This window comes from Trachurus trachurus, assembly GCF_905171665.1.
Source record: "Trachurus trachurus genome assembly, chromosome: 21".
NCBI classification, from domain to species: domain Eukaryota; kingdom Metazoa; phylum Chordata; class Actinopteri; order Carangiformes; family Carangidae; genus Trachurus; species Trachurus trachurus.
This window is the reverse complement of record NC_139899.1, coordinates 1234189-1509841: the sequence shown is the minus strand read 5'-3', so window position 1 is coordinate 1509841 and position 275653 is coordinate 1234189. Positions and strand designations below refer to the sequence as shown.

Genomic DNA, 275653 nt, shown 5'->3' with positions numbered 1-275653 from the left:
TCTCTCTCCTCATTGGATAAAGGTTGTAGGATACAAGGAAAGTTTTCTCCTCGGCTTACAGCAGAGCAGAGTGACTGACAGACCCGTGTTTCAGACCAAACACTCTATATAAGTGATTGCTGTCGGAAGATGTAACTATTTAAGACTTATATTAACACAAACATTCCGCTTACTTCTGCTTTAACTAGAAAAAAAATACAGTACAAATACCTCTAATACGTAGGTTGCTGTAGTACAGTGTAAGAGTAAATGTACATAGTTACATGTGTACATTTATTCTTAAAAAGGCACTAGTTTCCAGGGTTTTCTAAATTAATTCAACTTGAACAACCCCAAAGTAGGCTACAAGTAATGATAATAATGCAAAACTTTCAAGGCCAATGTTTAGATTTACAGTGCAGCTCAGTGCTTGCACAATATCTGGCGTTTAAACTGCTCACACATGAACTCTCCTTATAGGGTCTGAAGTGTCTTTGATTCGCATCCATCTTCTGTTTCAGCTATTTTCAGTGATTCTACTAAAACTTGAGTGGCAAGCACAAATGGTGGAAGATTTAGCCTTGTCCTTATTCTTAAAGTTAAATGTTGGCATATAAATCCTCAAGTATTAAACTACAAGGTAAAAATAATCCACTAACATTCAGATAAATTAATTGATATAGGACAGAAGGTACAGCAGGCTTTCTATGAAGTCTGCTTATCTCAAAGACTGTAGAATGAAGAGAAGGCCAAAGTAAACAAAAGTGTTTAAAGCAGAAATGTGCACTGATTTGGTTTCTCTGATATTTTGAGGGACGCTCATCAGTAGGCAAAATACTTCGAAGAGGTGCTGGAGCTGAACTTGTTACTCAGTAGTATACATTTTTTTTCATTATTATTATTATTATTATAATATATATTTCAACATTTATTTTACCCGTGTATTTTACACTACAGATGTATGAGTTGACTGGCTTTTTGACCTGGCTGATGCTGCAGAAGTGGGCTTTAAGAGTTAAACCCTCTGTGAGACACGGCCCCTCCCTGCTCAGCCAGTCCCCTGAATGTAACAGGATCTTGGAGTATTTGTCATTATCCCCTCAGCATGGCTGCGTGGCTGTCCCTCAGTAAAATACAAAGGTATGGAAGCTGGCGGCTGCCGTGCCCCATTGCTGTGGCTCGGGTCAACTCCAGGGATGCCTCCTCTGCCCCCACCTTTCAGGACAAGCCTCGTGGAGTGGAGGACTTGCCTCATGTCAGCACCTTGGAGCTGTTTTGCAGAATACTGTTTCAGGGTTTCTACAACCGTATGCATGAGTTACAGGTACGCTGCTCTGCATGGTGTCTGGATGAAAGATGTATATTTTCATTAGGTCCCTGTACAGATACATTCCTGGCAAAACTTTGCATTTAAGGTCGTGTCACAATTTATTTCTGGTTTCATTGGGGTAAGACTTGATTTGGATGTTTTGCATTCCTCCCAGTGACAATGCATAATAGAAAATGTCAGGCAGGTTGCATTACTTTTGTTCCCATAGTAACCTCCAGATTGCTCTCACAGAGGAGATCATTGTTACCATTTTCTGCAGGAGCACTGTCTGTGAGGTATTATAGCCACATGCTCTGCTCATTGGCTTTACATTCTGCATGTATTTTCCTAAAAGCACAATGCCTTCAATTTAGAGGAAGGGTATTCAATTAAATATCAATTTTAAAAAAATCTGTATTTTTTTAATTATTGAATTGAAAATTATTGAATTTTTCTGTTAAGACATCAATATATCAATTTTCAGATCTATGAGAAGCAGAAATATGGGTCCATATACAGAGATGGAATGAGGACGGTGTCTGTGAACAGTCCAAAGCTGCTGGAGGAGATCATGAGGAATGATTCAAAGTTCCCCTGCAGAGGAGACATGTCCCCGTGGAAAGACCATCGTGACTTGAGGGGAATGGGCTACGGGCCCCTCACAGAGTGAGTCTGCCATGTACATGATGTGTACAGTAATGCTCCGTTACCCTACAGGCTACACCATGTTTCTAAACAATACCTCATGATACTAATACTTCTGCTTTCCAGGGCAAAGTGCTGTCATGTGAGTCAGATGGATTGATTATGACATTGGTATTTAAGAGATTACTCTTATGGGTGAAAGGCTAATGTTCAAATCCCCAACAGCCTTTGCCTATTGGGCTTACTTAACTGAACAAATACAAACTGAATTAATGACATGACCTATTGGAAACCCGCCTGACTATTTAAGTGGACAAACGCTGACTCATCAGTTGGCGGGGTTCCTACTGACAAATGCGTTGGCTGATAAGTAACAAGGATTTGGAGTTCAGAGGTTCCAGAGATATGGATGCAAAAGCAATTCAATTCACTATTAACACAGGACTAGTTGTGTTATGTAACATTGCCAAGCATGTGACTAGATGTTGGGGGAAAAAACAATCGACATGTTACTCTCAGAAATTATAACAGTTAGATACTTGTACATGCTTTCTGATGAGATGTTTAAAGCAGAAGTTAGCGATCCGGTGGTTTTGGCTAACTTCCTGTCAGGCGATGGAGTTAGCAGTCCCCGCCCTCGTCCCTATGTCACCACATTCACGCGCATCCCTTGGCTGCACACACAGAGAGGACCGCCCCTTTATGCCGTTCTCTCTCCTCATTGGATAAAGGTTGTAGGATACAATTGGAAAGTTTTCTCCTCGGCTCAGAGCAGAGCAGAGTGACTGACAGACCCGTGTTTCAGACCAAACACTCTATATAAGTGATTGCTGTCGGAAGATAGAACTATTTAAGACTTATATTAACACAAATATTCCGCTTACTTCTGCTTTAACCGACGTGCGTATCTGCAGGAAATATAAAACCAGCACAGCTGGTAAGTGAAATCCCTTTTTGTCAGATGAAAAAAACATCTGTACAAAATCTTGAGAGCATAATGCACTATTTGTTATTTTATGGGGATTACGTATTTGACTGTTTGTTAGTCAGGAGCACATACATAGGTACTCAGTGGAGAACTGAATTTAATGCTCAGAGCATCTGAAAAACCTCAAACTCTGCTTTTGAACAGGTTGAACAGACATGTGTTATCTACTGATCTTTAGAGGTATGATTTTTTTTTTTAGCAATATACCAACAATACACACTGTGCAGAAATGAGAGGATTATGGCTTAATGCAGCATTGATCACCAGCTCAAATGCCCCCAAAACAGGGTGTAACTGCCTCCAGGGTTTCAATATTGGCAAGTAGTTGTACTTGTCTCTTCCTTGCAAGCATGCTTGGTTCACCCTTTCTGCCAGGTTATTATAAATGACTCCAGGTTATTTGCACAAGTATATAAATTTTTTTTTGTTATCACGTTTTAAAGATGTTTACCTCCACTGTTTGCTGTTTTGCCTGTGTCATCAGACCTGGGGATAGATGTTTTTGGGAGAACATGCAAGCTTAGCCCCACCATGCACCACCATGCTGCCCTACAGCCATGGATTTCAGCACTCAAATCAGTAGACTAATGATTAACTTGTCCTGCGGGGAGTGTGCCTATGTTCCCTCAGCCCTATGTTCCCTCTGGACTCTCTCTACCTATCTGGACTCTGTCTATCTGGCCTGTCTAGCCTCTACCTGGTCTTTTTACTAAACTTAACCAACTCCTTTCTTCATTGCCTAAACCCACCCAATGGTGGGACCAAAGGGCTGTGGGAATAGGGCCTAATTTTCAGTGACAACAAAAGTTAGAAATGAGGGAACATAGGGCTGAGGGAACATAGGGATGACCCCGTCCTGGCGAAGGTTTATTGTTATATCTGACATTAATTATGAGTCGTAGGTTGGGCACAGAGGATGGACATCAGAGCTGATGGCCAATGAAACATGGAAGCTCATTTGTTAGATAGACGCTCTCCAAAAACACATGTAAAGAGCAGGGCACTGTTTGCAGGACAGCTCAAGTTCTGTAGCTGGAAGATGCTCATCTTAAGATCAATATTCACCACATTTTCACAGTGTGTGCTCAGCTCAAAGCGTGGCTTCATACAAAACCAAAAGATGTTCCAGATGACCAGATGTTCTTCTAATCATGACTGAGGCACTGTCACAATACAAAACAAAGAAACCATTCCATATTTTTTGTTTATTTGTTTTGTCAGGTACTGTGTCTTTATCTCATTGATGTGTTCAGAAAATGATGGGCTATAACTTCACAAGACATAGTGTTATTCAGAACTGTTGATCACAATGTGGGGTTTTACCAATCCAAATTTGGACACAGCTTCTGTGCATTGATCGCCACCAACAGTAATTATTTGTGACATTTGCATCACAATCTGAAGGAAAAGACAAGGAGGACCACCTGGGTGGAACAGAAAACTGACTCTGCTTTCTGCGTTCTCAGGGAGGGGGAGAAGTGGTACAAACTGAGGGGGACACTGAACAAGCGTATGATGCGCCCTAAGGACTCTGTGGTATATGGTGAGGTAATCGCTGACGTGGTCACAGACTTCATTAAGAGGATCTACTATCTATGCCAGGGCAGCCCATCAGGAGACCTGGTGACCAACGTGGCCAATGAGTTTTACCTCTTTTCCTTGGAAGGTATATAAAATATGACACGTTAGACAGTTAATGCTGCTCTGATGAGCTGTGTGCACTCAAAATGTTTGTCTAAATCCTATGCATTGGTCAGAAAAATATTCAAATAAAATAAGCTGTGAGTCTTATGTTTTATTGTTTGGATGAATTAACTATTTAAATATTTTTTTGCATACAGTTTATTGAAAATTTAGTTTTTCTTCTGCTTTTAACCTTTACCACTCAGGTATTGCCTCCATTTTGTTTGAGACAAGGCTTGGGTGTCTGGAGAAAGACATTCCTGCAGGTACACAAGACTTCATCAACTCTATAGCTCAGATGTTTGTGAACAACATGGCTGTGTTCATTTTGCCGAAGTGGAGCCAGAATATACTGCCGTACTGGGGACGTTACATTGCTGGCTGGGATGGCATCTTCAATTTTGGTGAGTTGTGTTCAGTTGAGTTTTGCAATCTTTGCTTGCATGCACCTTCATTTATTTGGTATCATCAATGAACTGCATAGAAAGGGTTCCCCAGGAATATAAAACATGTCAGTGTAGATTCTTTAAAAAAAAAATTAAATTCTGTTCTATACAACTTGGGACCATAGTTTCTGTCAACACCATTAAAGAAAAACTGTGGTCAGCTAAACCTCTGAGGATCCCTGAACCACTTCCTTGTTCTTCTGATGAATGTGTTTGATTTACATTGAAAAGCTTTCTCTTTTTTTTCTGAAGTAAGGCTCTGAAAATATAAATAAATAAATTCTTTAGGTTCATTACAATGAGAGTGAGGGATTATCAGTCTACGTCACTGTCAATGTTCTACTGCGCATGTCGCCTGCAGAAAGAGAGCAACAAGAGCCGCGATCATGTCGTATTGTGCTGTTGGTTGCACTAATCGTTTTGATAAAAATAACAAAACACATAAGGTTTACAGAATACCATCAACTTGCACCCCTTTCAAGGCAAACAAGAGAGAAAATAGTACATTGGATTGGTTCTTTCTGCAGTCAGGTTGCGCACGCATCCGCTGTGTTGGTAAACAAATAATCCCTCAATTGGCTATGTGGAGTAAACTGGCAACATCAATATTGCCATGATGACAGGTAATATGGGACTTGATAACAGCCTGTCTCTACAATATAATAATAATAATATAACCTACTTCTGCTTTACGCCTTTATTACACAATGTTTCTCGTTAATTAAGATATCTGTAATTATAGGATAAAAAACTTGTCATTTTTGATTTGACTCATTTTACTAGACTGTTATTTCTTTATAATTTCTTCGCATTATCACATCATGTGCAATTAGTTACAGATTTAACAGCCTATAAATGAAAGGCTTACTGTTAACTGTTGCTCATGTACTAAGACAACACTTTGCACATATTCCAGCTATAAACTTGATTGACAAGAAGATGGAGGTCATCCAGCAGTGTGTTGACAATGGCCAGGATGTGAAGGGTGAATACCTGACATACCTCCTCTCAAACACTGAGATGAGCATTAAGGATGTGTACGGCAGCATCACCGAGCTTCTCTTAGCAGGAGTGGACACGGTAAATGTGATGTTTCAATCGTAAGGAAATGTTTCTCTCTCATGTTTATTTCTTCTTTATGAAGAAGTTTTCTGCCCTCTGCTCACAAAGGACAAATGTGTTTTTAAAAAGATCTCTTTAGAAGATACAGAACTGTTATAGGAGCCTGACTTATTTCACTGCCTGTTTACTTACCTTTTTTTTTTTTTTAATCAAGACATCCAATACCCTCACTTGGACTTTGCACTTGCTGTCCAGGAACCCTCAAGCCCAGGACAGACTTTATAAAGAAGTGTCCAGTTACATACCAGCAGATCAGATGCCCTCTGCTGCCCAGATCACACAGATGCCATATTTAAGAGCTGTGATGAAGGAAGCACTGAGGTGAGAGGTCAGAGGTATTGTGATGGAGTTCTCAAGCCTCTGAGACCAATATAAAAGCATGTACATACACCAATCAGCCTTAATGTTGTGACCAATAACACCTGAAGTTAATAACGTGTACTGTATACAGTATAACATGTAGTCCTCAAAGTTTAAAGGGATAGTTCACCCAAAATTCAAATTCAAAATACTCATTATCTACTCACCCTCATGTCAACTAAGAGCTGTGAGAATTTTCAGAGTCCTCCGTTCCTTCTCTGAGTTACGGGGGGGTCCGCGCAGCAGTATTTGTCCATATAATGGTTGTCAATGGATACCAACTTTCTTTGTCCAAAAAGACACACCAAAAAACATCCAAATACCTCCATACTGCTCGTCTGTAATGTCCCTCTTGTATTGAAGCTCCGACATGAGAAATTGTTCCGCTGGTCAGTGCAAATCTTGCGTGATTTGCCCTGACACAGGAAGAGCAGTGAACTGGGAGCTTCCGCTACAAACAAGCTTAAAATATAGACTTATTTAATTTTTTTCGGAACAATTTCTCATGTCGGGGCTTCAATACAAGAGGGACATTACAGACGAGCAGTATGGAGGTATTTGGATGTTTTTTGGTGTGTCTTTTTGGACAAAGAAAGTTGGTATCCATTGACAACCATTATGGACAAATACTGCTGCACGGACCCCCCTGTAACTCAGAGAAGGAACGGAGGACTCTGAAAATTCTCACAGCTCTTAGTTGACATGAGGGTGAGTAGATAATGAGTGAAATTTGAATTTGGGGTGAATTATCCCTTTAAGTGCTGGAACCAACAAAATAGACAAACGTAAGGATTTGAGTGACTCAGCTCCAGAGCAACTGATCTTTCGGTGTGTTCCTGGTCTACAGTTAGTACCTAGCGGAAGCTGTCTAAGGAAGGACAGCATGAACTGGCGACAGGTTCAGGGATGTCCAAGGTTTATTGATGTGCATGGAGAGCAAAGAATAGCACATGTAGTACAGTAGCAAACATTGCATTCTGGTTCTTATTTGAATGTGTCACAAGACAGTGCACTGCACCTTCCTGGGGCCCAGCCAGCATACCCATGCTGAGCCCTGTTCATGACTGTACCTCCAATGGGCATATCAGAACTGGACCGTGGACCAGTTGACCAGAATGGTTAATGGAATTCAATGAGTTCAAGGCTGTTTTCACTATATTGTGCGCAACAGACGTGAAAATTGATACATTGTTTAATTTTTCAGCTTGGTCCCTTGTGTTCACGCTTACATGCTGTCATTCCAACATACCACCACTCCGACCTACCACCATTCTGACAAACCGCTATTCCGACATGCCTTCTTCCCACCCTTCCAACAAGGCTTTCAATACAAGGAAATGTGTGTCACTCAACAGGTGACTCCCTCCTACTTATCTGGACTTTCTACTTCTGGACTCTATCGATCTGGCCTGTCTAGCCTCTACCTGGTCTTTTACTAAACATAACCAACTCCTTTCATCATTGCCTAAACCAAACCAGTGCAAAATCTTTTGGGGAAAAAATAAGCTATTATATTATATATTATAGGAATTGTCGGAAAGGCAGGATGTTTAAAAAAAGAAAAAAATACCGTCATTCCGACCATAGGAGGCAAGAATTGTCTGAATGAATTGAATGATGGGACATTTGATAGAAAATCAAGTGTTGCCATTTAGACAATTAGAGGCCTATGTCAGACTGGTGGGATGTGGGAATGGCGGTTTCCCCCCTGTGTTCACACATACTTTCTTCACTCTGGACCAAATGCCACACTGAAAATCATGTGACAACGATCAGTGCTGTCATCGGTTAATATTCCTTTGTTAACCTCCCGGGAGAGAAGAGTTGAAATGGAAAAATAAAGAGAAAAACCTGTGAAAATGGTGAGACAACATCTACGAGGTGTGGGTCTCGGTACGGCCTGGTTGCTCTGTTGCTAATGTCTTAGTGGCAGATATCACAGCACACCTTCAGAGGTTTTGCAGAGTCCATGCTTTGATGGTTCAGAGCTGCTTTGATGCCAAAAGCAGGACTTAACCAATATTAGCAAGGTGGTCTTAAGGTTAAAGCTGATCGGTGTATTTCTGTTAATTCTTGTTTTGCAGGATGTACCCTGTGGTTCCTTTGAATGCAAGGATCATGACAGAAAGAGATGTTATTATTGGTGGATATCACTTTCCAAAGAAGGTGGGTCTCTTTTTGTTATTATATATTTTGTGTGTACTTGCACTTGTATTAGAATTTAGCCTATCATGTCTAGCAGTAAATGTTTAGTGTAGTATTGTTTCTTATAGATAATGATATCATTAATATAATACTATTAAAGGTATATTTCGGATCTTTTGACATGAAGCTGTATGACATCCCTATAGAGTGGCGAAGTCCTGCCGTTTCCAGTACATGGTTCCTCAAAAGTGAAAAATTATCAATGAGATTCAATGGGTGGATAAAAATTATTTTCTGGTCCCATTTGAAATACTGTATGCCCTGGATTTCACATATGTTGTTTGTGATATTTAAAGATAATATTTCACACAAAGAACACTACAATTTAGCGTGAAGAATTTTGATAATGTTAGGTTTTATGTGAGCTATCCAAGCATGTCCAACACCGTGAAACAGGTGATGGAAACGTGTGCCAAGCAATTATGAGGTCTGACTTTTTCGTGATGCAAATATGTTACTTTTTTGAACGCATATTGTTTTGAGAAGCAAAACGCTTTATTTTTGTAACCTGAGCCAACTAGCCAAACTAGCTTCACCAACACCAAAACCAGGTGGAAACTCTGCTCACAGGACGCAGTAAGGAGAAAGTCACTGTTCATGCATGTCCACTGCTAATAGGCATGTCATACAGCTTCATGTCAAAACACCCAAAATATCCCTTTAAAGGTCTCATATTGTGTAAAGTTTTTTTTTTCTTTTTTAATAAATATAGGTTCTACATTAAGCAGGCAGCACCTGGACTCACCACCCAACCTTCCAGGATTTGATTTTCTTGAGTGTTTAAAAGTATAGCTAGATTTTTATTGAATCACAGACAGACAACCAAAACAACACCAAGAAGTGTCAACTATGGGACCATTAAAAGACATGGGATTTTTCTTTGTCTTTTCAAAGGGACTGTATGTATATTTGTGTCTGTTGGTCAGATTTTTAAGTAATTCATCACAACTGTTGTTTTTTCCAGACTGCTTTTGCGTTTTGTCACTATGCTATCAGTCATGATGAAGAGACTTTCCCAGAACCGTTCACCTTTAAACCAGAGAGATGGCAACGTGATGGCCGTAAGAACCCAAACCCCTTTGGCTCCATCCCGTTTGGTTTTGGAGTGAGAGGCTGTGTTGGCCGCCGCATTGCTGAGCTTGAGATGTATATGGTTCTCTTTCAAGTAAGTGTGGAGAAAAACGCTTTGCAACAAACTGAATTTACAGTATGTGATGGAAAACGTGTAATTAAAAAAACAAGCGTGAAAACTGAAAAAATTAAGAGGGCATGAAGTCAGAATTCCCCATTACACATTTCTAAAGTCATTAAATATTCATGGCTAAATATCAACATCAAAGTTAATAAAAACAAAACATCTATATAAAAACACTCAGTTATTCTTCCTGAGGACTGCTGGTGTGTTTGTTAAGAACAGACTGACAGTGACCTAACACCCCACCACCTGTCATCCATCCATATGACATCAATATACGGAAATCTCATGTACAAAAGATCAAATTTGAATTTTGTCAGAAAATAGTAACATGATTGATTGCGACACTTTCAGTTGATTACCAGATGAACACAGCAGGGTTTGTGAAAATGATCTGTTGTATTTTCTTCTCAATGTTGAATTTTTAATTCTTGTGTAGTTCAGTCTGTAGTTATTCTAGAATCTAAACCAAACCATCCCATGTAGCTGTTACAGTGAAAGTGCTGGCAAACAAAAGCCCATTTCAAATCCAACAGACACTTAACGTTAAATTAGCTTTTATGGAGTTGTGTTACGGGAAACCTGACACATTTAATTTTAATGTAGCAACTTTAGTCCCCTTTTAGCTTTTTTTGGGGTCTTCACTAAGTATTTGGGAAAATGACTAATTACCCCCCCCAATTTTCAACATGTTCCAGTGGGAATAAAGCTGAGGAAAGTGTTTGTTTGTTAGCAATAAACCCTAAACAGTGAGCTGAAAGATGCAAATATCTGGTGATAAACGTAGCCTCATTATATCAGGTCAGTGGTTTTTACCTCAGTAACTCCATATATCTCTTTTTTCCCACACAGATAATCAGGCTGTTTGAAATCAAACCAGACCCTGCGATGGAGGAGTTGAAATGCATCAGCCGCACTGTTCTGATCCCAGACAAACCGTTAAACCTCCACTTCGTGCACAGAAGATGAAACACTGCTTGATGTGTGTTTGCATATGTGAATGCAAATGCTACATATGAATGACAGGAATGTTTATATCAATTTTGTTATTGTCTGTACTGTACTACAGTATGTGTGAATGAGACAGTAGCAGGTTTCATACCATAATATACAGTATATCAGTCAACAATTCAAAAGATTTCCAGTGCACAATAGAGCAGGATAGACAAGATTTATTATCAAAAGTTAAAAACAGAGGGTGCAGTATATCATTTTCAAAAAGGGTTAGAGTTAGGGCAGCAGGTGCTGGAGTTCACCTTTGCTGACATTGGGGGGAGACACCATGGATTTTTTAGTAGAGGTGTATTTGATCTTATCGATTGTTAAATAAAAACACACTGAATGCAGGACCCAAAGTAGCCTCAACAGGGGTTCTCAACTAGTCTCACTCTGGGACCCACATTTTCCCATGGTCATTAAGTCGGGACCCACTTTTATAGAATTCAAACCAAGATTTTTTTTTTTAAAGCCTTTAAAAACTAATTTTGCTCTTTATTGAGCAAAGTGCATTTCAGAGCATGAATGAAACTGAGGAGGACCATGACAACTGCATGTACGGAAGTGAATAAAAAAATATCAAACTGCACAAAATGGAGACCAACAAAATGATATATTTGACTTCTAATGCATCTCTGCATTCAGAGCATGTTCACAAAAGTGAATAAATATCAAATTGCACAAAATAAAGACCCACAAAACAAAACAAGATTCACTGCGATCAGGACACATTAATAAGAAAGTGAGGAGGAGCATTACAACTGCATGTGTTCACGTGACGCGTGCCTTTCAATTCAATTCAGTTATTTTTCAAAATAAAAGACATGTCCAACATCAGATGTGCATTCAATATTATTTACTTTTTTGACCAGCTGTCCATGACCCATCCAGAACGGGTCCACGACCCACTTTTGGGTCCCGACCCACCAGTTGAGAACCACTGGCCTACAACATCATTGCACAAGCAAATTTATGCAACTTTCTTTTGCATTTTTTTGTTTCTCATTTGGCCTAAGTATTATTTGTGGAAATTGACGTTTGCAGCAGTGTGTGAATAACTTTGCACTAGGTCAGCCTCCACTGTCCAAAAAGTCAACCACAGAGCAGCAAGACGGAACTTTTGCCAAGGAGGCCCGATGAATTTTGGCAGCACAGTCTTTGGTTGGACGAAACCAAAATAAATGAGTCTGGATCAAACAGTTCAGTGTGTTTGACATGGATTTAACCAGAACTACCAGTCTCTACAAACTTGAAATAATAATTTTCCAACATGAGTTACACTGCAGTAGAAGAAAAGGGTGAAATCTCTGACTTGGTTATTATGTCCTCTGAATGTAAAGGAGTATTTTAGAACAACAACAAACCTGGCAAAGAGTAGCTAAGAAGAGCAATCTGTAGTATTTGTAATCACTCACCATTTTAGTGACACTGACCAGCCAGGGGTCCTCTCAGTGTTTGGCTGATAGATATTTTCATTTAGTAACTCCTGAAAATCACAGGTCTAGCTATTAACGTTAACAGATATAACTATGTGCTTTGCTGTGCTGAAGGGCATAACTTTGGGTTAAACATGGGGGTGGGGGGTTGGGGTACGATCTCTGCCCACATAAGGTTTTTTTTTTAAGCAAGAAAAGTCAGCATGTGCCCTAGTGCGGGTGAAGAGTGCAATCATTAACTTTGATAAAAAGACAAGGCTAATTTACCTCTTTATTTTGACATCCCATAGGCTATTAGTAACAGAAGTAGAAGGTATTTCAGCCATGCATTTTATTTTGCTGTTAATCATTTAACACATTATAACAGGACTAATGCTTATCACCAATTGCCATTGTGTAGCTATTTCTTACCAGGCAGATTAACTAATGAGAATTGGTTATTTAGAAAACTATAGGCTATGACAAGGTTAACCATTAGCCTGCCTGCAGAGGCATTATGAACATAGCACACCACACCATGGCATTCATACATTGTAAAGACCAAATTTGCTTGAGAGAGAACGGACATACAGCAATGGATACAGAAGATGTGCGTGTGTAGTTTGAGTGCAGTGTTGTGTGGTGATGGTAATAGTGCAAAGATAAGGAAAGAAATTAAAGAATCACGACGGTGACATAGGTCGCAATAACAAACACGATATAAAGGGTAGTAGGGATAACAGTTATGATAGCAAACATATAGCAAACATAACTCATAATAGTACTGATGACAGCATTAACACACAGGTCTTCTCCGACACACCTATCCGTCCGTGCCAGTGTGCATGAGTTTCAGCTCAGAGTTGCTTGCATATGAAATAACTTATTCATACCAGCTTGTAGATATTTTATTCACTGTCTGCAATTATATGATCATTTATGGGGTTATGTTGGCTAGATTTGATTTTTTGTTTTGTTTTGTTTTTTGGGCTATAACCCCCCTAACTCCCCCATAAATTACGCCCATGGCTTTGCTGTTGATACTAGAGCTCTGACAATGTAATGGACTTCAAAACAGAAAAAAAGAGCCTAGATAAAGGCAGCCTATGGTAGAACAGTTTAGTGCTTATGAGTTCAGCTTCATCAGACACCCAGCAGGGGGAGACATACTTGCATGAAACGAAACAAAGATGTTGAACTCCACCAAGGACAGCAGACTACTCATCAGTCATACTGTCCTGAGATTCCTCCCTCTGTGTGCAGCGGCTGATCTCAGTCCAGTGGTTTGTTGAAGCAGCTGGTTCTGGAGGTCATGAACGAGCCGATCCCTGACCACATCTGTGTAGACGTTTCCAGGCCAAACAGACTCACCACCAGTGTTGGGCGCCTAACTTTTAAAAAGTAACTTTTTTGATTAGGTCCTTACTGAAAAAAGTGTAGCCTTGTCGTTATTCTCATCACTGCTCACCAGTGGGAGACAAGGAGTCGTTTCTGTTAAAGCATCAATCAAAGATCAAGTCATTTAGGGATTTTTATTTTGAAGGGTCAGGTTGAGTTGTGATTGACAGCCTGGATCTCCAATCAGAAAACCATATAGCCACAGAAATGTAAAGATGGGAGGGATGGGGAGGGGGAGGAGGGGGAGGAGGGGAGCTGCCACTTGAGGGGGTGTGGACGTGTTGCTGAAGGACTCTACTACCTGTCTACCGCCCCTCCACACTGTGTGAGTGTGTGTGTGTGCACCGTGCAGTGGGAGGTCACATCTCAGCGTGGCGCTCAGTCAGCGCGTGGTGACTGCAACACAACAACAGCGGCGGGGAGCCTCCTGCGCACAAGGGCTTTCTCTCTTAATACCCGCAGTGATGCCAGAGCGAGTGGAATAAAGTCACAAACTCCTCCTCACCTCCAGAGCAGCGGTGTGTGTGAGGGACAGGGACAGGGTCAGGGACAGGGACCCGGGCGGTGGAAAAGCGTTGAATGGACGTGTGCGCGCCGCGGCTCCTGCTCGGATGGGATGCACGGTGAGCTTCATCTGCTGTGAAGAGGACTTTCTGCAAATGCCAGTGCACCAACATGAGGAGGAGAAGAAAGAGAGCCTGAGGAAGGTAAGGAGCAGGACTGAATGCACTAGCCAGGGGAGGGGGGGTCAAAGTGCTGCAGAGAAGACTGGGCTTCAAACTTGATGCAGATCATAGATGTGATATTTAATCAGCTTGTTCACACCGACTTGCACATTGGACGTGTTTACTTCCACATGTCTGATCTATTTAATATATTTTTTATAACAGACTTCCTTGAGGCGTCAGATAAGACTTTCCGACCTTTGGTTTCACTTGATAAACTAAACATAAACTGAGTCATTGATGCAGACAAACCACAGTCCAGACTTCCAGGACAGGAGCAGTAGTGAGCAGGTCCACACAGTAGAGCGGAGGACAGACAGCGGTCGTTCAAAAACGGTCAGTAGGCCTACACAACCAGTAATCCAGGTAGATTGTGTGACATTAGCCATTGAAACGCAGCCTTAGTGAGTGAATGGAGGTAACCCATTCACCTTAACGACTGCCGGGGGTGGTGGTGGTGGTGGGGCTTTGAAAAGTCCAAGTTCAGTCATGCTTGCACTTCATAACACAACACAAGGATGAAAGTGGTGATTATAGGCTACCTGCAATGATTTCATGGAGTTGATTTCCTGTTCCTTGCCTCTACTGTTGGTGAGTCTTTACATTTGTATTCACTCTAATCTCAGTAGCTGTATAATATATTATAAGTGGGTTAGATATGATATTGTTTTGCAGCCTGAGGCTTTACTCGGTGCCCTGTGGAATGTGGTCACTGACCTGTGACCTGCACTATTTTCCCCTTCTGCTCTGTCAGACTGAAGAACTCATTCAGCTGCAGGCTAATGCGGGTTAAATTTATTTCTCATGGTGCGATATAGCCCACTGCTTGTGTTTATAGAAATCCAAACTCATCAGAGTTAATTTTACACTTTCGTATCCAGTGAAAAGTGATATGGTTACTCTCACTGTGTATTTAAACATATATTAATCTGAGCTCTGTATGTGGGGAACAACACTCAGCATTCCAGCTCTGACTAATTATGGCAGAAACATCAGTCTGTGAGAACTGACCATGTGATGAGGGCCCAGTCTGATGAGGTGACAATTATTTGGGGGTGATCAAGAAGGATTCAGGACTTGTTTTTGATGGAGCTAACATGGCGGGCAGTAGAATGAATATAATAGGATGCATCTTTGCCCTGATGACTCACTGTAGTAGCTTCAAAGTTAATGAGGTCCCTTTTCATTTTGCGTAGAGCTGCTCGCTGAAACCACAGCCTTATGTTATCCTCGCCTGACATGCCTTTATATGAGTTTCCAGTGCTTTTTGGTGTGGTCAGGGTTTCCCAACCTTGTTTGTACTACAAACTGCTGCAGCTCAAGCAGATGAGCTTGAGCACTCCTCCATCAGCACCACACTGATCTCAGAAATGTGTTCATTTGAACAGATTCCAAATAGGAGGACACTCAACACCTAAAAATTGAGATATTGTGACCTTTGCCTTGATATTTTCCCTTATCTATTTTAATTTGCTTTGTGCAAGTTTGCATTGTAGCAGTAGTATGAGGCGTGGTTTGGTTTCTCTATCCACCTGCAGACTAGTCTTCACACACTTGCAGTTTTACACAGTTTTACAAGAGACTGAGGTCGGTGAGGGAAATGCGGATCTACCCCCTGCAGTGTAAGTAGCCCAGATCAAGATGCTGCCATGTGTAGTGTGTAACTGTGGACAGACAGTCCTTGAAGTCGCGCACAGACAACGTTATCGCCCTCCTCGGCACAGACAGACTTTACGTTAAACAATTCTAATTCCTGTGCTGCTGGGAAGTAACACTGGGGAGACATTTTTAGCGCATCACGGATGGCTTTTCCTGGATGTGAGAGAGCTGTCAAGTAGCAAAGACAAACAGCTGGCACCGAGGCGTGTAGGTCTGTGGGCACATGGCGAGCTGTGGGAAATGAATGTCTCCACTCTGCCAGTAGAGCTGTGGTTGAAATAATGAAGTGGTGCTAAAGTGTTGAAAATAGTCACTCAAGTGCGGGAGCCAAGTGTCCACCATGCTGGGTATAAACTATCAGCATTCCCTCATGATTTAAAGGGACATTTTTCAGATTAACATTAAAAATTGTGGGGCTGTTTATGATTATTCGCCATGAATACAATGCAAGAAGTGACTTAAATAGTGAGAAGTTTAATGCTTCAGACTAGACTAAACATTTTTATGCTGAACAAAGTTACCTCCTCTGCAGTTTCTTTTTTCATGCTTCTGTTTGGGTTGGAGGTGTATGTGTGCGTGCATGGGAGGAATCGCTTCCTGTGGTAATTGCTCCATGTGTGTAGATGCTTGTGGTTTTCCCTCAGAAGAAGACAACGACTGTGGCTGCTCCTGTCAGCAGCGCTCAAGGAGAACTTTGAAGAGTGATAACAATCGAGCAGAAAGTAAAACCCTCATGTAAAACCAAAGTACACACAGTCTAGACTTTGCAGCAGATGAGGGGGTCTTGAGTAGACCTCAGAGAAGAATTCTGTACATGCTGTGTGCTTGGTGTTGAAGTTTTGTTGTGTAATAGCAGCACACAGGCTGACAGACAGCGGAGAAGAGATCAGAACAACACACTTTTCCAAGAATGGCGTGATCACAAACTGCCTCAGAGACACATACCGCACATACAGAAAGTGAATGGGTTTTACGTTCTTGTATTAATTAATGTTAAAGTGTAATACTTGTAGGTAAAATAGTTTCTATGTTTCTCTTCTAAAGTCCATATTTTACTTTGCTTGTGATTGAATGAAAATTCCAATTGCTTCCAACATCTTTTAGGTAAACACTTAAAGAAACTAAATCCTGCGAGGTTAGATGGTAGATGGCATGGCTGAGAGCAGTGACATCACAAAGTCACAGAAGTCCTGATGGAGTGTTTTCAGGCTCAGTTTCTGAATGCAGGGTGTGTGCGTTTCTCTGTGGACTGAGTGTTTTGATGTTTCACAGTATTAATATACAGTAGAACCTAGACCTGCTTCTATCATTAAGAGCACATGAAAACCAACTTTATGCTAAGGGACCTTTAAACCCCCATCTGTGTTTTTTTAATGCATCTAAATAGCACTTTGTTATGTATAGCGGCTGTTAACTCCGACATTCCCACTGAGAATCAGCACTGGCTTGGAATCTCAATTTTCATGTTCCTAATTCCTTCCTTCTGTATGACTGAATCCCTAAAGCTTGTGTGAGCCACGCCATATTAAATCCTGGGCAGCCACTCCCAAACATTTAGCTGAGAAAATCTAATTGCTTTCAAGTTGTTGAGTTACTGACAAAAGGGGACTGAATAAAAAAATCTAGCAGGAATGAAGCTTTTTGTTTAGTTTTCTATAAATTCTTACTTTTTCCTTTGTCCTCATAGACTCATGAAAAGGACATGCAGGTGTCCGTACTTCAGTTAACACTGCCTACTGCTGGAAGAAATCCTCATCTGTTGGTTGCCACTTGTTCTGTTGACTCTGTAATTGCATTACTTAAAAAAAAGTCACACTCTAGCAGCTGATAATTGGCAGACCGAGCCAGAGATAAATAAAGAGTGGGCTGAATCATGAGCAGAGAGGTGCGACTCCAATGCAATGTCCATGTTGCTGTATCTGCTACTCTGTAAATGGTATATAGTTTGCTAACACGTTAGCCATATGAAGCTGCTAAGCTGACAGAATATATACATAGACTCTGTTCCTGTTGCAGCAACAGTGGAGCAGAGTTGTGTGATACTTTTATACTGGTCCTGAGACAAATTTGTGTACTAGAGTCTTTTTTTTTTAATATAGGAAGTATATAAAGTTAATATGCTGTGAAATCTTCTTAGACAGCACTCACACATTGGTATATTAGATATAAAGCAGTATTACTTTTGGAGTGCTAGGGGATAGAATTGAAAGCAATTAGCTTACCAATTACATGGCTCATGTTTTAACAAGGAGCTGTTACGTAGTGGGCGAAAACAGAGCAACACAGATGAGCTGTTAGGACCTCCTTTCTGGCGACCTTATAAATCAAACCAAATATCCGTTTATATCTGGTCTGTGTTTTGTCACCCTAAATTGTAGGAAAATACCTCTCTGTGCTTTGCTAATTCTTAAGTTGACATCTTTTACTATAGTTTCTGTTTGTTGGCTTTCTTGACACTGGCCATGAGGGCTGTAAGATTATGCAAAAAAAACATAATATTGGAATGTTATATGGGAGGATATTGTGATTGTGAATTCAGCCTGAATTTTCACCTAGAAAATATAAAATCGAAATTGATTGGTGTGATTTTTGTTCGGTATTGTGGCAAAAAATTGATTAGTTGCCGTCACATAGCACATGCTGACAGTGTATAACAATATTGTGACACATTTTACCTTTATAAAAATGGTAAAATCTTGTGATTTTGATATTGCACTCTGCAGTATTGCAATTTCTGTCACATTGGGATTAATTGTGCAGATCCTTGTGTGTTGTTAGCCTGTTTTAGTTCCTGTGCTGGAAGCAGTGTCCCCTCCTGGTTCTACTGTTTGCAGCATTAGTTTAGTTTTGGTGCTAAATCAAGTGGGATCCACAGCATAAAGATAATGGCAGGAACGCTGAGTTCTCTCCTAGAGTGTATTACTAAATACAGTATAGGCTACAAATGAAAAACAAAATTGTGTGCAGTGATTTTTTTTGTTTTTACAGGTATATGGCTAAAACTAAAACTGTGATTTTTTTTTAAAACTTTGGTATTCAGGCATTGTTAAATTGCACTGATGCATTTCTTTTTTGTGTAAATGAGAAGAAACACCTGTGAAATTGGTTGTCGGTGTTTAGTAATGACCCAATAACACATCATTGTAAATAGTCTGGATTTCTTATGTACATAAAGGTTGATCAAACATATACAGTAGATGATAAAACTTTCCTGGGAAGTCTAACACCTACTGTACATCACAACAGTCTTAAATCCAGTTGAGGATAGTTTCATGTGTTTCAGTCTGTATAATTCTTCAAGTGATGAGCAGAGCAAAATAATCAGTGAAACAGCTGATCATGCCTCTTTAAAAAAAAAAAAATCCTCATTTCACTTTGATGCCTGTCAGGTCCAGCCCCCTCTCCCCCCATTTCTGAATTCCCACCAGCGTGTCAGACGGCAGGCGGGGGCTTTCCTGGGATTTGAAGATTTTTGATAAAAGTATGCGGTGAACTGAAAGTTACCTGCCACCCCATATTGCATTCCAGTGGATGTTTTAGCTGTTGGGGAAACAGAGTGTCCTCTGTGCTGCGTCTCTGGGGAGGCCTATCATTTCACTCCTACCTGCCGGCGCTGACCTGCACATGGGCCCGCGGAACAAGACCCTCTCTGTGTGTTCCTCATGTGGAGAGGTGCCCAATGTGTGCTTGACCCAGGAGAGGGCTGTGATGCCGCGGCAAAGTTAACCCCTGTCATCTTACCTTTTAATGCCAATGCACACAGGAATTTAACCTCTGGCGGACACTTCAGCGTTTCATTTCAGAGTAGGAAGTTTCTTATAGAGCTGCTCTTCACGTGACAGTGCAGACGGAACATGTGGCGGCGAGTTTGGCTTGACTATGATTAGTAGAGATTTCAGATAATAAATGGCAGAGGAGAGAGAATGCAAAAAAAAAAAAAAAAAACTAAAAGAAAATTGTTCTTGTCCACAATCAGAGCTATTTATTTAGGACTGAGAAATTCCTCAGTTTGTGCCAACAACCAGTTTGGAGTTGTCTAATAACTTCAGCCCTTTTTTGATCCATTTTGGAAGTCAACTGCTTTACTTTCAAAGCCCCGTGGTCAAAGGATGCGTGAATCCGATGAGCGGATATTTCTTTTCCAAACAGTCTTTTAAGACATTACTGATGCAGTGATGCGTAACGACGCTCACAAAGCCTCTGGGACAAGAAGATAATGGGACACAAAAGGCGTTCATTGAGCTTCTTAAAATGTCTTTAATTCACTTGGCAATGCACAGTGGATAGGATGTCAGTCAGTGTGATAGATTAAGGGACAGGGCAACTGTATTTTCTCTCCAGAGTCACGGTTGCGTGCCCCTTTTCTTGGAATGTAAAGCGGAGGCCTAACTTCCACCTCCGCCTCAGACCTTGTGGCATCAGCGCAGCATAATACAGCCCGTTTGGCCCTATACCATGCAGGCCTCTGTGGCTTTGTGCCCTTGTGAATGTGGCCTTTATGCTGCAGTTTTGTTGATATTTCTCAACGTGTGGGGGAGATTTGCTTGTCTTCTGCCTAATACTTGGCAAGACGATGTTGCGTTGGCTCTTGGCAACGTCGAAATCCCACAAAGTCTCTCTCTGGGGGCCTTTGTAGCCATTCACAAGACTTCCGAGTGATGGACAGGAAGCTTGGCTCTCCTAGGTCGCATCCCTTTTGCCTCAAAATGTGCCTTTTGTTGATATTTGTGGCTCTTCTATTTCCCTGGGGTCTTTTTCACCAAGGTCGGATGCCTCCGGGCTCCAAGGGTAATTACTGTGACAGTGGACCAGAAGTTAGGCTGGGCTACCCAGGTCGCCCAATCATGTTTTCATCATCGGGAGAATGTTTTTCTTTGGGGACCTAATAAATCCCCCCCTTTGACATGCTGCATTTACTCTGAATACACATAGGAAGAAAGACCTCAGATTTTTTTCTCTCTCCTTCTATTTTGCACCAATGCTTGTAACAAGCTGAGGCAGATCATTGTTGCCAGTTCACCCTCACTGCTTTTTAAAAGGATAGGTTTGCACACTTAGACATTCCTCTGTGGAGGAATTTCATAGGTATTTGCACTGGAATGTGGTTCCTCAGTGGACTGGGAGGGAAAGTGTAATGGGCATTATGAAATGTAGCCATAAAGTGTCCAATAAAGTGTTCTCACAAGTAAAGCTGTACAGCTATAAAGGCTTCTCTGTATTGTAGAAGACCAATCTGTAGGAAGTGGCAAAGGACAGACAGTTAAATCTCATGCACCAAACACATCAGTGTACTGTTTCTACTCTACTTTATAATATTGCCTGTGGTTTGAGCTGCAGAGCCCAACACAACACAGGGTAGTGACAGTTGATTGTTCTGGAGTGAAAGTTTGTCATGCCATTATTATTAGTACAACAGGAGTAGTAACTCAATAGCCCTCCATAAAAAACCCGCACATGGTTTGCGTTCCGGTCCTGATCCCTGTTAATGAGAGCGGGTGTGTCCCACCCTGTGCACCAAGCAAAGGAATCTTTAATTAAATCACACTCTGGGACCTGATGCTGCACATGTGTTGCACACGCCTGCAATCCTATGCAAGCATCACCGGCGTGCCAGAGATAATATCATTTACAGAGGGCGGGAGTTCATTTTTGGTAACTCCAAAGCTGTGTTCACACTACAGCTAAAAATATACTCATTCTATTTTTTTGTTGGGTTGGGCATTCAATTCTATATAGCACGAGTTCATAGGAATTTGTCTACAGATACAATTGTGACCTGCACATTCACCACACTATCAGATAATAACAAAACGTTAGAAGACTGAGTTGTTTTCGAGGTAAATGCAGAGACTGCTTGCCGAAAAACTGCTCCAGACGGGAAAGTGCATCAGTGGTTTTGCATGAGTTTACCTCTAAAACAACTCCATCTCGTAACGTTTCGTTATTATCTCATAGCGTGGTGAATGTGCAGGTCACAACTTGTCCACCAGAGCATTTTGGAGTTGTTGGATTGTGTATTTGATGAGTTTGATGAGGGAAACCAAGAAATTCCATGAGCCTCCGTAGTGTAGCTCTGAGCAGCTTGTGACTCTGTGCCGCTGATCTAAAAATAGCTTGCACCGACAATTAAAGATAACAAAAAATGAAAAACCTTGATTAATCAGGTCTTTCATTTTGTGGAAAAACAGATCTGCACATTTAGTATACTCTAAATTTGTATGCACTGAAAAACATTTTTCATATTCCCAGTTCACACCACAAAATTTTGAGGTACAAATTTACTACACAACACGCAATCTATGTTAGTTTGTATTAGGGATGAGTATCGGATTCTGTACTTTTATTGGTGCTGACTGAATTGGTATTGATAAACGTAAAATCAAACACATTTCCAAAAGGGAATATATTTAACCTGAATGGTACCTGGCTGTCTCATATCGAGAATTAACGCTGGTGAGTCGGGCCACGTAGGTTCCAGGCTTCAACACCCATTGGCCAGGTTTAATAACTTTAATAACTACAAATACACACAAAATAGTACCGGAAACAAATACCGTTGCATACTGGTATTGGTTCCCAGGAACCGGGTATGGGTACTGTATTGGTTTAAATGTGAAAGGTACCCATCCCTAGTTGGTATACCAGTGATTGAATAAGAAAGGGAAGTCTTTCCTCCCTGCTGCCATAAAACTCTTTAATGTGCAATAGCTCAGTCTAATGTGCAATAGCCTACTCCAGCACTTTCCTTTCCTTATAAAATAGAACGTGTTGTTTTAAATAATAATTAACTAGTTTTAGTATTTTAATTATATGTATTGCATTTGCATTTCTACTTGTAGGTTTATTAGTTTATTGGGAGTTAGATTAATTTTATATTCAGGTCTGCAATGAATGACATGTGAATGCTGCTGCTGTAGCTACCATAATTTCCTGTGAAGGATTATCTATCTATCTATCTATCTATCTATCTATCTATCTATCTATCTATCTATCTATCTATCTATCTATCTATCTATCTATCTATCTATCTATCTATCTATCTATCTATCTATCTATCTATCTATCCATCTATCCATCTATCCATCTATCCATCCATCCATCCATCCCCAAAAATAATCCTTTTGATTTGATTCTCTTTTTTTCTAAATTGCATAGAATTTTACATTTGAGAGAATTTCAGTGCTTCCTGGTGGACAAACTATTTTTCACCACTACCAGTGTATTCACATTAAGGTACTGGTTACTGGTGTGTCTGCTGCTGCATGTTTTTATTGTGTATATGTCTTTGATACGGTGGTTTGTACATTTGTATGGGACATATGTAAAACACATGTAACATCCTTATTATAAACAGTTGTGAGCCACAATTAGAGTTGTATAACAGCAGCTTTAGGGGATTGAGAATAAATACCTTTAGTGTTAATACAGACGTAGTTTCTTTGGTTCCACATGGAGTTTCCCAGACAGAAGAATAACAGATTGGATTACCTAAATTGAGGGGTTTTACCCTTTAAGCCCACTTCATTTTACATTACAGTAGTCACAGACGTCCTGAGAACATAATCTGCTACTTCTTTGCCTCCTGCCTGCCTATCTGTCTTGGCAAGCCTTTATAGCATGACTCTGAAAATAGCCTGAATGCCTCCATGTGATTGAATTGCATTGTATTGTATTGTGCTGTGTTGTGTTTTGTGCCACCTCAGACTGGAGGCCAATCGTTCTGTGGGTATGCAAGTGATATATTACTTATTAACAGGGATTCTTATCATGGGAAAACTACTTTCACTCATAGTTAATCTAACACGTTACTTCTTACAAGTTAACCTGTCTGGCCTTCTATTATGGTAGCAAACTGTGAAAGGAAAGATGTGTTTATCATACGTAAAGAGAATACAAAAGTATGAACCCTTTATTATGAGTGATTTCTATCATTACTATGAACAGCTCTTAACTTATGTCAAATATTTGGTTTGTATAATATTTAATCCTAGGTGCAACATTACATTACATCAGTGTTGGTGGGAAAAAAACATGCCCCAAATTTTTGCCTGCTATTTTTTTTTATCTGTCCTGAGGTTGGGTTCTCTTATCACAGATAATAGTAATGGATTTAACAGTCTGCAGTTAGATAAAGGGCCTTTTAACAGGACTACATGAAGCCAAGCAAGCAGCTCTAATGGCTGCATTATCAGTTAGGAGCTCCGTCCAATGCTGAAATGTTACCTACCGCTTCACTGGAGAACATTCCTATCTGGGCACTTTCAATTTTGTTGCACAATTCTTAGATCACTTTGCTCTGTTGTGGCTCAGCCTTTAACACCTGCCATCTGCATTCTTAAACATGTCCAGAAATGGCTGTCCGAGTTCATTTCATTGACACATAATCAAAAACATGAAACTAAAGAGGGACTTGTCATGGGTATAAATTGACATATGGTAACAAATAGCGTTGAATGTCAAGCACTGTGCTATGTTCTTCACCTGCTGCTATGGAGGAATTCTCTCCTACATCGTCACCCTCTCCTGCTGACCTCACTGATGAGTCAGATGGAGACGAAACAGGGAAGATGATGAAGACAGTGAGAATGAAGGGCCATCCCGTGTGACAGAGCTGAGGCTTTGTAGGGTCACAACAATCACAGACACAGCCTTATGTTTGAAGCAGCTCATCACAGCACAGAGGTTGGAACAGTAACATAGCTATAGTGACTCACAGTTTGGGCGAGGGATGGAAAAATTTGAGAAATAATAATAATTGGATGCACAATTATGAAACGCCCTTGACTGAAGGTTGAGTCATCAATTTTTTTTTTAACAAGAAGAAATAAAAATACATTGCTTTTGATTGGTTCAAGTCTGACAGGGAGCTGATCAGAGTCAGGAGGCAGTTACTTTTTCAGAAGATCAAAGTCAAATGACTTCAAATGGAAAAAGTCAAGGTCATATTCAAACTAACACTGAATTTCTTTATCTTATTTTGAATGCAACCAGCAAACCAGTCATAGAAATGATTGACAACCAATTGATGATGATGATGTCACAAACACCTTTTATAGGTATGTGTTGAATCCAAAATGCTTCTATACATCTTTAGCATAGCTTACTAGTTTCGTGTTAATTGCGTGTTAAAGCAACAGTAACAGTGTTCAATGGGTCAGGTAGGTAGGCAGTGCACTTTACTAGATGTGACCAGCTGTGCTGAGCAATTTGAACCTCACCAGATCAAATGTTCACTTATTTCCTCAAGTTAGAACATTAGTCCAAGTGAATAAAAACTGTTAGTACAGTCCATTCACAGCAATTAGACATAACACAAGGTCAAGGCCAGCATTGGTTTTATTAGAAATTATATACATTTATAATACAGAGAGAAAATTGGCAACATTACTAAAATGTGTGAGTAAAAAAGTAAGAATGAAGTTGATACATTTCTGGAAACAGAAAAGTAAAACAGTAAAGCCTAGTTTTAAGTTTTTAAAGCCATGACTTATCTGCAAATCCATTTTAATGCACATTGAATAAGACCAGCCACAGAGCACTGGTAGTCAAATTCAAGTCTGGTCAAGTCTGTGACATCAAGATGGTGCAAGTTTGTTTGCTTTACATTATCTCAGAGACTGGCCGAACATCACATCAACACACAGCAGCAACATTCATTATTGTTTTTCCTTCTTCTTTTTTTGCTGAGGCAAACCACGAGACACTGGGAGGATCTGGGAGGGTCTTTGTCATTTTGACTGGGGACAAGCAGACATGAAAGAAAAAGATAGACAACCAATAAACAGGGAATGCATTCCTCCTTTGTAACAGTGGCTTGTAGCCAAAACAACAGCCGAGTGCTGCATTTTTTTAGACGACTTCAAAGTGAGGTTAAGACCAACTATGATCTTAATGATAGTGTGTTTTGTAACCAGCAGATGGGGACATTGCCATCAATTCTTTCTACAGTGATTTACCGGTACTCAGTTTATTGTGCACACGTGCTCATGGATTTAAACTGTACATTAATTAATACTATGTAAATGAATGTGTCATGGACAGGCCTACTATATTTTAGCAATTTCTGTTGTACAGTAACCTTGAGATTGTGACATTATACAACAGTATGCCTTTGAGCAAATGTTACTGAGACACATCATGTCTAATACTTTATGCAATAACAATTATCTTGTTTCACTGGAACTCCAGATTATGCTGTTTAAGGCAGTGAAATGAGGCAGTTTGCTTATAACACAAGTAAAGACTGATTAATCTGTAAAGCAACTCCATAGCATGCAATTTGCATGACTGAAAAAGTGAAAGTATTGGTAATTCGGAGTTTAGTGCCCCCCTCCCTCAGGGCTCTATAGATGTGGTTTGATCTAGAGATGTTGTAAACTGTGCATAGCACATGGGTGGCTGTAGAAGAGGTTGAATCAGTGGCTGCTTCGGGGGCTGTTAAGTTGACTTTACTGACAATCAAAGGAGCTGAAAGCATTGGAACTGTTAGTTCTGTCTGTCGTTTTTTTCAGGCATGATTCGGTTTATAAAGTTTACCAGTGTAGCTGCACCTGCATTGCTCTGTTTACAGTGACTCTGTAAATAGAAGATACATGAAGAGCAGTGAGTGAACAACTTTATTTCCTGTGGCCAGGCAGTCTAAGTACACCATAAACAACCTGCTGGCTGTCATCATGGTTTGTCAGTGTTGTTGAACTTTGACTGGTATGCAGAAACATTACATCACATTTTTCCATTGGGTCATGCCAACTTCACATCAGTGAGAACAACACTAACTTCTGAGATCCATCATGTAACTAAAAAAAAAAAATTATCGATTTATTTTTTCAGAAAATTAGGTGTTCATACAAATGTATTAGTAAGAAGACTGAGAAAATGGGTTTCCTTATAGTAAACAAGCCCTTTCCCATGAACCAGAACTATTTTGGTAATTTAAAATGACTGGCACAAGGAAGGACATGATGCAAGTCTGCAGACGCTGAGGTGAAATGATGTTCAGAGGCTGTGACGTCTGACAAGTGTGTCATGGAGCTCTTTAAAAGTAAATGCTACCAAGTTATAAAATGTAGTTAAAGAGACGCCCCCTGTTCTCCTAAAGCACTGCCTGATTCCAATGTAAACACTATTAAATGCTTCCATGGCGCGGTGGCGGCTGTTTAATGTCCCGTCGCTCTCCTGCAACAAGCTCTGTTTCTGAGAAGTTAATTCAATTAAAGCAGACAAAGGGCCACTGGCACCAATAAAGTTTGGGTGAAATGTGAAGCTGTGCGATGGACACACACAGACGGTCTTGTGGTCGGTCAAGCGTGATTTACATTTGCATAATGCCCGGCCACTGGGCCGGCTCACCATCGCCATGGGTTACAGTTGGTGCTGTGAAGAAATGCAGCCCCGTGTTTAGAGGGTGTATCTTGTCTGAAGCTGACAGACGGGGCGTCCTCGCTATAATGGCCACACATACACACAAACACACTTACACACACACATTCCTGTACTTGCTACATAGTGAGGACTGATGAAATAGACCCACAAAGTGTGAACCAGCTGTTCCACTTGACATATGAACACAATAGAGTAAGTCTGGACACCTGGTGGCACCTAAATCCCAAACACATGGCCTGATTGTGTTGAAAAGAGTTTAATTGACAGAATAAAGATTTAGAACCACTGCGTGTCTCTGGTATTATTAATTAAAATCAGCTTAATCTGGATTTATTTAATTGATTACTGTTGTCATGAAGGATTTCATACTCACACGAAACCACATGGCATAAACAGGAGAACAGCTCCAAAAGAAAAGATCAACTCTTCTTTCCTTTCCTTTACCTCCTCTCCATATCTACATCTCTCTCCCTCTGTCTCCAAATAAAAATTATAGAGCTGGAAAAATTTTCCATATTTTGAAATTTTATTCTGGCTTTACAGTCTTTAAAGGTACATTGTGTAGGAGTTACTCCCATCTAGCGTTGCGTTGTATATCGCAAGCAACTCAATCGTGTTTTTCATGCTGCATTCACGTGAAATTGGGCAGATGGCAGACGGATGACAGCCGCTGCACGTAACGGCATAAACAAGCTTCTACCTCTGGTCCGTCAGCATGAGGCAAAACATGACATCTGGTTTGTTAGCGACGGCCGTCTGCCCGACTGCAGGTGAATGCAGCATCAGTGTACCGCTCCATTCCTCCTCACTGCGTTACCATGGTGACTTTTCACAGACGCCACCTCCACCTGAGCCGACAGCTCCGGTGTCTCCGCTGAGTTTCCGTGGTTACCTACCGTCACGCTGCCACTGAACGTAAAAACATGGAGACACCACATGGCAGCAGCACCGAGCTTACCCGCTCCATGGAGATATGAATGATATGAACGGCTCATTCAGAGCTGAAAGGAACACTTCACTTTGTTGATGGATTACTGATTAATGAGAAACTTTTGAATGAAATAATCGATTTTCGTGAATAGATAACAGGAGAAGTTACACAATGTCCCTTTAATGGCTGGAGACTTCAGGTGTAAGGCGTCTGCTGCTGCTATCAGATATTTTTCTTCAACTTTTGCAAGTACCACAGTGACAACTACAGACACTGAGCTTCCTCTGTGATGCAGTAGGTGGAGCAAGCGTCTGTGCTGATGGTGCAGAATGACTGTGGGGAGGGGGCTGGGGCTGGGGCAGGAACAAGGGCACAGCAGCTGACCTCTGGGCTCAGCTGTGTTTCCTTCTCTCTGACAGCCTTGGGTCAACTGGTTGACATGATAATTCAGTTACAGGGCGTTTTGGCAATGGGGGCAGTCAGAGAGCAAACTTGGGAGGAAAAAAACTTGTTTTGGGACCCAAAGTGAGGACCTCTGAGGAAACCAGAGGAGAGCATCACTAGGCTCAGAGAATGGTGATGCCCTCACATGCAAGAACAAAGATTTTTGTTCATGTCCTTGGGATTTACCCAACATTTGTGCTACCCCTGGTCTTTAGCTTGAAGACTGTTTTTTCTCCGACAAGTCTATTTTTGGAAAATATTTCGTACTATAAAAAACACACAATATTGTATGCACAAGTTTAGTTTATTTAGTTTACAGTTTATTTTCATACATTCAGACTCAGAGCGAGTATTTGTATTTCACAGTTCCTGTTTGATCTCAGTTTCCACAGTCCCTAAACATCTTACATCGTTGTAATAATTTTTGTGCTGTCTGAACAAAAGAGCTACCATTGGTTACATGCTCAAATACAACATAAACCACTGTCACTATGTAAACTATTGATATAACAGTGTATCACAGATGATGCGCACGTGTGCGTTCAGACTGGGTGCGTCTGCAGCTGCTACTGCTCACCATCTCTATACATAGAGATTAATTTCTGATTTATTTTCAACAGAGAACATCAATGATGTGCCTCTGTATCCACATTCAGCTGCTACAGTGGGCAAAAATAGATAAATATATTTAAAAATGTTTTTTCTTTATCATATTCAGATTCAGTCTAGACATAGACCACCATAATGGAAGGTGATAATGCTGCTAAGGGGAGAATATAAGGCCAACAGGTCTATAAATCATTGAAAGATTGGCAAGAAACTAGACTCTAGGTCACGTGATGCATCTGTTCTAACTTAACATCGGTGAAAAATCATCATTTTCTCCAGCTGCCACATTCATGCCACAGTCCAGTGTGTTCTGGGCCTTACTGTAGCTGTAGCCTAATGTCAGCTGAGATCAGGCCCAGCCCCCCTACACCACTAAAAAGAAAGATGGATGTGGGCAATTATGGTATGTGATAGCAGCATTGTAAATGTTGGCCAAGTCTAGTCATGTACAATTTTTCACCGTATTCAGTCTGCATTAATTTAATGTCATCCCAAGATTACTCCCACTCAAGACATTAATAACCTGCCAGCATCATCCCACATGCAGAATTATAACATTTCTTGCACATTTCATATGCATAGACTCCATGCACTCATAATGTAATCCTCCTTTACTCTAATGCTGTTAAGTTAGGCACAATTTTGCCTAATCAGTGTCTTTAGTCTCTAAACCAGTGGCTGCTTAAAGGGATAGTTCAACATTTTGGCAAATTGGCCCATTGCCATAATCCCTATAGTTTTAGGAGTAGGTTCGTTACCTTTAATTGTCTGTGCAAACTATTTTTAGAACGACGGAGCAGTTTTGGCTGCTCAGAGCTATGCTACGGAGGCTAATGGGATTTCTTTGTTTCCCTTATCAAACTCACCAAATAAACAATCCAACAACTCGACTCTCTCTTGTGGACAAGTTGTGACCTGCACATTCACCACGCTATAAGATAATAATGGAACGTCACGAGACGGAGTTGTTTTCGAAACAAATGCAGAGACTGCTTGCTGAAAAACTGCCCCTGACAGGAACGCGCATGAATTTACCTCAGAAAAAACTCCATCTCGTAACGTTACGTTATTATCTCATAGCGTGGTGAATGTGCAGGTCACAACTTGTCCAAAAGAGCATTTTGGAGTTGTTGGATTGTGTATTTGATGAGTTTGACCAAGAAATTCCATTAGCCTCCGTAGCATAGCTCTGAGCAGCTTGCGGCTCTGCTCGACCGTTCTAGCTTGCACCGACAATTAAAGGTAACGAACCTACTCCTTATGGCAGTGGGCCAATTTGCCAAAATGTTGAACTTTCCCTTTAACACTTGTGAGTTCAAGTGCATGTTACCCCACTAAGTAAAATACTTTGGTCTGTCTTAAGTTGACTCTAACCTTTGCTGATTTAGTAGGTAATGTATGAGACAGTGTTGTGATCAGTTGGTGCAGTAAGCTTGCACACGTTATCTGTATTAATACCACAACCCGCATTTAAGCGCTGCTCCTGCGGCTTAATGACAAATGACAAGCGTGAGCTCATGTAACATGCGCTTCCAATTTAAACACCATGCCTTTGCCTCATCCTCTGCACACATGGCGGGGAGAACCACAACCATAACAACACACGGACGTTTCAGACACTCCCCCCACGCAGCAGCATTCATGGAGGCCTCACTCATGGCTTAGCACTTTGAGGAGCGATAACAATCGGCCAGAAAGTAAACCCCCCCACCCCTGCCCCCTCCTCTACATGTTCAAACCTAAGCACACAATGCAGACTTTGATCCAGTGGAGGGGCTTTGGGAAGGGCTTTAGGAAGAATGAACCCTATAAGGTTTTGGCTCAGGGGGTTCAGACACAGTTAGGATTTCTCTGTGTATGACAGCCGGCTTTTAACACCAGAGTTGTTTAGTCCTTGAGTTGTTTAATGCCGTTGAAAACACAGTCACATTCATTTTATAATTGCTATATGAATTCATACACATAAAGATATGTGTTCATATAAATAGAGAACTAAATGAAACCACAACCCAGCTTTAAGAGACTGATCCAGTATCACAACTTGGACTGGAGCTCTACGTCATGTACTGGCTCTGTCTGGATTCAGATGTTTTCACTGTGACAAGACATGACTCATGGCTCTTTTAGTGATTAGTTAATGATGAACATATGTGGTACGACTGAATTATGCCTCTTGGACCAGTGTACTCTCAATATGTGTGTGAGAGAGTTTTGATGTGTGTGTGTTCTGCTACAGTAATGTGGCCTCCTCTGAGACCACAAGGCCACAACTATGTTTCATCTCCAGCAAAGTAAGTCTCCCCTTCTTTCTTCCAAACCTTGTAAAAGTTGTGTCGAGCAGAGAAGGATAGAGTTAGGTAATGCTAAAGTCACATGATACTCTGACTGCTTATCTTCTCCACTTTCTCCGTCACCTCCGCGCTCACGGGCGACTGGCAATGAATCTGTCAAGTCTGAGGTGGTTTCCATTAAGGGACTGTTAAAAAAACAATGGAGGGGCCTGTTTAGTTGGGAGTTACTTAGTTAGGGGAACCATTGCAAAGAGGCGACCTCTTCACCTCAGCTTCCAGCACCTCAGTGTGTTGGATCATTTGCCTGGAACTGTTTTCTACCTCTTGTAGTAGTGAAAAAGCACAAGGTAAGCTGAGAACTGATCCATCGTAGTCCATTTACAATTACTATTGCATCTTTTGGATTGTTTCACTAACAATTTGTTGGACTATTGACAACAGTGACCCACGGGTTGGGAACCTGAGTCTGCCAGGTGTCACAGAGAAACTTGAGTCTTATATTTTTCACTGTGCGTGTTCTCTGTGTATTTTTTTCTCTGTGAAGCTACACAGGACATTCAACTGTCATGGAAGTCCAGTTTGTTCTTGGTCTGAACGCTGAGCTTGGCTGCAGCACGAGAAAAAATCATTCAGAATTAAAAATCTCAGAGAGCAAACAACAGCTCCTGGTATTTTCACTTTCCATGTTGTGATCTCCTGACACCGGCTTTGTGTGTGTGTGTGTGCATGTGTGTGTGTGTGCGTGTTTCCTCCTCTGCTTGCTAACAATGCAGTTCAGGAAGTGTGTCAGGATAAGGGCCAGACTGTGAGGCTCTTTTTGGTCAGTGGATCCAACTTTTTTTGGGGGGAGAGACAATAACATAGTCTTGTTAATCTGAGAAAAGCTAGGTAGGTGTTCAGGACCGCTCTGGATCTGTGAGGGACTTACTGCCCCAGGTGTCTTCAAAGAAAACTCTGCGATGTCCCTCTGGCTGGTGAGTGCTGTTTCAACTTGTCAGTCGTGACTGTGGGTGGTCAGAGATTCGCTCCCATCCCGAGGTCAGTCACAGAGTGTTGAAGCTGAAGACGTTGCCGCTGGGTTGGCCTGTTTTTTTTGCTGTGAGCTACGAAACCAAACCCAGTTCTGAATCTGTTTACTGTTTGGTTCAGTTTTTGACATTTGTGTGATGTAAATAGCACATTAATGGCATTAATATCAGCCATGCAAATATATTTATGTACGATGTATGCTAATATTATAGACATTTATCACATAAATATACATTAATTCCAAAGCCTGTCAATAGATTTTGATATTATGTAAAAATTCATCATATAGTTTTAACATTTAATCATCTTTTAAGATATGGACCAATATGTCACATGTTACACTTCTATATGGGTAGGAGCCGATTTGTTTCTTTTCTCAGACCAAGGTTTTTTCCCTTGGGCATGTAATGTCTTTATTAGTAGCCTGGGTGAATAGATTGTCTTGGTCAGGAGTCAAACCGATGATCAGCGCTTCATGCTTATGCCAACATGGGATATACTCTAACTAACCACTATAGACCACCGAGCTCCCACTAGACAAACTTCTTATTAAAACTCTGTGTCTGTGTGAGTCGAGTGTCTGTGGTTCCATCTATGACAGAAACAGTCAGTGCTTTGTCCATTTGTCCATATGTGGGTCTGTCTCTGTCTCTCTTTTGTCCTGTCCTCTCGTATGGTGTCTGGACAGCTAATTACTTTATAGCTGTGCAATCACTTTCACTCTGATGAGTGTTTTACAAGGGGCTGTCTGCTCATCACTGTTTCCATTGACTCTTATACAGAGAATATCAGGGCTTTTAAATTAACCTTCATTTAGCCTTTGACTTTTTTATTTTCACATCTGAATGTCTTCATGTCAGGCCCACTGATATAAAGAAGACATAATAAATGGTGTCAAAGTTTTGGAAATAACACATGCACTTAGCGGCTGATCCTGCAGCTTCTTTATTAAGTGAAGGGAGACGGAGCCAGCCCTACACCTTCAGAACTTTTCATCACCTTGGCCCAGATCCTGTTCATTTCTGCCCCATCTGGGGCTTTTATGAGGCAGCTGATGATTGCTGAGAGGCCTTTGGTGTTTGAGGCAAGGTTGATAATTGCTGCTCCAAAGGTGAAATGGTCACTGGGGCTATTTTGTGTGTGGCGGGTGCCTCTGTAGATGATAATTAAAGGTTAAATAGCTCACTCCTGCTCTGTGGAATTTGTAATTTACTCCTCACAAAGGATGGAATTTAACTTCTACTCCTCTGATTTATTAGTTGCACAGAGGCCATATTCATCAACAAAAATGTCAGAAATCCCCCTGTTTTCATGATCAAGTAGATGATGAATAGTGAGAATTTCTGCTTGTAAAAGGACATGTAAATACTTTAAACCACCATCTCTATTTGCATGTACTATGTGATGCATTCTTCTCACTTCTATAAACTTTATGGAGGAACACCAGGAAAGAAAATCACATAAGTGGTGCAGAGAAAATCATTTGTTTGGGAGCTTTTATAGTATTAATTACTTAATGGAAAATTGAAACAGATTTGTACTAGACCAGCCAGCAGCCTCATGGCAAGAATATTTTGGGTTCAGACCCTGAGACCCTGGACACATAAGTAGTGCAGCTCATGGATGATAGATTTTACTTCATCAGTTTATGCATCTTTTTACATTTCCTTGCCAGACAACATCATTATCAGTTGAGGTTACTGTATCTCTTGCACACAGCCACGGAGATTTGAACTTGCCACCAGGGAGCTTTGTAGTTCTTTGTGCCTCAGTCGGTGTAAAGAGGCTTTGGGTTAACAGTTAGGATTATAGCTTTTCTTCTTCTACTGTGCACTTCATTTTGTCACCAATCCAGACTTAAATTCCCCATGATTGCCACTTTGCCAAAAATGTTTCCATCTGCCGACTTAAGATAGAGCAATGTGTCTTTGTTATGTTCAAAGATGAAATGAGCTTTCACTTAATTCCCTGTGGCTTTGTGCCATGTGCTCACATTCGCCAAAGCTCTCAGTTCATCCACAAAAAGTGGATGCCATGGATCAATAGTGGGAGGGGCAGGAGATAATTTCTGCATTAATCACAGCCACTTTGATGCAGGCAGTGACATGAAATGTAATATTTAAACAAATGGGTCTCCCATGCTAATGCTACCTTTAGCTGTTTTACTTGACTTCATTTATTTTAGAAGTCAGCAGTTCAGCAGTGGCAGCAGTAACAACCGACAGACTCTGGAAATACTCTCTCAATGTCAGTTCATTTTGTGGCAGTAACAGTCTCCTCCAGTTGCCATGGCGTCTGCCTGGCTTTATGATGTCATTAGAGCTCAGCTAAACCTTGGCACTGCGCTATGGACAGCTGAAATGCATATGAAATGGAATAAGGTGAGAGCCAGTCTGCAGTCAGCTGCAGTGCAGCACTGTGTCTGGCTCTTGACTGACTCTGGTCAGTGCTACATTCGAACATTTGAATTCAACAGACATGTATTGACCTGATTTTATTGTTTTACATAAATGCCAAATTTGCCCGTACAGAAAAACCACATGAACTTAACATGTGATTCACATGTGCAAAATTTTGCACATGGGAATCATGTTATTTGCACATGTGAAACATGTGGTTTTGGCCCAATTTTATTTTTTGATTGATTGTTTTTATTTCGTATGAATGACAGACATACATACATACATACGAAAAGGATAGGTAAGAAGCCAGAGCTTATGAGGAACCTACCCCCTTGCAACTGTTACATTTACAATCAATCATGGTGTAGAGACAAAATATAACTAAGCTACTTGCATATAATACAGAGACACATTTTTTTTATGTGAACCCATTTTCCACATGTGGTAACATGTTTTACACATGTGTCTCTACATGGTCATACATGTGGTAAACATGTTACCACATGTGGAAAATGGGTTCACATGGGAATTCACATGTGAAGTTCATGTGTTTTTTTCTGTAAGGGTGATGTTGGATTAATTTAGGTCCCAGTTAAAGGTGAGACATCAGCAGGCAAACATGTTTTTCTTTTATTAGTCATTTTAAAAAGAGGCTGCATGTAATTGATAAAAACACTGTTTAAACAGGTGAATGTTTACCGCCAGCTGTGACCAAAAAAGCCACCACCCCCCTCCTGCCCACACCCCACATTATAACCATGACCAGTCACTTCCCCCTTTATTATCCCAGGAACAATGACCCTTAACTCTCTAACCTCTTGTCCAGTTTCCTAGAACAGACAACAGACCTGATGTTTCTAGACCGAGACTTGAAACTGGTCCATTGTTTGTTCTGCAGAGAGGCAGGAAGTGCGCATGATATTGTCCCCACGCCTTCTGTGGAACTTCTCTTTTCTGTCCCTGTGCCAGTATTGTGTAATCTTCTTCAACAAGAAGAGGATCGGCAGGATCGGTCATGCCTTCACCTGGGCGCTCAGCTTCAGCTTCACCCACGTGTCTGTGAGCGAGGAACAGGATATCTGCTATCAGCTCATCATGTGCAGATCAGATGATCATCATACGTCAATACTGTGTGTATTCTTTAATGAACTTGTTGTTGGATTAACAAACAAGCAATCCAGCTTTTGAACTGAGTTTGTGACATTGTAGGATTCATGGAAGAAAGTAATTTGGGTGCACAGTTGACTAATTAGTGCTGGGAGATGGATGCACAAAGTTTTTATTTTTGAGTAACTTAATTTAACTTACAAATTAACTGTATATACTGCCAAGTTTTTCTATTCCCCAGTTATCATCTGATGCAAAAGTATTAATGGGTATGTGCCAACTAATCAATCAGTATGCCTCATTACAGCTCCCCTTTAAATAGCTGAGAATATACTGTTACTCCTCTTGACTCCATTACACCTGCTCTGTCTGTACAAAGGCTCAGTACACACCACTGCATCAGAGCAGAGCAGGCTGTACTGTAAATAGTTGAATGAACCACCTGCATGTTGCAGTGTAACTGTTGCACTTTCCAGCACCTTGTAAGGATTTTTTTTTGGCTGTGGAGCGAGTTGTGGAAAAAGGGCTTGGCTGCAGGAAAAACAGGAAGCAGCTAAGAATACACCCAAATAGTGCGTTAGGCCTATCTTACCGTGTTTTCACCAAAAAGTCAGAGGCTTCCTCCTCTCGTTTCCCTGAAAGAAAACAAAGAGGGGGAGCTTCCTCTGCAGCTTCATGTGCAGAGCTGGAACAATGTTGGCCTGTATTGTTCTGTAAGGATATTCAGCTGGTGTGACATTTTCCAGGACACAGAGCCAAACGTTCTGGCTTGATTCTCCGAATACTTCTAGAAAGAAATTACCTCGCGGCGACAACAAGGTTATACTGCACACTTCATCAGCAGGGTTTGACATCAATTTAAAGAGACCTCGAGAAGTTTTGGTTATAAAAGAGTCTCATATTAACGTGGATGAATCTACGTTACCCACACGTGTTAATGGGTCCATTTTCGATAAATATATTGTTCTGTCTTTATAGTTATTTTGTTATTATTTAGTGGTCGACTCGTCCAGATCGCTAGTTGGCATCGTTTATGATCGGAACTACGACGGTATCTGATCGTCTTCGAACCTCCGACTTTCATTCTTGATTAATGGAAACATTCTTTGCAAATGTTTTCGCTTTCATCCGTCTTGCGCTGGTCCAAGAATTTCACCGTGCACGTGGAAGCTCATGGGAAATGTAGTGTGAAAACACTTTGCTTTCCGAAACTCCTCGTAGTCCCTTTAAGGTGTCTCCTTTTGCTTTTGGAGACATACTGTAGGTTTTGTGGTTTAATGTTGAGATGGGGATATCTTTGGAGCAATTTATTTCAGCAGTTCTCCATTTCATCAAAGAGAAACCACACCTGCAGACAGATGTGGTCTGGACAGATGTGTCAGTGCTGCAGTAACTGATTTCTCCCAGTGCACGCAGATGCTCTGTGGAGCATTTATGACTGGTCCCAGACTGCCCATCTTCATTAGGGCTCCCCTGTCAGCCACAAATGCACCAACAGTAATTAGTTATCTGCCAACACACATTCACTTTATGAATGTAGTCACTCTTTTATTATCTTGTCCTCCTGTTACTATGACACTGTTATCGGTTGGGGTGCACCTGCCTCATGATCTGTATTTACAGCTTCACTCAAATGGCAGAGAATTTACTGTGTATACTCGCCACATCTCATATTCATTGTTCTTTCTCTCCTCCAAGCCTTCCCCCCTCGTTTCTACATTAAATTGCAGGCCCCCTCCTTTTTCCATCACTATAAGTGCCTCCTTCTTTACCAGACGGCTCTGCCTGACCCACCCCACCTCCGCCCACTTCTGTCTTCCCCTCTCCTAATCTTTTTCCTCCTCAGGCTTTGAATTGGAGAACCTGCAGCATCCAGAGAAAAGAGGGGATGGGATAGAGGATGCAGGGATGCTGTAGGGATGAGAAGGGAAGGATGTATTAGGAATGATCCCAACTGCACTTGTAGGGAACTTGTAGTGTCTGAAACTGAAGGAAAAGGCTCCATTTACTTGGATCAGATGAGAAACTATCCCCGGATTCAGTCCACGACTAACCACTGAGGTCCTACATAACTGGAGACAGGGTTTGAAGGACAGGCTAGAGAGGGAGGGGTTGGTGCTGAGCAAGGAGCCACAGCAGTGATACAGAGCTACAGGAGGACGTGAGCAGGTTTTTCAGGAGAGAATGGGCGGACTAGGTTGGTGCCTCACCACAGTCTTCAGTTGGCTCAAATTCTTCTTCCACTGCATCTTCCCATTTTGGAGGCAAGGGAAAAGCAAAAAGACGGTACAGTTCATCTTTTAAATTTAATATCATAAATTAGGAGGCGGGTTTCAGCTTGAGTGGTTTTTTGTTGTTTTATTTTCCATTTCTCTCAATTTTAAGACCCATGCATCCGCTCGTTGAACTTGACATTAGTGGCGTTCAGTTATTTTTCCTGATTGGAACAGAGAAAACAAATGATGCTTATTGATGGGAGCAGCACTGCATCAGCTTTGGGTTGGTCCAGACAAATGACAGTATTACTAGCCACAGTATGGATGTGACTGTCTGTTGTTCAGTCTGTTGACCGGTCCACCTCGAAGTGTCTCAACAGCAGGTGAATGGATTCCTATGGAAATCGTTTCTGACATCCATGAGTCTCAGTGACACCGTCATACTCAAGATTAAATTTTTGACCCAACCTTCAAACTAATGGCATTCCCATCAGCCCCAGCTGCACTCTGTGCAAATGTTAGCATACTAACAAGGTAAACTAAGGCATTGAACATGGTAACCGTTACATTTGTATAATACCATAATTTGTGTAATGTCATTATGAACTATTAGCATTTAGCTCGGAGCACCACTATGCATAAGGCCTGTCTTCCTTTATACTTAAATTCATTCTGTGGATTTCTTAGACCATTCATATAGAAAATCTTTACTTTGCACAGATTACAACTTTTGCTATGGTGTTGGTTTTGTAGCATAGTCATGCTCATGTTCAGTTTGACTGATAGAGTTAAAGCCTCTTACACTGGATATACTGTATGAAACATTGTGATTTTTATCTTTTGCACGAACCTTTTCCCAAATGCCCTGACGTTTCCATGTGCAGTTTCCAAGAGGTCTGTCAGTGTCAGTGATAATGGAAATAAATGTACTGCTTGCGTAACACACAGTCAGTAAAAGGGCCTGGCATGAGCACAGACACTGAAACAGGATGGAAAGATAAAGACACCAGGGCACACACACACACACACACATACACACGCAGAGCACACGAACACAGGAGTCAGGATATTGCCAGTTTGACTTTTCCTGATATTAGGGCTGTGCTGATGAACAGAGCCATTAATCCTGCAAATGCAGTCACTGCACATTGTCTAAGTACTCACACCCTGGCACGCACAAGGTTTGCAGCTACACACGGCCTTCAAACTCCACGTTAATTGAAGCAGAAAGTGTCTTTAGTCAATGGCTGGCTGTCTGGACACAGATTTATCTAGGGTCTTTAGCATGCATCTGCCTTTCCAGGTGATGTACATCTTCCTCTGCTGGTGCTTTGATGGCTGCCGTGTCTGGAGGTGATGTCAAAGAGACCAGAAACCGGTTGCTGTGGAAACGCAGCTTCTTCCCAGCGCAGTATTTGCAATTGTGTTGTCCATATCTCCAGCTTCACTTTAATTTAGTGTGGACTAACTTCATGTGGTAGAGGTATATGACTGAACATGAGAATATGACAGTAATGCACACAGCAGAGAAAGTATTAAAGGGGACGTATTATGGAAATATCACTTTTTGAAGGCTCTTTAACATATATTTAGGTATTTGTCTTGCCTTCTGGTCCCCAAAATGTGAGAAGTGACAAAAAAAATCTGTAATGTTCAGACTTCCTGGGTTGAAATCCATGTGGTATGAGCTGTTCCCTCAGTTGTCTTCCAGTGATGTAACTAGGATTTGAATTTGCATAATACCACCCCTACCTGGGACTGGTAGAAGGGGCAGGGCAAGCAGTGGTTCATTTGCATTTAAAGGGACAGGCTGTTCTAAACAGGGCTGTTTTGAGAGGATGAAAAGAGCTGTGATGTTTGATCCTTGGGGTATTTGACCACAGCATGTCACAGACATGTCTTTAAGACACCTGGGAACTATTTTAATTTGTGGAAAAGGGGACATAATGTCTCCTTTAATTGAATGAACATGAGCAAGATTACATTTAGGTCTGTGAGAGATTCTAAATGTTGGTTTTGTACTGAACTCGTTGAGCTGTTTTTTAGATTGACATGTGCAGTGACTGAGTTTTTTGGCAGCTTAGGTGCAACAGAAACAAGTGCACATATTGATTGCATGTGCACTTGTGAGCCCCCATACAGCTTAAAGGTAGATGCCCTTATGTTGTTTGATCATAAACCAGATCTAGGTTCTATTATAAGTCCACAGAGAAATGCTCGCAGCCTGTGTTCAGAAACTGAGGCTTAAAACAAGACGTCAGGACTTCTGTAACATTGTGATGTCACAACAAAGCAGTCATTGTGTTCAGGCACCAAGCCACACCCACCTGGACACACCATCCAAACATGCAGGATTTAGTTGTCACAGAAAAAGTGTAAACTTAATACGGCAATTATGGCAGCAGCTATTTATACTATTTATTTTAAGTCAGTTGGTCTGTTGAAAAGTTCTCCATTATTTGTATTGGCCTGTCCAACATCAGAAGTCTTTTCTTTGTCTGATCAGCATGTGCTTTTTATCAGTCTAAGTGTTCCCTCTCACTTATTAATGTCATTGAGCTCCCTCTTTGTTCAGCATGTGTGTGTATCATGCAACAGCTTGTGTTAAAATGTCAAAGTCACAGGATGTGGACGCCCTTGTGCTCTGCAGCTGTTTTTCTGCTGCACTAACTCATACATTTTTACTTTTCTTCTGACAGCAAATGGACAATGAAATGAGTAGTTTTCCTAAGCAGTCGCAATCAGTGCACCCATTGCTGATTTGATTTTATACAGATTTAAAGGGATACGCCAACATTTCTTTTCGTGTCTTGCCTCACTCCAGAGTCCATGACAAGCAGATAGACACCATCCTTTCGACTGTGTGTGCAGTAACAAGGGAGATAGAGCCGTATCGCCCTTAATTAGCTTAGCTCAAATGCTGGAAGTGTATAGGTAGTGTTAGCCTGCCTCCTACCCGAGCCGAAATCAGCAGTCAGAAGCTGATTTCATTTTAGCTCTAAACTCTGTAAATATATCACTTTATCAACATTTCAAACATTTTTAGACGAGAAAGTAGCCGTTTAGATCAGCAGTGTGTCGTTAATTTGTCTAAATACCAGCTGTTTACAATTTTGTTTGGACGAATTCGGCGCTACTCAAGCTAGCCGTTGTGACCAACGCACTTCCGGTTACTTTCACAAAATATAACACCCGTTGCCCTTTACATACAGAAAACCATGACGATAGAATTTGTGCTTTTACTTTGAAATAGGAAGCTAACCTACCCTCGATGTAGCTAGCTTGAACCAAAATAAACCGTCTTTGCTTGAACCCTCCGTTTTGACCGATCTCGTCCCGTTACCGGCATTTGACCGCTCAAGATGCCTTACTGGAGAGTTTTGTCAGCTCTGAGACGAAGATCAGCCCGCCGGTTTCCATTTAGAGTTGCTGAAGAGTTTCTCTGATGACTTTAGGTGGAGGCAGGCTAACACTACCTATACACTTCCAGTGTTTGAGCTAAGCTAATTACGGGCGATACGGCTCTATCTCCCTTGTTATTGCACGCACAGTCGAAAGGATGGTGTCTATCTGCTGGTCATGGACAAGACACGACAAAAAAAATGTTGGCGTATCCCTTTAACAGGTGGTCACCTCTAGTGTTTCTATACCTGACAGTTCATCAAAGAGGCGTCACACCGTGTGATGCAGCCGTGTCACTGTTGTTTCTGTGGGTCAGTGTGTTGTGTTGTGTTGAGTTGTGTGTGGACGGCTCTTCCTCACAGCAGCAGAGAGACGGAACAGGGGAAAACGTGCACGCACATGTGAGTGTTGTGCAGAGGGAGGGAGGGCCCGGCTCTGTATTGTTTTCAACAGATGGGAGTCATGGGGGTGGGAAAGGGTGTGTGCATGTCTCTATGTCTCTGTGTGTGTATGTGTGTGTTGGGGGGGCCTGCTGGAGTGTGTTCTTCCTCTGTCTGTCAACAATTGAACTCCCCCTTCATCTAGCAGGTTCTAGGACGTCAGCCAAGATGACAGAACACACCCTCCGCTGTTTATACACACACTCGCTCTTTACTTATCCATCTCTGTTTATCTAAGCTACTATCAATCTATCAGTTTATTTGTACTCTAGGAACCCATATTAGTGCTTTTTCTCTCTTAAACGTCTCTGTCTACTAATTTAATCATTGCTGTCATTTGCTCAATCCTTTTTTTCCCCTTCGGTCCTGAGTCTATTGTCAGAGGAAGTCCAGCCTTGTTCTGTCCCAGCTGTTTACCCATCTTTACTTGGTTCAAGGACAGTGACCTGACACAGCTTAATCTTCTTAATTGTCCCTGTGCCTGGACATTCACTCTGCTCTGGTTTACAAAAGAAGACAGAAATGGTCAAGGTTAAAGAGGTACTAAAACAAATCCTACGACTGATCTGATTAGACTTGGAAATATGCCCGTCCTCCCTTTTGCTACACCACCACCCTCCTCTACACTTACTTCATTACCCCGGCAGGACCTCCCATGCCTGAAAATATAAGATAACAAATGTGTCACTGAACAAGTGTCCGACTGACTGAATGTGGGGGCAGTTTGCTGACTGACCACCAGTGGGTGCTGCAGCTGCACTTGTTGTGTGAGCTGTGTGTTTTTGTTTTGGGGGGGGGGGTAATGTCAGTGGGGTAATACAGTCTGTCATCAGGGTCGTGCCAGAATGACACATACAGTCCTGGATCACTTTGTCCTAGTCATGATGTCACGATATCTGATGTGATGAGTCTATTTATTTTCTGTTTTAGTAGAAAATCACACAGACTTGATTGACCTCACTTCTCTTATGCTCTCTTCATCGGCTGCACAGTAACTGGACGATGTGACTTCATGCAAAGCAAGAAAGAACACAGTGTCCAGCTGTTAAGTTTTAATTTCAGTACAACTAAGCTCTGCTGGACTCCACTCAAATGCACAGTCATTCAGTCAGTCACTCTGTGTTTGGCTCCAAAATAGCCTCCAATGGTTATATATAACTTTGTGTATGAAGTGAAACCTAGATAAATAGAATGAATTTAGGCAAGCTGTTGTATTGCAATATGTATTGACATGATGAAATAACAACACATCTACACTGCAAAAACTCATAATCTTTCCAAGAATATTTGTCTTATTTCTTGTCAAAATGTCTCATTTCTAGTCAAAACTAATCTCTTTTCTCTTAAATTAAGATTCATCACCTAAAAATGATTTTCGCTTGTTTCAAACTAATTTTTATTTGAAATAAGTAGAACAATCTGCCAGTGAAAGCAAGTTTTTTGAGCTTGTAATAAGAAAGAAAAACTCAGATTTTTCTACTTAATTCAAGTGAAAATATGCTAGAAAGAAGTGAAAAGTGTCTTAAAACAAGCTACTTTTTAATGTGATGAGTCTTATTTTAAGTATAATGAGATGTGTTTTGACTAGAACTGACATTTTGACTAGAAATAAGACAAATATTCTTGGTAAGATTTTGAGTTTTTGCAGTGTAATGATGTGTAATGTGTACAGTTGTTGCTCATAATGATGCACTGCAGTTAAAGTGTCTCTCCCGCTTCTTCTTATGTTTCGGTTCAGTCTCCTGACTCTCATCAGCCCTGTTTACAGCTGTATAGCACACACTGAGTTTGTTCCTTTCATATAAAAATAATGTTTTGACTGCTGGGTCCCATTAGGGAAGAATTCTGAAAATGTACATCTTAACATGTGGTTGGTATTATTGTTTCAAATTTGATTTTCAACACCCAGAAGTAGAAAATAAGTGTCAAAACAACATAAAACATAACACTTCCACCAAATATATTGCTAAATGTGTGTTTGTGTGTGTGCGTTGGTCGGTGCAGGATTAGGCCTTTAATTTTTTCTGTCTAAAATCGTCTCCTTTAGTGAATTTGTCTCTGTAGGGGTGGCCTGCAGGAAATACCAGGGGATTAATCCTCTGTGCCACTGGGTGAGTGTGTTTGTATGTGTCTGTGTGTGTAGGTGGGTTTGTGTATTTATATAGAGTGTGAGAAAGATGTGAAGATGTGGAGGGGGGCAAATGGAGGGTTATTGGTGCATGTTTATGTGTATACATGTGGCGAGTGTGGTAGTTTAAACCGGGTGTTTATGTTTTCAGGAAGCAGTGGGTGTGTGTGTGTGGACTTTACATGTTTCTGTCACATCACAATCTTTGTATGTATGTTAGAAAATTACAGCTGCAGGAGTGTTTAAAGGTGTGTATGTGTGTGTGTGTAGCCCACAACGAGCTAATTCTCACATTTGTGTGTGTGGAGGTTCTGCGCTAGGTGTGTGCAAGTAGTGTTTCCCTGTGTGTGTGTGTGTGTGAAATACCCACACAAAGGGATGAAGAGTCACGCATGGGGCTAACACGGTCATTGATGAGCAGTGAGAACTTAATGAAGCAGGTTGTACTTCCTGGCCCCTCTGTGTTCTTTATAAGGGGTTAAGATGGAGGAGAGGGAGGAGGCTGTGTTTGGGGCCAGAGGTAGATCCTTCAGGATACGGCTTTCACTCTCAGGCCAAGGAAGTGGAGTCTGACATTGCGAAAGGATAAAGTTGGCGATACTGTTTATTTCTGTTAGGGTTGCAAAATTCTGGGAATTTTCAAAGTCGGAAACTTTCCATGGGAATTAATGGGAATATATGGGAATAAACGGGAATAAATCAGAAATTTACAAAATTGCAGGTTGGCCCTTAACAGGGAACTTAAATATAGTTGGGGGAAATATATTGTAGCATAATCTTGGCTAAAACAACCAGATTTAATGCAAGTACACTTGAATATCTATGCTATTCCTCAATCACAATCACATGATCACAGCACACTGCTTACTGCAGGGCTATTGAGGCCACGCCCCCTACATGCACCGTGCGTTCCTCCATCACATGCACAGATGATTTCAACATTCATGTTTTTGTTGTTCAGTAAAAGAATTGATTGTTCATACAAGAATTAAAACTTGATAAAGTTCTACTCACAAATAAATCTGTTGAAATGTCATGCTTTTTAATTGTATTATTTTGCATGGATGTCTGCTTATGACAAAAAAAATATTTACATTTATGTTTGGATATGATACAGTTTGTTTAAATTACCCCCAATTTCCAGTTAATTCCCATAAATTCCCATAATTCCCATGGAAAGTTTCCAATTTGGAATATTTCCAAAATTCCCCAGTTTAACTTCACATGGAAAGTTTCTGGAAATTTAACAAAAATTTTCCGCCCCTTTGCAACCCTATTTCTGTTATTATTAACAAAGAGGACCAAAACCAACACTGAGTTGTTGTGACTGATGCATCCAGAGTCTGATATCTTACTCCTCTGTGCCACAGGCCTCCATTGTTGTCCTAACAACGATTCAGAACATGTGAGTGAACCACACTGTTGCACTGGGTGACATGTTCCTTCTTCACGGAGAGCACAAACACACTGCAGTTCATTTTAAATCAATCCCACAAACACTATCCTGCTGCTGGCAACAAATCCCCAATATGCGCTCATTAATTCCTCCAGCTTGTGTAATGTTTATTAAAAGCTGCAGCTGCTTTTCAAAAAAATTTTTTAATCTTACATCTTTAGTCTTTCATTTTTTAAATTATATCTTTGCTTTGTCTTTTCATCGGTGCTGCCATAACTCCTGTCTGCCGGCTCTGTTTTTAACTTCAATGGGCTTCCATGGAAAAAATATGAATCGGAAACATCTTTACTAAGTTTCATGATAAGTATCTAAACTTGCAGCATATTTGTTTTCGAATGGAACCAGTTTGAAATTTGGTGTGGAAAAGTGTGGAGAGAAGAACTCGTCAGTTTTTCTTTGCTGATTCTGGACGAGGACTGACGGTGTGAAGCTGCAGCAGGTGTCTTCTCTGATCTCCACGGTGATTTAAGTATTGCTTTTCCCGGTGTCAAGAGAAACGCCAGTGGACATTCGTCTCAAGGACGAACACAAGAGGAGACAGAGTTTATGAAATATTAAAATGGGTGCAGTACCAAAATACACAGGGAAAGAGAGCTAGAGAGAGATGGAGAGAGGGGGAGGTGTAGTGCGACGGATGCTGAGGGGTGGAGGGGGTACGAGCGGGGGGGGGCGGCAGGATGAATGAATGAATGAAATTAAAAGTGGTGAGACTTAGTGGGGTAAAGAGGGATGAGAGCGAGAGGAGGGGCAAAATAAGATGGATAATAAGTGGACTATCCCCTCCCCCTTTGCTCCTGTGGAGAGGTGGGGGCAGCAACCCTCCCCTCCAACCAACCTCCCCCCCCAGGAAAAAAAAAAAAGCTTTGTGAAACTTTCCCCCGGCAGAGGGAAAGAGAGAGGGAGAGTGAGCACAGAGGCAGAGGCAGTCAGGATCCAATTTAGGTTGAGGGGAGAGACAGAGGAGGAGAAAGCAGAGTGAGGAAGAGGGAGAAAAGCAGGAGCCTGAGGAGAAAGAGAGTGTTTGTGTTCAGGATAGTCATGGCTTTGCAGCATTGGGCAACTCTTCTCACGCCTGGATTAGATTTAAAGAAGCCCACTGGTCTGTAGCAGCAGCAGCAGCAGCAGCAGCAGCAGCAGCAGCAGCAGCAGCAGCAGCATCACTCCTGTCCGTCACCATGCCGTCTGTCTCCCTCAGCCTGCCAACAGCTCTGGCTGGACCTGCGCGCACCTGGGTCTGCCTGTCCTGCATGTTCTGGGTGAGACAACTTTTCACCTGCCATTTGTTCCCAGGATCACAAGTGACGTGTTAAGGTGTCAGCGTACCGTGCATGGGACTTCTGTTCTGTCACACTTATAGGACCAGAGCTGCAGGAGATAAGAAGACTCTCTGTGTGTGTAAATCTAATTACTTGCAAACTTAAGTTGCATAATACAGCTGTGAGTGACGAGGGAAGAATTAGCTTGATGATGTAATTAATTAGCAAAAAATACTTGTGGAGAATGGCTGCTGGCTCAGTACCACTCCATCAAATGGAGCTGGTCAGGGGATATTCTGTTGGGTGGTCTGCTTGTCGGGGGTTGGGTGGAGGGTTGGGACCCTGGCTGTGGGGGGCCTTGGCACGGTGACACATTTGAGGGAGGAAGATATTATGAAGCAGAATGGGAGGGTGTGCATAAGGGTCAAACACAACCCTGTGTTGTCCCCCCCCCCCCCCCCCCCCCCAAGATAACACACACACTGCGTTTTCCCCGCCACTCCACACACGCAGACTGAAAACTTCCCCGCTCTGATGCTGTGTTGAATTAAAGTGCGACTCCTGCTCTCTTCCTCCGCTGTCTCTCTCACCCTTTTCCCACTCCCCCTGTGTCCCGCTCTGTCTCGCTCTAGGTGGTTGGGGGACACAGCTATTTTTTGCTTTCTCTTGTATAATTTAATCGGCCGCGCATTCCCGCTCGCAGTGGAGAGGCTGTTTGTGCACTTGTGTGTCTCCTCTGGGTTGGATGTGGTCGGTGTGTGTGCGCCTTTTGCGTGCGTGTCTGTCCACGCTAAAAGCATTGTAAGAGCACAGTCTGGACATTTTGTCTTAAAACGCTCTTGAGTGCTCTTACTAATTTGTGCTGATATGAAAGAACATTCCTGGCTCAGATGTACAACATTGCATGCTGCTCTCCTCTTTTTCTCAGCTGAATAGAGGATGAAAGAGGAGAGAGGCTGAATAGACCATTGAGATTCATCCTTTCCTCATTCTGCACCGGTCCTTTGGGACATGACTTCACACCACTGGCAGAGCTGGGCTTCTTGGCGAAGAGACTGGATAATCTTACAGAGCTCTTCATCAGTTAATTACCATTCTTTCTTTTGAGGAGCAGGAGGCGAGGTGAAAGGGGGGTCGTAAAAGAATCTCAAAGCCCCCCAGCTAAGCTCTGGGTCACTGATTGACTGCATCAGAGCACTGTATGACAAAGCGAGCTCACTTAAGGGGGCGGGGTTCAATCTGAGCCCGTGTATTAGTAGCAAGCCTTAAAACAGTCCTAATATGGGTACACCTTATGTCACAAGATTAGGGCTTGTGTTCACTTGAGAACCCCCTGAATTTGGGCGCATCATATTCCAACATTATTATTCCAAATTTACGGATAGATGCACTGTGAAAGGGATAGTTCAACATTTTGGCAAATTGGCCCATTGCCATAACTACTATAGTCATAGCAGTAGGTTCGTTACCTTTATTTGTCGGTGCAAGCTATTTTTAGAACGGCGGAGCAGAGCTACACTACGGAGGCTCGTGGGATTTCTTGGTTTCCCTCATCAAACTCATCAAATACACAATCCAACAACTCCAAAACGCTCTCGTGGACAAGTTGTGACCTGCACATTCACCACGCTATGAGATAATAACGGAACGTTACGAGACGGAGTTGTTTGTGAAGTAAATACAGAGACTGCTTGCGGAATACTGCCCCTAAAGGCAACGCGCATCAGCTGTTTTGCATGAATTTACCTGTAAAATGGCTCAGTCTCGTAATGTTCAATTATTATCTCACAACTTGTCCACAAGAGCGTTTTGGAGTTGTTGGATCGTGTATTTGATGAGTTTGATGAGGGGAAACAAGAAGTCCCATTAGCCTCCGTAGCGTAGCTCTGAACAGCTCGCGGCTCTGCTCTGCCATTCTAAAAATAGCTTGCACCAACAAATAAAGGTAACAAACCTACTCCTAAAACTATAGGGATTATGGCAATGGGCCAATTTGCCAAAATTTTGAACTATCCCTTTAAATCCTAAATAAGTCTTAATATGGTCACAGGTTTGTTGTTAAGAAAAGGGTTAAGGTACGTACATAATGTCTGAATATTGGCACACTTTATCCTCTCACATCATTGTTAGGTCCCTGTTAATCCTCGAGCACAACTTGGATTCTAGGAGCACAGAAATAAAAATCTTGCAGTTGCCAAAAGTTTACAGGGATTTAGACGTTGATTATTGATATTTCTTCAGCTGTCTGTACAATCCTTCCTGCCATACTGATCGGGTTTTTCGTAGTATGGATATAGACCTGCTTCTTGTGCAGCTGGGAAAGTGAGTACAGCTGCAAAAGCTGTTATGTAGCAGTGAGGAGGAAGGAGAGGGACAGATAGAAAGAGGGAGAAGCGAGAGCATGTGAGAGTGAATGAGTAGGTACAGATGCAGGAAACAGACCATCCTCATGAACTAGACAAGATCTATTCCTCTGCCCAGCCTCAAAACGGGGAGGGTTTCCTCTTGTCAGAGCAGGATGGTCCTGGATAAAAGTGGATTTTTCCAGCCTGGAAGCAGAGAGAAAGTGCTCAGGGAAATATAGGAAATGACAGGAACGACTTGAAGGACGGAGGAAATGAACAGAAGATGTGCTGGGTGAGATCGGAGGGTGAAGGGAGTAGGAATGGTGCTGGAGGCCTTGAAAGAAGACCTTCAGAGTGCCACTCCTCCACCAAACACTGTGAATAATTAATGAATGCCAAAATAGGGTTTTAGGGAGAGTTTTATCAGGTTTCTCAGAAATGACGACGAAACCAATCAGATGTCCTCTACCAGCCCGTGGCTGAGAGAAAGTTTGAAGGCCACGCGAATGTTGACATCCAAGAACTTCTGGCTGCATCCGCTTGTCGTGGCTCCAACGCCAAATGGGTGCGATCGACATAAAGTGGAGCAGACAATTTCAAAACTCTTGGTGGCAGTGGCCAGGTGCGCCTGATCCGACAGCGTGTTGTTATGAACGCTGCTTGGGATCACAGTTGTGTCAGTACAAATATTGATCCTTGTCTAAGCCTTCAAAGTCGCCAGGGTTCAAAGAACTCCTCGGGGTGATCGATATCCATTAAAGGGATAGTTCACCCTAGAATGATATTTCGCTCATTATCTACTCACCCTCATGTTGACTAAGGGCTGGAAGAAGTTTCGGAGCCCACCGTCCCTTCTCTGAGTTACAGGGGGTCTTAGCGTAGCAGTGCATTTCAATGCCATGGTAGCAAAGGGACACCAGAGCTCTTCGTAAAAAAAACACACACAAAAAAACATCCAAATACCTCCATGATGCTCGTATGTAATGTCCGTCTTGTGCTGAAGCCCCAAATTGCGGAATTGTCCCGAAAAAAATTAGATAAGTCCACATTCCAAGCATGTTTGTAGCATTAGCTCCCAGTGTTGTTGTCCGGTCTTCCGCTGCCAGCGCGCATGCGCAACGTTCGCACTGAGACTCGAGTCGGTCTCAGTGCTCTCATGTGCTCTTGCGCATGCGCGCTGGCAGCGGAAGACCGGACAACAACACTGGGAGCTAATGCTACAAACATGCTTGGAATGTGGACTTATTTAATTTTTTTCGGGACAATTCCGCAATTTGGGGCTTCAGCACAAGACGGACATTACATACGAGCATCATGGAGGTATTTGGATGTTTTTTTGTGTGTGTTTTTTTTACGAAGAGCTCTGGTGTCCCTTTGCTACCATGGCATTGAAATGCACTGCTACGCTAAGACCCCCTGTAACTCAGAGAAGGGACGGTGGGCTCCGAAACTTCTTCCAGCCCTTAGTCAACATGAGGGTGAGTAGATAATGAGCGAAATATCATTCTAGGGTGAACTATCCCTTTAACGTACACTCAGTCCATCCAGGTTCAGAGTTTGGTCTCAGAAGGATCGCTCTGGGAAATGCTGTTATCTCAGGAATGTTGGGTCACTGGTCTTTAGTTGTCTTGACTAGAAAATAAGACTACTTCACACTGACATGCATTCATTAAACCAGCCCCTGAAAACAAGAAGCATGTAGACACAGGAGGTCTGCACTCTCAGGCCATTTCTCTGATCGACAAAGGTCTTACAGTATTTCCAACATTTCATCCTATTGTCTCTATCCTTTTGGTTCTTTTCCTTCATGGCCCACTCCTTCCACTTGTCTCCACCCTCCCTCTTCTCTCCTGATCTGTTGCTAGTTTTGGTTCTTCTCCCCTCTGAAGTTCCAGAGATCACCTCTGATTTGGAGAAAAACGTTCCACATGTGGGGGCCCCTTTGAAATATGCCAAGATTTCTATAATTGTAACATCTGGGGTTTTCGCTATAATGGATTTGCCATGCAGTTCCTTTCCGGCTTGATGCTCACTCAGTTGTTGCCATCCTGTGCAACATGACTCATGCTATTTTCGTCTTTGTGTTGGTCTTTGCCTGCGTTCTCTTGATGGTGCCTTGGTCGAAAAATCTTGAACAACAAAAAGGGAAGTTTAACCCTTGTTCAGTTGATTTATGAGAGTTGTTGAGCTTTGTGTAGACCCCCCGTCCCTCCCGTCCCCCTTTCGTGAAGAGACCCCCAGCCTTGTGCATGCTTCACTGATCACATTGGCCTTAAACCTCCCATGGCTTTCTGGTTTTCCCTGGGGGGAGTTTTCGGGATTCAGAAAATTGAACTCCTACATTATCACAGATTTAATACATCTGAATGGTTTGTCCTTCCTTCATAGTAGTCACTAATTCAAAATTACCAGATTTCTTTCACTCTCTTTCATTGTCATTTGTCCTCTTCTTCCTGTAGGATGGTGATTAATGTGGGTTGTTTATATCGAATTGTTAATGAGACAAATGAATATATGGAGAACTGCAAAACTGAGGCCTGACCCATAGTTTCCTAATTTTTCTTATCTGCTGTGGCATCTAGTGACATTGTGAGATCTCATGCACCTCACACCCTTATTTCTTCATGTTCTGTCAACGTTTTGTTCTGTCCCATGAGATGTCCATGTTCACTTATTTCTATTGTAGGTAGGACATGACATAATGGAATCTTGTGTTAAGAGTCAGAATATCCTTTTCTGATGATATCTTAAGTAATTTATGGGAGGCCCACTCAGTTTAAAATACATCGTTACCCATAAAGTTGGAATATACTATATATCTTTTTACATCTTCTCATGAAATGATTGTGACAACATGATTTATTCTTGATAGTGTATTTCTATCTCAAAACGTTATCGATCAACCACTTCCAAACATATCACGGTGAAAATTAAACCACAATTAACCTGTATAATAGACACAAAAAGAGAAATGTGTCTGAAAATAGAATTATTCCAACTTCATGAGCAAATTTAGATATGTTTTGCAAAAACACCTACAATTTCAACTGGTATTAGTACTGTATGATGGAATGTGCCAATATCCTTTTTGACCTTCTCTGTGTGCACTTGTCACACCACAATGAGTCCTAAATAACTTTGCAATCTATAATAATTGTTTTTGCTGTGAAATTTCTGCACATTCCCAACATCCAAAACCTTAAATTTGACCAACATATCAGTTTCTAACAACTTTTCTTGACAACTCAACATTTTCTAGCTTAATACCACAATGTATTCTGTGTTTTTCATGGCATGGCTTATTTTTTTAAAGCACTTTTATTTTACCACTGTTTTGCTTAAATTAGCTCTTGACAGCCCGCAGTGGGAAATAAATTCATACAGGTGACCTCACTCAAGGAAATGCCTGTCAGACTCTTGAGGACAAGTAGGGTCAAAGGTCACAGTTAGAGAAGTGAAACCACAGAGAAGACTGGCCACAGACTTGGCTCTGGAGTGTGGGGAGGTGTCTGGCCCTGGTAGTGATTAAGATTGGACGACAGGAAGCTCATTGTGGGGTCTGCCCCCCCTGGATGCTGAAAAAACAATCTGCTGCAATTTTGTCAGAGGCAACAGGAATGTTATTGAGACAATAACACATTGGTGTTTACATGGCATAGAAATAGTGTGTTTAAGTGAAAAACATACACCAGTGTCACTGGATGTGAGAGATTTATCTTAACTTCCAGATCTACACACTTAGTTGTAGTTGCTGATTTTCAGTATCAGCTGTTTTATGCTTGAATGAACCCCCACCTCAACTCTCATCAATACATCACTCAGTTTAAGCTACTGCTGCTGCTGCTGATGTTGCCATCGTCAGAAATGTGATGCACCTTTATTTTAAATCATACAATAAAACTTTTTGCTCTGGTGTGGCCAATAGCTTATTATAGATGATTATTCTTTACATGATCTGTTTCAATACATGTTGGCACATAAAGCAGTGTCATCATAACATTAAAACAACACACCATGCTGTTTTGTGGCCATTCTGGCTGTGGCCCAGTTATGTGGACTTACTTTAAAGAACCTGAAGCCTTGGCTTCAACCTTCTAAACTGTTTTAGTTTCCAGGTCCTTTTAAAGGTTTAATATCTTGTTTATACGGCATGTTTAGTATCCAGTGCCACCTTATATGGATATGCTCCACATCGCATGTTTGCAACCCAATCAGTGTTAGCCAAAACATTCCTTACATGTACGTGTAGACTCAAACTTTGAGTTTCTTCAAAGCCAGAGCAGCACACAGCAGCCAAGTTTAACAAGAAACTGTTTTTACACAGCAACAAAGCACAACACTGATCAAACACAGGATACATGTCACTTTATTAAATCTCAGGCCAGAACTTTATTCACAAGGATGAATATGAGAGCTCTGACATCATGATAAAGCACTTTTTAGAGTTAGAGCCTGGAGATTCCTTCTGAACACCAGTATTTGTTTCTTATCTGTCCCATCTGTACAGTCTGGATGGTTTGAGAAGATCAGGATCTCTTCTGGCACCATTTTCCAGTGTGTCAGTCATTGGCCTTTACCAAAGAGGCCCTGAGACCTTGTTAGTGCCATGATAACCTCTAACTCTGGATGTGATCTGAGACCTCCTGTGGATACCTATGCATTCAAGTGTGAGGCCAAACAATCCTTATTAGAAGTGGCGCTGACAGCTTCCTGCTGCGCTGCCTGTGCATTAATCCGAAGGGATTCCAGTTTACATTTGAGGGATTTCAGTTTTTACCACTCTTGTGGTTCACACTCGAAGAAGTGAACTTTCTCTGAGGTATCAGCATGAGTATGACAAGTCATTTTGATGGATTTATTTGATTTCCCCATTTTATTTGTCTTTGACAACAATTCAGAGAGGATTTTTATTCAGTTTAGAAGAACAGAGGAGGCACTCTTTCTCTGAGATCTAATCAAAAGAACAAAATCCCCCCAAAACATATCATCCCCATCATTCTTGGAGAACATTTCGGGGTTATGGTTTTAGTTTCATCTGTCTCGTCCAAGTGCCTGATCCTCTGCCAACCCAGCGTGATATGGAACACGTGCTGTTTTCCCTTTGCAGTTGGTTCTTCTGATGAAGTTTGGATGTCTTTGATTAAACCTGTTTTATCCCTCTGTATCCGTGCTATTGGCAAGGACCTTTCCTCTTGCTTTTACTTGGGGCTTGTAGCCATCTTTGTTCCACATGTATAATTTATTTTCATAGGCTTAGGCTGCTATATCACAATAGTGGGAGAGAAAGTTCAGAGCTTTGTTCCCTTGAACAGACTTTTAGAAATCACTTGAACACAAATCCAAACATTTACAACTAAAATGTAGATTTGTTGTAAGATTTCAAAACTTTATTTTGAAAACGATTTCTTTTAAACTGTTTCTTTATTTTTTTATGCAACACAGAGAATGAGTCATACATAGACAGAGCTGTGTAAGACATACAGGCATGTTAACATGGTGTTTTTCTGAATTGTGAGGTTACTGAAGAACCACATGGCTATGAAATGTTTCACTCATGAAAACCTGATAAGCACAGAGGAGCACAACATGTCTGTGGATGACCAGAAAGTCATTTCACAGCAAGTCTAGTCTAGCAAGCTCTAGAGAATTTATGTGAACATGTTTCTTTGGCAGTGATCAAGAGATGAGTTCAGGGCCAGAATTGAGTTGCAAACACTGGTTAACCTCAAAAACAGAAGGCCAGATTGTAGTTCACAAAAATAAAAGAAATATGTAAAGGGTGAAGTGTGGAGACCATCCCATCTGTCAAACATAGGGCTGATCTCCTTCTGGCTGCTCATGGAACTGGCACCATGGTTTTCATTTACTATGTTCTGTCTGTGCTGATCAAATTAAAGCTAAATACTGAGCACATATTATTTTATTTAGAATTTAATGTGTTGAATCCTGAGAAACTGTCCAAAAGTTTAAAGATCAGGGCTGTCTCAACAATAAATAAAGCAGGGTGTATTAACAGATTAAATCTAAACAGTGTTTTCCACTAAACATGATTAGATTATATTATAATAAAGATTTTATTTCCTACTTTTATGAATCCAGTGAATATGGGTTCGCTGGATTCACAAAGACCTATTTACTTGTGTTGTACAGTTTTCTAGAGAGAGGGACCAGAAAATACCAAACAAAATCAGCATGACCATTTTAGAGGATCAGTGTTGATTGTGTTTCTTTTTCTTTTTATTACATTTACTATGCTATCTTTAGATTTTTTTCTCTGAATTGCCTATAGGTGCTTTGGCTGATCAGCTCACCTCTTGAAACCACTTAGAGCCTTTTTTAGATGTGAAAACAGAAAGAGACACAGTCATTCCAAATATAGAAGTAGATAAATAAATGTAATAAATTACAAATCTAGGAGACATGGCTCGACTTCAATGCTTTCAATGTCTTGCTGACTTAGTTGGTTCCACCTGATACAGGCCAGATGCCATTTTAGGATTCAAACTTTTTGCATAGCTTCAATTTGTGACGATCATTGGAATGGCAGGAAAAAACAGTTCTTTCCAGCTCGTGTCCTGCAGAAGAACAGTTTGGATGCTACAGCCACACCAGCATCCTTAGCTGGCTACACAAGGTATAGCATCATTTTGATCAACACACCAGCGTCGGCATGCTAGCTTACTCTCAGTGAGAACAAACATGCCGATGAGGCAAGTCAAGCCATAGGACAGGGCATGTCCAAACTATGCCACAAAGGGTTGTGTGGCTGCAGGTCTTTGTTCCAACCAATCAAGAGCACACAGTTTGACCAATCAACTGTCTGAAGACTGAGATCAGTTAATTAAATGAGTCAGGTCTGGTGTGCTGCTGCTTGGTTGGAGCAAAAACCTGCAGCCACACCGGCCCTTAGTTTGGACATACTGTACCTGGATGAAGACTTAAGGGAGCGTTCAGGTTATCACAATCCACATGTGGGGACAATCAATTGTCTGTAACTCATTGTATGGCAATAATCCAACATTGGACAGACATATCTATCACAAGAGCCAGACTTGCTATTAGCACGGCTGGAAATAAAACCTGATGGGAACAGCAGCAGTAGGGTTTGATCAGGGACATCACATGGAAATGATATCACACCTGCTTCCACGGAATTATGGAAATTGATTCAAAATCATCATTACAAGAACACTGGACAAAATGATGTGCACATCAACAAAAATGTTTAGCAAATCTTTGGTGTCCCAGACTGCACAGCCAAGTATTGTTTAGTGCTACTATTGTTTGGTCAGCATTAAAGTTTGGGAACATCTTTACCAAAAAGCAGGAACTACTTTTTGCCAATTGTGTCTCAGTTGTTCCTCTCCACAACTCCCCACCCCCCCACAAAGGAAACAAACTCTTGCTCTTTCACCCCCATGTTAATTGACTGAAGACCAAATCCCGACAACCAAGATGAGCTGACCCCTCTGTGTTACTCTCTCAGTGCTGCCGATAGTCTGAGAAAAAGATGGGATAGTTTTTCTTCCTTCACTTCTGGATGACTGAGTAATTTCCTCCCTGGGATCCACCTCACTGGGATGAAATGCATGTAGAGAGAGAGAGAGAGAAAGAGAGAAAGAGAGAAGGGGGGGCAGAGTGGGAGGAAGGAGAGACTGGAATGCCTGGGGTGCATTTTTCCCCCAAATGAAAAGCAGGTGACTGTTCATTGTAAGGCCACTTGGTTAGTGGGAACTGGAGAGCGGAAGAAACAGGAGGAAGGAAAGGTCTAAAAAGAAAGAAAAAAAAGAAACCCCTCTTCTCTCTGGTATTTAGCTGTGAATTGTTGCCCGCTGCACTTGTTCTGTAGTGGGCTGCTTACAATTAAGGGATTCACAGTCACTTCCTTCTTCAGCTGTTGATTGTACTGTAACATGTCATTCAGGATAAGTTGGTTTTATACGTAATAGGAAACAGGCTTTTTCTTGGTTTAGGCTTCTTTTTTTTTTATCTGCTTTACATTTGTCATTTTAAGAGTTGAACAAGAAGTCAGTGCAAATCTGTCTGGATGAGTTATCTGGAAATATTATGCTCCAAGAACATGACGTCACAGCTGAGATGCTCTGTAGTAGCTCACCGCTCATGGCAGAGTGACAGTCACTAACATTAGCCCATAAAAATGAGTTTGCTGCTGATTTAAGGAAATCATACTTTCACATGCATCTTGGAAATGGAAGTTTCATAATTAATAGGCCTAACAAATTAATGCTGCATGAGGCTCAAGCATGATATTTGAAACTAGGATAACAAACGTAAACTTAATCTAATGCTTTTTCATATGCTTAACTTTATCCAATTGTTTATTAATGGGGATTGGATGAATAATTGTGTGTAGGTGATGGCTGTCACCAGTTTTGACCTCACAAGCGTTTTACTCATGCAATGAAGTGAAATGTTTCATCTCATGTGAAATGTGCTGTGTATTGTACTGCTTCGTGTTTCTTTAGCTGTATAACAATGATGTAGTCTGGAGATAATTTCAGGGGGTGGGGGGTTGTACAAACACAGTGAGGCATTTCACAGTAGATTATTTTCCAAACTTTTATAATGTGGTTTTTACCAGCCCAGTCCCCTGACAGTGTCATCCCTCATGCAGAGCTGCAGCTTTGACAACTATACTGTTCTTTTAACCTCCAAAGAACCTAGAACAAGACAAGTAGAAGACATGGACTTGCTGTGGGACTTGCTGTGGGAAATCATGGAGGACAGTTTTCTCTCTGGGCTGACATTTTATAGACTAAACAATTCAAAGGAAAAACAATCAGCAGTTCAATTCATAATGAAAACAGTCATTACGTTCACATAGATGAATAAACACACTAACACACTCATAGTTTTAATTTGCCTTCTCGGTTGGTTTTTGTTGATAGATCATTAACTGTGCTTGTAACAGTCATTTTAAAATTCTCATAATGCTAAATGCTTGCTTAACTGTAATTCTTTTTTCTTAGCATGATCTCTGAATGTTTCTAAAGCATGCTTATCCAGTATATCATTCCTAGCATTAGGTTTACCAGTAGCATTTGGATACTTTGACAGTGGTTTCTAACTGACATCCATTTAGTACACTGCAAAAACTCAGAATATTTGTCTTATTTCTTGTCAAAATGTTTCATTTCTAGTCAAAACTAATCTCTTTCCACTTAAAATAAGACTCATCACCTACAAATGAACTTGTTGTTCACATGAAATAAGTAGAAAAATCTTCCAGTGAAAGCAAGTGTTTTGAATAAGGAAGAAAAACTTGCTCCACTATCAAATTTTTCTACACTTATTTCAAGTGAAAATATGATTGAAAGAAGTAAAACATGTCTAAAAACAAGCTACTTTTTAATGTGATGAGTCTTGAGCATAATGAAATTTGTTTTGACTAGAAATGACATTTTGACTAGAAATAAGACAAATATTCTTGGTAAGATTTTTGCAGTTTACAAGTAGCATTAGCTTCATTTAGCACAGGTTTTGTCTGTCAATAACCTTCCACAATCACAGCTCCAGTTACTCCACCAATTTGTTAGTTACCTCAAGTTCTGCAGTCAAGTGTTTTTGTGTCCGTGGAGCCATTAATAAATCATTCTTTAAAGGTGTCAGCAAAAGTTGCATGAGGCAGGAAATGACCCAAAGTGACATCTGGGTTACTTGAAACCTTTGGCATGTGTTCAGAGTTTTAATTCAAGACTGTGAATTGAAAGAGGAGCAGAGTGACCCTGGGTGGAAAATGTGTCTTATTGTTCTATAGACTTTTAAAGTGGCAATCAGAGTCACCTTTCAAGGGCCGAAGTTGCTGATCAGCACTGATGAAATCCTGTTTGCCAGGAAACACGCTCAGCCTGTTCATGCATTTTTACATTAATGTTGCACATCTGATAGATATCCATAGCCTGATGCATCAGCCGCTTACTTCATTACATTTCATATAGCGTCTGAACACGAGCCATAGGGATTCGTTTGCTTCCGGGAGGCGGTTGCTTACATTTGCTTCAACTAATCGCTGCTGCTTGGTGGTCACGTGTGCTATACACCGGTTAAGCTCATAGGTTAATCTTGAGCGCTTGAGTTCAACGTCATCGCCTTCACTTACCCGTCTGTTCGCTGATTGGTCCGTCCGCTCTGGCGGACGGAGCAAACCGAAACGCATTGCTAGTTCCCTGACTATATGGTTGAGGCAAATTAAATTTGCCGGAGCCAGTAGGCGGCGCTAGCCTGGCTAAGATATCCAGTAAAGGAGGTGGAATATAAGATGATGATCAGTTGTGTAGTTATTTCTAGGGCTAAACCTAAAGTAAAAAGCAGTAAACTAAAATCATTGGGTCTGATTTATTTCAGTCTTTTTTTTAAGACTCTGCCTCCGTGCCACTGTTGAACCCTCTCATTCTTAACTAGCTGCATGTTTCTGTGTGTGTGTGTGTGTGTGTGTGTGTGTGTGTGTTTTGACAAATCTGCTCCTTTTGACGAGATTGGGCATCATCAAAAGAAGAGCTGTGGTTGGTCACAGATCAAAACAAGGATTTCACTGTTTTGCTTGTAGGCGAAAGTGACAGCCTCTCTGCCTCTTTCCCATGGGCCTCAGTGCACTGCAAACTACTTGGCTTCTTTATAGTCATGTGACAACACGAGGGGAGACAGTGTGAGGGTGTGAGAGAGGGAGTGGATGTGTTGCGATAAGGTGACTGGACAGGAGGGGAGAGGTGGTGCAAGTCCTGACTAGATGAGGGCAGAGTCTAGAGGGACGGGGTCAGGCAGAGGGGAAGAAGGGAGGTGAAGATGGGGCAAAGGTCAGCTGAGAAAGATGAAGAATAGCTGCCTTGTTACATGGGAACCTACTCCATGAGAGGGGGCGGGGGGGGGGGGGGGGGTAGGACAAAAAAGAGAAGAGGCTGTGTTGATGTGTTGGAAAGTATTGAGCAGGAAAGTGAAAGAAAATATAGCAACTAGAAAATGCATTTCCTGAAGGAAATGCGTGTGAATGCTGAAATGCTTTCAGCATTCACACTAATTACACTCATGAGCAAGTAGTTTTGTTTGGTTACTCATTGAGTTATTGTCTCATATACTGTACACACACACACACACCCCCACACACACACCAACAGTCACAGATGGAGACATGTGGTAGTCACCCCACCGTGCCTGGTTGAAATATCCATCCATGCATATGGTGTCCCATATGAGAGACAGGCGCGTCAATGGCTGATTAACCCAGTTGATTAGAGAGGTCTCGTTGAGTCTTCTGGCTCCACCAGGATGAACAATGGGCGCGGGTTAGAGGGGGCAGTGACGTGGTGCGTCTGTGTGTGTATGCTTCTCACTGACTTCATTCAGACTGGAGGGAATCACAGCAGCAACCCAGTGACGAAGGCCAGAATGTTTGTGTTGGTCTGACATGTCTGCTGTTGGCGGCCTGGGCATCAACGCATCGTCTGTGTTTGTCTTTCTGTCCCTCCACCTGTTGGTACACCTCAGTTTTTTTCCCCACATGTAATAATGTTAAAGGTTAAAGAGATGATGTTTTCCAGTATGAAGGTCCAACATTTAGGCAAGGCAAGGCAATTTCATTTGTATATCAAATTTTTACAGTTTGTCTCAAAGGGCTTTACACAGCATCGATACAATATCCTCAGCCCTTACACCCTCACATTGACTGAGGAAAAACTCCCAAGAAAACCCTTTTAACTGAAAAATTGGAAAAACCTCAGGGTGAACAACAGAGGAGGGATCCCTCTCCCAGGACGGGCTGCAGGCGTGCAATAGATGTTGTGTACAGGCAAGGAAAACAGTTTACAACATGGAATATGGGATCTATTTCAACAAGCCAAGTGCATGCTCTGAACCATGTGTCTCTATGTGAAGGCTGGAGGGTAAGATGACAACTACATCAGTGTGAAACTAGCTGTTAACATGACCTTTAATGTTTGATTATGGTCCTATGACTTGTGTTTGGTCTGAGAATTGTGGGCTAATGATCACCAATCAGGCACAATGATCAGTTATTGAGTTAAAGGGCAAGAAGTGGCAAGAATTTGGTTGTTCTACAACACTAGGTCAGACTGACGTACAGTATCTCAACAACTAAAGGATTGCTATGACATTTTGTACATTCATGACATTCATGGTCACGAGAGGTTGAATTACAATGACAATGCCAAGTCAAACCTTTCATTTATCCAGTGAAACATCTCAAATGTCTCTTGGAATATATGGCATGAAATATTGCTACTTGGACATTCACGGTCCCCAGATCATGTTACTAAATGACTATGGTGAGATTCTCTGTGGTGATTCCACAATTGAGTAAATAATTTCAACATCTATTGGATGGATTTCCGTAAAATTTGGTTCTGTTATTCATGCCCCTTTAACCCTTTGTCTACCTCCATCTTCATGTCAAAATTTCTCTGTCGAGTTGTTTTAGAGGTAAATTCATGCAAAACCGCTGATGCGCGTTCCCGTCAGTGGCAGTTTTTCGGCAAGCGGTCTCGAAAACAACTCTGTCTCGTAATGTTCCATTATTATCTCATAGCGTGGTGAATGTGCAGGTCACAACTTGTCCATGACAGCGTTTTGGAGTTGTTGGATTGTGTATTCGATGAGTTTGATGAGGGAAACCAAGAAATCCCATGAGCCTCCGTAGCGTAGCTCTGAGCAGCTCGCGGCTCTGCTCTGCCGTTCTAAAAATAGCTTGCACCGACAATTAAGGAACAAACCTACTCATAACACTATAGGGACTATGGGCAATGGGCCAATTTGACAAAATGTTGAACTATCTCTTTAAATATCAGGATGTTAGCATGCTGATATTAGCATGTAGCTCAGAACGTTCCTGTGGCGTAGTGCATCCTGACTAAGACAGACTTCTAAAGTGAATTCATCTGCCATTGGCTCTGAACTATGTGTTTGTACACCCTAAAACATAAATGCACAGTTCACAAAGTTGATAGATGCAAGTGCCAAGACCTGAACATGAAGGCCAACGAACAGAGGTTAGGCTACCTGGCCTGTTTTGCTTTCCAGAGTTTCAAATGTCCTGGGATTTCTGTCCAGTGCAGACATGAACAAGGCTCCACGTGTAGGCCTATATGAGGTAATGCATGAAATGCCGAAAGTGAACGCCAGTGTAATCAGAGGTGAAATCTGTGTGCGTTTGTGTGTCTACGTAAGCCTGCATGACTCACATGTTCAAAACAGTTGAGGGAGAAGTTGTGAGTTCTACACTTAAGGAGAAAAACAGTGTCTTGGTGATTACCTTATTCAGCTGGAATGTCCGTCACATAGCAGAGTCTGGAAGGGTTTATCTCCATAGTATAACATTACCTAACACATACTGAAGCTGCCCAGTGTGAACAGTTTGATTCTTAAACACACTTCATCCATTATTATTACTTCAATGCTGCTGTTGGAAATTTGAGACACAGTCTTTGACAAACACCAGTTTTCCAGATATTCTTAAATTGATAACTTTGATTATATGATGAAGTTCATAATTCAAATTTTACTTTAAGTTTAATGTTATTTTCTGAAAATTGTGCTATTTTGAAATTGTGTTGTGTCATGTGCTGAAGCAATAGTTTATGGAAGACCAGAGAAACCAGAGGTTTCTTATGACAGGACTGAAATTTCAGCCACATTTTTCCTACAAGATCACTCTCTTTCCTCTGCCTGTCTGTGTCAGGTTCTCATCTTCCCTTTCCTGTCTGCTTGTCTGGTTGTTTTCCTGTCTTTCTTTACTTTGGCACAGTGCACTGACGCTCCGGTCCAGTGTTAGGGAACACCTAAAGAAACTGCAATATGTCTTATCTCTGACTTGTTGCTTAGCTTCACATTTTAATCCCTTTGACGTCAGATTCACCTCTAGCCAGCGGTTGTGTTAGAATTATAATGACAGTCACAGCAATTTGCAGTGTTTGTAGGGAAAAAACGTTTTTAAGTGAAAACTCGTTGATGAACTCTTAGCATGTTGCCAAACATTCACACATGGACATGACCCATTTAAACTGTTATATGCTTATATTCCCTGTTTTTCCCTATATGTATGATTTGCAATAAATCAAATAACTGTAATGTAAAAGCTGCCAGATGTAAAGATTTTTTTTTTTTTTTTACAACAACCTTGCAGACAGTCAGCAGCCAGCTTGTAACCACAGTGTACCCATAGTAAAATTAAACTTCTGGCCCAACGAGTCCTCAGCCTGAGTCCGGTCCATACTAGATTCCAGCTGTTGTCCAGTGGTGTTGTTTGAAAGCCACAATATTTTTTGTGTATGTGCACAACAATTTAAGATCGGTGTTGATGCTCAGTGTTTGTCAGATGCATAAATCGATAATTCCCAACATGCTAAGTTTATATCATCAGGAGAAGCTCTGCAAACCGGAGTAGAAGGGGTCGACTACAACATACGGCTGTGTTGATTTCAAAAAATCATCAAAAGCATCGTTGTTACAAGTAAATAAAGCAAAAATAAATCATTGGTGCGGGGATGGAAGATGCTGTGTAGAGACCTTTGGCATGTGTATGTTTGTGTGTACATTCATGTAACTTGTGTGTTCATGTGTGTGTGTGTGTTTGCACATTTTCATGCACGAGGGTGCCTGTTTAGCCCGTGTGTGCTAATGAGTGTGAGGCAGGAGATTATGCGTGCGTCTCTAAGGGAACGGGAGTCTGTTCCCAGGAGCTGCAGTGGCTGAGCTGTGTGTGTGTGTGTGTGGGGGGGGGGTATGTGTACACCCTGACCCCAGCTTTCGGGGGTCCCGGTTGCCTGTCTGAAACCATTTCCTTCCTTTGTGGCCCATTAGAGAATGTGAGAATGTGAAGCGAATGTGAAAGACCGAGGCCATTTGCATGTTTCTGCAACAACACTGAAACAGAAAATAATCAAGCTCAGGCCACGTCTCCTCTGAATGTATACTCTCTGAGCCGCATCTAACTCTTCTCCTCCCCCCACTCCCTATAGCTCTCCTCATCACCCATGTCTCCCCGAGCAGCGACTCGTATACTCCCGCCATCCACCCCCCCCCCCCCGAACAATAAACAAACTCCGAGGGCTGGGTGCATTGCTAATGATCGGAAACAATTAAGAACGCACAAAAGGGAGCGTCCCGCTATATTGCGCCGTGCCGTATTTACATAGTATTTTGAGGTTAAATGACCCAGGCTGGAGTTGTGGCGGGGACCAAGAGGACTAAAATAGACCGGCCTGCTGAAGAGATCTGTCCTTTGTTTGGTCTTGTAAACCAGGACGTCTCCACTACCGGCCCTGCTATGAGAAAGAAAGAAATGAAACCCTTAAGGATGAGGGAATTTCATTTGGAGTGTCTCCATACACATCATACTCCTCAAACTGCACTTCACTCAAGACAAGTGGCATACCAGTGGATGATCAGGACCCGACCCCCCCCTTCTACTGGTTGAGCTCTGGTGTGTGCTGTGTGAATGGACAAAAGAGGCTGCTGAATAGACTCCTGGATTGAGACATTCTGCATGTTTAACATGAATGTATAACTGTATGTGTGTGTTTGGGGCCTGGGTTTAATAGAATTGTGTATACGTAGTGACATAAGAAGAATTGTCTCAGCAGCTTTAAGCAGACTCAATATTTAATAGACTGAAGTGACTTTTTCCTAATGGGACAACACTGTTAATTGACTTAAATACTCAAGTAACATTGACATTTCATGTCAACTGTAGCAACAAGGTTAACTTTTCCGTACACCTGTAACTCATTTCTGTCTGGAAGAGGTGCAGGAACAACTGAGTTTACTTTGAATGATAATTTTCGACAGTTTAAATCCTTTTTCAGGGCAAATTCAATCAACGGTGATTAAGTTCCCTGGCACAGGGAAGTGAAAGCACAGGCCAAAAAATTCATTTACGGTGGAAAAACTTGTTTCTATGGCAACAAGCGCTGATTAAAGTGTTACACCCCACGTTGCAGAAGTAATTTGATGTGGAATCTGGAAAATGTGTTTCATGCATAAATCATTAGATAGAAAACACAAGCACAGAGCAGCATGTATGCACAAGTTTCCATGTTTGTTTTAGTTACACTATGAATACATGCTATATTGTATATTATTGATGCTATATGTCAAAAGTACAGTACGTTGCAATTTCTCCATCTGTTACTGAAATGAGTATGATTCAGTGTCTCATTAAAGCTCAGGACAAATAAACAACTTGAGACTTAAAAACAAGGGATCGAGGAATGTTTATAAATGTTGAACTAAATATTATCCACATTTTTGACTGCAGCAGTCGATCACACTTAGACGTCAGCAACTTCAGCCCATCGCTGTTACAGAAGTTCCAACGAATGTGTCGCACTTGCAGATTTCCATTCTTTCCTCGTCTGTGCCATTAATGTCATAGCAGCTCCGTGAGCTTTAAGTCAGGAGAGTGCTGAGCTTCCATCATGTGAAGCCTCCGTCTGGTTGCTGTCACTTGGTTTCATTATCTCGCTGTAGGATGAATCCCTGACTGACCAACCAACCGTCTTTCTTTACTTGCTTTTTTGTCTTCAGACTGCAACATACAGATCTACGTCCTGTCACAGTGCTGTTGGGGCATGTGTAGGGATCATTTATATTAACTTTTAAGTCTCCATTTACTTCCATTATTGCAGGAATTTGGGTTGGGGTTAGCAACTCCTTAATCCCTGAAAAAGGCCTGTTCTCTACAGAGGTTTAAAGGGATAGTTCAACATTTTGGCAAACTGGCCTATTGCCATAATCCCTATAGTCATAGAAGTAGGTTCCTTACCTTTATTTGTCCGTGCAAGCTATTTTTAGAATGGCAGAGCAGAGCTGTGAGCTACGCTACGGAGGCTAATGGAATTTCTTGGTTGCCATCATCAAACTCATCGAATACACAATCCAACAACTCCACAACGCTGTCATGGACAAGTTGTGACCTGCACATTCACCACGCTATGAGATAATAACGGAACGTTACGAGAGTTGTTTATGAGGTAAATGAAGAGACTGCTTGTGGAAAAACTGGTCCCGACGGGATAGTGCATCAGCGGTTTTGCATGAATTTACCTCTAAAACAACTCTGTCTTGTAACGTTCCGTTATTATTTCATAGTGTGGTGAATGTGCAGGTCACAACTTGTCCACAAGAGCGTTTTGGAGTTGTTGGATTGTGTATTTGATGGGTTTGATGAGGGAAACCAAGAAATCCCATGTTGAACTATCCCTTTAATGATTTTTCAATTCATGGTGACCTGTAGCAGTGTATGACTTAACTTTGGAAAAAAATTAAAAATAAATAAAAGGACAAAATGACAAAACACAGGGGTGTTCTAAAACAGTTCTTACTGTATGATGTTATTTGTTGTATTTTACATTCTATTGATTGAAGAACTCATTTTTGTAAAATGACCAAAGAAGAATTTTCTTCTTGATTTTCCCTTACCCCTATAATTCTTTCTCAAATACCTTTGTGGTAATTGCATCCAAAACAGATGACTTCATAGCAGCTCAAACGTCCATTCCTGTGGACATAATGATTGTTTTGCATTGTGTGGTTTGAGAGTGGGCACTTTGACAAAAGTGATTAAGAGGGTGTTCCTTTTGACACCTGCTTGCGGTCGAGCCCCGTTCATTCTGCTGACAGTATTGACTGTTTAATGTTGTCAGAGTTGATTCCTCAACAGTCTGGAGGAGAAACCAGAGGAGTGTTTTTCTGGTCACCGCAGAGCTGCCTGCTCACCGCCTCAATCCAGAGATATCACTTCCCACAAAGCCCGGTGTCATGTTGACTAAACAGATAAAATATTTGATTTACTATAATGGTCCACCTTGAATCATCAAAATACAGACTGACAGATCCACACAGATCCACAAATACTCCACACACCCCAAAGTACTGTTAAACCCACTTATCACCCCTTCCCAATCCCCTGAAATCCATATCCAGATTCCCAACCCAGCAGGTGTGAGCCAGAGCCTTGGCATGGTGGCACCTTGGAGAACATATGCACGGATGCCAAACAGAGACCCCCGCCCCTCCCTATCCAGAGCCCCCTTTGCCAACATGGCGCGTCCTGCACAGCCATGGTCATTATTTCACCCTAACTAGATTAAGCTAATCACGTTATGCAGTGGCAAGGCGTAGCCAAGAGAAGGAATGAAGGCTCGGCTGTCCCGCTGTTGCCATGTGGCTCTGAAATACAAACAGTGAGCTGTCACATGGAGCCTGATAAACACCGGAGCTGATATCAGTCTGAGTTCTTAAACCTCCATGTGAGACCATGAATTTTTGAATCTGTAAAAATGTAATTAGGAACACAAGCTAACCCTGTGTCAAAAACATTATGAGAATGTTCACTAAAAAAATAAATTAATTCATTAATGAAAATAAAACTTTGAAGAATAAAAATGTTGATTTGGTTTTGGTGTTAAAGGGATAGTTCACCCAAAATTCAAATTTCACTCATCATCTACACACCCTCATGTCGACTAAGAGCTGTGGGAATTTTCAGAGTCCTCTGTGCCTTCTCTGAGTTACGGGGGGGTCCGCGCAGCAGTATTTGTCCAAATAATGGTTGTCAATGGATACCAACTTTCTTCATCCAAAAAGACACACCAAAAAACATCCAAATACCTCCATATTGCTCGTCTGTAATGTCCCTCTTGTATTGAAGCCCCGACATTAGAAATTGTTCTGCCGGTCAGTGCAAATCACTGACAAAGAGATTTGCACTGACACAGGAAAAGCAGTGACCTGAGACACTGGGAGCTTCCGCTACAAACAAGCTTAAAATATAGACTTATTTAATTTTTTTCGGAACAATTCCTCATGTCGGGGCTTCAATACAAGAGGGACATTACAGACGAGCAGTATGGAGGTGTTTGGATGTTTTTTGGTGTGTCTTTTTGGACGAAGAAAGTTGGTATCCATTGACAACCATTATATGGACAAATACTGCTGCGCGGACCCCCCCCGTAACTCAGAGAAGGCACGGAGGACTCTGAAAATTCTCACAGCTCTTAGTCGACATGAGGGTGAGTAGATAATGAAATTTGAATTTTGGTTGAACTATCCCTTTAAGTCATTTCAGGGAACTGTTTCATTTATCGTAGCATAAACACTCTTATAACCTTGATAAGATAACAGTTTTCTGTACAAATAAAATAATCCAAGGGTATTATATTATCCTTTGCATTGGGACACATGTTAGTTTGTCTTATGAAAATGAATCAACGCGACGTCAGGCACTTCAAAGACTGTTTGGAGAAGTGTTGTTGTAGTTACCAGTGAGATCATGACGTATGATTCAGCCAGTTTGAGTAAATATGAAAGCTTATCAGATAACTAAACATATCAAAACAGTTTATAATACTGATAGACTTTGCAAGTAATTATGGTGCCAGTCAATGTATAGTTAGTTGGGACAATCTTGACGTACCGTAAAAAGCATAACTGTGGTGCTGACTTTACTCCGTAATCCAGCAGGAATGTGTGCTTGTTCATATTGTTCATCTGTTTTGTTGGGTTACCCTTTGGGTTTTTTTCTGGAGTATACAGCGCTCTGGCATCCCTGTAATCCTACACTTCCCATAATGTGATTCGGTTGGTAAACACCTTTGTCTTTGAAATGCCATACCTTCCAATAATGCGAGCATTTTGTTAATAGAAATGGAAATTTGAAGTCCAAGTTTAGATAATGTCCCTCCAGAGAAGAGATTATATACTCTACAGTCTGTAGGGAACTCCTAATGACCAGTAAACCTGACTGCATATATTGAGAATAACCTGCATGAAATCAGCTCTCAGTGGAAGTATCCTTCAGGTTCCTGAACTGCCTGGACAGAGGACATTAGAAACAGAGGAGAGGATTTACTTGACTTCTGCTAAGTTGGACAGTCAGAGTCCGACAGATACTCGGTCTGCTTTATCATTTAAGTGTTAGCGCCGTGCTACGACAGCACACCCTAAGCCACTTTTCCAACACGTTGCCTTTTAGGATTGATGAGAAGAAAAAAGGGGGGTCATTAGTGGTTCTAAGGTTATTGTGGTTTGAAGTCTGGGAATTCTTACAGGCAGGAAACTACTAGATTTTGCCTGATGATGCCATGGTCTTCCCATATGAAAATTCCTGTGCTAAGTCCCGGAGTATGCCAACCACATGGCCACTTTTAGCCCTGTCCAGCGTGCACATGCACTTAATGGAAGCCTCATGGCAAGACACAGTTTTAAACTGGCACTTCCTGCCTCGAAAACACATCCATTATCTCTCTTTAACCCCTGTATTTGCTTTGAGGGCACAGAGGAACACAGACATGCTTGCAGACACATGCAGGAACATATGGACGTTCAGATATATCCATTAGATTTACTCTCGTTTTCCGGTTCTGCCACTGGGAAGGGAAACACAATACAGAAATATGTAGATACATTTAAAGAGACCCCCAGGAGTTTTCTTTTGGTTATAAAAGAGTCTCATATTAATGTGGATGAATCTACGTTACCCACACTTGTTAATGGGCCCATTTTCGATAAATACATTGTTTTGTCTTTATCGTTATTATGATATTATTATTTAGTGGTTGACTCATCCAGCATTTCCTAGTTCTGGTTTCCCAGACACTGCCCGGCGGGTCATGGGAATAACACCACCAGATCGCTAGTTGGCATCGTTTATGGTCGGAACTACGACGGTATCTGAGCGTCTTCGAACCTCTGACTTTAATTCATGATTAATGAAAACATTATTGGCAAATGCTTTCGCTTTTGTCCGTCCTGCACCAGTCTCTTCGCTTTCCAAAACTCCTTGTACTGTAGTTCCTTTAAGAGATCCACAAATGAAAACACGTGATATACTGTAGATCAAGTGCCTGGGAAAGTGGTCTCAGACTTTTGGGTCCCATTATACGAAAAAGACTGCATTCTGTTTAGCCCAGCAAAGCCTATAGCAACAGAAAGTATAGACGGATCGTTGATCACGTCTTATATTGTTTGATTATGTATTGATTATTGTGTATTCTTCAGCGATCAGCCCTCTGATATGACACACAGGACAGTTTCCTCCTCTGCTCTCCAGCAGCAGCAGCTGCTCTGACCCTCCGTTGTTGCGATTACAATAACAAACACTCAGACTGTGTGTGTCATACCTGCCTTTGTCGTCATGGTTACTGTTATGATCATGGGTTGGTAATGTTTAGGAAAAGATGATGGGTTGAAAAAGTGCTTCCTTGACAGCCAATCTTTTCTGTCTTTGCTGTTACAATAATTGCACATCCATGTTTTCTTTTTATATTAATACACTGTAATCTACATTTTATTTTTACAGTTTCTCTTTTATCTTGCTTCTTTTTATCATATCTATCATCAAAAATGTGTTAATGTGTCACTACAGCCACTAGACATTACCTAACACATGACTATAGGAGACTTATGGGCTCTGTCTTAATTCAAGGCAGATTCTGAAGTGGCCAGTAAATTCAGGATTTTGTTCTGTTCCCTTTGTCACTAATTTGACTCATTTGTACAGTATGTAACACATAATATAACTACATGATAACTAGAATATCAAAATGTTGTAAGGTTGTCTGGTTGTTGGGGGGATTCAGTGGATTCACTGTTTCCATGGAGCCTGAACCTGAGAGCTGAACTGACTGGGGAGCAGCTGAGCAAATACTCCACATAAATGATGTCACATGTCCCCACAGTCAGTCATTAGGGGGAAATGGGAACAAGGTGGAGGTGATTCATGAAGACGCTGCAGGGGACAGACTCCCAGTGCCTGACTTCTCTGTTTGCTGTCTGACATGAATGCCTGGTTTACAAACACAGACAGGACCGGGATTGTGTGGCTCTGACTCTCTGTCAGAGAGTTTCTCCAAAGAGTTGTGTAACACACCTGTAAGGAGGAGAAGGAGATGACAGACAAAAAGGTTGGGAGTGGAAGGGAAGGAGGAGGGTGAAAGAAAGTAGGAAAGCAGGGATTAGTCTGTGTTCTCCTCTTTCTACTTGTTGTTCAGCCTGCCTAACCCTTCCAACCTCACATCCTGGATGGACGTTGATGCAGAGTTTCATGTGCATTGAGCAGGAAGTTGCTGTGGACTTCTGGAAATGCATGTGGATATGGATGTATGTAATAAACGTGTGGCCAGCTGCACATTTTATATGTTGCATAAGGCTGTTTTGAAGAATAAGGAACCCCTCGGTAAATGACTCGTCTACCTGGACTCATCAGGTCACTGCACTTTCACACTAACATTCCTCCCCTGTTTTTCTTTTCTGTTGTTGTTTTCTTATCTGCAGCCAGAGGAGTTGGAGGCTCTTCATTCCCATACGTTCCGGGTGAAGACTTTCAAGAAGGCCAAGCACTGCAGCGTATGTAAACAGACCATCATCCAGGACGGACTCGTCTGCCGAGGTCAGTCACCAACTCCGACACTCTGGTCTCCTGTACTAAGTGATTGATTGATTGATTGATTGATTGATTGATTGATTGATTGATTGATTGATTGAAATGTTTATTTTGAATGAAAAGAGGATAGGACAAAACATTTAAACATGATATATAGAAAGACATATTCGAAAAGGATTGAGAAGTAAAACGTATAGACTCCCACCCCCTCTCCTTAAATAATGAATAACTACCTAAACCTGTCTTATGTTACAAAAACATGAATATTACACCTACAGAATTTATACATACAGTACATACATACAAAACTGTTGTGGTGATCTTATTTATTTCAGACTGATTTTTAGTGTTGCATTACATTAACCTATTGTTGATTGTCTGTTAATGTCCAAAGTCCCTCCCACTTCTGGTTGTTCACATTAGGGGATTTGTAGACCAACAACTCATAACGTCTGGACTGACCCTGTTATCCAGCTCATTTTTGATGTCTCATAGGAAACAATAACATTTTCTAATATCATCCAAGGATATGTTTGTTTTCTTGTTAGGCCAGTCAGCATAAAGTTAATACTGAATCTATCAGTAAAATATTTCATAAAAATGTCAGATTTTGCAGAACAATAGTAACTACATCATATTTAGGCTCTGGCAGAGATTGTGGTCTAAAGTTCTTATTGGTCTTCTACTTTTTTATTGCACTTAGAGTAACCATTGATAAGAAATCCAGTAATAGTTGTCATAAACTCCAGTGGTATCTGGTTATCTTGGTAGTTTCCCTCATTGGGTCCATCACAACCTCGTTGCTTATCTGTTCAGACTGTGTTGTGCAGCCCAGCAAAAGACAGAGAAGCAGTCGACCATAAATGATAAATTGAAAACAAATATGTAGTGTTTATAGGTTAAGTCAAGTCAAGTCAAGTAATTTAATTAATACCCATGGGTAGATTTGTTTTGCAGCAGGAGGGTAACCCCAATTTAAAAGGACAAAACAAAACACTGAAACAACAGAGACATGGACAGAAATCAAGCTCACTGACTTTGGTTCAAATCAGACAATATACAGTATGCTCCATAAAAATATCAGTGTAACATAACTGTAAAACGTGTTAAGAGCATGATACAGGGAGCAGTGAGTTAAAAACAAAAACGATTAAAAAAAAAAGTTAAAATACATAAATAATGAGCTAAACCTAATAAAAGGAGTAAAAAGTGCACTATAACTTCTTTAAAAGACAAACAGCAGCAGGAACAAAACTGTTTCCGTAGCAGCGTGTGGTCTGTGACCTCGGGACCCCGTGCCTTTATGCTGGGAAAGTTGTGTCAACATGCTCTAAAAAGTTGAATTCAGTGCTCATAGTCTAAACTCAGTGGTTTGATTACCTAACTCTCCCCAAGTGAGAGGAGCTAAGGCCCACTGACAGGCCTGTTAGGACAGTGAAAGCTATATCTCTTCCAGTATCCCCCAGTGGTCTAAATGAGGAGTCGTGCGGGGTTACCTGAGGTCATCTCAGTGTCAGGGTTCAGCCAGTCAAATGACAGAGGAGGGCAGGAGAAGCCACGGAGGCCGAAGGTCAACAGCTTCTCAATTTCCTTAATAGTGTTTACAGAAGAGTTGATTGATGGCTGAGAGGTTTGCATGGCTTGATTGATGAATAACCATTTATAGAACAGAATTGGAGATATATTTTCCATTTGAAAAGAAAAAGAAAAAGAAGAAGTTCCTTGGTTCACATGGCAGTTTTCTAAATAAATGTGACTTTCTGTAACTTCACATCATCAGGGTCCCCAGTGTTGAGTATTTTGTGGCTCTATTGTGTTTCAGCCCACACAGATGTCAGCCGGGTATGATGTGACGTATAATGTGAAACATCAAACAATCACAGGAAAGAAAGATTCAATGGTAGACTTTAATGTGCTTACTAGTTTCTAAACAGTGTTGATGCCAGTAAACCTCTCCCATCTGGTGTTGTGGGTTTAAAACAAAGTGGGTTGAAACAGAAAATGAAGGCTTTATGATCCCGGCCTGCATGGACAGCCTGTAATGTTGTATTGGAGATGTGTGTTTTTTAGACAGATAACGCTAAATGAAACTTTATGGAAATGTCCGGATGTTTGGTTTGGCACATGAGGGGGGAAATCTCAGCTTGTAGCTTCTCTGAGCCTGACACAGCACAGCTTTAACTGCTGGAAGGGATCAGCATAGAAAAACAAGAGCTATCCTCTGCAGATTGGTTTTGGTCTTTTTAATTTTAAACTACATTTTGTTCTCTTAGAAAAGTGGTCAGATTGCCAAAAGTTTCATTGGAAGAGTTTTACCACTTGTAAGTTATGGTATGCTATACTGTATACACACACCTTTACATGTTGTTCACACCGGAAAGCAGCTTATTGTCTGAGTAAAGGTTGCTGTGTGGAGTGACTGATTAACATCATCGCCTCGCTCCTTATCTCCAGCAGAGGAACCTTTTAGCAAAATGTTTTACCTTCAGCTGCTCTGGCCAACAGCGGGTGGGAGATGGTTGAGAATTAAATTCCTGGATTTAAAAGGCTTATAATGAAAAATACAACAGATAACCAACGTTTAGCCTGAATTTTACCCTTGATGTGGATGATTAAATCTCGAGTGATGTGAGTGAGTCCTGTAGATTTGGCAGAATGACTGTTTTTCCTAAGAATCATTTATCCCAAAAGCAGTCTGCTAAAACTGTGGGAAATAACTCTCGACTTCCCTGCACTCACCAAATAAGAACATTTAGAAAATAATCACTGCATTATTTTCTACCTTTTTCTTCCTCCATAGAAGGATGTGTTAGATTGAGGAATGAAAATGTTGTTTCTATTCTGGTAATGCTTCCATGAATCGCACGCGGCTGCTACTCTTGGATACATAATGTTCAGTTGTGTAGAGACGGTCACTTAAATGTTCTCATAAAACGACACAGAGCAGCACCTGGGACCATCATCTGTAAATCTGTAAGAGCTGATTTACTGCAGAAATAAACCGTTATGACAAGAGTGCATCTCATTCTTTTTCTGATTTAATTTCACTCAGTATGCTGCTCTTTCCACTCATGTCTGGGTTTGGTCATGTGCACAAGCAAATGGTGAGTGTGTGTGTATGTGTGTGTGTATTTGAGACAGATTTATGAGGACACGACAAAGTGAACTGTAGCCTCCTCCTCAGACAGCAGACATCATGTACTCTCTGTTTTCCTCTCCCTCCGTCTGTGTCCTTGTCTTATGACTCATTCATTTTTGCCATTTGGTCAAAGCTAGATGCAACAAGGTTCTAGGCAGCATCTGGTTAGCTGAGCAGCTCAGTGTAGCTTGGCATAAACATTGTAATGAAGCCCAGATTTGTCTGAGTTAATCAGAACATTCCCATCACAGATTTAAAGGGATAGTTCAACATTTTGGCAAATTCACCTATTGCCATAATCCCTATAGTCATAGTGGTACTGTAGGTTCATTACCCAGCCAGAACTACATTCCAGACACGGTTGCTGGGTGGAGTGATTTCAAAAGCGCAAGTAGTTCCGTAGGTATTTGCTTCATGTGTAGGTCACAACTTGACAAGAGTTGTTGGATTGTGTATTTGATGAGGTGATGAGGAAGTGGTGAGGACCTGTACCATACCTCCATTGTGTTCACTGAGCAGCTTGCGTCTCTGCCCCGCAGATCTCAAAACAGCTTGCACCGATATACAGCGGGGAAAATAAGTATTGAACGCGTCAACATTTTTGTCAGAAAATATATTTCTAATAGAGCTATTGACATGAAATTTTCACCAGATGTCGGCACCAACCCAAGTAATGCACACATACAAAGAAATCCGAACATTAATGTCCATAAATTAAGTTATGTGTAATAAAGTGAAATGACACAGGGAATAAGTATTGAACACATGAAGAAAAGGAGGGGCAAAAAGGTATGGAAAGCCAAGAAAGCAGCTGGAGTTTGTCAGTATTTAGAATGTAATCCTGTCTCCTATCAGTGCAAAGTAATATCTGCTGGTTTAGTCCTGATTGATGCCTTTTAAAAAGGTTTCTCACCACCAAGGTGTCCGACAATAAGAATTGCATGGTGGGCAATGGCAAAGAGCGGTCTAAGAGCTGTCTAAAGACCTACGCAACCAAAGATTTCAGACAGAAGAGTCAAAACAATAATCAGAAGGGTTCCCTAACAGTCCAGGACACTGGTGGAGAGCTTCAGAAAGACCTGGGATCAGCAGGTACAGTTGTTTCATAGAAAACAATAAGTAATGCACTCAACTGCCATGGCCTCCATGCACACACACCATGCAAGACATGGAGGCCATGGCAGTTGAGTGCATTACTTATTGTTTTCTTTGAAACAACTGTACCTGCTGATCCCAGGTCTTTCTGAAGCTCTCCACCAGTGTCCTGGACTGTTAGGGAACCCTTCTGATTATTGTTTTGACTCTTCTGTCTGAAATCTTTGGTTGCGTAGGTCTTTAGACAGCTCTTTGCCATTGCCCACCATGCAATTCTTATTGTCGGACACCTTGGTGGTGAGAAACCTTTTTAAAAGGCATCAATCAGGACTAAACCAGCAGATATTACTTTGCACTGATAGGAGACAGGATTACATTCTAAATACTGACAAACTCCAGTTGCTTTCTTGGCTTTCCATACCTTTTTGCCCCTCCTTTTCTTCATGTGTTCAATACTTATTCCCTGTGTCATTTCACTTTATTACACATAACTTAATTTATGGACATTAATGTTCGGATTTTTTTGTATGTGTGCATTACTTGGGTTGATGCCGACATCTGGTGAAAATTTCATGTCAATAGCTCTATTAGAAATATATTTTCTGAGAAAAATGTTGACGCGTTCAATACTTATTTTCCCCGCTGTATATCATATTTGCACCTGACTATCTTTAAAGTGTGTGAAAATAATCATCTGTAACAAGGAAGGACAGTGCAAAATAATCATCTGTGACATAAAATATATTCATGTTAATGGACTTGAATGGTGCTGGAGTGTGGATACAGCCAGGATAATGTTTACCTCGGTTACCACAGAGCTAAACTGTAGCTTCACATTCACCTGAATAATGTTCCTTTAAAGGGATAGTTCAACATTCTGGCAAATTGGCCCATTGCCATGATCTCTATAGTCATACTGTAGCAGTAGGTCGGTTACCTTTATTTTTCGGTGCAAGCTATTTTCGGAATGGCCAAGCCGAGCAGCGAGCCGCTCAAAGCTACGCTACAGAGGCTAATGGGATTTCTTGGTTTCCCTCATCAAACTCATCAAATACACAATTTTAACAACTCCAAAACGACAAGTTGTGACCTGCACATTCACCATGCTATGAAATAATAATGTAACATTACGAGACAGAGTTGTTTCGAGGTAAATTCATGCAAAACCGCTGATGCTGAACAAGGACAGCAAGCAGTCTCTGTGTTTAACTCAAAAACAACTCGGGTCTGTCTCATAACGTTCTGTTATTATCTCATAGCGTGGTGAATGTGCAGGTCACAACTTGTCCATGAGAGCGTTTTTGAGTTATTGGATTGTGTATTGATGAGTTTGATGAGGGAAACCAAGAAATCCCATTAGCCTCCGTAGCGTAGCTCTGAGCAGCTTGTGGCTGCACTCGGCCATTCCAAAAATAGCTTGCACCAATAATTAAAGGTACAACTGTAGGGATTATGGCAATGGGCCAATTTGCCAAAAAATGTTGAACTATCCCTTTAAGTTTATGAATAATAGTGTTATTTCCATTCAAAAACCATCCATAACATAATGAAATACTATGAAGACTCAACAGTGAAAAGCATCTGAGAGAGAGATGTTGACACCTCAGTAACTCTAACCCAGTACAGTCTTGTTGTTGAGGATGGATCCACTCCCTCCCCCAGCCCTCCCCCAGCCCTCCCTGCCTCACTTCCCCTCTGCTGCTCTTGTTTACTAACATGCTCCAGTCACATGGTCTCGTAATGACACCAGCGCCTGGACTTCCTCCCTCTTCAGCCGGTTGCCAGGATACAAGGTGTTAGTTACTTGAACGCTTTAACAATAGCATGTTGATGCAGGTCAAGACTGCAGTCTATCAGTCTCAAAAAGAAAAAAAAAGCAGCAGCCTGTGTGGCAGGGTATTTTTGGAGAAGGAAAAGTCCCTGAGGGCAGGAACTGGCTTTTGTATTCATTCACTGTAGTGCAGTTCAGGTTAAATGGAGGGTTTCTGTTCAGCGGCGGGTCAATAAAAGGCTGTTGTGTCCTTAAAAGGTAAAACTCAGAATTCAGCCAAAGAGACATTAGCACTTGTTATAGTTAATAAAGCCCTTATTTTTGGTTTATAATTGCATTGACCTGAATCTGGCCTCTAAACTTAGAGAAAATACATTAAAATAGAGTTACATTTCCTCTGCTTCTCACAGCTGCTGTGTTTACAGTAGCTTCTGCACGGCAAAAAACAAAACAAAAATCCTTTTGTAGCTTGAAGGAAACCATTAAAACACATTTAAACAAATCTACAAAGGCTTTTTTCAAGCAGTTTTCCTGACTGGTTTGTCTGGACCGGGTTGTTCTGGAGGAGACCACACTGCTGTCCCATATAGGGATCCACTGTAAACACACAGCTCTTCAAAGACTGGCTGGAGACACGGCACAATAGCAGGTGTGTGTGTGTGTGTGTGAGTGAGTGAGGGAGAGTAAAGGTTATCAAAGCTCTGTTCTTGACTGCTTAGCTCATACAGCTGGTATGCAGCAAATGCCAGCGAGGGTTAAAACACACACGCATTCAGAATTGGCAGCATATGGAGTTATTGTCATGTTCTAACGTTACAGAGACATTCTCAAGTTCATGAAAATAGTCTGATTGTCTATCAGGGGCTGGAACACGTGCTTCACGTAGTATTAGTCAGCGGCCAAGTTTACACACACACACACACACACACACACACACACACACACACACACACACACACACACACACATAGACTCATAAAACACGCACACTAAAGTATACACACAACCATAGCAATTAACTTAATCAGCATTACTGTTTATGCTGTCTTTCACTGGCAGAAGTCATTAGCCTAATAGCTGGAGCAGATGGATGAAGATGACCACTGGGATGATGGGTAGTGACCGTCTCCCACTCTAATAATATTATCCAAATCGACCAAATTGATTAGAAAATGACTTTCCATGAGCGCTGACTGCAGACACAGTCACTACACTGTCAGTGTGGAGTCAGTGCAGGAGATTGTTTTCCTCTGTGATACTTTACATGCAGACATCTACGTATACTGTATGATGACACTGCTTTTATGTCTTTAAAATAAACCATAATATGACTGAGCTGAGTCATAACTTGTAAAATTCTGTGAATTTTCAAAGTTGGAAACTTTCCATGGGAATTAACTGGAATAAATCCGAAATTTACAAAATTGAAGGTAGGCCCTTAATAAGTAATCAGTAATATTTTACTAACATTCATGTTTTTGTTGTTCAGTAAATTAATTGATTGTTCATACAAGAATTAAAACTTGATAAAATTCTACTCACAAATAAATCTGTTGAAATGTCTTGTTTTTTAATTGTATTCTTTTGCATGGATGTCTGCTTATGAAAACAAAATTTACATTTATGTTTGGATGTGATACAGTTTGTTTAAATCACCCCCAATTTCCAGTTAATTCCCATAAATTCCCAATAATTCCTATAAATTCCCATAATTCCCATTATTCCCACGGAAAGTTTCCAATTTGGAATATTTCCAAAATTCCCCATCTTAACTTCCCATGGAAAGTTTCTGGAAATTTACTGGAAATTTACTGGACATTTTCCGCCCCTTTGCAACCCTAAGTGAAAGTGAAACTTCCAGTAGATAGAGTGGACACAGCAGATGATGCAGTAAGAGAGCCACTTGTTGGATGACTGGAACTATTACAACTGAACTGTAGTTGAACCTCTCTCACACACAGACACACACCAGGTCTGTTCAAATGGAATCAATTTGCTGTTCAGCTCCACATTCATTCTTCAGGGCACATTTAGGCTTTGTGACTTGTTGGGAAATGATTATCATTGTTTGTGTTTTCTTCAGGCTTCTTATGCGTTTATATTAGTGAGGGTGAGACAGAGAAAGGGGAGTTGTGGAGAGAGGAGAGGACACGAGTTGGACTCAAACCCGGGCCGCCTGCTGTGGTCAGAACTGAGCCTTGACTGTTGCCCTGATGTTTTCCTTTGTTGGTGTTGCTCTGTACTTATTCACTGGTCATATATTTCATATAAATTCAGAGAAATGACACAGGATACAAGAGTTTACTGCATGATTATAATCCATCAGATAAATAAAAGGGATAGTCAAACATATTTACAATATCAGCTTTGTTCATGATAATCATAATATCAGGATTCACTGAAAATGATTTCTGTGATCTACGCAGTATTACAGTATATATATATATTTTATATATATATATATATATATATATTTTATATTTTTTGCAAAAGTACATATATTCATTTTGTTGCTGACATTGTCAACTCTGTAGTTTTGAAAACGAAGTTGTTCTTTGGAGTAAAAAGTTCATTGTTGATCTTGGTTAAAACAGTTGTGGAGCTCTTTTTAGTTGCTGCTCTGAGCCTTTGTTTAAGTCACATCGTGTGTTTTGTATGACAAACGCTTTGAACCAATTTTCAAGTGACATTACGTGAGCTTAGAATTATAAGGTTCTATCTCCGTTTTGGGTAGTTCCGAGATATTGAGCATCAAAGTTCCAACTCGGCTTGTGTTTTGGTTGATAGAACCTTTTTATTATATGAATAACTAATTAAAAAATGTTGAAAATGTAAAATTATACCACACAGGCATTAACAGACCACTAAAGGATGATATTATGCAAAAAACTCAATGCAAAAAATGGAGATAGAACCTTATAATTCTAAACTCACAATATTTTTATTCTCTCTTGGAGGATGTTTCATCCATGTTTGTAGGGGTTTAAAACATGATCAAGACTTTCATTTGCTGCTTCAAACAACTGTAATTAGTCACATAATCTACCCATTTATTTAAACATCTAGTACACTGCAATTATTGCTTTGCAAAGTCTGTCTGCTGATGAAGCTCAAGACAAAAAAACAAAAAGCATTAAAATAGCCACTAAATGGACCTGAGGAGTGATTGCATTCCTTTTTTATCCAAATAAACAAACACGCTTCTTTAGCTCATGTAAACTGATCAGCTCTGTAAGGACTGATACATTGAATAACTGATTTATAGTGGTGTGTTGAGTTTTGAAGCTGCATTTAGATAATTAAATGTTATTCAGCAATCAACCAAACATTTATAAAAACACAAATCACATACTGTAAATACTGCACATACAGTACACTTCTAGTACAGTGTCCCACCTTAAGTAGTTCCAGTTGTCACCAGCAGGTGGCAGCAGAGTCTCATGTTCCTCATGCACAGCCTGTTTCTCCTCATGTTTACATCTGCTGCTCGCTTCCTGAGTCAAGTTCCAGAAATGTTCAGCTTCAGGCTTCGATCCTGAACCTGTGCAGATTGTTTAATCCACACTTGTCACGCCTCTTGTTCTATTTACATGTGAGCTGGATGTGTTTTTGGTAGCTACTGATTGTAACAGGGGGAAACAGCTGCTTGAACCAAACAAGGGTCTGACTAATCACAGTGACATAAAACCAGACAGAAAGGTAAGCAAACAGGAGTTGTGTTTTGTCAGGATGAAGCAAACAAATGACACACAATCTGAGTACACACACCATTCCATGGGAACGCTCACTCAGGATTTAGCTCTGCTCTCCTGCACTGTTTTCGGGAATCTCCCATGTCAAGAAAGCTTTAGCAGCTGGATGAAGGTGGAGCTTTACCCGCAGAAACCCAACACTGGCAGGGATTTCAGCTGGGGAAAATGTGTGGGCTGAATGATGACACCCCTGTGTGAGTCAAATGATGGATAGTGACGACCGAGTGTCAATAATTACTAACTAACACCTCACGGAAAAGCTGCAACGGACGCACGGCAAAGCGCAACCGAGCATTATAGGGCGAGTGTGTAGGCGCGTGGAATCTAAAACGTTTTATCAGATGTGTAGAACAGAGGTTTAGTCATGAAAGGAAATCAGCTGTTTACAGCCACCGCGCTGCAGGAGCTCAGTGTTGCTGCTGTGGACCGCCTGACCTGAGAGCTGCTCGCCTTCAAAACATCAACTATCCATCTATCCACATCTGTGGTGTTAATGGCTCTGCTATCAAACTGTTTTGTCCACTTATAGCTCATGAGTGGAAAACATCCACTTTTTTTTTATTAGACAAATGTCTGAAAGCTTCAGCCTACATCTTTTCAGTCAAGGTGCATATGTTTTGTTTTGTATTTTATACTTTAAAGGGATACTTCACCCAAAATGGATAATTCACCAATGTTCTACTCATCATCATGCCAAGGAAGGGTTTGGAAAGCTTTCGGAGTCATCAAAACGCTTTTGGAGTTCCAGTGGGGGTCCGTCTGGCAACGGGTTTTCATAAAATGGCGGTGGATAGAGCTCACTTTTGAATTGTCCAAAACACACACTATGAAACATCCAAATACCTCCATAACCCCCCGGAACTCCAAAAGTGTTTTGATGACTCCGAAAGTTCTCCAAACCCTTCCTTGGCATGATGGTGAGTAGAGAATTGGTGAATTATTGATTTTGGGTGAAGTATCCCTTTAAGAGAAAAAAAGAAATTAATTATTGTTTGTTGTTTATATAATGTTGACCAAAATATAAACTCACAAAACTAAACTAATGTCATCCTGACAGGTGATTGCATGTGATCCTGCTGTGTCATAATAGACTCTACATTTACAGCTTCTCTAGTCTTATCGACCACTCACTGCACTTTACAATGGAAGAGTATTCATGCAGCTCTCTTCTTTACAGTGCTTAGCCATGCTTGCACATCCACACACTGTTTTTCTTTTTCAAAATGCAGTCACTGACCCACTCGGCCCCCCGAGCTGCAGCTACCCAACTCCTGATGAAATCCTGACTCTGTCTTTGTATTATTTTTTCCCCCTGTCCCGCTCCCTGACTGCAAATGCACCGCCAACGATCAATTCCAGGTAGAGTGTGATTGGAATGGATAAATAAACTGAGTTTTCAGCCACTGTGCTGTGAGCTGTGTTTTAGGTAGTTTGGACAAGTTAGAAAAAACAGTCTAGTTCAAACTCAGGCACTGAACAGTTTGGTTGAGTCAAACCTTCATGGATCTTACAACATCAGACCAAGCCGATTTTTTCATCTCTGTTAAGTGCATTTGTTATTTTTTCTGCAGAATTACTTGTTCCATATAAGACACCATAGGAGGAAGTATATACAGTATATCATTTGAAATTACAGCCTGTGAATATGATGATTGTTTTGCGCCACCTGGAGTTGAGTTTTCACATTTCAGCTGCATCAAATATATTGAGTTTTGTTGGAGGGAAGAAAAGTCATTAGTTCATAGAGTTATGAGAGTTTGTGTGTGTCATGTGTAACAACTAGGGCCGGGACTCGATTAAAAAAATTAATCGAATTAATCAGAGGCTTTGTAATTAATTAATCGCAATTAATCGCATTTTAATCGCATATAAATATTTGACCTGAGCTTTTTTTTCCACATGGATTTTAGTATACCATTGAATGACTGAATACATAAGCTTAAGCAACAAAACATTGTTTTTTTTCAAGGTGGTACTTAACCAAGACCAACAGACTAGGGATGCAAATTATCAATTAATTCATTATTAATATTTGATACATACAGATTAAATGGTCTTTCCTGCCAATACACTATGATGATTACTGTAGTATTTAACTAGGCTACTTAAATCACAGTAGCATAAACTGATTTGTTGAACTCAGCCTGATGTAAACATTAATAAAACTCAGTAACCAATCACACAGGCAGCTCCATGTTGTCCCTGTGTGATGTTCAGGGACAGGTCAGGACAGTCTGAAGACAGACAGCTCTGAGGTTGAAGTCTTATGCACCATGAAACACTGACAGGTCTGTAGCTAGGTCTTGACCACATATCTGCTGTTCAGCTGCAGCAAAGGAAACTCCGCTGTTCTCAGCTTCCCCGCGACGAGCGCTTTTTTTTTTTTTAAACACGCCCTCCCTTCCCAGAGCAGAGCGCGCAAGCAACAAGCCTGCTGCTGACTGCAGAAACTGAATGTGGAGTAAAATGTCATATTCACAGTCACAACTTCCACAATAAAACCAAAGATTACCTGTTCAACATGAACTCAGCACCGCTGCTGCAGCAGCCTGAGCGGGCCTCTCTGCACCGCGGCGCCGCGGAGCTCCAGGCCCCGACTCTTCCTGCTCCTCTCCCCCAGACACAGGACCCCATCCTGGGTCACCCAGCGCGAGGAGTCTCCCTGTAGCATGAGGCTGTGCTCGGCGCTAGCCTACTAATAGCGGCGGCGCCAGTCCCCATGCCGCCGCTGTGCACCAGCTGCCGGTAACGAGGCGGAGCCAGTTGCCGTCGTCGCCGTCCCTGGCAACAGGACCGCGGCGACCGCTGGTACGAGCAGCGCCGCCATTAGCAGCTATTAGCACAGCCTCATGCTACAGGGAGACTCCTCGCGCTGGGTGACCGGCCACAGGGTGCTGTGTCTGGGGGAGAGGAGCAGAAAGACCAGGGCCTGGAGTTCCGCTGCGCCGCAGTGCAGAGAGACCCGCTCAGGCTGCGGCTCAGCAGGGCCGCGTGTATATCGGACCACAGGACCATAATCGCTGTATAAATGATGTAAATAATAATTACCAATGCTCCAAATTGTAGACCATAGCTCGTTACTCACTGGTTTCTTAGCGATGGTACAGCCTGAGGCCAGTATACAACAGGTAACAGTGTTGTTGTCTCTTTTCACCTCCTCTCTCCCTTGCAGTGATCAGTGCATGGATGTTTTTAACAGTGTCGGCGGCTTGTTAGATGATTGTGCTCCAGTGTAATCAGTACGCCTGAAACTCATCCAGTGAGAAACGTTATGCGGTGCAAAATAAGTGTGATTAAAATGCGTTAATTTCTTTAACGCGTTAATGTTTGTGTAATTAATTAATCGTAATTAACGCGTTAAAGTCCCGGCCCTAGTAACAACATACTGTGTGTGTTAGTGCGCCGTACGTACACGTGTTGGTGCTCACGTGTTTGTGACTGTACATGAGAGAGAGAGAGAGAGGGATGGAGGGAGTGAGAGTGAGGGGAGGGGGGGTGGGGGTGTGAGGGGGGGCAGAGGAAATTCTCCAGCCCTGCCCTCTGATTGTGTTCGGTGCTGAGCGGGGGTCCAGCCCAGCCCTGTGGGAGTACACACTCATTCCAAGGGACCAGGGGAAGGAAATCGCCCAGCTTCAGTCACCACTCGCCCCCCCTCACCCCACCCCAACCCTCCTCCCCACCTCTATCATTTTTTCCCCTCTGATGTTGTAGCATACCACAGACCCAGAGTCAGACAGCAACTAGTGCTCCACACTCATCATCATCTCCTCATCCAGACCGACTCCCGTCCACGCCGTCCTTTCATTTTCCTCATGATTGATGTGAGCAGTTGTTGTACCCCCCGCTCTATTATTCATCCAATATCTTCTCTTCAGGCATCTTCTCCTCTCTCTTCACCCCCAAACACTGCCCCACCCCGTAACCCCCGCCCCCCCTCCCTTTTCTTCTTCTTCCCTCTCTCTCTACCAGGAACATTTCTGTTTATTCTCTAAAGCTCCAACTTCCTAACAAGGTAAAGCCTAACCCGGGCTCTTTGGGCTCGCCACTTTCACACCCAATATGGAAGTCCTGCTTCTTCCCATGTGGCTCCTGCAGGGCTGTTTACTGGGGGACTCACGTGCTGCAAACGGTGCTGGACATCGTCCTCATGCACTGGCACATGGCTTTAATGCTCATCATGCAAACAGCCACGTACGTTTGAATTTCATAACCACGAGAGCATTCTCTGAGACTTATGTCACATCTAGTGCTGAGAAAAGCGCTGTGCAGGCCTCGGACACTTAGCATTCGTGCATAGTTTTACACAATCACAGACATCCTCACTTAAACTTGACTACAGGCCTAATCAGTGAACAATGTTTGAATATCTAAATGCATAAACATAAATGTGCAAATGCACATACTGTATTTAAAGGGATAGTTCAACATTTTGGCAAATTGGCCGATTGCCATAATCCCTAAAGTTATAGCAGTAGGTTTGTTTCCTTTATTTGTTGGTGCAAGCTATTTTTAGAATGGCGGAGCAGAGCTGTGAGCTGCTCAGAGCTATGCTATGGAGGCTCATGGGATTTCTTGGTTTCCCTCATCAAACTCATCAAAGACACAATCCAACAACTCCACAACGCTCTGGTGGACAAGTTGTGACCTGCACATTCACGTTACAAGACAAAGTTGTTTGTTGTTTGCTATGGCTATAGGGATTATGGCAATGGGCCAGTCTGCCAAAATGTTGAACTATCCCTTAACCACTGTCTCTTTGTGTCTTACAGTAATTCCACAAAAACAATAAGTGATCATCAAAACTGTTGTATCAGGCAGAGATCTGCTTTTCTTGCTAAACAGGCTGCATTAAACATGATATTATAAGTATTATTGATTGATTGGTTAGTTGGTTGATTGGCTAATCAGTTGTCCTGACAATCAAAGACACAATCAACACCTTAAAACAATTGCTGGTTCTTTTCCATTGCATGTGTCATCACAGTTGTATTTTGGGATAAACAGTTGATGAGTAAAGTGAATGCAGAGTGCTGCAGCTGCAGCAGACTTTGTCTAATGTAACGTAACGTGTTCCAACATTTTTGTGTGAGCCTGCAGTCGCCCTGTGCCCCAGACTCTGTTCAGTCTGACCATGGGAACTCTCCCTGGAAGACATGGAAAAGTGTATCCCGGTAGGATTTCACAGTGCCACCCACATATGAAGGCCTCTAATTTAGAAGTCATACTGGCTTTCAAACGTTACCCCCCCTGAAATGCAAATATAGTCCTGCGAGTGCTTAAATAGAAACCGAGCGCACCATGATGTAAATTACACATTTGGCTTGAAAAAGGAAACTTGTCACTTTCCTTATGCTCAGTACATACAGTACACAGTCCTCATCTACCAGTTCACTGGTGGAGAAGAGGTTCATCCACATTTCATCTTTCATCTGTATCTAGTTGTGAATGTTGTTTTCTCTCCAACTGATATGAGTCAAGTCATCATGCTATACAGAAATGAGGTTTTACCAGCAACACTTCAAAGATTCAAAGACTTGTAGCTGTCAGTTTGACCCCTGTCTGACCTTAACACTTAACCTTTGACCCCAAGCCACACTAAGAACCATTTAGGATGGATAGATTGATTGATAGATAGGCCACCTGTCTATATATATGTATAAGCCCCTTGGGACATTAACAATAAAGTTACAGTTGAAGGAGACTCAAACATGTGACTGTGTCCTTTCTGCAGTGCTGAATCTTCACTAGGTAAAGGGGGAGGACCTTTGGTAATAAACACAAGAGCACGTGGTTTTCAGAACAAAGGGTTTAAAGGCTTTGTTTTGGTATTTTAGTGTGTGATTAAGGGACATAGTGTACATCAAAGAGAACAAAGTCTGAGGAAAGAGTGATTACAGAGATGACAGGATTCCTAAAACATTCGACCGATCTGCACTTTCACACAATGTGAGGGTTGGCTTCCTCCCAGCTTCATATCAGTGACTTCACGACTAATCACAATGGATATTACACCCGCTTTGAAAAATGTAGCTCGAGACAGGAAGAATAACTCATTACATAAGGTGTAGCGCGTTCCAGTAAAAGCATACCGTCTTCTCTTTATTTGGAAAGCCCATACCTCTGCACACCGAGCTGTGTTTTCACTCTCTGTCCTGTGAGCGGATCTGACAGTTTACGAGCTGACACTCCAGGTGCTCTAGCCTCTTGACCCTTATTTGTAGACGCAGTGGGAGTGAGAGAGGGGCAGGAGGGTAGAGGGGAAGCTGCAAACAATGTGTTGGAATCCTATTAGCTAAGCAACTTTTAAAGTAGCATTTGATTGTATTTTGATGAAATTACCACATGAACTTTGATTGACTAGAACTTCAACAGTGTTGGTGTGGCCTCGACTTGTCAAACTGATTTAGAACCAGATCAAAACTCTTTGTTGCATACTGGTTTATAACTAATAGCTGCTAAACTAATACCACAGAGTGCTGCAGGGATAAGATGTTTTGGTAACACTTTATAACACTGTAAGCATTAGTTAAGCATTAATAAATACTGAATTCTTCATTATAACGCATTAATACTCATTAGTATGTAGTTTATAAATAGTTAGTGCATATCAATGATGAGTAAAACATTTTAACTGTGTTTCTAAACTACATACTAATGAGTATTTATGTGTTATAAGTCAGTATTTAATGCTTAACTAGTGCTTAATAGTGTGTACTTATTATAAAGTGTTACCCATGTTTTTGTAGACCAAAGGACAATTTGTTTTTTTACATTGCATATTGTGAATTAAAGTATTGATGTTATCACCATCCCTTCAACCATCACTAAGGGCATTCTTGAATTAACACTTAAAATGTCTGCCTTATAGAGTGGCTGCCATTGCTGTAGGCTCCAGGTTTCAGTCAAAGAATCTCTTCACCAGTTTTTATGATAGACTTTCTTCTTTTTTTTCTACAAAAATGTGCCATTTATTCTCCAAATTATTCTTCAAAGTCAGTGATGTTTATGTGTCAAGCATCTGTGACAAAGTAGAAATCAAAACTCAATGCAAGTAGCAGAATCGATTGTTTAGTTTTCTGTTGTTGAGATTGTAAAATATTGAAGGTTGTCATGTAAATAGATGTTGACTTAACTATGATGTTCTATGTTCAGGGTAAAACGGTAAAACTGCCATGTCTTACAGTGTCTTTTAGGAAAATGAATGAAGGCTTTGACAGGGAGCCAACGTCCTGAGAGCACAAAGATAACACTGGGCAGTATTAGGCCGCTAACAGCAGATAGATGATATTTGACTTTGACCACAGAACAAACTCTCTGCGGAATTTGAATGAACCTCTTGCTTTTTCATACTTCCTTGACAACTACTCAAAGTCATGACTCAAAGTGAACCGCACTGTTTGGATTTCTCCTCGACTGTTTGGGAGAGTTTTATGAACTGTAAAGTTAATTTCATTTTCTCCCCTTTTGTCTGTTTTCTCTAGTGTGCCGAATAGCTTGCCACAAGAAATGTGAAGTCAAGGTAAGAATCACAATATGTTTTAAAAGAAATGTCATGTTTAATTTATTTTTCATGTTGAACTTTAATGTGTGCAAAGTATGAGAAAGGTTCCTGAATAATCGGAACTTCAAATTACTCTTTAAAATCCCTGTGAGCTTATTGGGAGGAAATATTATGTTTGAGGTGGAGTCAGCTACTCCTCAGGATGTGTGTGTGTGTGTGTGTGTGTGTGTGTGTGTGTGTGTGTGTGTGTGTGTGTGTGTGTGTGTGTGTGTGTGTGTGTGTGTGTGTGTGTGTGTGTGTGTGTATACATGCAGATGCTGGGGTAGGTGGAGTTTGGGGAGTTTATGTTCTTCAAAAAATCTTAAGAATGTCTAAACAAGTGCTCTTTGTACCAGAACATGTTTAGATTGGACGAACTCTTGCGTCTTAGAGATTGCCCCGTGTCTAGAAATAAAAGAGCCCTGGATGGAACTGTCGCCTGGCTCATCTTGTTTTGGAAAAGGCAACGAGTACATAGAAGAAAATGGCAGAGAGAGCAGTGGAGCTGCATGAGGTCGGGAGGGAAAGTCACATGCTTTGTGTGTGTAAAGGTACAACTGCCATATGGGCTTTATTGGAGGGTTTGCTCATGATGTGAACACACGCACGAACTACAAAACTTTTTAATAATACTCTAACACACACACACATATGCACCTATATATATAATATTTTTTAATACCCACACACACCCTTCATCTGGTATCCATTATTGAATGGGTGCTACAGTACTTGCCAGCTTTGCCCACTCCCTCTTTTACTCACAGGAAATGCCAGGGGCAGACGGGCCACAGTAAATATGAGGTGTGGGCTGTGGCTCCAGTGGAAAGTTATCAACCTCAGTGGCTGAAATGATAAACGCATGTAACCATTGAATTAAACAATATTTAATGAATTGATTGATCATTGTAGATATATTCATTTTAGTGCAATATTTTTTCTCCATATTAACTGAACTAACATCAACAACAATTTTCTCTGAATGAAGCCTATTTATTTATTTAAAAGGATCCCCATTAGCTGATGCCAATGGCACAAGCTCTTCCTGGGGTCCGAAGAACCTTACATCAAAAAGAGAGAAACAGATCATATTTTCAATATCACATCAGTCAAATAGACATCTTAATACGTTATGTTTGCAGTAACAACAGCACATTAGTGCTGTGAAATCATACATTTTACACCTTACATTTGATTGCATTTAAGTTGCAAGTAGTCTTCATATCAGTCATTCATTTAACAGGGATAAGATATTATACTTGCCAGACTGGATTATTGCTCAGCTGTTAAATAGTGCATTCTTAGATGGTGTTTTAATATAAAGGATTAAAAAAATCCTATCCTTGAACATGCAGGTGACTCTGATCAGGCAACAGGACTGTGCAGTTTAGGGAGTTTGGTTAATCTTAGTACTGTATGTTTACCTGTGGAACACCTGTATGGAAGAAGCAGCTTAAGTTTAAGTTAAGAACACAATCATGTAAATAATACAGTAGGTAGTTATACATCCTAATGTGAGCAAACTGATATAGAGCTAAATACTGTATGTGAATATGCTTGTTTCACAAAAAGCCATGGTAAATAATATATTATATTTCTAAAATCCTGTTTTTGCTGACAGATATTTATGTCCAATAATTTTTAGTCAACAGCGCCCAATGATTACAAAATGTTAGCACCACATTTGTGTGAATGTATTTCAACAAATGCAGGTTGGTGTTGATTTATTTATGTCTGCAGTCCTCTGTATGACTGCTGTGTGAAAGGAGCTTACTGAAGGATACGTTTCTTTCTCCTCTGTTTTCACAACAACCCACTCACATTTTTATGCTGCTGTTTTTGAAGAACAAAGCCCTGATGAATGAGAGCGTAGACGGCGGGCTCAGCCGATAACATTCTGAATTTCAGGAAGCCGCGGGGTCAAGTCTGTGGGAGAAGATGTTATAGGAGCCCAGAACATACTCCCTGTGTCTTGAAAAAGCCAAACTTTCCATCTCCAAGAAATCACAGCAGCATTTCCTTTTATAAACATTTCAACCGAAAATGTCATCGCATTGGCAGGAAGCAATTTGCTAACAAGCCAGAGATGAAAAACAAGGGAGTGACCGCGACAGAGTCAGGCATGATCGCTGCTGGCACACGGTCAGGCCTCCAGACCAACGGGTACATTTTAAACCAGATTAAGCTCTTTTCTATGGACTGTCAGTGGCACACAGTATCATCTTCTGTTGCTAATTTAAACCCTTGATTCATTTAAGCTGAGACGGTTTTCCCAAAGTAATAAATCTCTGTCCGAACATAACATGTGGCTCATATTTAACCTGGCCACTGCAAACAAATGGTCAAACCTGTGTGTGAACACATGTGTCCCCCAAATCTAAGGCGTGTTTGCTCACAGCTGGATGTGAAAAATGCTTTAAATCTTGTCGGTAAAATTTCACTGGTGGGTGATGACAGGAAGGAGCCAGGAAGGGTGGATTAGATCATGTTAGAGGTGAAGACAAGATGAATTTCAAAGTATATTTTTACTGCATATAGACCACCTTTCCGTTTCTTTTTCCCTGACTCTGCTGCATCTTCTTCATTCACTCAAGCTCCCTTTATGTAAAGGAGAGGGGCAGGATGTCTGGGATTTTCCCGCCGTTCTGCTGTGAAAGCATTAAGGAAAGGTAAAACCTCAGACTGCTTAAGAGCTTATAGACTGCTCACGCTAATTTCAGTCATACAGTAAGTATAGTAATAGCAGCCGGGGCAGAAGCTGCCACTCTGCACCAAAAAATGCAACATCAGTAGATTTGGTGAAAGTTACGTACATTGTTTTTGTAGTGCCACTGAGCTGACGCTGCACTGGAATAATTGATATGACACATGATATATTTGATGTAATAGTCTTCCCTCATTGCATTTGGCATGTCATGATTTTTTTTTATCCTTTTGTGTTACACTTAAGTCCATTTCCCTATTGTGGGTTAATGTGAGTCAGGAACAAGCTGTGGTGCTGAGTAGAACCAATTGGATTACACTGATCCTTTGTTGCCTGTCAAGTGTGTTTTGAGAGGGAAGCTACAGGTTCGCCTGCAAATGAGCAAAGAGGGTCTGAGAAAGCAAAGTGCGAGGAACATGTACACACTCTGACTCCACTAGTGTTTCATTCTCTGCTCCAAAATGATGAACCATTTGTTTTCATTTTTCCAAGCTACTGAATTCTCAGAATCCGTGTTTGCAGAAAAAAAAAAAAAAAACCTGGTTGTTATTACAGATTTGTTATTTGTGACCCATCAGTTCCTTTCACTGACTATAACATGTTTGCAACTTGCTGATAGACACGTCCTCATTTAGAGGAATTTCTCTGTCTTTTCCATCTGTGTTATGCTAATCAATCTCTTGCATCCTTGCAATATTGAAATAATCGCCCGGATTACCTTCCAGGAAGTTTCGGCATTACATACCACAACATTAGAGCTAAGTGTACACATCACCATCTGCCAACATTTTTAACATTTCTTTGTGATCAACCTGGAGATATAAAACCCATGATGCAAAACGATGAAGCAGAACCATAAATCTTGTATAATTTACTACCTCCAAGTAGTGGACACATCCAAACACCTGCATGTATCCACACATGTGAGTGTTCTTGTGAGAGAACATTGAGTTTGCATGTGGCTCTCCCCTCACCTGGTGAACACAGCTTGGATTTCCAACAGTGGAAGGTTACACTACCTGTCTGCTGACCACCGTTAGCTTCATGCGCAAAACCAGGTAGAGTCAGATCAGAGATACAGTACCACTTTACTTTCTTTGAAGGCCTCAGGAATAGAAACTTGCATTTACATTTAACATTGTCTGCCTCTCTTGGTACATCCTATTTTCATAATGTTGGGAGAGGTTGGGCTATGATCCATCCATCCATTGGTTGACATGATACAACCTAGCCTATAACAAATCAATAGAATTACTATGAGCCACCACTACAGCCTACTTTAGTGTAAATTAGCATTATGCTAATTGAATTTATATTTAACCTACTGTGCATTAAATTGACTAATTGATTTGCAAGTGAGGCAACACAAACAATGTTGAAATGCTCTAAACAACCTGTTAGACATCGGCATGTTGTGCTGTGCTATTATTGTTTTGCTATTGTTAGCATCCTAACCTTAGCTATTAGCTCAAACCACTAATGTGCTAATGTACAAAATGGTTATAATTCTTAATTTCATGCTTGATTTAATATCTTAACTTGAACAATAATTAATTTGATTATGTTGACTCACTAATTTCTGCACTAATGCTGCTGCTTCACTTCCATGACTTCATTCACAGCTGGGATTTGGACAGAAATGTCCCAGGAAGTCTTTTTTTGTCCTCAAACTCCATTCAGTCTCATCCAGATTTCTTTTTTTTTTTTGTTAAAGCAGCAGCTGTGAGGATCATTTGGCATGATTAACCACATCCTCTGTTCCAGCAACTTCCTTTAGATACCACACAGTGCTACAGGGATAATGTATCATACAGACTGCAATTAGAAGCACCAGCTAAGCCCTTTCATGATCATATAGACCAAGATGTTATAGTGCTGGAGCTTTGGCACTGATGAGGGCAGACATTAGGGATTTCATTTCTTGCTGACGCTGGCACACACACACACAACACTTGCTGTCAGGTTGTTGAACTGGTAGGCTCTGCTACAGTGATTCCTGTTGAATTCTCATGCACCTCTACATTTTCAGTTTTATTTCACAAACCTTTGTAAAACTATTTGACTGCATTTGAGTGCTTAAAAGAAGCCAGTCTATGTTTTAAAATATTTTTCCACTCCTGCTGCAACTTTCTTGTACCCATTAATTTGAGCTGATCTAGCCTTTATATAACCATAATATAATAACAGAGCAGAGCAAAGTTTCTCATAAATAATTCACACCAGAGAATTAGATGAACTAGTCATAAATAGATGGATGCAACACATTGCTCTTTTACTGTAAGTACAGTAGGCATTACATAACCCCAAGTGTACTTTCAAAGATGTCAGCGTGTTATTGAAACATTAACAACTTCCTTCCCACTTGATGTGGCGCTGCAGAGGGTGAGAAACAGGAGTTACAGTGGGAGGAGGAGCAGGAGGGAGAGTATAGGCAGGGAGTGGGGGGAAGAAAACATACAAGAAGTTATGTCAGAGTCATATGACTGTGGAAGACAGACGGAGGGAACAAGTGAGGGCAAACATAAAATGGATGGGGTGGGGTCATAATCCAAATGTTTGCTTGGCTCTTTGCCGTGTTATTTGTGTGTATTGTGTTTTCAAGTAAGCAGCTCCTTGTCCATGATCACATCCAGAGCCGGCCAACAGCTCTGACGCTAATTGAATTAGCAGTCACAGGACAGAACACATGCTCGCCTCTCTGCCCTTCTCCTTATGACAGCAAAACCATTACAGGAATACAACAACAACAAGCACGGGATAAATCTTATGGCCTCTAATTTGAGAGTTCTTATTGAATCAAAAATAACACGTCTGTTTTTGGTTTCATTTTCACTCACTTTCATGTCTAGACGATGAGGACACTTGAGTGATGAGTGATGAATACGTCATATGCAGATACGCTTTATGTTGAGCTGCTGCGTTCAGTGCAGTTCTGGGAAAACACCATAGGCAAATTTAAAAATACATCGGTGGCTTCTCGGAACAAGCTGTAAACACAACATTAACACGTCAACACCCCATGAAGCCGTTATTGCTAACATGTTAGCAAACATATTTGCCTACTTACACATCCGGAAAACACCAGAGCAAAAAATGTTGGAGTCATGTTTCTAACTAAGCCTTCTGTGGTTGGTGAGTTTTCATTTCAGGAATCTCCTCTACCATGACCATGCTTGGTGTCCACGTTGTCAAGTGCCTCAAACAGAGACTTGTAGACCTTGTCCACATGGAAACGGAACTTGACCCAAAACAATCTTCTTCTCGTTCATTTTGAAAAAGAATTCTTCATCGACATGACATTGTATAGAGAAATATCTGCATACACACAGACCCACTAAAAAAGACTCAAAACACTACTACACTAAGTCCAGGCCTGTGTGGAGTGTGTGGTGCTGTAACACTGCCAAGCATCCACACCTAAACAGAGAAGAAGACGGAAAGCTTCCCCGCTGTATTTACAGTCTAAATATTATAAGTGGATTAAATGTTGACTGGGGGTCATGTCAGTATAATGATCGTTATGATTTAACGGGCCCATACAGGAGCAGTGACCCAACAGACCCAACAGTCAGACGTTGTTGTTAGGTTAGCGGTGTGGCTCAGGCTACAGGTTAGAGCGATGGGGACTCTATGCAGACTGTTGTTCCCTGATTGGTTCCCATCAGCCCTGACTAGTAGCACTAGTCGACTACTACTAGTAGTACTGTATTCCTACTCAATGCAACATATGATTTTGTTATAGATATAGTGGCACCATGTTGTGCAAGTCAGAGTTGCCTATCTCCTTCCTTCTTACACTTGTTTGTGCATGCCCGCTGTATGTGACTGCTCATATGTTTTCTAGATGATAGTATAGACAGAGATTATGCTGAAACATTAAAACAGGGATGCACAAGTTGTGGTTTGCAAAAGTAGCTGAAAGCTAACACACCCTAGAAGAGCCAAGAGATAACACTGTGTGACATCTTTCACCTGTCAGTGTTGACACGACTTAACATCGACTTTAACTTTAACCCTTGTAACTTGCAAAACACTAATCCCGACACCGATGTATGAATATGATGAAAATGGAAAACAATCATCAGTGTGTGAGCAAATGGCTTGCAGAAGGAGCGCTGGCTTATAGCCATGTGTTTAGTAACTGCATGGTAGCGACATGTGCATAGATACAGCGGAGAAAACAAACAGTAACGCCCAGACTTTAACATGATGGAGTAATCAAGAGTTGCTGGAAAGAATGTCAACAATGGGCCAAGTGTATGCAGGAGACAAAGCTGCATAAATTACATGACATTTAAATTCATTGCCCCACAAAACTTGTTTTCAAAGCTTTTGTTTTTTTTGTGAGGAGCATGTTGCTGAGCGTGCACCAGCTTTACCGGCATCACTGAGCCGCCCTGACCACAGCAGCAGAATACTTCCTCACCTTCTCTTCACATGGACTGGAGGGAGTCTGGAGGCTTTCCTCACCCATATATCCCCAAGTCTGTCCTTTGATTCAAAGTCACAACATTTCCGTCCCACTGTGTCTTAGCGCCTGCATGCCTAATCACGACCGTCCATTAGAACAGTCCGTGTTGAGTCTGAGTGAAGGCTGCATGGGCGTTGGTGATGGGGGACAGTGATCTGCTGGACTCTGCTGTGTCTTGGGAAACCCTGAGTCAGACTCATGAAACTGGACCTCACCCAGACACATCTCTCTCTTCCTCTCTTTTAGTCTCATTTTCTTCATCACACTCTTCACTCTCATTCTTCCACAGCGTACAACGATGGATCTCTCGGTTTGTCCTTCAATCACAACCGTGATTTTCCGGCTTGAAAAATCAAAGTACGGATCAGTGACAACACATGGTTTCGTTTTTGTCCAGAGACCTGTGAACAATTTAGTGATTTAACTTGATCAGTTTTAGATCTTTCTCAAGCTAACACGAGTAATCCATGCAAACTGCAACAAAAAACTGTGTTTTAGCTGTCTGACGGTCGTCTCTGACAGTGTTAGTTAGATTACAGACAGCAGTCACATGGTCGTGATGATAATAACAACCAGGACAGGGGAACAGACAAGACTAGGAGAGACTTATTAGTCTTAAATGCAGACAGATAACTTTCTCATGCTTTCCACTCTTTGACACACAGAGATGTAACTGTTGTCATGGGTAATTATATTGCAGCAAGTGGCCCAGCAGCACAAGAAAGCACCAACAGCACAGTGTCTTATACCCACATGGACAAACACAGACACCAAGGATCAAGGGGGAATTCCCACCTCCCACGCTTAAGGCTGGTCCCTCCATTAAAAGTGTTCATCGCACATAAACAAGTGTGTTGTTTTGTTACCGTAAAACCACATGTTGCGTCCCTGGCAGTCCTCCCTTCCTTCCTTTGCCCTTGTCATTAATGGAGAATTAAGTAACGCTTACCGAGCCGACATCTGGTGAACAGGACTCCAAGCTGAAGGTGTTTCTTTTATAACTACCTTCCATGTCATTACTTCAGAGCTACATCAAAGTCAGTGGCCGTTCTTTCCGTGTCGAAGCATAATAGTTAATGTGCGAGAAATTTGTACCAAACATTCCTCGGTAATGTCCCTTTGTCTGCTACCGGATAACCGCTGACGAGGTCGTGGAGACAAATAAAAATGCTGTGAGAGCTACTGTTGTTCGGGGTTAGGTTACCTGACTGTCTGGTAGCCACTAGCCGGACTTAAAGCAACACAATGTGAGATTGAGTACTCAACTGTCTGCTACCTGTGTCGTAAATAGGACTGTATGCTGTATCCCAGGAGAAGCACAGTAGCCTACAGTACGTGAATTTGTTGACGGTGACGTTGCCATTGTCGTTGCTATTGCTGGTACCGGTATGCATTGCTGGTGCCTAGGAAAGAGGGTTTTGTGTGTTGCCGGAGCTCTGGAAGGGAGGCTGGTGTTCCTACCTGAACAGGAAAGTTATATAGTTCAGACGCAGTTGTTTTCAAGGTAAATTCATGCAAAACCGCTGATGCGCGTTCCCGTCAGGGGCAGTTTTTCAGCAAGCATCTGCATTTGCCTCGAAAACAACTCCGTCTTGTTCTGTTATTATCTCATAGTGTGGTGAATGTGCAGGTCACAACTTGTCCACCAGAGGGTTTTGGAGTTGTTGGATTGTGTATTTGATGTGTTTGAAACCAAGAAATCCCATTAGCCTCTGTAGCGTAGCTCTGAGCAGCTCGCGGCTCTGCTCTGCCGTTCTAAAAATAGCTTGCACCGACAATTAAAGTTAACAAACCTACTGCTAAAACTATAGGGATTATGGCAATGGGCCAATTTGCCAACATGTTGAACTATCCCTTTAAGGTTGAAAAACTACATTATGTTGCTTTAATGAACTGCTCTAATTGATATTCAAATATTAACAATACATGTCGCTGTTATCTATAATCTAATATGTGAATGGTGGTGTTTGTAGTGATGAATCCACTGATGCTGCAGTTCTCCTCCACTCTGCTGGGGTTTCAGTAAATTGTTTGGGTTTCACGGCCTGTAATTTTACTGTTACTTCAGTCTCAGTGCTCTCATCACTGTCGCCTCCAGCAGCAGCAGCAGCAGCAGCAGCAGCTTGAAGCCTCGTGGAACCAAAGCTGGTTTCGTCACAACATTTCAGAGGCGTGCTGTGTCTCTGGTGAAGCAGGGGGCGACTGAAAGGACTCCACTGTTGCTTCTAAGGCAGGAGGACTATTTAAATCAGTGATGTCAGCTGGAAGGGTTCTTCCCGCTCCTTCGCTTACAGCAGCAATCACAGCTGAACACTCAGCGCAGGCATCCTTCGAGTAATAACATTTCAGCTAGACGACCATATTGTTGACTTTATGTTGTCATGCAACAGTGATACAGAGAGTTATACTCGGGCCTGTCCATGGAGGTCACTCACTCATACATTTGTGTTTCGGTTTCCTTTAAACTTGCGTGCCGTACATTTTGTTGAGAGTTGAGAGTGTGGACGTCAGCTCCTCTGCGAAGCCTCTGTGACCTACGGTTACCCAAAAGCCTTTGCTGTAAAGGTGTGAAGAACAATTCCAGCAGTAGTAAGAGATTGGTCGGTCATACAATGTACTGTAGCACTGCAGTGAATGCATCACAGTCACTTTAACCACAGCTAACATACGTTAATATGATTGATATAACAGTTGGCAGTATGAAAGGCATTTGGGGAAGTCACTAAACTCTAAACTAATGATATGACAAAGCAAAAATGTTTTGAACATATACAAAATGGCCAAACAAATTTCTTATTAATTTCAGTAATACAAGACACACAAGGCTCTGGTCCTCAACTGGCCTTCTGAGATGTAATTGTGGTTTACTCTGTTATTTACATATCATTCATATCTGTGTATTGAGCCGGTTTATCTCCTGGTATCATCGTGTAGCGGTGAGTTTGGGGATACAAGAGTGAGAGATAAGTCTGTATCTCTTCACTGCTGTTGACACTGTTTGACTTTGGAATTGCCATGAAGTCAATGGATTCATTCATGGCACTTTCTCTCTCCCCGCAGCTGTAGAGAATGTGCATGTGCGTATGTGCATGTGTGTTAGAGAGAGAGAGAGAGAAAGTCAGAGAGAGGGAATGAGTCTGAAGGCGGAGGTGGAGGTGGGGTTGGAGGGTTGGGGGGGGGTTCACATTTAACCTGTAACTTGAGAAGCTGATAACAAGGAGAGAATGAAGAATTAGCTTGTGAGGAAGGAGTTTCTGTCTAGTGTGAATGAATGAGAAAAAAGGACAGTGAGACAGAGAAAGAAAGGAGCTGTGCTTTTGTTTCCAGCAGCTCATGCCCCCCACCCCCCCCCCCCCCCCCACCCCCTGATCTCCCTGGGAAATTCACTTCGATATTTTTTCTCTTTTCTCATTACTCATGTGTCTCCCCATTTGGGAGGAGGGCGAAAATGGACTAGAACAAGAGGGAGGAGAAAAAAAAAAGCCAGGCAGGCGAAGGAGAAGAGGGAAATAGCTGTAGCCTGTGGCCAGACTTTGCTCTGCTTATTCAGCGCTGAATGCTGCACTGCGCCGTTTCCAGTTGTGGGATGACTCTTTAGACATTTTTATGCTTGTTTTCTTGGAGCAGGAGTGAGAGAGGGAGAGACTAGCCAGACCTATTAGCTCGGAGCCTGAAAGACACACACACACCCACACACACACACACACCAACTCTCTCTCTCTCTCTCTCTCTCTCTCTCTCTCTCTCTCCCTCTCTTGCTTTATCTGACACACACATTTGTACACTCCTCCAGCTCCGCGCCGCTGCACCAAGGTAACAGTGAGTGGATTTTAGCTATAGCCATCTGGTCGGAGCGCAGAGGAGGAAACCTCTCTGCTTCACAGAGAAGGGAGAGAGAAAGAAAAGGGAAAGGACGATGCAGCACTAGAGAGAGAGAGAGAGAGAGAAAACCCAAAGAGTAAGAGAGAGAGAGAACGACATATACGCAACAAAACACAACACACGCTCGCCGACACAGGATGGCCACCGCAGTGTTCCAGGTAAGGAGTGTAGTTGTGGAGAGAGAGGTGGAGGCTGGTGGAGAGCTGCTGTCTGTCTGGTATTTGAGCTGTTGGCTGTCCAGACTCTTGGCTGTTCTGGGTTCTGTTTCACAGCAAACCCTCCGCATTGTGGATCTGCTTGAGTGGCAGGGAGAAGCAGAGAGATTTAAGTGTTCTCAGATGTTTTTAAAGCATGTATGTGACCTGGCATAGGTGCTGCTGCTGTGGTTGTTTTACTGAATGTGAGCGTTTCATTTCCTGTTTTTTTTTATAATTTTTTTTAATATATCCATATGTATAATGTATATATGCATGCATATATGCACACAGTAGATGATCAGTTTTCATCAAGGAGACAGAGAAGGTATTAGTGTTTGCATGTTTGCAAGCGTTGCGCTGCTCCTGCTCCTGCTGTGTGTTCACTGGAGCTGCTGTGGATGACAGGAATGTGTGTACTTTAAAGGACAATTCCAGGCGAATTCAACTCTGGGGTGTATTTACCTATCATTTTAGGTCTAAAAGAATGAATCTGAAGATTTTCAGTTTAATTGCTCCTGTTTAGCGGTAGTTGCATCTGTCCCCGCATCCCCACGGCAGCAATGAATGGGAGTGGATGTAAGTTCCGCTGTTTATGCTGTTTCCAGCCCTCAAAGCCGCAATTTTTTTCCACAGACAGCGTCAGATGGCTACTCAAACATGTACCGAGAAGTTTATTTACTTCAAGCAAGCCGGCATGTTTGTAAAACTAGATCTAATTCAAAGTCTCCCGGAGTCTCGCGCGAGACCCAGTTGCAGTGCGCGGTGCATTCGGGCACAGTGGGAAAAGCTACCGTTTGTGTCATAAACACAGGAATATCAACTCTTGACTTGCTTCAAGTAAAAAAAACTTCTCGGCGCATGTTTGAGTAGCCACCTGACGCTGTCCGTGGAAAAAAATGTACACTTCAAGCAAGTAAAGAGTTGATATTCCTGTGTTTATGACACAAGCGGTAGCTCCCACTGCGCCTGAATACACCAGCACTGCAACTTCGGGCTCGCGCGAGACTCCGGGAGTCTTTGAATTAGATCTAGTTTTACAAACATGCCGGCTTGCTTGAAGTAAATAAACTTCTCGGTACATGTTTGAGTAGCCATCTGACGCTGTCTGTGGAAAAAAATTGCGGCTTTGAGGGCTGGAAACAGCCTAAACAGCGGAACTTACATCCACTCCCATTCATTGCTGCCGTGGGGATGCGGGGACAGATGCAACTACCGCTAAACAGGAGCAATTAAACTGAAAATCTTCAGATTCATTCTTTTAGACCTAAAATGATAGGTAAATACACCCCAGAGTTGAATTCGCCTGGAATTGTCCTTTAAGCGAGCATGTCAGGGAGAGAAATTAGAGTTTGTGTTTGTTGTATTAGTGTAGACTCTGTATGTGTTTGTGTAATATAAAGCGTTGCTTGTGTCTGTGTGTGGTCTCCTCGGCTTACCATGTTCTGTGGTTGATGGCCCATGGTCATAGCTGGAATGACAGTGGTGGCGTATGTCTCTTCTCTTCTCTTCTCTTCTCTTCTCTTCTCTTCTCTTCTCTTCTCTTCTCTTCTCTTCTCTTCTCAATTCAAACAGCTTTATTGGCATGAACAGAAATGTGTTGTTGCCAAAGCATTTACAAAATATTTACATATGCATATTACAATACAATTCATATTTTGTACAGTACAATACAATTTTATACAATTACATATAAATCTATGCATTTGTGATGTTATAGTGAGTCCCTCAGGCTGTGGCAGGCAGAAACATATTCAGCTGCCAGAGGAGCTGCTGTCCCTTCTCTTCTCTTCTCTTCTCTTCTCTTCTCTTCTCTTCTCTTCTCTTCTCTTCTCTTCTCTTCTCTTCTCTTCTCTTCTCTTATTCTCTCCTCTTCTCATCTCTCCTCTCCTCTCCATTCCTCTCTTCTGTCTGACCCAGATGGTCACACCATCAAAATCCATCAAAAGCATATTACCTTCTACATGTCAGAGTGTGCGTTTGTGTGTGTTCCACTGATCTCAGTGTCAGTGTGTGTGCAGCCATGAACTGCAGCCGCAGTGTTTCTCAACGGGACCTTGCGAAAGTTGTTGCCCAGAAAACATGGCCTTAGGCATGAGAAAGCTTGAGAGCACTCTGAGATTTTTTGGCACCTAGTCGAGCGAGTTACGATTGCCTCCAATTTGCTTCAAATTGGGTAGAACAAGAATGAGGGCATAGTGTGAAGACATAGAGCATATTCTTAAACAGATTTGTAAAGTAGCAGTGTGCGCTCACAGCTGTGTTTTCATCCATCAGCCCTGTCTGTCTGTCTATGTGCGACTTGTCTGGGATCTGAATAGATTTTCTTGTATTCCAGTTTTTGAGTAGGTAGTTCTTCCAGGGCCATATTATCCACAGGGGATTAAGGGTTAAACTGTGTGTGTCTGCTCAGACATGCCTCTAATCAATGTGCTAATATAGTGTAATTCAAGTGCAGGCAGAAGCAGGTCCCATTGGTTATGGCTGGAATTCACCGTCAGAAATTACACAACCATATTAAACTGTTGGGAAAGGGTGACCCCCACACACCTGCTGTGCATTTTGTTTGTACTCTGTCACCTCCAAGTTCCCATCATGTAGAGAGCGCTGAGCCAAAAGATTAGTAATAACACATGACCCACCGTATGGTCCGTAAAGCACAAGTGTTGCCAAAGCCCTTTATCAAATATGTGCAATTAATTGATTAAGTGAAAGTGAAGTGTTTTACAGGATTACATCATGAATAATGCTACGAACATGCCCCCCCACCAACTGTGCTCTTTAAATTCTAAGCTGATGATGTGAATATTGACATCAGATTGGTTTTTAGTTGTATTAAGTGGGACCCAGAGCTTGTTCTTTCTTGTTTGCCATGTGACAGATTCCCCCTCTCCATACGCAGCCCTATCCCTGAAATTCCTCGGAAACATTCCTTGGCCAACTTAAATGTAACACGGCACTGTCCCGTCCGGGCAGCAGCATTACCCATGACTCCTGGTGGTGTGGGAACGCCGTACATCCACATCAGCCTGTGCCGGACTGGATTTCAGAGGAGACATTTTTCATCATTACTGTCTTGCTGGGGAGGCAGTCGTCCACTCAGCCCCCTGTCCCTCCTGTAGTCAGCTCATGATAGATGCCTTCACCACAGACACAATCAACCACACATGCCGACAGGACAGGCAACTGGGAAGTTTGGGAAGGTGTCTGTTGTGTGTGTGCCGTGTGTGTGTATTTGTGTGTGTGTGTGTTTCTGTGATTAGGGATAAGGCAGTGGTCCATGGACCATAAAAACCACCAGCATGAATTGTCATGCTCATCTGCTGATGTAATCCTTCCTTGTGTGTGTGCGTGCGTGCGTGTGTGTGTGTCCTTGCAGACACAGCTTAACCTCTTGTTTAACTCTGCTCTGTGTTATTTAAACTCACACTTTTCCCAAATGATATTTAAAGGTCCCATATTTTACACTTTTGTGTGAAGTGTTGGTCCAGAAGAAGACATATGTGTGGTTTTAAGAACCAAATACCACCTCAGTGTAGTTTTACAACCCTTCTCTCACAGAGGCTCTGAGCCTCTCTTCTGATTGGTCGACTGTATTTTTCAAATGATCTAGTAAAAATACAGCAGATTTCAAGTAAACATGAGAACACCAACCTCCAAGTCCAGCTGGGTTAAAGGAGAATTCCAACCATTTTGACCCCTGGTGATCATCACCAGCAAGTTCATTTTTGTAAAGAAATCATCACAACAAGGAAAAAGTGTTTGTTTCTGTGGCGGGGAGAGCAGGCGCTCTGCGATCAGATACTGTAGTAATGTCTTTCCAGGACGTTTCGGTTTCAGAGTTCGGCTATCTGAGGTGAGTGACTACATGCAAAAACACAAAGTTTATACTGTACACTATATGAGTTCAGTGGTGTCTCTAAGGATTCCAGTCATGTACCATAGATATTTGATTGTTTTTGAGTGTTTGTTGTGGTTGAAAGAATTGCCCCCATAGGTTAGCGTTGTTGCTATCCCTAGCGCCGTCTAGCCATGGTCTAACTCCGGTTTGCCTGCATCAATTATAGTTGCGTTTTTTTCCCCCCACCCCTCCCCAACACTGGGTGACCATCAGGACAACGATTTAGGGGTCAAAAATGGCCGAAATTCTCCTTTAAGATGAAAACCATGACATCACAAAGCTACAGGAAGTCATGACAATTGATTATAATTTGACAGTAGCCTATTGATATAGAATCTATACCTGATGGAAGGATGGATGGGTGGATGGGTGGATGGGTGGATGGATGGATGGATGGATGGATGGATGGATGGATGGATAGATGGATGGATAGATAGATAGATAGATAGATAGATAGATAGATAGATAGATAGATAGATAGATAGATAGATAGATAGATAGATAGATAGATAGATAGATAGATAGATAGATAGATAGATAGATATGGAACTGTTTCTTGATTCAAGGCATGGTGGTAGAAGACCATATATCACTTCCTCGATGTTATTCTTAAGTACAATACAAAGTTTGCATATACAGTGTAGCCTAAATCAATAAATGGCACAATTCATCCTCTCTGTTGTAGGTAATACGTTCACAAAACGCTCTGCAGAACTTTAATGTGGGCACAGCAATTTATTTAATCCTTTTGTCCTCTGGACTCACTGTTGGCAGATACTGTCAACCTGCAATACATTAGCTACATAAATAATCTATAGCCGTACTGAGGCATCGTGCCGTACAGTTGGGCTTTTAGTATAATTAATAGCATCCAACGGGGGGTACAGTAAAAGCTTCACATTCTTCAAGGGCATCATATAATGTTTCACTTATGGCAGTTAGTTAGCAGGTCGTCTGGCGCGTATGAGAAACTGCTGTCATAGGCCCAGAGGAAGGCGTTTAAAGAGTGTATGAAGGAGCGTATCCGGAGACCAATGCTGCAGTTAAAAAATGAACAGTGGAAGCCTTTATTTACTACTCAGAGGCTGCAATAACTCAGTATGGTCAGGCATGAAAAGGCCCACCAACCTGGAGCACATCACGTCCGCTCATCCACTCAGAACCGACGTAATGTTTTCTCGCTTTTATTGTTTGGTTTCACTTTGGTGCTACAGCTCAAGCTGATGTTTCATTTTGACCACAATTGTGCATCAAATCAGGGTTTTTTTTGTTTTCCAGACACTTGAGGTCTCTTTGATTTGTTGCTTTCTGCTCGAGAAAGCCTCAACTCTAAATGAATCTTTTTACCCACAATCCTTATTTCTCCCCTCTCTGGCCTTCAGTCATAACTGGTGCAGGCGCGCTCAGACAAAAGCTCTCTGCAGACCCTCACAGTCTAATACCCCTTAAATAGAGGAACTTCTTATAATACCCCTAAAAAGGGGATATTATAGTGAAACATTTAATGAGGGCTAATCTTTTAAATGACTCAGTGCAATCAAGCTTGAGGCCTGGTATAATGGGCCTTTCTTAAAAAAGCCTTTGCAGTTTCAAAGTCAAGGAACATATTGAGAGAGGAGGAAAAAGTCCCTGTCTTTAACATGACTTTAATTTGACTAATAGCTTTTCATTTTGGAGCACCAAATAGCAATGCTCCTCATTTTGTGTAGCAACATAAAGATAGCTGCCGCAACCAATGGCTGCGCACGCTCTTTACCACTTATTGTAATGGCTGCAGCAGATGAGGCATTGTTGTGGGGGAGGTAGAAGTTGCAGACGTATACATATAATCAGCTTTTGATGCCATTATACAAAGATACAAGACTTGGTGGAAAGGTGAATTCAAGTGCAGCCTTATTGTATCAAGATCCGATGGATATAACAATGCTTTTGGAAAGATAATCAAATGCAATGACTTCTTTATCAGTCTGTTATCCAATAACAGAGAAGGTTTTTGTGTGGCAGTTGTCCAGTCTACTATACTGTGTTTGTACTGTATGTGTCTTTCATTTTTAGCATGCTAATATACTGGTATTGACACTTCTTGATATATTAATATTTTTGTCTTCATTCGGATAAAGCAGAGAGACACATCACCCATGACAGTGAAAGTTTGGAAGCCCAATCTAAATCCATCCTATCTAAATGCTTGCATGATTTAATTATAGCCTTGACATTGCATATTTTTCTATCATTGAATTTAATAATAGTAAATTGTTTTCCTGTTTCATTATCACCCTTTCCAAACTACCAAGTGGAGCTGAGCTCTTGTACCAGGTAGTGATTTTTTTTTCTTTTCTTTCTTTCAAGTATTTATAGCCATCCGTTAGATCTGGACGGTAAAAATGAAATATTTTCTGCTGTGGTATTTGTTGCTTCCAGGAAGATCTGGACACAGATGAGGGTGGGGGTATAATTTGTGCTGGAATTTGTGTGGAAAAAAAGCAAAAAGAGAATTACTGCTCATAAAAATATCCCTCCTAAAAAATATACCAACTGAAGAGCGTCTCCATCTTTAGATCAGAATTTCAGGGCATGAAAAATGTGTGAAAAATGAAAAATGAAAATATTGTTAATTCACCGAAACGGTAGTTTGTTTCCATATGACCGAGCATCCATGCGAACACTATGTGAAGTATGTGCCCTGTGTGTGTGTGTGCATGTGTGTGTGTGTGTGTGTGTGTGTGTGTGCCAGCCGTTGACTGGTAGGGTTGAGAGGTTGTTTTCCTTTTTTTTTCTTTCTTATCAAGCCTTCATGTCTCTCAGAGGAATGTTTATAGAAAGCAGACCTGTTTCCTCGGTTGTGCCAGGAGCCCTTCGTATTGTTGTTTGCTTTTCATGGCTGATTGATGGGGAAGGGGGCTCGGTCCCGAACAGAAACACAGGAAACATCGGTGCCATATTCCTGGATCTTTCCAAGCAGCTCAGACTCAGAGGCCGGTGTGCTAAAAGATGGGGACAGTATTTGTCTGGACCCTGAACTGCACACATATGTGTTATTTTTCTCTCTTTCACCCTTTTGTCTCACTTTAAAAGGTTCTTCATCTGCTTCATTTTCCTAACCCCTCTGTGGTTAACGGTTGGCAGTCTGAGAGGAGCACATTCATTGTTTCTATAAATTGTGTTATTGTGTTATTGACTTTTTTCATCTGTGTAAATGTAAAGTCCATGCCAGGTTTCCCCAGTTCGTTCATGACCTGCTATTGGCAGTTTTGCTTTTGCCTTTGTTGACATATTATTAATATTCATTATAGTAATATTTGCACTGGAAACACAGCACAGCAGTGATTAATGGGTGATTTAGAGAATGAGGTTATTCAGAACTGTGACTGGATCAATATTCAGATGCATATTGAAGGATTGTGTACAAAACAATATGGATATGGATTTAACCTTTCTCTATTTCACCATTTCTCATCTTCAACTATTGATAAACACATTAAGAAGAACAACTGCGTCAAAAATGGAGAAACAAGAGACTTGATGGGATTAAGAGAAGAAATCCAGACCTGCTCATCTGACTTTCAAGTTATCATCTTAACAGCTGATCTTGTTGTTGTGTGCTTAACGCCTGCATGGTCGACTCATGTCGGAGGTTCGTCTCGACTTGTTTTATTTTCCTGAGACATTCTCACTCCTCACGCAAAGTTATTAAAGTTATTAAAATATGTGCTGATGCAGAATAAACATCTAAACAGACAGTCTCCAATCTGAGACAGAAAATTCCTTATTTTGGAATTTAGTCGATTGACTTCCACTTAAATTGTACATGAGCATCGTATCGCTCCATCTGCTGAGGATGACCATGCAATATCAATTGAAAGCTCCAGATGTTGAGGTGAACAACTACATCCCATTTTCTTTTATCTGTTCTCAATAGACCAGCACGCCTCAAAATAACAGTGATGTACGATTATGGTCAAGACTGTGGTGAATCCTGCACTGCACCATAGTAAATATTAGTGCGCGGTCGCCACAATAACTGTAATAACTACAATATGATATTATGTGGTTACATCCATGTGTATTTAAGGCTAGAGCGAAAGACATACATCAAGACCTCCAGTAATTCTTTGGGACTAGCTCCTAATCTGTCAGTCAGACCAGTAGTTTCAGGAAAGAAGAACCTTTAAAGTCCCCTTCAGTCAAAAATGTCTTATGCTTGTTGTCACTCATATGTTTGAGGTTCAGAATAGAATTTTATTTATCCCAGAGGGAAATTTATTATTCAACAGCATACATGATCAATCATATAATACTATAATGAATAAATAGTTAAAGTAAGTACGGTAGTTAATTAAAATGAAGCAGTCATCAAGAAAACATGATATCATAGATTTAAAAAAAAAAAGAAAAAAGGTTGCTGCCCAGGTTTAAAAACCTAATGGCACAAGGGATAAAAGACTTGGAGAGGCAGTTTGTTCTGCTAAAGGTACATTGCAACATCAACCTGAAGGCCTTGTAAAGAACTGGCTGTGATTTGGCTGGGCGAGGATGACCTTGGCCTTTTGGAGTAGCTACCACAGTGACCACCAGGTCCCTTTCCTGGGTTCCAATAATCATTGAACACACTCTGACCAATAGCGTTAAGACTTTCCTTGTCCTTCACAGACAGACCACCAAACCAACAAATGAATAAGAAGGTTAAAAGACTCTCTATGAATGACCTGTAAAAGCTGCACAAGATAGGAGCACTAACATGGTGTTTAGTTTCCTTAGCAACTACATCCTCTGTTGTGTTGACATCTCAGTGTAGAGTCAAACGTCGTTCCCAAGTACTTCTAAGTGTCAACCATCTCAGCTTCCTGGTTATGTACGATGCTGTGTTTAAGTTTGCCATTAGCCTGTCTAAAACCACTGTGTAGAATGATGTACCTTCAGAGTTTGACAATAGGAAGCTGTTTTCACAGTCGTCTGCAGGTTTCCCTGTGCTCACCTTAAACCTGAATTGTAAATTGTGCTGTACAAATAGGATTTTATGTGATTCCACTCAGTTTGGAGCCAGTTATGGTGCAATAAGCAACTTGCACAAGTGTGATGTGGAAATTCGGACTTCCCATGAAGCAGAAGGACATCTTTTACCCAGCTGTTACAAATGAAATTACACTTCATAAGCAAACCATGCAAATGCTAAATTGGAATGAAAACTATAAAACTCCTACAAAGTGCTGTGCTGTTGTCTCATACAGTACAGTAATCCCTACAGCCCGCTGGCTACTCAGTGCTTTCATGTGCAAAAGTCAAGACATGGAACATTTGTAAATATTAGTGTCCACTGGCTTGTGAGGCGTTCAGGGGACTTGTGTGAATTCAGAGTCTGAGGGTTAGATGTTATTTGACATATTTCTAATGATTAAGAACAGTATGTTTAAGTGCAGCACGTCTCATATGTCTTGAGGGGATCTTTAACTGTTTCCCCTCATCTACTCCACCTCTTTTGGCTCACACTCATGCCTACAACCCTTTTCCGTTCATGTATAAGTCCCTCCTGTGTGACTGTTCAGTTGATCCGTGTGCACGTCTTTACACTGGTTCCTGTGAGAGAGCAGCTGTCCAATGACATCATGTGGAAAAATGATTTCATACGAACATTGTCACTAAGATACAAAACGAGAAGAAGCCCAGAGCCAAGTTTTCACTTCTGACAGAGGCTGAAGTTCCTCGAGGCTAGAAGCGAGACAAAACACCTTGTTTTCCCTCCACTGTACTGTTGCTGTGTGTGCACAGAGATGAAATTGGTATTGATCTTTACATCTGATTCTGGGTTAGACTGCAAACAAGCACTTTTCCCAAAGTGTCAAAGCGTTGCTTCAGGACTGTTTGTCTGGGATTTGGATTGGCAGGGGGGAAAAACCGACATTGAATTGCTTCCCATCAAAAATCAAAGTGAAGGTAACCGTCCTGTCTGACTGGAAACAGGGGACTTTCACTATAGATGCCAGAGGACAGAGGACACCCCGCCACCTCCCTCCGTCCCAACACTGGTTCCTCATGGCTGCCTTCCTCTCTTGCCCACTCCCTCCCTCCTCGTTCTCCACCACTTGGCTCTTTGCCAGACAGCAAGAGCCATGATAAATGTGTAAATCAGCGTGCTGGTAAATACCGGCTCTTGGCTGAAAGAGCCTGGGAAGGGAACGTGACCCCCGCTGTAACTCTGGAACAAAAGAAACAAGCCGTAGCTTCTCCCCTCTCCACGCCGTCAGTCCCGTCCAACAAAGACGTGGGTGAGAATGAACAGGCGCTCCGCTCGGCTGAAGGCCGCTTTGAGTCCCGGCCGTGGAGAAGAAACATGGCAGGGACATACGGCGTCGGCTGGATCCCTCGGGAGTCCAAGTTGTTTATGTATAGGCAGACATTACACACTCATTCTTATGGTGTTTATCCTTATCCTTATTTGATCTGTCACAGATTTCTCTCTGTTTGGTTATTTGCTCCTGCAGTGACAGTGATCTTAATCTTTATCAAGTGTAAACACATGCAGACTTGTTCCATGATGCTTCACTTTACTGCACTTTATACACATACAGTACTTTATAGGAATATACTTTACATACCGTACTGTACATACGTGTAGTATGGTACAGTGGGGCTGCTAGTGCTACTAACAATTATTTTCACAAAACATCTCTTCTTATTTTTAGTTTAGAATATATAATGTCTAACATGCATTCAAAATTTGGTCCAATTTTGTATCAAGGCAGATGCCAATGTCTGTTTTTAGATTATTTTTTATTATAGATCAGCTCTAGATTCTTTATTAATACTATGAAAGTATCAAAGCCTCAATATATTGTAGAAGTTCATTATGTCCGAATGTAGTATTTAGTTTTCCTTTCTTTTTCAAGACAAGAAGTTGTTTGTCAAACCTTGTTTGTTAACAGTTTTGGCGTGTTCTTCCGTCTGACATCACGGTGACGGTTCTGAAGAAGGCGGAAGAACAAGAACACGCCGAAACTGTTAACAAACAAGGTACAGTATGAGAAACAACTTCTTGTCTTGAAAAAGAAAGGAAAACTAAATATTAAAGTCTCAGTTCACAGATAAATAGACAGCCTGTTTTCAGAAAACTAGCTGCAGGACCTGTAACTTTGTGATGTCACAACAAAGCTGTCACCTTACCCCCAAGCACCACCCACCTGAATCCACCATCCAAACTTGCAGGATCTGTTCTTTTAATCCCGTAAAATTGTCTTTATTCTTTTATTAGATCTCGTAGAAAACAGCCGACCAATCAGAAGAGAGGCTCAGAGCCTCCTCTCTTGTGATTGGCTCATTGACCTGTTATTAGACCTCAGAGAGAGGCCGAGAGAAGAGATGTAAAACTACTCTAAAGTGGTTTTTGGTTTTTAAAAACCACAAATGTAGCTTTTATGGACCATCACACAGGGACAGTGTAAATTATGGGAACTGTATTGTTGCCATCGTAACGTTTCTATCATAAAACACAGAGAAGCAGAGCAGAGCAGCACATGCATTAGCTCAGAACAGTGAATGTTCAGTGTTTTTACTCAGTGAATTTGAAGATTAATTGATTATTGATTAACTTTTTTGTCAATTGATGAAGCATGATCAACTTCTAGCACCATTTCAGCATCAGAATCATATACAACAACACTTCACGATGACGAGACAAGGTGAAAACAAGAGAGAATCAAAACACAAAGCACATGTGTTCCATTCCTGAAGTTTTTCTTTCGCTATGAGACATCAATCAGAGCGCAGAGACGCTCCGGCGGGTACATGTCCTGCTGCCCAATCAGCTCAATAAATCTATGATTTTCCACAACTTTCGCCTGGAGAAAAACAGAAGCTGTAGACAGACAGAAGACTTGGATTTAGCGAAGCATCAGGAAACAAGGTAGAGAAAACCAAATGAGCGTAGAACAGTTAATAATCATTCAGTACATATACATTCAGTACATACATCAAATTTGCAGTAAATCATTGATTATAGATTGAGAAGCAGATGTGATAGGGCATGGGCACTTGGACTAAAGCTATCCCATCATTCCTTTCTGCTTTGATAATATCCCAATAAGTCCATACGGACCGGCACTCTGGCACACTCCACCATCACAGCCGCAGAAAGCCTTCTGTTACTGGTTATGCCTCACAAATTGAATTTGCACACTGAATAGTTCTGCTGGGATGTGCCTGATGCAAAGATCTGGATAAACATGAAAGCATTCAGGGAAGCTGTCTGTTAATATGCCAGTGCAGAGGGCTGGGGAAAGTTTTTTTTTTCATTTCTTACCAACAATACAAGGCCCCATGTTCTTTTCCACAAGCAACCCTGCATTACAATCATTTCAGTGCTTGGAGTAAAGCAGGAATGCACTTTTTTCTACCATGATTTATCGCTCTGCTGTCTGTTTTCCTACATTAGCTTTGAGATTTATGGACATGAGCATAGCAGAGTTTTTACTGTAGCTTTGTTTACCCAAATAATGGCTCAATTCATCATTTATTTAAGGCCCCGCACCGGTCACGTCATTAGCGAGGATTATTAACATATTCAAACCCAGGAGGCTGACACTGGTTATATAACGTGACTCTGTCTGGAGTGTGTCAGTAGCAGGAAGCAGACCGCATGTGAACGCTGTCCTACAAGCCAGAGACGTCTGACATGGACTTTTGTCTGTAGGAAATGGGCCCTTGTTTAATGCTGTTAACACAGGCATGTACGGAATGCAACAACACAATTATCCTTTATTATATTACACTCATTTGAATACTCCCGATAGCATCAACACACACTCTGGCCAGGCCTCCTCCCCACGCACGGCAAAGCATGGACAAAGGCTTTGTGTAGGTTTTCATCAAAATTCAAATGTGACTCACTGGCCATATTGTGTCCATTGTATCCAATGGTTATATAGGTTGTTTCAATACTTGATTCAGATGTAAAAGGAATGTTTATGTTCAGAAGCCAGAGGTTTGTTCTGATCTTATCTTGTAGTCGCTTGGGAATACTCCTCCATGAGCATCAAAGGTCACATATTGTATAAAGGTAGATTTACATATTTATTTTTTTGTGCTTAAAACCACAAAATATCTTCTTATGGATCAACACTTTAAATATAACATAGGAAAAAATGTAGAGTATGAGAACTTTAACACAGACTTAGTTTTGGTCACATTTCATTGAAAGCCACAGATATAAATCTTATCGTGTCTCTAGGAAAAAATCAGGGAGGCACATAAATCAGAGTGATTCATCCTTTGCTGACCAAGAATGTCAGCCTCAGATTTAAAGGGATAGTTCAACATTTTGGCAAATTGGCCCATTGCCATAATCCCTATAGTTTTAGGAGTAGGTTCATCATCTGTAATTGTTGGTGCAAGCTATTTTTAGAACGGTGGAGCAGAGCCGTGAGCTGCTCAGAGCTACGCTACGAAGGCTAGTGGAATTTCTCAGTTTCTCTCTTCAAATACACAATCCAACAACTCCAAAACACTTTGGTGGACAAGTTGTGACCTGCACATTCACCACGCTACGAGATAATAACGGAACATTATGTGACAGAGTTGTTTTCGAGGCAAATGCAGAGACTGCTTGCCGAAAAACTGTGCAGGTCACAACAGAGCGTTTTGGAATTGTTGTATAGTTGTTGGATGGTAGCTCTGAGCAGCTCGCGGCTCTGCTCCACCTTTCTAAAAATAGCTTGCACCGAAAATTAAAGGTAACAAACCTACTCCTATACTATAAGGATTATGGCAATGGGCCAATTTGCCAAAATGTTGAACTATCCCTTTATTGCCTATCAATCTAACAGTTGTGGATTTAAAACACAATGCCATCCCTAAAGTAGCATTGCTAGCGTGGCCAAAAACCATGAACTAACTCACTTCTATTTAAAGGTCCCTCAAAACCTTCTTACCTATCCCCATTTAGACTTTCCAGATCACCCTACATTTTTTTGTCCAGAGGATTTTTCACACAGCGGTTTCCCTCTGCTTGACCTGTGGTTAGCCCACTGCTAAGTGCTCACCTGCAGTCTGCCTTTGGATAAATATTCCCTGTGGTTTCTGGGAGATCCTGGCTGTGACTGCTTTACCAGACTGCATACGGTGCAAAGTTCCTCTCCAGCATCAGCAGCCACTTAACATGAGGCAGAATGTGAGCCACTGTGATGTGGGCAGACTACCTCCCCTCTCAACCTGACCATTGCATCAGAGCTTTTATTGCACTGGCGACATGGGCCATCTTGTCATTGATGTCGATGTCTCTGTCTAACATGAATTAACTCTGTTCAGCAGTCAGCACAAATGAAAAGTATGACTTTCATTAAACATGAGATTGAGCTAAATGTCAGATGCCATAGTCTTTTTAATGTTTGAAGACTTATTCATGAAGCATCTCTTTGTCCTTTGTTTTGCCCTCTCATCCTCTGGCACAGTATGATGCATTACATTTCCTTCCATTCCTAACAATGTATCAGACCTAATAACGCTTTAGTCTGATGGTCAAAGCAGCATTCACTGTGAACCCAGTGAAAATAACACTATGGCAAGGCGCCTCTGGGGTACAAGGCACAACTAGAAGATGAATGATGATCCCAGAACTGCAGTAAAGTAGTTCCTGATCACTGTAGAGAGCACTAGGCATAAGAGTAACATCAATGTAAATCAGTGTTTTAACGTATTCTGTGTTTGGTTGCATGTTTTTAATTATGAATGTCTTAATTCTGTAATGAGCTGTGGCAAAATTAGATCAAGGAGAAATGTTTTGTCAGGTTTTCTTGGTCTCCCCGCTGCACCAGCACTGTGCTCTCATTAAGATGGATGTGGCAGCATGTGCTTCATGTGGACACTCCTCCAACAATAGTAACATCTTCCATGGGGAGTTAACCAAGTGTCTATTTTTGCAGCTCTGTGCCGCACACTTGCAAAAAGCCACACATAACAACTCTAATAACTTAATCATAAGAACATAATGAAAACATTATGCAAAATGGACTGAAAACAATTGAACAGAGGTAGGAGAACAATCTTTATGGATTAAACAAATAAAAATATATCAAACAATATTTAAGGCAGAAAGAAAGGGGTGTGTTTTAAGAAGAGGTGTTTTAAAAATCGATGAGTCAGAGCAGTGTTTTTCAGTTGGAGACAGACTTAGAGTGTCGGGGCTCTGACAGTAAATGCTTGGTCACCTTCAGTCAAAAACTTTAACTGTGGTTTGACCAGCAGCAGGCCTTTGTCATCTTTGTCCTTGAGCAGCTCCTTTAGAAAGACAAAAGGTCCAATAATTCTTAAAGCCTTTGAGCTGCTCTATTTCCCCAGCCTCTTACTGTGCCTTTCTAAACCTTCATGAGACTGAAGAAAGCTCCCAGGACTAACTACAGCATTAATATCTAATGTTGAGTATTGACTAGTTCACCTGTCAACTGGAAATGTTTCAGCAGCAATTAAACTATTATGTCTCATACAAAGGCTGAGCAGAGCTGTGATCACAATAACATGGTGTCGTCAAACCACAGGTACTAACAAGAATGATTCAGGTGTCCCGCCCACACAGACACACTAAACCTAACAACAGAGTAAGGAAGGTGTCAATCAACCTGTGACTGTACATGCCCACAGATTATAAAGACCAGGGGCCAGATTCACAAAACGTTCTTAAGAAAAAAAAACTTCTTAAGTGTCATTTTTTTCTTAACTTCTGTCTTAAGAAGAAAAAAGAGAAGAAGTCATATTCTCCAAAAAAGTTCTTAAGTATTTTCTCAACTTTGTTCTTAAGTTTCTTCTTAAGAAAAAACTTAAGAACAAATGGTATTCTTGAAATCAAAGTTCTCAAATTTGTTCTTTACTTTTTTCTTAACTTTATACTTTATCTGATCAGGTGGGATAACTGAGAACACCTGTGTGGGTGGACCATGAGGCATGAAGATGCTTTAGAGGCAGAAAGGAAAACAATGTAAATCTGCCATGTTTTCTTCTTTTTATGTCTATTTTCTCAATTTGCCATAAATCAGAATATATACGATGGATAGCTTCCACATACTGGATATTAGGGGTGTACAGCCAGTGCACCTTTTGTATTTGAGTTCGGATTAGGCCTTTTGAAAAATACTTTGGATTTGTTATTCGTATTCGGGAAGAAACCGGAAGTGGGCGCACTAGAGACTTCCACCGAGCTAGCCGGATAACTTCCGCTTTAGCTCTTGGCTAACTAGAACGGGAATAAAATAATTTAATCATGCAGCTCTTTTAGACTTCCCAAACGTAAACGTTTATAGCCGCTTCTTTTCCCATTAAGGTGCATTAGCGCCACGTAGCTACAGTACAGTGTTGGAGTGTGAACCAGAGTCACCTGGTTATGTGCTGTTGCTCCTCTGTGATAACGTAAGGGACTGACCTGAGGGCTCTCTTCACCAAAATCAAACTTTGGCAGTGTATCGTGCATGGATGTGATTGGCTCAAAACACACACCAATGTTTTTTTGTTCTGTTTTGTGTTAATATTTTGTAGTTGGCTCAAAATCATGCTCAAAACACGCATCCAAACATTTCTTTTTCTTTAGATAAAAGCTCCCGAATAATGAGGAGAAACTTCTGACAGAAAAACTATTCTGGATCAAACCATTATTTGTGTATTTCTGAATAATGTATTTGGGTTCGGGTACATCCCTATGGAAACGTACTCAGTGAATCCAGATTAAGGGTGGTCTGGCTGTAAGGAGCTCAGAGGCGGTGTCAGGTGCAACACTCAGCAGGCCTGAGGGGTCCGGGCACGGTGACAGTCACCCGAAGGAGCGGGACCCGTGAGTGACGTTGATGGTGGAGCGGGTGATGGGGAGGGAGGTTGGAACAACTTGTAATGGAGGAGATCTGAGCCAGATGGAGATACTGTATCCTGTCAACTCCTGACACTCACCACCACCACCACCACCACCACCACCACGCCAGACGTAAATTCTAGAAAACAGAGACGCATTCCTCTGAGATGGCATCATTCAAGTCGGCCGCTGATACGTAGGGTAGCTGTGATGGACAACAGTCACAGAGGGACATTACAGTACAGTACGTCCCCCTGAAATGTAAAAAAATATTCTTCCTTTGGCTTCATATTTACCACTAATGTGTGTTAGATATTTCCAAGCTGCATCACCCAACTATGTCTTGCCCTTGTGGGATTTGTATTTAGCGTGTGAGGATAACATCAGCTCTTGCATCGAGAATGTGTTTGGCATCGTTAGGCCCTGACTTTTCATATCGGTCCATCAGCTGCTTCTGCTGCTATAGGAGCCTGAAACATCTAATCTCCTAACGGTCATTTCCTGTTTAGAGTCAACATTCCTGAATTTTAGGTGAGGTAACAGCTATAAAAAAAAGACGGAGTGACTTTAATGACTCACATCCTCAACATTGTGAATCTAATCAGCCGTTCTCACACCGCTCTCACACCTGCCGTTAGGCAGTCATCCAGTGGCGCATTTAGTTTGGTTAGCATCCACTAGCGGTGGACGGTTAGCAAGACGCTACAGCACTAATTCTGCTCTGTAGGGACCTTTTAAAAAGAAGCTCAACAAAAAACAGTTACTAGATCAGCAAGATGTTGATCTGTTTCCATGTTTGCACGTCTTTAGATAGAGCTCAGTTGATTAATGCGACACACACTCTGATTTCAGTCCATTAACTCTCCGGTTTAGACTTTTACTCCATCTTTGTGGGCAGACGTGGAATGCACCGCCTTCAACAGTATAACACAAAGCAGACTTCGACAGAGCAGCAGGCTTGTGTTCTTGCTATGACACAATTAGTTGTGGATAAGGTGAGTGGCGGGGCAGCAGCAAAGATGAAAGGTGCTTTCAGAGGTCAACAGCTGTGATAACCCCCCGGGGTGTAATCTCTCAAAGCTAAAAGAGACACAGACCTGTCGTAGTAATAAAATAACACAAGGATGAAGGACATGAAGCAGTCAAAAGCCGACTGGAATCAGTCCTGTCTGTTCGTTAATCTGCAAATGAGATTGTGGCGTTATGGGGGCAAACTGGTGAAAATTAAGTTTGCAGGGTGTTTTCCTGTGTTTGCCTCAAGAGAAAATGATGGCGACACAGGCACAGAGAGACGGAATACAGACACGGACAGGAAGGAAACATCAGTGGTGACATCCTGTTTGCATTCATCCACCATCAAGTGGTCATCTTTTCTCCGGGAGCACTTCATTTCAGTCTTCTGTTGGGAGGCCATTATCATTATGCTCTTCCTGTTTATCAGCCTCATGTTCTTGCTGCAACCTCATGAAATGATTATGGAAACTGTTGGTTATCGGATTAGCGCAGGCACTTGACAAATCATGAGTTCTGTTGGAGCGATCCCACTACTGACTGAGCAACCGCAGCTGCTTCTTCGGCCGACTTAAGGGTTCTGGTTTGAGAGATGAACATTCAGCTTTTCAGTCTGTTCATCGCCGTGCTAATACTCCGTCATCACGCCATCGATCTAACTTAATAGCATTGTTGAGTTCTGTTGTCGTTATTGTAGTGGTTGTGTTTAACCAGTGCCAGAGCTTCATACAGTATGTGTCTTTTCTGATGAAGTGTGTTCGCTAAGAACGCTATAAAGCTGCAGTGACAGATTTTCAGTCACTTGGGGGCAGCATCACAAACTGTTGTAAACACAACATTGACATATTGTTTATGTCTTAAATGGCTCACTCACTAAAACCTCCATTTTCACTGCCCATGGAGTCCAATAGAGGACCATATAGTGAGCTCATCAGTTAGATGGAAAAACACTTTCACTCTGTACTTGGCCAATTTTTTAGGGCTAGATCAATGTATTGGGTTACTAACCAAGCAATGTATTACTTCGTTAGTGACCCCTGATTGATCGGACATTGCTTTCCATGATGCATTCTGGGATACTATGTGTTTTCTCTATGGGGTTTCATAATTGTCTGTGTACATTTGGACAGCACTACATACAGTATAGTGAACCCATTATACTGTATGGTGTATTGTGGAAATTGTTGGACTGTATTTAGTGAGTTAACATTAAATGATCCTTTAATTAAAATATTGGTTATATATAGCCAGTGGCCAGAGTGTGGTGCAAGACAGTGTTTTAACTGAGCACATAATAAATCTTTATTGTTGTTCTGAGTAAATATTTTTAATGAAGTTACTGCTTCTGAAGAATCATTTTGCATCAAGCTTATTGCAAATAGAAAAAACAGAAGCTGTAGTGGCTTTATGCTATGAGAGGGAAGATTGCATGGATTACGTAAGGAGGAATGAGTGATTTAAGCTTTAAGTCTGATGAATTGTGGTCTTTCCTTGTTGCGTGTCTGTGGCTGTGAAATAAAACACTGGTATGTTTGAGGTGCTTCTTTCAAATATGCAGCTGTGAAGCAGAATCTAAATGCAGCTATTGCACATGTGTTACGTTGTTGTTTTAATGTAATTCTGTTAACTCGACTGCAGAGAATCAGCACTATTACTAACCAGTTCTCTTTTCTGTTTTTAGGTGTCTTCGTCATGTGTCCCAGCAACAAACTATGAGCTGGTAAGTAACACTTTTTTTTTTCTTTTCTGTAATTGCTTCCATGCTGTATGTGCTCAGCAGACATTATTGGGTCCTTCCTGGTGGAGAATTATTGCAAACAGGGTTGGAAAGTAACAGCCTCTATCAGCTACACTAACAAGGCCGTTACTATTGCAGATAATGGCCCATTATCTCGAGCCCCCCTGAGACAAACTTGTGATTTGAAGCTTTATAAATAAACCTGACTTTACTTGATTTAACTGTTGTGTGGCATTATGTTTTCTCTGCTACAGTTGTGAAGGGAGATATAGAAATTCAGATCTTTTGGCTGCTGTGGCATGAAAACAAAAATATGAATCTAGATAAGAATGGTAAATTAACTTCTGCGTCCTTGAATCTGCTTTATCGTTATGACGTATTTTGTTCTTTAAAATAACACTGGACCAAGTGGGATGTAGTCTGAGTATGAAGTGATTTTTGAAAGGGCAATAAAAACATGCTTGCTCCATTGCCTTATATGGTATCGGCACATTAGAATTTGTGTTAGACTTGGATATGGTTTGCTCGCTCTCCTTCTCGCATGTTGTGTGTTTAAATGGTTTTGGGTGCTCGACAAACCAAAGCAAACATCCCCTGCACTTCTCTACGCTCACAGAGAAAATATTTTGCGGAACGTCTTGTTTTTCTTTCATAAAAGCTGCAGTAATCAAGCAAGAACGTCTTATCCTCTGCAGATGCTTTTTGCACTAGATGGTTTCTACATGAAGACATCTGTTTAAGATGTGTGGCCGTATGGGCCAAGCTGCTTTCTGGGCTTTGTTATTGGTCTGCTCTGAACCTCACCGCTTTGGTTTCTGAAAACAACACCTCAGGTCGCAGCGTGCCAGAATTTACCACAAACTTCACCTGCCACACTTTCTGCTGGCCGCCGCATGACAAACACTCACTTTACAGACTGAACCCACAGTCTGACAGGTGAACTCTGATTATTAGTTCCAGTGATGTACATATTCCCAACTCATGGCCCCACACGGAGCACAAATAACTCCTTCTCACAGCACTTTGTCTTTTAGCAATAACAATCAAACATTCATGACTGAACTGAATTTAGAGGAAGCACAGTTTTTCTTTTTTTAATCTTTTTGTTCACTTGTCTATTCACTGTCTGTCTCTGTACTCTCTTTCCTGTAAGCAGCTGTCTGTTTTGCCATGGAAGTTATCTTTTAGCGTGCAATCAGTCTGAGATAGCAGGCAAATACATGATGTGTTCTGGCTGGTGACAACATGAAAGTTTCTATCAATAGCTTGTCACAGTGATAGGCTTTGATAGGGGGAAAAAAACTATGAAAAGATTCTTAAGATATTTTTAATTTATGGATTTCAAATATTTTAAATAATTGTTTATCTCTTGGGGCGCTGAGTGGCGCAGTAAGTTGAGCAGGCGCCCCATATGTAGAGGCTACAGTCCTCGCTGCACTCAGTCCCAAATCCCAGATTCCCCCTCTCTCTGCCTCCCCATTTCCTGTCTCTCTCAATTATACTATCAAATAAACCCATAAAAAGCCCAAAAATACTTAAAACAAGTGTATCTTTTTATTTTCATTCTAATCTGTGCTAAGTTCAGGGCGAAGAAGCAAGGAAACAGCAACAACAAAAGGGAGTATAGGCAGTATAACATGCTGTTCAGTGATGTATTATAACCGTATACATAATAAATGGCTAGCAGTTAACCCAAAGCAATTAGCTTTCATCATTTTAACTATGGTGCTGATTATTGTTTAGCAAGTATAAGCCAAAAGTTGTGGCCTCCAAATCCAAGACAATGAGCTGAAAGATGCTGAAACGCTGTAGAAGTGATGGTGGTGATAACTCTCTATGGTTTTGTCACTATGAATGGCCCATTTCACCATCACATTACACTAAATGAGTTTTGTTATACTTTGTATGGTTGGATGTGTATTGACTGAAAATATTTAGCTTTTTAGAAAACCACAACTTCTCACCAAGTTAGTTTTTTTTTTTTTTTTTTTTTTTTACCAAATGAACGGCCAGCCAGTGTATTTGCAGCTGACCAATAGGCTCCAGCCTGCAGGTTGGGAGCCACTGTTCCAGTGTCACTCAACATCAACTTGCTTCTAGAAAAGTATTAGTAGAGTTGTGCATGACTGCAGAGTTAACACTACTGCCTTGGACCGTTATAGGCAGAAAATAAAAAATTGTGTTGTTTTTGAACTTGGCTCTGTTGATTTAGTTTCTACTTAGTGCAAACACAGAACAGAATATATTTCTGTCCTCTCTGGTCCATGTTATGTTTTAATGGAAGCCAGACGGAAGTAGAAACCGCAGATGATGTCCTCTCCATTATGTCTTCTTTCTCCTGTGCTTGCCAACAGGAGTCTCCCCAGGGGCTTTTGTGCCTGCATTAGAGGTGCTGATTGCTCTCATAAACACTGATGAGCTGAGGTGTAAAACATTTGTTGGCATGTCTTTACTGTACCGCTGAGAAAAGCAGAGAAAGAAAACAAGTAAAAGCTGTGAAGGCTGTGTGGGACAACGGCTTTCAAGACCAACAATGGTCCCCAGAAAAAATACAGACAGATGAAGGAACACAAAGCACATAGACTCCTGCCGGGACTCTTCAGTTTATAGGACAGCACGCATTGCTTAGATGAGTGAATCATTCCTCTTGTGTGTACAGTGTGTTTCAGCCATCTGATGTAAGACAGGATGCAGTTGGAGTGTGTGTTTTTGTGGAGACGTGCGAGCGTGCATGCCAGCGACGGTCCCAGCCGCAGAGCTCCAGCCTGAAGGTGTGCGTCAGCTCTCCTCAGACCCATGTTTGGTGAATTCCTCCTCTGCTCACAGCCAGAGACCAACATGAGTTACTGCCCCTCTCAGGTGCAGACTGATTACATCATCAACCATAGATTTACTTACTGGAGAAAAATGTTGGGGATTAAAAATAAAACAGCAAATTTCTGTGAATCCTCACATTCCAGTTAGGCGATTTATAAGGAATACTTCCAGTGGCGAAAGTTGTCTGCTACGGGCCCTAATGCAAAAAAAAAAATTGCGGGCCCTATAATAATAACGGGGGGGGGGGGGGGGTAGGCTGTAGTATAGGCTACTCCAGGCCTGTGTGGAGCGCTACAGCGCCACACACATAAACACTAAAGACAGAGAAGAAGACGGGAAGTCCCCCGCTGTATTCAAACTCAGACATGGGATTAAATGTTGACAGGGAGTCGTGTCAGAGTAAATATCACTGATGATTAAACAGGTGTGATTCAGCCGCAGCGTCTGAGCGACGCGACGGTAGTCGGCCGTTGTTGTTACGTCCATAGACTGTGCAGCTGCTGCAGCAGTGTGTGTGTGTCTCACGGTGCGTTCATCAGGTTACATGACATCGTTTCAGAAAAAAATCAATTTTGGGCGTCCGGACGGATACGCTGAGGCGGCGTTTTCAGATTTTCCCACTCTGGGACATGTTTAAAAAAATACCGTTTTCACCCCCCGAAAACGCCGTCCGCCTGGACGCGATGCCGATCTGATAGAAGTATTTATCCAGATTCAAAAAAGCCGAATCCATCTGGACCGGGGCCCTGAGTGAGTGACAGCGCTGTCCGCTGTCTCGGTGCTGAACATGTCACTGCTCGTCAGAGAGACACAGAGAGAAAGAGACAGGGAGAGACGGTCAGGGACGGCGCTGCGCCGCCGCTCTGCCGACAACAGGAGAACTGTCCTGTCACGCGCGCATGTTCATAATCCAGAATAACGTTAAAGAATTACAGTAATGATGTAAAAGCCAAGATGATTTAATACAGTAGCCTATACCATCAATTAAAACTTTTTTTTCTTTTTCTTTTATGTTTTATTAATTTTTTTTTTTTTTTTTTACCGTTCACCGCGGGCCTTTTTTGGCCACGGGCCCTAATGCAACGGCATTACTTGCATTAATGGTACTTTCGCCACTGAATACTTCATTATTTTATGTTGATTTGTTGATGGTGATGATGATGATGATGATGCTCCTGCTCAATTAAAATCTGATATTTTCTCGCAGCTGTTTCTCAGCTTCAGAGGAAAAACAAGATTACCAGATCACAAGAGTGATTTTACTGTTAGGTTATAAGGATCATTTTCTTTTAAGGTGAGACACTACAGGTGAATAGGGTAAACATTTAAACTAACAGATATCACCATGAAACTTCCCAAGTTTATTACCTACACTAAGAATATGTTTTGTATTACAGGTTTTGTCAAATTCTATGTTTAAATATGTAAATTAGGCTATATCAAATTAAATATGTGCTAATTTGCATATAGTAAATTTCCAGAACCAAAATCTGAACGATGGACAAAGCCCCTTTCAAAAATGTTGTTTTATTTTTTTGACATATTAGAGTCAGAAGATGCTAACCTTTAGTGAATTTAGGAGAAATCTACTGACAAAAGAGACAAGATGAAGTAAAATAACCACATTAATGTGGATTTTCTATCATTTCTTTCCAGTATTTTGAAAGAAGACATGATAAGGAAGAATAGCCCAAAATTGACCAGTGCATGAAAAAACAGTGTTTTTGCTTGTAATGTCTCACCTTAAATCTAACACAAAGATCCTGTGAAGCCAATTTGAATTTTGGTTCCAAACACAGGATAAAACTTTTCCTGGAAATGTGTGAAAATACTGAAGAGGTTACTGAACTGTGAGATACAGCAGTGAACTGTATTTCATTTGCGGTGTTATTTGGTTTGTATTTAACAGACAGGACAAAGTCTTTAACATCAAAATCATTTATTTTGAGTGATTGAAAACAGACTATAATGCATAAACGCTGTGTCAAGATGTCAGAGTCAATGCACCTCTGATACCACAAAACATTTTTGGCCCCTGGCTTTTGTCATGTTAACAGTAGTAAATTGTTTGTGAGATTATCCCAGTTGGCTCATGGATCTGCAGCTGAAACAAGCAAAATGTGTGTGTGTTTGTTTGTGTGCCAAACACTTCCTTGTTTCTCCTCCTGGCTCTTCTCCACCTATAAACGCATCTTTGTTTTTGTCTTTGATAACATCAGACGTGTTTGACTAAAGCATCGCCCAGCGAGCACCATTTAGTAGGTGCTGTGGGACATTCAGTCGTATCACATCACATGGTCTTCGTCAGCAGATGGACTTGGCCAAGTCCCACACTTCTGACCACTTAAAGAATTTCTCACCATCTTGGCTTCAAAGTGAAGACTCAAACTCCGTTCTCGAGCCTGGCGACAGCATTTGACAAAAACAGTCTCACCACACGGTCCATTTAGTAGCTGGATTCTGGAGCTTTCAGTCATATCAAATCATCTTCCAAAAGCACACAAAGGATGCCAAGTTTTCATATGTGTAAATTATCTTTTTTTTCTCCTGAGCACTTGAAGGACTTCTAGTCCTCGCTGGCTTACAATCAAACACGTCTGAAGTTCACAGCGAGGTCGAGATGGTGTTTTGAAGCCATTCGAACCAGACGACCTGTCATGATGAGCACAAGCTTGGACATCTCGTCATCTCAAAAACTATGTGGGGTTTTGCTAATAGAGGCACAGATGTGGAATGAAGTGGATGAATGTTGCTGTTGCTGCAGGATTTATTTTTACTCTAGTCAACGCTGTCAAACTGTGGATCTAGGTGCTTTTTTGGAGCCACATCATTCGTTGTAATTTTTGAAATGACCTTAGCTCTTAGTGCTGCTTTAAATATAGTAACCCACTGGTCACTAACTCTGTACTGAGTGAGTCTGGAGTGAAACGGTTCACTGTGGGGAGGGTGATGCCAACTGGCAGGCAATTTATTATAACTGATGATGTGTTTGGAACATCCCATCCAGCAGAGATGACGACAGGAGTGACTACCCCCCCCCCCCCCAGACGGCCCCCTCCGCTCTTGGACGTGTTGTAAAGATCCCCGGGAGCGTTGCTCAGATGTGCCCTCATGTTGAGCCAGCGCTGCCAGAAATAGATTTTTATTTTGCACAAACACAAAAAGGCAGGATGAGGACATGGAGAGAGAGGGAGTGTTTTAGTGTTGAGGCAGACCTGCACATCTGCATCCCCCCACCCCTCCGAAACACACAGAAAGAACGATATGCACAAAACCATAAAGCACTAACACCTACGTCATCCAGCATCTTTTTTTTTTTTTCTTTTTAATAGGTCTTGTGCAGGGGGGAAACGGGGCCAGGACATTGCTGAATAATGTGTAACTGCAGGGCAAAGATGGTCTAAATGTGCTCCAATTAGTGCTGTGTTTAGAACAACCGCACATATTTCCCTGTGTTACGCTGGGTACACAAACACCGAGCAGGCATCCTGTTATGACATCCAGTATGATCCCAGTTCGCTGGGAATGTACCAAGTGACTGGAACGTGAAATCAGCATTTTTAATACTGAACATTGATCCAGTGTTTGAGCCCAGCGGCATCACATGTTTGTTTTTTTTCATATGCAGAATGAGAAAAGACAGAATGAACTAATGAAGTACGGCAGTGGTTCCCAACCTTTTCTGGCTCGTAACCCCATTTTGACATCACAAATTTCCTGCAATCACATGACTGCGGCCGCCCAGATATTTCTATATGCTGCATTTTATTTGAACTTGATTTATATTTGTGAAAATGAAAGTATAGATACAGTTGTTTAAATTTGTGTGGTGTTACAATAAGTTTAAAAAAATGTTATCAGTAATTTTTGTTTATCAATTACTAGACATTTCAGACGACCCCATTTGAATTCCAAGCGACCCCACATGGGGTCCCCACCCCAGGGTGGAAAAACAGTTCAGTTATTAACTAATACATTTTTCAACTCAATTATTGACTCTGAGCAAACCCCAATAACACTTAAGTTGGTGGACAGACTTTTTTTCATACAAAGACCTAAATAACATGTTAAAACTCACCTTCTTTGACCTTTTCTTGATCAAATAACTTCATGTTTAGAGGGTTGTGTCATTGTTTTTATAAATTGTCAAGTTTGAAAAGAAACAGCATAATTGAAAACTGAAATACAGTATTGAATGTAATAGCCATTTATATAGTTGAAAATACACACACACACACACACACACAGTTTGACTGAATTTCACATAAACAGTGGTTTTATGAAGTCATCCCACCAAGTTATGGCGAGGGGAGGGGTTGGGGGGGGCAAAACAATTCCAGTCCCATTCACTATGACTTATTATGACCGTGGACTTGCCTGCATGTGTAACCTATAATTTACTCTCCACTGTTCTCACCAGTGTTAGAAAGTAGCCCCAGTATGAAGAAACATCAGCTCAGACTGCGGTCGCCCTCAGCCTGTTTAGTTATGTCAGGATTTCCAAACTTCGGTAACAGCTGGTTGTCGAACGCCAGCATCTTTCTCCTTCTGTCCATCAACGTCTCCGGCTCTCCTCCGGCTGGCTCGGTTGTTTCTCCCAGTTAAAGGACTCTAGTTGGCTTTGAAGGAGCTTTCAGAGAGGCTCTGTAAGAACTTCTTGATTGAACCATGTAAACTAAAACTGTTCTCTACTGCACATTGTGACCTCAGTAGCAGAGAAAGACATTTCCTATAGGCTGATTGTTGACTCTGAGTGAATTGTCTCAATGGATCATAATAAAAGACTAGGCACCATCGTGAAGTCGAGGTTTTAATTTGACCAATATTTTGGTTCAGGTCATGACGTCATGTCTGGGCTGGCTTTTGTTTACCAGTCATGACGGTGTGTAACCGGTATTGTTCTCACACCCATGCGTCATCACACAGACTCGTACTGTGGCAACAAACAACCACCACAGAGGTTGGTGCTCTGAGTCTGAGCTTCAGCAGCCGTCTGTGTCTGTGGAGAGACTGTGTCACAGCAGTAGCATCACAGCTGTGCAATAAGGTACGGTCATGGAACTTTACAGGTGTGTGGCTGGGACGAGTTCAAAGATGGCCGTGTAAAGCATGGTCGGTCTCTGGTTCCAGTAGCTTCTGTATCTCAGTCTGTATCTTAGTTATCATTCTTCCTTGTATTGTTTTTATTTATTATCATATTGTCCATGAATACCTGTTGTGTCAAAACCTGGTTCACTGAGAAAGGAGCCACGGTCTCAGATCCCAGACACTCCAAGCCTGCAGGGGGCAACCACATCAGTGGTGGAACCCCAGGTAAGAGGAAGGAAGTGCCTGAGGGAGCACATTCACCTGCGCACCCATTCAGGAAGCATGGTTTGAAATGTTTGGAGCTGGCTCAGTCAGCTCTCTTGCCTATATTGGTAATCATACATACCTAGGTTGTTTTTTAATGTGCAATAAACTGTGACTTGTCTTGACTTGAATAGTAATGATATGATGCAGTGGTTCCTAACATGTGGACCAGGTTCATTTGCACATTGGTCTAACTTTGGTAGAAAGACTGACCTTCTTATCAACTAAGTTAATCTACAAAGAAATATAAAACATTAAAATGGTGATGCAGCCATGTCATTATTATTATTTTGCGGTTGATCACTTTGAGAAATCAATGATATCTAGGAAATGTTTATGTTGCCACTGATCCACAGCCTGTGCCCTCAGTCTCTCATTGAGCCTTTTCTCTCATCAGTCTTGACTGAGGTTTTACCTTCTATATCGGGGTGTCAAATGTGCGGCCCGCGGGCCAAATGTGGCCTGGCAGGGGGTCCAATCTGGCCCTCAGAATGAATTTGCAAAGTCTGAAAATTACATAGAAGAGGCATAAAATTGTTGAAATTGCACATTTATTTTTCTCAAGAAATTTCAGATTGTTCATAATATGTTTTGTAAAAGAATAGTGAATTACCTGTAAACATAATGTAAAGGGAAAAGTTATTATTTTTATGTATAGCTTATCATGCTAGTATTTAACTGGTCCGGCCCACTTGAGATCCAATTGTGCTGTTTGTGGCCCCTATGAATTTGACACCCCTGTTCTATACATATAGTCTTGGACAAAACTCCATCTACTTCCTAGACTGGATTTTGAGTCACCAGTGTGGTCGCGGGTGCTGACAGGAGGATTTTGAACGAGGTCTCTCTCTGTGCTATCGAACATAACATTCCCATCATCCTCGGCGGGAAGCTCACAGCTGGTAGCGTGTCTGTAGGCTGTTAACCAGAGCGGCCGCAGATCAGAGGAATATGAGTAATACATAGTAATATGAGTAATGTCTATCATAGCTTTTGGGTTCTATACTACATAACACACATACCTTAACCTTCTCAGATAAATTATTGTATATGTGCGGAACATCTCATAAATCAAATGCATGGGAATGTCAGTCTTAGTTATGAAGAAGTCTAGATTATTAAAAAACCAAAGACACGCACTCACACCAACGAGGGCAGGTGCTGAGTACAAACAATAAGCAAACTAAAAAGAACAAAGGTACTCGCGACTCTGCAGGACTCAGCATAATCATTTATTGTGACGCACGTTGCAGCAGTAGGGGTTTGCTCTTTGTCAGACAGTAGGATAGCTGTGAGTAGCCATCTTAAATACTACTAGTCACATGACTCGATCAGGTGAGGATAACATGCAGCTGTCCACTCACAGGTGACAGAATTAACACCCAGCCTCAATACCATGACCTCAATACATCCAAAATATTCTCAGTGCATACAGATAATTATACATTATGTCACACAATCAGAACACTATAAAAATCATTATACCTCAGGCCAAAAAAGGCCGTCATATTGTAGGTCTTACAATAACAATAGAGCAAGGTTCTTAACCCAAACAATACCATCAGACCAAAAGGTCATCATAGGATGGGTGTAACATCTTAAAGTGCAATATTTATAGTAAAAAAAATTGACAATGAATATATTAAGTATATTAAGTACACCAGATCATGATAGAAGCAACAGTCATCATAGAAGTCTAGATTATTCTCATCATGTTTCTACATTATTACCATATTGGGACATATGCAGAGTTTACTGTAAGTATTGGCAGGAGAGGAGGGAAAGTAAATAGTTTAATAAGTGTGTGTGTGGGTGTGGCTGAATAGACCTCCTCCACACACACACATACACATACACACACACCCTCGAGGAGTAAAAATACTTGGCAGAAGCCTTCAGAGTCTCCCCTCTCCTCTCTCACATGTTTGCGAAGGCCTTGGGTTACATAACAGAGTGAGTGCTGGGGTCGGAGCAGCAGCAGCAGCAGCAGCAGCAGGGACGGGGACAGGCGGGGCGAGAAGCACCGAGTCAGAGGTGGTTTAGGGTCACAGGCGGCTCAGGGTTTTTTTTTCCCACAGCGGGGACTGTCCACTCTCCCCTGCTCCGGTCCTATGGGATTCCTGGTATTTCAGAAGCCCCCAAGGGGGATGGGAATGGGAATAAGTGAGCACAACCCAAACCTACAGTCCTACAGCCCCCCACTCCCTCCCTCCCTTTCCTCAACACTGTGTTTACATTTCTGGGACATGGCTGTGTGAAAGCTGCAGATGAAGGAGCACGGAGCATGAGAGAGGAACAGCTGTGTGTGTGTGTTTGTGTTCATGTGTTATTGAGACTGATGAAGAGGTAGGGCTGAGTGTACAATAATACATCTGTGCATGAGAGAGAGAGAGGGAGAAGTCTAGTTTTTTTGTTTTAATACCATGAAACAACCTGGTGATTGAAAACATCTCATCATTTGTTCTTTTTTAAAGCGTCACGTTTTCGACATTACATCTGGCACGGTGTCAATCATCAGGAGCTGGCTCCGAGAGGAGGTTTTGGGCTCTGGTTGGAGGGAGCAGCATTGCCTTTTTTAGGCAGACACACCAGAGGGGGAAAACATTTGTTAAGGTTCTTGCCAAACAGCTGTTCTTTTACTTTGAAGACAAACAAACGCGTTCACAGTTTTCGACCTACACAAAAAAGGCCACGCAACTCGGGGAGTTCTCATTATAGGTCGGCGACGCAGTGTAGCTCTCACTGTTTCCATCCAGCTAAAGGGTTAATCCACTGAAGTCTCAGGTGTAAACCATCAGGAGGATTCCAACCAGGACCTGGCCACCTGCAGTTAGCGTCGACCGCCACTAGAAGGCGCTGTTGGACATGGCAGCTCAGAGCCTCCACAGGTGTCCTGCGTCCTATCTGTCAGTCTATGAGTCACCTGAAGGGTTGGACACAAACAACACCAGAATATTAACATAGGAAGTGTGTGAAAGCCAATTCGGTGTTTAGATTTTCTAACCGAAAACATCTGGTGCTCCGAGCAGAGGAAAACAAGCAAATTGAAATGAATTCAATTAAATTTTGAGACTCATCCACAGTTACAACAGTGGCATCTCAGAGGAAACAAGGAGGCACTGTTTAGGTTTTTATTTCCTCCCCCCGGTCTCTATTGCTGCGGGAACTGGAGGTGAAGTGCAATCTCTTTTCATTTAATTACTGGCGGAGGAACGCTGCTGCATAATTGCGCATCAAAGTAAAATAATGTATCCGTCCAGCAGCTTAGCTGAAACACAAGCACACCGAGGCATGTCGAAGACCGGCTAAGCTCTCAGTGTGGGCCGCTGTCCAAACTGCAGTGTAAACATGGGAGTATGAGCTGGTGTGCAGCCACTCCACTGCCCCCCCCCCCTTGTCCAGATGGTGTGTGTTTTCGAAGGTTTTCCAACGTGCAATTGTCTCTTGAAAAACGGTATGAGGCCGAGGAGATGGAACGAAGGAGAAAGGTGAGGATGGGATGTGTGGAGTGTTGAAGTTAAAGGGCACATATTATGGAAATATCACTTTTTGAAGGCTCTTTTATATTTGTGTGTTTGTTTTGTCTTCCAGCCCCTAAAATGTGAGAATTTACAAAGAAATCTGTAATGTTCAGGCTCCCTGGGTTGAAATCCATGTGGTTTTACGAGCTGTTCCCTCACTTGTCTTAATTAGGTTTCGAATTTACATAATACCACCCCTACCTGGGACCGGTAGAAGGGGTTGGGCAAGCAGTGGTTCATTTGCATTTAAAGGGATAGTTCAACATTTTGGCAAATTTGCCCATTGCCATAATCCCTATAGTCATAGCAGTAGGTTTGTTACCTTTAATTGTCGGTGCAAGCTATTTTTAGAACGGCTGAGCAGAGCCATGAGCTGCTCAGAGCTACGCTATACGGAGGCTAATGGGATTTCTTGGTTTCCCTCATCAAACTCATAGTGTGGTGAATGTGCAGGTCACAACTTGTCCACCAGAGCGTTTTGGAGTTGTTGGATTGTGTATTTGATGAGGGAAACCAACCATTAGCCTCCATATAGCGTAGCTGTTAGCAGCTCGCGGCTCTGCTCTGCCGTTCTAAAAATAGCTTGCATCGACAATTAAAAGTAACAAACCTACTGCTATGACTATAGGGATTATGGCAATGGGCCAATTTGCCAACATGTTGAACTATCCATTTAAAGGGACAGGCTCTGAAACCAGCCGTTCTGAACAGGGCTGTTTAGAGAGGATGAAGAGAGCTGTGATGTTTGATCCTTGGGGGATTTTGACTAAAGCATGTCACAGACATGTCTTTAAGACGCCTGGGAACTATTTTAATTTGTGGAAAAGGGGGCATAATATGTCTCCTTTAAGGCACAAAGCTGTAGCCGACTGTGGTGTTAAAACAACAGCAGTACCATGTGAGGTCAGAGACGCCGCTCACTCTGCACCCAAACACACACAGACACACAAGTCATGAACTAAATATGAATATTTCAGTTTCACACACACAAACAGAATCAGGCTCCACCTCGCTGACTGAACGTAGACACTGAATCATTCCAACACTCACAATCAATGCTGTCTGCTTTCTTTCAGACAGTAATACTCTCTCTCTCTCAGCCCCGCGCTCACACACACCCAAAGTGGTGATTCTAACCACTCTGCTGTCCACACTGCGCCGGCTGGGCCCGAGCTAAATGGGCTGTGTCTTGAGCTCTAAAGATGCACAGCTATATATTTAGTCCTGGGTCATTTCCCAAGAGGCTCTGCTCCGGGCTACGTTTAACCCCCCCCTCGCCTTTACTCCTCCTCGAGGGGGGAAACTCCCAGAATGCTCGCTACCTCCACTCTCCACTAAAAGGAGCGGGCTATAATTTGGTAAATTGGTCAAAGGAGCCACTGTGCTCATGTGAAAGAAAGCACATGGTAGCTACTGGTGCTGGCAGAGATAAAGAGCCGTGGGTGAAAGTTACACTGTGGAGACAGAGGGGGTGGGGGGGGAGGGGGGCACGTGGCCCGCGTCGGCGTTCTCTCATTGCGTTTGTTTTCGCGTGACAGCTTTTACAAGAACAACCCGAGCACGAGTAACAAAGCAGAGGGCTCTTAAACTCAGTCCTGGTGCAGGTCATTAGAGCTGGTCTGTGTGTTGGACGTGGACACTGACTGCAGCATACAGGGGGGTTACAGGTTACAGGGTCCGACCCATCTCAGGTGTTATTTGGGGATCACTCCTGTTGGTGATGATAACACTGTGCTTCTTGAGTGAGTTGAGTAGATCTGAGAGAACTGGTGACATTGTTAAAAAAAAAGGAAAAAAGAAGACGTTGAGTCAGACAAAGTTAAACAACGGTGAAATTATTACCTAGAGGTTCTGTTTTAAGGATCCAGTTTACAGACTAACTACTGACTTCATCCCTCTGCTCTGACCGTACATTGTCTGTACAAAGAGGTTGAATGAAAAATAAGCCACATTTGTTCTTGCTTTTAGGTTTACCTAAATCACTGAAACTCTCCTTTTTATTTCCTCTTTTATTCTAAATTGGTTTTAAATCGAGTTCTTATTATCCCTTGTGTTGTTTTTATTTATTATCATATTGTCCATGATAACCTATATTGCATTTTTATAACTTTGATCGACTGAGGTTGTTTTTTAATTTGCTTTATAAATAAACTGTGACTTGTCTTGACTTGAATAGTAATGATATGATGCAGTGGTTCCTAACATGTGGACCAGTTTCATTTTCACATTTGTCTAACTGTGGTAGAAAGACTGACCTTCTTATCAACTAAGTTAATCTACAAACATTAAAATGGCGACGCTGCCATGTCATTATTATTATTTTGCGGCCGATCACTGTGATAAGTCACTGAAAGGAAATGTTTATGTTGCCGCTGATCCACATTTGTACTTGTTCGCTATCTCAGTTTGTGCTAAAAGATTAATGTCCATAGACAAAACCAGTATTTTCCCAATAGATGTCTGATTAGCAAGAGAAATAATAGAAAAGAAAGAGACAGATGGTGAATGAACAAGTGGTCTCCTTGTTAAACAAAAGTAAAACTGAGCTTCCTCTTGTTAAAACAAACTGTGAATTTGAGGCATCAGTATTTTTGAGATGTTTGAGTGGTCCATGTGTGAGAAAACACTGGGAACCTCTAGTAACCTGCTTTTATTTACCTCCATGCATCTGTGTTGAATCCTTCCTATTGTCTACATCAACACAATATTAATTTTAAATCAAAAGACTGTCATAGTTTGCTCCTATTGTTGCAGTTACCACTACTTTATCTCCTGCTGTGGTTTGCAGCCACTTGTATCAATATAAAAACAATCTGCTTTTGAAAGTCGGGGTTGAACTTCTGCTTTGTAGCACTGTTGTCGTGTCCCCACATCTCAGCAGTAACTCTGGGCAGTTCAGTGTTTTCATAGCTGATATAAATGACGCCCAAAGCTGTGAAAATAAGACGGGAGTTGTTCCCTCCACTAATGTGTGATCAGTAGCTCTTTGTACGATCAGTAGGTTACAGCAGCAGCTGGCCGGAGCACGGAGCAGGTTGGTTCAACATGACAGACTGCAGAGGAAAGCCTGTAGCTGTGGAGCAGGAAACACTGAACCTGACATTTTATCACCCGGGTTAATAATTCTGTTGTGATGATGTTTACTGATCAACAGCCTGTACCGAGCTGCTATGCATCATGATGCTCAGCTGACTTGACTCAAGGTGGTGGTGTGTAGCTCTGAGCTAGGGAAGAGCCTGAGTCAGAAAGTCAGAGTATTAAGTTGGTGCACTTGAAAACATAGTGTGTCTTCCACTGGCCGTTAATACACACTGTGCGATTTGGGGCCGTAGCAGACGAAAGACGACCATCGTAGGAGAATTGTGGTGAAATCTTTTCTAAATTGGCCATCTTATGTCACACTGTGAAACAGGTTGAAGGAAGGCCGTTGTCAGTGTCTTGCGACCAAAGATAAAAAGATAAAATTCTGACGGGGTCAGAAAACTGCTACGACCTACATCTACTAATCAGCTGATGGACGTAGGCTATCAGTTTTACTATAGTGGCGCAGATGATAGGGATGAGCAATGATTTTCGAGTAAAAAGTCATTCAATAAAAATAAAAAAACGAATAGTTTATGTCGTCTTGTCTGGAAAAGTGTGAATGCGTTTCCTGCGAGTTCAGTATAATGATCATCATACAATCTGCAATCATCAAACCAAAGATTATTAGATCCATGTTGCATTAGTGTGTCATGCAATAGTCTTATAAGACTGCTAAAATCGCACAGCATATAGAGGCCATTGGTCTGGTCTTATCAGGTGCATTAACTGTGGCTTTGTGTTTCACTTGGCCTGCAGGTTCTGCAAAGCTCTTGGCTAACAGAGCAGTGTTTTTTCTTTTCTTTTAATCTTCTTTATTGTTGCATCGTTGCTGATTACGGCTGAAGACCAGAGCTGCTGCAGTTTGTCCAGTTGTTCAAACTGACAGTTTGATTCACTGCCGGGCCCCAGTTCCTCCAGCTTTGGAGGATTTCTGAGATGTTTATCTACAGAACAGAGAGTTGCGGTCTTGATCTGACACAGGGCTGCGGAATCCTGCATTGGTAAAACAACAAGAAACATGACTGTCTCTCTGAGAATTAAGATGAGCATTCAGGTTGTGAGATTACTGTCTGCCATGGGGGAAAAAAAATCAAGTTTCTCCAAAGTCAGACATTCCAAATTATACGCATCATGGCTTTGAACGCAGCGTTGTCTTGTCTGTTGTCGCCCAGTGTCCTGCAGGTTGCTGTCTCCCAGCTGAACACAAACGCAGCACTCTGTAATTTGGCTCTGAACACAGTTGTAGACCCTGAGATCTGACCCCTCGGTGTTGAATCTGCCACTGTCACTATGACACAGCAGATTCAGGGTCAGCGGGGAGGATGCTCCCAAAACCACTGAGTCATTTCAGTCCTTGATATATACAGTTTATTAAATCAGAGTCTATTCTGGGCTCAGGATATGAGATAGGGGTGACGGTAACCGTGCAGGAGTTTAAGGTCTGATGTGGAAAGTGTTTGATTCCAGCCTCGGTGCTGCAGGTCCACCTCACATGTTTCCTTTGAAGGGAAACTGCAAACACTTCCTCTGTGGACTGTTTTGCTGATACGCAATTTCCCATGAAGGCTTTCTGAATTAGACGCACAAGCTCCAGCGACAACACACGCAGGCAGACACACACACATACAGTACACACCGGCCATCTGGCTGCAATTGCACAAAACGGAAATGCACATGTCAGAAAATATCATTGTGAGAATTGTTTGTGTAAGTGTGTGTTTTTCCTGAGTATACACACACACACACACACACACACATACACACACAATGGGCTCTATTTGTGCGGAGATGCCTGTGGCTGCAAACTGTAGCCTCAGAGCAAATCCTCTGTCTGCATTTAGAGCCTCAAACATCAGCCTGCAGTTTCCTCTTCCTCCGGTCCTGGAGGCAGCTCTGCTCTGCTGTCCTCCATGTGTGTTGACGTATCACAGCAACACACAGTCACACACCTGCCAGGCAGAGAGAGGGAGCGAGCAGATCTTTGGCTGCTTTTAACCCCATATGTTACTAGTCAGGCTGCAGTTCTGGGTAGAGTCTGGATGCTTCTCTCACTCTCTGCCTTGTTGCTGGTACAGTGTGGGGGTTTTGGAGTCTGTGCTGTGGGGCCTGCACAGCCAGACTATAATTGACCCTTTGCATTGACTGTTTATATTCCACTGAAGCTTTCTGAAGAAGCGGAGCATCCTTGTTGCTGCCCTGCCCTGTGTGGGGATGTCACTACCATGCCGGGTTTCCACTGTGTGGATTTAGAAGCAGGGCCGTTCAAGAGGCCCAGTGCCCAGTAGGGCCCACACAAAAACCCCAGTAGTCTAATCTTTGTATGACTGAATTATTCTGCATAAGACCCTCACTAATACTCATATGTAACGCTGCATTAGCATCAAAACAAAGTAAATAAAAAATGATAATACATACGTAGTCTAAGAAAGAAGGGGAAAAGTCAGGGGGCAGGGGCCCACTTTAGTATTCTTTCAGGGGGGCCAGAATTCCTAGCAACGGCCCTGTTTAGAAGAGGAGTACTCGGAGGGAAATATTTGAATCAAGGAATAAAAATATAATACAAGGCAAATACTTTCAATACTTTTTAATACTGTCTGTAGCCAATTGATCAGTAAAATGTTGAGGCTCGACATCCCAGCCTGCTCCTGTTCTGTGTTGTGTTAAGTGCAGAGTAGTTTATCAAGTCACAATGAGCAGTCAAGCATTCATGACATCACTGGTACTCTGTACCAGACACTGTCATTTGTTGTGTACCTACTGTGTATAGTTTTGTACAGTCAGCCAAATACACGCTGTTGCCAATTAAGTTGGAATCATTTTGTTTTCAGACACATTCCTCTTTTTATTCCGATTATAAAGGTTAATTGTGGTATTTATTTTTCACAGTGATATGTTTGGAAGAGATTGATCAATAAAGTTTTGAGATAAATATACACTTTATCAAGAATAAATCACAATCATTTCATGAGAAGAGGTAAAATAATATTTTATTCCATCTTCATGGACAACAGTGTATCTTCCTCTCATGCGTTATATGACTGGTGTTTATATGACTGCGGAGACTGAACTTTTCAGTGCTTCATTTCGTACGTAACATCTGTGTGTGTTGTGTTGGCCACGCCCCCCTGAGGCCATGACATCATGGATCGCTCTGATGGCTTTTTCCTCTGCTCTCCTCCACCACAAACCGTTGCTTTCATCTTTTCTCCCTCTCCACCCCCCGAGCCTGACCTCCCATTTGCTCTCGTTTCCTGACCGTCCCCTTCATCTTCATCTTCATTCACTTCTCAGTCTCCCTCTTTTCCTCTTTGTGTCTTTCTTTGTCCCTTTTCCTCCTCTCCCACTTTGTCTCTCTTGGCCTAGTCCTCTCTCTCTCTTTCTCCCTGTCTCTCTCTCTGTCTCTCTTTCTCCCTGTCTCTCTCTGTCCATAGCTGTATATGGCGTTGAAAAAGAGAGTTCCACGGATGGGCTCTCTGCTCTTGGCTAATGGAAGCAGACTTGTCTCTTTGTGTAAATATTTGCACAGAGGGATTATAGATGGTCCCACGCATTCAAGGTGGAGCCCCGCTCCGCTCAAGGCCACATTAGGGCAAAGAATGGTGCTGAGTGTAGCTGTAACTTAACATGAGGAGAGATGAGATAAGGCGACGTGAGATGATGTGATGTGACACAACAAAACACAGCGATGAGGTTCTGAGGTGTTTCTGAGGTGTCGCAGGTTCTGATCTGACTTTCTGTCCCTGTCTTGTCTTTTTGTCTTTTTTCCAAACAGGCGCCCAGCAGTGACCTCCCTCTCAAACATGTAGACACCTTGGTGAGTGTTTTTATTATTTCACTACTCACTGAAGGAGCCCATTCATCTGCCTCTGCACTGTAACAGCGCCCGGGCCATATGTGTTGTGTGATGTGGGAAAGGTAGTAATTATGAAAGGGATAGAGATGTTCCAGCTGCTATAAACAACATCTTCTTCTACTTCATATACAGAAAATTACATTTCAAACATCTGAAAATTATGATCAATAAAAGACTCTGTAGAAGCACGAGAGTGTCCACAGGAAGAAATGTTTATTTATTCTGGCTGTTGAACTGGCTCTATGTGCTGCATAGTGTTCATGAAGCAGCTTTTTGTACCAGGTAATGACTGGCTCATTATCTTGTTGTACTGGAACAAATTGCTTTGTTAAACCCAGATTAAAGGGATAGTTCAACATTTTTGCAAATTCACATATTGCCATAACCCATAGAGGTAGGTTCATTACCTTTAATTATCGGTGCATGTTGTTTTGAGATCAGCGGGGCAGAGACGTGAGCTGCTCAGTGAGCACAATGGAGGTGAATGGTACAAGTCCCCTGTCCCTCATCAAACTCATAAAATACACAATCCAACAACTCCAAAACACTCTCGTGGAGAAGTTGTGACCTGCACATTCACCACACTATGAGATAATCATGTGTAATTATGTAACATTACGACACACGAAACATTTGTTACTTGCAAATTGAAATCACTCTGTCTGGTAATGTTACATTATTGTTTCATAGCGTGAATGTGCAGGTCACAACTTGTTCACCAGAGTGTTTTGGAGTTGTTGGATTGTGCATTTGATGAGGGACAGGGGACCTGTACCATTCACCTCCATTGTGTTTGCTGAGCAGCTCACGTCTCTGCCCCGCTGATCTCAAAACAACATGCACCGATAATTAAAGGACTGAACCTACTGCTATGACTATAGGGATTATGGCAATAGGTGAATTTGCCAAAATGTTGAACTATCCCTTTAACTGTTAGGATTCTGTTCCCATGGTTTTTAAGGAAACATCAGACACATGTAGTCTCTATGAAGAGCTGCTGATCTATGAGCAGAGAGATTTTGTCAGTGCAACATATTGTGATGCAAAGGTTCAGTTGGTGCCTCATGCCAGACACATGAGACATGCAGGTAGGTTAAAGGTCATTACATCAGGTCAATATCAGCACATCTCATTGGATGTAAATCACAAGCATATTGCAACACCTGCAGCTGTCTTTAGCCTTAGAGTTCTGTCTGTTGTATGTGTGAAGAGACATATTATTGCCCTGTGATCATGTATGGAAAATGAATTTGTCAAGAAGAGTTAATACACCTTTTATTGTGAAGGAGACTGACTGTATCATCATGTTCTTGTAGCTGTTTTTAATGTTGTGGTGGTTTGACCATCTTGATCTTCAGCCCAGACACCCCCGCTGTTTTATAACCCAAACATGGTTGTTATGGAAATATTGATGGAAATTAAATTAAAACGGTCATTGACTTCCCCCCCGTACAGTACGTGCATGTCGGAGTCAATACACACACACAAAATCGAAGACTACATGTTTGCCTTGGACTCTCTTGGCTCTAGTTGACTATGACACAACTTCCTGCGAGTTGTATTTTGTCTGGGAAAGGAAGGCTCAAGTAACCAATTTAGAGTTACCACCCAAAGCCAAGTGCCCACTTTCTCCACAAGGACCAAAATAAACACAAATGCACCAGTGTGCCTCTGTGTGCGTGCATGTGTCTGTGTATGTGTGGTTGCTTTTATTGGCATTTTCTTTGTTATCCCTAAGTTTTCTTCACACAGTGTAGTAGAGCAACACAGTTTTCCAGTTTTCCCTCTCGAGTCCTGTTTTGCTGTGCGCCCCGACCGAGGGGCCGATCTCTGAAACACAGTCATCACTGCACATATGTGATTAAATGAGTGTGTTTGACACATGCTGTATGATCACATGTGTGTGTGTCTTGCATGAGTGCGTGTGTGTAAGTGTGTGAGTGCAGTGCAGCTGCTACTGTCTGGTCATGGGCATTTGCTGTGTGGTTACACTGTGACGTGTGGGAGATGTTTGACCACGCCTCATCGCCTCGGAGCATCAAAAAGATTTGTCTCATGACTGTGTGAGCTTCTCTTGCTCCACTTGATGAGTTTCTAGTCGGTTTGGTTGCTTTAGTGTCTTTCTGCTTTCTCGACCTTCCTATGTTTTTATTCGATTAGAACTATACATTGTTGTTAAATCAGATAGAGGGAGCAGCATACAATACTTCAGTTCATAACAGAAACCTAAGAAAACCACAAGAAATCTGCAAAAAGAGGCACTTATATCACCTGTGCAAATGAGAAGCCCGTCTTAAAGGTCCCATATAGTAAAAAGGCTTTTCGGATTATACAGTAAAGTCTAGGTTCTACATTTAATGCTGTAAAAACACCAAAGCTTCAGTCCACAGAGAAATGCACACAGCCTGTATTAGGAACTGAGCCTTAAAATGTGTCATCTGGACTTCTGTTACTTTGTGATGTCACAACAAATCAGTCACCGCCCCCAGCCATGCCTCAAGCCCCGCCCACCTGGGCCCATCGTACAAGCTTGCAGGATTTGGTTTCTCTGAGTATTTTACCTGAAGTCTCATCTATATTTTTTAGATCATTTAGAAAACAGTCAGCCAATCACAAAAGAGTCTTAGCGCCTCCTTTCCTCTGATTGGCTCGCTAATGTGTTGTTGCTGCAGAGAGGAGATGAAAAAGTACACGGAAAGGTGTTTTTGTTCCTAAAACCACAAATATATCTTCTCATGGACACTTTGAATGGAACACAATAACAGTGTAAAAATGTGGGACCTTTAATGTCAGGATGGGGTTTCACAGTTGAATAAATATAAACACAACAACACGTTTTCATGGACGTGACTTTAAACACAAAGTGGTGGCGAGCTGCAGTCAGCTGACTGTGAATGTTCATGCGTTTGTGTACAAACATGCATCATTTTTCCATGTTTACCTAAAGAGACAGAAGCAATTTAGATCGTATATAGATGAAAACAAAGAGGGAGGGAGAGAGGGAAAAGTTGAATATGAGAGGGGTGGGGGGTGAGATAACGTGATGGGAGGCAGAGTGAGAGAGAGAAGGGGCCAGTTACACAGACGGAGAGAAGGAGAGAAGGAGAGAAGGGAGAACACAGAGGGACGAGTCAAGGAGCGCTGGTCTGAGCTGGAGCATGTAGTGGCCCACTGCAGGCAGCTGCCCAAAATAGAGCCCTGGGTTCTCTTTTTTTTTTTTTTTTTCTTCTCCTCCTCCGCTGTCAGAGAAAAGGGAGAGGTTTCACAGAGGAAACTTCACTGCCGGACACAAAGCGGTGAGAGGCAGAGGGAACTCTCCAGAGATGAACCGAGGAGGGTCTTTGAGAAGGCAGCTCTCCTCTTTGAGGGGGGCATGGCGATGGAGTACGGGCTACCTTTTCAGGAAGGTAGGAGATGGATGGATGGGTGGGTGGGTGGGTGGGTGGGTGGGTGTAGTTTGTTGCGACTGGAGAGTCACCTGAAGAAGCAGTCACAGGGTCTTGTTAGTTTTCTACTTTTCGAATCCGCTCCTTCCCTGCTTGTTTTCTTTTCTTTCTTTTTTTTGGTCATAGAATCGTTTCTCTCGTCTCCTTCGCGGACTTTTACCAGCCCCCAACGTCTTCTCCTGCCCTTCCTCCTTCCCTCCTTCCCTCCCTTTGCTCTTTCTCAGATGGTTAATTTGTATGGCCTGCTTGTAAAGTCAACCTCCCCAGATGGTTTTCATCTGGAAACAGGCCTTGCAGGACCCCCCACTCCAGTTCCCACCTCCTCCTCCTCCTCCTCTTGCTCACCCGCTCCCTCCCCCCATTCCCCCAATGCACGTTCTCAAAGGAGAGAAGCAGCTTTTTGGATATAAGCTGTGAAGTTGGTTTGTTTCAATGCAAGAAATCTATCAAATCCATGTTTCCTTTCGTTGCAGCAGCGATTTAAAAATGGACACGTATCCCATGATTCATTAAAGTTTATTGCTGTAGAATACACTCCATTCATAGACTCCCGTCACTTGAACATAATGATGTCTTTCAGTCTTTTTAATGACAGAAACATCAATGTGACCACAGTGAAAGTTATTGTCCTCCTTCGTGACCGTAGCTTCGTCGCCATGCTTTCATTCGCCCACATGGTTGCACTTGAACGTAAATATTGTGGCTCATAAAGTCGGCCGTGCACCACTTCAGACTAATGTGCAGCAAAAACTGTGAATTAGCTGCAGCGCAGGACACCACGCCACCTCCACTGAACTCTCTTTCTCTCCCTCTCTCTGCTCTCCCACTCTCTAATTAAGATGTTTCTGTTTCTTTGTTTTCTGGCTGGTTCAGGCTGGTGGCACCATGTCATTTGTGCTGCCACACCAGAGCTTCTCAGACATGTTTATACCTTGATGGTTTGATCGACCACTCATCATCACGAGCACTCTCATGCTCATGTGTGTCCGTCTCTTCTCAGGCCATTTCTCTGCTCATTCATCTCTGTCCTCCTCTGGACACTCGCTGCACTTTATAGCCCCTTGCAACACACTGAAATGTTTAGGCCAGAACAAAGATACAAAGACAAGAAAAAGGGGGCGAGTGTGCGTGTGAATGTTCACAATCCACGATTGAGCAAAAAAAAAATATTAAGAGGTTTATTTGCTGGGAAAGAAAACAACTTAGCCAAAGACTGTGACAACTGATTAGTTTGTGTTTCATTCAGTCTCTTCAGTTCACACAACACTGTTTACATCAGTCACTGCAATCCAGTTCCTGATTTCTTTTTTTTCCCTCCTCCTTGATCAACCTTTAACTTCATGGGGTCACCTCAGAGTGTTCCTGTTTCACATCATACTGTAGGAGATGTATTTACTTCAGTAACCTCACTGTTAAAAAAAAAGAGCTGTTCCAATGTAAAATCTTTCAGTAACTAATTCCCTAGCTATTGTTAATTTACTCAATTTCTCTGTTCAAGTAATTCTCTCAATTAAAAAATCTTAGTTGGCTCAATTTGATTTGTTTGCTTGCCCAACCATCAGAAAAATTCACTCAATTAAAGTTTATCCATTATCCCAACCATTAAATAATTCACTCAATTAAAGTTTATCCATTATCTTATCATGCTTTCAATTAGAAATTCTTCATTGGACATCCCAATGAAAAATAGCTAGGGAATTAGTTTCTATACAATTGTTCATTAAAGCAATCAACATAAAATTCTTAATTGGATGTAAAACTAGAAATACTGAATCAACAGAATGAAAGCAGCAATGTTTTTTCAACACAACTTTATTAAAAATGCAAATAGTGCAACTTTGCAGGAACTGGCACCAACTCAAGGATGTCGACCTTAACTCCGTCAGTCGCAGTCTCCACATCAGCTGTCTAAATTGAAGTACATACAAGACTCGTTAAAATCTTTCAAGATATTTATAGCAGAAGCATTTCCCCCCTGATGCCTGAAATGTTGATTTACCTGACATGTCTTCATGATAGTGTAGGTTCTTTGAGAAAGTACTGCAGGCCTTGGATTGCAACCGATCTTCGATGCATGGTAATGTTGTGTTCTGTATAGAAAGAACAATTAGGAAATTGCATCACACAATGTTCAACACTGCATTATTACTTGCACCAATATGCCACATGTGGGAGATAATATTTACTAACATTAAAATTGTTTCACATTAATAAATCATAAAACAATATACACAGTGGGTCCTGCATGTATCATATGAAAAAAAATATCGCTTACAGCAGGCGAAAACAGTGAAAACACAAGCGCGTCACAAAGAATTTCCCTATGTTGTATTTTGATTAGATTAAATTTAATGTAGACCAATCAGTTAGGCTAATTGTGAAACATGAATTTATTGATATGAATGTGGTGATTTCTGTACAACCAGAGCCCCGGGGCAGCGCTGCTCTTCTGACCTGGAGCCTCACTTTTCATTTAACAAACCATTCAATAAGATCATGAATTAACCAGCTGCTGACTCCTCTCTGTGGCTGCTCCCCAGGTGGAGCTTCACTTCTCCAAAAATGTAGGAGCAAATTTCCAAACAGGCGTCATTTGGATTAACTGTCCGCAGATTGGGACTCTAAACGATTTCTTTCTCGCATGAAAAAATATTAAAACTAAGCGTTAGTTTAGCTGATCTATAAGCAGAATGGCCGGGGCTATCCTCCAGCCAACATTAACATTAGCTAGTCAGTCTGTCAGCTAGCTAATGTTAGCTAACTAGCTAGCATATCAAAGCCAAAGAAATATTAAGACGGTTATTTAACTTGTTCGCTAGGAACATGTCGACCATGATGAGTTAAGATACAACTAGCCTACCAACAAAGTAGAGTTTATTATTTAGCAACTTGATGTGAATCAACTCACCGTGTCTGGTCTCTGAAGATGCTGCTCCTCGAATGGCACATTTGCACTGGCCTTGTGAACAAGTTTCGACTTCATTCACTTAGCTAATGAATCATTTGTCATTGATTGAACGAGTCACTCATATGAAATGTCACATGACAGCCAGCATCTCTTTGACTGGATTTATGTCTTTTAATTGAGCCAACAGCTAACTGTGGGTGTTCACTGTATTTGAATATGTTAGTTCTTTCAACAATTTCCAAAGAATGATCGGTCCAACATAGATTAACAGGTTCAGTCAATTGATACCACACCAAGAAATTGATTCAGCAATATATTTTTGGTTAGCTCAAAATGTCATTCATTGGGTTTTTTACAGTGCTGTTATTTACTCTGCTTTAGTTCACCAGCAATGTGATTAAACTGTAGTTTCCTCATCAAGAGGAACCAGATCGTGGTGTGTGCACTGTGCAGCGTCGGCCTGGCTGGAGACGTCTCCTCTGGCAGAGCCTCCTCATGAGGCAATGAGCTTCACAAATTGATAAATCGCTAAACTTGGGAAAACTGAGGGATTTCGTCAAACCCATCATTACATTTTAGCGCATTTTCTTTCAAAAGCACAACTATAAATCATATCTAAAAGATTATCACACAGATAAACTGCAAAACATCAAAATCTTTCCAAGAATATTTGTCTTATTTCTTGTCAAAATGTCTCATTTCTAGTCAAAACTAATCTCTTTCCACTTAAAACAAGACTCATCACCTAAAAATGTACTTGTTTTTAGATAATTTTCACTTGTTTCAAACAAATTTTCACTTGTAATAAGCAGAAACATCTGCCTGTGTGATGAGTCTTATTTTTAGGTATAATGAGATTTGTTTTGACTAGAAACGAAATAAGACAAATATTCTTGGTAAGATTTTGAGTTTTTGCAGTGTACTGTGCACTGACCTGCAGTCAGCTGTTAGCAGAGCAGAGCATGCTGAAACTCATCCAGGGATAAGAGACTGGCGCTCTTCACACCGGTTGGTTAGCCAGCCAGTCTGATCTAATGGATGATGATGGATAACACCCGCGCGCCCCCCACCACTCCTGCATGTGTACATGTGACCCCAAACACCTCAGGGGAGTGAGCAAGTCCACATGGCCTTTGACCCTCCTCCTTGAGCCGGTCTGAGGGGGGGGGGGGCAGGCGGGCAGGCGGGACAGGCCTGGTGGAGCCAAACACAGTCAATCACCTTCAGCCGCACTTCCTCTGCGGGCGAGGGGCCTCTCTGCGTTGCTTTGTGGGGGTGCTGCACCAAAACCATCCTCACATGGCACAGCAACAGCAGCCAGTCCCAAGATGCACTTCACACTTTTTATACTGTGTGATTGAATACAACTGCATCACAGCACTGGAGCAAGTCAGGCCGCACATTAGTTTCATCTTCAAGCTGCATTTTTTCCCTCTCAGTGACGGACATTACATGTATCATATCATGGGTCTGTCTGTGTCTGTGTCTGTGTGTCTGTCTGAAGCTAGAATTGTTGATGCTGGGCTGCATTTTGCAGGCCGATGGTTAAAGCTCTGGTGTCTTTGTGTTTTGCAGGGCTCCACAAAATCCTCAAAGAGCATGGATTCGCGGCGCAGACCATCAAGGTAGGAGATCTCTTCTCTTCTCTTCTCTTCTCTTCTCTTCTCTTCTCTTCTCTTCTCTTCTCTTCTCTTCTCTTCTTTAGTAGCTAATCTCCTCTATTGTCCTCAAAAACTCGGAAAGATAATGAAGGAGGTGAAACAAATATTAAACAAACTTGGCCTATGAACATATGAGTGGCTAGTTTAGATGTAATGTGATATTTGATTTTCTTTTTTTTTTATCAGGGGCATTCATAAAGCAACATACCCCGCCATTGAACTGGATCTCACACTGTTTTGTTGGACACAAAGATATTTGGTGTCAGGCCCTCTCACCCCAGTCCTCAGGGAGTCACAGATGTTGTTGGTTGTGTAATTAAAGTGTAAAACTTGACCCCACAACAGTTCATGTTGATGTGCTGTGCTGAGCTTGAGTGACGGTCAGTAAAACCAGACTAGATACCGCTACGAGCCTACGGCTATAAAAACAGTTTAGCATCAGTGTTTTTAACAGAGTATACAGAGAATGTGTGAGTTCATAAACTAAATGGATTACAGTCAGTTCTGTCCATATAAGTCTGTGTGTAACAGTCCAGTCACATGGCAGTTGTCTCTTATGTAATAGTCTGGCTGAATGAAGATGTAGTAGTCCAAGACCGTATGTGTCATATAAACACATGCTATACTGCTAGTGTACAATAAGTAACATTCTCACCCGCTGATTCAAATTGAAGTTGAATCACATGAATACACCACAATCAACAAAGAAACAAACTAGTAAATAACATCAGAGGTGTCAGCTCTCATATAGGTTTGTTCATCAGACTGCAATGTTATTGCATGAACTTTGAATTGTAAGTGATTTGTAGAGTTGCTCACCGCTCAGGCGCTCACCCTCTAAAAAAGTGTTTGATGCACTGTTAGTTAAAAAGGTTACGTCAGGATACACACATGCTAATTCATGAGCTGCTCTTCACATTTTAATGAGCTCATTGGCGATAAGAGTCTTGTTCCCATAGGAGTAACATGGTGTTTCAACTAAAACTCAAGTCAAATTTTATTTATATAGCACATTAAAGGGATAGTTCAACATTTTGGCAAATCGACCCATTGCCATAATCAGTATAGTCATAGCGGTAGGTTTGTTACCTTTATTTGTCGGTGCAAGCTATTTTTAGAACGGCCGAGCTCCGATCAGCGGTTTCGCATGAATTTACCTCTAAAACAACTCTGTCTCATAACGTTGTGTTATTATCTCATAGCGTGGTGAATGTGCAGGTCACAACTTGTCCACCAGAGCATTTTGGCTCTGCTTCGCCACAGCTTGCACCGACAATTAAAGATAACTAACGCTGCTATGACTATATGGATTGTGGCAACTCCCAAAACTATAGGGATTTGGGCCAATTTGCCAAAATGTTGAACTATCCCTTTAAAAACAAATAAAGTGGCAGTATGTGCTCTAATTCCCAAATGGAACATCATACAATAATGTTAATGGTTTAAAATGTCTTTAATAATGTTTGGCTGAGCTGGTTAAGAACTGTAGCAATTTACTTATTCTTTTGCCCATTAGCTGTAAACATCCCATTGAGCTGGAAAAGCTAACTTAGCTTAAAGGAACTTTGTTCTCATAGTAGTAATAATACTCTAGGTGCTATTTCTCTGTGGGTTTATCACTGTGAGAAATCACTTTCACACAAAAATGACAACAGTGGCCAAAACCCTTGTCAAGCAGCAAGAAACCTGAAGTCATAAGTTCGCTTGATAAATTGTTCTAATAACAAAAAAAAGAAAGAAAAAAAGATCGAATCATAGCAGGTAGTGAGTTTAATCTGAACTGGTCATTCCACTCGGTTCATGAGAAACTGAAGGTCTTTGCCACTAATCATGAACTATGACAGGTCCGATCACAAGCTTGGATGAAGCAGAGCACTCAGCATTTAAAATAAAGGAAAGAGAAGAGTCGTGGACGCTCATTTTTATTAATAAAAAATATTTGGCAGCACTTTTTACAGCCTAAGGTCTCAGGTTTCCTGATAAAACATTCCTGCTTCACAGTTGGTGTTTGTCCAAATCACAAATGAGATCACTGCAGCGCTGAAATTGAGCGTGTTGAGATAATGCGTCATTCGTCAAATGCGACGTGCAGAAAAAAAAAGAGCAATCGCTTCATCTCTTCAGCTGATGAGAAGCAGGTTGGAGCCCAGCCGGCCTCGCGCACGCTGGTGGATCTGGACCAGAATCAAAACCGCAGGTCTATATTGGCCCCCGACTGCACCCAGAGGCCAAACACATACATATGCAGAGAGCCATTGGGAGATGGAAAGAGGAGAAGAAAGAGAGACGAGCAGATAAGAGAAAGAAATACTAATAAAGATGGAAATTGAGAGATCCAGGTAAAAGAAATAGTAGGAACGCAAAAGAAAATATTTAATTACAAACTTTAAAAACACAATCTTTAGCACAATTTAAAAGTCAGATCTTTATCTCGGCACATGAAAGAGAACATGTGTGACGTATCAGTCTCTCCTTTATCTCTAGTGATGAATAATTTCCAGTAAGCAGGTTCTGAGTGGCTCCAGATGTACAGTGCTGAGCAGGTTACTGTATTTACATGGTAACACTGCAGCGATCCTCTCTCCCAGACATATGAGCAATTTCCTCAGGGGCCACTCACTGCTGACAAATGTGGGAAATATGCTGCAGTCTGAGCGCTAAGGGGCCAGACACCCTCTCCCCTTAACCTCTTCATCTCACCCTACATGTTGGGTTATTTCTCTGTGGACCTTTTGTAATGAAGTCTGATAAAGACAAGATCCACTGAGGCGTTTAAGGAAAACTGTTATACCCAAAGCAGCAGTTAAATGTGGTGGGAAAATATGCTTATTTACTTTCTTGCTAAGAGCTTAGATGAGAAGATAAATACCACATTAATGTCTCTGTGGTGATAGGCCACAGCTGGTTAGCTTATAGCCTAGCATAAATATTGGAAACAAGGGGGAAACAGATAGCCGCCACTGATTAATTAACAAGGTCACTTCCTGTTTGTGTGATTCATTCAAGAACTAAAATATAAAACCAGCAAAGTGCAAAGGGTTACATGTGACTGTTTCACAGTAGCTAACCCTAACCCTATCTGTTAATACTTTATGCTAAGATATCAAGCTTCTAGCTTTAGCCTTATGTTTATGGGATAAATCGCTAAGCCTTTCATCTCACTTGATGCCAGAGAGTGATTGAGTCTTGCCTAGTATATCAAAGTATTCTCCTTAATAAGCCATGACACGCCGCTTTTATCTCCAAAGAAATATCATTGAGGCAAACTAAAGATAAGGAGATAAGATTACATTTTTTTGACTTCAGTATAATTATTTCATGGCAGAGAACTGGATGATGCTACACTGTTTTGAGATGTTTGATAGATATTTAATTTCAAACCAGACTTGGAGAACATTTCCACTTAAAAATAAACCTTCAGTGCCAATTCAGTTTTTGTTTGATCTGTAATCACGCTCTATTTCCTTCTTTGGAGCTTTGCAATACTTTGATAGGCCTAATCTGGTGTGTTCATTTTCTCCTCACTCTTGTTTTCCCCACACAGCATGTGTTTAATGCAGTGAGAGGAGCTGACATTTTTTGGGGTTAGATATTATAAGCCATCGTGCTGTCACAGTGGATGTGGTATTTGTGCTGTTCAATGCCTTGACCTTATTAGGATATTGTTCCACATCGGAGAGAGGCCGCTGCGTCGTGCGGTTGTGTGTAGCGTATATTTATGTGTTGGCTCCAAATGAGCGACTCCTCGGCCGTGGAGAGACAGGAGTTAAAAGTAGAGACAAACGTGAAAATTCAGTCCTGATATGATGTGTCATGTGGCATCTCTGTGAAAGAAATGAGTGTTTTCCTCTTAAATCACGAGGGTGAATCACACAGCAGTGACGTCACCTGTATAAAACATTTTCACCAGGGGATTTCTGTAAAATAATATTTACTTTGGATGATTTAAAACGTTCGGTATCTGCTGCGGTTAAAAAAAAAATGTTGATAAAGTACAGTCTTATTGCCCTAGAGTGTAAAAGTGAAGAGCATCCATCGTTTTTAACCGAGTCATGGTGACACAGCCACAGTTTATGGGAGAAATAATTTTTCCTGTAGAAGAAGTAGAAACATGTGAATACGAACTGATATGTGGAGAAACCTCACCAACTTTAGACCCTTTGTCAGTCTTACAGCTGGTATTCTGTGCTGCAGCAGCTGGCCTGATAAACACAAGCATGCCTGTATAAATCACATGTGCTGCATTACTGTAGGTATTAAATTCCTCCAGACAGCTGTCTTTTGTGGTGCGCCAGTTGTTTTGTTCATGCACAGAGGAGTCACGCTTATGCAAAACTGCCCAGTGCAGTTAGAATTTTCTAAAGAGCAAAATGCTTCTCCTCTCTCTGACAGGAGTGTGAGCCTGCTACAGGCCCTGGACGAGAGCTACGAGCTGGACCTGATCTACATCACAGAGAGGATCATCTCCGTCTCCTTCCCCAGCAGTGTGGACGAGCAGAGCTACGCCGCCAACTTGCGGGAGGTGGCCTCCATGCTGCGCTCCAAGCACGGCCACAACTACCTGGTACGAGCTCCTGTGCACATGTGGATGATCCTGGAAGGGATAGAGCCATTAACTTTCAAATGAAACGAAGCAAGAAAAGTATAAGTGCAGGCAGAATCAAGGAGTCAGTGGAGCTGCTCAGATCAGCTGATCATCAGCTGGTTTTCCTCACCTCCAACCGTACACACATTCAGTCAGCAGAGGATTTATGAAACATCTGTATCTCCATACATCTGTATACACCTGGCACTATAGTTACTGCTTTCTCCTGGTTATTGGTAAACTGGAACTTCACCACCTAAAAGTCTTCACCCAGTCATCTGTCACACTGTAGATTTCTCCAGTAAGAGAGATCCTATGAGATAATAACAGAACATTACGAGACAGAGTTCTTTTCGAGGCAAATGCAGAGACTACTTGCCCAAAAACTGCACCCAACGGGAACACGCATCAGCGGTTTTGCATGTTTTGCATTTACCTTGAAAACAACTCTGTCTCATAATGTTCCGTTATTATCTCATAGCGTGGTGAATGTGCAGGTCACAACTTGTCCACCAGAGCGTTTTGGAGTTGTTGGATTGTGTATTTGATGAGTTTGATGAGGGAAACCAAGAAATCCCATGAGCCTCCGTAGCGTAGCTGTGAGCAGCTCACGGCTCTGCTCTGCCGTTCTAAAAATAGCTTGCACCCTGGAGTTGTAGCCTAGCATACCTATCAAAATTGGGTTACAGGTTATATTAGAGAGGCTCTGTTCAGCTAGAGCTGGTGTAACAATAGTCAGTAATGAGTGTTGTTTTGGTTTAGCATTAGCAGCACTGTCCTCTGTATGGTAATGGCTTGTTTGTCCTGATCCTTTTTCTATCAAACATAAAACAAAATGTTTGAAAATGCAGATGCTGAAGCATGAATCTAACATTTGTGTTGTATTTCAAAGTAACCCTGAATATAATTCTAGAGCAAACAGAGTCTGACTAGCACAAGAACAGCGCTGACTCTCCATATGTGGATATTCAGCTAGTTACATCTAAGATACGATAATATAACAAAATAGCTTTAGCCTCAGCCTTTGACATCCTTACACAGTTGGGAATTAGCATTTTTGTCATGCAGCCATCAAATGCAACTTTAAGACTCCTTTGAGGGTTTCTTCTTTGGCTTGAAAAATCAAAGAGATGGACTTGACCATGGAGTTTTCAACCAGTATATTGCAATATTATTAGTTATCTGATGCAGATAATAGAATCTGCTATTAACAATTTTATTTCTGCCAAAATGAGAGCGAAGGGAATGCCCGCACTCACAGATACATAGTCCTCTTGTTTAATGTGGTGCAGAGCATGAACCCATTTCAGCTATAGGCCATTGTCAGTGTTAACCAAAGCAGTGGATGTGATCATTTGTAGAGACAGAAGAGTTTTAAACTCACACTGACACGTGAGAACACAGGATCTCTTTATGAAATGCATCTGTTTGAGAATCATCCAGAGGCAACGCCCCCAAGGAGGGAGGTGTGGCCATGACAACAGCATCAGATGATGACAAACAAGCTAATAGTCCAGGCAAAATAACGTTTTACGACAGACTAATTGTAATAGAATGTTTTTCACCATATATCATTTCTATGAGGTGTCCAGAACAACATAGAAATCCTAGTTGGGAAAATATGTTTAATTCTCATCAATTCAAGATTGATTTACTGTATAAAGTCTATGGTGCCAATAAGGCCAGAGAACAATACACACCCCAATGGGGCTATTTTTTTTCCCTTTACTCCTACCACAATGAAACTTTACACAATGAAAGGATACATGAAAAGGAACACTTTTTGTAGCCTATTACAAGTTTCTTGGAAAATGAATTTGAATATGCAAATGAAAGAACATATCCAAGTCAAGAACTGCTACTGCAGAGATACAATATACACACTGGTAAATATATACAGTAGTGGCTATGGAGTCAAATATGGAATCAAATGGGATGCTTTGTGTTCTTCTGTCTGAAGTCAGTGAACGTATCACATACTGACCTCCGACATCACTGCACACAGAAAGGTTCACAGGTTTAACAGCACTTTACACAGACTGGCCCATTCCTACTGTCACAGGTTGAGACAGTAGTCAAAACAGGAGTTTTTTTTATCAGTAGATGGCTTCAGAATTTAGCAAAGAAAAGAAAAGGAAAAAAAAGCATGTACAAGTTGTGTATGTTGTAATATTTCCTCTTCCCTGTTTCTTCCTCCTCTAGCTCTTCAACCTCAGTGAAAAGCGTTATGACATCAGCCAGCTTAACCCAAAGGTAAACCTGATGTCTTAATCCTTCTTTTTTCTTCCGTGTATTTTGTGGCCAACTCTCTGAGCAGCTGTCTCTCCCCCTCCCTCCCTCTCCCCCTCCCTCCCTCTGCCTCTCCTAGGTGTTGGACTTCGGCTGGCCAGACCACCATGCTCCGGCCCTGGACAAAATCTGCAGCATCTGCAAGGCCATGGACACTTGGCTGAGTGCGGACAGCCACAACGTGGTAGTCATACACAACAAGGTGAGACTGAGAGATGAGGAGAGTGGAGCAGGTCCAGACAGTAGAGGGTGCTCTGAGGCTCTTCTCTGGACCCCCGCCTCCCCTCCTCCCCGTGAGGCTGCAGCTGTTTTGTGTGTTAGTGTCTGTGATGACGTTCCTCCCCGGAGCGCAGCACTGACATTCAGGGTGGAGCGCTTGTGTGTGTGTGTGTGTGTGTGTGTGTGTGTGTGTGCGAGAGAGAGAGAGAGAGTCTCTATGTGCTGTGTGCTTGTTTGGGTTGGGTTCTGCTCGATCAAAGTTAGAAAAACACAAATTAGGGAGGTTTTGACACAGCGCTCATCATGGCTACTTAGGTTTATTTACCCTTTTACCCTTAACAATGCCATAAAGGCTGAATTTACCAGTATTTTCCTGTTGTTGCCTAAACTTCCTTGCATCACATTATACTCTTGCGGCAAGCCACACTCATCCAGCTCCAGCGTACGCCGACGCAAACCTTAAAAAGTATATCCAAATACAACTAGGCCGGTGCTCCAGATGTACTACCTAATCATTTTCACGTTAACCTCATTGTGCTCCTGATTGTGTTGTGCAACCACGGGATCCTGAGCCTCTGTGCTTCATTCCAAGATGTTCCCACGGGGAGGCTACAAACAAGTCCGCTGCTATAACAACTGGAGTTATTTTTTTTTCTGAGAGTTGAGTAATGCTGGTGTGATGAGACGGTGGGGCTCAGAAGTTGTGGTGGTCACTAAGGAAGCGGGCCGTGTTGGGTTTCCACAGATCAACAACAGAATTTCCACTGGGCCCTGTGTTGTTTTTTAAGTGGCCACAGTGTTTATAATGCGCAACACTGGTCCTTGTTGTAAAGATGGATGGACGGGTTAAATGAATGGAATTCATGACTGCTATGTTACCATAGTTACACATGACTAAAGTTTAGTGAACTTCCCATTTGCTGCCCAGGGAGTCCCTTGTTTTTGCCCATATAAATAGATATAGCCACATACTATAGCATATCATGTTTTGATTTTTATATGAAAGAAGCTTTTTATGATATTACTAATGCAAGAAAATTTTAAAAGGAGCTCCTCTCACAGGGTTTACTTTTCATCATGTGAAAACAGTGGCCCTTCACTTGGTGACCCTGATGATGTCATTGGCGTTTTTCCTCATATAAACCCAGCCAGTAAATAATGTTGAAAAGTGTGGGCTGGAGAGGTTTAAACTAGGTATTCACAAAAGAAAAACTTTGTGCAAAATTCTATTTTTGAGTAAATTAGGGGTGAAAGTGGGGTAGTTTTTTTTTCGCATTGGATAATGCGGGCGCACAAATTATGCGTCACGTTGCTCACGATTCATCAGTCAGTGATATCAGGATCCGTCATCCGTCAATCAAACGTCTGAGAAAAACGAGGAGACTCGTCCACCACCACCGACACAAATTCTCCTCCGTCCCTACTCCACCCGACTCCTCCGGATCCCTGCCGTCCATCGCTTAGCCTCGCTAGCTAAGTTAGCAAGCTATAATGTAGCAAGCCTACTAGCTAACAGTTAGCTAAACACACTCCCAGACACACACATACACACACTGAGCTCAGTCCTGCTCCAAACATTGAATATCCTGCCTGCTCGATAACGGCCAATCAAATTTGTTTTCCTTACTCGGGTAAACTTGTGCAGCAACTCGTGGAAACTTGTGGAAGGGGGTGGGACAAACAGGACAAACGGCCATTTCTGAACACCTTTAACAATAAGATGCCGTTGGGTTGGGGCGATGTTTAGCTCAGTTGGTAGAGCACCTGCCCCATGTGTTGTCTTCACTACAGGCGGCCCCGGCTCAAATCCCGTGTTGAGCGGCCCTATCCTGCATGTCATTCCCCCCCCTCTCTGCCTCCCATTTCCTGTCTCTCTCTCAACTATCCTATCCATTAAAGGAAAAAAGGCCCCAAAATATATAAACTTTATATAGGCTATATTAAAAAAGATGCCATTGGGTTGCATTATGGGAAATGTAGGGTTAGCCTTCTGGAGTTTGACCCTTGATGTGTCTGGATATCCTGGCCTCTGCTGCATCAGTTGAGTTTAATAATACTCTTTGATTTACGTTTGGATGATGACTTGAACATTTAAAGCAACATCAGATTAGAGTCACTCTAATTTCTACCTCCATTAAACTCATAAATGAGCTACTTGTAAATTTCTACAAGTTTTGCTACAAGCCAACAGCTGCAGTAACCAGCTAATCTCAGCCCATCTGATCACTTAATGATAGCGACTCACTGTTGCCGCCAGTCTGCCCTGAAGATGTAGCTCTGCTCAGAGGACGTAGTGTAACCCCTTGTCTCGTAAACACCATCACCACCACCAGCTGCTGGAGAGAAACCACATTTAGTGGCAGCGGAAATTAACAAAATGCTCATTTAATGAATTGAAATATATTACCATAGAAAATTTGTCCTTGAGACGCCTACATAATCTGATATGTAAAACCTGTCACTAACTGATGATTGATTGGTGTCTTTTCAGGGCAACCGAGGCAGGACTGGAGTGGTGGTGGCAGCCTACATGCATTACAGCAACATATCTGCCAGGTAGGTCTATAATCCCAACTAGTACTATGCAACAATCCAACAACCCTGCAGAGGACTGACGTACCGTACAGTTTTAGGGAAGAGAGCCAGACAGTGAGGGAGTGAGTGGGATAAATCTGTCGTTTTTTGGAAACGGCAAAATAGTGGAAAACAAAAGAGGAGGGGAGAGACTACATGAGGAGTAGGCATGAGAGGAAAAACTAGATAAGCCAGCATTGTTCGTCACAAGACCAAAGTCCACATCTGAACAACGGACAGATGTGATGAACAGGAGAAGGAGGGGTGGAACATGAGACTGGGAAACAACACTTTTATTTGGAGAAATCCAAGTATTTGATGTAATAATTGCCAGCAGAAAGCAAAGAGTTAGCTCTGATGGTCACCGCATCACAAGGCTCAAATTATAAGTATCCTCTTTTTCTTCATTTTTATTAGATTTGTCTTTAGATATGCCAAAATAGAATGACATTCTGCTGTATAAACTGAGGAGATGTAAAGTGCTAAAAAATCAGAGGAGCGCATGACTCACTCTTGTTTTTTTAAAGGAGCAGTGATTGGGCCAGGAAATGAATTTAACAAGCTCTCTTCCCTGTAAAAGTATTAGATTTGTCTATGATCCCATTGTCCCACATTCAATTTAAAGCTTTGGTGAAGCAGAATGTGACCCAGATATACTGTAGATTTTACATTAACCTTTACATATAGATGAATATGTTTTTCTGTGTGTTAATAAAGAACTGCATATTGTTACATAATAGAGCCTATGTAGAAGGGTTGAATTTGTATTTGCATTGAACTTGTAGATGCATCAAAAATACAATTGTTTTCTTATATAATTATCAGACTTGATAACTATGATAATATTCGACATACACATTTGAAATACTATGTATATGCATTGCACAGACCAGGATGGAAGTAAACGTGTTTTAAATGTATATTAACCACCTTTTCTGCTGGATCACAGTGCAGACCAGGCTCTGGACAGGTTTGCCATGAAGCGCTTCTATGAGGATAAAGTGCTTCCTGTGGGCCAGCCATCACAGAAAAGGTCAGTCTGATCTCAGTTCTTGTTTATAGTCTGAGTTTGACACCAAAGTGAACTCATACATTTAGAAGCTGCATTTTTCAGTTTTTGACGCAGTAGAGCTGTGAACACACATATTTAATAGCATATTAGGTGTTAAGGCAAACGTTTGCCCGTTGATCAACACAAAATGTCATTTGGACTTGTGTTTCTTGCCAACAGACAAAAACAGGTGTGACTCACTATTAAAGGTCCAGTGTGTAAAATGAGGGGAAAACAGTGACATCTAACATTTTAATTCTATAGTTTATCTATTAAATTATTATATTGTTTATTTATGAATGTGAATTATTATACACGTATACAAATATATTCATTGGTAGTATTCAGATTTTGCCAATAAACCTTGATAAATATTACACATGTGGACCTTTAAGAGGAGGCATAAAAACAAAATAATGATTCAAAAGAGGCGAAAAGGTTCTGTGTCACAATACAATATTTGATTCACTGAAAAAAAGTTTGCAGCTTATTGTGTTATGTGGGCTAAAAGTTGTCTAAAAGTTTCACAGAGCATGACAAAATGAAAACACTCATTGTTGTTTCCAGAGCTCGATGCCAAAGATTGTCTTCCTTTGTTGTAATGAACACAGGATTAAACCTTCATCCCTTTGTTGTAAAACATCAGCAGCCATGATATAACTTTACAGAGAACGACCTCACCTATCAGTGTTCTCATGTCTCCATGTGGCCTCGCTCTGTCTCACTCAGGTATGTGGAGTATTTCAGTGGCTTGCTGTCCGGACACATCAAGATCAACAACAAACCCTTGTTCCTTCATCACGTCATCATGCACGGCATCCCCAATTTCGAGTCAAAAGGAGGTGAGTGTCGTGCACTTACGCTCCGTCGAGCACATTCCTTTTCATACACCTCATTCATTTGTGTCCAACTTTTAAAAAAAAAAACTGTGTTCCAGGTTGTCGTCCCTTTCTCAGAATCTACCAGGCCATGCAGCCTGTCTACACATCTGGGATCTAGTAAGTCTTAAAACATGCTCACACTCAAATGCTTTTACAAGATTCCAGGGATCGCAAGCTCGTAATGGCTCAATAATAAAAAAAAAACTGATTTTCCTTTATAGGCTCTCCTCTAACTCCCCTGCCCCCCAACATACACACACATCATCCCCCTTACCGGTTTACACTCACATTATTGTATTAATCTAGCCTCCCCAGCTGCAGGCTCTTGTTTCCCTATACTTTAGATCCTGCAACCACTTCTAGTGTTATTTGTGACTGGAGAGGCCAATGAAACAGAGGCAGGCATCTGTGTGGACGCCCGAAGGCTTTTCTTGCCAGAGGACCCTGCTGGTTCCCAGGGCCAGACAGGAAACAATGGATTCTCTGGCTTTGTGTTGTTGTTTTGGAAGGAGAAGAGAGTAGGGGGAGCTGCGCTGTCCTCACATGGATGAGGCATACAGTACAGTACAGGCTTAGTAGTAAAAAGCAGCTGGGTCCCATCAGAAAAACATGCATGCTATGTCTGATCATGCCATTATACAGTTTGGCAAACCTGATGGTGTTAATTGCTGGAGCTGAATGAGAAGTAAAAGTCAGAAAGAAACTGTGATATTTTACAGTTTTTATGATGTAAAGCATTTAAAGTGAAAATAGCAAAAGCTAATTCACACAGCCTCAGCAGTATTAGCATTAATGTAACTGACAGAATGTAGTTATAATGTTTTCTCTGCTTTTCAACGCTACCAACTCCTGATTAAACAATCTGTGTTTTTAGCTACCATAACAGCTAGTTTTTAACTTTCCTGACTGCTGTTTGGTGCTCGGCAGGTTAAAACACTGACAACAGTGAGAAGAAACAATGTTTATAAGAACAGAGTTTGTGGGCAAGAAAAAAAATACGAGGCTTTCTTACATTTACATTACATGTAAATGTAATTTCAATTTTAAACATGTCTTTGTTGAGTTATTTCTTTAAGCAAAAGAACAACACAGAACAAGACGCATACTGAGCAAAGAATAAAGAGTAAAATTGAATAATCATCAGTAAATGGCAATAATAATAAGTAATATAATGTAGCAATAATAATGGGAATTTAAAAAAAAAAAAAACTAGAATTTGAGCCTTGTTGTTGGCCTTCTATAAAACACTTTTTATCTTCTTGAAACATTGTATTCACAAAGCTAAAACTGCACATTGTGAGGTAATCATGACCTTGACCGTTGAGCTTCAGCCACCAAAATCTACAGTAATCACTCGTCCTCGTGTCCTAGTGAGTATCTGTGACAAATTTGACGAGGTTTATTCAAAGTTACTAAAATACCACGTCCATGAGAATGGGACAGGTGGACAACCCAAAAACAATACTGGCTCCAGCCCGGCCATTGATAGTGTGAAGGCATAAAAACAGCCAATAAGATTTGACTTCAGTTCAGTTCATTATTCCATCCTTATACTTCAATATTATTACGCTTCAGGAAGTTACAAACTATGTTTTAAAAGTCCTATAACCTTGACCAAGAAGCAGATGTTGAGTAAACACATGTGAATATTCTCTCATGCCTCATTTTCACTGTATTAGAGTATTTATGAAGTGTTTTAAAGTTACTACAGTGACTAGTAAAGGCTGCTGGTGTCAGACAGCTCCCTCTATGTCCATTCTTCTACCATAAACACTTTTACAGCATACACAACAATAAGTGTGAAACAATCAGAGCACATACACTTCCAGACTGTCAACCCCCTTAAAGCCCCAAATCACATTCCACCCCACTTTCTCTCACATGCTCCCTATTAGCACTCTCCACCCTTTGATCCCACTCCACCAGTCAGACAACCATGTAGACACTAATACCCAGAATGAGCCCTGGACTGCAGCACGCTAACGCTCTGGGATGGCTACTGTTAAAGCAAATAAGGGATTGTTAGTGGACGATAAAGATCATGCGCACATGGTTATACACAGACTAGTAACATCAGTGGGCTGTACTGTGTTAATGTTCTCTGTCATAATAGTGATGAAGACGGATCTATTGTCTAACGTGTTGTGGCTTCTCTCCTTCTCAGTAATGTCCAGGGCGACAGCCAGACGAGCATCTGCATCACCATCGAGCCCGGTCTGCTGCTGAAAGGAGACATCCTGGTGAGAGCAGCACACTGACACACACACAGCAGCAGCCTGATAGGATAGTGATACAAACTGTTGGAAAGAGTGAAGTACTGGGGAACAAGAGATTTTTCTCACATGTGAAGCCATTAAAGGGACACTTCACCCAAAACCAATAATTCACCAATTGTCCACTCACCGTCATGCCAAGGAAGGGTTTGGATAACTTTCGGAGTCATCAAAACGCTTAAGGAGTTCCAGGGGGGTCCGGCTGGCAACGGGTTTTCATATAATGGCGGCGGATAGAGTTCACTTTTGAATTGTCCAAAACGCACACTATGAAACATCCACATACCTCCATACTGCTCGTCCCTACTGACCCAAGTGTCCTGAAGCCGCAACATGAAAAAGTTGTTCGGAAAAGATTAATTTGATCTCTGTTTTTAGCCTTGTTGTAGCAGTAGCTCCCAGTGGCTCTGTTGATGTTTGTGCACATGCGTGAGATTTGCTGCAAGATGTTCTTCATGTTAACATCCACGGTTTACAACGACAGGCACTCTAACAGCGACAAATGAACATCTCGCGCATGCGCACAAACATGTTTCATAGTGTGTGTTTTTGGACAATTCTAAAGTGAGCTCTATCCGTCGCCATTATATGAAAATCTGTCGCCTCCAAAAGCGTTTTGATGACACCGAAAGTGAGTAGAAAACTGGTGAATTATCGATTTTGGGTGAAGTATCCCTTTAATAGTGAAGGTTTATTGAGTTCAACTGCTGCTAGAAAATTAGACACAAACAACGGATGATGAACCAATGAGAGCATCTATACAAAGGCAAAGGATGCATTGTTTTCTATTGTTTATTAGTACTTAGGGAATCCTGTTGGCTTTTCCATTCTGACACCGGGTATATGCACTGAACGTAAGTGCTGCAGTAGTTTATAGTATCCATTCACAGAAAAAATAGGGCCATAAAAACCTGGGGGAAGACAGTTGGCCATGGTCCTTTGCCTCGGTTTATAGACCCTCATTAGCACACAATATGTTTCCTGGAAAGTATGATGTCAAAATGGCAGCGGACTTCCTCTCCAACAGTGTTTTGGATATGCAGTGTACAGTTTAAATATGACAGGATGTCGGTTAAAGTCAAACCGAATATGAAATTAAAATGTTTTATTCTTTTGGAAAAGTCTTTTATGTAATTTATGTAATCACACTTGTACTTCTGAAAGGAAGAAAATAGATCTTCAGTAAAGTAACACCTGTCAGTGCCTCTGGCTTTATATTTGCATGTACTGTATTTCAGGCAGAGCAACTGCACAGATCAGCAAAGTTTAAAGTTATCCATGGGATGTCCTTGGGGATCATAACTTCAGCAAGGAGAATTTCAAAGGGAGCACTTAGTGTGCGCTCGAGGCTGTTCCTTATTTCCCCCCCAGAGCCAAGCGCATATCTCATCCTTTATTTAAGACGGACTAATGGATTCTGCTGAATGCATCATCTGACTGAGCCACTGCCTGCTGATGCTTCTTATTATTCAGATAACATGGAAAATGTGAACTGTGGCCTCCTGGCCAGAGACAGGAGAGACATTAGTCAGCGCAGAGTGTGCTCCAGCATCGCACACTGCAATGGTGTGTCTTTGTACAGCTGAAATGAGTTGTGCATCGATCGGACGGCTGCCAAGACATTACTAATTGCCCAATGGTTAGATGAAAAAAAAAGGATAATTACAGAGCAAAAGTTTTCAATAACATGATTAACATTTTTTCAGGTTTGGGCTGAAGTCTGGTTTCAGCTGTTTTATGATAAAGCTGCATCCAAAATATCGCACTAAATACATAGAACAGTAGAGAATACAGCGGTTAGGGACGTCTGCGACTGACTAATTAAAACATGTACACATCATTTATTATTTATTTAAACAGTTGTGTCTTTACAGACATTTCTGTGCAGTGACTTTCTGATAACAAATGTTTGTGCTTAGCTTATGCTAAATGGGATTGCCTATCCTACAGCCTAGCAGAGTTTATGTAGCTTATGCTATGATAAGATAAGAGTCTCCTGGCCACAGCTTGAGTGATAGACTGGTATGAAATAGTTATTAGTCATATAATTTAATTCCCTCTCTCTGAACAAATCTAACTTTTCCTTAAAAATTGAAGATCATCAACTAACAAATAAGGGTGGTTGGGATGGGCTTTGGTTAATCCTTATCTGGTGCGTGAAAATAACAATGTGCTTTAAGGCTCTAAAAGCAGCATGTAAGCTTAAAATGAGTGTTTTCCTTCTTCTGTTTTTTGTTCTCAAACTTGGCTCGGCAGCTTTGTTTTCCTCATGAAACGGACCCCTCAGTGGGAGGTTTGCCATATCCCAGAAAGCTGTGCTAAGCCGCAGGATATTTTACTTTGCCTTCCTTTCATCCTCGATCTTATATGTTTTGGTCTCATTCGGCTCAACAAGTAGGCAATTCTCACAGTTTTTCTAATAACAGTGTTTTTTTAAATTTTTATTTTATTTATGGTAACAATTTATTTGACACCTATTTCTATAACACATTATAACCATACTTATAATGAGTTATAATGCAGTTATAACACTATATAACTATAGTTATAAACATTCATAAATGATCATAATGCTTTATAACAATAATCATAACACACTATAAAACATTTTATCATGACTTATAAGGTCAGGTATTATAATACGTTATAATTGTTAGCAGCTGGCTGACAATGCCCACATTGATAATGCATTATAAAAATAGTTTTAATGTGTTATAATTGGCTTGTAAACGTGTATAACTATCATTATAAACATTCATAAATTATCATAAGACTTTATAACAATAGCTAAGCACAACACATTATAGAGCATTATAACTCTATTATAATACCTGACCTTATAAGCCATTATAAAATGCTCTATAATGTGTTGTGCTTATTGTTATAAAGCCTTATGATAATTTATGAGTGTTTATAATGATAGTTATACATGCTTATGAGCCAATTATAACTCATTATAAGTATGGTTATAATGCATTATAGAGATATGCGTCAAGTATTCTCCACCTTTACAGTTTGTGAGCTGCAAGTTGTCTGGGTAAAATATTCCTCTAGTACCTGTAAATGTGAGGTCCTTGTAAAAATCTCCCAGGTCCAGGCAGCACATCATGAAGCAGTGGGAGGGAGAGAGAAGACTTTCCTGTGTGTGGTTTCCAGTGTGGCTCTTAAAGCTGTTGTGTTTGGGGAAACAGTTTGGATAATAACGTGTGTGAAGAGGCCATGCATTTCAAGGGATCTATGTATATAAAATGCCTTAAATGCTTTTTCTAGCTCGGAGCCAGTGCGGTGAAAAAGACCCAGGAGTGAATCAAGTTGACATGTCTCTGGCTCACGTTTCACTACTGTACATTTCATATTGTTGCTGAATGTGTCAGCACTGTGGCTGAACTGAGATCAGCTATAAGAATGAGAATTACATTATTAATCCAAAGGGAAATTCATTTATAGGCGTGATTTGAATCTGCAGGTTCATTTGCTAAAAGCTTTTTTTTTCTAATTGAAACTGAAGCAACACCCTGAAAAGATGTGACCTCTAGCCTTCCATCCATCCCAGTTTGAACTGTCCTGTCGACTGCTGTTGTGTGATAAAACACAGCTCCAGTATTGTCTGAATTTCCTCTCATGGTTTCCACCCACCAGCTCAAGTGCTACCACAAGCGCTACCGCAGCCCATGCAGAGACGTGATCTTCAGGGTGCAGTTTCACACCTGCGCCGTCCACGACCTGGGGATCGTCTTTGGGAAGGACGAGCTGGATGAGACGTTCAAAGGTGACAGACCCAGAGAATACTGTAGTTGAGTCATAAAATCAGAAAACTGTAAATGAACAGTAAACTTTAAATTCTGCCTTGATGAGATGTGATACATTATAATGTGTTTGCTTATATCTTTTTTCTATTTTAACGAGCCAGAGAACACTTTATTTCTTCCCTGCAGATGACAGGTTTCCAGAATATGGAAAAGTGGAGTTTATTTTCTCCTTTGGGCCAGAGAAGATACATGGTAAGAATCAATGTGTCTAGTTTTATGGCTGCACTGGAGCATTTTACACACATTACATTTTACTATCACGCTTATTTAGGACATCTTTACATTAAAACGACAACACATAATGAAGGGAAACTAATTGTAGATGTCTGGAAGAAACAGAAGAAGGACTCAACAGGGGTGTTGCAGTTGGTTTATGTTTTAAAAACCTGTTTGTTATAGTTTGGTGTAATTTATTAATTGAACAAAATCACTCAACAAACCTCACTCAGAGCTGTTAAGGGATAGTTCAACATTTTGGCAAATTGGCCCATTGCCATAATCCCTACAGTTTTAGGAGTAGGTTTGTTCGGTGCAAGCTATTTTTAGAACGGTGGAGCAGAGCCATGAGCTGCTCAGAGCTACGCTACGGAGGCTAATGGGATTTCTTGGTTTCCCTAATTGAACTCATCAAATACACAATCCAACAACTCCAAAACGCTCTGGTGGACAAGTTGTGACCTGCACATTCACCACGCTATGAGATAACACAACGTTACGAGACGGAGTTGTGTTCGAGGCAAATACAGAGACTACTTGCCGAAAAATTGCCCCCGACGGGAATGCAAATCAGCGGTTTTGCATGAATTTGCCTCGAAAACAACTCTGTCTCGTAACGTTCTGCTATTATCTAATAGCGTGGTGAATGTGCAGGTCACAACTTGTCCACCAGAGCATTTTGGAGTTGTTGGATTGTGTATTTGATGAGTTTGATGAGAGAAACCAAGAAATCCCATCAGCCTCCGTAGCATAGCTCTGAGCAGCTTGCGGCTCTGCTCCACCGTTCTAAAAATAGCTTGCACCGACAATTAAAGGTAACAAACCTACTCCTAAAACTACAGGGATTATGGCAATGGGCCAATTTGCCAAAATGTTGAACTATCCCTTTAAGCCTGTGAATATATCCCTTTAACAAATAAAGGGAGTGGAATGAAAGTTAATGTGAACTAAATTTCTAAGATAGGAGTTAAAAGAGAACGTCACAGAATCGTCTTTTATTTTTACTTTCTGAATGTGATTGTTATTGTTTTTTTTAGTTTTGCGATTTAAAGAGATTCACATTTTCCGCTCTGCCTCTTTGTACTTCTGGTCAAGGTATGGATCTCCTAGAAAACGGGCCGAGCGTCTCGGTCGACTACAACACACAGGATCCTCTGATCCGCTGGGACTCGTACGAAAACTTCAATCAGAACTGCGAGGACACCACAGACGGTGAGTGGAAACTATTTAACATCATCGCGCACACGCTCTCTCTCACTGCCGCTGGATCTTATTATACTGTAGACAGAATCTCCCTTCCACATGAGCTCAGTGTTGTAGACTGATCCGAGTGTGTACTGTATATAAGCAGTCACAAAACCCACACAGAGAAGGTGGAGCTCCTCCTTACAGCCCTGTTGTGGGTTGTAAAGTTAACAAGCTGTTAATTACAGTGGCTCTTCGCAGGCGCACTTCTTCTGGCCACCAAAGCCAGTGCAAATCACTTTCTCACAACCTGTATTTCTAATTAGATTGAAGTGCAGATTGATGTAACAGCCTACACACCACTTTCATGTAACCTCATGTGCATGTGACCCCTGACACCTGGATGACCACTTCTAGTCCTCCTCCTCTTCCTCATTAGCTGTCAGTGTCAGTGAGTGGACACACTGCTCGTGAACTTATAAGGGAAAAGGTCGCTTTACACAAACTCTACATGTGACTGTGGAAATGCATCTTAATGCGGTTGAGAGGAAGTTGGGTCGTTACTTTGGTCTCTGTCTTACTGTCTCACACACACACACACACGCAGCATGTAACCGAGCTGTAACAAGGGTGCTTTTGTCCCCCTGCGTGACACAGAGGACGGATTCAGCCTCTGTCCTAATGGAGTTAAAAGACTTTCACACTTTTTCTCCTTTTTTTTTAAAACTCCCACATGATGGGTTCAACCTGAGGTCACATTTAAGTTCAGACCGGTCTCGGGATGTTGTATAAGACCAGACACAGAGCCACAGTTGTGTACATGTACACACAGGTAATACACTGAGAGTTTCAGTTTCAGTTTAGTTTATATGAAAGGGACAATGCACATTAATAAACATTGTATAAAAAACACATGTAAATGCACCCAAATTAGCTTAAAAAGCTAGTTTTCATGGACTGTCCCTCTACCAGATTGTACAAGGCAACCTTTAAAAAGAACAACAATGGAATAAAATATTGTACCACATAGGGTAGAACACATACACATACGAACTGTCTGTAATAAATACATAATAAATACACATTTGGACGACGACAAGGTGATGCGTGTCCACGTTAATAAATACAACAATAGCAACCTCAGTGCTCACATCTTTGGGTGTCTACAAGCCAGTTCTTAACATTTGCTTGGAGTGAGTGATATGATGGAGATTCTCTGATTGATTGTGGCGCTGTGTTCCATTGATGTGAAGCTTTGAATGAGAATACAGCCTGGCTGAATGTGCTGTTAGTAGTTCTAATAGCAGAAGAGAGTCTGCAGTGTCGTATCTGCGTTGGGGCGGTTTGGTGCTTTTTCTGGGTGTAAATGGTAAATCATGTTTTGAAAAGGGAGGAGAGACATTGGTAACGCTGTATGCACTTGTGGGGAAATCATCACCGCAGAGAAGCCAGAGGGCCCCGCGGGACCCGGCTCTACTGCTTCCCAAAGTGCAGCACGAGACATTCCTGGTTTCAGCCACAGGCATGGAGAAGGAGCGCTGCGGTGGTCACTCTGTGGCCAAAGTGCTACTTTCTCCACCACCCAAAAAAAGGAAGACCTGCTACGCCCTTCAGTGATAGCAGCAGCCATGTTGCTCTGCCTTGGAGAGCGCTGCGCTTGTTTCTATGGTCATTTAGTTTTATGAGCATTTGCATGATATGTAATGTCACAAAGGGCTTTATCGTCTATGTATTATGTTATCAGCAGTGGAAACATGGTAAATGCATGTAGTAATCATATGTCCAAGCCAAGGTTATTATACTTTTAAATTTTTCATTAGTTTTCATTTCTATTTAGTTTTGCAGTTGGCTTTTTTATTTCAGTGTAGTTTTAGTTAGTTCAACAAGTGATTAAGCAGTTTTAATTTAGTTTCATTTTTGAGGACTTGACTAGTTTTTATTTAGTTTTTCAGGCCATAGGAGAAAGCCTCTCCTAAGATAAACTTCCAAATTTGGGGGATTTTTCCCTGTTAGTTGCATCCCGTAAATGTTTCCATCAGTCCTCATCATGTTACATTCACTCTTATCTACCTGTGGTTCGTACTTGAAAATGTCCCATATTGAGCTGTGGCGTTTTCTTCCTGCAACTTTAGCATCTCTAGTTTTAGTTAGTTTTAGTTTTATGTTCACTGCTAGTTTTTAGCTTTAGTCTTAACTTTGGTCTGGTCCAAGCATAAATCATTGTTTACTTATATTGTAATTCATTTTCGGCAACACTTTATAATGAATACACACTATTAAGCATTAAATACTGAATTTATCATTTATAACACATGAATACTCATTATAGCCATAATAGTTTATAAACACAGTTAACATGTTTTTACTCAACTGTATTTATAAACTACATACTAATGAGTATCCATGCATTATAAATGAAGAATTCAGTATTTATTAATGCTTAATATTGTGTACTTATTATAAAGTGTTACCTCATTGTCTATGTGATCCAACACTAGTGTCTGGGAGTCAGGGGACCAAGATTACAAATTGAGGATGCGTTCAGGATATTTGATGTCCTTGATTCCCCCTGTGTGTTTTTACTGCTTCCCCTGCGAGGCAAAAGTCAGAGGTCACTTGGCCACCCTCTATCAGCGCACATAAAGTGTCTGTCTCCCCCTCTGCGGCAGCTTGAAATAGGCTCTGCTAAAATAGCCTAGGTGTGAGTCTCGTCTCGTTCTTTCTCAGTAGAGGTGAGCTTATGAGTGTGTGTGTGTGTGTGTGCTTGGTCTAAGTTCCATACCCCATCTTGCCTTTCGACATCTGATGATGTTACTGTGGTGAGATCACACACACACACACACACACACACACACACACACACACACACACACACACACACACACACACACACACACACACACACACACACACACACACACACACACACACACACACACACACACACACACACACACAGACAGGAGCTGAGACACATGATAAACACGAGCCAGTGCACATACACAAAAATGCACACAAATCATCAGCTCCTGTTTAGCTACTTGAGACTTGGAGTAGTGGATAAGACTTCAAACGTGTCCTATAATGACCTTTTGTGCTGCAGCTGTATTCAGCCACCACGCTCACATTGATATACGCCGCATTTTAATGTGCGCTCTTTGCAAACGGCATTTAGAGACACGGTTTGAAATGGTTCCCTCTCAGAGGAACAAGAGAGAAAGCGTTTCCAGGAAACTGGAGTGTTTCCACTGTCATTTGGCTTCACACTTGTTAGGTTGCAAAGGCAGTTAGTTCCTCTGACAGAGTGGCTTTCAGAGCCCAGAGAGGGAAAACAGCAACGGACATGAATCTTCCTAAGTGTTAGAAATGAAAAAAGAGAAAGTATTGTTGTTGTTGGGTGTGCAGGTCGTCAGGAACGCAGTTGTTTCTCGGAGGGAAGTGGAAGGCTACTTACATCAACTCTTTGCTCATCAAGGCATTGCATAAAGCTTCAAATTATAGGGTCAATGTTTGGTTGGGATCAACATTGGGTAAGTGCTGTCTATGTGGTTGTCGGTTTAGCAAAGATTGATGTTGACGTTCATTGTGTTCCTTCTGTGAAAGCAGCTACAGCTGCTGTGGGCTCATTTCAACACAACATCATTTGTCCTTCCTGGACTCTGTATAAACAAGAAAACACAACAACAATTTACACAATGCACTCATAGCCATTGTCGTCAGTGAGAGCCAGGGCACTTAATATCGCTGATCAAATCCTAAGTTGACGAAGGAATGGTACGAGAGGTCATTATGACCAATGACCTCGGCACCACAGTTTACACGTTTTAAAATCACCGGTGTAGAGCCGCCTTTTACTGCTCATGAAGTTCATGCACAGATAGGCAAAGTTAAAAACTCACTCACCCATAAAAGTCATGCTAACCCACTTGCCAAGTGGTCATTGACCTCTTGGCGAAGCGGTTAGCATCGTCGCCCGCAGTGCAGGAAACCCGGGTTTGAAACCCGCTCAGGGCAGGCCAGACAATATCGGTCACATGATGAAGGAGTTAATTTTGTGGTGATGCTGAACTATCTTATGCCTAGCTTCACTGATGCACAGGGAGTTTACCAAAATTAAAGAAATATTTTAAATAGAGACTGACACTGAAACAACCCAACAATAGCTTTCATGAAGTGGGTTTAGTGGATGATTAGTTTTAGGGGAGTGTTGCTAATAATAAACTGCCAACTGAATGTAGGTTCTGTATGTACCCATCCAAAGTAAAATACATAGATTTACCTCAAACAATACCAAATGAAGTATTTAACAAAAATTGGCTGATAATATCCACAGATAAGCCCAGTAACGCCTTGATTTTGTTCATTTTCAGTCCATTCATTTGAAACCATATTAAATGTTGATTTTTGAAGACTGCTCTTGTTTTAGTTGAGATTACAACAGTAGTGATGTCGGCTATATTATTGTGTTAAGTCGAAGGCAGAGCTATAATGTTAAATTCATATTTACTCACTACATTTTAGCCTTACATAATCTCAGGTGTGTATATAAACTATTAAAAATGTCATTGTTATCGGTGGTTATCATGCATCCTGAGTGTTTAATTCTGACTGAACACTAACCTTGTGTTGATTGGCATCAACTTCTTCTCTCATGCTCCACAATCACTGGCTCAGCCTTCAGTCGTTTGGCCACCAGCTGATATGTTCATTCAGGTTTACAGCCTTTCCCATCAAATCCGAGTCTACAATCATTTGCTATAAATTCCTTGACACAGGAGTGTGTGACTAAAATAGATTTTTTGAACAAGCTGACCCTGTCCGTCACCTGACACATGCACCTGTCTGATCAAACCACCAACAGCCTGACGTTCAAGAACAACACACCGTATGGGGAAACACTGTGTGAGGAGCAGATGTACCTGGAGGCTTGTGCAGATAGTGATGAGGGAATCATATTTTCAATACTCAATTTTTTTATTGTATTTTTTGATCCTTTCTGATTTGGCTCTGTAAATATCATTCCAACTTTAGCACTTAACTGATGTGCAGTCAGTTCTGTGTTGCTTTTCTACTTCTCCGATTGCTCATTTGGTCTAAACTCTGGTATTTAATAACCTGCTACTTGTACTGTATCCTTGGAGGAGCCGGAGGAGTTAAAGGCAGACTCCTCCGCCCGACTGTGAAGCTCTTTTGTGCGCGTTCACAGTAGGAGGAGTGACAGAGAATGTCAGTGTGGGTCTGTGCATGCGGCTCAGCGCAGACAGACCGTCTCTAAGAGTTACATGGCCAGTTTGCATCCAGCGTCTCCTCAGCTTCCCGCGCAGTGAAGTCGTTGACGTCTTTCTTCAATCTCCTGCCGTTGGAGCGTTCTGCCCTTGAGCCGGAGACAAAAGTTTATCACAAATTTCACAGCTGACGTCTTTGACAACATGTGAGTAAAGCGCTCAGATCTGCAGATTTGGAACTTTCACGTGGAAATGTGTCCCATAAATTATTGACACCAGGTTGTCTATTATCCAACACCTGGCAACATTACGTTTTCTTTGTTAATACTTTTTTACTGCATCAACCAAGCTCACAAGACAGGTGATCCTTTGAAGTTTAATCTTTTACAAATGTTCTTATCCAATAGTGAGAAACCATTAGTGAGGTATGTTGCAGGCACATATCTGATTCATTGCTTAAAAGATCATTGAGGTTTCATACATCTTCAAACTAAACTAAAAAGAATCCTGAAGGGGCAATAAATAGCTAACCCTTCAATTTACAGGCCACAAATTAAGTGATAATGTCAAGAAATAACAATAAATTGCATAGTAATGTCAAGAAATACCCTAGAAATAACGGTCAATTTCATAGTAATGTCATGTTTTTCATAAAAGCAAACGATTACACATGCTTTTCATGCTTTGAACTTTTGGGAACAGCCAGAATATTTCTCCACCAAGTCCTTGCAATTGACTGTTATTTCTGGGCTATCGTTATTTCTTGGCTATATTTCTCAACATTACTATGAAATTGACCGTTATTTCTAGGCTATTTCTAGATATATGACACAATTAATTGTTATTTCTTGGCTATCTTTTGACATTATCATGTAATTAGCGGGCCTCTAAATAAAAGGTTTACCAAAAAATACAAGCAGGTAATCATGGAAGTTCTATGTGGAAGAATAATGAAATGCAACCTGTTAAATGATCACCCAAACTCTCTGGTGTAAACATCCTGCACTAACTTCCTGGTTCAACTGTGGTCAGCTTCACTGCAGCAGTGTTAAAGTATTCAAGATCTTATCAATATTTCTTCAGAGCAAAAATTAGCAAAACTAAAAACAAAATGAGACTCAAGCTGTAACAATTTAAAATGTGTCATGACACTTTAAGGCACTGTGGAAACTTCCAGAAAGAAAATGAGTCAAGCTTCCTTGATTTTTTTAAAATGTAAGTTTATTTTCTAGAGCCATTGAGTTACTGTTTATCCAAGGTTGCATTTCCCAAGTGTCAAGTGTGTCTCTGTCCGTTTCATACTTTCTCTCCAAGGTTAACGTCCTCCTTGAGCCCATATAAATTAGTCACAGTCTTTTTATCCCCATAGTTTCAACTTATCCAAGAGATGGAACCAAGTCTTGATCATGTCTGTTCTGTTGGGCGCTGACTATTTGTTGCTGCATTCTTGAGTGGAGTTATGAGTCAAGTCAAAGTTAAGTGTGTATTTGTGTTGCTTGGTGAGCCTCAGACAGGGAGTGGAGCTGGAATGGGTTGGGGGGGTGTGGAGATGGACATTGATGCAACACAATGATATCACTGCTGAGACTGTGTTTGGGCCTTAACGGATGACTTGGATTCAAATGGTGCATTGGCCCAAGAGTTAGTTGAAGGTCCAGGTGAGCAGTAAATCAGCACAGACACCGGTGATATACGGCCGTTACTAATTCTAAATGAATGCAGTCTTCGATAGATCTCCATTAAGCGCTTGATGGCAGCGAGATGCGCTAACGCCAGAGAACTGAACTGCAAATTAGAATTGCATCTGTTTCTTCGGCTGCTCTCAGCTCACAGAGTTCCTCTTAACTGGCGTCCAACACCACCAATGTCAGTGTTCGGGGTCAGCTGTGGGGTAGCACCCTTGATCTGGAGTCAGCATCTTGATTATTATGGGCCCCTCGGCAGGGCAGGAACTTTGGTGACACTGGGGCATGAACGTCCATGTTTAGATCCTCAGTCAGTCTGCAGTGCACTACTGATGTGACTGTAACCAAACTGCTCCATTTGAGTTGTTTCATGATCAAAGGTCCATATTTGACACTTTTTCAGTGTTTTATTTGAAGTGTTCATCCATAAGAAGATATGTATGTAGTTTTAAGAACCGAAGACCCTCCTAATATAGTTTGCATCTCCTCTCTCAGACTTTTCTCAGGAGCTCTGACTCCAGGTCAGTGAGGTTGACTGTTTCCTAAGCAGCTGAATAAAAAATATATCAGATTTCATGTAAACAACCCGAAGAAATCACATCCTGGAAGGCTGGATTGTGGGGTCGGTGTTGGTTATTGCAGGGAGCAATGACTGCTTTGTTGTGACATCACAGAGTAACTGTAGTCCTGATGGCTCATTTTAAGCACAGTACAGACTGCACACATTTCTCTGTGGACGGAGGCTTTGATACTCTCACAGTTTTAATATTGAACTTAGAGCTGCTTTATTTGCTTTATGATAAAAAAAAAAGACATGGACATAATATTTCTGTCTGGAGCTGTTCACCACTGGTGATACCAGCTAGCTTGAACTCTGATGACCATCCTCCTGAGGCCTGTGAGGCCGTGGCGTTTCACCAAGAAGATGCAGAGGTGAAACGTCTGGTCCTTTGTGTTGGCAACAGGCTTCCAAGCTATCAATCCCTTAGTCTGGTCTGAGGCTTTGGGAGGATTAAGCTGCTTTGACTCCAAACTTTTCCCGGTTCACATTGCATAACAGCCAAGACAAAAACATAAAAGGCCTTCTGGTAAAGACTGCATTGGACACAGAGAGAACAGGCGCTTTGTGTGTGGTGTTGTGGTGGAGTGTCCCTAGTTGGACTCTGGCTGCAAGGGCACAGGGGCAGGGGTTTCTGCAGGACAACTGACTGCAGGGCGGGTTTAAGTATACTTGTGCTTCACTGAAGCAGAAGGCGAATGCGTAAAGGTATTAATTTAGCTTTGATGTAACAGCATGGAACAGGTAACGTTTTATACACAAAGCACTGAAAGCTGCAGTTCATTCAATGGAACAAATAAATGGTGCACTTGTTGCACAATAGTCTGGGTATTGCAGAGGTTTCTGCAACACGCTGCTCATTCTGAGAGAGACAAAGTGTTAGTTATCTGATGTCCTTAATGCGTGGGAATGAATGAGTGGTCTGTTGCCTCCTTATGGATACAGCCGTACTCCAGCTGTTAGCCAGACTCTCTCTCTCTCTCTTTCTCTCTCTCCCTCTGTCCTAATCCAGTCATCTTTACACAGCTGATCTGGCTAAAATACCACCCTAACCCAGGAAATAATTAATCATGATCACTCTCTGCATGCTCTTCTCACAAGATGGTCTTTGTCTTTGTCCAGATTCTGTTCAGTATTTCAGTCATTACGCAGTAAGAGGAGGGCCTGTGGAAACTGCTTCACCTCATTCAGCTGTAAACTCTTTGTGGATGATCAGAGTTTAATTAGAATATCTTTTTCTCTTTGAAAGTTCACCAACATACAGTCACCGCAAATAAACAGCACCTTCAGGTGTGCTCCTGCCCTTCTGCATGGGTTACTTATTTTACAGAATGAGCTCTTCTTAATCCGAGGGTGTGGATGGACACAGGGAGTTTACAAAGAGAGAAGGACTGTGCTTTCATTTTGGGTCCACAGGGAGCTCTGGCCTCTCTTCCCTTTTTTATTGTCTCTTTTTTAGAGAAAATCCTATTCATGCATCAGCCTCTCCTTGTCTTGGAAATGACTCGGTTTTTGCTTCACTTTTTGAAAAACAGTAGTGTTAAATTGTCTGTTACACTGCCAGTAACATTAAGGCACAGATAGTACTGGCTAAGACTATTTTTCTTAAAGGGATAGTTCAACATTTTGGCAAATTGGCCCATTGCCATAATCCCTACAGTCATAGCAGTAGGTTTGTTACCTTTAATTGTCGGTGCAAGCTATTTTTAGAACGGTGGAGCAGAGCTGCGAGCTGCTCAGAGTTACGCTACAGAGGCTGATGGGATTTCTTGGTTTCCCTCATCAAATACACAATCCAACAACTCCAAAACACTCTCGTGGACAAGTTGTGACCTGCACATTCACCACGCTATGAGATAATAACAGAACGTTATGAGACAGAGTTGTTTTAGAGGTAAATTCATGCAAAACCGCTGATGCGCGTTGCCTTCAGGGGCAGTTTTTCAGCAAGCAGTCTCTGTATTTACCTCGAAAACAACTCTGTTGTGTCGCCGTTCGGCTCAGCGGTTCTAAAAATAGCTTACACCGACAAAGAAAGGTAATGAACCTACTGCTATGACTATAGGGATTATGGCAATGGGCCAGTTTGCCAAAATGTTGAACTATCCCTTTAACTATACTCCGTCTCCAGTCAGGATTCTTCAGGGACACACGATTGTTCAAGGTCAAACCTCTGCACAGGTTCCATCTGATCAAAGTCAGTTAAATGACTTGATGCTGTGATGGTTACCCTGCCCTGGTCACTTTTAGGTTCTTGGTGGCAAATGCAAAGACATGACAGGTGACACCATGTTTGGACCAAGAGAGGGATAGTGAAATCAGCGGAAGCATTAAAAAATAAGTTGATTCAAACTAAAGAGAAAATACAAGAAAAAAGACCTTTAATAAAAGTGCTTGAATAATTGAGGGAAGCGTTGGGCCATTATTGCCATCATTCTCATTTTTATAACTCTTCACAAACACTGAACCACCTATAAAGGGCAGAGCAATACTGCTTCATTAGCTTAGGGCGTGAAACACTTTCTTTGTGCTTTGCTCTCTCTTGCTCTCTCTCTCTCTCTCTCTTTCTTTTCCTTTCCATCTTCTGTCTGTCTCACATTTGTAAAGTTAAGTGTATGAGCAGTCATTTGGGACACTGGAAAAATTCTACATCCCAATAATCCCAAAACATGTCGTCACCCGAAGGCACCCGCGAGACTCTAGACAGTGAAAGCCACTGTAAAGAATCGTGTTGATGCAGCTCTAATACCAGGAAGTATCCCGGTCAAAGAGTGAGAGCAGCTTGCGTCTGGAACATTTACCAGGACTCTGATCATAACAGGAGCTGACTGGAGCTGCTCTGAGCAGTCTGCACAAACTATCAAGACTTCAGGCGAAATGATGCAGCCCTGTCTTTATAGCCTCCAGGCCGAGGTGGGCAAGAGCGAGCCCATCAATGCTTCTCCTCACCTCCAGGATGAGATAGCTACGGCCAGCTCATCAGACGCTCTCCTCATTTGGCCCTCAGGATTTTTTTCCTCCGCAGCCCTTTTCGCTAACAACTGTTGATTACTTTTCCTGAGACGCAGCCTCATCCAGAATGAAACATGATGCTCTGCTTGGATGAGCTATCTGGCTGATTTATAGAGCTGTGTGTGTTGGTTATTTCCATGCTTTTGTGATTGTTGTCAAGTGGTCTTTGTGCTAAATATAGCCACGCTACCTCTGACCAGCACGGGCTGCAGGTTACTGGAGGAAGGTTACACTTTATATTGCAGTGTGCAGATCTCTTTATACCTATCATAAATATAAACTGACTTTGTGTTTAACTTTAAATTATTAAATAGAATAAAATAACAATAACAAATACTACATGGTTTTAGTCACAAGTGTGTAGACTCGAATTCATACCATCACCAAATCTCAACAATCCTACACATAAAGGAAAGTGATAAATCTGTACCCTTAAATTTATCTACACAAAATTTGTCAAAGACTACTTGAGATTTTTTTTTTCAATCTCTCCAATATTAATGTGTTTCAGTTTTTTTTGTTTTTGTTTTTATATACAGTATATATTTATAATATGTATAAACTTGAACACTTTGCATAGAAGAAAGGATTGGAAGACTGTAAAGACAGAAGACTGAAGTATACTGTAATTCGTCAAAGATGCGAAATTATATTTCCCTTGAATATAAATTGAATGCCCTTGAATTTAAATTTTAAGGAAATGTAAAGAGCTAAAAGGGGGGAGAGAGACGTGGGAGGGGGGGGTAGGGGGTTGAGGAAAATAGATTTCTTGTATCTTGCTCCCATATTTGCTGTTACAGTAGGTCAGCGGGGGGCGGTTTATGAAGGTGAACAGAACATCCCATATTGATATCGATCAACATCCCACTTCTGCCTCCATTACCTTGTGCTTTGTTTCGCCGGTCCCAGCAAGTTTGCACTCTCACACATTGATCAGCAGAGATCTTTGATGCATTTTTAATGCGCTGCAAGGCAAGTGTTCATTAAAGCTACAGTCTTCTGTGCTTACATTCGACTAAGCGTTTTGTGGCTGTGGCTGTTGGCAGGAGCTAAACTGCACTATACTTAAATGCACTCTATATCCTATTGTGCTTCTCTACCGATATGCTAAGAAAACCTATCCAAAAATTCTTCCTGGTTCTGGCACTGGCTTTTGCACTGTATATAGATTGTGATTCAGTTGAAATAAATAGAGAAAATGAATCACACAGTTTGTAAGCCACTGTTGCTGTTGCTTTATTTGATCAGATCTGCTTCATTAGCTCCGTTGACTCTTTTAATTCCTCGCTTCTCTGTGATCTGAACGAGTAAAATGAACTCATACATTATAATAAGCCTGTAGTGTAGATAATTCATGAGGCCGCAGTGTTACTTAAACCGCTGTCCTTGAGCCCTCACATACATTAAAGATGTGCTTTGATGCCAAATCAATAATTTAGCCATTAGCCTTTACCAAATATGGCACCTGGGTGTACTTACATACTGTTACACTACTTATACACAAAGCTCTTAATTCTCTTGGGTTTTGTGAATGTAAATAAGTTTTATTTTTGTCCGGCAGTTAGCGGTCGGACCAGTCGAGGCCTGAGGGGATGTTCTCAGAAAACGTTTCGTCATTGCTTTTCAGTAATATCACACTTGTGGCCGGTAGACATGGACCTCCAACTGCTTTTGGAATTCCCATACACACACAATCTCTCTCTGTCTCCCACACACATACACATACACACACCCAAACATACCATGTGCCGCTCTCTTTCTTGTGTGTGTGTGTGTGTGTGTGTGTGTGTGTGTGTGTGTGTGTGTGTGTGTGTGTGTGTGTGTGTGTGTGTGTGTGTGTGTGTGTGTGTGTGTGTGTGTGTGTGTGTGTGTGTGTGTGTGTGTGTGTGTATGTGTGTGTCCATGTAAGCTAGATGGGAAACATGCTATTTCCTGCTCTTCAGGGGGATCTATTGCCACAGAGGTCAGAGGTCAGAGTTCATAGATTAAGAGGCCACACAGTTCCATGCTATATATAGATAAACATATAAGCTATAACCCTAACTCTATACTTATATATATTTTTATACTAGTTGTCACTATCTTGACCTGCTTGATTGCCGGCTTTTGTGATAGGTGGATGTAACTTTTGGCTTTAGCACCACAACCAGTTGCTCATTCCAGACTGGTCCACTCTCCCCTGCTGTTGTATAATTAGTTAAAGGCTGTGAGGTCAGACCTACAGACATTCTCCTCTGACTAATGTGCTTGGGATCACAGAGCAAGTATTTACCTCCTGGGGAGCATGTGAAAACACCAACATGGACACAAGCGGTGTAAGATATCACACAAACACATACCCCTTCCTTATCACATGAAGGATCGCCAACGAAGGTTATTTGCAGAGGGTTACGTGGCGTTGGTGGCGATTCAAGCCAAATTAAAATGGCAGTAGCAGCAGCAACACGCACCGCACAGGAGCAGCCTCGACATTAATAGTCTAGCTAAAACAGTGTTGCAATGGATTAGAAGGTTTGGATCACTCATCGCTCGCGTAATCTTACAAAGTGAAGACATGAGATAGGAATCAGCATCATCACTGCTGAAAGACATTGAGGCATTATCCATTTGGTCTCATGCTATTGCCTATATTCCCAGGCTATTCTAACATAATGTTTTTTGTTTGGAGGTGTATATTTGTTGTAGAATTATGTTTTTCTTTTTTGTTGGCATTTGTTTGTGTGACCTTTATTTAAGTGCATTATACTTTGTTGGTCAATGACAAATGCACTGCAAAAACTCAAATATCTTACCAAGAATATTTGTCATATTTCTAGTCAAAACAAATCTCATTGTACTTAAAATAAAACTAATCACATAAAAAGTAGCTTGTTTTTAGACACGTTTTACTTCTTTCAAGGATATTTTAGTAGAAAAATCTGATAGTGGAGCAAGTTTTTCTTCCTGCTGAAAATGATCTAAAAACAAGTAAATTTTTAGGTGATGAGTCTTATTTTAAGTGGAAAGGGATTAGTTTTGACAAGAAATTAGACATTTTGTGTGGATATAGTTGAATATTAATTCATTGTTTAGGGTGGAGTGTTCCGTTGTTTTTTTTGTTGTTGTCGTTTTTGCTCCTAAATATGAAACGGTAGCCTATTTCTGTTGTACCATACGAAACAGCATACAGGTCTTCTTGTAATAGCCTATTATCTATCTATTTTATTGTCGTTGTTTGTTCATACCTCTGTTAAGGAGTTGTATGTCACGTTTTTTTTTTCCCTTTCTTTCAAGGCAAAAAAAAAAAAATCATTGCTGAAAGAGTAGAGGGAAAAGGGAGAAGTAGGAAACAGGACAGTTGCTGTGGGAATCTGTGAGTCAAGTGAGGGGAAACTGTCATGGTGCAATCCATAACCGTGTAACTTCCATCACATCTTTATTGTTATCAGCTGGAGGATGGATGAATATGTTTCGACCGTCCTGCGAGTGCGTGCTAATGTGTACAGATGACACAACAGACAGTGTGTACGTGTGCGTAACCATCCCACCACCCCACGGCACAACTGAAATCTCTACATCTGCTTTTGTTCAGTCCTTTTTTTTTTGCTTTACAAGTGCTATAAACGCTCTATACGAATCAGGATCTGGATGAGGAGTGTATTCATCTGTCTGTTTTCTACCCGCTGAGCTTCTCTCTGTTTTCTCCATCTGCCTGGAGCAGGGTGGAGTTTGCTCCCTTGCTTCCCCAGCCTTGGAGAGAACTCGTTAAAAGACCGTTGTTGGACCAAGTAGCTCTTTCCATTACATGAGTGTTTGACACCAGTGGGCTAAAGGAGGGGCAGCTATCTGTATGTTTGCATGGAAAGGGTGAGTGTTAGTGTATATGCATGTGTTATGTGCGTTTCTCAGGGCACGTTCGTCTCACTTACTTCAGATGGAGTTATTGGAAAAAAAAAAAAAGGGCCAAAGTAGAGAAACTGGGCTTGAAAGTGCATAATATCAAGGAAGTGGGTGTGTGCAGTAGAGCCTGACCTAATGGGACTGATGTCATTCTATCAAACTCTATACTCTGGATTTCAGTGGCTCCTTACTGTCCCACCTCCCTCGTACACCGTCAAACAGGCTGTTGTGATAGACCTCCCACACACGCACACAGCAGGAGCAGCCTTTAGACTAGTGGGAGCCACTGAGCAGCAGCAGCAGCAGCAGCAGCAGCTCTCCTGATCCGGCCAGACAGCGCGCTATTCAGGAGACAGGGAGGAGGAGGAGGAGGAGGAGGAGGAGGAGGAGAAGAAGGAACAGTAGCCAAAACCAACTCCCCCAGCAACTCCTGCTGTAATCCCTCATGTCCCACCCCAGGGGCTCCTCTGCAGGGCTTCTCCCAGCTTAGTTTTTGAGGCCGTATACTCTCATCCACTGCTCACACAGGTAGGGGGAACCTGTTGTTATGTTTCTTTTGACGAAGCTTTGACTTGCTTTTGAGGTGACTTGTTGAAGCGCTGTAGCTCCGGTGCTCAGGATGGGAAGTCGGTTGAGCTTGTGCGTGGCTTATCATCTTAATTGCGCAAGTCACATTTGGCTTTAGTGCAGGTGATTATAAAGGTACTGAAATGGAGAGAGCGAGGGGGGCTCTTCTTTCACGACTTCTGTCTATGTTTATCAGGATGATGGATGCATTTAAGGTGTGTGTGTGTGTGGATGGGAATGCATGCACAGCGTCTAACTTGATACTTAAGCAGTTTAATGAGCTATATAAATATGTAATGATGACTTGATTTGGAGACTCTTTCCTTAGCAACACTGAAGAATCCACATTAAATAGCTAAAAAAAAAAAAAATCAAAAAAATGTATTGCATTATTATTTATCTTGTTTGGCTAAAGTCTATTTGTTTTATTATAGTCATGCCAGCTTGAGTTTTGTTTGACTGCACTGACTAGAGCACAGGTTACATTGTCCAAATGACAATGCTGCCTACAACAGACCACTACAATTAGACTAGACTTGCTAGACACCACTAATGTTCACTCGGTTCACTAATGTACCAATCAACGTAAACCCACTAACGGTTTAGTAGTAGTAAACATACACTGTGATTTTCTGTGACCGAGAGCAGTGCAGATTGGTTTCCAGCAGAGAGCCTGACAGGGCAGCAGCAGCGGCAAACCTCTTGGCAAGTTGCCTCAGGCCAAGCCAAGGAGACCTTGTAGTACTGAGCTTGTGTACACCCACCAGGCTCAATTACAGAGCCCTGTATTCACTGAAGCTGAGATGGAGATATCTATAAGTTACAAAGACACAGACAGGTTCTTTGTGCAGCTCCTTTTCCCAGCCGTCGAATCTGATTTGGTTATCAGGGCATGCCTCCATAGGTTATGAGGTTCCTTGGTAACTGTAATGGGCAGGGGAAGAGGAATTGTCAGAAGGTATTGTTTCATTCTGTACCCTCTTGAACTATGTTAAACCACGCAAACCGTGTGAAAGATACAAGGAATAGATTTTTTTTTTTCCTCAGACTTCACCCTGTTAAGGTCACACACTCTCTGTTCCTTAGTATATCTTAGTCTGGTGTGCTGTGTGGGAGGGAAAAGGTGCATGTACAATTACAGCGTGTGTGTGTTTCAGCTTTCGCAGTGTGATTCCTCAGTGAGTCGAGCTTTTATTTTGCTTTGGCTTTTCAGGGGCCAGGAAAAGACTCCAGGCCTTCCTTTTTACTGAGTGAGGCTGATTTTCCAGTGATGACTAAATTCTTCTGATCGGGGCACCCCACTTCCTCTTCGCTGCTGGAATTGGGCGTGGCTTCATGTGAACGTCCAGTAGTTGTGCATGTGCGTTTGGATTCAAAAGCCTTGCGCTATTCCAACTGAGCTCATGAGTTAACAAATAGGTTGATTAGAAGTCCATGATGCTCATTCATCCATCAGTTTTTTTTTATATGAGCTTAATCTATTCACAGTCCAGAGATCATGAGCAAATCAAGTCAATAGCTGATTCATTTTGTGTTGTGCCGGCATTGCTCAGGTGGCACAGATAAATCCAGCTGGCTTGAGAAAGTGCAAATCAGGCTCCTGTGATTTCATCGTTTTTTCCACAGTGCATGCCACAGACCCTGCTCATTTCCTGAAGCTGGCAGAATAGGTGGACACGAGCCAGTGTTTAATTTAACTGCAGCTATTTTGGCCATACCCACACAATCTCCCAGCACTCCTGCTTCTGTCTGCTCACTCTTTGCTCTTAAATGCCATGATAAATATTGTGTGCTTATATTTAGAAGATTACACATTTTATTTATTTCTGTAATGGCCAAAGAGCTGTACAACTCTAAAAATACGCAGGCAGCAAAAAAATTGCTCTACGCATAAATGGTTGCTAATCGCTGTATTCGGTTTAATCTGATTCTAATGCGACTCTTTCGTGCTTGTTTGTTTTAGACGTCATCCACACCCAAGGACCCCTGGATGGCAGCCTCTACGCCAAGGTTCGCAAAAAGGATTCCGTTGAAGGAACAGTGACGGCGAATGGCCTCCCGCCCACTGCTGTGGAACATGCCCTGCCTGCAGTCGACCATGCCTTATCAGTGAGCAGCGACTCAGGAAACTCTACTGCCTCCATCAAAACTGATCGAACCGATGAAGCAGCGACGGCCCCTCAGACATCCACGGTGAGCCAGACCCACATTCCTGCAGTCGAGGAGTCTGCCTCGGTCCTTCACCACGCCCCACCTGCCCAGCAATCAATCAGTCCCCAAGAGAAACAGGAGCTGGAGCAGCTGCTGAGTGGTCTAGAGGGGCCCATGCACCGACAGGGCTACCTGTCCACCCCGCCATCTGCTGTTGGGGGGATGCTCCACCTGGTGCCCGCCCAGGTCCACGTCAACGGGCACAACACGGTTGACCGCGAAACGGACATTTTAGACGATGAGCTGCCCACCAGTCAAGAGGGCAACAGCGTGGACAGCCTCGGGACCTTCTCCTCCACAGATGGTAGGGCCACGCCGGCTGATCTCTACTACCAGTCCGAGCCTCTTATGAATGGCCAGGACCATGTCCCGTACCTGGAGCGCAGCATCCCGGAAAAGCCCCTGGAAACCGTCCAGCCACCCATTGGCAGAACCAACAACAAATCCGTCACTTTGACGCAAAGTGATTCAGCGCCGTTATCGGTTTCTTACATGGCCACCCAGAACGGCAGTATGTACCGCTCTCACTCGTTCGGTGCGGATCCCAAATCCATGCCGCAAGCTCCGGCCCGCACCACCAGTAGTAGGGAGGCGGTCCAGCGTGGTCTCAACGTCTGGCAGCGGTTCGGTGTACCCGAGGAGCCAGTGACTGAAGGAGTCACTTTTAGTCCTCCTCCCTCTGTCGCAGCAATGCCCAGCCACCACAGCCTCCCACAATTCCCCAATCGCCACAGCGCCTCCCAGCAAGAGATTGAGCAATCTATTGAAACCCTCAATCTCCTCATGTTGGACCTGGAACCGGGCCGTTCACAGGTGCCCAAGTCCCAAAGCGCTCCCCTGCAGGAAAACAGTGTTGTTGTTGTGACCACCCAGCCATCCTTTTCCCAGAGCCAAACCAGGCCGTCCTACCAGGGCGATGCCGCCATTCATACCCACTTTTCGGGTCCTAAGTCCACCTTGGCCAACCACGCGTCACCGGCTCAGATATTACCTGGGAAGCCTAGTACGCTAGATGCTACACCTGTCCACGGATCTCTGGGCTACCCCTCTGAAATCACTGGAACTAGTCTTCCCTCTCAAGCGTCCCCTACTGTAGCTGGAGATGTCCAGCTGAGGCCTACCAATACCTATCCTCCAAGCACACTGTCCCATTCTGCGGAGGTCTCTGAGTCCCACAGAAGCCCCAGTGCTGCGTCAGCATCATCCCAGCCCAAAGACAGTGAGCCTGATGAAGTCTTCAACGTTGAAGGTCTGGTGGCCCAAAGAGTGGCTGGTAAGACGCATCATTACCTTATTTCACCCTCACAATTTACATCTGTGATGTTGCCACTTTTGAGTAAAAAAAAAACAAAAAAAAAAACAAACACCTGTTAGCCACCAGTGGGTTGCATCCTCAGTAGCATTGATGTGATCTCATAGATTTCTTTAGTCTGTCCCGAACAATATAACAGGGAAATCCATTCCAATACTTCCACAGATTCCTGACCTACAATGCATCTAAGAGGAAAGTAAAATAGGTGCAGTCTGTGGAAATATTGATTTTTTTTACTTGTTTGTCACAACCTTGTCCTGATTCTCAGTAAGACAAAGACATATTTGAGATAATACACAGCTTGATGAAATAGAGAAATACAGTAGGCTATGTCATGTCTTGATAAGGCTGTTTAATTCTTATTTTAGTTCATGTGATCCATCTCGAGGGCCAGATTGGTTTGTGTCGGTTGGCCTTTGTAATGTGTTTATTGTTGCAGAAAATGCAGGACAGGGCAAAGCACTGAAGAATAATATTGTTTCCATCTGTCACACTCTGTGCGCTCATCTCCCTTGGAAAACACTGCTCTGTTCTTATCTCATTTCCTGAATGTCACCTCATCGGTCCCCATCACTCAGGCTGAAACAGGAAGTGTTTTCCCCAGTCCGGCAGGTTGACAGTCCCTAGATAAGCGCATCAGACATCCTGCAGAGCAGCAAGACGTGGAGCAAAGTCAACATACAGCAGCATGAAAGCCGAGCCCTGATGTAGCGAATGCTTCACTTCACTTTAGTGCTGTTTAAACAGAGCGATTGTTCAAATTACACAATACAAAGTGCTACTTTAACGACATTAGAAGATGGAAACATAGGACTTTGTTCGTGTGAGGTAATTGACATGATCTTGAGAGGTGCTCCTTTTTTTCTCATGACTTCTACGACAATGGTAAAGACAACAGGACAGGTTCATAATGTGGGTTCTATACAGTAGATTAGCATTCATCACATGTTTGCATCATGTGTTCATATCCAAACTTCTGTGACAGGAGTGGGAACTTTTGATATGAATAGAAAATATCAGTTACCTTCTTATTCTCCTGTTCTCATCATAGGCGGGACCTCATCCTCTGTCTGCTTGTTTTCTTTTTCCTTTTAAGTTTTACCATCATCATTTTTCCTCTCTCTCTCTTTCTCTCATATCATTCATCTTCTTTACCCAGAATATTCAGCTCGTGCCAAAAGTGTCATCCCCAGCATGACCTCCCCTCAGTCTGAGCACCGCCGTTCTCACTCCCTCTCGGGTTGGTTCTCCCATCCTGTCTGAAGGAACACTCCAAAGAAAAAAAAGGAGTGGTCCTTTTTTTTCTAGTGTTCCTTCCATTTCAAGTCTGTATCTGCTTTGCCTTGGAGTGCAGTGCTCTTTGGTTTTTAATGATTTATCATTTCTTGTTTGTTTCACTTCCTCTTTCTCCCATAACACATAACACATTTTTCACTGCCGTCATCGGGTTTGCAAGGCAGCGTCATCAAACTAACCTTCTAATGATTTCTTTCTACTTCATCCTTCCTTTCTGTTTGTTCTGAGCTGTTTTATAGCTCAAGGTAAGGAAATTACCCTAGCTGTGCTGCAGGGAAAAAAAAAAACTCAATTGGATAATGTTAAAGTTTCACAAGAATGAGACAGGGGAAGCACAAAGAAGGCTCTGTCCCCTGCCAGAAGAGAGCATGTCACAAGATCCTTTTTGCCAAACTGGGGGAACAATACTGAGGCCAGGATACACTGGACTCATTCAAGGCTGCTTTTTTTCACTAGCACTATTTTGAAGATTTACGAAGCCAGATAAAGGACACCAAATCTAGGAGAGAGACCACAGTCCTAGTTGGAAACCTCACTGTACGTGTCCGCTGGGAGACAGCCACCACAATGCAGAAAGGATTGTTCCATGTAGGGCCCGAGGGTGTCAGGGGCCAGTCTGGCCTCTTTACTGTACCGCAGACAGCAATATCCGTTTTAGTGATGCAACACTACGTCAACGTTTACATGTTGAATTGTAGAGTTGGAATGAAGTTCTCCTGAGGTTATATCTTCAGTCGTCATGGCCAACAAAAAAAGTTACATTTGCATCCAAAATAAACTGTTAATTACAATACTGTAATTGATCCCTTCTGTCTTACCTTAGCTAACCTCTCAGGTGTGCACACATATGGAGACAGAAAAAAAAAAGAACAGAAACCCCAGGATCACCTATCAGGTTTATGGTTTTGGACTCTATCCCGTTCTTAGTCCACATGATAACTGGATTTTAAACAGCTGGAAAATGGGAGAAGAGAATGAGAAAATTGTCAGTGCTAGGGATCTCCAGCCATCCCAGCTGGAAGTCATTAGCCGTCGCTAGGGCAACAGCGGTGTTTGACAGTGCTCTGCTGTTGTGCAGTGCATCTGTTTCTCAGTTTCCAGGCTTGGTGCAATGGTGGGTGTGTTTCTGGCTGGGGGGGTGTTGACTACATGCTTTTCAGTGCTGTCAGATCCAAGATTTTCTTTTTTAACTATCACCATGCCAACAGCTGAAGTTAAATCAATAGCCCAATCCTAATAAATGGCCTGACAAACATATCACTGACATCAGTAGCTATTTAATAATTTAATTTAATTAGGCTACATCAGATGAACTGCCATAATATTCAACGGATTTACAGCCAACAATATACTGTTGTATTATAATGTAATCAAAGCTACATGATAAAATGCACAAATTTAGAGGATTTCACTAGCTTCATAGACTCTCATAGAGAACAAACTTTTTTTTTTTTACATGGCAGTGGCATTTTGCTTCAAAGTAAAGATGAATGAATTAGATTAGATACATATTTTTCAATGATTCCACAACAGTCTGTTTTTAAAAGCTCTAAGTTCTATTTAAAGAGGCTTTTAAGTCCTGCTGTTGTTACATACTGTAGCTAACATTAGCGTAGCTTTTTACTTACCGGCCCAGAAGAAATGTTGTGAGTTCAGCATCAAACTTCATTTATTTAATCACTGTCTCACCAAGTCATGCCAGTGTCTCCATCATGTCTTCCTTAGTTAGCATTCTAACCAGCTAGCTTCAGTTAGGGATATCTCCAATCCCCCCTGAAGACGTACCTAGCTCTGTTAGCGTAGCTTTTTACTTACCAGCCCAGAAGAAATGTTGTGAGTTCAGCATCAAACTTCATTTATTTAATCACCTACAGCTGTCTCACCAAGTCACGCCAATGTCTCCATCATAGCATTCTAACCAGCTAGCTTCAGTTAGGGATATCTCCGATGCCCCAGTGGACGACACTCTGTCAAGTGAGAATTGCCATGAAAACCCCCTCCCAGTAAAAAACTTTTTTTTTTGCATTAGTCTCAGATCTTCCCGTTTGGGCTAAATCAGTTTTTGAGGTGAGAAACAGGAGATGTAGTTGTAGTTAGGTGGCGATACTGTTTTTGTGATGTATCACAAACATCTGGGAGTATCACTAAAAATAGGTTCAAAATGCCTCAGCATAAAACAGCACCACAGAATGTATTATCCCAGTTTTCCCACTCATTTCTGAAATCTAAATTCTTCCCTCTCTTTCTCCTGCTAACCTTCATCTCATTCCAAACTGTGGAACAGCCAGTGATAAGTCTTTCTGGCTTTGCAGATTTGGCCAGTGATTCATGCGTTGCTACTTCGACCCGCCAGTCAATGGCATCGCATATTAGGTTAAAACTCTTAACTCAAAATCCTGTTTGTTTTATGCTGCCAGCTTTCTCTCTTTCACTTTTTCTTTCTCTCCCTCCCTCTGTGGGTCTCTCGCTTCAGACTAGATTAACTAAAATGTTCTTATTGGCTGCTTTGAGGTTCAGCCAGAATTTGCCACATTGACGCATTATATAGCACTTAATTTGCACCAGTGTATGAGAGAAGTCTTGAGAGAACATTTTTCTCTCAGTCTAACAAAAACACTGCTGCTTATTTCGGTTTCAGCTGATGCTACATGGGGTTGCTTTATGTTACATATTCCCAAGGCCATGGTTTTATTTTTTCTCGGCTTTTGAAACACTTGTAACAGCTTGTGTGTTGTGCTTTGCTGGAGATGATTCCTGGACCAATGAACTTCTGAAGAATGGTCAAACCCTGTGACTTAACTGGTTTCAGTTTGATCAGCAGTTAACCTCCCATTGACCTCGTGTGTGTGCATGTAACATATGAAAGTCTGAAGAACCACCGCCTTCTGCAAAAGCTTCTTCATGTGTGATTGCTTGTAAAAATTCACACTACAGCCTGTGCAGTGAGCTTTCACTCTGGCTGATAACTGTTAACATTGGATGCTGTGAAGGAAGGAAGCAGCGTGATGGAGCAACCACTGTACGGTGGCCCCTGAGGTGCAAATCACAACAGCAAATCAGAAAACACAACAACAAAACAGTAATTTGTCGTTGTCTTTTCTCTTTTTGTGTTGTGTTTTCTCTTTTGCCGTTGTGACTTGCACCTCAGGGCCACCGTACCCATTGACTTTGCCTCTGTAGAATTCTAACTCTCTTCTGCGCCATATAGGCGTCCAGGCCCGTGCCGTATCCACGGAAGAGCCCGCGACTCTGCCTCGCCAACGCATCGCCAGCGACGGGCACTATCAGAACGGTCCCGACAGCGAGCCCTCTCCTGACGTCCCACTGCGATCCCCCATTCGATGTGTTTCTCCTGAGTTCGCCAACGCCATAGCGCTGAACCCTGGAGGACGGCCCAAGGAGGTGTGGAAGCAGCACACATCTATTCTGCACCGTTGTTGTGTTTGTCTCTCTTTTTTTTAATCCCCTTGTTTCCCCCCGCTACAGAGAAATATGCACAGCTACCGTGAGGCCTTTGAAGAAATGGAAGGAGGCACCGTTAGTCCTACACCCACAATTGGTGGTGAGGTGTTACCCCAAACCCCTGCCTTCCCCATCTCGCCGCAAACCCCTTACTTCAACCTGTGTAAGTTCCCCCTCCGGCTGACAGAGGGCACTGTGGAGCTCAGGCCTAGTTAGCCAGGCAAGATGAGGAAGTCATTTGTGACAGTACGTGAGAGACTTAGTAAAACAATAGGCTGGATCAGACAGTTGGAGTCAGTGCTTATTTCATAGTCTTTCTGTAACTGTGATATTGATTGAACCTAGTGTGGGTTCATTTTTTAACACTTGGAAGACACTGAGGGTAATTTATGTTGACTTACAGTAACTTCTCTCTTTATGTGTTTCATTTGGTGCCACATATTCCGAGTCATGAAAGGAAAAAACAAACAAACAAAAACCCACTATTACCTCATCCCATTTTCATTCAGATTGTAAATGGGCTGCATTTCCAGTGTCCAGTGCGTGAGTGGGAAGTTGCAGCCCTGTGGCCTTGTGTTGGCTCATCAAAATGCCTGAGTGGCCACGTCTCATGAAAGACCGAACCCCCCCCCAGCCTTTTCTCACAAGAATGTCTGCAGTCATCATTCAGCATGACGCAGAGTCAGAAAACAAGAGACAGAGGATAGCCAACGCAGTCTGGTGTAATCTCACCGGCTGCTTGATCACGTCTCTGTTGTCAGGGTGACTCCAGAAAACAGGGACGATATAGACAAAACCAACAGCCTAGGCCGATGTCCACTACCTTCTTCCCCTGACCCCCCCACCACCCTTCAGTCTCACATACACCTCTCACTAAATCAAGTCATGTGTTAGGTAACGTATCGTTTACCAACTCTGCCAATTACCTCATCCCGTCCTCTTGCCTATCTCCCCCAGGGCTCACCCATAAAATGTAGCCATAAAAACACACGCCACATATTTTTAACACCCACTCTGTGGCGTAACAACCCCCCCGCCCCCTTTCCCCTCAAATTGGGAAGATTGCTCAAGCCGTGACACCGCACACTAACAAGAGTATTAAATCTCTTCATCTGTCGTGTTTTTAAAGGACCACAAATTCTTAATAATCTTTTTTCTCAGCTCTGCAGTTTTGCAGTTTTTGGCAAAAACCTGTTAGAAGTGCATGGTTACAGTAGTTGACTGATTAGTGCACGTGACACCATCTGAGTGTCCTCAAATCACAATCTCCCCCATAGTGTCCACTTACTCTGTCCCCCCCCCCCCCCCCCCCCCCGCCCTACACACACACCACCCACCGTTTAAATGTGGGGGCATCCAGGTTGCAAGTACAAAGAATTGATTTGGATTCTTTGGTAAGTGGAGGATGCACGTGTCTCTTCCGGAGTTCCACTGTCCCACGACGTCAGCCATGTTGAGCCCCTCTCCCCCTCCCATCCCCCTCCCCCTCCCTCTCCTCTCCTCTCCCCTTCCCCTCCCTCCCCATTACCAAATCCCCGTTCCTTCTCTCTGCCCGAGTGACCCTTCGCCCATCACGTATCACAGTCCTGCACCGCTTTGGCATGAGAGCCACACGAGAGCAGCATCAGCAACCAAATGGACACAATGTGGAGCCAGCCACACATAAGACACACACACACACACAGCAGACTCTGGATCAGTCCAAACTAAAAATATAAAGTTACTTTGATGATCAAAATCTGATAACATCTCGATAATGATGATTATGATTAAATGGTTAAAATGGAAACATGGAAGACGTAGTGAAAAGTGTGCTTTGCCATGAATCCGCACACATACACCCACACACACAAATGTGGCATTATTGTGACCTTTCACTCTCAGCTGCTGCTGCTCTGTGTAGCTGTTCATCTCATTTGTGTTTGGGTTCCTGTTGCTGCCATATTTCACTGCAACCAGCACCCTGCCTGCCCCTCCCACCACCACCCCGCCCCCCCACCGCCAAAAGCCTCAATTACTGAGCCATTTATGTCTTGTTGTTTGATAATGTTGCCAACAATACGTTTGTTATCCCAAGAGCTTCTTTTTTTTCTCCTCCAAATGATTATTCATGTTTACACTGGAGGGAAAAAGGGAGTATTTAGCACTGCAGCGAATATTAATGAAGTGGGAAAGAAAGCATCACTTGGAGAACAACACATTCAAAGGAAGATGATTGTAGTCATGTAGATATTAATGTAAATGACTAATGCAACACACTGTAGGCCTCCTCCTCATCTTTCCCTCCGGTGGTAATATAGCAGAGACTGTGTCAAAGTTCATATTGTTTCGTGGACAATAATAAAATGTAACTCAGGGATGTTAACATCACTACAGTAAAAAGAGTGTAGACCTAAAATAAGAACAACTATATAATACAAATTTAATTTTCATGTGATATGTGTAAGTCTAGGAAACCACGTGTCATTCAGATTGTTCTGCTTTGATTGTGTTGTGACACACAACTCATTCTGCTGTTGGCAGACTGAGGTGTTGTCACAGCCAGAGGTTTGTCACAGTGCTGTAGGTCACGTGCATGTTTTACCCCTCCATCAGAGCATGAGGCATGGGCACACCCCTCTGAAGATACCGCTCGTGTGTTACCCCAAGTCGGTACATTAAATATGTCTCATCTTGACAGCTGTATACCTGTATACCGTTCTGTGTAGAACGACTAGCATTTGAAAAATTCAATAGATATAATATTGTTTTCGATTTCTATCAGTTCACTCAAATTTTTTTTCTCCCCAAAATAAGGTGAAAAATCACAGTTTACAGAGTGTGAAAACAGGTAGCACCTGTCAAGATGTGTGTGCTGTATGATGCTGCGTGCTGATGACTGTCCGTTTCCCCTCAGGTCGCTCCCCTCCTGGTCTGGCCAAGACGCCACTGTCAGCCCTGGGGTTGAAGCCCCACAACCCGGCAGAGATCCAGCTGAATCAAACGGGCTCAGGTTGGTTGTTTGGCTGGATTTCAGAGTCACAACATGCAGTAACTATTATGTTAAAGGGATAGTTCAACATTCTGGCAAATTGGCCCATTGCCATAATCCCTATAGTTTTATGAGTAGGTTCGTTACCTTTAATTTTTGGTGATTATTTTGTCGGTGCAAGCTATTTTTAGAACGGCGGAGCAGAGCCACGAGCTGCTCAGAGCTACGCTACGGAGGCTAATGGAATTTCTTGGTTTCCCTCATCAAACTCATCAAATATACAATCCAACAACTCCAAAACGCTCTGGTGGACAAGTTGTGACCTGCACATTCACCACGCTATGAGATAATAACAGAACATTACCAGACAGAGTTGTTTTCGAGGCAAATGCAGAGACTGCTTGCTGAAAAACGCCCCCTGAATGCAACGTGCATCAGCCGTTTTGCATGTATTTCCCTCTAAAACAACGCTGTCTGGTAACGTTGTGTTATTATCTCATAGTGTGGTGAATGTGCAGGTCACAACTTGTCCACCAGAGCGTTTTGGAGTTGTTGGATGCGTATTTGATGAGTTTGATGAGGGAAACCAAGAAATTCCATCAGCCTCTGTAGCGTAGCTCTGAGCAGCTTGCGGCTCTGCTCCACCGTTCTAAAAATAGCTTGCACCGACAATTAAAGGTAACAAACCTACTGCTATGACTATAGGGATTATGGCAATGGGCCAATTTGCCAAAATGTTGAACTATCCCTTTAAATTGTCTATGGAATGGAGTCTATTAGAGTAGGATAACGAACACTTGAAAACAATGTAAAGAAAGGACGATCATTTCTAGTATCAATGTAAAATCACTGCTAGCGTACAAACACAGCGCAACTTTCTCTAATACACCTCCTATGAATTTCTCTCCTGTGACATCCTCCTGTCAGACGTGCACTCTCTTTACTAACATACAGTATGAGAAATGCAGCACAGAAAATACCTTCTCTCCTCTGCTGTGCATGTGTTGCTTTACAATCTTCTGTTTCTCTGGATTATCTCCAATGATGCTCCACAGACGATGAGAGCAGTGAGGGTGAGGAAGGTAAGAGTGCTGCTGAAGAGCCACTGATCCTTAACCACATCCCATTTCTTCACCTGTCCATCATGCCTTTTCCAACCTTTTTTCCATTTCCTTTATTGTCTGGAAGAGTAGAAAACAGTCTTTATGTATATATGATAGAAATATATACTAGATTCAAAACATTAGCTGTTGTGCCGCTCATTCTGAACTGCATCTGCTCATTTTTACAGTTTTCTTTTTCTTGCGCTGCATCATCTGTAATTCATGACAAGACCACCTACCATGTAATATTCACAGGCGAACCACTGAATTGTCACGCCCAAAAGAATATGCTTTGTGACTCATGGAGAAACCCGTCTCTGTCGCACGCAGCTCCGAGAAGCTACGTGGAGTCTGTGGCGAGGTCGGCGGCCGCAGGTGGAGAATCGTCCACGTCACCGCGGAGCCTCAGCCCGCTGGGAGAGAGCAGCGGCCAGCAGAGAAGTCCAAGTCCCTCTGCCCACACACTGAACCCTCCTCTGTCCAGCAGCAGTCCCATCCAGACCTCACAGGGGTGAGTCAGATGCTTTTCAGTATCCATGGTCAGATCTTAAAGGAGACATATTATGCCACTTTTCCATAGATTAAAATAGTCCCCAGGTGTCTTAAAGACATGTCTGTGACATGCTTTGGTCAAAATACCCCAAGGATCAAACATCACAGCTCTTTTCATCCTCTCTAAACAGCCCTGTTCAGAACGGCTGGTTTCAGTGCCTGTCCCTTTAAATGCAAATGAACCACCCTACCTCTTCTACTGGTACCAGTACTTACAAGTAGGGGTGGTATTTTGCAAATTTGAAAACTAATGACATCATTATCAGAAAACTGAGGAAACAGCTCTAAAAACCACATGGATTCCAACCTAGGGAGCCTGAAAATTATAGATTTTTTTTGTCAATTCTCACATTTTGGGGGCCAGAAGACAAGACAAACACCTAAATATATGTTAAAGAGCCTTCAAAAAGTGATATTTCCATAATATGTCCCCTTTAAGAATGCATTTTGAAGAAATTAGTGGAAGAGACTTCTACACAGTCACGTGGTCTTTAAAATTAAGAAGTTGTCCTGCCTGTTTCTTTAAAAAAATAAAATATATATGTATACATATATTTATTGTTTTTGACACAGATAATGTACAGTCAGAGGGACAATAACATTTTTTTCATCCAATTTATTTTTCTTCTCTTGGTTACATTGTTAGGCTTCCTACCCATGAAAATATTAGTTTTAATATTTTTTGGTTTGGGCCCCTGGACCTTTTTGTCAGTATGCCCCTTGGCTTCAACTGAACCTTCCCCTTCTCAGCTTTCCGCTACCATCTATGGTGTTAGAGTCAGTTTTGACCCCGAGTCTTAAATCAGCTGTAAAACACACTAAAACAATTATTTATCATCCCATTTGTTTCTCATCTCTTGGTTACATTGTTAGGCTTCCTTATCCATGAAAAAGTTGGTTTTGCACTTATGATATCAGTTTGAACTCTCATTATTGTTCTTACCGTTATAAATCACACCACAAATGTCATAATTTTAACCAGAGCATTTTAGAATTTTGTTAAAAAATAACTGTTTTATTTTGTTTAAATTGAGGTTCCTGGCGTGTGAAAAAGCCTTGATGCTATAAACACATTTATGTGGTACTTGTATGCATTTAAAACCTGAAAACGGGTCACTGGTGACCCGAACACCAGAGAAAGGTTAAACAAACATTTTCCCATTCATTCTCTGTAATATTAATTTCTAAGTCATGTCTCCATGCATTCAGTCTACAGTGGGAATTGTGTCTTTCCTTCTTCTTAGTCAGAATGAAGCTCTGTGTCCACCTACCAAATTAATAAACTTTTCCATTTCTCTCCCAGTGACCGGCCCTTAACAGAAAGCAGTGTCAGCACTCCGTCCCAACCCACTACTGATTCAGGCTTCCGCTCCCAGGCCACAGAGAGCGCCTACCCCACCCCCACCCCCTCATATCAAGCCGTGAATACTCCCACCTCCTCCTACCTGGATTCCAGCTCTCCGGCCTCTTCCTACCTTGGCGCTGCTACGCCTACGTTGTCCTACCTTGGTCCTAACACTCTGCTGGGGAGCTACGGGGCCTCAGATCCAAGCCCACCCAACTCAGAACCCTCCCAGATCACGTTCAGCCACGGGAGCCCCCGCGCACAGCACCGGAGCAACGTCCTGGGCTCGGCTCACAGTCCCGTCCTCCAGCAGCGCTCCAACGCTCACCCGGACGTCTGCTTCATGGGTCAGATGCACATGGTGCCGGCCAACGGCTTCGACGTGGGCGTGCCGGGCCTCATGCCGAGCGGTAGTCCCGTCCTCGGCCGCCGTCTGTCTCAGGGAGCTCAGAACAGCCCGGTCCTCAGCAGACAGGCTTCTTTGGGACAGGGCTCCCAGCGCAGTCCGGTCCTCAGCAGACAGCCGTCCCTGGGCCAGCCCCTGCAGAGCAGCCCCGTGCTCAGCCGCCAGCCATCTGTCACGCACCCCCAAGGAAGTCCGGTTTTGGGCCGCCACCCGTCTGTGTCACAGGTGTCCCAGAGAAGCCCCAGCCTGGACCGCCACCCCATGCACAGCGGTTACACCACCCCGGACGAGAGACACGGGAACCTGTCCAGGCAGAGCAGCTCCTCGGGCTACCAGGGACCGCCCACTCCCTCCTTCCCCATCTCCCCCGCGGGCTACCAGGACGGGGGGATGATGGGTGTAGGGTTCAGGCAGGGGAGCCCGGCCCCTGGTTTCCAGCCTCAGCTTCCGGAGAAGAGGCGGATGTCAAGCGGAGACAGACCGAACGGAGCGCTGTCCTATGGCACGCTGAACGGGAAGATGGTGTCTCCAATGGGCGGAGGGGGAAATCAGGGCTACTTCCACACCCTCTCTGACTTCTCCAGGTTCAACATGCCCGGTAAGGACATAATCTCTCTGGGCTATGATCACGATTAAAGGGATACTTCACCCAAAATCGATAATTCCCCAATTTTCTACGCATTGTCATGCCAAGGAAGGGTTTGGAGAACTTTCAGAGTCATCAAAACGCTTTTGGAGTTCCAGGGGGGGTCTGGCTGGTAAAGGATTTTCATATAATGATGGCAGATAGAGCTCACTTTAGAATCTCACTATGAAACATCCACATAGCTCCATACTGCTCGTCCATACTGACCCAAGTGTCCTGAAGCCGCAACATGAAAAACCTGTTTGGAAAAATGTATTTGATCTGTGTTCTTCCGTGTTTACATCAGACATCCAATGGTTTACAATGATGAATGAACATCTCGCAGAAAATCTCACGCATGCGCACAAACATCAGCAGAGCCACTGGGAGCTACTACCACAACAAGGCTAAAAACAGAGATCAAATTAGTTTTTTCTGAACAACTTTCTCATGTGGCGGCTTCAGGACACTTGGCTCAGTACGGACGAGCAGTATGGAGGTATCTGGATGTTTCATAGTGTGTGTTTTGGACAATTCAAAACTGAGCACTATCCACCGCTATTTTTTATGAAAATCCGTTGCCAGCCGGACCCCCCCTGGAACTCCAAAAGCATTTTGATAACTCCGAAAGTTCTCCAAACCCTTCCTTGGCATGACAGTGAGTAGAAAATTGGTGAATTATCGATTTTGGGTGAAGCATCCCTTTAAGATAAAAGGTCATGGTTGGTAGAAGTGGATGGTGAGGGGGCAGGACAGGCCAGTGTGTTGGCAGCTGCCTCCTTGTTTATGTTGCACTTTCAGAGTTGACAGCTGCAGCTCTTGCCTCAGAAGAACCTGACCTACCTACCTCACCCAGATTTGATGTTTCCTCTTAAATTTCCCAACTCCAACCAATTATTGATTTGATATTGGCGGGTTGTCTTGGTTTTGTGCAAACAGAGTTACAAATAATCTGTGTTTCCACTTAGTGGTGCTAAATAAAGCTGAGTTTACTCCTCTCAAGATATTCAGTTCGCTTCCAATTAAATCAACACTCTGCCTCTTGATTGGCTCCCTGGGGCCAGGCTTTGGTTGTGAAGAAAGTGTTTGCATTTCAATTTTGTGAAATCCTTCTTTGTGGAATAGCTTGAAAAATCGGCTCATGTTGGCGTAAACATGTTTTTCGCTACATTTGATTTGATTCACATGTTTTCATTAGTTGTTTTTAAATGAGCATTTTCAAATTCCATATAAAGCAGGTTAATGTAAACTCACCCAGTGATGCCATATGATGTGTGAACACACCATTTCTTAAACAAGACCATGAATGTGTCTGCACAAGAGCAGAGCATTAAAATACTTGGCAACACCATTATAAACTGACCTGACTGGTGTAATAACCAGATGTCGAAGCAGCATCACAACAACAAAATGTAATGAGTGTATATAAAGCTCTTTATAAAGCTCTAGGGTATATCATGTGTGCAGTGTAAGAATACCGTTGTAACTTGGCTGATCTGCTACTCTGGGATTTTCGCAGAGCACACAATATCCATTCCTGTGAGCTTGTCTTTGTTTTCATTGCAGATGGAAGTCCTGAGAGCAGGCTGAATGTCAAGTTTGTCCAAGACACATCCAAGTTCTGGTACAAACCAGACATTTCCAGGGAGCAAGGTAAGATCACACAGAGCATGATCCAAGATCCCATCCAATGGGGAAAAAAAAAAAAAATTGTTTGTCTTACTGTGTCTTCCCTGGTGTGGCACGGCTCTTTTCAGTGTGTGGATGGACAGTGCACTACACTGCAGAGATGGAGAACTGGGTCTCTACTTAAGGGAGTTCCCATGAAGCTTTTTAAGATGCGGTCAGGATGATTAAACCGCTGTTATTCAACCAGCTTTGGTCGAATTTGAAGCCTCGGTGTTGAATTTCACACAAACAAGTGGGACGACACTCTAACACCGTCTCCTTCGCAGTAAACACACACGCGGTAATGAATATGCATGCGTATACAAACGTCCCCGCGCTTGTGTGTTTTGGTTGTGAGGTCAGCGGCTATTGGTTTCCCCCATCTGCATTCGCTCATGGCCTGCATTGGATTATATCATGTTAAACACAAGCACATGCTCAACTGCAATGACATCAGACACACACACACACACACACACACACACACACACACACAGTTTATACTTAGTCCCATGCAGTCCCAGAAGGAAAGCCACACCAGATGTAGAGAATTAGGGAACATCTGCATGTGTTGCTCATCTCATCCATCTTCCTTCCTTAAACTGTCACATGTGGACGGGCCGAGGCATTGAACTAAATAGTGAAGTAATGGATCTGAAGCTTCCCTCCCTGAAACAATGGAGCTTCTGAGGCAAAGTGTAATGTTAGAAGTTGTACTTTAAATGTAATGCAGACTGACAGCATTTTTTAAAACAAAGTATCTCAACTCCTTTTGTCTTATTCTTTGATTTCTTTTTCACAAATTCACTTTCATCATCAAATGTGCTGACTTTTGTCCCTGCCTCTAAATCCCATCACCCAAATTTAACTAAGCACAGTATGGTACAATAATAAGCATAGTGCTAATCAAGTATCACCCAGGAGGAATATTATTATCTATAGAAAAAAAAATACATCTGATAGCTGCTGAGACATTTCAGTCAGGACTAAAAGTGGTGGCCCTAATTAGCTTTGCCGCTAGCATGGTTAAAAATAAAGGCAGCTCATAACTGAATGCTTTCTGTGTTGCAGCTATCGGCCTGCTGAGGGAGAGGGAGCCCGGGGCCTTCGTTATTCGGGACAGTCACTCATTCAGAGGCGCTTACGGATTGGCCATGAAGGTGGCGTCGCCCCCACCCTCCGTTCACCAGAGCAAGAAAGGTACAGTAGAGGGGGGCAGGATGTTGTGTTTCATGATTGAATATCACAAAGCTGTTAAATGCCACAAGTATTTATTTGAGGTACTCCAGTGTTTAGTTGAATTGTTGCTTTTCCTTGTTATGGTCTCAGGTGAGGGTGGAGACAGAATTAGAGTTGATAGAAAAATCAAAAAATAAAGTCCTAGGGGTGCACTTTAAAGGGATAGTTCAACATTTAGGGAAAATTGGCCCATTGCCATAATCTCTATAGTCATAGCAGTAGGTTCGCTACCTTTATTTGTCGGTGCAAGCTATTTTTAGAACATCGGAGCAGAGCCGCGAACTGCTCAGAGCTACGCTACAGAGGCTAATGGGATTACTTGGTTTCCCTCATCAAACTCATCAAATACACAATCCAACAACTCCAAAACGCTCTGGTGGACAAGTTGTGACCTGCACATTCACCACGCTATGAGATAATAACGGACCGTTGCGGGACCGAGTGGTTGGATTGTGTATTTGATGAGTTTGATGAGGGAAACCAAGAAATCCCATTAGCCTCCGTAGCATAGCTCTGAGCAGCTCGCGGCTCTGCTCCGCCATTCTAACAATAGCTTGCACAGACAATTAAAGGTAACAAACCTACTGCTATGACTACAAGGGATTATGGCAATGGGCCAATTTGCCAAAATGTTGAACTACCCCTTTAATGATGTATCACCACATACATGTGTGGTGTAATATCTTAATGCCAGAGGTCATGTCTCCAGGTTAATCACTTGTGTTTAGACTAACCCCCCCCCCCCACTCTGCTTTGCCACAGGTGACATCACCAACGAGCTGGTGAGGCACTTCCTGATCGAGAGCAGCCCCAAAGGAGTGAAGCTGAAGGGTTGTCCCAACGAGCCGTACTTCGGTTAGTGAGCGACCAACCCCCCCCCCTCCTTGCCCCACCCCCACCCTAACTGGCCCCCTTTTTTTCCCCTTCTAAACCACGCTCTCACATTTCAGCACCACTGACAGTTTAGTCACGTCAGTTAGTTCTTCTTCCTACGCGCCTGCATGTCCATGTGGCGTTCAAAGACCCACGCCACTTCCCATGTTCTGTAACGTCTAATCCTACTGTAATTACGGTATTAACTCAAAGTGATCTAACTCATGTTCTCCCTACTAATTACACTGGAAAGATGTATGACGTTTGTGTGTGTGTGTATGTTTTTGATTGCATGCACTCGTATGCCAAATCCACAGTGGGGATGGCCGACCTCTGTAAACCTGTGTCGTGCTTCACCTTGTTTCCTCTTCCTCTCCCGTCCTCAGCTCGTAACTCTTTCCTCCTGCTGCGTGGTTTTGGTTTCATACTGAACAGACTGATACCAAACAGATGATGAAATCTGTTTGTTCCACAACACTAACACTGTAAATCCAACAGACCACATTCCTCCATATCTAACATGATAGATTAAGGGGTGTGTAAGTGTGGTATTAAAATATTAATACCGCTATGACTTTATTAATTACAGTAGATTTAATCATTTTGGCAAACACTGCGTTTTCTGTTCATAAAACAGCATGCGCACTGTTAACATCTACATTGTGTAACAGTAATGATGCATGACGATGAGTGACTCTAATAACAAACACTTAACAGGTAACAGAATGGAAGTATTTATGTAGAAAGTGTAATTAGTTCACTGCCTGATTATCCACAGTCTTAAATAATGTTGTATGTCTAAATCTGTGTTTTTGATTATGTCTTGTTTGTGTTCTGCAGGTTGTCTGTCTGCTCTGGTCTACCAACATGCCATCACACCACTCGCTCTGCCCTGCAAGCTCCTCATCCCTACCACAGGTCTGTGTATCCACTTGTTTGGACAAGTTGGACATTTTTTTCAGTCTTGTTCATGAGTAATCTTCTTTTAAATTTAATTAATCAGTATAACATAAAACAGGCTCTGTTGAAACTGGGCCATATGTTGTGTTCCAATGCTTTTATTGACCATTATACTGGTTTGATTCAATAGAAGATCATTCAATACCATAGCATAGCATGTAGCATGTTAAAAACAAGTTCTAATAATAGTAAGTGGTGGCTGTTTATCCTTCAAAATAAAACTAAAGTAAAACTACAATTTGTAGCATACTGTGTATTGTGATATTTTATAAATGGTTTTGATAGAGTTGGTATAGAACAGTACTGTACTGAAGCCAAGTTATCAGTATCAGTACCAGTGTAGAAAATGTAAAAACAATACAGAGTCCTAATTACAACTTAAAAATATCAAACCATAAGGACATTCATCTGGACTGAGAGAGTGTGCAAACACTGAAGCATGAAATTGGCCTCGTGTTTTAAAAGATAACAGCAACAGTGCAGGTTGAGTTTGTGAATGCTACACAACTATTACCCAGCTACCCCATGATTTCAATTCATTCTGCTCTTGGTATTACTCTTTGTAAATATTTTTCTTTTGTAGGTAAGTTTTAAAATAAATTATTAAATTGCAGGTGGATTTTCAGGATTTTCATGTGATTTAATCTTGATTTATAAAGTGTATATATTCTCAAAACTTTATTGATCATTCTCTTCCAAACACATCATTGTGAAAATTACCACAATTTACTGTACCTTTATAATAGGAATAAAAAGAGGAATGTGAAGCCCCAACGGAATCTGTGAGACAAATAAACTGAAATGTTTGAAAACTGCAAACCTTCCCTCTGTGTCGGTGTGTGCAGATCTCATTGAGGAGGTAGCAGAGGTCACGACGACAAATCCACTGGCTGAGCGTCTGAAACAAGGAGCAGGTAAAACCTCAACTCAAAGTCTCACAGTCCTCTCAATTCATACCCACTCAGTGTTACAAGTACAATGATGAATCATCCCGTTTACTTATTCTGACATCAAGACGTCCTTGTCATCCCAGTGCAGAGTCTTCCTGCTGATTCCCATGGTAAAAAAAACAAAAAATCTGTACAGTTTTATTTGGAAACCTACATCTGGAATGTGCATTCTGTGTCTGTCGTCCGTCTGTGTGCGTTGTTACCTGCACAAGGAAAAGAGATGTGTTTAACAGCCCTGTTTAACAGAGTTCCCTCAAGAAGTGTCTTCTTTAACAACAGCTCCCAGCTTCTCGTCTGTAACAGGCAGAATGTTTCATGTGGAATGATTTTGGATGGAGCCTCTCGAAAGCATGCTGTCTAATGACAAGACATTTTTGCATGAACAGGTCATTGACGACCGCGTTTCCCCTGAATAGTCATTAATAACATGTTACAGGATGCACTCGGGAGTCGCTGCATTGTCCATTGCCTGAAACCGTTTTGCCGTTTCCAATCTTAACATATGTATCACATCCGACTGAGACCATCTGCTTTCTTTCCCAGCATGCAATGTGCTCTACATAAACTCGGTGGAGATGGAGTCACTGACGGGCCCGCAGGCTGTTGCCAAGGCCATATCTGAGACACTGGCCGCCGCCTCTCCACCTACTGCCACCGTTGTGCACTTCAAGGTGTCTTCACAAGGCATCACGCTGACTGACAACCAGAGGAAGTAAGTCTGGATGCAGCTGCGCACAAACACTAACACACACACACTGTTGGATACGGTGAAGTGCGTGGAGGCATAAACATCGCATGACATCTGGAGATTTGGCTGCAGATGTATTTGAAGAGGGATTTTTTTTTGATGACTCAACACTGAAGACATAAATTTGTTTTTGAAGGGCAAGTGTCAGCATGCGTCTGAACACACAAACAGAGGCAGTGATAACTGTTTACACAGGATTAAAGGATCAAGGCCTTATTATGTATCGCTGCATTTCAACACTGTCGATCTACAGTAGCAGCTCAAATCTGCCTTCTATACTGTAGTGCAGGGTCTTCAATGTTTTCCAGGCCAAGGACCCCCAAATGACTGGAGGGATGAAGCAGGGACCCCATACTTTGTTATTATAAAATCATGTATTATATTAAACTGGCCTAATACCATGTATAAACATACCCTGGATTCAAATACTAAGCTATTCAAACAAACCTGTTTTTATTTTAAAGGCACAGTGAGTAGGGTTGCCGTGCCACAGTCATTTATAAACATACCATCTTATATCAACAAAGTCTGTCAACTGCATGATAATCATGCATACAAGCTATTCTAATTGACTTTTTTTTTTAAATTTAAGCATAAATGTGGAAACAAAATTGTATAATCAACCAAACATTTCATGACCCCCCTGCAGTACCTCTGTGGACCCCCTCGGGGTCACGGACCTCCTGTTGGAGACCTCTGCTGTAGTGTAACATTATTGGCAAAATGAAAAAAATAAAAACATTTTATATTTCACATGCCAACTTCAAACCCAGCCATAGCCCTTTGTTGCATTTATGCCCCCCTATTCCTTGTCATTGATTTGCTATTGTCAGCATATAACAGGGAACTATAAATGAATAAATAAACAACACATACAAATATTGGTTATATGTCATATGACAATTTAGAAAAAAAAATACAAAGTAAAAAAAAAGTAGTTGTTAGTATTTGTGTAGAGTTTCCCACCTTGTCTGAGAATGAATATTAGCGAAATTATTACAATTCATGAAATATGATAAATGGTTTATTTACAGCCCAATGCACTACAACACATGCACTGCAAATGCTCACAACACAACCACATCCTGACAGATGACAATGGAAGTGTCATCACACTCAGAAGTGTTGAAGCCAGATGCGACTCAGTTGTTTTCCAAATGTGTGGAACAACAAGTGTAGTCCCAGCAGGTTCATCACCGTCCTCTGTCCCCCTGGAAACACTTTGTCTCTGCTACTTGTGGTGGGATTGCGTACACTTTGTGGTTTTGTTGTGAGTTCTTTCAGCACGTGTTGTCAAATTTTTCCAAATGTGTTTGTGTTTTGTCTATTTTCATAATGTTTTCCTGAGTTTGCTTGTGGGGCCACCATGATTTTTTAGTTTCAGGCTGAAGTTAGTTTAATCATAATTGAACAAATGTTTATACTCATTACAATCTGTGTCTTGAAATTACTGTAGCCTAGTTATATGATGATTTTGATCAGCTGCTGGACTCAACAGTTTACTTACAAAGAATCATCTTCAGCTGCACACTGTTTTTAATCTGTTCATTTCATCTGTTATAGGATTTTCTTCCGGCGCCACTACCCCAACAACACTGTCACCTTCTGCGATATCGACCCTCAGGACAGAAAGTGAGTACAGAAACATGATGTTTTGTTATTTTATTGGCTCATTTAAGCATGACTTCCAAGAATGAGGTAGCTACCCCTCCTATCCTTTCCATGTAATTTTACTTTCTTAATATATTAAAACTGACATCTTTATCTAATCTTTTTTAGGTGGAACAAGCCTGAGGGAGGCACAGCCAAGTAAGTAAACCCTCCAGCTGATTTTATCTAATATCATCGTCCTGTTGATTCTGATGTTCATCCATAAAAGCGGAGGCTAAAATATGGGCAATATTTCACCAAAAATAGATTTTGGTGTGATTATCTTTGCAGGTTGTTTTAAATGTGGGAGCTCCAGTCACTTAAAGGCTACAGTATAGCTACAACATTTTCATCAAAACAATTCATTTTTCAAAAATAATACATCCACAGAACATCTCGGGGTGCAGAATAAATAATAATAATACATTCATTTTATAGATTTTTTTATAGAAGCCTATGTAAATAATTATTTTATAAATTTTGACGGGTCCAAAATATGTAAATATTGACATCTGGTTACGTTGGCATGAAATGATCTGCACCAACAGCATTAGTATGTTGATGTCACGTGAGGCGGAGCTCAGGGGCCAGATCGTGATAACTCTGTGGAAAAATGGCGTCATGCTAATGCTAACTAACTGTCAGTCAGTAGGCTACTGTAACATTTCCGTTTGTCAGGTTCGTATGCAGGTGAGTTAGAGTGAAATGATTCAGATGTGTTTTCAGTCCGCTGTCAACACCGAAGCTGCCGCTTGTTGAATATGGTTAGCATTAGCTTAGCTTTAGCTAATAGCTGCTCCCTATAGGCGTACCTGGCAACCAGTGCAATTGAAGGTTGGAGGAATTCAACTTGTAGCTAACAGGCGCAGTGGGTAAAGCGGCCACCCCATGTAGAGGCTACAGTCCTCACAGGCAGCCCCGGTTCGAATCCCGCGTCGGGCAGCCCTTTCCTGCGTGTCATTCCCCCTCTCTCTGCCTCCCCCTTTCCTGTCTATGATCTCTACTGTGTACTATCAAATAAAGGCAAAAAGGCAAAAAATATACTTTAAAAAAACAAACACACTTGTAGCTAACACCTTTAATTTCCAACTGTGTCTTTCCAGGTTGTTTGGCTTTGTGGCACGGAAGCAGGGAAGCACAACCGACAACGTCAGCCACCTCTTCGCCGAGATGGACCCTGACCAGCCCGCCAGTGCCATCGTCAACTTCGTCTTGAAGATGATCGGCTCGCAGAAACAATGAGAGCTATCAGCAAAACCCTGGCGCTTTATTTTTTTGAAATGCCTTTGGTTATTTTCTCTCCTTTTAACCACAGACACTTTCTGCTTTGGACAATTTAGTATTTTTGGTTTGACGTGCCACCTTATTTTTCCTGCTTTTTTTTTTTTTTTTTTTTTTTTTACATTTAGGCAAAATCTGCGTATTTGTGTGTATGCGGTTGTAAGCGAGTGACAGAGAACAGGACGGAGAGTTTGTGTTGTGTGTTTGTGCGTATGCGGCTTGCATGCATGTGCTTTTCTTCTTGGACGGACTCCAGAATGGACCAGAGGAAGTGCAGGATGGGGAGTGGCTGTGTGTGTGACGGTGGGACGGGAGGTGACGTTAACCTCCCTGGCAGGGTAACTCATGAACGGAATGAGGGAATGACATTGTGTGTTGAAATGTTATTTTTTTAAGCAATTGTTTCATTTTTATTTTTTTAAAGAAGAAGTCAAGTTGTGTGATGTAAAGGTGGATTGTATATCTATCAGGCTTTTGACTGGTCAACCAAAGATTAAAAAAAAAAAAAAAAAAAAGTAGTCAGGGCGTGTATAGTGTGCCATTGTCAGACGGTTGGAAGTATTCTTTTGTAAAAACAAATATGGCTGCTTAATCAAAAAAAAAAGAAAAAGAAAAAAAAAATACTGAACTGTTTCTTTCTGTATGTACTGATACTGTAGGTCAATTCTGCACCGTCGCCATCTTGCAATCAGTGTTCTGGGACATTGTTGCAGCCAGGGGGAGGTCTGTGTAAATATTCTAGATTTATGCTTTATGAGTAGGACTGTTCTAGACGACATTTGGTGCCTGACTTTTTTTGTAATGCAGAGCTTTTTAAGAAAAAGAAGAACATAAAAAAAAAACTCATACAGGCCGTCTTAAAATATGCAAATACGCCAAAACTTTGACATAAGGTTGTTCTCCAAAATTCCACAGGTCCTTCCCTGTTCAATATAGTGTAGCTGAATATGCAACTTGTGTTATTCCTCGGATGTGTAGCCACAGTCTGACGAAATCTGCTGGACCTATTACTGTCTGTATCCACGTGAGCATCAGTAAGAAGTCGTGTTGGATGATCAGCAATTGATCGTCTCGATTGTTTTGGTCGGACAAGCTTCCTGTCTGCCTCCATCCTATGCTCGGTCCGTGCAGCACATCGCCACGCTATTTTGCTCACGACTGAAGGGCCCGCCGTTGTTTTGCGAGGACGACCTTCATATAAAAAGTGTTGTCCTGCTACACAGCTCTTCAGTTCTTCTGCGTCGAAAGTTTCCGTCAATAGGGAGAAGCTCTTTGCGTCAGCCGGCCAAAACTGTTAACACCCACACCCTACCCAAAAGTAAGCTATACATATAAATATACATATATATAGATCTATATATATATATATATTAAAAAAAACTTCCAAACAGTGACTTAAGATATTTATTTTTTTGCTTTGTTGCTCTATGTTATCTTGTATACATGTATTATAAGGTATACACCAAGATTACTGAAAACAAGAAGAAAAAATTGCTTTTTATTTTGGCTAAAGTCAAGAAGCATTGACGTATATAAGGTGTAAAGTGTGTGCATTTAAGTGTATCACTGTTGTTTTTGAATGTTTTTTTTCACAGCATTACTTCCTTTTGTTAACATTTGTGTTTTCTAGGGGAGGCGTTTTTGTTGTTGTTGTTTTTGTTTGTTTGTCTGTTTTTCTTTTTTTTTCTTTTGTATGAAAGATTGTTGTTACTGAAGTCCAAATTGGAGTTATCCCTAAAGCGATGCCACCAAGATTGTTTTATTAACTTAAACCTGCCTAGAAAAGACATTGTCCAATTTTAGCACTTAAATGTTTCAAGTATTTTCAGTGTGTTTCTGCAAAAAGACAAAATCGGACATTGACGGACGCATTTCACGTCCCCGTTGCATGTGTGGAGGGAAACTTACTGGTTCCTCTCTCTCTGCAATGTGTGGACTGGTCCTTGTATGGACAATGATAACGTTCAGACGGGAGCTGCTGCCCCCTTGTGGTGTAGAGTGATCATTGCAACAGAACCGCTTTTATTCTAATACAGTGTTTTAGCTGTGATTGTGGCAGGTCAGAGGGTAAATGTTTGAGGTAAATTCGATTTCTGAGAAAATTAAACTAAAACAACATTAATTTTTCAATAACTGTAACCCTGATTCCTGTGCTAATTTTCTTAGCAAATTAGTTATATGTTTATTTTACAGTCCTATTCAATCTCATTTTTTGTATGCCCGACACACAAGGATTATTTGGCAGCATGATATAAAATAGTTAGATGAGGCTTAGTTTGGCGGTCTACACTGAGTCAAATGTACTTCTTCACAAATAAAAAAAATATACAGCACTTACAGGGCTTTTATATCTGACTAGAATGTTTCATTATTTATTAGCAAGAGCCTGCACGCCCAAGTCAGCTTGTTACCATAACTCTGCTGACTGTAATCTGTACACAATATCCTCAAGTCTTACTCAACCATTCTCAGAAAGATGCCCATAGGTAGTAATCATCAGGTTTTGGATTTTCATGTAACGACTGTGTCTTGACTCAAATCATAAAAGACAAAACAATCTATATTTTTGCCTGTTGAGAAAAGAGGACTTCATCGTCTTCGAACTGAATGTTAGCCATTTGTTTGCCAAGATGGAAACTCCAGTAGCATCTGCCCACTTTGACAGATTAGTCTGGACTGTAGAATATGTGTGAATGAGCTACTATGCCTGTATAGAGCTTTGTCATTTTTGGTTTGCTACATTGTATGGCTTTTACTATTTCTGATGGAAAAAAACACATTAAAAAGCAGTACAAATCAAAAACGTATGCAAATGTTGGTTTTTCTTGGTGTCAAACATGTATTTCACCTTGTTGTTATTCTAACTGTGGGGAATTGTAGGTTTGAGGCGAGTTTGCAATTATGTGTGTGCAATAAAACTCCTCCTGATCTCAGAGTTTAAATATTTACAAAAGATGAGTATTTTTCGATGCCAAACTATGAAACCGTTTGAGGAACCAATCCCACGCTCTTCATGTGAGTCTGAGTCAGAGGCTCAGTCCCAATGTGTGTTTCTGGTAAATCCTGAGGCTTAGAGCTGTCCCACTGCCAAACCATCCAGGTCATGAAGACTTTCTCGTTGTAAGCACAGATGGGTGTACCTGCTGGGTACCACTGCACACTGCAACACCGATGTTTCACTCCTTAAATCCCAGAACATCTTGGGGTGGTGGAACAGCCACTCCCTGCAGCTGGCCCTCGCACTTTCTATACATACTTTGCCTGAGGGGATTGCCCAAAGTTCATAGCGGTTACCATTGGTTGCCAATTCTGGCCTGTAAGTGCAAAAAGCAGCCATTTACCAAAAAATAATGAGACAGAAAAAGGATCCTTAACAAGCATGTGATGTGATCAAAGTTATTATTTATACAATGAGTAAAGGAAAGGTAGTATATAAGCTTAAAACCAGTAAACCCACACCGACAACTGATGGCAACATATTTTACTTTTCACATTTTAAACCCGTACGGCCTCTCATACTCAGTCACTTACCATCTGTGGTGATTGATGGCTCAGGCCTCAGGGGACATTGGGATTAGGCCTGAGGCAGGAATGGTACATTTAAATGTACAAGACTCATTATGGCCCCCTGGCCACCCACACACTATGCTCCCAAGGTTGATGTGATTACTGTAGGAGATATGATACCGGAAATATATGTAGGTGTTAAGTCATTTAATATTACAGTATAGTAATATTGTGCAGTTTTGTCATCTTTTCTAAAAAACAATATTTTCCAGGCCTTTTCTCGAAAATTGCATATCCATAATAAAAATGAGTATATCTCTGCAACCACAAGGTCTATTTGAATACTTTTGGTGTCATAGTAAAGGGAAAAAATTAGAAATTGCTGAGATTTTCAGTATAGGCTATGTGTTACTGGTGAAGAGTAAATGAAAATGACACAGCAAAAATTAAATAAATTTAATGTTCGCCCCCCAAAAATCATATTTTGGATGAGTGTCCTTCAGAATGATGCTGCTAAAGCTCAAAACCTCCATCAAATGATTGTACAATGTATGAATATCATCTCTGCAGTGGTTGATTCTGATAAAGTGAAGCAGTACAAAATTATTGAGATTTTACTACAAAATATTCAGGCGAACTTTCCAAAATGTCCATTTTTGGCACAGCTTGGAACCACCTGCCACTATAAACCATTGTTTAATCTTTATTTTCACACAATTAGCATAAACTAACTGAAAAAGAATCAACCGGGACTAAATAACTACTTTCTAGGCCCTCTGTGTTCTATTCCTCTGCGTAATGCACTGAGAGCTGCTTATTTGGCTGCAGTTACGCCTGGCTCTATCTCTGCAGTGGAGTGGTTGATTTGAGTGAGTGATTGACAGCTCATTCGAACCGTTAGAGCCAACAGAATGAGGCATACCCTCTATACCCACGTTGATGTGATTGACAGTAGGCCTACTGGCAGCCAATCAGAATCAGCAGAATCCTGATATGTGACGTGCAGGCTGTTGTGTGGCGCTGGCAAAGGCCCGGCTCCTAAAGCCCGTCCGGACCGATTTAGATGTAACACCGGTCAAAGTTCAAACTGGAAATGTTGTGGATTTACTCATGAAACCAACTTTTCACGGCAAAATAGCAAAGAGTACAGCCTGTCGGAACCATAGACTGTATAAAGAATGGACGTAGCACCGTGACGTCACCCATTGGTTTGGGGGAGTCTGTTTTTTTTGTGCCGCTACTACGGGGTTTGAACTGCGCCATGTTGGATTCTACTTGCCATATTTGGAGAGGTGCAGCGGTTAGCCGGCCGAGAACCCGCCCACTGTCCTCGAAGCAGCGGTGTTGGCCAGAATTTTAAACCTAATAATAGTAAAACGGTAGAGTTTAAAAAAAATTCACCCCCCTCAGAGTGTGTGCGGGGTATAAACTATCGATTGAGACCAAAAAAATGAAATGTACCAGGCTGTAAATATGTTTTTTTAAGCTGTAAAGTTGGCTATTTTAACATGGGGCTCGATTAGAGTTGCTCCTTTCTGACACTAGCCCCCAGCGACAGCCGAGGGGATTGCAGTTTTTTGAACGCGGAAGTGAGCTTCACTTCTCAGACCCACAACTGCCCCCTTGGTCTGAACACGAGAAGAAGAAGAAGAAGAAGAAGAAGAAGAAGAAGAAGAAGAAGAAGAAGAAGAAGAAGAAGAAGAAGAAGAAGAAGAAGAAGAAGAAGAAGACCATGTTTTGGCGAAGCAGTGTCTGTGATTGCTAGACTTTGCTCACTTTTGGCTTCTCTCTCTGCCGTGCTGCTGTGTAACCGCCGTGCTATGTATCGTTCTTTGCTCGCTTTTGGCTTCTCTGCCGTGCTTCTGTGTAGCTTCTGTGTAGCCGCCGTGCTATGTATCGTTCCAATCTTGCTGCCCCCGCGACCCGACTCCGGATAATGCGGCGGACAATGGATGGATGGATGGATGGTAGCTGATGTGTTTTGCATAATGTACAGTAGTATACGAGCCAGAAATGTGGCGACTGGGTCCACACGGAGGTGCTTCATGAAGTTTGATGTTTAGTTGTTTATTTGAGTGTTGTTTGAGCTGTGTTTACATGTTGTAGGCCAGCAAACTGCTGTTTAATTTGATGTAAAATATGACCTATATTCTTTAAAGGGATAGTTCACCCAAAATTCAAATTTCACTCATTATCTACTCACCCTCATGTCAACTAAGAGCTGTGAGAATTTTCAGAGTCCTCCGTGCCATCTCTGAGTTACAGGGGGGTCCGTGCAGCAGTATTTGTCCATATAATGGTTGTCAATGGATACCAACTTTCTTCATCCAAAAAGACACACCAAAAAACATCCAAATACCTCCATACTGCTCGTCTGTAATGTCCCTCTTGTATTGAAGCCCCGACATGAGAAATTGTTCCGAAAAAAAAAAAATAAGTCTATATTTTAAGCTTGTTTGTAGTGGAAGCTCCCAGTGTTTCAGTTCACTGCTCTTCCTGTGTCAGTGCAAATCTCGCGTGATTTGCACTGACCGGTGGAACAATTTCTCATGTCGGGGCTTCAATACAAGAGGGACATTACAGACGAGCAGTATGGAGGTATTTGGATGTTTTTTGGTGTGTCTTTTTGGATGAAGAAAGTTGGTATCCATTGACAACCATTATATGGACAATACTGCTGCGCGGAGCGCCCCGTAACTCAGAGAAGGCATGGAGGACTCTGAAAATTCTCACAGCTCTTAGTCGACATGAGGGTGAGTAGATAATGAGTGAAATTTGAATTTTGGGTGAACTATCCCTTTAATAATTAGTGCAGAGGCTCTGTGGTTGTTCTGTATGTCTGCCCCCCCCCTCCCCCCTCCGACCCCGCCAATCCCCGAATTGGGGGATGCCTGGGGTTTAGCAGGTTTAATGGCTCAATTAACTGTGCAGTCATATCAGTTACTTTTTAGGTGCCATGTTTTCCTGCATGCTGTTCAGGGTTGATGTTTAAACCCCAATGAGACATTCAATGCAAATGAAAAGTAAAAGTGGGTTCCTCCCTTTGGTATATTGGTAAGCCATCTCTTTTTTTTAAACTACCCTTCCTAACCAAAACTGTTACCACCAGAATGCATGGTTGGTTGTGCGAGTTTGTTTTCCTGTCAAGAACCTCAAGTCCTTTCAGATTTTGATGGCTCTAAGAAAAAATGGTGGAAGTAGTAGTTTGAGGTTGAACAACCCAGCAGATGTTTCTACAACCTCAATCATAGCAATAAGTCAGACCGGTCATGTCAGCCATTTCTGTAATGGTCATAGTGTTATGAGTTGTGGAGGATGGAGACAAACTATTTTCTCATTTTATTCGGAGAGCTTGACAGAACTGCAGTGTTGATTAAACCAACCCTGTGGTGGTGAGTCATAACTTCTTTGGAGGCCGATCACTGGCACAAACATGTTATTTAGGTGCTAAATGTGGAAATGCATTTTAAGCCAGTGATACCATGGTGACTGCTTAAAGGAAGGGATCACATTTTACTTTTTTTGTAGGTTTACTTACCTTGCAAATATAGACATATGTAGAAAGGATGTGGAAAGATCCCAGCTTCCTGTTGGAGAACATTCAGTTCATTTATAGGGCAGGAGAACTATGGCTTCAGGCATTGTGATTTAGGGGATGGGACATTCCTCAGTCATAGTCATACCTCAGGTTTAACAATAAAATAGCAGCAACAAATGACTTTTTCTATTCAAATGCATCGCCAAGTCTGGCATCAACTATGGAGATCATTGGTAGTGCAATCTTCTGACATCATTGCTTTAGACTATAAAAGTTTGAAATTGTTATAATAAAATTTTATGGACAGCAATTTTCTGTACCCTTACCAGCTCAATAAAGCGATGAAAAAATGCAGACATTTAAAATGAGCAGGCTGCAGGAATGTGACACTATAAACATTTCTCTGAACATTGTCATTCATTTTATTTCAATGATGTCATTAAGGCAGATTTTTCCCTTGACTTCAGAGCTCCAAACTTATAAAAACTAAAGGAATCAAAAGCCTGGGGATATTTAGAAATAGAGACAATATAAGAGATTATTTAAGAATAGAGACAATATAAAAGATGATTTAAGAACAAAAAGAATTGAGAGGATTGTACATCATCCATCTATCCATCCATCCATCACCTATACACCATCTGTGAATGGTCTGTGGGGATCACAATGAAATGACAACATTTCAAATTTATGGTGCAGTGAGATACTTGGTAGGAGGGGGTAATGTTGCAATAGGAAGTAATTAAAAACACCCTGGCTGCAAATTCTCTAGAAGCCTTGTTTTGCCAAGTCTGTAAAAAATGTTGAAGATGTCATCAAAGTGTCAAATGTCATTTAAGCCTGCACAAGGAAGCAAAAAATATAAGTGAAGACTTACACATCAACATTTCACTGATCCATTAATAGAAGAGCCACTGAAACCACCTCTCACAACTTTTTCTTGTTTTGATTTGTTTGTTGATGCTTTTATTTTTATCTATTTTTGAAACAATTTTTGAATTTCCTTGTTATGTTATCACATTGTTCAAAGATTTTTGTTTTATTTAAGTGTTTGGTGGACATGTAGTAGTAGTCTGGTTTAGACTGTGTGTAGCTGCAATAATACATCTGGCCACTTGATGCCAATGTTTCCTTTCAGTCAAAACAAAGCCAGCGAGGTCGCCTGCCGTTAATCCACTGACATTTGTCCAAATGAGTTTACACTTGCAACTGTACGTGCACGTACGTTTATCTGATCTCTGCCTTCAACAGTGAATTCTATATTGAGTTCCGTCTTTATTTAATGTATGTGTTTGTATGTAGATCTTGGAACTATTTATTTTACCAGTGTTGCTGGTTAAAAGCTGGTTCTATATTATAACTCAGTGTTGATGTGTGGATCAATTAGGTAAAACAGACATGTATTGATTTAAATACTGCAAATGACATGAAATATGACTGTTGTAATCCATAGACCATGCTTGCATGTGTCTCTCATGGAACAGCATGTCTTCCTCCTCAGAATTCACTGAATGTACTTTTACAAGCAAAAAAAAAAAAAACGCCAAACCTTCAGTTCATGGGAAAATGTAACAACTCCACTGGAAGTCCTGTGTAATGCTTCCTGAGAGGAGGATTACAATCTTTTCATCTTCCTTACACCATGGAATAGAGTTGTGACTCTGGAAAATGGTAATTTGTTCTCCACAGGGGGTCCAGAGGACAAGATGGGGGGAATTAGATGGTCTGTTTGGGGGCAGAGGACGGATGACAGGGGGATAATCCCTTTTAATCTGTTTGCCTTTATGTACTATTTTGCCTGCTAGTTTCTCCTCTTTACTCCGTGGCTCTGATTTTGACACCTTTCTTTCATATTCTTGACTTGAGGCTCGGCTCTTCGGACAGACAGTTGCTAAACGCCTGTGGACTAATTAGCTCCACACCCAAACCCATCTCGCCAAACCTGTCTTGTCTAATTCTGGACCCAGTCTTCCATTTGCTGCTTAGCCGGAGGTCTAACTTTACCTGGCGCCGTTCTTGTCTGATCAGTGTCATTCTGCCATGTAAAGACTGACATTATTTAACCATGCTATATGGATGGGCTTCCCATATCCATATTCACATGAATTAAGTTGCTTGTACTACATGAATCAAGGTGGTGTCAGCCCATCAAAGGCGTGATGTTGTAATATAAGATGACTTGGTGCAGACACTGTTTTCTCTAGACTTAAGATGGATAAGATGGTTTCCTGCTTAAAGGCCCTATATTGTAGAGAGGGAAATTTCCATGTCTGTCTTTTTTTTTTAATACAAAGAAGGTCTCTGTGCTGTATAAACATTGTGCAAGTATCAAAGTAAGTGTGCAATCCATGGACAGAATGCACACAGCCCATATTCCAACACTGAGCCTTAAAATGAGCTGTCAGGGTCTCTGTAACGTTGTGGTGTCACAACAAATCAGTCACGCCCACATGGACCCACCACCCAACCTTGCAGGATTTGGTTTCTGTGTGTTCTGTGAGTGTTTACTGCTATATCTTATATCATATCACTCACTAACAGCCAGCCAATCAGAAGAGGGAATCTGTATGTAGCCTTTTTCCAGCTTAAAACTAAAGTTTTTCATAACTTTGCGATATGACAGACATGATGCACATTATATAAACACTTTATTTCAAAGACATTTGTACACATGATGGAGAAACATGTTTTCTAAAACAAGAAGTTTACCAACACACTCATTTACTAGGAGGGAAAATCTGGAAATCAATATTACGTCTGGCTGGCAAAGCATGGTAATTGGACCAGAGCAACAGGTGTCACATTTCTTGCTACAGCCTGTTGCCTATTGTCACACATGGAAACATGTCACCATTTGGAGCAAGAAGAGTGTCAGACCTCCTGCTTCCAATTGAATACACTGAGAAGTCAGTTTACACTGTACCAGATGGAGTGCAATTCCTCCGAGCAGAAAGCAATTGTATAAACTGCATGCACTGCACTGTGTTCTTCCTATGATGCAATACAATATATGAAAAACAACAGATAAATACGTTAGAGAATAACCTGAACCCTTTGTCAATAAAAATCAAGCTGATCTGGCAAGGACTCAAGCAGATGCCACGCAGATCTCTGCAGCCAGCTATATTTGAAGCCATAAAAAGAGATTTATTATGTTGACATCTTGTTTGTGGCTACTTTTACCCACCGGCATATGTAAGGAACTAAGAAAAATACTGTATCTGTGTATGTGTGGATATGTGAATTTGTGGGCCTGTGTGTGTGTATATGTACGTGAGTGTTTTCCGGAGTCATGAGTGACTGTCCATCCTGTGACCGGTACGTGTGACTCACTCTTATTCCAAATGTTTCCGTCTTGGCGCCTCAAAGGCAAAACCATCAGAGTGCTGTCACCATCTGGACAGTAAAGGCCCTCCTGGCCTGCCCGCCTCATGTCCCTGACTCAAAGGCTTTAACTAAAAATACTACCTTCAGGATGTTATTGCAGAAAGCACTAATACATGACTGGCCTGGATTCTTCTGAATCTGGCTCTTGATGTTTTCTGTCTCCGTATACCGTAAGCAACAAAGGTGATTTTGCTCACACACACATCATTCACTAGTAATCATGTAGTCAAACTGTCTCTTAATGTAGGTATGCAATGGCTTTGAAGAAAGCCACTTCCTGGAGAATGAAAGGCGGTTGTGGCTTCATGAAACTAAATGTTTCCCTCAGAAGTTAATGAAGACTAAAACATAAGTTTTAAAAAAAGTGAATATTTCTTGTGTGCATCAGTTTAATATCAAATAAATGCTGAGGCCAGCAGCACACGTGATGCATCTGGTGTGTGGCGCTGGTAGGACATCATTGGTTTTCATTACAAGGATGCAGAGACAAGTGATGCTCCACAGTCAGTCTCATCTAAAGGTGAATAGGGTAAAAAATGTAAATAAAAGATATCACCATGACACTTCCCAAATCAATCACTTAGATTAAGACAGATATTTTTCGAATTACAAGTTTTGTCAAATGTTATGTAAATGAGGCAATGTCTGATGAAATATGCACTAACTTGCATACATTTCCAGAACCGAAATCTGAAAAAAAAGCCCCTTTCAAAAGTCTTGTTTTATTTTGTTGACACATTAGATTCAGAGGTTTTTACAGAGGGGATGTTGGATATCTCTTTTAATCACTCTGTAATTAAATCTCAGAAAATACTGTCACCAGCCCTAAAAAAATCCAATTTTGCCATGTTTTTAGGAATAAGATGTTGTATAAATCAGGCTGTGAATGATATATCAACAAATCCCTCTGTAAAAACCTTCAGAATATAGACAGGAATGAAACTAGAAGGTTTGGTGTCTGTAAGTGCTGCTGAAGTTGAGATTTCTAGCTCAGAGTCTGAGGAAAAACTCATTTTGCGAAAACAGCCTTTAAAGACTTGTACTGTAAAATTCAATAGAATGTTAATGTAAATTGTACTTTTACGATTGGTTGCTGATACAGAGGAGATGACAAGTTGTGGAGCCTACACAGTATGCCACAGTAGCATGCTTTGTTGGTGAATTTAGGAGATATCTGACAAAAGAGACAAAATGAAGTAAAATAACCACCTTAATGTGTATTTTCCACCATTTATTTTGACTTTTCTAAAAGAATACATGTTAAGGAAGAAAAATAATAAATAGCCAAATATCTCAAAATTGATCAGTGCATGAAAAAACAGTGTTTTTGCCTGTCTCGCCTAAAGAGAACCTGTGTAGAGGACGAATCGTAATTGTGACAACAATACTGTGATGTTAACAAGGGATTTACTGACCATCAACAGCTTTCTTGCATACAGAGGTCCCATCCTCATATAGTGAAAGTGGAGGGATCACACCTGAACAAAGGCCCAGTGGCTGACCTCACTGAGCAGACAAGAAGCAAAGCACTATGAAGAAAATAACTTAGAGTTATCAGCCTTTTCCTTGAGTTTGCCTGAAGCTGGATGTAGTAACGGGCCACAGCGTCACCACAGATGCTCCATACTCAAAGTCTGCTTTCAGTTAGAGATTCAACGTAGTTTAAATATTAAATATAACGACTTTATCTAAGTACGTAACACGATACTGGTTAAAGCATTACCTCTGACACTGCAAATGACTGTATATAGTTGGGGTCAATTACCCCCCGCCTCTCTCTGGTCACTGGGTACATGTCAAACACGTGCCAGTAAAAACAGGCTAGGTGAGACAGGTCAAAGGTCAACTTTAGCAGGGGCCGGCCCCCTCTGTCCAAATGAGGACAGAATGTGGCAGGGGGGACGAAAGCCACCTGATATCTCCAGCAGAGGGAGAGTCGTTGCATAAGGGGAAAAAAAAAAAACACACCTGTTTCATTTTCACATGCTTCTTCTCTAAATCTCAACAGGTGGCGTGAAAAATGTAGCATTTTATGAGGAAACTGGCTTTAGGAAAGACAGTGTAGGCTGGATGGATGTGTGTTTGTGTTCACTTTGCTCCAATAGGATTCCACTTCTTTTTCTTTTCTTTTTTTGCATTTGCACAGCAGCTCTGTTGGCACAACAATATCCATTTTTTGCACTTGTACATTTTTGTAATTTCTTACTTGCAGAAAAAACTAGTTAAGTGTCATAGTCGTAGCATTTCAGCCATTTCTGTCTTGCAGAAAGAAAGAAAAAAAAAACTCTTACTAGTTTTCAAATTAGTCTTTTTTTTCTCCATTGTGACCAAGTAAATAGCTGGACTGAAAACACCAGAGTCAACACATCCAGCTTTTTCCTGGACTGTCATTGTTGAGTTTAGTGAAGCCAGGTATCCAGAGAGAGCCTGACTAAGCTTAACTCACTTCCTGATACATGGCTCTGGGGCACAAATCCTAGGCCAGTACTTTATATAGCTTGTTTTATCCCACTCAGTGAATGTCCAACCACATGGAAGAATGTGCAGCCGAATTTTTGGAGGAATGTGGTAAACCACACTCGTTTAGTAAAATGGTCAGGGGTGGAAAGAGTAATGGAAAACTGCCCTCCAGCAAAAGTACAGTTACTTTATTTCCTGAGTAAAGAAATTTTAGCTAAATAAAAATTAAATTACACATGTAAAAATCAAATGAAATAAAGAACACCTTTAGGCAACAGGATCTCGCCATGTCTGCAGCTAACACACTTGCATTAGCTCTTTCCTTACCAGTCTTGCCCTACTTTTTTTTTTTTTTTTGCAGAGGTGCAATAATGCTTTCATATCGCCAATAACGACATCATCCTAATTTCATTGCATTTTTGCGAACTTTCTGTCCTTTTCACAAACATCTAAGCCTGGCTGGCCCAGTTGCAATCACACCCTGTTACTCTGCCAGTAAACTTTTGCATTTATGACATGCATCTGTTAGCGTGTCAGCTGAGTGCTGAGTGTCAGCCTACACAGGACCGTGAGCAGCACGTTAGCAGAGCAGCAGCTCCATGTGTCCACACTAGAGCCGTTCAGGCACAGTGTTAAGTAGTAGGTCATCCACAGTTTGGAAGAGTTCGGAGTCCGATGCATAAACACGTTATGTGCATAAAACTATGCCGTTAAAATACACTTAGGGTTACGAAACAGAAAAATGTGAAGTGGTCTTTGCAGGCAGCTGGACTGATTACAATGGATGTTTATCTGTACTGGTGAAAAACTTGGCTGAAGCACAGTGGAGACTGGTGACATGCAGGAAGACGGGCTGCTCAGGTTACTGCAGCACTCACTGTTTGTGCTACAGCACTCAAAAATATATTTTCTGGGAATGAGTAAAAATAATACTTTATTTAATAAGTGAAATTTTATTAAGATTAACTGGAAACAATAATGTCCAAACCAAAATTTTCGGACAAGACATTCAAGCCATGTTTGGAGTTCTGTGATGCAGATGGTCAAACAGTTATTTATTATTTCTGTCATTTTTCATTTTTCTTGTCTAAGTTTCTAACGAACAAGTTGTGAAACTGCTGCAACTGCTTTGACACATTGTTGACTGTTGTCATGGTGATCATCAGCCCTAGAGGCTGCAGAGACACCATGCAGCTTCCTCTATGCAGCAGCTGTGGATTTGTTACATTTTTTGCTCCATTCTCAAAATGTTTACGATAATTTATTGTGACTTTTGCTTTAAGTGCAATAACCAAAAAAATGAATAGAACAACAAACACAAACTCTCACCCAGTCATTTTTTTTTCTTATACTGTAGCACAAATTTGTTGAATTATTAATTTACACTCTAACTATTGTTGTAAAAGATGATTTCATCATCACTGGTTTATTGTATCTATGGGAGAAGAGGCTCCCTGTTCCTCCTGATGGGTTTTATGGCAGCACTGATGGCTCCAATGAGGCAAGACAGCAAGCAGAGATGGATGTGATTGTAACCTGAGCCAGCTCCGTCCCAGGCTGCTGTGACTGAACGGTGTAAGTAACTAAAAAAAATGGCCACTGGAACATCTCCACAAACAGAGACCGTCTGAATTCTTTGCCAACATGTTAAAATGGACAAGTGTTAAATAATGATGTTTGGTGCACAGTCAGTGCAGTGTATGACTTTGAATCCCACCACAAATTTCCTCAAAGCTCTTCAGTTCCCATCCTTAGCCCAGCAGCCCCACCCCTCACCCCACTCCGCCCCGGCCAATCAACACATCCCAGAGGCCTGTAACAGATGGCTGCAGGGGTCACCATGGGTTAGCTGGGGTGTAGGGAGGGGGGTGGCTAAGGTTAGGCTGGGGCACAGGGGAGTTTGGGATTGTTGTGACATGGCCCGCTCTGCCTGTCAGTATGCAGGTGGATGAGTAGCATGTGGCCATGTGGCATTCACCGCCCCCCGACCCCCCCTCCCTGGCCCACTCTCCTAAAGTCAGGGCTTTGATTGCAGGTCAAGAAGCCAGGATGGAGGGATTCAGTGGTCATCACAGACCAACCCCCAAGAATCTACGTTTGGCTTACTCAGCACCCCCTCGCACCTGCTCTGGAAAAGTGTGCAGTTAAGCCACGGAGGGGGGACGACCAAAGTAAACACAGGGCTCAGGAAAAGGACTGATGAAACTGGTCACCATGGTACCATGATTAATCTGCCCCCTTTAACCCCCAAGACCTCTGACCCTTTTGATTTATTAAATATCCATCTTAACTTGTTTTGGGTGTTATGGGGTTATTGCTGAGCCCATTGTTTAGAAACGGTGAAACAGAAATAGAGGTCATGTACACTTATAAACACATTTATGTTTGAAATGTTCTTATAACTTCAGACACCTGTAGAACCTAGTGAATTTGCAGGATTACTTTAGTCATTTAAAAAAAAAAATTATCTAGTCATTTTGGTCTTTGATAGGAATTGCAATTAAATCCTCAGAGGATGAATCCTAGTGACCATCTCTTGACCTTTCCTTTCCATGGCCCTATTCAAGGTCCTAATTAGCTACATGTAGTGTGCTGGTATGCTTATAGACAGACTTTACTAGTATAGACATTACACTGCAAAAACTCAAAATCTTACCAAGAATATTTGTCTTATTTCTAGTCAAAATGTCATTGTACTTCTTTCAAGCATATTGTCACTTAAAATAATGTGACAGTCAGTCAAGTCTTTCTTATTACAAGCACAAAAAACCTGCTTTCACTGGCAGATTTTTTCTACTTATTTCAAGTAAGGATTTGTTTGAAACAAATGAAAATGATCTAAAAACAAGTTAATTTGTAAGTGATGAGTCTTATTATAAGTGGAAAGAGGTTAGTTTTGACTATAAATGAGACAACTATTCTTGGAAAATTTTTGATTTTTTGCAGTGTATGAAAAACAAACAAACAAACATAAACATTGTGTTAGTTTACTCTCAGTATGTTAGCGTTATCATTTTAGCATGCTAATGTTAGCATTTAGCATAAAGTAAACCAAGCCATTATTGGAATATATTTGAATAAATGTGCTGTGAAGAGCTAAGAAGAATGGGGCTATGTGGGTTTGTGAGCACTTCAAAACTTAAAGTGAGAGTACAAAATACATCATTAAGAAAAAGAAAAATGTATCAATGAATGCATGAATGAATCAATAAATGGCTGCTAGTCAAGGATTTTTCATACATTGAGAAACAGCAGCAGTGAGTACAGAGCACACACATTTATTAGTCATGGTAGAGAGCCAGATCAGGTGTTATTTATTACAGTGTTATCTTAGTTTGAGGGCTGTTTTGTCTGACACAAATGGCAAATGTTAAAAAGCACGTCTGTCTAACAGATCCTGTCACTGAAAAGGAGAACACAGGACGAGCAGGGCAGCACGTTCACATTGCTAATAGTTACCACACGTTGTGCTCATAGCTGGTTGGTACTGTAGACTTCAGGGAGTGTCAAATCTACCAGTTTCCAATTGTGAAAGTGTGATATAGTTACTCTAAATATATATCAAGGTTAAAATCACAGTAAATTGTCTGTCCCTCTAGTTCTCGTCCATAATCATCTTTAGAATGTATTTTCTATAAAGGCCCTTTCCTCAGTTGAACACATGGTGTAATTTGGTCACTCCTTCCATAAACTTCTATGGGAGCTAAAGTGTGGGGCTTGCCCAAAGTAGTCTGCACTGTAAATAATTACCTTACAGACTGGGATAACATTTTTGGGCTATTACATATTATATATGTTTAAGCTTTATCAGTGAGAAGTTTTAAAGACATGTGATTAATAGTTTCCAAAAGGTCTGTCCAAGCCTGTAACTGTACCGTTTCTAATAAAACAAGATTAGAAGTTTGTAGTGTTGATGCCAAAATGGCCTAACCTCTTTAGGCAGACTTAGCAGGCTAGGATCCAGATTCCTCGATTACAGTTGGAGATGAGGGGAGGAAAATACAAAAAAGAAAGTAGTGAACAGTGGAAGAACAAGAGCTGGGCATATTGGTTTCATAGCTGGAAAGCAAACACTGAACCTCTCATCTTGCCTACAAAGCGTCTAGACTCCCATCACCGCCCAGTCCAGAACCAAAGCTTGAACTTGTATCCAACCCTACCTACGCGGGCATCCTGTCTGCCCCTCCCTGCAGCCTGTCCATCATGCCTTCAAGCATACCAACCCCCCCTTCCCTATAGTCCAAATCCCACAGTGCCCGGCCCACTTTACACTGATCATAGGTTTTCATTCTTTCCAGTGCTAGGCCGTGCCACGACGGGGCCAGGCTACTGATACTGTTTAAGTCCAAACCTGGACAACTTTCTGACTGGACACAAAAGACAGTGATGTCTGGGTTTTATAATCCATGCATAAAAAGACTAAATATAACAGGGTTATGCATACAGTACATTACATATTAGGGGTGTACAGTCAGTGCACTATTTGTATTCAAGTTCAGAGTCAGGCTTTAAAAAAAAACAACTTCGGATTCGTTATTCAAACACTAGAGATTTCCACAGAGCTAGCCAGCTTATTTCCACTTTAGCTCTCGGCTAACTAGAATGGGAATAAAATAATTTAATCAGATTGAATTGATCAAATTCTGGCAGAGAAACGAGTATCCAGCGTTTTATAGAGTGCTGAAGCGGAAGCAGGAAGTAACGTCGCCATGGGTCCTCAATATGGAAAAGGTCTCCAGTGAATGGGAGTCAAAGTTTTATTTCCTGATCATTGTGCCATGAGAAAAAAATATGACCTCTACCTGTTTAAAACATCACGTTTCATGCCGAGAAATCTATTGTAGAATACAATTCAGAAGAATCCGTAACCAGAAAGACTACAGGTTGCATAGGTGACGTCACACACCAAATGCCGCCCTTTCCCGTGTCAGTTGGTGACGTATTTTTTGTGGGACACCAGATCTGTAGTCCGTAGAGCGTCATCACACAATAAAACACATTCTTCCGTTGCCGTTGCTGATTTCTCTGCATGAAATGTGATGTTTTAGGTAGAGGTCATATTTTTTTCTCATGACACAATTCAATCGGATCACAAAATAAAATGTTGACTCCCGTTCACTTACATGGAGACCTTTTCCGAATTGAGGGCCCATGGCGACGTTACTTCCTGCTTCCGCTTCGGCTCTCTATAGCCGCTTCTTTTCCTGTTAAGGTGCATTAGCGCCACGTAGCTACTGTGTTGGACTGTGAACCAGAGTCACCTGGTTATGTGCTGTTGCTCCTCTGTGATAACGTAAGGGACTGACCTGAGGACTGTCTTCACCAAAACCAAACTGTGGCAGTGTCTCGTGCATGGATGTGATTGGCTCCAAACACACACCAACATGTGATTTTGTTCCGTTTCGGTTTAACTTCTTGTAGTTGGCTCAAATTAATGCTCAATACATACATCTAAACATTTCCTTTTCATTAGAAAAAAGCTCCCGAATAATGAGGAGAAACGTCGGACAGAAAAACTATTCTGGATCAAAGCATTATTTGTGTACTTCCGAATAACGTATTCGGGTTCAGGTACATCCCTACTACAGATACAGGATAATGTCATGTGTAGTTATTTATGTCTCGGATGTCCTGAAACCCCGATGCAGTAGAGGGGGTCGGGGGTCGGGGGTGGGGGGACACAACCAGCCTTCTGGGAGTCCATGGCTCACTGGACCACCATTGGCTCTCTGGGGATAGACTGCTAAAATAAACAGGCAATCCCGCAAGAAATGCAAACAATGAAAACCAACGGTGACTGACACGACATCAGCTTGTGTGTGTGTGTGTGTGTCCGTGCTTGTGAGCGTGTTTGCTCACACATGTACGTCACTGATATCTCTGGGAAAGTGTTCTCTCACTCAGGCCGGATCTTCGCTGGCAGATGCATTTGCCTGGTGGGACTGTTGGGATGTGTGTGTGTGTGTGTCTGTGTGGAAGGGGTGGGCTGTAATCGTGGCAACTGTAAACAGTCCCTGGTATTGAGTTCTTCCCTCTTCCCTCTTTCACTGTGCACTTCCCGCGTTTGTTGCGTGCCAGTGCATGTGTCTGTCTATGTCTGTCACCGCCTGTGAGTAATGTCCAGACCTCTCCTCCAACAGTGTTGCATATACTGGAGGTGGGAATGAGGGGGGGGGGGTGGGGGGGGTGTTGTGACAGTGACGTGGTACAACTGGGACTATTTACTAATCCTTTTTTTATTTATTTATTTATTTTGCATGAACATATCATTTAAAACAGCATGAACAATCATCATGACTGAAACCCAAAAGGGCTTATATAAAAACCTCACCCACATATTCAAAAACCAAATTTGTTACAAGTAAAAAACAAGAACATAGGGAATAATTAAACAATAACGAAAAATAAGTAGAAAAGTAAGTGATTAAACAGTAGATATAAGGAAGTAAGGGAAAATTCATACATGAATGAATAATACAAAAACAAGAACAATGAATGAGATGATGAGAAAAATAAAATAATATTACTACACTCCAGTTGTACCAGTTTGGATCACATCTGGATGAAGCTCAGATAAAAGAAAAAAAAAAAACTTTGAACAAAACGCAGGTTGTCTAAAATCTGTCAGATCGTGTGTCACAGATTCACATCAACACTCAGAAGGCGGCGAGAAGTAGAAGAAGTGGTCCAACATCTGGGCTCAGCGCTCAAAAACATGTTGCTTCAATTCATACAGTGGCCCCTGATAAAAAAAAGAAAAAAAGAGCTGTGATACTGAGAGGAAATTTCATTCAGAAAGATTCCCCCTGTTGCATAATGTAAGATACTCCATCACATGGTGTGTAATATAAGGCCCGATGGCCACTGGTGATGACACCTGTTCTTATGACAATTCCTGTCATAATCCAGATGAGGAAGGAGTTTGCCACTCACAGTGGAAGCTGGCGTCATTGTCACGTTTGCACTTGAGCTGTGAGAGAGGAGACCCTGACATGAACCCAAACCGCTCGCTGGCTCAGCCTCTGGCTCCCACCGCAGTACAACAACAAGTGATCCTCTGAGTGTTTCATTAAGTTAACAAGCTCTCTGTCTCTTCTCTCTCTCTCTTCTTGTTCTCCTCGTTTAAATATCTAAAGATTTTTGCTTTGAAATACACAGGAAAACCGCTCAACATGGATGACCAACGCAGCGCTGAAGCTAACCTGCTACTAGACTGCACCAATCAAATATGACACAAAGACTGAAGTTAACATTGTGGTCAAGAGTTGGGTATTGTCTTTTTAAAATGATATTGCTCAACACAAAGAGTCAGCCCCCAAACAAAAAACCATAACACTGAATTCCAATAAGGGCATCTGGACAGTGTCATCTATTGTAGCTGGTTTGAGAAAAAAATATGTGAAAAGAAGGATCCACACAGGAAACCATCCAGAGGCTACAGGCTATATCAGAACAACCCAGCAATCTGCATTCAGGTGCAGTCAGGCAGACGGCCGTCGGCAAACCAACCGGATGTCATTTTACTCCACGAGAGAAAGACGGTAAAACGTGGGTCAGGTAAACAATATGACATCACCATGACAACATATTGTCACGCCTGTATTGTTTGGCCTCGTGCTGGCGGACCACTTGTTTACATAGACGCTTGTTTATCCTGTTACATGCAGCGTCTGTTGTCTGTCTGACGTCTGCCCCATTTCACGTGAATGCAACATCAAGAATACGTTCAGATATGCAACCGCACTGCTAGATGGGGTAGGCCTAATTCCTACATATTATACCTTTAAGGCCAACCACCTTAACCAAGCTCTGACCTCCCCACTTAAACAAATAGGCCCAGTAAACTAATTAATCTATGCCCATCACTGAACAATTTTTTTTTAAATGTGATTTTGTTAAATAAGTAAATGGAAATCTTTGCCAAGGGCTGTGCTGAAATGACCACGTGCAACAGTGTTAGAAATCTTTCACTTTGTTAAACACTCCCCCTTGAAAAAGGATACTGTGGCAGCACCCCTTTCCACTGGTCAAATAACTTGCTAAGACACACTAATCCCACTTCTGTTGGCTATGGAAAAGGGTACATTTAGCTTTCACACCTCGGGTGGGAATTAACAGGCTCTCTACAATCAGCACTGATGTAAACATCCATGACAATCCACTCGTTTTCACCCCTTTTCTGTGCTGCAGTGTGTTTTACAGACACACACTAGAAGCACATGTCCTGCCCAGCACAGTAAAGCCCAGAAAAGAGTAAATACAGCCCCATAATAGGTTTAAAAAATGTTTTCAATTATTATTATTATTATTTTCAAATTTTACCAGTCTGCATGGGAATATGTCTGCGCAGGGGCGGAGTGGCCATCGGGAGGACCGGGAGATTTCCCGGTCGGCCGGCGGCCAATAAACTCAAGTGAGCCGGCCCTTAAGCTGCCCTGCGTGGCCGTGTGGTGCTCACGAGTTAAAAGTAACATTTAATGCAAGCCCACATCATAATCTCCAAGCTCTATCTAGTATACATAGAAGTCCACCCATTATTTGAACCCCTTCATGTCTCTCTACCTCTCACTCATGGTTGCGATAGTGAATCAGACTCTCATCAATCCAGCCTACTAAATTATTTTTGTTTAGCCTCCTATCTTTATCTAATTATTTTTTCTTCAATGTTACAGAACTTTCATGACCACAAAATATAAAATAACCAGCAATTTAATGTGTTTGTTTGTTCTTAAACTAATGTAGAATGGTGCAAAGCCTCATGGGAAATGGGAAATCCTATCACTGTGAAAGTTATCATTAAACTAGCGGCTACGGCTAAAAACAGATCGACTCACGGAAGCCAACCAGCAAACCTTATCAGTCCTGCCCGTGTGTTACGTTATCTATAAGTTATATTAATTTAACAAGACAACACAGTCCGTGCTTTACTGTAAGTGGGCCAGTGCGCGTCGGTACGCGGACCGCGGTACCGTTACGAGCCGGAACCTCTCACATCACAGCAGCAGCTACTCTGTCTCCTCCACAGGCACCGAAGCATGTTGGTGAGTAGGACAAGACCCGAAACGAAACCGTGGCGTTTGCAGAGCGCTGTCAGTAAAATCAATTTGCAGAGTAGAGTAGTTGAGAGGGGGAAATAAAGGAATAAACATGACTGGATGTAATGTTATGGTCAGCAGTGTTACTGTACTGTAAGTAGGCTAAATCTGCTTGGGAGGCACTAATTGCAGCTCTTTCACATTCTGTATGTCTGTAATTTCTTTCTTTCTTTTTTTTTTTTAGCTAAGTAACAATGTGTTAAAATGCACCAGAATATGGGAAATGGTGTAGCCATTATAAAAAAAATTCTGGGGGAGGACCCCCAGGCCCCCAATTAAGTTGTTTAACCCACATTTTTCTTTTTTCTTTTTTTTGCTTGTGGCACTCATATATTTTGCCATACGGAATGACACATAGCTCTGTTTGAGCGGTGAGCGGTACAGAAATATGTAAATGGTGTGGGTGTGTGTGTGGGGGGGTGGGGGGGTGGGTTTGGGCCGGGCCGATGGTGGGCCGGTGCGGTCAGAATTTTCCCGGTAGATTTTGGTGCCCCACTCCGCCCCTGTGTCTGCGTGTGCTGATTTCATGTGATTACACATAACTTTCTGCAGTTGTGTGCCTCTTCACTAAAGCAAACTCAACTGGCTGTGTTATTTATTTATTCATTTATTTTTTGCTTTATTTAAGCAGTGACTTGAATACCTGCTTATACACATTTTTAGGAGACAAAGTGCTTCTAATGCAGTGATTTTCAACCTTGGGCGCCTGGAATTCAAATGGGGTCACCTGAAATGTCTGGTAATTGATTAAAAAAAATATAATTACTGATAACTTTTTTAAACTACTTATTATTATTATTAAAATTATTATTAAAAACACCACACACACAATCTTAAACAACTGTATTTAACTTTCTCTAATATAAATCGAGTTCAAATTAATTACGGCATATAAAAATATCTGAGCTGCCGCATCTTGATTGGGTTGCCAGAAATTTGTGATGTCAAAATGGGGTCACAAGCCAAAAAAGGTTAGGGAACAACAGTTGTAATGGTTTCACCGTATTCACTTACAGTGGTGAAGTGGACATAGTTTTGGGGGAAGGAAATGTATGTAAAATGTTTAGGCTTCAAGCAATGCAAATAGAACTTTATTTGTTCACACGAAATCTCCATTAAGCACCATCAAGGAGAGATTTTGTTCGCATGGATTATGTTTTGTTGGCATGAGAAATCACTGGGCTGTCATCCCAGTGAATCACTTGCAAAGGTGGTGCAAGGCTGCGATTGGCTGAAGCCCAGCAGCCTCAGTAAGAGAAGGCGGAGCCGGCAGAGGAGCCGATCAAGTTCCTGTTGTCCACACGAGGTCACGGCAGAGAGCCCCATCTGCTCCCTGACCTTGACCCCCTGCATCAAATCACCCTCAGCTGTGTGTACGCCAGTGTGTTGACATATACGTGCGTGTGACACCGGTGCTGCTACACTACCCCGAGGATTTCAGGGCTGAGGGATGAGCGGCGGAGGTGCTGCCGAGGAGGGGAGGAAAGGTGACGACCTTTGACCTTTCTCCATTTCTGTGGACTCAGACACACAGCCACAGCTGCAACATCCAGCAGGTGTGGTGACTCATTTTCAGCTCAGAGCTGCAACTCTGAGAGCTGCAGAGGCGTTCAGTGTCGGGGCATGGGGAATTCAAGGCTCTGTTCCCTCCACAACGCTGGAGGATGTTAATAATAGTACAATTAAACATAATCAGGCAATTACGCATGTGTATACAAACATTCAAAAGTAATTTAACTGCTGTAGAGATGGAGCGTTTTCCAGGACTTGCATGCAGAGAAGAAATTATATTTTCACTATGGGGTTTAAAGGTGCTACATGTTATTTCTGCTGCCTGTTGTTTGCTTTTTATACTGAACTGGTTGCAGCTAGCTGGTTAGCATCTTCACTTAAACCTTAGTAGAAGGAAAGTGATAAACATATGCCAAACAAGGAATACAGTTTCCACGAGTACACACAGCTCCATTTGGGTAAGGGAATGAAGTTTGATACGAGTCACAGCATTTCTTCTTGGCTGGTAAATAAACAATTGTTAAAGGGATACTTCACCCAAAAATTGATAATTCACCAATTTTCTACTCACCATCATGCCAAGGAAGGGTTTGGAGAACTTTTGGAACACTATGAAACATCCAAATACCACTGCTCGTCCGTTTTTTTTAATTTTTTTTTAATGTTTTTAGCCTTGTTGTAGCCTTTTTCGTGTCACGGCTTCAGGACACTTGGGTCAGTACGGACGAGCAGTATGGAGGTATTTGGATGTTTCATGGTGTGTGTGTTTTGGACGATTCAAAAGTGAGCTCCATCCGCCGCTATGAAAATCCGTTGTAAGCTGGACCCCCCCTAGAACTCCAAAAGAGTTTTTGGCATGACGGTGAGTAGCAAATTGGTGAATTATCAATTTTGGGTGAAGTGTCCCTTTAATACTAATACTGGCTATATAGCAAAAGCAAAAAAAATGTCTAGTCTGACATTTTTACTTGAGGCATCTGAGCTCATGTGGTTCCAACAGTGGTGGCCCCAATTTGTTCAAGTGTATATGCCTATTAACTTCTAAATAACACTGGAAAACCAACCATAGCAGCACACACATGGCTATGCTATATACCACATACAAGGGGGAAAAAAAAAAGGTTAAAAAATAAAAATTTAACTTCTGCAGGAACTTGCAAGAAATTGTAAACAGATTAGGTTTCGGTCTGCGCAAATGACCCAATAGCTGGAACCCTGTCCAGGAAATACAGCGGCATCAGTCGCACAACACCCATAATTAAAAGAATTGCTCATATTGATGCATGCACTGAGGCATCCATTCTGAGTGCTCTACTGGCAGCTGGTGGGGGCAGTCCGCCCTCATGGCGGTCTTGTGGGGGCTAAGAGGAAAAGCTCTCCAAACAGTGAACAGTGTGTATGTGTGTGTGTGTGTGTGTGTTCTTTCAAACCTTTAAGATTTACAGTATGTGTCAATATACATGCTTTTTTGACTCGGACAAGTGGTCCACACATACATGCGCGTAAATCTGCCTTTTGCTAGGCTACCAGTGTGTGTGTTCATGTGTGGCAGATGGGCGTGCTGTGTGCCAAACCTTGCCGAGGGGGGGGGGGCTGTGCTGCAACCAGAGTTGCAGTGGGGCCTGCTGGGCTTCAGCCTCACAGCACAGCAGCCTGGCAGGCAGCACTGGCTCTTGGCTGACCTCTGCCTCCACCAGGCCGCCCTCACTCACTCACCTCATTAGCTTGACAGGAGCGACCAAACAAATTGAGGGCATCATGGAGCTCACTGCACTTCCATGGGAACATTTTTTTAACCCCCCCCCCCCCCCCCCCCCCTCCACTCCTTTTATTTTTTCTTTTAGTCATTTTGGTGTATGTGCCGTACACAAACGCACGCCCACATGTAAACACTGATTTCTACTTAAGAGGGTGTCGGAGTTTGTGTTTGAGCAAACAGGCGGACAAGAACACACATGTATATGCAGCCATGCACACGTCGCACAATGCATGTGCACATGCATGGGCACACATTGTACTGCATGCAGGTCTGCACTGTAGATCGAGGCCAGGTATGCAACATTAGCTCATTTGATGTTTGCACTCCACCTCGCAAAACCCGGCTTTTATTTATGTTAAGCACAAACCATTGGGACTGCACGCATGGCTGCCGCCTCTGACAGCTTTATAAACAGGTGAAACCAACCTGAAAGGAATGATGTTGCTGTGTATTGATGAGTTTTCATTTCTACTTGTTGCAGTTTGCAATTATTTTTGTCTTGTCAGCAAAATCATGATATGAAGGAACAGAAACACCCAGGAGGCGAAGTGGAAGACACACTTCACTGCACATATGAAATAATGGCAAAAAAGGCCACAGAGCAGCTGACGGAGTTGGTTCTCATGTAGCTGGGGGGCAGTGTGTGTGTGTGTGTGTGTGGGGAGGGGGATAACAAACAATGGTGCGATTTATTACACATAACACCCTTTTTGAACCTTCCCTGTGAATTGTGATCCCATTGTGCAATTGTGTGCGGATTGCACACATTTCAGCTTTGAGATCACAGAGTAGCTCAACATGCCCTCATACACATGGTATGAAAAGCGTGTGAGTGGCTGTCAAACACACATTTAGCCTCTTGTTCATGTGTCGTGGTGACTGGAGACACACATGGGCTGATTTGACTGTGATAAGATGCACACCCTCTGTCACCACAGGCCTGGTTTTATGGTGTGGCAACACAACACACATGGCAAAATCATTTGGCAGCTTACACTTATCAATCCCCAAACCAGCTAAGAAGACAGTCAAACAAACACATGCGCAATGCAAGACAAGCAGTGACAGTGCTTTTCCACTCCCCTTATCTAAGACTTGTACAGTTTCTCTGGTATCTAACAGTTTTATTTTTTTTCTTTGTCTTTTAAATTTTTATTGGAAACTAGAGAGTCAAAAATGATAAAACACGATCAAATCATTCATAATTACCAATACATTTTTCATTTCATATAAAGTAAAAGGGGGAAAAAAAGAAAATAAAAGAAAAAAACATAACACAAAGAAAAAACAGCATACTGTAAGCTAAACAAGCATGAAACAAACGCATACAAGAGCAATAAATTATGTGTTGCATATTACAATTAATGCATACATTTAGGAAGGGGAAACAAAGAAAAACATTTATAAATAGATAAATAAACAACCATGAAAAAAAAAGAAAGACAGGGTGGTGGTGTACAGACAGTCTGTTTGAACCCAAACATCTACAGAATAGACTGCAGGGATGATGTGCTTTTGTGGGCCAAGATGTTTTCATCCACATTGACTCTGTCGACCACTAATTCTCAACCTCTGGCTGGATTTTGCTCTTTCCTTTTCTACAAAAGTGGCAGTTCATAACAGTGCAAGTATAAACAGAATAAGGCTGTGGAGGTGGAATGATGAGTGGATCAGTTTTCACGTTAGGCGTGATGATGACATCGAACGGCCCCGACGACCTCTGTGGTCGAATACAGCCACTTGTTAGCTGACCAGCCTTTTGAAAACATGTTATACTAAGAAAATCACAACTGTTTTTTTTAAACTAATGTACTTTATGTTAGGTAAACATGAACATGTCACAAGCTTGTGTTAACTACTGACCTCATTTCAGCCATCAAACAAAAAAGCCATTGACTTCCAGATGAGGGAACCGGAGGTGTAAAATGCTAACTAATTTCCGGGTTTTAGGACTCGTTCCTGCAGTGCTCCATATTACAGCGTTTTTAAGGCAGCATCCTGGCTGAATCAATTAAATTAAACAACCTGTCCCTGGAGCATGTCGTCAGTGGAGAGATTGATTGTGCTGCACAAGAAGCTTCCATGGATAGTTTATTTTCTTTTCCCCACATGAAAACTGGTCACTCTGCCCCAACACGTAACTCGATGCAGGATGAATCCCACCTTGACAGAGATGAACGTTATTGCACTTGCCTACGCTGTACTTATGGCAGATGTCCTTCTTCTGCTCATGGATTGGAGCTTGGACCCTGACTTAGCCATCAAGCGCCAGGCCAGGCAGTAGGTGGTGTTCAAAAAACTGGGATAGAGCTGGAGGTGAAATAAGTCACAAGCGGTGTTAAAGAGGTGTTAAAGAGATGGCATCCAGGAGGGAGACAGAAAGATGGATGTGTTGTAGCACTTCACAGCCAACAGGGAGAGCAGCCGGAGGTGACGGAAGAGGAGAGTTTAAAAACCAGTCTCTACCCACAGATCCCGTGTCATACAAATTAAACCGATGAAATAACTGCCACGTCCGCTGGTAATGTACTGTACATGTGAGCTGTATAAACCCTTCAGCTTCTGAGCAGTTACAATCACAACTATTATGACAAGAGCAGAGTGAAGGAACTGAGACAAATTGAACCATCGAGTGACCAGAAGGATGATTTGAAAGATGATGGAGGATTAATGAGTGCAATTTTGACAGCTACTGCAGCATATTGGACACTTTGCTGCTTGTCATCCACTCTCTTTCTCCCCCTGCTCTGTCTTAATCAAACAGAAATGTTGAAAAGTCTGAGCCGGTTTACCCTTCGTCTTGTGTTAGCTTTCTGCTAACATCAATGGTGTTAGGGTCGGTTTTGACCAGTGTCTTAAATCAGCTGTAAAATAGACTAAAAATTTTTTTTTCATCCAATTTTTTTTTTTCTTCTCTTGGTGACATTGTTAGGCTTCCTTATCCATGAAAATGTTGGTTTTAATATTTTTTTGGTATGGGCCACTGGGCCTTTTTTTTGTCAGTGTGCCTGTTGTCTTCAATTTCACCTTCCTTTTCTCAGCTTTCTGCTACCATCTCGTGTTAGAGTCAGTTTTGCCTCGAGTCTTAAATCAGCTATAAAACACACTAAAAACAATTATTTATAATTCCAGTTGTTTCTCATCTCTTGGTAACGTTATTAGGCTTCCTTATCCATGAAACGGCTGGTTTTGCACTTATGATTTCAGCTTTAACTCTATTGTTCTTATCTTTATAACTGGGTCAAAAATGACCCAAACACCACAAATGTCATAATTTTAACCAGAGCATTTTAGAATTTTGTGAATTTTTTTGTTTGTTTTATTTTGTTTGAAGGTATAATATGTAGGAATTCCCCTCATCTAGCGGCGCGGTTGCATATCAGAACGTATTCTTGATGTTGCATTCATGTGAAATCGGGCAGACGTCAGACAGACAACAGACGCTGCATGTACAGTAACAGGATAAAAAACAAGCGTCTATGTAAACAAGTGGTCCGCCAGCACGAGGCAAAACAATACAGGCGTGACAATGTGTTGTCATGGTGATTGTTGACCTGACCCACGTTTTACCGTCTTTCTCTCGTCAAGTGAAATGACATCCGGTTGGTTTGCCGACGGCCGTCTGCCTGACTGCACCTGAATGTCTATTACATCAGTGTAAACTTGATCTCTCTGGAGCTTCCTGTGTGACAGCTTCTGGGTTAGAGAAGTAAATGTCCTTTACTGAGTGATGAAGTTGTTGGGGTTTTTTCATTGGTGTAAATAGTGTCCAGTGTGTCATCGAGGGGGCGTTTAGCAGCAGATGGTGAAGAGAGGAATAAACCCAATGACACCCACACCACATCCACATTCCATATGTGTCTGTTAATGTTCATTAAGCACGACATCAACCAAACAACTACTAAACAAACAAATGGCTCAAAAAACCAAAACAAAACAAAAAAACAACTGGCTCATGACAGAAGGGCACAGTCCCTCAGCCAGAACTCAGCAGTTTACCTCAGTGACAACCAAGAAGGGAGGACAGATGGTTCAGAAGAGGAGTAGAGGAATTGAGTTGTTGGCCATTGCACCACATATGCACGAGCAGTGCAAATTAAGATCAGGTATAAAAAGTACAATAAGTATAATAAATACATAAATAAGGCAATATACATAAAAAAACACATTGTCAACAACAGTACTTGTACTAACTACAGCTTCAAGCCAGCTCAGTATTCAACAAATTAATGGCAGAAGGCACAAAAGACCTAGAATAGCGATTGGTCTTCCTGAGAGGCTGCATGTAACGCCGACCTGATGGCATCAAGATAAATTCATATTGTCTATCCAAACACCAATTTTATTTTACAGACAACCAACAAAACTCAAAGCTTATCAATCAAAACAAGGCAATGTGAAAAATCTGGATAAAGTTATTCTCATGGTAGCTGAACATCATGGACAAAGTGGAACACCTGTTGCTGTAATGATGAATACATGCTGTGGAAGTCGATTTATGAACTGATCATAAGTGAGGAACATGAGAAATAAAGAAAGCGGCTGGCGCATCCTCCATCCTCCATCCTCCATCCTCCATCCATTACCTGATGTTAAACCCTCTAATAAATTGATATTAGAGGGTTTAAACCTAATATCCAGGTTTGTCTGGGTCTGTTTTACAGCTCAAGCTCCTGTCACATGCTTCCTGCTTCCAGGTCTGCCACTCGTGGCCCGTGAGAGCCATCAGGCTTATATAACACATGACCATGTAAACACACGCTGTGTGTTTTTTAGTCCCTGCTGATGCTGCTGACATTGACGCAATGGGCGTACTGCTGCAGCCTCAATCGTGGCACATAAATGTATTTTTAGCCTTGCGGTCTCACCAGCCCTGCACAAACCCATACTCCATCCTGACCATCTTCTTGATAAAAAAGACATGAAATATGATTTGTCCCTAATATGAAACATACTCTAAGGAGCATGTTCCGTCCCTGACTCTGGAGCACGCTCCTGCATGCTCCGCTCTGGCAGAGTGAAAAACATCTTCCATCCTCCAGAATGAGCAGAATCATTTGTTGGTGCCTTGAAACATGGATCTCCTGTGAACCTCCCTGAGTTAAGCTATACGGTTCAATCTTCAGGCCACAGAGAATTTATTAAGCCACATCTGGGATTGTCGTTATAGAGCCGAAGTGCTGGTGAAAGGCAATGGGAAGGGAATGTGATTGAGTGGTGTAGAAAGTACGTGAGGGAATAGAGAGGAGCAGGGAGACAAAATGGAAGGAAAGATAAATTCAGAAGATCCTGTTTTTGTGTCAGAGAGCCATGTCAGTGTAAGGAGTCAGATTAACCCTCTCTCTCTCTCTACCTAACTGGCTCGGCCCTGGACCTGAGATAACGTCTGTTATGTTTTGGTGCTTTTAACAAAAAAAAAAACACAGAGCCCTCAGGGTGACTTTATCTGCTGCATAGTCAAAAAAACATTCTCTTTTCTTGACATCTGGTCATAACATCCAACATCGAGGACAGTGTTAAAGTCACAGCCGTGACCAACGCAGTCGAGAGGCAACAGCGTTCGCAGCTGTAGAGGTCAGAAATTCAAACCACCAAACGCAGACAATGACATCTATTCTTTGAATCTGTTTTCACTGTACAATATAGAGTATGTCCCCTTAATTTGCCTGTTCTGTGTGTGTGTGTGTGTGTGTGTGTCCTGTTGCCTGGAATCACATGAAAGATGGACGCAAGAAGTTCAGCTTCCTGTGCTGGGTGAGGTCCAAGGACCCACTGAGCATATGAAAGGAAATGCAGAGGAAGAAAGACTAAATGACCTACAGCGGTGGAGACGCGCTCATTCCCAGACTAGGCCAGAGGTTGGGGATGATGCTTCTTAGCCGGAAGACGAGCGCAGACGACTGTTTGGAGAGCGCAGCCATCAGATAATACAGTGAAATTAACTGGACGACAAAGTGAAAAAAAAAACAAAAAAAAACGAGGCCGACCCGCTTTGTAGTGGTTTTGTGTTTCCGCCTCTTTAAAAACATGTGAGACCGATGACTGAAAAGAATACTCACACATGAATACTTCTTTTTCCAGTGGCTGGTGTTTGCACCACAGGGATCTAACAGGCCCTTTCATCTTTGCATGTGTCCAGCAGCAGTGTTTTCGGTTGCCCCCTGATTGCGTTGATGTGGTTTGGATGCAGTGAAGTGTTGATGCCAGCCTCTTATGTGAGGTCAACCAGGCCGCTGCAAGTGGTGCACAACGCATTCTTTATGTTGTGTTAGCTTCATAGCAGGGAGGGAGGAGGTTTGGAGCTGTCTGGCTTTGCCTCGCTACACCTATAGAAACTGTCAGACTGAGAGTGAAGGATAAACTGCTGCTCCACTCTGTGGATGATGGCTTCTTTAAAGAGGGACTAAGCAGGATTTCTCCCGTGGCTATGCTACATTTGTACCCTAATTAAAAAGCTCCAGAGTAATTGTGGTACACTGTAAATTGTAACGTGTTGTTTCAACTTAAAAATACGAGTGAAAGGGCTGCCTTAAAATTTCAAGTTAAGTGAAAGAAAATAATTTGTTATCTAGGTTAAATATTCCTTGTTGGGTAAACACCTGTGTTAGTTTGGGTTGATTTATCTTTCATAATTGATTTAACTCATTCAGGTAGTTGTTTGAATCTGAAATGGTCAGTTGTGTAAACCTTTGGTTTCAGTTAAGTTAACTTGGATTTGTCAATAGATTTAACTATTTAGGGTAGTTGTCTGAACTAGCAAATCTGTTTCATTTCAACTAAAACTGTGAGTTGTGTTAATCTTTTGTGTCAGTTAACTTGACTTGGATTTATTAATTGATTGAACTGCTTGGTTGTTATTTGAATTTGCAAATCTATCTTAGTTTAATTAAAAGTGTCAGGTCATTTGAATTAAATTAATCAATCACTTGAACTTATCCAAGATGTCTTAGAACTTTGAGCGTGTTTGCTTCAAAGATAAATATGACAAACAACAATTAACATGCAGCCAGTTAAACATTTATTGGAGCACACACCTTTTACAGAACCTCCTTAAAATTTACAGCATTGCAAGTATTATGTGACAAATGGCTTTATATAATGCTCATCTGGCTGTCACCAAAAATTAAAATGCCGTCAGTGGAGGGCCACAAAGCTCAAGGATAACATTCTCATCCAACACCACAGGACATATTTCAACAGATCAAGACTTGTACTCCTTCATACAATCAAAAACTGAACATTTCAAGTATCAATTTGTCGATACAAATAAATGAGTAGCTTTAGATGTGTAACATGCCTGTCAACATAAAACTGAAAATGTTAAATGCATAAATGTGCACACTACTCAGCATCTCACATTTGTTGAATTGAATTTTTCAAACAAATCCACTAGACTAATTGTTTAAATTGCTGTGTCTTGAATAAAAAAACACTTTTTGATGCAAAATTGTCAAAAACCAGACAGAAAAAACAACCATGAATGATCGTGAAGATCTTCAAATAACTACAGTATACTGTATGGACCTCTGTTCCTTTGCAGATGAACTGAGTGTCATGGAAATAGGTCCATCTTTTGCCTTGAACATGGCACTTTGTAAGCTGTCTGCAGTTCTATCTGTATGAAAGACCATTTCTGCCTGTGAAAAGAGAAAAAATGTTCCCATGGTATTCAGGGGACATTCTGACCCTCGTAATTTTTGACGTTTTTACCTCAAATTTTAAATTTCATAATTTGGACATTTTCTCATCAATTTGCCTTTTTTTTTTACCTCAAATTTTAAATTTCATAATTTGGACATTTTCTCATCAATTTTTTTTTTTTTTACCTCAAATTTTAAATTTCACAATTTGGACATTTTCTCATCAATTTGACTTTTTACCTCAAATTTTAAATTTCATAATTTGGACATTTTCTCATCAATTTGACTTTTTTTTTTTTTTAACCTCAAATTTGGCTCTGGGGAGGGGGGTCTTTTCTCTTTGACTGGCAGAAATGGTCTGCTGTGTTCCTGCTCATTTAACAGAAAATAGCATTTGCAAATGCAACAAAAAATAGACAACAAAATATGAACATGACTTGAATACCAGACAATTTTAACATGAGTCCGGAGCTAGACAAGTCATCCGAGCACAATCTCACATGGTTTTCCGCAGGAGTCGGTTTCTGAAACCATGCACAAGTGAGGAACATTGTCCTCCACCGATGTTCACCAGGACTTTCTGAATGACTTCTATGGAAGACCATTTCTGCCTGTGAAAAGAGAAAAAATGTTCCCATGGTATTCAGGGGACATTCTGACCCTCGTAATTTTTGACGTTTTTACCTCAAATTTTAAATTTCATAATTTGGACATTTTCTCATCAATTTGCCTTTTTTTTTTTTTTACCTCAAATTTACAATTTCATAATTTGGACATTTTCTCAGCAATTTCACCTTTTTTTTTTTTTACCTCAAATTTTAAATTTCATAATTTGGACATTTTCTCATCAATTTGACTTTTTTTTTTTTTTTTTTTTACCTCAAATTTGGCTCTGGGGAGGGGGGTCTTTTCTCTTTGACTGGCAGAAATGGTCTGCTGTGTTCCTGCTCATTTAACAGAAAATAGCATTTGCAAATGCAACAAAAAATAGACAACAAAATATGAACATGACTTGAATACCAGACAATTTTAACATGAGTCCGGTGCTAGACAAGTCATCCGAACACAATCTCACATGGTTTTCCGCAGGAGTCGGTTTCTGAAACCATGCACAAGTGAGGAACACTGTCCTCCACCGATGTTCATCAGGACTTTCTGAATGACTTCGAATGTGTACCTTAGTTCCTTTGGATAGTCTATGTTTAGAGAAAAAAGCAGACCCATCAGCAAGGCAATGGCACGTGGGATGTCCTTCAGTTCAGACAGGATCACTGCTTCCTCAAGGACCACAGCGGTGTCAATGATTTCTTCTCCGTCCTTCACCATCACAACACCGACTTTCATCCCCTTTGTGAACGTGTCCTCTTCATCTGTGGCCTACAACACAAGATTTCAAATAAAGCAAAAATATCTTACCATCTTTAAATGTTCTATCATGTATATATGTTGGCATCTAAGACAGGATTACCATTTCAGACATGTCGATACCAATCATTAGCTGACTAAAGGGCCACAGAACAAAAAGAAAAAAAAATCAATTTTGTGATTTGTGTCAAATGTGAATCAGTTTTATCTATGCTGAACAGATCTTTTCAACCATTTTTGTGAAGGAATGGTGTGCATATTTTTGTCTAATACCTACAGAAAGCACATTACATACATTTTTATAGGCATCACTATGCAGGCCCTACAAGTCATTGTAACTTAATTTATTCTTGACCACTGCAAGAAAGTTAAACAATATTTACCTTGACAGTCTTAAAAAAAAAACAGACGGATCCTCCTTGAGAAAGTGAGGAAGGCCCAGCAGAAGAACTGTCCTCTTGCGGTGTGTGGAGCTCTGTTAAAAAAGAAAGAAACAGTACTCAAGAACTGGTATTTGGTATCAGTTTGTAAACAATTATTTAAGACCTCTCAAGTTAAAATAAGACATTAAGACTTTTTGCCAGCCACCTCAACATTAATAGATAGGACAAGTACAAATCAAATGAATCCTCCCCACCCCAATTTGTTTTTTTAATTAGCTACTTGATGCAACAAAAAGCAGGTTTTAATGTCATGACTGACAGCTCAACTCTGCTCATGACTGAGTCTACCAGCTGTATGGGCAGAAACTTTACACATTTGTATCTGTACTGTATATGATCCTTCCTGACCTGCAGTACATCACAAATATGGTGTGAAAGATGCTAACAACAAATAGACATGGATGAGGAAAATATAATTTAACACTTACATCATCATTGAGACGTCTCATCAAGCTTTTCAGGCCCACTATGCCACTTTTTGCTTTGTACAGCTCAAGGAATCTTGCCAGATACTGGTCCAGGCCAGCAGATCAACAGATATAAGGCGAGCAAATTCTGCTTCAATCTGTGGATAAAAAACAAAACAAAAAACAGTCAAGAGTATGCTTTTAATTAATACTCAAACTGGACACTTTGGGGGGTATGCTAACTAGCATCTACTGTAGCTACTACACTGACTATGAATAAATACCTCATACAAACCCGCTTCAAATAATCAAAACTATCTCTGTAAACTTAAACTCAGTTTGGAGAAGCAGAGACAAGCACCACCAACAAAAGGTCCATCATAAAAACAAAAACACCAGACAGCCTTTTCTGATGGGAGATCCCCCGATACTGTAACTTATGCAATACAATGACTAGGATAAATATTTATTAGAATCAGACTTTGATTAATTCATTAATTCAATTAATTAATTGATTCAGCACAGGCATGCAGCCTCTGGTGCTATTAGCACTGCTAACGTTAGCCACGGTTTACAAACAATGTGATTAAGACTAACTTTACAGCTGAGTCGTCATTTACACAGTTTTCCCACTGTGTCTGTGCAGAGTACCAACCCACCCACACACACCAGCCTAGACGCCCCCTCCTAGCACTGCTAACTTTGCTAACTTAGCTACACGTGAAAAACATGCTGGACACATTCGTTTTTTTCCCGCTGCACGCACACACACACCTAACACCCCCCCCCCCCCCCCCCCCCCCACACACACACACACACACACACACACACACACACATAGGCTACAGCCCGTTGATTTAATTACGGCAACTGAATAAATACCGAGCAAACTCAGCAAACGCCAAAAACATAATTATCCTCACACTTATATCACTTATCAAACCGAAAAATACAACAGTAACTTAAACCTGTTGAATTCAAGTTTCTCCCATAGGTTAGCTTAAAGTTAGCTTTAAAAGCATATCACCTTGTTAAACCACATAAACTCGACAGAAAAACAAAAGAAAACTCACCAAATACTTGTCGACTCGTTTTTTCCCCCACTGCTCTGTCTGTGTCGTCGGGATAAATCCTGAATTCAGCCAGTGAAAGTTTTACCTCCGAAGAAACATGCGGTGGACAATGCCCTCCAACTTGCGTCCAAAATGGAGGAAGGGAGGAAAGGAGCACATGTTCACCCGCCCGCAGCTGCATTCCCACAATGCATTTCAAGAAAAGCGTGATGACGCAGCCGTTTTTATCCCCAAAGTCAAGTTGACTTACATTTCTAATTCAGTTGGGCCTGGATTTTCAAATTAGCATTTATTTTGTAGTTGAGACGTTTTTAACTAATAATTTCATGTTATTATAACAACCTCATTAATCATGTGTTCTAATGACATAGAATAATATGTTAAGATAACAAATAGACAAAATCACAATTTACAGTGTAGTTAAAGCCCCAGTATGTAACTTCTTTGGCTTTTTATTAGCAAAAATCAAATATGTCTTTCATAAATACGTATTTCACTGAAGTCGAATCACAGCTGCATACAAATGAAAGCTTTCTCGTACCTTAGAATGAGTTGTTACAAGTCGTTACAAATACATAAGTGGGCGATGCACCGAACCGAGGCGGCCATGTTGCATCGCCATTTTTTACGTTGAGTGACAGCGTGACTGTAGGTAACCATGGAAACTCAGCGGAGCTGTCGGCTCGGCCTGTTAAAACTGTCACCACTGTGTAGTGTGAGGAAGGACGGAGGCACTGATGTTGCATTCAGGTGCAGTCAGGCAGACGACCATCTGCAAACCAACCGGGTGTCATTTTACTCCACGAGATAAAGACGGTAAAACAATACCACATCACCATGACAACATATTGTCATGCCTGTATTGTTTGGCCTCGTGCTGGTGGACCACTTGTTTACATAGACGCTTGTTTATCCTGTTACATGCAGCGTCTGTTGTCTGTCTGACGTCTGCCCGATTTCGAGTGAATGCAACATCAAGAATACGTTCTGATATGCAACCGCACCGCTAGATGGGGGGAATTCCTACATATTATACCTTCAACTACATGACTTCCAACTTGTTACGAGTGAAAATGAAGGCTCTCTGTCTTCCACCTGGCGTGTCATGCTTAAACCAACCGTGCAACATCAGTGTAGTACCTTTTCCGCCGCCCCGGTGTCCCAGCTCTCGTCTCTGTGCACCGTGACAGTTAAGACTACACAAATGTACACGTCATGACATCATATATATAACGTTATCCACCACTCCATGGATTGATTTTTCACCGGCTTAATTTAAAACAAATGCACATGGCCAGGAGGAAGGTTAGCAAAACAGAGGAAAAGCGAACCAGACTTGGTGGATCCCTGCAGCGGGGGAAAAGCTCTGTGCTGGTTCTCAGTGATCAGGCAGGTACTGTACTACACAGCAGGTTCTGTCTGTGCGGTGGAGCCTGCATGTCGGCTTTCTGTGTAAAATAGGGGTGTAAAGCCTTTTCAAATTAGCACCAGTAAGGAACAAATTTCTCCTTCACAGCTGCGCTCAATCAACCCCCACACCCCCTCCCCATTTGTTCCATTCTGAATTACATGATAGTATTTAGCTATGCTTTATGTTCACGTTTCCCTAGTTGCTAATTAAAGCATGTTGTCATCATTAAAGCTGAGGTTGGCAGTTTTTTTTTTATGTCAATGGGCAAATATTCTATAATCACCTTTCAACATATTGTGATTTAAGTTGGATTTAAGAGAGCGAACTAGACGTCTACAGCTCTGCTTGGCTCCGTTTTCAAGCTGGCCACAGACTTTACAGGTCGTTTTCAGAGGGACAACGTTCTGATATTGTCTCTTCTACAAATGTAAACGCATGCGTATGTTTGAGGAAAACTTGTTGACTTCTAATTTTGTTTTACTAAAACATCTCACTGTGTTGTAGTGGTTGGTTGTGTTCCATGAATTGTTCCAGACCTCAAAGTTACACACAATCCATTTTAGTGAGAAACAAAATACTCAGTAAAACCCACTCTTTTTTTGTTATTTAAATGTAACACTGCCTCTCTCTGCTGAAAAATCACTTCAACAGATTGTGGACACATGCAGGACAATGGGTACATTAGACCTTTCCTGTTATTATCAGACTGAGCCCATCAAACCATGACAGAATGTACGAAGGCGGTAATGCCCAGTGGTAGTTTACTGTCTGAATGAGAAACAAGCAGTTTGTGAGAAGAAAAGTTTTGGACAATATTTCCAAAACCTCACCGAATCCTTCAAAAATAACAACATTAAGACTAATTTTCTTTATCTTGCATCATTTAGTTTGTAGAAAATCCTTTTTTTTTCAAAAATGTGGAAACATTATTGTGAAATAATACGCTTCAATCACAACAAATACAGTGAGGACTGATGTTAACGTTTTTGAAATGTTTAATTTTCATGTTGCCAGGGGATGTTTTTTCAATCTCAGACTTGTATTACAAAAACACTGGAAATGCATTTTCAAAAATTAGTAATGGACCAATTGACAGGAGTGTTGTCTCCCCCGCCCCCTTGACTGTTTGTCCACTGAAATCCGAGGAAGGCCCTGAGATAAGATCTGATCCAAATGCAAATGAACCGTAATTAGGTTTGTGCGTATGGCAGCTCTGGTCAGCAGTTGATCTTGTTCCAGTGTGGTCATGCAGTGGTCAGACAAACACAACAGTGAGGCCAGTGCAAATAAACGTAATGGAGATACGATCTGCACAGAGAACGAAGCACTGACCGCCTTAAAGGGAAATACCACTTAATCTTCAAAAATATTTTTCTACGCTCAAACACATAGAAATACGCGAGTGATACTACTGACTGCGCTTCAAAGCTACAAACCAGAAAACCTGGATGTTATCAGCATGTAAAATCTGCAATGACTTCATGCAAGACATATTGAAAAAGACAGGAAACAGAAGGAGAGATTTTATGGAAATTATGATACTTTTTCCATTCCAAGAGTTGCAATAATGGAAAATAAGACCTATTTGGATAAAGAAAACACCCGCAGGCAGACAGTCTGAAGGTTCAACTAATCAGCCTCTTAATGGTTGTTTCATTGTTTGCCCTCATGCAGCCCTCGGTTTTTTAGGTTCTGACTTTGATTGGAGCAGAATTTCCTCTTTAGCTGTAGCTAGCTAGAAAACACAACCTGATGTCACCTCTGAAATTCAACAGTTCAGACGTTTCTTTACTTTGGAAAAACTGAAGCTTCCATTGTAAAGCGGCCATGGAGGGCTGAACACCGGCACTGCCCTGACACACACCCTCTTCATCCTCTTCCAGCCCCGGAGCCACGGCCAACATTTGATTGGGAACGACTGGACTGATAATGGTCGCTCTTTTGCACAGTTGGAAACACAAACATTTAGTGATTCCTATGATGTGATGAGGAAAAGTATTTAGCTTTTCATGGCAGGTCAAACTGGACAAACCCCCCTGGCCGATGATCATCTCGAGAGATAATAAGTTTGAGCGTTTGTGTCATTAGGCCGCCGTGTTTGGTTGTTCATGAGTTTGCTATGTGTGGAGAGGGATCTCCTCCCATTGACAGAAGCATCATCCATCATCATCATCGTCATCATCCATTACTCAATCAACAGAAAATGAACACTCATGTCCGCTAGTTTCAGTCATGTCTGAGCAAAAATACCAAAAAATTCTAAACGAAATAAAAAAGGATGTATTTGCTAAAATAGGATTATCATGCTACGCTTCACATTTGCTGCGGCTATCACATTAATTATCATAATTAAATCAGTATAGCCCTTTTATGGCTCTGCATATTTCATTCCATTGATGGGCTGTTTCGGGAGACATTGTGTCATTGCTGTTAACACTTGTGTAATAGACTCTGGGACCATCCAGTCTTTCCTGCTCCATGGCCAAGTTGTAGCTAATGGTGATTTGCCTTCATATCACTGGTATGCTGCTTGTAAATAAAACTGGAACCGTCCTTGGTCTCTTGGGGGCTGTGCGACTGAACATTGTATTTACAGAGACATGTTGACGTGACTCTGCCCCAACACTGGACTCAAGCTACTTGAGATGTCTTTTCCATATTGCACAGATGCACTTCCAGAGTGTAATTGTTGTTGCAAATACAAAATATGTCTACGAATATTCTCATTCATCCAGGTCATTGTTCTCTCTCTCTCTCTCAAATTGAATCTTAGGCAATTGGACTTGTATTTGTCTAGGAAGACATTTCGCCTCTTATCAGTTCGTATGCATCACGACGGTCATTAGGGTCTTTTGCCCCTGTTGGGGCACAACAGTTGTTAGGGTCAGGTGCACCCCTAGATGGGAATAGACAGCTGAGACTGGACCCAAGGAGTTTGCCCTTCTGTGTTGGGCCATGCATTAGTTTAAAGGTTGTTTAGTTTCCCCAATGTATACGTCCTTGAATTCCCGAGGAATGCAAGGACTGATACATGCTGCCATACACCTGCTGTTCTCCAGGGGTCAATAGACCCAAACGACTGTCCTTCACATGAGACCACAACAATGGTCAAGTGGAACCAGTACTTTCACAGGTACTTGGGTGATCACACCCACAGAGGTTAAATACCTGGGTCTTACTCCACTGTCTTGGTCAGACTAGTGAGACCGATGCGTACGAACTGATGAAGCCCCTTGGATAAGAGGTGAAACGTCTTCCTAGACAAATACAAGTCCAGTTGCCTACGATTCAATTTGAGAGAGAGAGAATGCAAAATATGTATTTGCCACACTAGGAATGGGATTTGGACATAACTTGACCATGTTCTAGGCTACATTATGCTTCATTACTTTGATTGGCTGGTATCTATCCAGATTTTGATCCATAACTGATAAGAATGGCTGGAAATCACCAGAGAGGGTTTGACTTTTTCCTGACGTGAATTGGTTTGACGATGCCAGATTATGCATACTTTCTCTTCTCATTTTGAGACTAATGTTATTTTGTACATTGTCCCTGATACAAATAAACCTATTAAACTAAACTAAACTTAAGATGGACCAACATATTTTCAGTGATGTTCGGGTCGGGGGCATGTGAGGGCCGATTCAAAAGCCTCAGCTTTTGATTTTTTGAGGTTGTTCATGGTGGATTCTGAGGTCTGTTTTGGATCACTGTCGTGTTGGATGAGCCAGCCTTGTCATATTACCATTAAATGTGCCTCCGAGGGATATATTTACTCCTTTTACACTCCAGAAACCAACAATATATATGATATTCAGGAATTTAAAGGGAGGTAGCAATCTGTCTGACATGTTCATACAACTAAAATGAGGTTGGTTAGAAAGACATTATGCTGGTTTCAGTTACATTTTGATGACTTGCCCAGCTTCTCCAGGCTGTAGGCACCGGGTTGTGAGGTCTTCCAAAAGTAGGTCAGGAGTTTTTTTTTACCTGGTCACACACGTGCAGGAGCATGTGTGATATTTCTAGGAAAGAAAAATGCTTCGAGTGTTCATTTCAACAAGTGTAATACATGTTTTGGCAAGCAAAGGAACAATCATGTCACTGACACACAACAAAGTCTTTAACCCAGACAGGCTCTGTGCTCTGCTTTTATGTGTATACCCTCCACCAGACTTACACTGAAGCTCACTGCATGCTGGTACCTTCATTCAGCAGGACAATCTAAATATTCTCAGACAATATTTACACAATCCTTATCTACAAGACGCTGTCCTCTAACACTGAATACATTGCAGTTTGGGACTCGAGTGTCCTCGCAGTCACGGTTCTCTTCAGTCCGTGCCAGACGCTGAACATTCTTCACATCTAGCTTCAGTTGTATTCGCACATAACACCCAAGTCTAAGGACAAGTACCACTCTATAAAAGCCTAACTCAGTGGGAACATGCCCAGCGTTGTGCAGGGAGGTCTGAACGAGGCCCCCTCCCCCTCCTCTCCCATCAGGTTTTAAGGTGAAGCCAAAGAGGGGCCTGAGACAGGCAGCGTAAGATTAAAGCTGCTGACAGAAAGTTGGCCCGACAGGATGCTTCCCTGCTGGAGTCATGCAGTCACGATCTGAGGAGAGTCCAGCTCTGGTTAACAAGCCGCCTGCCAGCAGACCATGTCTGGGTTTGGGGAAGAGATGGTCTCAAAGAGCCCATCTCAAGGTTGACATCAATGAGATAGTCTCTCAGCTTGTATCCAGAATGAGTCCAATAATGTCAGTGCTGATCTCCAATAAATTCGTCATTACTGCACATATGAAGTAAACACTTCACCAAAGCCAACAGGCCATGTTTTACTTCAATAATAACGAGAACAACAGTTAATCTTCTCCATAAACTCTCCTCCATACCATAAGAATGTCAAACTAAGACTAATATTTTGAATAAATAATCTCAAAATCTCTGAACTGTGAGAGCTATTAAAAACAAGTCAGATCTCTATATATCAGAATTAAAATAGATCTCAGATTTTAATAACTTTGGGGCAAAACAATAACAATTCTAGAACATAGTTTAAACTGGGCCTGTTTGAGTCCCATTTGGCGGTATTTGGAAGAAGAAGAGAAATTAATTTAGCTCCGTGCAGAAACTGTAACAGGGGTGTTGACTTTCTGGCACAGAAATCAATACAAGACCCACATTCTAATGAGGAATTGATTAGATTATAAAATTGTTGTTCTGTGCAGAAAAAAAAACAACAAAATCGCCGAGGCATTCAGTTTATTCTATTAACTTTTATTACTGAAAGTTTTGCACTTTTCACACAGATGTTTTGCATGGTTACAGGAACACAGCGAGCGTTGTTTTAAATGCTAATGCTGCAAAAATTTCCCTGAAATCACCCATCCCATGATTTCACATGCGGAATGGGAAGGATAAATGAAAAATCAAAGCACATGCAAGGGAATATTTATTGATCTGTGTTTCATAAGAGGTGAGCTCATCATTATCACCTTAATAACACGGAAACATCTCCAGGCCAGTGACAGTAAACATTTCAATATCTTGTCCTGTCTAAGTTGATTTCCTGACTGCAGATGGTCTCAATCTGTGTTTTTCCAAAAACCCACCAAGTGTATCATCACGCACTTATTACAGATCAAAATAAAAAGGTCCAGATGATTCAGATTGACTCAACAGGTGTCCATTTTTATTAGAAATTATAACATTTCTTCAAATGTGGGAAAAAATGAAAAGGCAGTTGAAGAAGTTGACTTGTAGTTCAGCGAGGGTGCATCATAAAATTAACTACCACTTTGACGTTTTGAAATGTCATAAAGAGTGTTCCGCGGATGATGCAGTTTTGTCGGCCAGCTCTGATGTTAGCATCACTTTGGTTCCCGCAACAAAAAGCCAATGGCTTTTGGATTGTTGTATGAAATAAGTGTCAAACAACAGTTTATGGAGCTGACGTGTTTTGTTCAGCAGCACAATGAACAACGCATTATGATTTTTGAAACCTTAACACAATCACCAGAAATAAAAATCTAAGTGTTGGGTGATAAATCAGCTTCATGGTTACATGACTTCAGTGTCACTACCACTAAACTTCAACTTGTATCAGCTCTGACCTCTTCTACAAATCCTCCCCCCTTACGTCATTAGTGATAGTTTAAAAAAGACATTTTGTACAACGAGGCTATAGAGATGGTCTACTGAGTAGATCTATTCTAGTGTTCAGCATGATGATGCTTAACATAACTGACATTGACTGCAGTCTCATTAGAAGACATTGAAATCTCAATGAAAGCACGACTGGATTTTTGTGTTTTTTAGCGAGAAACAACCTCAGAGGATGGAAAAATGAAGCCAACTCAAAAGAACTAGAACATGCAGTTCCTCTAATGGCCATGTGAGGCTGACTCCAAAAATGAGTCAGTCCCCAGACAACCTAGTGTTGACACCCATTCACCCAACATGTTTAGAGCCTGATTCGACCTACCTTGAAAAACCCTAACTCATACGAATAACTAGCATATAAGAATTAAAAAAAAATCTATCAGACCACAAGAACTTCTGTTATTGTCACAGCTATTAAACACTCACTATGTTATATGAGCTGAAATTCATATGAACAAATATCATGTTCGTCTAAATGGATTTAAAACTGACTTCCTGGAAAAGTGACAACCTAATGGAGTGATTCAAACCAAGAACAATACCATATCTTCTATCACTGCCTGGGTAGCTTGGATCAGGAATATTGTGCTTATGACTCATGTATCTGTTACAGCGAGGTGAGAGAGTTCAACCAGACACTTAGTGGATAAGATCAATCTTACACTTAGTGATTTACACAGTCAACAAAAGTAAATAAGAAGGCTCAGCTTGAAGAACCAACAGAACCACCAGAGGAACGCCAACTGAAAAGTGCAGGGGTCTATTTGCAATGAGAGGAAAAGAAAGCATAAAAACAGCTGGTTTTGCAAATTCATCATTAAGACACATAGAGCGGATGTATGAGCATGGAAGTATGAAATGTAACTAGTGGCCTTGAGAGTTCAGCTCAGTGGGACATATTATGGAAATAGCACTTTTTGAAGGCTCTTTAATGTATATTTAGGTGTTTGTCTTGTCTTCCGGTTCCCAAAATGTGAGAATTGACAAAAAAAAATCTGTAATGTGCAGGCTGCCTATAGGTTGAAACCCAAGCGGTTTTACAAGGTGTTCCCTCAGTTGTCTTCCAGTGATGTAACTAGAATGCAGATTTGCATAACACCACCCCTACCTGGGACCGGTAGAAGGGGCGGGGCAAACAGTGGTTCATTTGCATTTAAAGGGACAGGCACTGAAACTAACCGTTCTGAACAGGGCTGTTTAGAGAGGATGAAAAGAGCTGTGATGTTTGATCCTTGAGGTATTTTGACCAAAGCATGTCACAGACATGTCTTTAAGACACCTGGGAACTATTTTAATTCGTGGAAAGGGGGCATGATATGTCTCCTTTAAAATTCAGGAATCAAAGCAATGTAACCTAAAAAGAAACAAGACATTGGACACACTTGCCATTCACTGTTTTTAACTTCTAAAGTCACAGTTGAGCCCAGTGAGTGTCCCCTCCAAACACCTATGTTGTGGTGAAGGACAGAAGTGTGATTGCTGATTTGTATGTCTTTCCTTAAAGCAGAAGTGAGTGATCCGGTCGTTTTCGCTAATGCTGCGTTCCAGGCAGGCTTTTGAAATCGTAAATTACAGCTTCAAGTCACAACTTACGACTTTGTAGCGTTCCAGGCAACCCACTCGTGTTTTTCCGACCTGTTTTACCGGTGAAAGTCACTATAACGGCCACTCGTAACTTCCGACCGGTGAACTCGTACCAGATCGAACTGGTACCACTTCACGGTCGGAAAAATACGAGTTTCCTTGAACGCACCATAACAGTCCTCGTCGCTACGTCACCACATTCACGGCGTTCCTTGGCTGCACACACAGCCCTGCATGCCGTTCTCTCTCCTCATTGGATAAAAACTGTAGGGTACGATAAATGTTTTCTCTTCGGCTCAGAGCAGAGCAGAGGGACTGACAGACCCGTGTTTCAGACCAAACACTCTATGTAAGTGATTGCTGTCGGAAGATATAACTATTCAAGACTTATATTAACACAAATATATCACTCACTTCTGCTTTAAGTTGCAGTGTGTTGAGCTCACAGGGCCACTGTAGGAATAGTTAGTGATGACGTACACACTGCCTATAACCTGCTTAAATCTATTCATGTAATCTTGTGTTTATTAAGTGGAGTTTCTTAGCCTTGTCTCTGCAGAAGTTGCATTCCCACACAGAGTTCAGATCTAAAACAAACAAAAACAAAAGAAAACACTGTGTTCATCATCGTCATTTGACTTCTCTGTACTGTTGAACCAATAACCAATCTCCCAGACACTTTGACCTCAGTTCATTCCACAGAGATACAGCAGTCTGCAGTGATTCTGATTTCTTTTTTTTCTTCTTTTTTTTTTTACGAAACCCGTCGTATCACTGGGCTCTGTGGTAGACCCCACTGATGTCATCCGGTTGTCTAATTGACCTCTTGCATCAGAACCATATGATGCGCCCATGTCCCTCCACTGCTGCATGTGGGTCTGGTGGTGGCCTGTGTGTATATACACCAATGATTTGTGGTCATAAGGATACTTTTGTAAACATTTCAGCTTTAGTGAAACTGCTGCTTTTCATTTTAAGGCTTCTGTCCATTCGGGTATTGACCACAGGTCTCTTCAGTGACTGACTCTGCAGCTTCCTCTTAATCTGAATTTTGAGGGTTCAAGGCTCAACTCCATTTATTTTACGGGAAGGGATCAAATAAAAGAGACAGCATGATGACTGTGAGAAAAGTTTCCTTGAATGAAACCATCCCATGATATTTGTCCTATAATAAACTTGGCTGTTGTTCTTTACTATATCAAAACTAGCACAAGTAGAATATTGCTGTAATCTATGAATAAATTCCCAAGTAGCATCAAACTACTATGTATATATGAGTACACAGGGGGAGTAGGGTAATCTTTTTACTTTGGTCGTCTTTGGCTAGAAACTAGGTCTGTGAGTGATGTAACATTAACCTGTGTAAACCCTGCTAGACTGACATGTTTCACCTTTTAAACACCGTCAGTCAAAGTGCAGACGCTGCAGGGTGGCATCTGTGAGCTGTTGTGTGTGCACTGGCACGTTTGTTGTCACTGATGCACCTCCTTATCACTGTGCTTTGTGCATTGTTGCATTGTAGGATGTGTTCAACATGTAGCTACTGGTTATCTTTGATCTCTTTACCTCTCTACCCACACAGGGGCTTTTTTTTTTTAAAGATGGAAGCCAGAGAAGAGAATACAGCTGAGAATATCTCACACAGCCTGTATTCAGAAACTCAGACTCTGGGCCTCTGTGACTTTGTGATGTCACAACAAATCAGTCTCATCAGAGCTGTGTGGCAGACCATATTTATACATGCTCCTCCTCCCCCCACATTGCATGTTAGTGCATTTTTTGACAGCCAAAGAATCAGCCAATCGGAAGAGACACTCACTGTATTTGTATCATTTGTATCATTGCATTTATTTTTTATTTTTTATTCAGCATATTTCATTATATTCTAAAGCCTGACCAGGGACAAAGACTGCAAATTAGCTGAAGCTAGACATCTTATATGCATCACATATTCCCATTTTCTGTGGCAATGTATTGTCCCTGTTAAATACATTAAAATAAAAGGTAAGACTTTACAGTAAGGGTCCCTTAATTAATGTTACTTAGTACATTATTAAGCATTAATTAACTGTTTACAGACATATTAACAATCATTAGTATGTATTACTTAGGATTAGGAAACACAGTCATTAATGTAGCCTATTAGTAAGCAGTTAATTAATGTTTACTACTCAAACTTAGTTAATTTTTTTTAAAGCAATAATAAAAGTTGAATAATGTAATTAGTTATCATTATGTACTCAGCATAGATTAACACATTAGTTTATATATTATTGCTTAATAATGTACTAACTAACGTTGATTAAGGGACCCTTACTGACATGTATTTTTGGTGCCAAAACCACATACAACACTTGAAATTAAACACTGGAGAAGTGTAAAATTGTAATATTGGAGTCAATATCAAACACCCAGTTAGTACAGCTGTCAACGTCATGCGTCCATCAAACATACTGTACCTTTTACAAGACTAAGGTACTGTATTTGTGCTATATTAGTCACACAACGAAGATATTTTAATTTCTCTCCAGACAAACAGGTTGACACATTCAAGGGCAAAAAAAAAACACCACACACGCACACAAACTGTGAAATTCAAACAAATGGCTCATTTACCGAGCACTAAAAGGTAGGCTTTCACCAACTCTCATGCAAAGTAGCCATGTGAATTAAAATGGAGTTGGCATGGCTGTTGCCTTCTTACGAGAAAGTCAACAAACTCAAGAGCTCTGGTTTAAATCTCAGGCCTGGCAAAGCACTCAGTCGCCTCCTCCTCCCCCTCCTCCCCCTCCTCCTCCTCCTCTTCCTCGCAGACTACATGTTCACCACTCGCCGTATGAAGTTTGGTCATGGCGCTTGTTTTCTTAGCGCTCCAAACCTCCAATGGTACTGGCATAGTGCACTCGCTGTGCCCTTGTGTCGCCGCTGCTGCCCCCTCCCCTCCTTGTCCTCCTCCTCTTACTTGATCTGTTTTGCCAGAGGTGTCTTTCTTCATTTAGAGCGAATGCCCTCAGAAACAGTAACACACACAGCTGGCCTCTCCAACCTCCTGTGAACCCCTCACTGCACGTTATGGCTTTGGGTCTTGTGTCTGCTGACTGTCCCTCTGCCAATCTACAATGTGGCTGGCTGTGCAGTGGTGAGCGGTGCGGCGGACCACGCCTATGTAGCCTGATTTACACTCCTTTCTTCCTGGGCAGCCACTAGACAGCAGCCAGCTCCTGGAGGGACCAACGGCGGCTTCAGCTGAGGGGCCAAGCCTGGGCCCCATTTGGTTTTGGTTTCCTTTCGCCTGCCACTGTGCCACACCTAGCATGAGTTGGACTAAATGAGACTAGTGTGTAGATTGAAAGATTGGGCTTAAACTGAAACCAATAAAAGGCGAGGCTGTACAAACGGCTCCGCAGCCATTCACAGGTCATATGTCTGTCAATTTATTCATGTTCTGCCCGGCCCGCCCTGTCTCTAACTCGTTTATGCATAAATTCTTTGTGCACGCTATCGCACTGAAGCATTGAGAGTCAGGGGCCATGGTTCGTGGGCAGACGCGAGCGCTCATTCCTTTCTCCTACTTTACCTCCACTATTATAGGCAGAAACATGTGCACGGGGAACATTCCTTCCAGTGTACCTCCACTCTTCCATCCCTCACTTCTCTAAAAGGGGAGAGGTCTGTCTGTACACTCTGCCCAAGTGTTGTCTGAGCTCTGTGGAGTGCCTGTAGTCTGCATTTCACAATGATTTTCCAGATACATATGTCGAGGAGCTTATATGAGGTAGAAAACAATCAGGTCCAGGGAGGACATAAAGAAGGATTTGTGGCTTATATAACTTTCTACATACAGACATCACAATTTCACAAAACCCAGCGTCTGAGATGCTGGTGCTAGGAGTGGTTAAATGGAACATGACTGAATTTCAAAACCTGAAATTTACAATATTTACAGTGATTTGATGTAGCTGAAAAACCTGCCAGTGTCCAATGTCCTAATGCTGCTCTTCATGCCTTTGAAATGGCCCCTTGGGGACAAATAAAGTGTTTGATTGATTGATTGATTGATTGATTGATTGATTGATTGATTGATTGATTGATTGATTGATTGATTGATTGATTGAATGGAAAGGTTACATGCTGCCATTCCGACATCCCAACACTCTGACATACACTATTCCGACATACCGCTATTCCAACATGCCATCGTCCCACCTTTCCAACAAGGCTTTCAATACAAGGAAATGTGCGTTACTCAACAGGTGACTCCCTCCTACTTATCTGGACTCTCTCTGTCTATCTGGCCTGTCTAGCCTCTACCTGGTCTTTTTACTAAACTTGACCAACTCCTTTCATCATTGCCTAAACCCAACCAGTGTAAAACCTTTTTGGGGGAAAAAAAAAACGCTATTAAAGGAATTGTCGGAAAGGCGGGATGTTGAAAAAAAGAAAAAAAATACCGTCATTCCGACCACAGGAGACAAGAATTGTCGGAATGATGGGACATTTGATAGAAAATTAAGTGTTGCCATTTAGACAACTAGAGGCCTATGTCAGACTGGTGCGATTTCGTAATGGCGGTTGCCCCCCCAATGGAAAACTAAAGCCAGGAAATATTATGCCTTTTTTTTCACAGTAAGTTTTCCCTGCTCCTGAATGGGATTTCTTGCCTTCAGCAGGTGGTGGTGATTGTAATGTGGTGGCTTTGTAATACATAGACATAGAGCAGCTCTATGTCTTAAGGGCAGATTGGAGAGGCAACTGTATGCAAGGAACAAGAAGGGCCAGGGCTAGCTGTGTATATGCTACAATAGCTACAATAGAATATAGCCTAAGACATGATAGAGACAAGAGTTGACATTGGTGTTAATCTCCATCTCTGGAGACGGATGTCAGCGAGTATAACAATACAGTTTGAAGCTGAACTTGTTGCAATATTTCTTCTGGGCTGATGAACAGCTGCTAATGCTAACACTGTCTACGTGGCAAGAGCAAATCCTGTCATTCTCCTTTTCAGCATATTTGTTGAACCTATATTTGTCTGCACATTAATTATTTACAACCTCATATTAATGATACAATCTCTAAGCAAGACGAGGCCTGCTCCCATCTCATAAAATGAACATGTTAATCACAGAAATGAAAGAGGTGCTATGAAGAGGTTATAAAGACACATCCTCCCAATCTGGAGGCAGTCCAAGGTCTATCAGGTCTGCCCTCCGGCACAGCAGAAAGCGAAGACTTGAGACGGGTGAGTTTCATTAAGTATTCCGAGAGCTGCTTGATGGATTTAGAAGCCCGTGGCTGAAAATCCCACACACCCAGTGATAATCAGCATCATCTCTCTCATTTAGCATGTTGATTCTTTTTGCTGATTGATGGTATCAAGCAGATCCTTTGATGAACAGTACTGTCACATCATCAGAGCGGTGAAAGAGAAAAAGAGGTTTAATTTCCATTTAGTTCCATTACCTTCATAACCTCTGACCTTTTAGATGAGAGATTGATGTGCACTTATTAACCCCAAGAATATACTGTACATATTTTTAGTTGTTACAAAAATTTAACTTTTCATAGAAGTATGCAGTTATATCAAATGTGAGATGAGATCAATTTTGGATTTAAAGGTGAAAAAACTTTTTTTTTTCCTTTTCTAAATTGTCAGTTTTTCTACTCAGTAAGCTCAATGCCTCAGTAGACACTTGTTTGGACCAATCAGAGTGTAACTAGGACAATGTCCCATTTCTTTCAAGTGTGACAGCCAGCCTCATGTACATATACACACACACACACATGCTCAAATACACTTGTAAGTACTTGTATAAAGCACACACGGAGATCTGTCATAGCATGCTTCCATGGAACTGCCTGACAGATGGTTGAAGCTGCCCCAGACTTTTCCAAGAAGTGCACTCATTTTGGCTGCACACGGTCCCGCAAAGGTGGAGGAGGTGCATTAATCACTGTGTGATTGGTGGGCCGAGGGGATAATCCTGAGACAAGGGTGCTCACACAGTGACACAGGGAATGCATTATTCTAAGTAAAGGCCTTTGTGAAAAACAATTTTGCATCTCGTCTTCTCTGTGTCTGGATATATCTGCCAGCCGAAGGGAGAAAAGAGAAAAATACTGACTTTTACACTATGTTTTTGTTCAAGTAGAGTCCAATGTGCTTTTGCATAATCTGTATTGTACCTTGACACACAACATAAAAGTAGGATCTCTATTGTTTTTACATATTGTATCTGAAAAAACAAAAAAAAGAAAAACTCTCTTTACATTATTCACAACTATGATACTTTCAGTTATCCCTGTTTAACTGTTGGTTAAACAGAGACAGCGATAAAGGGAATGTGTCTCTGTCTGAGAACAGTGCTGGTTTGTGTGAGTGTAGGTGTGTATCTGCTGACTGACATGTATCTTTGTGTGTACATGTGTGTTGAAGGTGGATCATGATAATGGATTATGTTTAGCATCTGTGCGGCACAACAAAGACATTATCGGTTGGATTTGCACTGGTGTCCAATTGTGTCTGCTGCTGCATTTGTGTGTGTGTGTGTGTGTGTGTCTGCTCCTTTGTGCACATCAAGTAAGAGTAAATAGTGTAATGACATGACTGCTTTCAGTGGGATTGTGTGTTAATCTTCAGTCTGACAGCTCCTGTTGTCTCCTGGTTGTCATGACACCGGAAGATCTCGCATAGAGAGCTCTGCAGCGCTGGATTGGATGGATTTATGGACTGTTTGCTTACGTCTGTGTTTTTGTAGCATTGACCTTTAAAGGTCCCATATTGTATAAAGTGAGATCTCTATGATTTTTCGTCTTCTTTTTTCCCATCAGAGCCTCCTCCCTCCTGATTGGCTCTCTGACCTGTTGTTACTCAAACTCCAGAGAGAAGCCTGAGAGGAGATGTAAAAACTATACTGAGCTGGATTTTGGTTCCTAAAACCCCAAGTATATCTTCTCACGGATCAACACTTCGAGGAAACGTGTAAATTATGGGACCTTAAAGAAGACTAAAATAAAAATAAAATCACTGACTTGAAGCACGGCATGGCCAACTCTCACCACGGGGGAGGTTCAAGTCGGTGCTAACTTCAACCATTATTGCCATCTATGTATTACATGTTCATTAGACTCACCACACACTTCTGGTCAAGAGAGGATTTCTCTTAAAAAGTCAAACACGTCGCTGCTGTGTTGTCATAAATCCTAGCTCATGTTGAAATGAGGAGTAAAAGTGCCACCAGATTCCATAGACAGTGGATTTGATGCTCTTTTTTTGAGTCAGCAAAAGGCAGTTCTATTAAAAGCTCCTGCTCAGTGACCCTTTGTGAAGCCAAAGCCTTGGCAGCCGGCCCAACACACAAAACATAGAAGGGAAAGTACTTGTCTTAAGGAGGAAAGCACAACACAGAAGGTATGTTGTGCTTGAGTGCCATGCCGCTGGAACAGAGGAGTTTGATACTAAAAATACCTGCCTCCCACCACACTCACACTCCCAACACGCGAGAGCCTTTTGCACTGGAAGACCAAACGGCTCGATGGCAATTACTACAAAATTGCTCTTATTTTCTCTAAGTCTTCATAATTTCCAGTGAACTTGTAATTCATCAGTTCATGTGTGTTTGCATCAAGTGAGCCGGCGGAGGAAACGGGTAACGCCCTGCTGCTGCTATTTAAGGCCTGGGCTATTCCAGGTAGGCCCTGAAACTTTGCTTACTCGACCGTGCCAAACATTTACCAAAAGTCTCTGCTTGACACCTGTGACCAAGTCATGCGAAAGCAATTAGCGAAAACCAAACACAGACATTTCATGTGTAAGTGAGGCCACCCAAATCCATCAGTTATACAAGACTAAGGAGTAAAACCATTACAAGTCGATTAAAATTCACTCAGAGTAAATGCAGTTATTTTTTACTTAACTTACATTAGTGAGTGGCGGTGGGGGGAGACTTCAAAAGGCCCTCATGTGTGTGCTGGGTCCTCACAGACCACAAGGCTCTGACAGTCATCAAGTGTAGCCAAGGCTCCGGGTGGATACATGTATGTCAACTATGTAATGTACTTCATACCATAATTGTCATATCTCACATTGTCTTTTGCTATAGCGAGCACTTAAATGGATGCATGTGACAGTGGCTTGACCCCATCCAGGTGGTTTGCATTTAGAGGAGAATCTATTTATAGTGCCGGTTAAATACGAGCCAGGTGTTGTGAAACAGCCTGGGCAAAAGCTGGCCTGCTCTCTTGTGTCAACCCAATCTTGAACAGCCATGCCAGCTGGGTGAAAAGCACCGCAGTGTTCAGGTCAGGAAGACATTCTGAGCTGTCTTCAGGCCAGCTATGTGAAACTAACAACCAAAATAATGACTTTAAGTTGACGTAAAGGTGCAATCTTAGTCAGTTTTGTTGGTGCTACAGAGCCAGTATAAGAATCAACAGCTGTTCGCCTGCTAACAAGCTAGCCCAGGCCTGTCTTGTCCCTTTCCCATCGTGACTCACTGTTGCCTCCACTCTGCCCTGGAGATGAAATGTTGTTTATAGGACGAATTATGATCTCTTGTCTTGTAAACACAACAATATCAGAAGCTCTTGCCAAGCGAAAATCACCAGCACCCACACGCAGCACGACACTGCGTTCAGCTGCGGAGAGAACTTACAAATAGCACCTTTAAAGGAGCGATGCATTCATTCTGCTGTTTGCCACATAGCGTTAACATGAACTGCTGTTTACTTACTGTCAAGAGCCCGACCCATTGTTGTGTTTACATGCAGACTTCAGTACAAGAAAGGAGGTGGTAGACATGGGAGAAAGGAAGAGGGTTGCTTTCCATCTCTGGAAACACCTCTTGGTGACTTAGAGTAGGCTAAGGATTGGAGCTGAATTTGCAGTTTCTTCTAAAATGGTATTACTTACCAGCTTTTAATGCTAATGTTAGCAACAGTATGTAGCAATAGCAAAACTGACAAGTAGCTCCTTTGTTAGTTATCAGTACATTTTATGTTTTAAGAAAATACCTGAATTGATTATTATCAGTGACTGAGTTATTACATACATATAAGAATTTTCAAAACAGCTGAAATTATGTTTGACTAGAGCAAGTTGAGAAAACAAAGCGATCATATGATTCCCATTGCTTTATATCTTATTTCCAAACCACACCTTATAATTAGCTGATTTTGTAACTGTACTGTATAATGTCTGTATAATGTTATATAAATATGCATGTAGCAAATGTTTACCACTTAATACCATGGTGAAATATGTATTATTCCGTTTTGTGAGTTGTTTTCTTTGCAAATCAAATTAAAATGGGGACTTTGAACTTGCAGGCTAATGAAACATCAGTTTCTAATTAAGGCAGGCCATATGGTGCACGCTGATGACGGACTACATGTTTAGGAACGAGAATGTCTTTACATAGAAAAGCCAATCACAGATATAAGCTAGATAGGCTATTTCTTTTCTACCATGTGTCACAAGTGGATTAAAGACCCAACTTGTTTACATGTCTTTATTCCATCTGATCTTGTTTTCCATCTATTCAAAATGACCTTTGACCCACAAGGATACACATAACAAAAAAGGCCTCAATATGTATTTTTTGTGGCTTAGAAAGTCTGAGAGCAAAGAGAAAAAGCAGCATATTTGTGTGAAAGGTGCATTACAAATCAAATGCACTGTTATTCCAGGTAAAAGAAGCCAAGTTCAAACTCCAGCACACATCCTCTAAACAGACTTAGAGAACTGGCTACCTTTGATCCAAGGAAATACAAGCAAATGCCTTGCTGACCACAGATGCCATCCAGTTGGCTGTCCTTCTGGCTACAATCTTTCACAACTCTCCATGGCTGCCAACCCACAGGGCTCTGCCTACTTCCATTCTCCACTCCATCACTTTAAATCTGATCCTTTGAGTCTTGATTCAAAACACGTATTGGTCAGTAGTCTGGGTTTTGGTCCACCACAATCAAACACAATCCCTCTCCTGCTGGTGTTTTGCCCCAGTGGTAGACAGGAACAGGAAGAGAGAGACAAAATGTCAGAAATGAAATATGAAAGACACACATGCTCGCTCCAAGCCACTAGTGAAGATTTTCTGTTCAGCTCCTCAAGAGCAGATCTTGGAGCTTGAAGTTCCTACACATGCCACATTCTCTTTGTTGTTTACTTTCACAAACCACATGTCTGATCCCCGTCCATGATGGCAGAAAGTCCCGTTCCGTGTTTTTACAGTGCTGCTATTCTCGTTTTCTTTTCTTCTTTTTTTTAGGTTAGATATCTATTTAAAATTCCTGGGAATGTCCCGTACTGACAAACAGTTAGGAGTTTTGGAAAGCTGGAGAATTTGGGATTTATGATTTGATGGTTCACAATGTCATAGCTCAACTGCACCTTCACCTCCACGTCCAGACTGTCCATGGATCTAAACAGTTGTAAAAATGGCACAGTTGTAGAAGAACTCTGCTAACTAGTTGCTAACAATGCTCACCTGGGGGGTTTGCAGACTAGGAATAACAGACATCTTAAAAACACAAGCATCAAATACAGATGCATAAAAAGTACACAGCAACTGTAATGGGACCAGCCAGTAAGGGCTGCAAGGAGTAACAGCGAAGTCAAATGTGCTAAAAAACACAAACAAACGTGCAGTCTGCACTTTAAATCTCACATATTGATGAAGGTATATGTGTTTTTTTATTATTATGACTAAGGTTGAAATTCTAAATTAATAATGTGAAAGTATCAAAGCCTTAGTTGACAATGAAATGCACACATGCAACTGTGCCTTAAAACTGTCCGTCAGCACTTCCTGTAACTTTGTGATCAGCCATGCCCCAAGCCCCGCCCACCTGGACCCACCAACCATCCTTGCAGGATTTGGTGTCTCTGAGTCGTGTTTACCTGAAATCTGTTGGCCAATCAGTGGTGATTGATCTTTTCTCATTGGTTCACTGACCTGTTAGTACTGTAGGTCTTTGGTCCTTGACCACAAATATATGTTGTTTTTATGTATCAACACTTAAAATAAAAGATGAGGAGTGGGACCTTTAAAATAATACACTTGTCTAATTTGTAGGAAATGGCAGAATTTTAACAGCAAGCAAAAAATTCTGTGTTCTACTTTGTCAAATGCTGTTGCATACGCTACTGCCAGGTGCAGTCTAATCCTCTGTTGAAACATGTGCTATTGCATCCATCAACACATATATTCATAAGCCCTGTTTACACACTTTGGGTGGCGTGGAGCAGACGAGGAAATTGTACGAATTCTGTTCATTTAAAAGTATTTCTCACCTCAAAGCTTTCACTGTCAGTGTCCACAGTCGGCTCAGACTTCCCTGGTTTTGGCTACGCCAGGATCAGCTCCACTGCATTTAAGGCGCGCTGGTCTTACATCTGCGGCATGCGTTGAGGAATGCAGTGAATGCTGTCTGTACCATACTGACAGTGTTATACTTGCAGGATCTGCACTCAGACAATCTAATCCACCCTGATGCTTTTGACTGCAGCTGATATTTAGACTCAGATGTTTTAAATCTTTGAAGTGTCAGCAGCTGAACATTATCATACCTTGATACGTATTTAAGTACTTTTAGGGGCTGTGTATTTAAGTCCTGTAAGGTGTTCACACATGTAGGTTTCACAGTTCAAATAACTGAACGAAAATAAGTACATAACACGTTGATATGCAATTGGAAAAAAAAAAAAAAAACTGCATTAGATCTCCCACCACCAGGCCTGTTGATGAGTGATGTGAACCTCTTTTCACATGAGAAGTCAACCATGCAACTGCTATTACAGGTGCACCACATGCACGAGTTTCCAAGCCAAGTTATGTGTACAGCTGACAAGCTCAAGACATATACATCATGATGTGAATTCATGTTATCAATGGAAAAAATCTAGCTGTAATTCAAGCCTGAGTGACCCTGTAACAAGACTGAAGGTGATGCAACAGCATCCCGTGATATTTAACCGTGCCTGTTGTTCTTCATTTGGCTGTTTCTGTCTTGGTATACCAAGCATTACAACTTAAAAGTAAGGCCAAAAACGAAAGGAGTAAAGTTATTCAAAATGCATTGAGTTTTTAGAGAAGTTATTGTAGTAAAACACTATTTTCCAAAGGCAGATTTAAGATAAGAACTCATATAATCTTATACTTTATATTTATCCACCTCCAGAATCTGCCTACACTGTGAGTATGAAAGTGCCTCACTCACAACAGACAAAAACTACATGAGGTCATATTTTGGATTATCCCTAAAAGACGAATAATTTCCAAATGGCTCTCAGGCAAGATGCAGGTTTTGAATAACATGCTGTGAACTGGAACGGGATGTTAATCATGCTGAACACAAAACTCTACTGATCAGTCACTGCAGAAATGTTTTGCAAATCATAAGAAGAGAGGCTTAAAAACGTGCTGCAGGGTCTTCTTGTTAATAGTCCTCAGGTGCTTTTTGGAAATTGTATGTTTTTTTTTTCAAAGGTTTATAGTTTGACACTAGTGCAAAAAAACAAGAAGTCAGGCTGTTAAAAAAAGTCAGGGCTCAGTTGAAATCATGGGAAAGTAAGAGGTGTTGACGCTGAAGTCATGTGACAATGGTGCAGTTTAGCTACATCCTAACATTAGATTTGAAAGTCTGTTGGTTGTATTTAGGCTTTAATCATAAAAATTGTTCATAAATGTAAATTTCATAAACTTTTGTTTGTCATTGATAGAGTTTACTTTCAACAGTAGCCTTATCCACAAGTTTCTGAACGTCAAAACGAAAGCCAGTTTTGCATTTCCGGTGGAATTGTATGCTTATGTTTCCATGGATTCAGTAGTAGTAGTAGTAGTAAACACATGGATCTATTAACGCTGGCTTTTAACATGGATGTCCATTTGTGTGATATCCATTGTTAAAAGTTGGTGTGATGATCCATGCGTTTTGCAGATTTTCATTGAAAAAAAAAATCCATGCATTTACCATGACTACTGAAACCATGGAAACATAAACATACAATTCCACCGGAAGAGCAAAACCATCTTACGTTTTTGATGTTCGGAAAAAGGTGGATACTGTAAAAAGCCAATGTCAAACTCTAACTGGCTTTCTGTTGAAGGAACCAGGGTGATGCTAACATCTGTGTCAACCTGCAAGAATACAATCATGAAACATGTGTTGACATCACCATCACCATCACATATCTGATATTGAATACCAAAGGATTCATCAATCAGTTGAGAAAGCAATCTGGAGATTCAGACAGACGTCTACTACTGAAGATCTGTAACATGCAACGTGTTAGATCTGTTCTCAAGATCAACACATGGGGGAACAAAGCGTGAGATAGTGATACAGTTTGCCACCTCTCAAACAATGCAGTAACAATGGAAAGTGAAGCACATTCCTGATTTTGTTACAGCAAGGTATTTTTCCTCTTAGAAACAGATTTCACTAGACAACTCAGGACAAACCCAACAACTCCCCCTGAACAGCAACAGTTGTAAAACGCAGCTGGTGTTCAGAGGAGTTTTTTATTGAGGTCTGTGAGAAGGAGAGAACTGTCAGTCACTTCATGTGCAGCTCCAACAATGAGACCAGACCTGAGCAGATGCACATGTAAAGTTTTGTAGCAGACCAGGATGAGCTTACCAAATCTAAGCACACACAGATGCACCTACTTCAGAACTGATAGGTAACATTTAGTTTACTCTGTATTGGGATGGGTTAAATGCAGAGAAAGAATTTCACTGTACTAGCTGTATATGTGACAAATAAAGTACCCTTTTAATCCGATGTGATGCGGCTTTAATTACCATAAATTAAAACACAAAAAGAAAATCCATTGTTTGGAAAATAGAGTGCATGTTTTTTACTGCTTGCTCTGTAAAGGTCCACTGTAGTGACTTCAATCATTTGACCCTGTGTTAAAAGGTCACAATTTTAGAAAAATGTCATCCTCATGAATAAATCGTGCCCTCATAGTGTTTCTGGTTGAGAATTCAAATCCAATAAATTACCCACAAAAACATATTGTAAGGAAATTAGTTATGGAGGAACTCATGGCTGTGAAAAAAAACCCAAGTCCAGTGAAGAAAAAAGAAGTCAGCCTTGTTTCTGAACTCTGTATGCCACGCATGACTTAGATTTATAATTAAAATGGGCAGCGAAAGGATGGTTTCAAAAACAATGTAATGCTGTAGGAAGCTATTATGGCTTTTTCACATGCAAATGTTACGCAAAATCTACTGCACATGAAAACTTTCCAGACTGTAGTTAATCAAGAAACCATGTCACCACTGCCCGTCACAGAGCCGTGCTTGGTGAGCCTGTGGAATGCACTTGAGAGTTCAGTTGCAGAGAAAGGGACTTTTTTAAAATGTTTTTGTTCTCCAGGACTTATATATGCAATCAAAATAGTCACTCTTATAAGAGCTGCAATTAACTATGTAAAATTAATTACATTTGCTGAATTAATCATCCATTATTTTTTCAAACAGCAAAACAGCAAAACAACTAGTACTCTGTGGTTCCAGCTTTTCTCTGTTTCGTGTCACTCTGAACAGAATGATTGTGGAAAATGTGGGGGCCAGTTTCTCACACTTTATAACGACCAAGATCATTTCGTCAATATTTCTGAACACTTATCATTTTCAATACAGGATATTGATGTATATGAGCAGAGCTTCTTATACTTTAAATTATAAGGGGATTATGTCTTCCCTTGCTAGCCTAGTGACCACACTACTTGTCCTTAGACAAGACACACAACAGAAGACGAACATGGAAATGGGATCAATTATAGTCGCCTGTCAAAGAGTATATTATTAATATCAACATATGGCAACAAGTGAGGCAGTGTGGCTGGAACAACACTTGAACTGTATCTTGTGGTTCATCTTGGTTAATGTGAGTGAAGAACATAGATCTACATGAGAAAATGTTACATTCTGCTTTTAGTAGGAATTTCCGGTTTTCCACGCTGACTGGGTGGCATTGACAACAGGAAAGATGGCCAATGGGAGCCCAGCATAACAGGGTCAGGCCTGTAGTTAGTAGAGCAGGTAAACTCTACTTTGACTACAAAGGTTACTTAATCTTTCTTTCTTGCTCCAAAAGTCTTTGCTCTAAAAATGAATACATGAAAAAAAGGTCTAATTACAATTGTAATTATGCCAGACTTTTATGATTTACTTATTTCTGTATTGACCGAGCATCACCAGTGTATTTCATCATCATTATTATTATTCTTGAGGCATTTGCAGCTGTACTGACCATAGTACTTTTTCTTTATTAGGAAAATCCATCACAACCTCATTTTGGGATCTCTTTAAGCAAACTCATGATTTTGAATAAAAGAAGGTTTCCTCTGGACAATGTGACAAATTAATGACGTGTTTGCATTTTGCTTTCATCTCCGCTGCCAGCGCTGTGAATATTTCATCCACTTGGGCAAGCCTTTGGAATACACTGGCAATGCTAACTTATAGGACAACTTTGCCTCTTTTTTCAGTTAGTTCTGGTTGGCATCCACTACAGACAGCTTGGCCAGGGGCTCGCAAAGCCGGTCCAAAAGGCCTCTGCCGTGTTTACTGTACTGCACAAGCCTCGGCACGGCACAACATGGGTGGCCTCGCTACGCAGTCGCCTTCAGTCTTCAGTGAAAATGCGGCAGTATTATGGAAACACCGCACCCGTCTGGCTCAGGTTTTACCCAGCACATAACAAGACGGTCCTTATCCTGCATATGAACTATATGGTCTCTCCTCAGTGGAGGTTTCCTATACATGTCTGTGAGTGTCTAGGCCAAGCATAATGGAAAAAGGGACAAAGGGTCTCTGGAAAATAAGATAATGAAATGAAAAATGTGCAGTTTTTTTCTCCTAAGTATGTAAGGTAATATTTGAACAAAATAAAAAACATGAAGCAAAAAAGTGGTAAAAATAAAAATCTGAGAAGGAAAAAAAAAGGCATTTCAGCCTTTATTCATAAAACAGAAAAGGTAGAGAGGAATGAGGCGAGGCGATAGGGAAGAAAAAAATCCAATGTAGATACGTACAAACCTAATGGAGATATCCGTGTCTATGTTCATACTGTGAAAGTCTCAGTCCACAGAGAAATGCACATGGGCTGTATTCAAAAACTGAGCCTTACAACCGGCTGTCAGGACTTCCTGTAACTTTGTGATGTCACAACAAAGCACTCTCAGTGACGGCCCAAGCCATTCCCACCTCACCTCGACCCACCGTCCAACCTTGGAGGATTTTGTTTCTCTGACTGTTATACCTGAAATCTGTTATGTTTTTGTTGGCTCACTCAGAAAACAATCAACCAATCAGAGGAGAGGAGCCCTTTCTCCTCCTATTGGCTTACAAAAACTCTGTAGAAAAGTCTGAAAGAGGTGAGGTAAAACTATTTTGCAGTATATAAAACTGAAATAAATCATTTTATGGAACAACACTTCAAAGAAAGCAGAAGATATGGGACATTTGAGGTGTGCAAGCTGAGCCAGGTGAGATACTTGCCCAGCCCACTCCTGTAGAATCACAGCTTAAGACATAATATATGAGGCTTGGCAACATGTACGGCAATTGTCTTGGGGTGGTGTCACGGGACAGAATTCTAATTTGAGACCACGGCTCATTATCCCTTTATGTAAAGGTCAGACACCCAAGAAGTGGCAATCAGTGATTGTTCCTCAGTTCTTGCCCTTTCGTGGCTCAAACAAGACCTCAACAAAACAATGAGTCCTTCCTACAGTCTTTGCTCAGTGTTCCTATCACCATGCATTTTGCATGCGTGCCCCAGGAAGTGTTTGCATTATAAATGTGACATGCTAGCCTACAATGACGCACACTATAGCATATGGTCTGCCTCCAGTCTGAATACCGCTGCCACATGGGCCTCGGGCCACAGTCAAAGCATGTCTGCAACTAACTGGTAGTCTTAACGAAGCTGGAAAAGGTCAATTCAGGTAATCAAGCTGAAGCTACTGAAGTCATTCTTTCTGTTTTCCCCACTTGTTGCACCATACCAGTGATTTCCAAGCCAGGGTCTCTAAGCCAGTCTAAGTGAGATATTTCAGCAGAGTCTTATAGGCAAAATGAATCATTTAATTTCACTGGTATTTAATTTCAGCGTTTCAACATTTGACTCGAAATCACACACGCAAACACAAACATACCCGAATATACACACCCACACGCACTCACTCACTCACTCACTAACTCACTCACGAGAACAGTTTCAAATAGCCAGTGTTCTTTGCACCATTAACTATCCAAAGGGCCAGGATGACTCACAGGCGTTTCATTTGTTTTAAGTGTCCACTATGCCAACGGATCCAGAGTCTTGCAAAATCTGACCAACTGCTGAGCTGCTCCCTCATCTGCTCTGCCCTGTTTTCACAAGGGCTCCAAACTTTCACGGACTCTGCACCCAGGACGGGCCGAGGGTGGGTGGGGGTGGGTGGGGGGGGGGTGATTCAGCCTGTGCGTTCAGATGGTAGCTGTTCAATTTTCCCCTCTCCCTTTCATGTACTTCTCAGTATGTGTGGCACTTGCCGTTACAGCCGTTTTCCGAGATAACAACTGTCAAACATGACTAATTATAATGGGAGGGGTGGGGGGTGGGGGTGCATGGGTGTCCACATGTTGTTGGGGAGAAAGACTGACTGATGTGATTAATTGTACAGTAATGGAAAAGTAAGTTCCTGCGGTGCCAAAAAAGTTTAATGAATTGGAACTGAACAAGAAAGGGAAAGTGAGGTGGGAACGCTGAGGGAAAAAAAAATTGGGAAAACAAATGGAGGATGAAAAATGGGTTTTTAAGAGGATGAAACAAAGAGAGTGAGAGTGGAGAATAGGAGTGAAACAGCAGCAAAAATACATGTGAAAATTGTGGTGATGAAAGAACGGAGAACTATGACAGCATGGCAGTGATGGTGGTTTTTCAAACGTGTTTTAAAGGAATACTTTTACACTTTTTTCTCTAGAATGTTTAGACTCAGCCTCGGCAAAGACACCCAAAATGGAAGGTATAAAATTGTGTAATACTGCTGATATGACATGATATGATATGATATGATATGATATGATATGATATGATATGATATGATATGATATGATATGATATGATATGATATGATATGATATGATATGACATGACATCAAGAGGTCCTTTATCTATTAGGTCAGAAACCACAGTGTTTCCTCTCTGACCTGTTAAAGGGCTAGTTCAATAGGGATGGTTTTGGCAAATTGGCCCATTGCCACACTCCCTATAGTCTTGGGAGTGGGTTTGTTACCTTTTTTATATTTTTGGGGCTTTTTTCACCTTTAATGACAGGAGAGTTGAGAGAGAGACAGGAAATGGGAGGCAGAGAGGGGGGGGGGGTGACACGCAGTATTGGTCTGCTCGGTGCAGGATTCGAACCGGGGTCGCCTCCAGTGAGGACTCTAGCCTCAACACATGGGGCAGGTGCTCTACCAACTGAGCTAAACACCGCCCCGTATAGGTCTGTTACCTTTAATTGTCGGTGCAAGCTATTTTTAGAACGGCGGAGCAGAGCTGTGAGCTGCTCAGAGCTACGCTGGAGGCTCATGGGATTTCTTGGTTTCCCTCATCAAACTCATCAAATACACAATCCAACAACTCCAAAACGCTCTGGTGGACAAGTTGTGACCTGCACATTCACCACGCTATGACATAATAATGGAACGTTATGAGACAGAGTTGTTTTCGATGTAAATTCATACAAAACCACTGATGCGCGTTCCTGTCGGGGGCAGTTTTTCAGCAAGCAGTCTCTGCATTTGCCTCAAAAATAACTCTGTCTCGTAATGTTGAATGTGCAGGTCACAACTTGTCCACCAGAGCGTTTTGGAGTTGTTGGATTGTGTATTTAATGAGTTGGATGAGGGAAACCAAGAAATCCCATTAGCCGGTAGCGTAGCTCGGAGCAGCTTGTGGCTAAAAATAGCTTGCACTGAGAATTTAAGGTAATGACCTACTCCTACTGTTGATGTATCCGGTGTGTTCCTGGCCAGACGCTGCTCAATGTACACATCCTCACAAACAATAAATAGCACATAGATAAAAGTAAGCAGAAGTTTTTCATTTCCTCTTACAGGTCCATACATCCTGTATTCCCCAGACTTAATTCAAACATCACCCTGCCCTTGTTGCCCTACTCCTCCTGTTCCACCGCTCCTAACACTTCCTGCTTCTCTGCTGTCTTCACCAACTCCCTAAATTCTCCTAATCCATGAACTCAGCGCTCCCCCACATTCTGCATAAAATTAACAGCACTCTATCTTAAACCTTTAAACCAAGCTCTCTCCTACACATTCCATAAATCTTTCATGACTGTTTTAGAGGAGACGCATGCCCCTAGATGCTTTACACACTCTTACACCCCTCAGAAATCCCAACTGTGATAAGTCAGACGTTGCCTTCTCATTTAATGTGTTGACTGGTTGCATCTGTTAAGGTGCTCTTGCTTCTATCTTAGATTGACCAAAGTATCCATCCACCCATGGGTGTGTGTGGACATTTTGATTGAGTAAGAGTTGAAAAACCAGAGGCAGCCCTGGTAAGGATGCCTTTACCTACTTAGAAAGTTATTTCTCAGTAGAGAATACAGCTGAATAAATGAAAGAGTTCAGCTTGTTTCAGATTATTCGTGAATATAGCCGAATAAGGTTATTGATTTGCAGATGATTTAAAGCTTCAAGGACAGGAGAAATCCCAAGACTCCACGTCTCTTTCAGACTGCGTATTATCATTACTCTGAAATTACAGTCATTATAAAAAAATATTGAATAATATTGACTTGCTATCATGTGGTCATGTTGAAGGCTAAACAGATGCAAGCAGGGAGCCTGGAACATTTGGAAAATAGCTCTGCTTACATCAGCAGCGCTGGGGAGTGGGGAGTGCTAACAAGCTACTCCCATGCACAGTTTGTTTACACAGACGACACCCAGATCAGAGTGTCTTCATCTCATTACATGAAATATGCAGTGGGGGAAAATGTCATGAGTTGTGTTCTATCTGCTGAGTGTGACAAGGCAACAGAGATCAGTGTGACAGAGTAATGAGGATCAACTACAGTATGTGCTGATGGTATGGCATTATTAACACATGACATTAAAGGCAGTGTGTCACACCTACCTTGAAAATATCTATTAGCCACTACTGAATATGTTTGATTGAGTTTGAGCCAACTGTAATCTAGTAATTTAACTGTAGTAACTGGAAATTAATACAATAAACTCATCTAAACACACAGCAAAAACTCTTTTCAAGAATATTTGTCTTATTTCTTGTCAAAATGTCTCATTTCTAGTCAAAACTAATCTCTTTCCATGTCAAATGAGACTCATCACCTAAAAAATAACTTGTTTTTAGACCATTTTCACTTGTTTTAAACTCATTTTTACTTAAAATAAGTAGAAAAATCTGCCAGTGTGCTTGTAATAAGAAAGAAAAACTTTCCCCACTCTCAGATTTTTCTACTTATTTCAAGTGAAAATCAGCTTGAAAGAAGTTAAAAAGTGTCTAAAAACAAGCTACTTTTTAATGTGATGAGTCTTATTTTAAGTAGAATGAGATTTGTTTTGACTAGAAATAAGACAAATATTCTTGGTAAGATGTTGAGTTTTTGCAGTGTCCACTCTCTCACTGGTACTTTATTTGAAACACCTGCCCACTTATACATGACATTATCCAGACAGACAATCATGGCAGAAATGCAATGCATGAAATCCTGCAGATAAAGGTCATGAACTTAAAGGGATAGTTCACCCAAAATTCAAATTGCGCTCATTATCTACTCCCCCTCATGTGGACTAAGGGCTGGGAGAAGTTTCAGAGTCCTCTGTGGCTTCTCTGAGTTACAGGGGGTCTCGGCGTAGCAGTGCATGTCCATACAACGGTTGCAAATGGATACCAACTGTCTTCCTAACAAAAAGACACACCAAAAAACATCCAAATATCTCCATGCTGCTCGTATGTAATGTCCGTCTTGTATTGAAGCCCCGAAATGCAAAATTGTTCCGTGCTGTGCTGTCAGTGCTGACGCCGGTGCAAATCGTGCGAGATTTGGACGGATCAGGAAGAGGAGCTTCCGTTACAAACAAGCTTGAAATATAGACTTATTTAATTTTTTTCGGAACAATTTCGCATTTCAGGGCTTCAATACAAGAGGGACATTACATACGAGCAGCATGGAGGTATTTGGATGTTTTTTGGTGTGTCTTTTTGTTACGTGGACAGTTGGTATCCATTTGCAACTGTTATATGGACATGCACTGCTACACCGAAACCCCCTGTAACTCAGAGAAGGATAACTCTGAAACTTAGTCAGCCCTTAGTCCACATGAGGGTGAGTAGATAATGAGTGCAATTTGAATTTTGGGTGAACTATCCCTTTAAGTTAATGTTAAGAATAAGGAGCAAATGTGATTTCAGTGATGATGGTTGGCTAATAGTTGGTGATTTTCACACACAACAGTCTCCAGAGTTTATTCAGAATTGAGCCGACATTAAAAAAAAAGAAATCACCAGTGAGCATAATTTTTTGTTAATGGGGGAGGTCAGAGGAGACAAACAGAATTGATAGAAACTGACAGAAAAGCTACGGTCACTCAGATAACAACTTTATGAGCAAGAAAACCTTCAGGGTGAACAAAAAACTAATTGCTACATGTCTTAAAGATAAAGTCTCAAACTAGTTTCATCAACATGACAGCGGGTTCAGTGAACTTCAGAGGCCTCTCCAGTCTCCAGACATGAACACAGTAAAACTTCATACAGTAGTGTAGTAAAACAGGAGATTGGTAGCTGACAGATCCACAGAAATGATGTGATGCAGTCGTGTCAACATGGAGCAGAGTCTCAAGAATCTTTCAACATCTCGTATATGCTACAAAGAACTGAGGTTGTTTTGAGAGCAAAGGGAAGAACTACCCACTATTATATGGTGTTCCTAATAAAATGCTTGGTGAATGTAGAGTCCACAATTTTGTCAATAAAATATGCTTCAGTGCTTTTTCACAGATCCTATTTCAGGCTCCATCCCTCTATGCTCAAACGACCCACTGGTCCTTCTCAGTGACAACGCTGTCTATGAAAAATGTCCCTGATCTCAAATTGGGAAAAACTTGTAGACATGTAGCCTACCTCCCAGAAAAGCTACAAGTTGGCCTAAAGATGGAATTGTCAAACAATTTAGGTTAAATGGAAAAAGGTCTCAGACTTTTGGACCCGTCTGTACTTTTGCAACTAGCTACTGATTCAAAGGAAGTTCTTCAACTGTTATACAGAGGCTTAGCATTTTTGGATGTAATATAACAGAAGTATGTAAATATGTACAGCTCAGGATACATTACAATTAGAATGCGGTTAGCTCAGCCAAACTGTTTGGATGTGGTCTAGGTCACATTGAGATCAGATCTCAGCTTGGTTTAATCTGTGCAATTTGGCCATAACCTTAAGAACAACAATTTGAAACTCAGTCTCATCCTGCTAAAAGGGTTAAAGGGGCCGTTCGGCAAACCCCACTTCCTCTGCAAAGGTACACGTATACAGCTGAGAATCACTTTAGGAAGTCTCAAGGATCCACTACAAGTGAGCTTTTTGAAAAGCCATTACAAGTGCCAGCAAGCTTTTCCACTAATGGCTCTCTTTTATGGTGTAAGTGAGGTTAGTCAGTTAACAAGGCTGCTGGTAACTGTTATTTCCTGTTTAAGGCTTAACATTTTGCTCCATAATATCCACCTTGCAACTTCGGATGCATCAAGATATAAAAAAAAAAAAAGTTTGTTAATCCTGTGCAAAGGAATACGATCAGGTTACATTATACAGATTCTATGAAAGTGGTATAAGCAGAGCAAAGGCTTCAAAATCATGATGTGACCTTGATATACAGTATGGACAATATTATTACATGCTTTATCTCAAAACTCTGCTCTCCTGGTTTATACTCCAACTAGAGATTGCAGACAGCAGCCATATATCAGGCATTAACAAAAAAAAAAAAAAGAAAAAAAACATTCTCCTTTCTGAAGTCCAACTCAAGCCCAGATTTCATCCACCTGCAATTTAAAGACACCCAAACCCTGTTAAAACCGGGTATCTTTGACAAGTTGGCCAACCATGCTGTGTATCCATCACTCACATCGCTCATTCTTCAGATCTTGGTTTGATGATACAGATATTACAGGAAATACACAGGAAATAAAAGGCCAGAAAAAAAAAATCCAGCCCTAACAGGAGTGAGTAGGAATGTGATGTTTTTATAAGGAGACCATCTATCATTTTTATAGTATCATTAATAAAGTGTCTGGAAAAGGGTTTTAAGAGAGAGCATCTAGACAAAGATGGAAAAAGTGGAATATAAAGGATCTGTGGAGAGTTCATTCTGTCAGGAGAGTAGTCTGTGGAGGGGCACACATTAGTTCATAATAATGTTCATAAGATCCCATTTATCATAAAATCTAAATATGATGTAAAACAAAATATCACCCTGGTCAGAGAACATTAGATAATCACATACAGGTTATATTTGAACCACTAATTTCAGAATGTCTGCAACAAATTTATTAAAGTCATACATCATTGCTCTCTCTGGTCTTACTCTCTCTCTCTCCCACACACACACACACACACACACACACACACACACACACACACACACACACACACACACACACACACACACACACACACACACACACACACACACACACACACACACACACACACACACACACACACAGGCTTAGTTTTGTGATCTCATGTTGGACCAGAGCAGCTCATTGTTTTTTAAACAGCTCTCACTTTTTTAGGAAGTCAGTGCAGAGTAGTTCGACATTTTGTGAAATATGTGCTGCTACAGATATAGATTATCAGATATGGTTATCACATATAAGCTAGATTTATCATAAAGAAGGGAAACAGAAATAATTTATCAATTATTTTCCTTTCTGGAAAGTTTTTGAGCTTTGGGGGAAGCCAGGCTGGATATGTCCTCCTGCTTTCAGCCTTTATGCAAAGCTGCTTCACATAAAGTGGTGGATGGCTCTTCTCTCTTTGATGCAGGACAGAGAGATATAGAATATCATCTGTACCTACAGCACTCAGGCTTTTTAATTCTTCTGTAAAATGGTAGATGAGCTTACAGACAAATTAATTTGACGTTCTCATCTCAAAGCAAACAAACAACTATATCACCCAAAAGACAGGCCTATGCTTTCAATCAACATCATTCTTTGAAGGGTTGCACCTGTACGTGTTGCCTTTAAGTGTTGCCTTTGCACAGTCAGTGTTGATATAACAGTTACTCATCCAGAAGAAACTTTCTTTTACCTTTGAGGAGCCATCTCCAGCACTTGGAAGTACTTTTGTCTCTAGCATATATTTTCTTCTATATGCCAACCAACTAGCCCATCCCATCAGTTCTCAATAGCAAATTACTGTGAGCTGCCCTGGATATTACAGTGCTGGTCAGAAGGTGTCATTACACGCCCTTGTCCGGTAAAAAAACAGAAATTCTTCAAGTGGTTGAAGTTCTTGTGAAGCAACAAACTCTCTGTTTGCTGCCGGTATGAAACATCCCCTATAAGAACCATTGTGCACTGCTCTTAAATACTAACACTATAGGCCTGAAATCACCCAGATGCTGTCATGTCAGTACACAAAATGAATGGGATGTACTGTACATAACAGCAAGCACAAGTAATCACATAATCTGATAGTTTGCTTTAAACTGCAGCAGCTTTTTAAAAATGTATATACGATTCAAATTGTAAAGATAGGCTGCTTTTAAACTATTGGTATGAAATCACATGCACTCATATAGTCAGATAAGCATCAGTGAATCTGTGGGAAAAAGAAGAAAAAAAACAACCTTTTTGTCAAGTCACAGTGGAAAAGTGAGCTTGGCTGCTTCCAAGGGGCTGATAGAATGATTCTGCATATCAAGCATGGATTTAAAAGAGGTGTGTTACAAAACG

General features: G+C 41.6%; 2 protein-coding genes across 6 annotated transcripts in view; both read left to right on the top strand.

The window, feature by feature from the left end:
• Positions 1 to 10901, top strand: part of LOC311004731 (sterol 26-hydroxylase, mitochondrial-like) — a gene marked incomplete at both ends in the record, with an annotated part of 13945 nt that extends 3044 nt beyond the window's left edge. Inside the window, 9 exons of the mRNA XM_083996900.1 lie at positions 1084 to 1303; positions 1773 to 1954; positions 4388 to 4587; positions 4811 to 5008; positions 5967 to 6130; positions 6327 to 6493; positions 8617 to 8698; positions 9702 to 9902; positions 10785 to 10901. Coding sequence (XP_083853026.1) covers positions 1084 to 1303; positions 1773 to 1954; positions 4388 to 4587; positions 4811 to 5008; positions 5967 to 6130; positions 6327 to 6493; positions 8617 to 8698; positions 9702 to 9902; positions 10785 to 10901 — 1531 coding nt within the window. The remainder of the gene's footprint in view (positions 1 to 1083; positions 1304 to 1772; positions 1955 to 4387; positions 4588 to 4810; positions 5009 to 5966; positions 6131 to 6326; positions 6494 to 8616; positions 8699 to 9701; positions 9903 to 10784) is intronic.
• Positions 10902 to 32618: 21717 nt separating this feature from the next.
• Positions 32619 to 208079, top strand: tns1b (tensin 1b). 5 transcript variants are annotated; one of them, XM_083997171.1, is made up of 34 exons: positions 32619 to 32756; positions 71866 to 71980; positions 89213 to 89250; positions 119936 to 119974; positions 138539 to 138580; positions 146549 to 146598; positions 151027 to 151198; positions 153422 to 153472; positions 153588 to 153710; positions 156219 to 156283; positions 157251 to 157334; positions 158082 to 158194; positions 158290 to 158350; positions 160398 to 160473; positions 164146 to 164275; positions 164442 to 164507; positions 165627 to 165743; positions 182607 to 184127; positions 185326 to 185406; positions 188671 to 188864; positions 188949 to 189087; positions 191821 to 191916; positions 193329 to 193509; positions 194854 to 195899; positions 197493 to 197579; positions 198666 to 198794; positions 199596 to 199688; positions 200547 to 200624; positions 201512 to 201580; positions 201700 to 201726; positions 202160 to 202328; positions 203928 to 203996; positions 204144 to 204173; positions 205118 to 208079. In XM_083997171.1, the coding sequence occupies exons 1-34, from the start codon at positions 32742 to 32744 to the stop codon at positions 205254 to 205256; spliced, it is 5505 nt and encodes a 1834-aa protein (XP_083853297.1). In that variant the 5' UTR covers positions 32619 to 32741; the 3' UTR covers positions 205257 to 208079. The 5 variants fall into 5 exon arrangements, with proteins under 5 accessions (XP_083853297.1, XP_083853296.1, XP_083853298.1 ...); XM_083997170.1 differs by having other exon boundaries at positions 164442 to 164509; positions 165623 to 165743; XM_083997172.1 differs by lacking the exon at positions 185326 to 185406 and having other exon boundaries at positions 164442 to 164509; positions 165623 to 165743.
• Positions 208080 to 275653: the final 67574 nt, after the last annotated feature.

Coding starts and splice junctions, on each gene's coding strand:
- tns1b (XM_083997170.1), top strand. Junction 71,981..89,212: donor GGACGGACTCGTCTGCCGAG/GTCAGTCACCAA, acceptor TGTTTTCTCTAG/TGTGCCGAATAGCTTGCCAC. Junction 89,251..119,935: donor ACAAGAAATGTGAAGTCAAG/GTAAGAATCACA, acceptor TTCTGTTTTTAG/GTGTCTTCGTCATGTGTCCC.